General features: G+C 42.7%; 5 protein-coding genes, 1 long non-coding RNA gene, 2 other non-coding genes and 2 pseudogenes across 32 annotated transcripts; 4 read left to right on the top strand and 6 right to left on the bottom strand.

The window, feature by feature from the left end:
* Nucleotides 1-21,326: 21,326 nt before the first annotated feature.
* Nucleotides 21,327-88,025, bottom strand: NDC1 (NDC1 transmembrane nucleoporin). 3 transcript variants are annotated; one of them, XM_045370711.2, is made up of 18 exons: nt 87,932-88,025; nt 85,251-85,371; nt 81,870-81,971; nt 77,114-77,288; nt 74,866-75,004; nt 68,959-69,067; nt 64,769-64,820; nt 62,734-62,869; nt 61,497-61,589; nt 59,329-59,410; nt 56,392-56,547; nt 52,323-52,568; nt 52,112-52,227; nt 48,653-48,703; nt 44,502-44,565; nt 42,221-42,321; nt 28,076-28,236; nt 21,327-23,886 (listed from the first exon to the last, which is right to left on the bottom strand). In XM_045370711.2, the coding sequence occupies exons 1-18, from the start codon at nt 87,986-87,988 to the stop codon at nt 23,823-23,825; spliced, it is 2,025 nt and encodes a 674-aa protein (XP_045226646.1). In that variant the 5' UTR covers nt 87,989-88,025; the 3' UTR covers nt 21,327-23,822. The 3 variants fall into 3 exon arrangements, with proteins under 3 accessions (XP_045226646.1, XP_045226650.1, XP_073862353.1); XM_045370715.3 differs by lacking the exon at nt 87,932-88,025 and adding an exon at nt 87,634-87,840; XM_074006252.1 differs by lacking the exon at nt 64,769-64,820.
* LOC123571134 (small nucleolar RNA SNORA58) lies at nt 26,737-26,872 on the bottom strand. The gene has a single exon (XR_006695304.2). It is a non-coding gene; the product is annotated as a small nucleolar RNA SNORA58 (small nucleolar RNA).
* LOC123570961 (U6 spliceosomal RNA) lies at nt 65,348-65,451 on the top strand. Its single transcript, XR_006695181.1, has one exon. It is a non-coding gene; the product is annotated as a U6 spliceosomal RNA (small nuclear RNA).
* A 3,036-nt stretch (nt 88,026-91,061) lies between the features above and the next one.
* On the top strand, nt 91,062-91,771 carry LOC123572762 (large ribosomal subunit protein eL37 pseudogene; annotated as a pseudogene).
* A 10,655-nt stretch (nt 91,772-102,426) lies between these two features.
* On the bottom strand, nt 102,427-143,029 carry YIPF1 (Yip1 domain family member 1). 5 transcript variants are annotated; one of them, XR_273801.4, is made up of 12 exons: nt 142,940-143,029; nt 142,468-142,688; nt 142,123-142,202; nt 135,918-136,081; nt 131,134-131,214; nt 130,807-130,894; nt 123,514-123,630; nt 118,515-118,681; nt 117,957-118,139; nt 111,392-111,489; nt 105,994-106,044; nt 102,427-102,964 (listed from the first exon to the last, which is right to left on the bottom strand). XR_273801.4 is itself a non-coding variant. In XM_005543314.4 (11 exons), exons 3-10 carry the CDS (start codon nt 142,151-142,153, stop codon nt 111,400-111,402), a joined length of 921 nt encoding a protein of 306 aa, XP_005543371.1. In that variant the 5' UTR covers nt 142,154-142,202; nt 142,468-142,688; nt 142,940-143,029; the 3' UTR covers nt 102,427-102,964; nt 111,392-111,399. The 5 variants fall into 5 exon arrangements, 2 of the variants coding, with proteins under 2 accessions (XP_005543371.1, XP_073862343.1); XR_006692060.2 differs by lacking the exon at nt 102,427-102,964 and adding an exon at nt 103,048-103,145; XR_273802.4 differs by lacking the exon at nt 142,468-142,688.
* A 4,830-nt stretch (nt 143,030-147,859) lies between these two features.
* Nucleotides 147,860-165,182, top strand: DIO1 (iodothyronine deiodinase 1). Its single transcript, XM_005543312.4, has 4 exons — nt 147,860-148,220; nt 158,233-158,376; nt 160,207-160,406; nt 164,046-165,182. The coding sequence occupies exons 1-4, from the start codon at nt 147,884-147,886 to the stop codon at nt 164,112-164,114; spliced, it is 750 nt and encodes a 249-aa protein (XP_005543369.4). The 5' UTR covers nt 147,860-147,883; the 3' UTR covers nt 164,115-165,182.
* On the bottom strand, nt 152,454-171,292 carry LOC135965442 (uncharacterized). The gene is made up of 2 exons (XR_010578378.2): nt 171,165-171,292; nt 152,454-152,612 (listed from the first exon to the last, which is right to left on the bottom strand). It is a non-coding gene; the product is annotated as an uncharacterized lncRNA (long non-coding RNA).
* Nucleotides 171,293-177,252: 5,960 nt separating this feature from the next.
* Nucleotides 177,253-202,097, bottom strand: IFT25 (intraflagellar transport 25). Of its 14 annotated transcripts, XM_065522221.1 has the most exons (7): nt 201,884-202,097; nt 201,092-201,202; nt 195,974-196,086; nt 186,335-186,441; nt 184,678-184,746; nt 179,934-179,977; nt 177,253-177,463 (listed from the first exon to the last, which is right to left on the bottom strand). In XM_065522221.1, the coding sequence occupies exons 3-7, from the start codon at nt 196,069-196,071 to the stop codon at nt 177,347-177,349; spliced, it is 435 nt and encodes a 144-aa protein (XP_065378293.1). In that variant the 5' UTR covers nt 196,072-196,086; nt 201,092-201,202; nt 201,884-202,097; the 3' UTR covers nt 177,253-177,346. The 14 variants fall into 14 exon arrangements, 11 of the variants coding, with proteins under 11 accessions (XP_065378293.1, XP_065378297.1, XP_065378288.1 ...); XR_012419967.1 differs by lacking the exon at nt 201,092-201,202 and having other exon boundaries at nt 184,678-184,741; nt 202,038-202,097; XR_012419956.1 differs by lacking the exons at nt 201,092-201,202; nt 201,884-202,097 and adding an exon at nt 201,626-201,757 and having other exon boundaries at nt 184,678-184,741.
* A 42-nt stretch (nt 202,098-202,139) lies between these two features.
* On the top strand, nt 202,140-223,823 carry LRRC42 (leucine rich repeat containing 42). Of its 6 annotated transcripts, none has more exons than XM_065522197.1 (9): nt 202,140-202,350; nt 203,690-203,809; nt 207,819-208,305; nt 213,844-213,975; nt 216,025-216,143; nt 217,388-217,476; nt 217,650-217,763; nt 221,948-222,032; nt 223,320-223,823. In XM_065522197.1, the coding sequence occupies exons 3-9, from the start codon at nt 207,833-207,835 to the stop codon at nt 223,592-223,594; spliced, it is 1,287 nt and encodes a 428-aa protein (XP_065378269.1). In that variant the 5' UTR covers nt 202,140-202,350; nt 203,690-203,809; nt 207,819-207,832; the 3' UTR covers nt 223,595-223,823. The 6 variants fall into 6 exon arrangements, with proteins under 6 accessions (XP_065378269.1, XP_065378266.1, XP_065378274.1 ...); XM_065522194.1 differs by lacking the exon at nt 203,690-203,809 and adding an exon at nt 203,610-203,643; XM_065522202.1 differs by lacking the exon at nt 203,690-203,809 and adding an exon at nt 203,539-203,643.
* A 6,741-nt stretch (nt 223,824-230,564) lies between these two features.
* On the bottom strand, nt 230,565-232,135 carry LOC102125421 (heterogeneous nuclear ribonucleoprotein A3-like; annotated as a pseudogene).
* Nucleotides 232,136-237,328: the final 5,193 nt, after the last annotated feature.

Genomic DNA, 237,328 nt, shown 5'->3' with positions numbered 1-237,328 from the left:
GTTATCATCCCTATTTTACAGGTGAGAAGATAAAAGTTCAAAATTAAGTGACCTCCCAAAGTTCCCACAGTCAAGAGCGTCTGCCTCCCATACATCTACGGCCAATTGATTTTCAATAAGAATGCCAAGGCCACTCATTGAGGAAAGAATCGTCTCTTCCACAAATGGTATTGGGACAACTGGATATCCACCTGCAGAAGAATGAAGTTGGATCCCATCTCACATCTTATTCAAAAAGTAATTCACAATGGACCAATGACCTAAATGTAACAGCTAAAACCATGAAATGCTTAGAAGAAAACACAGAGGTAAACCTTTCCAAAAAAATAATTTTTAGGAGTAAATTTTCTTGATCTTGGAGTTGGCAGTGGAATTTTTTTTTTTTTTTTTTTTTTTTACAGTCTCTCTCTGCTGCAACACAGTGGTGCAATCAGGGCTCACTGCAGCCTCAACCTCCTGAGTTCAAGGGATCCTCCTCTCAAGTAGGTGGGACCACACACTCTCAAGTAGGTGGGACAACAGGTGTGTGCAACCATGCTCGGCAAAGTTTTTAAATTTGTTGTAGAGACAAAGTCTCACTATATTGCCCAGGTTGGCCATGAACTCCTGGGCTCAAGTGATCTTCCCGTCTTGGCCTCTCAAAGTGCTGGGATTACAGTCATGAGCCACCACACCACCCTGGACCTTTGATACAATACCAAAAACGCGAGCAATAAAATAAAAAATAAATTAGGCTTCATCAAAATTTAAAACTTTTGTACATCAAAGAACATTATCAAAATACTGAAGAGACAACCTACAGAATGGGAGAAAATATAGGCAAATCATATATCTGATAAGGGTCTAGCCTCCAGAATATACATAGAACTCACATAACTCAAAAACAAAAACACAATCCAACCAAAAAATAGTCAAAGGAGTTGAATAGACGTTTCTTCAAAGAAGATATACAAGTGGCCAAGCACATGAAAAGACACTCAACATTATTAGTCATTAGGAAAGTGCAAATCAGAACCAGAATGAGCTACTAGAGAAGCTGAGGTAGGAAGATTGTGTGAGGCCAGGAGTTCAAGACTGCAGTGCTGATGATCACGTCTGTGAATAGCCACTGCACTCTAGCCTGGGCAACATAGTGAGACCCTATCTCCACAATTTTTTTTTAATTTTTAAAATAAATAAAAACAAAACACAATAAAATATCACTTCACATCCAATAGGATGATATAATTGAATAAAAAAGAATGTCTCAAGTTGAATGATGAGGAATCATTAAAAAAAAATGAGTGTGGATGAGGGTGTGAAGAAATTGGAACCCTCAAATATTGCTGGTGGAAATGTAAAATGGTTCAGCCACTTTGTATTTTTTAGTAGAGATGGGGTTTCACCATATTGGCCCTGCTGGTCTCAAACTCCTGAACGCAGGTGATCCACCCCCTTGGACTCCCAAAGTGCTGGGATTACAGGCGTGAGCGACCACACCTGGCTGGTTCAGCCACTTTGGAAAACAGTTTGGCAATTCCTCAAAAAGTTAAAGATAAAACTATAATATGACCCAGCAATTCCACTCCTAGATATATAAAACTGAAAACAGGTAGTCAAACAAATACATGTACATGCATGTACATAGCAGCTTTATGTGTAATAGCCAAAAGGTGGAAACCTAAATGTTCATCAACAGATGAACAGTCAAATAAATTGTGGTATATACATACAGTGGAATAGTATTCAGCCATAAAAAGGAATGAAGTAGGCTGGGCACAGTGGCTCACACCTGTAATCCCAGCACTTTGGGAGGCTGAGGTGGGTGGATCACCTGAGGTCAGGAGTTCAAGAGAAGCCTGGCCAACATAGCAAAACTCCGTCTCTACTAAAAATACAAATATTAGCTGGGCGTGGTGGCAGGCACCTGTAATCCCAACTACTCAGGAAGTGGAGGCAAGAGAATCACTTGAACCCAGGAGGCGAAGGTTGCAGTGAGCTGATATAGTGCCACTGCACTCCAGCCTGGGTAACAGAGCAAGACTCTGTCTCAAAAAAAAAAAAAAAAAAGGAATGAAGTACTGATAGATGCTGCAATGTGGATAAACCTCAAAAACATGCTAAGTGAAATAAGCTAGACACAAAGGTCACATATTGTATGATTCCATTTATATGAAATATCCAGAATCCATAGAGACAGAAAACAGGTTGGTGGTTGCGAGGGTCTAGGGTAAGGGGTCAATGTATCTGCTCAATGGGTATGGTTTGCTTTTTGGAGTAAGACAAATTTGGGGGAACTTGATAGAGGTGATGGTTGTGCAACATTGTGAATACATTAAATGCTTCTCAATTGTTCATTTTTATTGTATTTTTTTAGAGATGGGGTCTCAGTATGTTGCCCAGGCTTGTCTTGAACTCCTGAGTTCAAGAAATCCCCCTGCCTCAGCCTCCCAAAGTGCCAGGATTACATGCATGAGCCACCACGCCTGGCCTAATTGTTCACTTTCAAATGGCTAATTTTATGTTATATGAACTTTACTGCAACTACAAAACAATTAATTTAATGAAAATAAAAAAGAGTATCTGCCTGAGTCCAAAGCTAGGCTTCCTTCATTGCACTTTGGGGGCATTCACTGGGAACAGCCCATAGAATGGCATCTATAATGGTTGTAACTCTGGTGCTATCAAGCTGAGGGATGACAAGTCACCACACTTGAATTCTGAACACTGAACCTGCCAAGTAAAGATGACAATACCTGACCCACTGGAGCTTCCATAGAGACTCAATGCAAAGGTAGAAAAAGTAAAATCAAAATGAGAGAAGATGATGATGATGATTAATGAAATATCCCGGTTACTTCTCCTACAATTTCTGGTGTTCATCTTATAACCTGAAGATGCTCTTTTAAAAACAAAACAAAACAAAACCCTGAAGAATCCCAGTACAGAACAAGAGAACACGGTCACAAAAGTCCCCTAAGGATGTTTTAGATAAAAATTCATATGATTAGAAAATAAGAACCAATTTAAACTAGGAATGCAAGAAAACTTTCTTAACTAGATAAAGAATATCTAACAACAACAACACAAAACAAAAACAACCCCCCCCAACCTTGAAAACCTATAGCTAACATCACATATTTGCCACCACACTTAGTGTAAAGACTAAATTCCGTAAGATCAGGAACAAGGTAAAGATTCATGCTTTCACTATTCCTATTCAATAACATACTGAAGTCCTAGAAAGTGCAGTAAGGCAAGAAAAAAAACCACAAGAATAAAAGGCATATAGGCTGAAAAGGAAGAAACAAAACTCCCTATTGGCAAGGGACATAATTGTCTATGTAGAAAATTCCATGAGATCTATAAAAAAGAAAAAACCTTCTAGAACTAATCAATTAATTTATCAAGGTTGCAGGATCTAAGTTTAATATTTAAAAGTCCATTGTATTTATATATGCTAGCAAGAAACAATTAGAAATTAAAAATTTTCAAAGTACCATTTATAATAGCACTAAAAATTAGATATAAATCTAACAAAATATGTACAGAATTTGCTGAAAACCACAAAACACTGACAAAAGAAATCAAAGAAGACCTAAATGAAAAGAAAAGGTATACTGTTTTCCTAGTTTGGAAAGCTCAATATTGTTAGGATGTCAATTTGCCCCAAATTAATCTAGAGACTCAATACAACTTCAATTGAAATCCCAGCAGGATTTTTTTGTTGTTAGTAATCAACAAGCCAACTGGAAAATTTATTTGGAAAGGCAAAGGAACTAGGATAGCCAAAACAACTTCGAAAAAGAACAGAGTTGGAGAACTCACTATCTGATTTTAAAACTCACTATAGGCCAAGTGTGGTGGCTTACGCCTATAGTCCCAGACTCTTGGGGCTAAGGCAAGAAGATTGCTTGAGCTGAGGAGGTTGAGGCTGCAGTGATGAGTCCTGATCATGCCACTGCAGTCCATCCTGGGCAAGAGTAAGAGCCTGTCTTAAAAAAAAAAAAAAAAAAAAAGAAAAGAAAAAGAAAAAGAAAAAAAAAACACCTCACTATAAAGCTACAGTAATCAAGACAGCGTGGTATTGGCAAAAGAATATAATCAATTTAAAACAGTCAACTTGATCATTCCTAAAAGTAGACTCTCTTCTGAATGAAACTTTAGGTTAATCAGAATTGCTCTCAAAATGGAAAATTAAACGGCTTGGGAAGCCAGGTTCTTCCAGACTCATTTCCTGTTTCTCCTCCTTTCTTCCTTCCTCATCGTGTGTTTTCTCTTACATGAGTGATGACCCCTCCAAACCAGGATCTAATGGGTTATCCCAGGCTCCTTTCTCCCTACCCGCCCCTTCAGACACTGAAGCTGTGATTCCTGCCTCCCGAGCACCTGCACTAACAACACCTGCTCTCCACGACCACAGCAGTGGTCCTCGTGAAGCCCCATCATGTCCATCCTGAATCACCAGGCCAGCTTCCCATTGGTCTCCCTGCCTCCAGCCTGGCCCCTCCAGTCCATTCTCCCTGCAGCCAGAGCGATCTTCCTAAATCACCCATCCAACCATGTGGCTCTCCTAGCTCCAAGCCTTCTGAATGCTGGGGAGTTCCTTGGGGGCAGGAATTCTTTGTCACAGTGGCCTCAGGACCGAGCCCATGCCTGGTGCCCATGCACACTCAGCGAATGACGATTGAATAAATGCATGTTAATAAAGCAGATGAAGGACTTATTGAAGGAGGTGCAGGCCCTTCAAAACCTCATTCAGAGAGGTCAAAACACAATGGCTAAGAATGCAAGGAGGAGGCACCAAGGTCTGTATCCCAGCAGTCTCTATTCTCATCCAACACTATTGGTTGAATGCCTACAATGTACCTGGCACTGTCCTAGGTGCCAGAGATTCATGGAGCTTCTCTGTGGACACAGAGTATTCAACTAATCATACAAATGAATGCATCATCACAAATGATAAGACCCTAAGGGAGAATCCTCCATGCTATGAGAGGGCAGAAAATGAGGAAGAGAATTGGGGGCCTGACCCCATCTACGGGGTCCAGGAAGGCTTTCCTGTGGAGGTGATCATTAAACTAGACTCTACAGCCGGGCGCGGTGGCTCACACCTGTAATCCCAGCACTTTGGGAGGCCAAGGTGAGCAGATCACCTGAGGTCAGGAGTTCCAGACCAGGCGAGCCAACATGGCAAAACTCCATCTCTACCAAAAATACAAAAAAATCAGCCGGGCATGGTGACGGGTGCCTGTAGTACCAGCTACTAGGGAGGCTGAAGCAGGAGAATCACTTGAACCCGGGCAGCAGAGGTTGCAGTGAGCCGAGATCATGCCACTGCACTCTGGCCTGGGTGATAGAGCGAGACTCTGTCTCAAAAATAAACAAATAAATAAATATGTAAAAAGTAAACTAGACTGTACGAGGAGAAGTTACTGGTTGTGGCATTGAGGGAAAGCTTTCCAGCTAGATAGAGGACTATGTCCAAAAGCTCTGAAACTAAAGGAACTAAGATCCCTTCCAGGCAGCAAAAGAAGGGCAGTGTGACTGGAGCCAAGAGTGAAGGGCAGGAGGGCATCAGATGAGACTGAGGAAGGGCAAGGGCTGGATGCTAAAGGAATGAAAGATTTTACCTGGAGACTGACAATCAGATCTGTTCTGAAAATAGCATTCCAAGCCAGGTATGGTGACCAATGCCTGTAATCTTAGCTACTCGGGAGGCCGAGGCAGGAGGGTCACTTAAGACCAGCAGTTCAAGACCAGCCTGGGCAACATAGTGAGACTCTGTCTCAAAAAAAGATGAAAAAATGTAGCCAGGTGTGGTGGCATGCACCCATAGTCCCAGCTAGTCGGAAGGCTGAGGTAGAACCATTTCTTTAGCCCAGGAGTTCAAGGCTACAGTAAATAAGCTCTGATCCTACTACTGTACTCCAGCCTGGGTGACAGGACAAGACCTCATCTCTTAAAAAAAAAAAAAAGAAAGAAAGAAAGAAAGAAAAAGAAAATAGGCCAGGTGCAGTGGCTCACACCTGTAATCCTACCACTTTGGGAGGCCCAGACGGGAGGATTACTTGAGCTCTGGAGTTCGAGACCAGCCTGAGCAACATGGTGAAACCCTGTCTCTACAAAAAATTTAAAAAGCTAGCCAGGTGTGGTGACACACACCTGTGGTCTCAGCCACTTGGGATGCTGAGGTGGGAGGATTGCTGGAGCCCAGGAAGTCAAAGCTGCTGTGAGCCATGATTGTGCCACTGCACTTCAGCCTGGGCAGCAGAGCGAGACCTTGTCTCAAAAACAAAAAAAAAGAAAAGAAAAAGAAAGTAGCATCCCAGTGTCATGTGGGAAATGAGCTGAGAAAGAGGCAAGAGTGGGAGCTGAATGCACAGTCAGAAATCCCAAAGATGAGGAGCCTGGACTACGGGAGAAGTGACTGGGACACAGCTTTATTTAGGAGGCAAACTCAATACACCTGGGTGATGAGAGTGAAGGGAAGCAATGGCTGGGCATCTAGAAAAATGGCAGTTTTAGGGTTTGGAACTTCCCCTGGGAGGCCCAAGGCATTCTTAGTCCTCAGTGGTGGTTTCCAGAAGCAAAGTCAACGTCACCATTACCAAGTCATTAAGCTATATCTCTTCCTCATGCTCATCATTGCAATGGCTTTTCTAGAGAAACTTTCATTGGCTCTCAGCTCATCACTGTCTTTACAGAGAAACAGAATCAGACTTACTATAATATGCATGTCAAATGCTGCTAATGAGGACAATAAGATCTAATAGCTTAAACAATTATAAGGGACAATATTAGCTATGGATATGTGAGGAAGGGCCTGTTACTTATGGAAGCACACAGTCCCAGGCCCTGTGGCAGGTGCTTTTCCATACATTAATGCAGACAATGCTGTGTACACACAGCCATACACAGGACAGTCCTATGAACAGGGTAGTATTGTTTCCTATTACAGACGTGGAAGTGAGATCCCAAAGAGGCTAAGTGACTTGCTCAAGACCTCAGAACCAGCAAGTGGCAGAGTCAGGCTTGACTCTAAATACCACCATCTTTCCACCACACTACCACACCTCATCTCTAGCTGATCTGGACCATTCTCTGTCACCTGTCCCTTCCTCTCCTTTCCCCTAGAATGCCTTCCTGGCTGACCACTCCCACCCCAGCCCACCCAGATCTCCAAATGGCCCCTTCTCCACATAAGGCTTCCCCTCCCAAACAAACAGCAAAAGCACAAAGCCTTCGCCATAACTCCTTCCTATGAACTCTGGAGTCACAGCCCTTCTCAGAGCACTTATTCTCTGCTGTGTTACTTACCCGTTTGTGCATTTACTGTATTCCCACTAATAAACTGCAGACCCCTTGAAAGCAGGGACTTTATATGTGTGTGGAAGATGTTCAGTAGTTTGTGGATATGAACCCGTGTACAAAATTGATTTGACAGATCAACAAGTTGGTAAATGAGGCTGAACCAAATGCATACATGGAGTAAGGAACAGAATAGTTGTTTATGTAGATTTTTACTTAAAATGTTTCTTATAAAATAAACAGAAGACTCATCCAGTACACACTAGTATTACATAATTCCTATGCTGTTTTCCAGGCACATATTAAAGTCATCTAGACCTATATCCAGAAAGCATTTTAATAAATAGAGGAGTGGAATTGTATGCATGAATAAGTTTGAAATGAATTTTTCAATTACAAAAATCGGTTTTAAGACATTTAATAGACATCTTGCATAATCCACTCTTCAAAGACATTTTATCTCTTTTATGAAACCATACTTACTGTATCCCAAATTCAAACACTCATGCAATGTTACAGTTAGAAGGGAACTTCAAATGATCATTCAGTCCAATTCTTTGATTTTTCAGTCGAAATAGATAAGTGATGTGAAATCTTAGCTGAAGTTTACAGAGCTAGATAGTGCCAGAGATAAGACTAGAACTCATTATTTCTGAAACCCAACTCTCAGGGACAGCTGGAAACCTACCTTTATATTCATCCTTTCATTTTTCTCTAGTAACAGAACCCCAATTTTATTAATGGGTTACAATCAACCTCTAAAAGACATTTCCTAGACTTCCTTGCAACCAGATGTGGCCATGTGACCACTTTGGCCAATGAGATGCTAAGCATTAAGTATGTGCACTTTCAGGAAGTGTTCCTAAAAGGGAGGGAGGATGCTATTTTCCCTCCCCTTCCTTCTTCCTGTTGCCTGGAAGGAAGGCATGAGGGCTGTGGTTCCAGGAACCATGTGGGACCACAAGAGTCAGGACCACACCTTGGGGCTGGCTACGTGGAGAGCTAGAACGAGCCTGAATCCCTGATAACTTCAGGGAGTCACCATAGCTGATTGGACAGCCTGTTTCTGGTTCTTCTTTTATGTGAGAAAAAAAATAAATAAATAACTGTGTTACTTAAATCGCCATTATTCTGAGTCTTCACTTACATGCAGCCAGACATAACTAACCCATCTTGCGTCCCCCATCTCACTAAATGGCAATTCCATTCTACCAGCTGCTCAGGACAAAAACCTTAGAGTCAATACTAGTGACTTTCTCTTTCACACTCCACAACCATTCCACCAGCAGTGCTTGTCACCTCTTCCTTCAAAACAGACCAAATCTGTCTGCTGCTCACCCTGGGCCAAGGTGAGAGGAGCACCTGAGCCCAGGAATTTGAGAACAGCCTGGGCAACATGGTGAGACTTCGTCTCTACAAAAAATTATCCAGGTGTAGTGGCATGTGACTGTAGTCCCAGCTATTCAAGAGGCTGAAGCAGGAGGACCGCCTGAGCCCAGAAGATTGAGGTTGCAGTGAGCTAGGATCACGCCGTGATCACACCACTGCACTCCAGCCTGGGCAACAGAGTGAGACCCTGTCTCAAAAAAATAAAAATACAAATAAAAAGGAAAGCCATTCCACTATCTACTGTCTACTTGTTCCTCAGCGCACTCACCACCACATGGCATTTGTTTATATTCATTCTCTCTCCACCCATTAGAAGGGTAAGCTCATTTGTGTTGTTGGCTACTGTGTTCCCAGCACCCACAATACTGCCTAGCACGCTAGGCCTAGCATACACATGAATGATTGAATGAATGAGTAAATGAATGCTAAGTCTGTGCCCTTTTAACTATGTCACTTTGCCTCTAATTGAAATCCAGGTGCATTTGCTCCATGTACGAATATTACTATTGGAGCCACTTGCTATCTCTGTGAAAACTTGCTAAATATTTGCTGACAACAAAGATAAGCCAGCTTCTTCTTATCAGTTAACTAAGAAGATCTAAAAGGCAATAGGGTTTTCTATTCTGATAGTCATGATATCATTAATAACAACCACAAAACATTAAACATTTTGAAATAGGAATAATGGAGTGCAGTACACCAGACAAGTTTGTAAGACTCCAGAATCTGATGTCCTTTTGTGGCAGCCCCCCAAAAATAAACCCTGTTCTTTTTTTTTTCTTCTTTTGAGATGGAGTTTCACTTTGTCACCCAGGCTGGAGTGCAGTGGTGTGATCTCGGCTCACTGCAACCTCCTCCTCCCAGTTTCAAGCAATTCTCCTGCCTCAGCCTCCCAGGTAGCTGGGATTACAGGCGCCCACCACCACACCCAGCTAATTTTTGTATTTTAATAGAGACAGGGTTTCACCATGTTGGTCAGGCTGGTCTCAAACTCCTGACCTCGTGATCTGCCCACCTCAGCCTCCCAAAGTGCTGGGATTACAGGCATGAGCCACTGTGCCCAGCCAAGGCCTTTTCTTACTATTCTCACATCACCTCCTCAGTGAGAAGAGGAGGGTCAAATTGACCACTCATTGTCCAGTGATGAACACAACTGTCTTCTCTTAACTCCCCAGCTTTATGGAAAATCCTGGTGGTTAATTTTAAAACACAAATAAAAGTCCACTAAAACAGATTTATCTTTTCATTCACAAACAGTCTACATCTTTTCAAGTTAGGAGGTTTTCAGTTGGCCTTGTAAACTGAAATAATAAATCTCTTAGTAAACTCTATTCACTAAAGAGGTCTTAAGCTCAGGACATTTTTTGAGACAATGCACTCCTAATATTTGTTTTCATCTGGAGAAGGAGCAAAGCCTGACAGAACACCCCAGGTTCCATTTTCAGAGAAGACCAAGAAGCAACATCTAGCTTCTTCAAGCCGATAGTGAGCTGAATTTTGAAAAAAGAAAAAATGTCAAGTTCTAAGATTTTGCTTCAAAAATACATACTCCCCTCATACATTTTTGGCGATTGCTGCTTCAAGCTGCTAAAATAGTTCTTCTTTGGGGGAAAAAAAATACAGCTCTCAAGAAACTTAAGAGCTTGGTTTTAAAGACATATCTCCCTGTATATGAATCTGTCTCCTCTAGCTGTGTATCCTTAGGCAAATCATTTCACTTCTCCCCTCAGGCTCCTCTGAAGTAACCTCACAATGACCCTGGAGGATAGATTGCTGTTAAAGATAATGCCTGTAGAATGAGGAGCACAGGGTCCAGCACATAGTAAGTGCTCAATAAATGGTAGCTACTGTCACTCCATAAGCAACTAGCCACACAGACGCCTACTCAAGTCATCAGCACTTTTCAACATACTATATGCAAATAATTCATTGTGTAGAACATTTGGAAAATACAGAGAAGTATGACTGAAAAAATAACCCACCGGTACTGTGAATAAAACCTCCCCCAAACAAAAGAGAAATGGTGTGGACGGCAGACAACTTTTCCTCTAACCACTTTGAAATAGTGACCTCTGCTGGCCAGTGGAAAACACGAGCCTTCCAATCAACTCTTCCATGATTGAGCAAGGGCTGAGTGAGCCAGGCTTGGTCCTTGTCCACAGAACAAAAACCAGGTGTTGCATTACAAGGACAGAAATCGTCACAAGGGTTACCACGATGTAATTGGGATGTTAACAAAATTAAAGGCCGGCTTTTCCATTTGCTCATCCACCCAGAAGATTCTTTTGTCAAGCCCCATAGTCTCTTATTTTTAAAATGTCATAATTGCATGCAAATGTTCTAGCAGAAAAACAACGCGAGGGGCATTAAAAATCAATCTTCCATGTAAGCCTCAGATTTTCCAGCATGAAGATCCAAAAGCAGAAGTGGTGACAAATGTGTAGAAAACAGAGTGAAAAAGTCAGAATGCATCATTAAGAATGTTACAACAAAAGGAGGGAAAAAAATTCTCTGGGAGCACATGTCTGATTCAGCTGGGGTAAACAGACAACTACAAAAAAGGCTTTAAAATCCCTGCAAACTTCTTACAGATAGGGCCCAGAAATCCCATTAGGACCTAGTCAGGAGTCTTTTCTTCAGGCAGAAGTGTGCCTGATGGAGGAGGCCACTCAAGAGACTACTGACTGGAACAGTTAGATGTAAAACACATTCCCACCTCTTAAGGTAGGAAATAAAACAGAAGTTGTAAACCGGCAGTCATAGGCTATGTAGTTTAGTTTGGCATGTATTGTTTTGTTTTGAATTCATCAGTTGCCAACACTTCAAAAAGGGAGATTTTATATCAAAATGCAATTTTTTTCTTTTTTGACTGGGTCTCACTGTCGCCCGGGCTGGAATGCAGTGGTGTGAACATGGCTTACTGCAGCCTTGCCTCCCCCAACCCCACCCCACCCCACCCTAGACTCAAGTGATCCTCCTGCCTCAGCCTCCTGAGGACCTGGGACTACAGGCACATGCCACCATTCCCGGCTACTTTTTGTACTTTTTGTAGAGACAAGGTTTCACCATGTTGCCCAGGCTGGTCTCCAACTCCTGGGCTCAAGCAATCCTCCAGCCTCAGCCTCCAAAAGTCCTGGGATTACAGGCATGAGTCACCACGCCTGGCCTCGTTCTTGTAAACAAATAGGGAGCTCTAGCCACACTGGGCCAGCACTCTCCCATAGCAACAACAGCAGCTGTGCCAAGCAGCAATAGCAGCCTTCCACACCCTCTCCAGTGTGCTGTTCCCTGCCCAGCTGGCCTCACTCACCTCATCAATTGTCTGGCTTTTGTGAACACTTAAGTCTGAGACCTTGGGTGTGTAACAGCTCCAAGACACTGATGATGAGGAGTTCCATTCAGTTCAAACAAATATCAGCTGTGTACAAGGTACTTTAATAGGCACTAGGGATATGAAGAGGAAGACATGATCCCTAAATCCAAGGAACCCATAGACCCTTGGAAAAGAGGGCAAGTCAACTGGACTAATCATACATTATGACACGTGCATTGGAAAGGTATAAAAGTTGTAAAAACTAAAGGGATTAAATCAATTCTCTAGCTTTTTGAGGTACTTACCTCACTGATGTCCAGCCTTTCTTCTTTTCTAACATATGCACTTAAGGGTATAAATTTCCCTCTAAGCATGTCTTTTGCTATATCTCACACATGTCTTTCTTTTTTTGTAGTTCGTTTGTTTTGAGACAAGGTCTCACTCTGCTTCCAGGCTGGAGTGCAGTGGCGCGATCTTGGCTCACCACAACCTCCGCCTCCCAGATTCAAATGATTCTCCTGCCTCAGCCTCCCGAGTAGGTGCGTGCCACTACCACCCAGCTAATTTTTGTATTTTTAGTAGAGACGGGATTTCACCATGTTGGCCAGGCTGGTCTTGAACTCCTGACCTCAGGTGATCCACCCGCCTTGGTCTCCCAAAGTTCTGGGATTATAGGCGTGAACCACTGCATCTGGCCTCAATATTTATTTTTATTATCACTCATTGAAAAATATTTTTTCCTAACTTCTACCTATGTGATGTCTCCTTTGACCTGTAGGTGATTTTAAAATGTACCTTACTTTCAAAACATATGGAATGCTCTAACTATCATTTAAAATTGATCTCTACTTAAACTGCCTTATAGACACAAATTTTAAAAGATGTTAATCCTTTGAGACTGAGACTTGGTTTATGGACCAACATATAACCAGATTTGTAAATGTTCAAGATGAGCTTGAAAAGAACGCTTGGACTTCAGTAGTCAGGTGCAGTGCTCCTCATGTGTCCCATAGGTCAACTCTGCAGATTATGTCATTCAAATATTCTACATCCTTACTGATTTCCAAAGTGTACTTCTATTGGTTACCAAGAGGTGTGGAAAATAACTTTTTTTTTTTTTTTAAATTCAGACAGAGTCTTGCTCTGTCACCCAGGCTGGAGTGCAGTGGCGTGATCCTGGTTAACTGCAACTTCCGCCTCCCAGGTTCAAGTGATTCTGCCTCAGCCTCCCGAGTAGCTGGGATTACAGGTGCACACCACCATACCTGGCTAATTTTTGTATTTTTAGTAAAGATGGGGTTTCACCATGATGGCCAGGCTGGTCTCGAACTCCTGACAAATGATCAGCCTGCCTTGGCCTCCCAAAGTGCTGGGATCACAAGCATGAGCCGCCGCGCCCAACCTGTTCTGTCAGTTTTTATGTATTTTTTTACTAAAGCAACATATATAAGGTATACAAATCTTGCATATGCAATTCAATTAATTTTTATATGTATACACCCCCATAACTCAAATCAATATATGGACATTTCCAGCACCTCAGAAGTTTTCCTCATGCCCTTCCATGAAGTCAATATACTGCCTCCTTCCCCATTACCACTATTTGACTTCTATTACCATTAAATTCCACCTGTTCTCGATATGCATATAAATGTCATCATACAGTAGATACTCCTTTGTGTCTGGCTTCTTTGGCTAGTGTCTGTGAGCTCCATTCACATGGTTACATTTAGCAGTAGTTCATTCTTTTGATTGCTAAGTAACATTGCACCGTAAAAGTATAGCACACTTTATTCTACTGTTGATGGACATTTCAATTGTTTCTCACTGGGGACTATTGTGAAAAACCCTGCCAGAGGCATCCTAGTAAACATGATTTTGGTGGGCATACGCACTCATTTCTCTTGGACATTTACCAATGAGCAGAACTGATAGGTCACTGGGGAGGCACATGTTTAGCTTTAGTAGATATTGCCCATTTTTTCACTCCTTCCAGCAATTATATGAGAGTTTTAGTTGTTCTACATCCTCATCAACACCCATTATTATCAATCCTTTGATTTTTAGCCCTTCTAATGGGTGTGTATTAGTCTGTTTTCACTCTGCTCATAAAGACAAACCCGAGACTGGGCAATTTACAAAGGAATGAGGTTTGATGGAGAACTCACAGTTCCACGTGGCTGGGGAGGCCCCACAATCATGGAAGAAGGCAAGGAGGAGCTAGTCACATTTTACGTGGATGGTGGCAGGCAAAGAGAGTCTGTATAGGCAAACTCCTGTTTTTAAAGACATCAGATGTCATGAGACTTATTCACTATCACGAGAAGAGCAAAGGAAAGACCCGCCCCCATGATTCAGTCATCTCCCACTGGGTCCCTCCCACAGCCCATGGGAACTATGGGAGATACAAGATGAGATTTGGGTGGGGATACAGAGCCAAACCATATCATTCTGCCCCTGGCCCCTCCCAAATCGCATGTCTTCACATTTCAAAACCAGTCATGCCTTCCCAACATACCCCCAAAGTCTTAACTTGTTTCAGTATTAACACAAAAGTCCACAGTCCAAAGTCTCATCTGAGACAAGGCAAGTCCCTTCCACCTATGAGCCTGTAAAATCAAAAATGAGGTAGTTACTTCCAAGATACAACAGGGGTACAGGTATTGGGTAAATACAGCCATGCCAAATGGGAGAAATTGGCCAAAACAAAGGCCTCATGCGAGTCCGAAATGCAGTGGGGCAGCCAAATTTTAAAGCTCCAAAATGGTATCCTTTGATGCCATGTGTCAAATCCAGGTCACGCTGATGTAAAAGGTGGGCTCCCACAGCCTTGGGCAGCTCCACCCCTGTGGCTTTGCAGGGTATAGCCCACCTACTGGCTGCTTTCACAGACTGGCATTGAGTGTCTGCAGCTTTTCCAGGCACATGGTGCAAGCTGTCAGTGGATCTACCATCCTGGGGTCTAGAGAATTGTGGCCCTCTTCTCACAGCTTCACTAGGCAGTGCCCCAGAAGGGGACTCTGTGTGGGGCCTCCAACCCCACATTTTCCTTCTGCACTGCCTGAGCAGAGGTTCTTCATGAGGGCCCAACACCTACAGCAAAATTCTGCCTTGGCATCCAGGTGTTTCCATACCTCCTCTGAAATCTGGGCGGAGATTCCCAAACCTTAATTCTTGACTTCTGTGCACCCACAAGCTTAACACCATGTGGAAGCTGCCAAGGTTTGGGGCTTCCACCATCTGAAGCAACAGCTCGAGCTGTACCTTGGCCCCTTTCAGTCATGTCTGGAGTAGCTGGGATGCAGACACCAAGTCCCTAGACTGCACACAGCAAAGGGAGCCTAGGCCCGGCTCACAAAACCATTTTTTCCTTCTAAACCTACAGGCCTGTGATGGGAGGGGCTGCCACAAAAGTCTCTGACATGCCCTGGAAACATTTTCTTCATTGTCTTGGTGACTAACATTTGGCTTCTCATTATGCAAATTTCTGCCGCCAGCTTGAATTTCTCCTTAAAAAATGGAATTTTCTTTCTTATCACATTGTCAGGCTGCAAATTTTCCAAACTTTTATGCTCTGTGTTCCTTTTAAAACTGAATGCCTTTAACAGAACCCAAGTAACCTCTTGAATGCTTTGCTGCTTAGAAATTTCTTCCACTGGCTGGGCATGGTGGCTCACGCCTGTAATCCCAGCACTTTGGGAGGCCAAGGTGGGTGGAATCACCTGAGGTCAGGAGTTACAGACCAGCCTGACCCATATAGTGAAAACCTGTCTCTACTAAAATTACAAAAATTAGCCAGGCATGGTGGCATGTGCCTGTAGTGCCAGCTACTTGGGAGGCTGAGGCAGGAAAATCACTTGAACCCTGAAGGTGAAGGCTGCAGTGAGCTGAAATCATGCCACTGCACTCCAGCCTGGGTGACAGAGCAAGACTCCCCCTCAAAAAAAAAGAAAAAAAAGAAGAAGAAATTAATTCCACCAGATACCCTAAATAATCTCTCTCAAGTTCAAAGTTTCACAAATCTCTAGGGCAGGGGCAGATGCTGCCAGTCTCTTTGCTAAAGCATAAACAAGAGTCACTTTTGCTCCAGTTCCCAAAAACTTCCTCATTTCCATCTGAGACCACCTCGGCCTGGACTATATCATCCATATCGCTATCAACATTTTGGGCAAAGCCATTCAACAAGTCTCAAGGAAGTTCCAAACGGTCCCACATTTTCCTGTCTTCTTCTGAGCCCTCCAAACTGTTCTAACCCCTGCCTGTTACCCAGTTCCAAAGTCACTTCCACATTTTCGGGTGTCTTTTCAGCGCCTCGCTCTACTGGTACCAATTTACTGTATTAGGCTGTTTTCATGCTGTTGATAAAGACAAACCCAAGACTGTGCAATTTACCAAGGAAAGGGGCTTAATGGAGAACTCACAGTTCCACGTCGCTGGGGGAGCCTCACAATCATGGCGGAAGGCAAGGAGGAGCAAGTCACATCTTAGGTGGATGGCAGCAGGCAAAGAGAGAGCTTGAGCAGATAAACTCCCATTTTTAAAGCCCTCAGATGTCATGTGACTCATTCACTATCACAAGAATAGCACAGGAAAGATCCACCCCCATGATTCAGTTATCTCCCACTGGGTCCCTCCCATAACACGTGGGAATTATGGGAGCTACAAGATGAGATTTGGGTGGGGACACAGAGCCAACCATATCAGGGTATGTAGTGGTGTCTCATTATATTTTAAGTTTGTATTTTCCTAATAACTAAGGGTGCTTATTTCTCTTACAGGCCATTGAGATAAATTCTTTTGAAGCACCCATTCATCTTTTGCCCATACTGCTTTATGTACTTAGAGGCTATATAAGTTGCATTAACATTTAGAACTGTATCATATTGGCCAGGTGTAGTGGCTCACACCTGTAATCCCAACACTGTGGGAGGCCGAGGCAGAAAGATCACCAGGTCAGGAAATGGAGACCATCCTGGCTAACATGGTGAAACCCCGTCTCTATTAAAAATACAAAAAACAATTAGCTGGGCATAGTGGCGGGCACCAGTAGTCCCAGCTACTCGGGAGGCTGAGGCAGGAGAATGGCGTGAACTTAGGAGGCAGAGCTTGCAGGGAGCCAAGATTGCGCCACTGCACTCCAGCCTGGGTGACAGAGTGAGACTCCGTCTCAACAACAATAACAAAAAGAAAAAGAACTGTATCATATTAAATGAACCTTTTTTAAAAAAAAAAACTTTTATTATTTTGAGGTGCCCCTATTTATCTCTAGTAAGGCTTTCTGTCTTAAAGTGTACTTTGTCAAAAACTTACATTAGCTATAACAGTTTTCATTTAGTGTTTGCATGTTTATCTTTTCCTATCCTTTTACTTTCAACATATCCATCCTTACAATGAAATCTCTCAGCTATTGTTGAAATCTCTCAGCCTGTTGAACTCTCTGTTATTGTTTGTCTGAAAAAAAGTCTTTATTTCCCCACCATTTTAAAACATTAATGCTGGGTATAAAATTCTAGGTTAGCAGAGTCCTTTCAGCACTGCAAAATGTCCATTTCGTTGTCTTCAGTTGTTTTTGTTGAGAATTGCTGCTTATTTGAAAGTGGCCTTTTGCCAGGCACGATGCACCTGTAATCCCAGCACTTTGGGAGGCAGAGGTGGGATCACTTGAGCCCAGGAGTTCGAGACCAGCCTGGGCAACATGGTGAGAGTCTGTTCCTATAAAAAATTTAAAAATTAGCCGGGCATGGTGGCACATGCCTATAGTCCCAGCTACTAGGGGGCTGAGGTGAGAGGATTGCTTGAGCCTGGGAGGTCAAGGCTGCAGTGAACCAAGATCTGTCACTGTACTCCAGCCTGGGTAACACAGCGAGACCCTGTCTCAAAAATAAAAGATAAGTGGTCTTTTTTCTCTCTACTTTGAAGTCTTTGTCTTTGGTTTTCAGTGCCTTTACTATGATGTAGTTCAGTGTGGGTTCTTTTTATTTATCTGTTTAGGGCTCATAAAGCTTTTTCAATCTGTGGCTTGATGTCTCAAGTTTGGAAAGTTCTCTGTTTCCTATCTTCAAAACTGCTTCTGTTCCATTAGATCTCCCTCTCCTTCCAGGATTCCAGTTACACTTACACATTTTCTCACTGTATCTATTTTAACCTGTCTTCTGCACTTTAATATTTTTGACTTTCAAAGCTCTATTCTGGATAGTTTCTTCTGACCTATCTTCAGCTATGTCTAATCTGCCATTAAACCTACCCATCGACCTCTTATTTTTAGTTATCCTGTTTCTGTTCTAGATTTTCTCCATGGTTCTATCAAATTTCATATAAATGTTTTATAAGTACCTGACCAAAAATTACATGGTATATGTATAGTTTCCAGTTCTCTTATGAATTAGAATTTTTAGTCTCATTGAATACAGCAGTAGTAACTATTTTAATATCTGATAACTCTCTCATGCAGAGTCCCTATGGATCAATCTATTGTCTATTGCTTTTGTTGGTTCTCATTCATGTCGTGCCGTCTCTTCCTGAGCCTATTTTTAAACGTGTGTAGACACTATATTTGAAAACTTGTTTACAGATGTAATTGAGGCCTAGGGTGTTGTGTTCCTCAGAAAGAATTTATTATAGCTTCTGCCAGGGCCTGGAAATACTGGTAAACAGAGATCATCTCAATCCAATTTAATGAGGATTCTCCCTCAACTAGTTTATGGCATCTACTTCCTCTTCATCCTTCCTCCTAAGATGAAGCACTTTGGGGTCCCAACCCAAGGCAAGGGGATTTGCCAGCTCCTCTTTGCAGGCCTTGAATCCCAAATTTTGTCCTCTGTCTTGGGAGGCTCTGGGAACTGCCCCTACCCTCCATCTCGTCCTGATCAACAAAGGTAGGCTTGTAGAAGCTATGTTGGCACACCATGGCCTTGTCCCTCACGCCTAATTAGGCCCTTGGATACTTCATCCATTTGGGCTAATTTCTTTCAATCAGGAATTTGGTTGGTATTCAGAACCAGTTGGTCAGTCTCTATTACATTGTAAACTCGGGAGCTGGATGGAGTGTCAGAAAGCAAGGAGGGAGAATAAAACATATGTGCAGAAAATAGCTGAGAAGGAGACCCTGAGAGCTCTTCAGGTTCTTCCTGGGGTCTGGAATCTATACTTGTGCTCATCAAGACTTTCCTGTGCCCTCAGAATCAACTCTCCTTTCTATGCTTAACCTAATTGAGGTAGAGGTTGTGTCCTTGCAACCAAACATCATAACATAGTTAGGAAGAGACTAGCGTTTAATTTTGTTTGTTTGTTTTAAGACTACACACCACTGTTACTAATGGCTTGAGAGGTAAAAGGATAACCCAATCAACAGTAAACACATCTTCAAACGACTATCAAGGTAAAAGTCTGATTCAGAGATCACCTTCGATTGTTTCTCCGCCAGGCATTCTATGGGACTTCCAGAACCACTTTACCACCAGAATCACTTACAAGGCACACTCAAAATCTGGTAAAATACATGTGAGCAGGGAGAGCATGAGCACTTGAGGGTGGTCCAGCCACATAGCTCTGCAAAATGAGGTGGGTGACAAAGTGGGCTAGCACCAGGACATCTAAGGACATGCTATGGTTAATGATAATGATGGTTAAGTTCATTCTAAATAGGACTAAATGGGAAGTTTGCCAAAAAGGAAGAAATTCAGGTAAAGGGACCACGCACCAGCACACAATAGTGTGAAAAGGCAACCCATGTCATGTCACCTGCTGCAACTTCAAGATAAGTATCTGAACACCTGAGCATTGCTCAGCATTCCTGCATTACCTAGAGATTTAACTGTACTCTTCAAGCTTTTCAATAACTGAATCAGATGGAAGAACTCTACAGCAAATGATAGTTCATATTGCTTCAGACACTCATCTGAGAGAACACATTAGCAATCCACTAGAACAGTGGTTCTCCAAGTATGGTCTCAGGACGAGCAGCGTCAGCATCACCTGGTGATGTGCTAGAAATGCAAATTACTGGGCCCCACCCTAGACTCACTGAATCAGAAACTCTAGGCCGGTGCAGTGGCTCACACCGGTAATCCCAGCACTTCGGGAGGCTGAGGTGGGTGGATTGCTTAAGCCCAGGAGTTTGATACCAGCCTGGGCAATAGTGGGACCTTGTGTCTACAAAAAATAGAGAATATGGCCAGGCGTGGTGGTGTGCAGTATGATCCTAGCTACTTGGGAGGCTGATGTGGGAGGATTGCTTGAGCCTGAGAGGTCAAGGCTGCAGTGGGCCAGGATCATGTACGTCACTGCACTCCAGCCTGGGTGACAGAGAACAAGACCCTGTGGAAGGATAGAAGGAAAAGAAACTCTGGAGGTGGGGACAGTGAATCTGTTTTAATAAGCTCCTCAAGAGATTCTGATACATGCTAAAGTCTGATCTAGAATAAACCCTTCTCACAATGTGATTCTGCTTAGACTTTTATTAAAAACTAGATCTCTTGGGAACCAGCTCAGACCTTTTGAAGCAAAATCTGCAGTGTCGTGGAGCCCAGATTCCACACAGCTACTAAGCACTCCTGGTGATTCTGATGCACAGGTTTCAAATACCACCCATTAGATTATAAACTCCTCGAGAGCAGGGACTGTCTTGTTCAGTTTACTTCTAATTGTTGTGCCGTAAGAGACACTCAGTGAAGGTTTGTGAATGATAGCTAGTTCCACATCAACTTGCCCATCATGACAGCAATTTGTGCCAAGGCTGCTTAAGAGCATGGCAGAACTGTAGAGGTATGTGTTTATCCATCCCCTTTCTTGCCCTAATAAAGATTTTGCTTACTTAAAAACGGTCAGCAGCTTGTTAAGCATAGCTGGATTGTTAACTGATGAATGAAAGTCATCTTTGTTTTAAGCGATCTGGTTGTAAAGAAAGATAACTATGGGTTGGGACAGCTAGAGGTAGTTTGAGGTACCTCAACTACCTAGAGGTGAAGTTCAGATTAATTTAAGCAACGTTGACAGACGTAACTGTTAGCCTAGGGGAATACGATCCGTTTGGAAACGCTATTTTGGCAAGAAAAGAAACTTCTGTTAAGAGATGGCTTTCAGCACCTTCACCCTTTGTTTAGTTTTGTCAGCCGAGACAACAAGGAATGAGACTTTCTGAATTCAGGCTCCTTAGAGTTACCACGAAACCCACCAAATCAGTCTAAGCTAAGGGCAAAAGCTGACTTCTCAAAAAGTTCAGCTCTTTTAGGTTTTATAAGCAACAACTCTTAAGACTAAACTGAAATGATTAAGGAAGCATCACCACCACCACCCCCGCCCAGAAATTAAATAATTGACCTTACAGACACATATATTTCAATTAATGTTCCATTTTTTAAAATCACCAATTTATTTTTCTACCCAATCCAGTATCAATGATATACAAAAGGATATAAACAGACTATCATGAATATTTATAGGATGACACACCAAACAATTACCAAGGAACAAATCCTGCAAAATAACAAATTGTTGCTTATCCATGTCCACTCAACTGTACAAGGTTTATTTCTAGGACAATTTCCCAGTTCTCTGGGAAAGAAGTTCTGTGGATTTATACCTTCCATAAGGGTCAAGCAAACATGCTAAGAGCTGATACCATCATGTTTTTATACTAACAGCCGAGAAAGGTTTTTGAAGAACACTCTCTTTCAGACCAATGTTACAGCATCAGTGGGCTCACAGACAGGATGTGACTTCATCAGAGGAAATGCTTCTCTCCTCTTGGTCTCCCTAAGGTCCTCCTCCTAGTACGCAGGAGGAGCTCCCCATAATAACACCCTAGTTCCAACAGATGGTGTGTAGATTATCCACACACAATGGGAAAAAGAAAACCCCCTTACCTACTAAATAGAATACAGATCTGGGGAGGCAGTTTCCAGATCTTCAACAGGCAGACATTATGCGGCCTGTATTTAGTACACAGCATATTCTCTTGAGAGAAAACAGGAATGAACATTCTCAGAAACATTCACATTGCTCATCAAATGTAGTTTTACCCAAAGTATATAGGAAATGGCAAAAACCTAAACCTAGCTGGACATTTTATACAAGTAAGTCAAAGTTCAAAGGAATCATCCTCTCTTTATTCTCAGAAATCCAATGGGTTGAATACCACAGTTCTTCTTTAATGGAAGCAGAAGATTCGAGTCCTTGTCTCCCAAAATGCCTCAGCCAGGGTCAGCACAGAGAGTGGAATATAAAAAGCTTAATTGTGTTAATACATGGAATACAACAGTTCTCAGTCAACCTAGCCACAATTTTCTGTCTTGGCCATCTATAAGAAATGACTACATTTGAAATTCAACTTTCACATTCAACAAAAGAAATCAATTCAGCTTCAGACACAAAGCAAAACCAAAAACAAAAAACAAATGGCAATAGCCTACATATCTAAACACTTGACAATTGGGGAACTGTCCCACAGAGATACGCTCAAGGCCAGTAGCACCCATTTATAATTTGGCATGTACTGGTTGAAGGGGCAACAGGACCCAGAGCTAAAATATTCAATTATAAAGATATAATAATACATTGATGAATCAGACAAAAATAGACATATATGATACCACATTAAAGATTCATATACAATACTGTGCTGACTTTAAATAAAATATTTTGGGACACTAGAAGGAAAAGAATTACAAAGGAGCATTTCAGTCCAAAGCTAGTCCAGTGAATATCTATGACTAGGATTTCCAATCTTTGATCTCCAAAGAAGCTGATCTAATAAATTCTAACAATACTTTGTTCACATTTGGGACACACAGCATACTTCCAAGTACAGTAATCCCTCTGACGTTTTGGTTTCACTTGCTATTTGATGACTAAGTTGTTTCTGACTATAAAGATCTTCCTATTTTAATTAGCCATTTAACACTACAGAGGCTGCTCCCTTTGAGAGACCAGACAAGTTTCACAGAATTTGATCTAATGAAGATGAAAGGTGGGGGAAAAAGGGAACATTTCCTGGGTTTTTTTGCAAACCTTTTTCTCTTGCTTGAAAAACTCTGCAATCACTTAATGTTTTGTTCTGGAAAAAGAAAGCAAAACTAGCTGGGAAAATACCCATACATTAATACTCGGTGTTTACTAGCATGATACAAAATAAATTCATAGATGTCAGTCAATTGTTTCTTAAAGATCAAATGTGAATTTTTAATCTTGTAACTTAAGAACTGAGTTTTTCCACATTCCTTTATATAGAGTTAGCATCTGTAAACTGAGACCCTTTTTTGGGTAATCATACAAATTTAATTTGTCCCTGGAAACAAAAACACAACCTAACAGATTAACAAAATATGTCCTTTAGACAATATTTTTTCCGTGAATTTTGCTGCACTGTTACCATTTTTATCCTTCAGTAAATGAAACTACACTTAAAAAGTTTATGTATTTTGAATTTACAAAGAGCTAAACTCTTAATTAAGACTATGAAGTCAACCTATACTCATTTCAGAACTGGCTTCCCTCTTTTCAAAAGTAAATTCTAAAAGTTTTTTAGTTATTATTATTAAGTTATATGAGCTAGAGACATTTCGACTGCCTTCAATGCTTCTGTAAAATTGAATAAAGATTTTATTATACCACACACACAAAAAGCAATTGGTACAGAAAAGGCAGTTTTCAGTTATTCTGTTGAGAATTTCTTTCCATGATTTCTCCCATTAAAGTATAGTTTTCAAAGCAACCACCACGACAAAGGAAGCATCTAATTAGTCCGTTTTCTTCTGATCCAAGAATGCTGAACATTTACTGTCCCATCTGTAGTTGTATCAGCAGTGTAATGAACACAGTTTATATTACTTAACTATTCTTTGAACTCCAAGAACTGTTGAAGTCTTTTCTGATGTTCTGCAGATGCTTGCACAGCACTAAATGAAACATAAATTCAAAGCATAAGCTTTATTTTACATTAAGCATATTAAGTGAACCACAGAGCACAGAGTCAATATTTTTCAAAACAATTAAAAATGAATAGAAATCTTCACTTCTTTAGTATTTCTGAAAAAGCTGGATGAAAAGTCTTTTTAATCTAATGAAGAGGAGGGCTTGTATTCAGTAATGGCATGCTTCTATCTTCTAAAAGACCAAAGCAAATTAAGACTGACAAGTGAAGGCATTGACTTTAACCTGCTCTGCGATGGAACCTGCTGTGCAGAGTTCCAGGCCTTGCAGTAGATTTTCTGGATTTTATTATTTTATTTAAACCAGATTCCAACATTATCTTTGAGCTGCAGAGTATCTGAACTGCCTTCAATACAAAATCCTTTAAACTTAAATGTTTGGTTAAAACACAATAGATTCCATTAATTACTTTCAAAGGTAACAGCTTGGTGGTTTAGATTTACTTCTCCCTTTGAACATAAGTTATGTTTTAGATGGGAACACTGAGTTCTCTCTCCACCCTCACTATCACAAAAATATATTACCTTGACAAAATTAGGGCAAATATATACTGAAACTAGTATAACACTTCCTCTTAAACTTCTGGGCAAAAATTGAATATAATGAAAGATTCCGGTTTTCTAGTTCTTGAATAGGTCACCGCTTTTTAAAGTGCCAAAACAGTCTTATTTTAATAATTTTGTTATGAATCGTCCTAAAATGTCTTATAGACATCTTTACTTTCTTGAACCATGTACCCTCTAATTGAACCATTTCAAGTATTTGACTGCACAAAGATGCCCTCTAGGTGCCAGTGAGGCTGTCTTCTCTAATTTAATGGCTCTGAAACTCTCTCAAACACCAAACCTGTGACTTTCCCATGACATTTCTCTCTGCTAGCAGGTAGTAAAGTGTCCCTTACAATTTACTGTTAGTACTCCTGACTCTAGTAGCAATCTCTGCTCCTCAAATACATTTTGATATGGGCTAGGCATGGTGGCTCACACCTGTAATCCCAACATTTTGGGAGGCTCAGGCAGGAGAACTGCTTGAGCTCAGGAGTTTGAGGCTGCAGTGAACTATGCTATGATCTTGTCACTGACTATAGCCTGGGCAACAGAGCAAGACCCGGACTCAAAAAAAATTTTTTTGATATGTTATAGGCTGGAAAACCAGAATTAAATTAGCCTAAATTAGGAGTAAATGGGAGGTGGCAGGGAATGGGGAGATGTAGGTCAAAGGATAGAAAGTTGCACACATGTAGGATGAACAAGTCTAGAGACCTAATGTATAACATGAGGACTATGGCTGACAAAATTGTATTGTACTAGATATTTTTGTTAAATAAGCAGATTTTAGCTGCCCTTGACATACACACAAGAAAGTAACTATGTGAGATGACAGACATGTTAATTTACTTCACAACAGTAAACATTTTATATGTAAACCCCATGTTATAAATCTCAAATATACACAATACAATTTATCTTTTAAAAAATGAGTAAATAGTGTTGAATGTCTCCAATGAGTAGCCTGTGTTTGTTAGTTGATTTTCAGAGCTCAAGAGCTAACTTCATTTATACCTAGTTCTCAGAGGTAGAGCTTTGAATAGTGAATAATCAGGTATTATACAGTAATAAGTATCACGATAATGTAGACTGCACAGTGGGCTTTACCTATGTATGATCCATTTTATCTTCACTAACAACAAATGAAACCAAGTGGGTGTGAGAACGCTCCCTTTCATGGGGACATAAGCTGTATCAGAAAGATTCAGAAGTTAGGGGAAACACCAGTCTATTGGTTAGGTGTACAGACACTATAGACAGAACCCTAGGGTTAGGAAGATTTGCATCTGAATCCTGGTTCTGCAACTCACTACCTGCATAATCTTGGGTGAGTTACTTAAAACACTAGGAAACTTGCTCACAATCACAGATAGCCATGATGTAAGCAGACAGAAATCCAGATATTTTAACTCCAGATCTAACATTCTTTCCACTATACGACATTATCCTACATTTGTACAAATAGCCTCCACTGATTTTATCAACTTTGACGCATATATAAAATATGGCTCTTTTCAGAGAAAAGAAACTAAGGCAGAATTTCCTTCTCACAATTTTTACTTTATTTGTTTATTTATTTATTTATTTTTGAGGCAGGGTCTTGCTCTGTTGCCCAGGCTGGAGTGCAATGGTGCAATATTGGCTCACTGCAACCTCCACTTCCCGGGTTCAAGTGATTCTCCTGTGTCAGCCTCTGGAGTAGGTGGGATTATAGTTGCCTGATGCCACACCCAGCTAATTTTTGTATTTTTGGTAGAGAAGGGGTTTCATCATGTTGGCCAGGCTGTATTCAAACTCCTGACCTCGGATAATCTGCCCGCCTCGGCCTCCCAAAGTGCTGGGATTACAGCCGTGAGCCACTGCGCCCGGCCCATTCTCATAATTTTTAATCAGTCATCTATATCTCTTTTTTTTTTCTTTGAGACAGAGTCTCACTCTGTTGCCCAGGCTGGAGTACAGTGGCACGATCTCAGCTCACTGCTACCTCCACCTCCTGGGTGCAAGCGATTCTCATGCCTCAGCCTCCTGAGTAGCTGGGATTTCAGGTGAGCACCACCACACCCAGCTAATTTTTGTATTTTTAGTAGAGACGGGGTTTCACCATGTTGGCCAGGCTAGTCTCAAACTCCTGACCTCAGGTGATCCGCCCACCTCGGCCTCCCAAAGAGCTGGGATAACAGGCATGGACCACTGTGCCCGGCCTATAGCTCTTTCTCATCTAATAAATCCCTATGCTCCCCTTTTCTTCTTGCCATTTTTCCCCCAGGGCAATGTTACAGTCCTGCTATTTATCCAGCCACTGATTAAGCTGGCTAAAGCTGGCAGGAACTTCAAATTAATCTCGCATACAATGTCCCCCCTGCCTGGCCATGGGCACAGTCAGGCAAGGTCTACGGGTATGCCCTTCTCCTTGCTTTTGTTCTATCATTAATATACGTCATATTTATTTCATTCTTTACATTCATCAGTATTTTCTGAATGTGTCCTACATATTAATTTATATCTTGGAGGCAGTCTAGTGTTGTAGATAAAGATGAAAGATTTTTAAGAGTAAGAAAGACCTGATTTCAGGTTCATGTTTGACATGCACCAGATTGTGCTATCAGGCAAGTTTTAACATCTCTGTGCCTCAGTTTTCTATCTGTACAATTATGATAATTTCTACACTTCACAGGGTATTTGAAAAGAGTAAATGAAAAAACATAAAGTTCTAAGTGAATTGTCGAATAGCATTATCTGATAAAACTTTCTAGAATTAGGGAAAGATTTTATACTTCCGTTATCCAATACATTAGCTACTAAACACATGTAGTTATTAAGTACTTCAAATGTGGCTAGGGTGACTGACAAATTGAATTTTTAACTTTATTTAACTTTAATTTAAATTGGAAGTCTTAAACTATTCATTGATTGCAAACAAAAACAGCAGAGCAATCTCTCGTGTCTTCTAAAGTTCATTTATAATTATGATAAATACAAATATAGTTTAGTTACTAAGCTAGTATCCCTCATCCTGCCTAGCTAGATCATTTCACAAGAGGAAAGCAGTAAACATCAATAAAACTAAATATAAACAGGCTTGGCATTTGTGGTTTTCTCTCTGGTTCTGTTTCTCAAGGTGTTGTGATCTGTCGGTGTTTTTCCAGCATGAATCACAAAGCACCAGGGATTCATTTCTGGAATACTTTGCTCACCCCAAGTCTTCAGTTTGCTGACCAAGATATAACAACAGAATTGTTTTAATACACTTTTCTGGAAAGGTACCCAGATTTTCTGCCCTTTTTTCTCCCTTAAGGATCTTTTGGTAATTAAAAAAAAAAAAAAAAATATATATATATATATATATATATATATATATAATTAAATTTGCTGCATTTATAACTTTCTGTCCTCTTTTGTCCATTTGAAAGAAATCCCCAAAGCTTTAGGATAGGCCAAATATTAAAATATAAATATTAAGTCCACATCCAAGCTGTAAGTTCCCAATGAGAATCATCGAGGTCCCAAGAGAACACTTTCAACACATGAGCCTCATCATTCCCACACCTGTTTCTAAGGAAAGTTCCCCAGTAGGGGTCTCATCATGGATCAAAACAGGTAAACTTACTTCAGATGTTCACCAAATGTAGTAGTTATTCGATAGATGGCAGTTTTTAGTGATGCTCTGAATGCAAATCTTAATGTTTTATATGAAGTGTCCACAAGGCTTCCTGAAATCCGGGGTGGTTTACTGGAAGCATGAGGAAGCTTAAAGTACTTGTCGACTGCCTACACCAAGAAAGAAAACACATCAGTTTAGATTATAGAGAAAGTCAACCTAGGCCATGTGCTGTGGCTCCCATGTGTAATCCCAACACTTTGGAAGGATGAGGCGGGAGGACTGCTTGAGCCCAGGAGTTCCACCGTACTCCAGCCTGGGCAACAGAGATCCTGTCTCAAAAAAATTAAATTAAATTAAATTAAAAATTAAAAAGAAAAAAGTCACTTTAGTCCAAAGAATTAAGATTTGAGATAGATACAAATGGATATATACAGAGAGATATATACATATCTACGGATATGCTATAACACATTTCTTAGTGTAGATCACAGTCAAAATAGTTTTCATAAACAATGCAATAGGGAGGCTCAGCTACTATGACAGCTACCAGGCCCCCCACAAATCCAGACTTGACCTCAGAAATGAAACTATCATTCAATAGCCTTGAAAATGCAAAGCCTGAAGCCAAACACCGATGTCCTACTCTGCTTATGATGTGTGACAGGCAGGAGGAGCTTTATTAAAAGACCTCAGCAAAAAAAAAAAAGACCAAACTTTACACTTTACAGAAATAGCTATTCACTAAATAGTTTATCTTCCTTTTCAATTCAAATAAGGCATTTATGAGCAATGACAGATGATACTGTTACATCATGAGGTCCCCATGGAAAAATAAACTGACAAGATATAACGGTATAAGCATACTATTTATAGTTATGAATGTAACCACCAAAAGAACTGAAAACAAAAACAATTAAAATTATGTTTGCCAACATGTTCTTAATTTCAAGAGCTCTTTAACATCATCTGTTCTTTTTTAATAGCATCCTATTTTTGTTTCAAAGATGCAATATCCTTTATTTCTGAGGATTCTGATAGCTTTTTTGTTTTTTAGTTTCTTCCAAGCTGATTTTCCCCCTTTGTTCCTTTTAGTCTCTAACTTCTGCCTGAGAGACTTTCCTCAGAAATCTAGCGATCCTCGCTCACAAATGCAAGTGGGACCTGCTCAAGAGCTGAGCACCAATTATAAGTGCATGACTGGGAATTACAGACAAGGGGCTTCACAGTGGGTCATCTGCAGGGAATTTTGCAGGGTGAACCTTCAACTCAGTCACGTTACATCTTTCTTCTTGGACTGGTCAGAGTGCCCAAAGAAAGTTTTCTAGTATCCTGACTACAGGGCCTGGCCCCAGTGTTCTGAAGCCAAGAACACCAGGGCTTCTGAACTCATCCCTCTTCTTTAGTACAGCACCCACAACTCCCCCAGACTGGGTGCTCTACTCTCTCTTAAAGGATAAACCTCAGACTACAGTGGAGGAGGAGCAATTACCCCACAGCATAGGATCTAGGGATCTAACTAATTTTCATACAGCTCTCACCCAAACCTCTTTATTTTGGCTACCTGTCCCTTCACCCTTGGTTCTTGAGTTACTTGTGCTTCTCCCACCACCAATTTGAAATCTGCCTCTGGAATCTGCTAAGTTAGCTATCTCAACCATCCGCTTTCCAGCTTTGAAAGTTTTGTTGCTATTATGTACTCTCCTGTTTATGGATTTATGTATTATAAAATACCTTTTCTATAGTTTAGTAGAGTTTTGGGGAAGGAACAAAATTTGATGCATGTGTTCAGTCTGCCACGGTAACTTCAGTGTTATTTAATATTTCACTGAATTTCACTGAATTTAGTGCTATTTAAGTATTTCACTGAATTTCAACTACTACCTAAAATTATCTCAAGCATGTTCCAGTCTTGGGAAACATTTTTAAAGCTGATAGTAGAAAAAATAAATGATTGGACTCAGAGTTATCGTGGCAGATTGAACAAATGCATCAAATTTTGTTCCATCATAATAGAAAAGTTATATTCTTTTCAATTTTCTTGCAAACATCCTGATTAACCCTCAGTATACCAGGAAAAACAGTCATCATCATTACTGCCTGGGTCCTATGAATACTTTATATCTTTTGTAGTCTAAAATCATTTTACAAACAATTTACAGATGACAAGGTAATGTAAAATAACATCATAAAACTTTAAATAAGAAGACCAGGCACAATGGCTCACACTTGTAATCCCAGCACTTTGGGAGGCTGAGGCGGGAGGATTGCTTGAAGCCAGGAGTTCTAGACCAGCCTGGGCAACATAGAAAGATTCTGTCACTACAAAAAATTTAAAAATTAGCTGGATGTGGTCCAACACCTGTAGTCACAACTACTCGGGAGACTGAGGTGGGTGGGAGGATTACTTGAGCCCAAGGGTTCAAGGTTACAGTGAACCATGATCATGTCACTGTACTCTAGCCTGGGCAACAGAGCAATACTCTGTCTCTAAAAAAATAAATAAATAAAACAAAATAAAAATGAAAATAAGAATATAAACATGGCAAATCCAAATTTTTATTCCGTATTTTCTAGATTTTGAAGGTATACACACCTGAAATGAGCAATGTCCTTTGAATGCAACCAGCTGTTCACCAGCTATTATGCATAAATCTGGAATACATCCATCTTGTAAATACTAATTCCAAATTTAAGCTGTATCTCTAATAGGTTCTAGCTCATCAATACTGCTGGTTCTTTTTCTTGTATTTGCACCATCAAAATGCAGTACCTTAAAAAACTTTAGACAACTCATAATTTTGCTGAACAAAGAAGTACAGCCATTTTCTTTGCACCTTAATTGCAAAACATTTTCTTTTTCTTTCTTTTTATTTTTGAGACAGAGTATCGCTCTGACGCCCAGGTTGGAGTACAGTAGTGTGATCTCGGCTCACTGCAACCTCTGCCTCCAAGGTTCAAGCGATTCTCCTGCCTCAACCTCCCAAGTAGCTGGGATTACAGGCGCCTGCAACCACACCCACCTAATTTTTTCATTTCTTGTTTTTTGGTTTTTTTTTTTGAGACAGAGTCTTGCTCTGTTGCCCAGACTGCAGTGCAGTGGCACGATCTTGGCTCACTGCAAGCTCCGCCTCCCAGGTTCACACCATTCTCCTGCCTCAGCCTCCTGAGTAGCTAGGACTACAGGCATCCGCCACCACGCCCGGCTAATTTTTTGTATTTTTAGTAGAGACGGGGTTTCACTGTGTTAGCCAGGATGGTCTCAATCTCCTGACCTCATGATCCGCCCGCCTCAGCATCCCAAAGTGCTGGGATTACAGGTGTGAGTCCCGCGCCCGGCCATTTTTTCATATTTTTAGTAGAGACAGGGTTTCACCATATTGGCCAGGCTGGTTTCGAACTCCTGACCTCAAGTGATCCGCCCACCTCAGCCTCCCAAAGTGCTGGGATTACAGGCATGAGTCACCGCACCCAGCTGCAAAACATTTTCATTCTTAGGTTTATAAATACAAATTCAAATGATCAATTCCAGTGGCTTTTTTTCTTTGACATCACCTATTGCCTTCTTATCTTTGTATACACACACCCACCTTCAGCACCTATCCCCTTACAAATTGTATAAAGTAAATTTTGGCGCACAAATACAACAGAAAATGAAGGAACACTGGTCATGTGTACTCTTAGCAAAATGAGAGATTTAAGTTCTTATTATAAAATACTGTGGGATGAAGTCTTTCCTGTTGAATGACTTACTAGATAAGCATACCATACCAGATACATTTCCTTTCTCTCCTTAAAAACCTATTGTTCTGTAATCCTTGGGTTTCAGGAAAACATATCTAGAATACATCAACTGAAGGTTCACAGTCTGAAATTCCTCTTTTTTTTTTTTTTTATGAGATGGAGTCTCACTCTGTCATCCTGGCTGGAGTGCAATAACGAATGATCTCAGCGCACTGCAACCTCTGCCTCCCTGGTTCAAGCAATCCTCCCACCTCAGCCTCCCTAGTAGCTAGTATTAGCAGGCATGCGCCACCATGCCCAGCTAATTTACTGCTATTTTTAGTAGAGACGGGGGGTCTCACCATGTTGGCCAGGCTGGTCTCGAACTCCTGACCTCAAGTGATCTGCCCTCCCCGGTTTCCCAAAGTGCTGGGATTACGTGAGCTACTGTGCCCAGTCCCGAAATTCCTCTTATATTTCACCATCATCATTAAAGTCTAGAGCTATGCTGTCCAATATGGCAACCACTAGCCATATGTAGCTATTGAGCACCTGAAATGTGGCAGGTCTGAACTGAGATATGCTACAAAGTGAAAAATAAACACCAGATTTCTAAGAATTAGCATATAAAAATGGATATAAAAGATCTCATTGGTAATTTTATCTTGATTACATGATAAAATGATACTACCTTAAATACTGGTTTAAATAAACTGTACTATTAATGTCACCTGTATTTTGCCAATTTATCTACCAGAAAATACAAGAGTACATAGGTGACTGCATTTTATTTCTATTGGACAGAACTGGTCTAGAGTGCTGCTATCTGTCTCTCTGCATTTGTCTTCCAATGTGTCTCAGTAATTGTTTTATTGGCAATTTTCTTCCCTTTACCATTGTGGACAGAAAATTTAAAAATTATGAATTATCAATTGTATTCAGTGAAAGCTTTAAAAAAGACTACAAAGATGTGTGTCTAGACTTTTTATATAGCTTTTCATGAAAAACCATGCAATACTACATGATTTTATCATTCTTCTGTTTTCATGTTAGTCTTTTTTACAACATAATAACTAATGAGTAATGATAAAATAATTCCTAGGATAATCGACAGCAAATTGTTACAAGATAGTGAAAATGTACAATCACTAGATCTATAATATACCTTAGATTTTAAAAGGGCCCAACAGACCTACATGCATAATTGCAAGAGAATACATTTTGTTGATTTTTTTTTTTTTTTTTTTTTTGCTTTTTTAGACAGGGTCTCACTCTGTTGCCCAGGCTGGAGTGCAGTAGTGCAATCATACCTCACTGTAGTCTCAAACTCAAGCAATCCTCCTGTCTCAGCCTCCTCACTATTAGAGGCTACAGGTGCACACCACAGCACCCAGCTAATTTTTTTGAAACCTTTTATAGAGACAGGATATCGCTTTGTTGACCGAGCTGGTCTTGAACTCCTGGCTTCAAGCAATCCTCCCACCTCAGTCTCTCAAAGTGCTGGGATTACAAATGTGAGCCATCACACCCAACCCTGTTGAATTTTTTAAATAAGTAATTCCTCTCTTTGTTCTGTACAAGACCTCTAAGAAAGAATAAAGGTCCTAAAATAGCAATCTTTATAAGTAGTTAGAAATGCTCAAAAAAGAAATGCAAAAAATCAATTAGGTCCAACACACCCTAATGGTATAAGCATTAAATTAAGAAGGAAAATCTCAGTTTAGAGTAAATGTGTCCTTAACCCCTCTCTTATTCTCACTAATCTCACACTAGCCACATTTGTAACAAAAGATAAGCAGGCCTCAGGTTTAGAGACCTCAGCAAATAAGAGTATCGAGCTAGAATTTAAAATCATTAACTTTTCTCACTTTAATTGCCTTATCCTTAATTCTGATATCAAAAAGCACTGAAAACAAAAAAATTTCTGTAACCTTATTTTTTCTTTGTGAGACAGGGTCTCATTCTGTTGCCCAGGCTGGAGTGTAGTGGTATGATCACAGCTCACTGAGCTTTGACCTCCCAGGCTCAAGTGATCCTCCCCGCTCAGCCCCCAAGTAGCCGAGACTATAGGCTTGTGCACCTCCCCACCTAAATTTTGTTGTTGCTGTTGTTGGAGACAGGATTTCACCATATTGACCAAGGGCTCAAGCAATCCATCAGCCTTGGCCTTCCAAAGTGCTGGGATTACATGTGTGTGCCACCATGCCCAGACAATCTTTTTTTTAAAGTGATGTGATGTTGTAACAAAAGATGTAAATCTTTTGGTGGCAAAGCTGACCTGACCTGGACTCATCTGGCAGTAAAACATGACCTGTGCTGACACAGGCTATTTACAGTCTTCATCCTACTTTACCCCACTTAATCTGAATATTCAGAGAGTTAACCGGAGAAAAGCATTAATGTATCTGATTAAGGGGATTCTACCTCAGATACCAAAAGGAAAGTAATATAGTATATGATATATATACACACACACTATGTCACATTTTTAAAATTAAAAAACATCTGAATTCTGAAATATATGTTAGGGTTTGAGATAAAGGACTATAGACCCATATTCTATTTGTAGCAAGTCAAACTAGTTTTCCTTTACAATGGTCATAAAATTTCCTTTTAAATACATTTATGTTTAAAATAAATGACTTAGCTGGGCGTGGTGGCTCACGCCTGTAATGCCAACACTTTGGGAGGCCAAGGCAGGAGGATCGCTTGAGCCTAGGAGTTGGAGACCAGCTTGGGCAAAAAAGGGAGACCCTATCTCTTTATAATAAAAAAAAAAAAAAAGAATAAATGAATGACTTAAAACACTAAGTAGATACAAGCTCAGGGAAATAAGATATGACTAAATGACAACAGTATGTGATAATATAGTTATGACAAAAATTATGAAGATAATATATGAATGGTTTAAACTGGGTATCTGATACTATGTCTGCTAGATTGCTTGCTAATAGCGTTGACAGCAATACTTTTTCTTAACCTTTCTTTTAATCTGAAAGATCTTCTCTCCTGTATAAGAATTATCGTGTGGCTGGATGCAGTAGCTCACGCCTGTAATCTCAACACTTTAGGAGGCCGAGGCAGGCAGATCGCTTGAGCTCATGAGTTCAAGAGCAGCCTGGGCAACATGGCAAAACCCTGTCTCTACTAAAAGTACAAAAAACTAGTTGGGCATAGTGGTGCATGCCTATGGTCCCAGCTACTTGGGAGGCTGAGGTGGGAGGATCACTTAAGCCCAGCGTGAGAAGTTGCAGTGACCAGTCTGGGTGATAGAGCAAGACTCTGTCACGCAAAAAAAAAAAAAAAAAAAAAAAAAGAGTCATGCAGCATAGGAATAATGACAACAAAGTAATAAGAGCTAACCTTTACTAAGCACCTATTATGGGTCATACATGCCAAGGGCTTTACAGAGATAATCTCATTTATTCTTCACAACCGTATAAGTTAGCTAGCTATCATTATCATCGTTCCCATGTTCCAGATACAAAAACTGATGTTTAGAGATTGCCATATTTATTGGTTCTATACTTTTTGGTTTTGTTTTTACATTTTATGCTTTCTGAAATGAAGATATATGTTCCAACTAATGGCATCTTAGATTCGAAGAAATATAATAAATGTTATTTTCCAACTAGGAAACAGTAGAAGCTGGAATTCAGACACAAGTCAGTCTGACTCCAGATCTCACACTTTGACACATCTGCCATACTGCCATTCTATTGTGAAAAAGGAGGTTAAGAAATGCAAACCTCTGCCAAGCTCTCCCAAAGGTAATCTAAAAGGGTGGCCTGCGAAGGACTTCGGGTTCAAAACCCTAGTTTCCAATTTTGACTCAACCATTTACTAGGTACAATCATGAATAAGTTGTACTCACACAGAAAATAGTTTCTAAAAGAGACTTCAGGATGCAAAATAAGCCTTCTTTTAACCTCACAGGGTTTTACAAAAAAAAATTTTTTAAACAATTTCTTTTGGAATACTATGCAAATGTTAGGTAAAGCAGCATAGGACTTTACAGAAACCAAGAATAGACTCTGACTGGTACAATGTTGGTCAAGGGTATCTGGGCCTTCAAATCCATAGCTCCAGACCTCAAGAATATTCCCTTCTTTCCCCCATTCCTCCTTCCAACCCCTACATTCTCCAGGAGCCATTAATTATCTCACATCTCTCTATCCCCTACTTGCAAGACTAGCTCAGATTCACCTGTCATATGTTCTCTGATCACCCTGTATTTCTTTTTTTCTTTTTTTGAGACAGAGTTTTGTTCTTGTTGCCCAGGCTGAAGAGCAATGGCACAATTGCAGCTCACTGCAACCTCTGCCTCCCAGGTTCAAGCGATTCTCCCACTTCGCCTCCCAAGTAGCTAGGATTATAGGCGTCCACCATCACGCCCGGCTAATTTTTTGTATTTTTAGTAGAGACAGGGTTTCACCATGTTGGCCAGGCTGGTCTCAAACTCCTGACCTCAGGTGATCCACCCGCCTCAGCCTCCCAAAGTCCTGGGATTACAGGCGTGAGCCACCGTGCCCAGCCTCATCCTGCATTTCTCTGCACAGTGGCACTGACTACAACTGTAGTTCTTTGTATGATTATCTGTTTTACATCCTGGAAGCTCCTGGAGGGCAGGAACCCTGTCTTTTTCCATTCTGTATCGTATCACATGCTAACTGCTTGATAATTAAATAGTTACTGGAGGGATGGATCTGTGAATGGCATAAAGGTAAACATCAATATTCCAAGTACATCAAAATTTGACCTTCAAATGATGAGGCAAAAAAATATAATAGATAGGGCTGATCAACTTCATCAGGATGACATCGGCCTTTCCACAGAAACCAAGGCTATCTAAAGAATGTAAAACATATTTTAAAGACGAAAAGGTTCTGGAGATGGATGGTGCTGATGACTGCATAACAATGTGAATATATTCAATGTCATAGAACCATACACTAAAAAATAGATTAAAAATTGTCATTTTTATGTTATGTGTATTTTACTAAGTTTAATTTTTTTTTTTCCTAGAGACAGGGTCTCACTCTGTTGCCCAGCCTGGAGTACAGTCACATAACTCACTGCAGCCTCAAATTCCTGAGCTTACATGATCCTTTAGCCCCAGCCTCCCAAGTAGCTGGAACTATAGGCTAGCATCATCACATCCGGCTAATTTTTAAAGTTTTTTTATAGATACTGTCTCACTATGTTGCCCTGGCTGGTCTTGAATTCCTGACCTCAAGCTATCCTCCTGCCTCATAGCCTCCCAAAACGCTGGGATTACAGGCATGAGCCAACGCATTTAGCCAAAAAATTTTAATTATAAAATATGTCATTTTGGTTCCTAATATTTTGTATGTAAGCACCCTTTTTAAAAACAACAGTAAAATCCTGTGGACTTCCAGAGGTTAATACTTGCTGTCCATCCACTGATAAAGGAAATAACTACCATGAATTCAGCAATGTTTTCAAATGAATTTGTATTTTAATTAACCAAAACAGCATGTAAAAACATCTGAGAAAACAGCTGCAAACATGTTGGAGAAATGGTAATCATTCAAATGAAAGTATGTATGTCCCTTATAATAACTGTGATCTCCAGGATGGTCTGGCCATTGGCAGAAACCACTGAGCTAGCTAGCATTTCCATCACTCTACTCCTTGCCCTCTGAATAGTTTGAAGAGTGAAAGGCTCCCCTTCCCTTTCACATTTTGCCTTTAATGATTCAGTGAAATGGCTGATGTTATTGATACTGAAAAGTAAAACAAAAGGATAGAACAGTTCCACACAATTGTTCCTTAGTAACACCCAGAAGCCAGTAATGTACAACTTGCCTTAAATTACAGAGATACTTAGAACTTACTGTCTTCACTTTGATCCCTTCTAGACCAAAGAACAGAAAGCCAAAAATATATAACAGGGATCATATGAGTCACATCACATTCCTGCCTCTCAAAACAAAAAGATGGTTTGGGAGCATTTTAATCAACCCATTGCATCAGAATTGTCACTAAATTTAAGCCCCAAAACAGAAGCCTTTGTCCACTGAACCAGCAATGACGCAATCCAGCAGCCATCCAACAAGCATTAAATAAGTGCCTGTCATTTGCCAGCTACTATATCAGATGATGGGAATAGAGGTAAGACAAAGTCCCCACCTCTACTCTGGCTAATATGAAGAGGAGACAATAAAAGTCAATAAAGACAATGAAGTATTGAGGGGGGAGTTATAGAGTAGAGTCAGACCAAAGGAGAAAAATATGTTCTAGACAAAAAAGGAAAAAAAGGCAGCATGTGCAGAGTTAGAGTCAAGTTAAGAAAATAAGATATATTTGGTGTGAGGCAGAGACTGAATAGTCTATGGTGGTTATAAGAGCAGAGGACTCATGGGAATAGCAGAGTGGCTGGAATCAGAGCATGAAGTAACTCAGTTGAGAGTCTATAGGGGCAAGAGGATGTAATAATTCAGGACAAAAATGCCAAGATCCTGAAGCAAGGCAGGAGGGATCGGCAAGAGAATGGGTGGATAGTGGAACTGCCACATGGGTGCAGCTCAAGGACATGGGGACAAAGGAGTTGAAGGAATTGGTAATAAAGTGGTTGAAATAATAGACTACAAGGTCCAAACTGGATACAGAAAGGCATATACGTAGTCAGGAGGGAGCTGAAAGACAAAGAACATGGGGAAAAGGAACTGGAAATCCTGGTAGGATCAAAGAAACTGTACCGAAGCAGCAAGGACATGAAAGGGCTGCACCTGGAACAAGGGCTCTTACACTGGGTCCATAGACCTAAGGGAAAAATTCCAGGGGTACAAACTTGAATTACACATTTATCTTTACTAAGATCTAATTAAAATCCAGCATTTCCTTCAACTATGAATGTAAGCAACAAATCGTAGTAGCATTAGCAGTTCCTGTGACTTTGTCACCAACAGAAATCACCAATATCTCCGTATCTCAATACAATTGTTACAGTTATCCTGAAATACCATTCATGTTATCCCTACCTCAAAATAAGTTACTGGACTCACTGACAGATCTTGTTATGTAATGCAATAATTAAAAACCACATATTACTGTATCATAAATTTAACATCTTGATAATTATATTTCAATATAACTGATTTTCTTTCTAATCCTAAGCACTTTATGCATTTAAGAACATGATTCTGAGAAGTTGTTCATGGGCTTCAACAGACTGCCAAAGGAATCCTTGGAACAAAAACATTTAAGGACTCTAGCTTACAGGGTAGAATCCTGGAGTTTCAAGCTCTGGCGGTGGAGTATTCAGAGGATAATTGGGCCTAGGTGATAGTTGTGGGTTGAGAGGGTATACAAATGGGTAGCGAAGAGGAGGAAGTCAAAGAATTGTGCAGACAGGGTGTCGGGCAGATTACCCACACAGACTCTGAATTACTCATTACAATCAACCTCAGGATGTAGAGTGGAAAAAAAAAAAAAAGAAGACTGTGAGGCAGTTTGCAAAATCTGATGATGGCAGAGCATGACCAAAAGGTTGACCATGATGTGGCTTAAGGGAAAATAGACATTATAAGCCCACATAAGGAGGAGTTTTATACTGAGAAGCTAAGTATCAGGTCACTGGTCCTGTTCTCTTTGTTCTATCTTTTCTCAACATCCAAAAATATGCTGCTTTGCCTTGTTCTACTCTGCCCCTCCAAAGTATCCTCCAAAGTATTCTCCATTCCAACTCCCATTTCTAAGTAAACAGGGCCTGCTATGACTTAAATTTGTCACTCAAAAAGGATGTGCTAGAAACTTAATCCCCAATGCACCAGAGTTGAGAGGTGGGGCCTAATGGGAGGTGTTTAGGTCAGGAGGACTCCACTCTCAAGAATGAGTTAATGCAGATTATAGAGACCATCCTGGCTAACACAGTGAAACCTTGTTTCTACTAAAAAAACAAAAATTAGCTGGGCATAGTGGCGGGTGCCTGTAGTCCCAGCTACTGGGGAGGTTGAGGCAGGAGAATGGTGTGATCCCAGGAGGCGGAGCTTGCAGTGAGCCGAGATTGCACCACTGCACTCCAGCCTGGACGACACAGCAAGACTCCGTCTCAAAAAAAAAAAAGAAAAAAAGAAAAAAATACATAAATCAGTTGGGCATAGTGGCATGCACCTGTACTCGCAGCTACTCAGGAGGCTGAGGCAGGAGAATCACTTGAACCCGGGATACGGTGGTGGAAGTGAGCTGAGATCACACCACTGCACTCCAGCCTGGGCAACAGAGCAGAGACTCTGTCTCAACAAAAAAAAAAGCGGGGAAGGGATGTGGATCTGTAGCTTCTTCCCAGGTCTACTGCACTGCTAATGCCCTGCAATCAGACTGGGCTCTACTCCCAGCTCTGCCACCTAGGAGATTGTGTGTGAGATCTGAGGTAAGTTTGCTGCACTACTAAGCCTCCCTCATCTATTAAAAAAAGGGCGAAAACACTTCCACCTTGCTGACTTCACAAGATAGTTATAAAGATCAAATAATAATGATATCAAATTACTCTCTAGACTATAAGCACTGTACCATTATTGTTATTTTAACTATACTGAGAGAGTGAAAAAAAATAATGTTATGAGCATCAAAGATATGCCCAAATCATGGTCATCCTATTGTGCAGTCAGAAAAACCAAATACTCGAAGCTGCAGGGAATTACTAGGAAACTATTTATTTACAGAAAGGTACTTGGGAAAGAGTACAAATAATAAAACTATCCATGTAGACACACACATCTCAAGTAACACACATGAGAAAGTACTCACAAAAAGTGCTCAAAGCAAAAAAATCACTGGTTTTGATGGGTAAGATTTTCTAATAGGTAAAATGAATTGAGTTTTAAAGAAAGAAATGGAGAAGCATATTTTCTCTTCGTTATCTTTTATTTTTTTGAGACAGGGTCTCACTCTGTCACCCAGGCTGGAGTGCAATGGTGTAATTTTGGCTCATTGCAACCTCTACCTCCTGGGTTCAAGAGATTCTCCCCCGTCAGCCTCGTAAGTAGCTGAGACTACAGGTGCACACCACCACACTCTGCGAATTTTTAAAAAATTTTTTGTAGAGACAGAGTTTCATCATGTTGCCCAAGCTTCTCTTCATATCTTAAATGGTTTCCCAAGACCAAAAGATGCACCAGTTTTATCATTTTATCATTTAAGCCTAGTTCAATTCCACTTCCTCCAGAAGGCCTACTATATCCACCAGATGCTTTTTTTTTTTTTGTGAGACAAGGTCTCGCTTTGTGGTCCAGGCTGGAGTGCCGTGGCACGATCTCCACTCGCTATAACCTCCGCCTCCTGAGTTCAAGCAATTCTCCTGCCTCAGCCTCTCGAGTAGCTGGGACTACAGGCTCACACCACTGTGCCTAGCTAATTTTTCTATTTTTTTTTTGTAGAGATAGGGTTTCACCTTGTTGCCCAGACTGGTCTTGAACTCCTGAGCTCAGGTGATCTGCCCATCTTAGCCTCCCCAAGTGTTGGGATTATAGGTACAAGCCACTGCACCTGGCCTCCAGATGCTATCTCTACATGCCTCTAGCACTTAGTGTTTACAGCTGTCATGTGACATAAGGTGACATAAAAAGTACCAAGCAACATGAAGTTAGAAAAAGAAGCCTGCTGCAAAGCAGAAAGCATGTGTTTTATTTTTTGCCCTTCTTTAAGTCTAGGACCAAGAAAACCTATTAGTTAAAACTAGCCATCAAGCCTGGTGATAGGCATCTATTGGCCTCAGCTCTTGAGCCTCAACCCAAAAGGGCACTTTATCTGCATGGGTCATTTAATTACAGGTCACTTTCGGTAGCTACAAATTGTGTAAGGATTCACTTTTGTCAGTGAACAGAAGTCTAGTATTTTAAACAATGTGTTTAATACCAGGGGCATACCCTACAGGTTTAGTATACTTTCTTTTTCTGTTTCTGTAAAATGTTATAAGCAGATTAAAAGTTTTCTCTTCCTAAACTTTTAGTTTTGTTTTTTAAAATAGAGACAGGGTCTCGCTCTGTTACCTAGGCTGCAGTGCAGTGGTGGAATGGTAGCTCACTATAGCCTCAAACTCCTGGCTCCAATGATTCTCTCATCTCGGGCTCCTGAGTAGCTGGGACTACATGCATACACCACTATGGCTAGCTAATTTTTTATTTTTTGTAAAAACCGAGTCTTGCCATGTTGCTTAGGCTGATCTCAAACTCTCAACCTCAAGTGACCCTCCAGCCTCAGCCTCCCAAAGCACTAGGATTACAAGCATGAGCCACACCGGCCTCTTTTCTGTCTTTTAGATTGTAATTTCCTGAGGGCGAAAAAGTACATTATTTTAACTTCCAACATGTTCTGTCACTCGATAAATGTGATATATAGGAAACAAGCAAAGCAGTGGGTGGGAGGGGAAGATGACTTCTACCCCCTCCCAACCCACAGATTGCTTACCTCTTGCAGCGTCAACAAAGTATTAAGGATAGCTGGTAGTGTAGTCTGGACAACTCCAAATCTATCCTCTGTAAATGATGCTGCTACTAAGTGCGACAGACCTCAAGGGAAAAAAGAAAAAAAGGTTAAAAGTGAATCAAAATTAGGCAAAACTATTTGAAATACATCTATTTTAGAAAGGATTAATATTCTGAATATAAAAAGAAATAAAGGCTGGGCATGGTGCCTCACACCTGTAATCCTAACACTCTGGGAGGCTGAGGTGGGCAGATCGCTGAAACCAAGGAGTTCGAGACAAGCCTGGGCAACATGGTAAAACCCCTTCTCTACAAAAAATACAAAATTAGCCAGGTGTGGCACCACAAACCTATAGTCCCAGCTACTCGGGAGGCTGAGGTGGGAGGATTACTTGAGCCCAGGAGGCAGAGGTCGAAGTTAGCAAAGATCACACCACTGCACTCCAGCCTGGGCAACAGAGTGGCACTGTCTCGAAAATAAAAAGTAAAAATAAATAAAAAATAAATAAATAAATAAACAGAGGAGCAATTCAATAGAAAAATGGGCAAAAAAATCGGAATAGGCACTGAAAAAAGTACTCAACTGCATTAGTTATGAATAAAATAACAGTCTCTGGCTTTACATTCTATTAGGAAGAAAATTTTAAAAATAATATAGTGTTGGGTAATGATATGTGCCAGGAAAAAAAAAAAAACCATGTGGTAAGGGCATACAGCTTGTGAGGACGATACTTTTCAGAGAATGGTCAGCAAAGGCCTCTGAGCATCATTTAAGCACTGAGAAGGTTGTATCTATATGATGAAAAGAAACAGCTCTTTAACAACTAAGTTTTCATAATTAACATAAGTTAACATAAGTTAAAAACAATCTATCTGTTGCACTTTTTTGAAGTAGAGAAAGATACAAAAGAATCCAGGCTCGACAGCCTGGGCAACATAGCAAGACCCTGTCTCTTTAGCTGGGTGTGGTGGCATGCACCTGTAGTCCAAACTACTCAGGAGGCTGAGGGAGGAGGACTGCATGAGCCCAGGAGTTCAAGGTTGCAGTGAGCTATGATCATGCCATTGAACTCCATCTTGGGAGACACAGCAAGGCTCCATCTCTTAAAATAAACAAACAAAAAGACTAAGTGTGGTGGCTCACACCTGTAATCTCAGCACTTTGGGAGGTCAAGGCAGGAAGATGACTTGAGCCCAGGAGTTCGAGGCCAGACTGGATAATCTCATCTCTATAAAAAAAAAAATTTTTTTTTTTTTTTTTTTTGAGAAGGAGTTGCGCTCTGTTACCCAGGCTAGAGTGCAGTGGCATGATACCGACTCACTGCAGCCTCCACCTCCCAGGTTCAAGTGATTCTCCAGCCTCAGCCTCCCAACTAGCTGGGATTACAGGCACATGCCAGCATGCCTGGCTAATTTTTGTGTTGTTAGTAGGGAAGGGGTTTCACCATGCTGGCCACGCTGGTCTCGAACTTCTGACCTCAGGTGATCCGCCTGCCTCGGCCTCTCCAAAGTGCTGGGATTACAGGCGTGAGACACTGCAACTGGTCCAAATTTTTTTTTTTTTTTTTTGAGACGAAGTCTTGCTCTGTTGCCCAGGCTGGAGTGCAGTGGCCGATCTCAGCTCACTGCAAGCTCCGCCTCCCAGGTTTACGCCATTCTCCTGCCTCAGCCTCCCGAGTAGCTGGGACTACAGGCGCCCGCCACCTTGCCCGGCTAGTTTTTTGTATTTTTTAGTAGAGACGGGGGTTTCACCGTGTTAGCCAGGATGGTCTCGATCTCCTGACCTCGTGATCCACCCGTCTCAGCCTCCCAAAGTGCTGGGATTACAGGCTTCAGCCACTGCGCCCGGCCCAAAAAATTTTTTTAAAACAAAAATTAACAGGGTGTGGTGGTGTGCAACCGTGGCCCCAGCTACTCAGGAGGCTGAGGTGGATTGCTTGAGCCCAGGAGGTCGAGGATACAGTGAGCCGTGTTCATACCACTACACTTGAGCCTGGACCAGAGCAAAACTCTGTCTCAAAAAAAAAAAAAAAGAACCCAGGCTCAGTTTCTCTGCTTACATACAAGAAAAAATTGTGCCCAAATCGAAGTACGCCTAAATATATTTTTCAAAATGATCTAAATAAAACAAAGATATAAAAACGAATCTGTACATTCAAAGACTGAGATCAAGGACCAGAACTGACCTTTCATCTTTCATGGATGATACTTCAATATTTAACTGACAGTTAAAATCACAGTTACAGTTCACAGCCAATGCTTACCTTCTAATGCCCAAATATGCATTTGGGCATCTGAAAAAACAGCCTGAATGGAGGCCTCTGGGTGCTACAAATAAAAACAAAAACATTTAAGTGAGTTCCCCTGAAAACTCCATTGTTTCCTTTAATTAAATATGTAGACTATAAAATAAAAAATTCACAGCTGCCTCTCAATAATTAAAATTTAAAATAAATTATTTTATATTTAACTTGGTGATTACTCATTTAATACAACAAAGCATTCTACCATCAACTCATTGTGTGGCTCTTGCCAAGTCTCTAAATCTCTGTGCCTCAGTTTCTAATTTAAAGTTACATATACTCAAACCACCTCGGAGGATTAGTACAAAGATCACTTAAGTGAATGGTTACAGAAACTCTTTTTAAAAAATTTGGCTGGGGCCGGGCACGGTGGCTCAGGCCTGTAATCCCAGAACTTTGGGAGGCCAAGGCAGGTGGATCACGAGGTCAGGAGTTCGAGACCAGCCTGGCCAACACAGTGAAACCCCCGTCTCTACTAAAAATACAAAAAATTAGCTGGGCATGATGGCAGGCGCCAGTAATCCCACCTACTCAGGAGGCTGAGGCAGGAGAATCGCTTGAACCCGGGAGGTGGAGGCTGCAGTGAGCTGAGATTGTGCCATTGCACTCTAGCCTGGGCAACAAGAGTGAAATTCCATCTCAAAAAAAAAAAAGAAAAAGAAAAAGAAAAAAACTTAGCTGGGTGCAGTGGCTCATGCCTGTAATCCTAGCACTTTGGAAGGCCAAGGTGGGTAGATCATTTGAGGTCAGGAGTTTGAGACCAGCCTGGCCAACATGCTGAAACCCCATCTCTACTAAAAATACAAAAATTAGCTGGGTTTGCTGGCATGCGTCTGTAGTCCCAGCTATTTGGGAGGCTGAGGCAGAAGAATTGCTCGAATCCAGATGGTTGAGATTGCAGCGAGCCAAGATCACACCCGTGCATTCCAGCCTGGGATGGCCGGACGTGGTGGCTCATGCATGTAATCACAGCATTTTGGGAAGCCGAGGTGGGTGGATCACCTGAGTCAGGAGTTCGAGACCAGCCTGGCCAACACGGTGAAACCCTGTCTCTACTAAAAATACAAAAATTAGCTGGGCGTGGTGGCACATGCCTGTAGTCCCAGCTACTTGGGAGGCTGAGGCAAGAGAATCGCTTGAATCTGGGAAGCGGCAGTTGTAGTGAGCTGAGATCATGCCATTGCACTCCAGCCTAGGCGACAAGAGCGAAACTCCATCTCAAAATAAATAAATAAATAAATAAATAAATAAATAATAAAAATTAAAAAATTGGTCAGGCGCAGTGGCTCACGTCAGTAATCCCAGCACTTTGGGAGGCCAAGGAGGGCCAATAACCTGAGGTCAGGAGTTTGAGACCAGCCTGGCCAACGTGGTAAAACTCCATCTCTACTAAAAATACAAAAAATTAGCCCACATGGTGGCGCATGCCTGTAGTCCCAGACACTTGGGAGGCTGCAGTGGGAGAATTGCTTGAATCCAGGAGGCAAAGGTTGTAGTGAGTCAAGATCGCGCTACTGCACTCCAGCCTGGGCGACAGAACAAGACTTCACCTCAAAAAAAAAAAAAAAAACCAAAATAAAGACAACAACAAAACTGCCTACTTGTTATCGCTCTTAAATTGTCTACCTTCAACCCCACTCAAAGAAAAACCACCTAACCTTCGTTTAAAAAATGTTTTTATTTGTACAAATTATGGAGTACATGTGAAATTTCGTTACATATATATAATGCTTGACGATCAAGTCACGGCATTTTGGGTATCCATCACCTGAGTATAATACGTTTTTGTGAACTGTAATCATCCTACTCTGGTATCAAACACTGGATTTATTCCTTCTATCTATCTGTGTATTTATACCTTTTAACCTACTTCTCTCCACCCTCCTCCTACCCTCTCTACCCATCCTTCCCAGTCTCTGTTATCTTTCCATTCTACTCCCATGTCATCAAATTTTTTAGCTTCCATATGTAAGAACATGCAATATTTATCTTTCTGTGCCTGACTTATTTCACTTAAGATTATGATGTCCAGCCAGGCGCAGTGGTTCACACCTTTAATCCCAGCACTTCGGGAGGCCGAGGCAGGAGGATCATGATGGCAGAAGATCGAGACCATCCTGGCTAACATGGTGAAACCCCATCTCTACTAAAAATACAAAACATTAGCCAGGGGTGGTGGCGGACACCTGTAGTCCCAGCTACTTGGGAGGCTGAGGCAGGAGAATGGAGTGAACTCAGGAGGCGGAGCTTGCAGTGAGCCAAGATCGTGCCACTGCACTCCAGCCTGGGCGACACAGCAAGACTCCATCTCAAAAAAAAAAAAAAAAAAAGATTATGATGTCCAATTCTATCCATGTTGCTGCAAATGACATGATTTCACGCTGCCTAACCTTCTTTAACATACCACCATGGAATAGGGTGGAACAATTTGTCCATTTTAACAAATGCTGTCTTTGGTTATTTACCCAATGAAGCCTATTAAGTACCATATAACAAGCCTATTAAGTTACATTTTTTAACATCAAATAGCAGCACTGTCTATAATTTATCATATAATAGATCCACTTGCAAAACTGTGATCAAAATTAGCCTTTCACTTTCAAGAAAACAGGAGATCTTGGTCACCATGTGGTCTGCCACTTACTGTCTCTGTGCCTTAGGCTAGCTACCTGACTCCTCTGAGCCCACCATCACACCTGGCTACTTTTTATCTGTAAAATGAATACATATCTTTTTTTTTTTTTTTTTGAGACGAAGTCTTGCTCTGTTGCCCGGGCTGGAGTGCAGTGGCCGCATCTCAGCTCACTGCAAGCTCCGCCTCCCAGGTTTACGCCATTCTCCTGCCTCAGCCTCCCGTGTAGCTGGGACTATAGGCACCCGCCACCTTGCCCAGCTAGTTTTTTGTATTTTTTATTGGAGACGGGGTTTCACCGTGTTAGCCAGCATGGTCTCGATCTCCTGACCTCGCGATCCGCCCATCTCGGCCTCCCAAAGTGCTGGGATTACAGGCTTGAGCCACCGTGCCCGGCATGAATACATATCTCACAGGAATGCTGTTAGAATTAAATGAGGGAACTGAAGCAAAAACAGAGTATGGCACACATAAGACACTCACGGTGAGTTATTTTCCCCTTCTTTTAAAATCAAGCACTGAAGTAAAACTTCAGACAAACTCTCTTCCTTTTGGTGGAAGACAAGACACCTTCCTCTAATGGGTAGCCCAGAGTGGATTATTTTTTGGTAAAGGTTAATGGCTAGTTGGGTGGATCGTCCCTTCCACCATAGTGGAAAAGCAGTTTCAAGCCCCTGAAATGACTGTGTTATGTGTTATCTATACTCTATCAGGGTTGCTTAGACCTCTTTTTCCACCAGAGTATGACTCCCAAATAATAAATATAACAGATGCCAATATAAACTTTCACTTGAAGGTATTAATGGAGTAAGTGTGACATTAGATAATACTGCAATATCTGCAGAAAGAGAGGCTAGATTTTAAAAACTAAAAAAAAAAATTCTTTCTCCTACATAAGGGCAAAGGTTTTGCACATCAAACGATTAAAGACACAATAGCCACAGCCAGCAAAAACAGGAATGAATCTTTAGCTTCTACAACTAAGATTTTCTCTCCTGTGGCAGCTGGAACAGCGGATACACAAGTTGGGGAGTCATTTCATGTGTGGTCTGAATTATAACTTTTTATTCATCATAAATTTAACACCTGTGATATCATCATCTCTCTTTTGAACACCAAACTGGTCACAAAGATGCTTGTAGGACATGAGTCAAGAAGCACCAGATAGTCACACAAATTTGTTCACTTTGTGAAGATCCAGACAGCAGGAAGGGGTCCATGTTGCCTATCAACACAAAGCTGCCAGCAGCCAAGAGACTGGAGAGGCAACTAGACAGTCAAGCTTCGGAAGCCACTGAAGTGAGATGTGTGTCTAGGGCAACTATTGTTAAAACGGAGGTTCAGTGAAGCACTATGCAAAGCTGCCTGGCTTGATAGGATTAAGCTATAAAATATTTACAAGTCAGATCCTATCTGCTACTTTATTTCATATTTCATTTCCTCCCTCCCCATTCCCAACGCTATAACCACATATTCTTACCTTACTGAAAAAATACATTATCAGCACCCGTTTTGACAAGAAATTCTTAACCTGAGTTGGAAAAAAGGAAGAATTAACACATTTACCTTTTAAATTCTATTCTAATATAACACATTTCCTAGTTCTTCCAGACACTAACTTAAATAAAAAAAATGAAACACTTCACATCTTGTGGGCAAAGAATACTTAGATACGCCATGTAACTAAATACCTTTGTACTATAAATTAGATAACCAAGATGAGCCAACTAACCTAAACTGTATTCCCATGTATACACATTTAACCCCCAAATTAAAGGCCTGACATTTAAAAAAAAAAAAAAATTCTAAGTGATTTTGGTGAAATTTTTTTCTTTTTTTTTTATTTCAGAAACAGGGTCTCGCTTTGTCACCCAGGCTGGAGTGCAGTTATATGATCACAGCTTACTGCCACCTCAAATTCCTGGGCTCAACAGATTGTCCCACCTCAGCCTCCTGGGTAGCTGGGACTACAGGCATACCACCATGCCTAGTTAATTTTTAAATGTTTTTGTACAGACAGGGTCTCACCATCTTGCCCAGGCTGGTCTCAAACTCCTGGGCTCAAGCAGTCCTCTCACCTCAGCCTCCCAAAGTGCTAGGATTACAGACTGGAGATATTTTTCAGGGCCATATTATTTCTCAATTCTCTATAACTGTCCTGCCCTTTAACCTCTTAATACCCCAAAAAAGAGAATCTTTCTCTCACAGGGAAAAAAAAATCTTGTTTTTTGAGACAGGGTCTCACTCTATCACCCAGGCTGGAGTGCAGTGGCATATTCATAGCTCACTGCAACCTCTGCTTTCTGGGCTCAGGTGATTCTCCTACCTTAGCCTCCCAAGTAGCTAGGACTACAGGAATGCACCACCACGCCCAGCTAATTTTTGTAGTTTTAGTAGAGATGGAGTTTTGCCATGTTGCCCATGCTGGTCTCAAATTCCCGGGCTCAAGCAATGCTCCCACTTTGGCATCGCAAAGTGCTGAGATTACAGGAAAAAAAATATCTTAAGACACAAAGTAGTTTTCTACTAGTTGACAATCCCGGGGGAAAAAATGTTCTTAGTATCAGCTAAAAGCTAACCGAACTAACTTAAAAGTGAATCTGCTCCTACCATACTCTCACCCAAAGCTGCATGACTAGTCAGAAGGCTGCAGTAAGCAGCACATGTCTGGTTGGGTAAAAGTGACACGGCAGTACTAATGGCATATAAAGCCACATGGGATACTGAAGTTTATAAAATGCCTTTAACCATTAATTCCCTATTAATAAAGTCATTCCATCAGCAAACATGTTATAATTTCTCCCGACTGGGCATGGTGGCTCGCCCCTGTAATTCCAACACTTTATGAGGCTCGGGCAGGATGACTGCTTGAGGCCAAGAGTTTGAGATCAGCCTGGGCAACATAGCAAGACTGTGTCTCTACAAAAAACAAAAATTTAAAAAATTAGCCAGGCATGGTGGCATGCACCTGTAGTCCCAGCTACTCAGGAGGCTGAGGTGGGAAGATCACTTGAGCCCGGGAGTTCAAGGCTGCAGTGTAGCCATGACCATACCACTGCACTCCAGCCTGAGCAACAGACAGACCAAGAACCCATCTCAAAATTTTTAAAAAGTTCCTTGACCCGTCAATTCCTCACAGCTATTGCCCCATTTTTCTGCTCCACTTACAACAAACTCCTTGAAAAATGTGGCTTTTCTTGTGGTCTCCAATTCATCTACCAATCTCTCCTGAACTCATGCATTTTGGCTTTTGTCCGCACTACTCCAGCCAACAGCTCTTGTCAAGGACTCAGTGACCTCTACATTTCTAGCTCAACAGTTAATTCTTAGCTCCCGCCCAGGCTACCCATCAGCAGCATCTGATACTTCCACCTCCTCCTCCTTGAAACTCTTTCTTTCCTTGGTTTTCTACCCACCTCAGAGGCTGCTCCTCAGTCTCCATGCTATTCTTCATCTCCCAGACCTTTAGTCATTGGAGGGCCCCTTTCTTCGATATCTTTTCTTCTGTATTTCATTCAAGAGTTTGCATCGAGTCTCATGGCTTTGAATACTATCTATACTCTAAAAACTTCCAAAGTTACATTTCTAGTCCACAACTTTCCCCTACACTACTGCTATATGCCTAATTTCTTACTCGGTATTTTCACCTGGTTGTCTCATAGGTATCTCAAAATTGGCATCTCCAAAATCAAACTCCTGATTTCCCTCCCCTCACCTCTATCAAATTTCCTTCTCCAGAAACATCAGTAAATTCCAACTCAATAAATTGCAACTATATTATTCCAGATCTTCAGGCCAAAATCTTTAACAGTTAACACTATTTCTAGTATACACCACAACCAAACCATAAGCTAATCCTATTCCATCTACTTTAAAATACATACCTAGACCTTGACCACATCTTACAGCCCCCACCACAACCACTCTGCTCACAGATACCACCATCTCCCACTAGATTACTGCAACAGCCTTAACTGGGCTTCCACACCTACCTTGCAAGAGTTTAGTGCCAACACAGCCCCTAGAGTAGCACTTTCAAAATGTAAGTTACATCATATCATTCTTGTGGGCAAGACCACACAGTGGCTTTCCATCCCACTCAGAGATGAAGCCAGTCTTTACTACAGCCGATGGACCCAGTGAGCCCTGGGTGTCTGTTACATTTCTGATCTTATCACCCACTTACCACTCTCCTCTCACTTACTCTGCTCCAGCCACACTGGTATCCACATTGTTCTTCACACAAGCCAAGTCCATTCCCATCTCAGATCCATTGGGCTGCTCCCTGCTCTCCCTTCAGGTCTCTGATCAATCATTGCCTTATCAGTGAGACTTCCCCTTATCACTCCACATAAAATGATACCCACTCCCCTAGGAACTCTCTGTCTTCCTTGCTCTATTTTTCTAGATAAGACTTAAGACATTTCAAATGTCTTCCTTCTTATGCATATTTTCCATATCTTGAATATGACCTATTGAGATGCATCTTACAGTCAATAATAGCATGTCATGGTTTAAGGTATCATTTTTTTCTTAATAGTACATAAGTCTTACAATTAATGATATTTTATATTTCAGAGAAACAGAATATAATACATTTGCTTACTCACTGATTTCCCCTCACTCGAATGTAAATATTACGTGGGCAAGGACTCTGTTTTGTTTGCTTTTTTCCCAGTGCCTAAAAGCATACCTTGGATATATAAAGAACTCAAATATTTCTTACATGAAATAATTCACAGATTATCAGGTTAAGCCATATGAAATTACAATGTGTATAGCTCAAACCAGTCAAATATTGGCTGTTTCATTTGAGTCAACTTAATACATGAAGCATCAAGAGAAAAACCCTTATTATTCCTGATGACTTACATATGTGAGATCCCTAACGTTCTCAATTTTACATGCAAATATACATCCTATAACCATATCATCCTACCTGTTCACGTTTATTCTGAATCCATGAATAAATCACACTGGGCTGTCTCGTTGTCTTACCCTCAGCACTAATAGAGGTAGATGGAGAAGGATTAGAAAATTCAGTCATTTGCTGATCTATTTTTAAAAAAGAAAAGGCAAGATAAGAACTTAGGCTGTCTGATACTCTGCAACTATGACATTTAAAATCTTAGAAAATATATAATTCTCACCAGAAGCTGATGTCCATAATCTTGGCCCCCTTCTTATTAGCTGAGGACTTTGTGGTGACCCATAGCAAGTGTTTACATCAAAAATTCCAGCCATCCGATTCATTACACTAGAGCCAAATGGGGTCCCAAGGGGACTCACAACATCAGGTGTAGACAATTTTGAAGAAAACAGTGATGTTTTAACTAATGGTGGCACTGAAGGCCGAAGCATCTGGCTAGATTTTGGTGTCTGAAAAGTAGTTTCTTCTGTAAAAGAACAGATCCAGTGCTGAAGAGGCAATCTGATCCAAGCGGGCTAGAAGCAATGCTTTCAAATTTTACACATACCAAATTTTTGTTTAATGCATTTACCCAAAGCTCAGTAGATTGTTTCCATTTAGGATTACAGTCTCAAGATTCAGATTTTACTACTGCAATTCAAGCTCCACTCAAAGAGCTTTATACATCTTCTTCTGTCAGACTGATATAGTCTCTCTTGTTTTTTTTTCCCCCTCCATGAATATCTTCATCTTCAAGGTCAGTTTATCTAACTTTAAGCAATTTTGAATGAACTCATCAATTCACATTTTATTTCTAATTGGCAACTTTAATTACTGCATTAGAATCCATCCAGTTTTACTGCATTACTATTTTAAGTATTACTTGACTGAACAAACAAATCTATATTGTGAACATATACAGGAAAAAAATATTAACCTTACCCCATTTTCTCCAAAGTTTTTTCCTTTCCTTTCCTTTTTCTTTTTCTTTTCTTTTATTTGAGTCAGGATCTTGCTCTGTAGCCCAGACGCAGTGCAGTGGTGTAATCTCGGCTCACTGCAGCCTCAAATTCCAGGGCTCCAGCGATCCTCCCACCTCAGCTTCCTGAGTAGCTAGGACTACAGGCACACGCTGCCATGCCTGGCTAATTTTTTAACTTTTTGTAGAGACAGTTTCGCCATGTTTCCCAGGTTGGTCTTGAACTCCTAGGCTCAAGGAATCCTCCTGCACTGGCCTCCCAAAATGCTAGAATTACAGGCATGAGCCACCACACCTGGCCTGAAAGTTCTTTCAAGTTAACAAAAGTCACACCAAAGGCTAATTTGCCCAGAATATCTATAAATCTGATCTGTAAACAACTTTTTCAAAAGTCATCTTATGATTCTCCAATTTAGTAATAGAGTCTGTTATACAAAAACAAAGGAACTTTTCTTGCCACTCCAGCACAAACCACAAAAACAAATACACTGCATTAGGATTCCGATTCCATCTTTTTTTTTTTTTTTGAGATGGAGTCTCACTCTATGGCCAGGCTGGAGTGCTGTGGGTGGCACAATCTTGGCTCACTGCAACTTCCGACTCCCTGGTTCAAGTGAATCTCCTGCCTCAGCCTCCCAAGTAGCTGGGAATACAGGCACGCACAACCATGTCCAGCTAATTTTTGTATTTTTTAGTAGAGACGGGGTCTCACCATGTTGGCCAGGATGGTTTTGACCTCCTGACCTCATGACCTGCCCGCCTCAGCCTCCCAAAGTGCTGAGATTACAGATGTGAGCCACCTTGCCCAGCTGGATTCCATCTTAATAAAACCACCATAAGAAATATAAGAAATTAAACATCCCAAATACCAAATTTTCGTTATACGACTTTTCTCTTTTTTTTATTTTTCTTAAGAAGGAGTCTCATTCTGTTGCCCAGGCTGGAGTGCAGTGGCATGATCTCGGCTCACTGCAACCTACACCTCCCGGGTTCAAGTGATTCTCCTGCCTCAGCCTCCTGAGTTGCTGGGACTATAAGTGTGCAACACCACAGCCAGCTAATTTTTATATTTTTAGTAGAGACGGTGTTTCGCCATATTGGCCAGGTTGGTCTCAAACTCCTGACCTCAAGTGATCTGCCTGCTTCGGCCTCCTGAAGTGCTGGCTGGAATTAACAGGCGTAAGCCACCACAACTAGCCCATTATATGACTTTTTAGAAGTTAATGGAAATTAGAAATCTTTGAAAAATCAATTTAAAAATAAGACTGGGGCCGGGCGCGGTGGCTCAAGCCTGTAATCCCAGCACTTTGGGAGGCCGAGATGGGCGGATCACGAGGTCAGGAGATCGAGACCATCCTGGCTAACATGGTGAAACCCCATCTCTATTAAAAAAAATACAAAAAAACTAGCTGGGCGAGGTGGTGGTTGCCTGTAGTCCCAGCTACTCGGGAGGCTGAGGCAGGAGAATGGCGTAAACCCGGGAGGCGGAGCTTGCAGTGAGCTGAGATCCGGCCACTGCACTCCAGCCTGGATCACAGAGTGAGACTCCGTCTCAAAAAAAAAAAAAAAAATTAAGACTGGAGTTTTTAAGACTTTTACAATTATTCCTCAAAATATGGCTGAGTGATGGTATATGACAAAAACTTACAATAATGAATGCTCCATATTTGGTCAGACTCATGATCTACCCAACTCAGAATTACAATGATCTTTCTAACATGCTAATTTGATGGAACTAGCCTATTCAAAGTTCTCCAATGGCTCCATATCCCTATGGAATAAAATCTAAATTTTTTTTTGTTGCAAACAAGGCTTCCTTTCATCATCAAACATCATCTTACCCAATCGGACTCCTTTTGGACAGATTTCCTTTTGGCAGTTATATTGCATCATTATTTGTGTGCCTTCCACTAAAAGGTCAGATCCAAGAGTGTTTTTCATCTGTGATTCCCTGGCTTCCAGCACACTGCTTGGTATGCAGTAGGAATTCAATAAGTATTTGTTGAATAGAGGAATGCTGATCTGAAAGTTGATTAACATCTGAAACACTCTCAAACCTTTCAAAATCTGACATGTGTGAATTTATTTAAATCATTTTTCATATGTAATCTATTTGTTTTGGGGCTATGACCCCACCAGAGTAATGACTTTGAAACTCGATGAGTTTGCTTTGATCCATATAGTGATTTTTAAGTATCAAGATTAGTTGCCAATGTTTAAAAACTAAAAGACTTCACCTCAAAATTTTGAGATTTCAGCCTTCTCTTTTTCAAAAAGACCGGAAGTTCACAAATGGGATCCAAAGTCCCATACGGGAACAATGAAGCAGGGCTAACCAACAGCTTCCCCCTTCAGATGAAGCCCGTCCTTGCAGGTTCACCACTGACCTCACCCAGCCAGTTTCATCCATTTTCACTAAATGCCTGGCTCCAAAACACGTGAAACATTAAGTCCTTTTATCAGTCTTACATTCACAGGTATCTTCTACTTATGGGATCTGGTGAACAAGACAGGTTCCTCCACCTCTACTTCCTCTCAGCTTTTGTCTTTTAAATGGAGGGGGTACTAACATTATGCCCCCAAATCACCCAATCGTCTCAGCTGCTCTTCTCTGGGACAGCAACTTTTTGTCTCTGGGCTACTGCAACCAGAACAACATCGAATATTATCTGCGAAAATTCACTTGGCTTTGTACTAAAGTAAGCTGAAGTCTCCTATTTAATAGCCATCATTTTGGTAGTGTTTTTAATGCTAACACCACACTGAACTTAATTTGTTTGAAATTTACCAACGAAAAACTGCACATACTTAGAGTGTACAACGTGATGTCTTGGGCTTAATTTTTTCAATCTGCAATGATACCCAGGTCTTTTTTTTGGTTCAATATGAGATGCCATGTTGGATCAATTTTCCCTAAAAATATACACCTCACACTCATATATGTATCCTTAGATTAACTACGGTCATCTCTCCCTTTTCTTTTTGAGACAGAGTCTCGCTGTGTCGCCAGGCTGGAGTGCAGTGATGCAATCTCAGCTCACTGCAAACTCCGCCTCCCCAGTTCAACCGATTCTCCTGCCTCAGCCTCCTGAGTAGCTGGGACTAAAGGCACATGCCACCACGCCCAGCTAATTTTTGTATTTTTAGTAGAGACGGGGTTTCACCATGTTGGCCAGGATGGTCTCAATCTCTTGACCTTGTGATCCGCCCACCTCGGCCTCCCAAAGTTCTGGGATTATAGGCATGAGCCACCGCACCCAGTCTACTACGGACATCTTTCTTAGGAAATAAAATGTAAATGTTTTCCCCTCTTAGTAGTCCTAGGGATTACCTGGAGAATTTAATTTCTTAGGTTCCACTGGGTAAGATGAAGACACTCTCCCATTCGTAGCTGCAGCTTCTTGATAGAGAACCAGTTTCTGAGTCATACCATTTAAAAGATTCAAACACTCCCTTGAAATGGCTGTCCAATTGTGGGGATGTCCACCTAGGAGGTCCAAACACCAGCTTTTAAAATGTAAATAATCTTATATTCTCCTCTTGAAGTGGGGGAAAAGGTCAGTAAGAAATTCTACTTTACGCTTTGCATCAGGACCCACTTTTCTTAGTGAAGCTACTGTTTATACTCATGACATCTAATACACAGCAGGAGTTCAATGAATATTTGGATGAATTAAGTTTCCCAAAAGTCTACAAGCAAAAACTTGCTATTTTACTATTTTACCACATACATACCAAAAAAAAAGAAAAAGAAAAAAACCCTCTCAAATTGGTCGCTAAAATAAAGCCAAACACTAGATCACAGGTTGAGTGAGAAAGACCAGGGTTACCTCACTAGCAGTATTAAACAGACTGCTATGACTGTGAACAATGAACTAAGACAATGAACACTAGGATGTCCAATGAGATGCACCTCCATGGTCCCCAGTGACCTCTAAACTGTTGTGTCTGACCCCTGGGCTTCCTTACATTTTCATGTATATAATAGCCCCTATTTGCTGTTACATCTGTGAGAATGACTCATTAATAATGATCACACTTCACACTCAGAGAGCTTACAGATCTATTATCTTATTATTTAACTTAAACTACTGCGTCCTATTCCTTTAAAAATTCCCTTATTTCTCATAGGAGATCTTTGTCTTCTAGAGTTATTATATAAAAATCAAGCAAGGTTCATTATGCATAAATAGCAGAGAAGTCCACTGAAAACTGGCTTCCCTATCCTATGTGCCAAATGATCATTCCCTCTTCACTTGGATCTCTCCTTAAATACTCCCTGCACTGCACAACTCAGAAGGAATACCACTTCACCTACAAACACACACGCATAATACTCTATCACTAGGCCTCAGGATATTTTGTACTACTGTAATTTGGGTACACTAGGAACTGTGTAACCATCCAATTAAATTTTTGTTTGTTTGTTTTTGTGATGGAGTCTTGCTCTGTTGCCCAGGCTGGAGTGCAGTGGTGGGATCTCAGCTCACTGCAACCTCTGCCTCTAGAGTTCAAGCAATTCTCCTGCCTCAGCCTCCCGAGTAGCTGGGATTATAGGTGTGCAACACCAAGCCCAGCTAATTTTTGTATTTTTAATACAGACAGGGTTTCACCATGTTGAAACTCCTGACCTCAGATGATGCTCCTGCCTCAGCCTCTCAAAGTGCTGGGATTACAGATGTGAGCCGCACCCAGCCAATTAAATTTTACTATGTGCTAGAATGCACACTCTCTGGCAGAGCAAATGCCACCCTTTTACGGTTTACCTGAATCTCTGGTAAAAAACATTTAGAGTATAGAATTCCTAGGTTAACTCAAATCTGATAGAAAAGCATTGTTATAGCTAATTTTCCACAGTATCAGTTCTGGGTTTCTCATGCTACTAAAAGGAGAGTGGTTCCAGTCAATTATATTTTTATATAACTGGATTTTATTTCCATGTAACATTTAACTATAGAAGGTTTATTATCCGGTGTTTTATCTGGTAATTCGCAAGCTTGGCAAAATAATGAAGAAATCATTAAAAAGAAGATGGAAAGCTGGATGGGTGTACTGGCTCACACCTGTAATTCTAACACTTTGGGAGGCCAAGGCAGGAGAATTGCTTGACCCCAGGAGTTCAAGGTCAGCCTGGGAAACACAGCAAGACCGTGTTTCAACAAAACTTTAAAAAAAATTAGCGAGGTGTGGTGGTGCACACCTGGTGTGCACCTATAATACCAGCTACTTGAAAAGCTGAGGTGAGAAGATATGAGCCCAGGAGTTTGAGGTTATAGTGAGCTGTGATCATGACACTGTACTCCAGTCTGGTGATATAGTGAGACTCTGTCTCTTAAAAAAACAAAAGAAAAGTTACCCAGGTTCTGTTTCCCACCGGTGCCTGGGACTGGACTGTTTTCCCTCCAGGAACAACAGAGAACTGGCAAAGTCACAGTCTTGAACAGCATGGCAAGAACAGTGGATAAGTGTTTCAGAGTTGCTGAGAGCATCCTTGAGCCACCATCAAATCTAGTTTCTTCCTAATTTTTTTTAAAGGGAGGCAGAGTAGCATAGCAGAAGGAGGAGTCCCTGTACATGGAGCCAAATGACAGGACTCTTACTCCAATTCTGACATTAACTTTATTTAAGCCAATCTCTGAGACTTAAATCTCCCATCTAGAGATTAGACCACCTAATTTTTAAGATCCTTCATAGCATTAAAAGTTCTAGAATTCTTTTTTGGGGTGGAGAGGGGGACAGGGTCTCACTTTGTCACCCAGGCTAGAGTGCAGTGGCGCAATCTTGGCTTACTGCAGCCTCAACCTCCTGGGCTCAAGCAATCCTCCCAGCTCAGCTCCCCAAGTAGCTGGGACTACAGGCACATGCTACCACGCTGGGCTAATTTTTGGTATTTTTTGTAGAGAAAGGGTCTCACCATGTTGCCCAGGCTGTTCTCAATTTCCTAAGCTCAAGTAATCCACCTACCTTAGCCTCCCAAAGTGCTAGGATTACAGAGGTGAGCCACCACGCCCAGCCAAACTTTCAGAATTCTTAAACTGTATTTTTCTGCCCTAAAATTGTCAATGTACTGCATAATTTCTTCAGGTTAAGGAAATGAAGGAGCTGAAGGAAATAAACGCTTAAGTTGTGTAAGATTTAATTCAATACTTCATTTAATGGACTCACCGACGTCTGATATTTTATTAAATACATCATTCTCACCAAAAACTTGAAGTGAATTACTTTCTACACACATATGCCTAATCAGGTCTATTACTTTTAGCAATACCTGGTTGGCTGAGGCTAAAAACTTCTTGTCTTCGTGAAGGAGAATATTGAGAAAGCAACATCAGGTCCTGCAAGGCTAAATACTAAAAGGGGGAAAAAACATATATTATTTAATTTTTTTAACCTCTATATAAAATCTAATTGGGTTCATCATTATATATCCAAGAGGAAATTAATTAAACTTTTTCATGAAAAAAAAAAATCTCAGAACCATAACCTTCCTTTCTAGACTTTCAGAACTTTCCTGCCTCTACCCTCCCTACCTACAACAAGTTCCAGCTACAAGGAACTACAGAGTTCTCTGCGCTCTTTCCTATCTCTGTGGTAGGAAACTGAAACATCACTTCCTCCTGGAACTTTCCCTGGTTTCCCTCACACAAACAGACACTCACATAGCTCTCGACCATGGCACTAACATCGTGTATCGTAATTGAATGTTTATTGTCTCATCTGATTCCACCCACCAAACTGTGCGGCCCACAAAAAATGGAAAATCTTGCTACCACATCCAAAGGCAGTGCCTAGCACGTGACACATATTAATTTTTTTTTCTTTTTTTTCTTTTTTTTGAGACAAAGTCTTACACTGTTGCCCAGGCTGGAGTGCAGTGGCGTGATCTCGGCTCACTGCAAGCTCCACCTTCTGGGTTCAAACGATTCTCCTGCCTCAGCCTCCCAAGTGGCTGGGACAACAGGCACGTACCAGCACACCCAACTGATTTTTATATTTTTAGTAGAGATGGGGTTTCACCACGTTGGCCAGGCTGCTCTCGAACTCCTGACCTCAAGTGATCCACCTGTCTTGGCCTCCCAAAGTGCTGGGATTACAGGCATGAGACACCATGCCCACCTGCCCTATCACTTTTTTTTTCTTTACTGAAAATTTTCATCTTTTCCCAGGCAGATCTCTTTACTCACCCTTCAAGACACCATCCCTCTCTGAAGTTTTCTTTTATTGGTCCCAAGCAGAGTAAGAGGTCCCAATGTACTTGCCACAGTACATTTTAATTATTTTGGGTGTCTGTATTTTCCACTAGGCTGTGCTATGTCTTATTCATCATTCTACCACAAACAACTAGCAGAGACTGATGTACCATCAAATAAATATTTGGTAAATAACCAAATGAGTAACTAATACTTTTAAGTTTCTCTAACAAATTAGTTATAATTAGTATTTAAAAGTAATTCAATTCATTTCCTTATTTGTTTATACATTTTTTTAGAGTGTGATCAAAACTGGGTTCTAACTACTTTCTTTTAGCATTTCTGTTTGTTTGTTTAGAGATGAGGTCTCACTCTGTCACCCAGGCTAAAATGCAGTAGCAGGATCACAGCTCACTGCAGTCTCCAACTCTTAAGCTCAAGGAATGCACCTGCCTCCACCTCTCAAGTAGCTGGGACCACAGGCATGTACCACCATGCCATTCAACTAATTTTTTAATTTTTGTTGAGATGAGGTCTCCCTATGTTTTCCAAGCTGGTCTTGAACTCCTGGGCTCGAGTGATCCTCTCACCTCAGCCTCCCAAGTGCTGAACACCACACTCGGCCTCTTTTAGCTCTTTCTAAAGGACCTTTTAACAGGATCACACATATTGTAGATCTAGCTTAAAATTTCAACTTGCAAATTCAATCGAAACCATTTATGCTTACTTAGATTGATTTGTAAAATTACTGCAATTTCTTTAAATTCTTGATTGTAATTAGTTTTAGGATCATTACCAGCAATTCATACTTAAGGAGAGTTCACCGAATATCTATACATTACTAAGCACTATCTTTGATCACAAAAGCCAACTAATACTACAAGAGTGAAAGTTTTGATCCAGTGATCAAAAAATCAATAATGTTTTGTTATGCTATCATAAACTGTTTGTGAGAAGTTAATGTAGATGACTGCACATCACTGTATTTTATGCTTGGAAATATTCTGCTTCTGAATATAGAATTAACTAGCTTACACACATAGACTGTACTGTGCACCTGCATTTTAGTCACTTGGAATGAAAATTGAAAAAACAGACAGCATTAGCAAGTAGGTGATTTTTATTATACCAGTACGAGAATATTATAGGCCCTCAAAAAATACAACTACTTAAATATGCTAAATATTAAGTTTATTGAATAAAGTTAGAGATAACTGTGTGAAGATATGAAACACAGTTTTGGTACCTTTATGATGGGGGGAGGATTGCTATTTAACACTTTCGGAAGGCACTCATCTGACCCTTCTGCAAATGGTGGTTGAACAGGAAACACATGAGCCTATCAAATATAATTAAAAACCAAAAATGATTATTTTCATGATCATCTTACATTCAATAAGCATGCACAAATTAAAATTTCTTATAAAAATAGACAGCACAACCAAACTGACATATTTTGTGCTCCTTGCAAAGACAGGTTAAAGTTACATAAACCCAAACACACCATTTTTTTTAATGTTACTTTCCCAACTTTACTAGACTCTGGTTCTGAATAACAAAAACCAATTTCACAAACAAGGATTCTCTGAAGCCACTGAAGAATACAAACCTACACAGATGGTAAAATAAAACAGAAACACTGATTTTCTAAGACAAACACTTGGATGACAAAAACGATGTAATTCTCAATCACTTAAAAAGATTTCTGTGGGAATTATCCAGAAGCTCACCTCAATTTCCAAAATCATTTCTTTAATATAAATGTTAAAACTTCCCTTCAGAAAACAAATATCTTGGCTGGGTGTGGTGGCTCACGCCTCTAATCCCAGCACTTTAAGAGGCTGAGGGCAGATCACTTTGAGGTCAGGAGTTCGGGACCAGCCTGGCCAACATGGTAAAACCCTGTCTCTACTAAAATTCAAAAAAAATTAGCCGGGCATGGTGGCACACGCCTGTAGTCCCAGCTACTCGGGAAGCTGAGGTGGGAGAATCACTTGAACCCGGGAGGCAGACATTGCAGTGAGCCAAGATCAGGCCACTGCCCTCCAGCCTGGGTGACAGAGTGAGACGCTATCGCAAAAAAAAAAAAAAAAAAAAAAAAAACTTACTGCCGCATATTTAAATATTTTAATAGTAGCTGTGCCAATGACATGGAAAATTAATTTAAAATTCAAATCCATTTAGTATGTACTCAGTAGAGAAATGGAAGCCCCCAGAAGACAACTAGGATATCAATAAAGCATAGTGGCAGTCCATTCAGTTTAATTTCCAAAAATTAAGTGAATATCCACACTGTTCCTCTGAAAAAAAAATACCACATAAATGGTGGTTACAAATGATATGGCCCCAATAGTCTCAGAAGAGAGACCAAAAATCAACTTAGGGAAATCGTTTTGGGCGTGCTGATCAGTGTGCTCTGCTAAAAATCAACTGTGCACTCCAAAACACAGAAGTATTAACAAAAAGTATTTTTAAAAACATACCTCTGTGGCATAGATTTTGAAGAGTATCCATGAGATATACCAAGTCATCAGGAGAAAGACACCACACAGCCAGACATGGTAGAGTAGTGAGAGATTTAAGAGGCCACTCACTGTGTCAAGTGGCCTATGAACCTGCCTGTGAACGCAGAAATTACTATTAATCCTCTAGGAAAAATGCAATCTAAATATTAACACACTGAAGTCTCCACACTGAGACACAAATATTATTTCTAAATAACAACGTTGACAGACAGACTCCTCTCCTTTGGTACCCTTGTAGAGCTCTTTCCCTAATACTTTCTATAAGGTACATGAGGGAGCTTTAAGGAAAGCACAGACCTAAATCGGGACTACAGTTTCTCGTGTTAAAAATCTTCAATGACTTTTACTACGAAGGAAGAACGAGCTAAGCTTATAAGCCTTACTATGAGCAGCTGGATAAAAGATTATTATTGTTGCTTTGTAGTCTAATACCGCAAAACCATTAAACATGACTAGTACCTCTCCTGGACCAGATTTCAGCTTTATCCTTATGCCCTATAAACCACAGATTTGCAGTCATTAAAAGCACATGCTCCTAAACAATGTTAAAGCAATTTAAGATACTCTGTTAGAATGCTAAGTAAAGCTAATGCTGCCATCTTTCCAAAACTTTGACTAGATCAATTGGCAAAGTTATTATAATCCTACAACCAGCACTGTGAAAACCAGGATTGGAACCTGACTCTGCCATTTCTAAGTGTTGTGATTAGGTAAATCACTCCACCCATCCCATCCTCGGTTTCCTCATCCATATAACAGTGGCATAATCTCTTCATTCTTCCTCTTAATCCTATCACAATTTTTAAAACAGCTTACATTAGGAGTGCCCAATACAGTGCTTGACATTCACTGGGGGAGTCAACCAATGATGAAGTTATTTTTAACTTCTAAGTAAACATTTATTGAGGCCCTGACATAAATGAAGGACAGAATATCAGGCACTCAGCCATACCCACAAAACGTTTTTTGAGTGCAAAGAAGAAAAAAAATTGTTAAATTTCTATCAAATGCCATTATTACTTTTCTCTTTCCATTTCACCTAGTTTAAAATCTGGACTAAAACAATAAATGACTCATGCATTTGGTTTCATGCCTAGCAATTAAGCAGAAGACAAAACTGAATTTTGCCTAGAAACTTTGAAAAGTGAGAAACCATAATATCTCTTAAATACCATGCATGTCAATATTCCCACTCCCTAAAACTGCTATTAGTGAATTTCATATATGAAACAAAAACCCTTACAATGGAATACACAGTAAGAACACCAAGAGAAACTGACTTTTATTCAGCAAATACAACAGATTAAACCTTTATGTGCAAAGTGCATAGAGGATAACCAGAACAATATACACCATTGCTGTCACTTGACTGCCACTTGTGACCTTCAACTAATCACCTGACCTTGCTCAATTTTGGTTTCCTCACAGGCTAAATTAGAACAATGCCACAGCATTGGTATATATCATGAGACACCAGAGAACGAATGATTGTTGGAGAGAAAAAGCAGAGGACTGGACCATGCAACTCGAGAAATCCACTTTTGTATAGTATAAAAGCTGCATCTAAGAACAATTATCATTGCTTACTTCTGCAGACAACTGGGTGAGTGGAGACAGAGGAGGAGACTTTTTCATTTTATACCCTATTATTACTATTATTTTCTTTTTGAGACAGGGTCTCGCTCTATTGCCTAGGCTGGAGTGCAGTGGCACAATTATAGCTCACTGCATCCTTGAACTCCTGGGCTCAAGCGACCCTCCTGCCTCAACCTCCCAAGTATCTGGGACTACAGGCATGTACCACCATGTCCTGCTAATTTTACCCTTTTATACACCTTTGGAATTTTAAACCATATAAACTATATGTATTCAAAAATGAATACAATTTTTTAAAAAATGTTAAAGGCAAAATCTAAACAAAATATCTGGAAAATAGCTAACATCTAAGAGAATGGAAACAGAGTTAAAATTAGACTTTTTATGTATCACTTACTCATCTATGTGAAGGTTCATAGCAGTGCTAATCCAAGCTTTGGGAATATAGCCTGAGGGGAAAAAATACCAAGCTATGAACATAAAAAGTTATAAAACAAGTTTTAGTCAAGCTTTAGAATATAAGGTCAATGACATGGCCACATAAACACCAAGACCTCAGTCAAAATGTTAGACTGATTAGGAATTGACAGTAGGAAAGACAGTACTTACTAACACAGGCAGTCTTTGCTTTGTACAGTTCTGATACACACATTTCAGTTACCACGGTTTAGTTAAAAAATACCAGTCACCCAAAAATATAGTTCAAACTCTAGTTACTGTGGTATATTAACTATAAGTGACTGCATATAGCACTTTTAACTTTTCAGTATGCAAATCAGTATGTAGATAACAGATGCGCACTATAATCTGTGACCCAATCCCATCAGTTCTCTCAAGGTCTGTTGCTGATTGGTCACTTGGATCTGTTATTCAGTACGGACACGGACAGCAAAGCATGTAGTTGTGTTGCCTCCTTGTTTCCCATAATAAATCCAAATGATACTTTTAAAAAATGAATAGCTAAAACAGGAAAGTAGTGCTTGCTTCAGTAGCACATATACTAAAATCAGAATGATAGAGAGATTAGCATAACCCCCGCACAAGGATGACATGCAAATTCATGAAGCCTTCCATTAAAAAAAAAAATGGTTTTAATAAAAAAAAAGAAACTGATAAAAAAAAAAAAAAAGTGCAACAAAGAAATGAAAAGTGATAATGCTGAAGACGAAATTTGAATTGAACATAAATGAAGTTATAAGAGAAAAAGCAAATCATGGAAATGATCATAGTCACTAAATTAGCCCAAATATACAACTCTAGAGGAACAACCAGGCTGACTGTATGTAGTAGGTTAATACATTACAATGAGGCTGGGCATGATGGCTCATGCCTATAATCCCAGTACTCTGGGAGGCCAAAGTGGGAGGATCACTTGAGGCCAAGAGTTCAAGACTAGCCTGGGCAACACAGCAAGACCCCATCTCTAAAAGAAAAGAGCCGCTACCAATCATCATGGCAGATGGGTGGCAGGACTAGATTGCAGCTCCACACAGGGCAGCTTGCAGAAGCTCGTGTTGTGATTTTTAGCTCCAGATCGACTGCAAGAACAAACCAGCAATCCCAAGAGGACCAACCCACAGACCCTCTGAAGGAAGCGGACTGCTCCTGAGGAACCAGGAAACACCCCAAATACTGTGAGTGCCCCAACTGTGGAAGTGAAAAAGGAAGACCCTCCTCTCCTGAACACACAACCCCACTGGAGAAGCTGAAGGTCTGTTTGCGGGAGAAGTTTCTGACCTTACCTGGAGTTGAACCAATTTAGAGAGTCAAGAGAAATACAGGGGTAGAGGAAGCAGCAGAAAGGCCCTGGGAGCTCGCTGCGTTCCCTAGCAGGCCATTCCTGCCTGGCACCACAGGGTTTCATCGGACGGGTGACCAGAGGAGCTGGGGGTAAAACTCCACAGGGGGAAGGAAATCTCCAGCTGAACTCTGTAACAATTTGAACGGGGCAAGAAGCCTCCTGGCCAGAACCTGGGGAAGGGGGCAAATCTAATGTGCAGACTCCACAGGTGGGCAAGAACCAAGCTCTTTTCTCTCCCAGCTGGGAGGCGGGTAGCCCAGGGCAAGTTTTCAAGGCCATCTCACCCTCCATCTGGAAACAGACTCAGGGCTGTTGTGGGGCAGTGGGAGTGAGACTGGCCCTTTGGTTTGCATGGGACCTGGGTGAGGCCTGTGACTGCCAGCTTTCCCCCACTTCCCTGACAGTCTGCATGACTTGGCAGAGGCAGCCATAATCCTCCTAGGTACACAACTCCAGTGACCTGGGAATCTAACCCCCATCCCCCACAGCAGCTGCAGCAAAACCTGACCAAGGAGTGTTTGAGCCCACCCCCACCTGAGGTGGTCCTTCCCTACCGGAATACAAAGGACACATAATCTCAGGAGTTCTAGGGCCCCACCCACTGCCAGTCCCTCTCCATACTACTACAGCTGAGGTTTTCTGGAAAGCGCCACCTCCTGGCAGGAGGCCCAACCAGCACAAAAGTAGAGCATTAAACCACCAAAGCTAAGAACCCTCATGGAGTCTGCTGCACCCCCTCACCACCTTCACTGGAACAGGTGCTGGTATCCATGGCTGAGAGACCCAGAAACAGTTCACATCACAGGACGCTGTACAGACAACCCCCAGTATCAGCCCAGGGACTGGTAGACTCACTGGGTGGCTAGACCCAGAAGAGAAACAACAATCACTGCAGTTCGGCTCATAGGAAGCCACATCCATAGGAAAAAGAGGAGAGTACTGCATCAAAGGAACACCTCGTGGGACAAAAGAATATGAACAACAGCCTTCAGCCCTAGACCTTCCCTCTGACAGAGCCTACCCAAATGAGAAGGAACCAGAAAACCAACCCTGGTAATATGACAAAACAAGGCTCTTCTACACCCCCAAAAATCACTAGTTCACCTGTAATGGGTCCAAACCAAGAAGAAATTACTGACTTAACCTGAAAAAGAATTTAGGAGGTTAGTTATTAGGCTAATCAGGGAGGGACTAGAGAAAGGTGAAGCCCATTGCAAGGAAAGCCAAAAAATGATACAAGAAGTGAAGGGAGAAATATTCATAGAAATAGATAGCTTAAAGAAAAAACAATCAAAAATTCAGGAAACTTTGGACACACTTTTAGAAATGTGAAATGCTCTGGAAAGTCTCAGCAATAGAACTGAACAAGTAGAAAGAAATCCAGAGCTTGAAGACAAGATCATCAAATTAACCCAATCCAACAAAGACAAAGAAAAAAAGAATAGGAAAATATGGACAAGGTCTCTAAGAAGTCTGGGATTATTTTAAGCGACCAAACTTAAGGATAATCGGTGTTCCTGAGGAAGAAGAGAATTCTAAAACCTTGGAAAACATTATTTGGGGGAATAATCAAAGAAAATTTCCCTGGCCTTGCTAGACCTAGACATCCAAATACAAGAAGCACAAAGAACACCTGAAAGTCGGATTTTGTTTAAATTATTACGTGTTGCTAACAAGATTAATGTTTTCACCTTGCACTATTCGTGATACTAAATAATAAACTGCATTTTTGTGCTTAACAGTCATGTTAATAAATGCCACAAGTTTCCTTTACCAACAAAATATTTACATCATATTAGTATTGAGTTACGAGTTATAAAAAGGAGTATGTCATTTCTAGACAAAGTAATGACCAAATGATGCACAGTATTTTTTCTTTTTTAAAAAAAGAATGCATTTGTTTTTAATTGTGGTAAAAAACCTATAACATAAAATTTACCATCTTAGGCCGGGCGTGGTGGCTCAAGACTGTAATCCTAGCACTTTGGGAGGCAGAAGTGGGCGGATCACCTGAGGTCAAGAGTTTAAGACCAGCCTGACAACAGGGTGAAATACCGTCTCTACTAAAAATACAAAAAATAGCCGGGTGTGGTGGTGCACGCCTGGTAGTGGTCCCAGCTACCTGGGAGGCTGAGGCAGGAGAATTGCTTGAACCCAAGAGGTGGAGGTTGCAGTGAGCCAAGATCGTGCCATTACACTCTAGCCTGGGTGACAGTGCAAAAATAAATAAATAAATAAATAAACCAAACAAATTTACCATCTTAGCCATCTTTAAGTGTTCAGTACAGTAAACTATAAGCACATTTTTGTGCAACAGATCTCTAGAACCTTTCATTTTGCAAAACTGAAACTCTGTACGCACTGAACAACTCCACCGCTTGCCAACTCTCTAGCCCAACAACCACCATTCTGTTTTCTAAGAGTTTGACTATTTTAGATACCTCATATAAGTGGAATAATACAGTATTTGTCTTTTTGTGACTGGCTTATTTCACTTAGCATAATGTCCTCAAGGTTTATTCACGCTGTAGTACATAACAAGATTTCCTTCTTTTTAAAGCCTAAGCAATATTTCATTATAGGTATATGTCACATCTTCTTTAACTATATTTTCCTAAATACATACGACTAAATACATTCTCTTTGACAATTTAAACAATGAATCAGCTGGGCTAATCACATACCTATAAATGTAGAAAACACACAAACACAAGAATGACTTTGTAACTGACATTTTCTGGGTTATGAGATAATATATCACTGTATCAAAAAACAGAAATTCTTACCAAGAAAATAATATAAAATGCAGAAATTTCTAACCAGGAACAGTGATTCCACACAACTGTGTTTAACTAGTAAAAGCAGAGATCTCCTAAAACGCAAGAACTTGTATTGCTGTGGGGGAAAAAAAAACCAGAATCAAATGACACATTCAAATCAAATGATACACTCAACATCATCTTAAAGCAAGCACTTAACTGTAACAGTCAGTCTACATAAAAAACATAATTACTGTACAAGAAGACAAAGGGTATTGCAGAAGCAAAACCATCAACTATTTCAGATGTTAAAAAATTTAATATTTATATTATTCAATATCTCACTGATATAAAATGAGAAATAAGAAAATTAACCGTATCAATCCATACTTGGTACTAAACACTATGGAGATGAAGAAAGTACAAGAAACACAGTAACAACAGCAGTTAACATTTTTTTGTTGCTTACCATGTACCAGGTACTGTCCTAAGCACTTTACATATTTGAATTCATTTAAACCTCATAAGAACCCTATGAGGGAGTTTTTACTACTACTCTCATCTTAGAGATGAAGAAAACAAGGTACAGAGAGATTAAATAACAACCAATGTTATCAGCCAGCAAAAGGAAAATCTGAGCTATCAATCCAGGCAGGCTAGCCTCAGAGCCTCCAATCTTAAAAATAATGCATACTGCCTTTGCACTAAATTTTTTAAAATGCTATTTGCAGAAAAATGGGAGGCAGTGAAGAAGATACTAGCCTAGGAATAAAGAATTGTGAGTTATAGTGCTCCCTCTTTCTGTACAACCCTCAGTAAGTCATGCCTCCTCTCTAATTATGTGAAAGATAAGAAAGTTGAACCAGCTAAATAGTTCCTTAGTGGGAACCTGAAAATTCTAATGATCTAAGACAGGGGTGCCTTATCTTTGGGCTTCTTGGGCTTCAATGAAAGAAGAAGAATTGTCTTGGGCAACACATAAAATACACTAACGATAGCTGATGAGCTTAAAAAAAAAAAAAAGAAAGAAAGAAAGAAAAAAGAGCCGGGCACGGTGGCTCAAGCCTGTAATCCCAGCACTTTGGGAGGCCGAGACGGGCGGATCGCAAGGTCAGGAGATCGAGACCATCCTGGCTAACATGGTGAAACCCCGTCTCTACTAAAAAATACAAAAAAATAGCCGGGCGAGGTGGCGGGCGCCTGTAGTCCCAGCTACACGGGAGGCTGAGGCAGGAGAATGGCGTAAACCCGGGAGGCGGAGCTTGCAGTGAGCTGAGATCCGGCCACTGCACTCCAGCCTGGGCGACAAAGCGAGACTCCGTCTCAAAAAAAAAAACGAAAGAAAAAAGAAAGGGTCGGGTGCAGTGGCTCATACCCGTAATCCTAGCACTTTGGGAGGCTGAGGCAGGCGTGTCACTTGAGGTCAGGGGTTCGTAACCAACATGGTGAAACCCGGTCTCTACTACAAATACAAAAATTAGCCAGGCGTGGTGGCACATTCCTGTAATCCAAGCTACTCGGGAGGCTGAGGCAGGAGAATCGCTTGAACCCAGGAGGCGGAGGTTGCAGTGAACCAAGACTGTGCCACTGCACTCCAGCCTGGGCAACAGTGAGACTCTGTCTCAAAAAAAAAAAAAAAGAAAGAAAGAAAAAAAAAATCTCATAATGTTTAAAGAAAGTTTATGAATTTGTCTTGGGCCACATGCACCCTTAGGCCACAGGTTGGAAAAGCTTGATCTAAGAGAAAGGAATCAAACAAGAAAAAAAATCAAATGTCTTTTCTTGAAAAACCTACACGTTTTCTGAAACAAAGGTTGTCTGCCTCTCTCTCCTTCTCACTCTCTGCCCCTAAAATACCAATGGAAAACAAGATAAATGATTAGAAGGAATCTAAGGAAAAAGAAAAAAAAAAGAAAAAAAGATGAATTTCTCTTTTTTTGTTGTTGGAGATAAGAGTCTCGCTCTGCCTCCCAGACTCGAGTGAAGTGGCGCCATCTCAGCTCACCGCTACCACCACTTCCCAGGTTCAAGCAATTCTTGTGCCTCAGCCTCCTGAGTAGCTAGGACTACAGGTGCACCACACCTGGCTAATTTTTACATTTTCAGTAGAGATGGGTGGGGTATTGCCATATTGCCCAGGCTGCTCTCAAACTCCTGAGCTCAGGCAAGCTGCCCACCTTGGCCTCCCAAAGTGCTAGGATTACAGGCATGAGCCACTGCACCCAGCCCTGGTCTTCATTTATGCTTATATTAGGACTGATCCTTCCTTAAGGAACTTCAGAAGCTTAAGAATAGCAAAGAATTATAGTACTGAGAAGCTATATCTTCATATCATGAATGGAGATGCCTACAGTATCTTACAAAAAGCAGCCCAAGCCAGGTGCAGTGGCTCACGACTGTAATCCCAACACTTTGGGAGGACAAGGTAGGCAGATCACTTGAGGTCAGGAGTTCTAGACCAGCCTAGCCATCATGGTAAAACCCCATCTCTACTAAAAATACAAAAATAATATATATAAGATAAGGCACGGTGGCAGCCACCTGCAATCCCAGCTCTTCGGAAGGCTGAGCCGGGAGGATTGCTTGAACCTGAGAGGCAAAAGTTGCCGTGACCTGAGACCGCACCACTGCACTCCAACCTGCGTGACAGAGCGACACTATGTCTCAAAAAGAAAACAAACAAAAAGTAGTCCATATAAATACTTGGTCACTAATCATATTGCTTCAATTATATTGGTCTGTTCAACTATTTTCAAAGTACAAGATGTGGAATTGCACTATTCTATGTAGCCACTGGGTGCTACCACTACCACACACCTGCCCCAACAAAAACGGCATAGTTCCTATACTATTCCTACCACAGCTTTCACCTCAACCATTCTTCACAAAGGTTCAGAGAGGCTAGGGAAGCAGGGAGACATTTCAGCAGACAGGCAGAAAATACCATTTCCCCCACCTCTTGCTCCTATGCTGAAGTGTTTTTCAATTCCCTGTTGGATTTCTTCTGTGATTTGGCTATGAACTACCCTTCACTAAATATTTACTATGTGCCAGGCACTATGCTAAATGCTCTATAAATCTCATTTAATACTTTCAACAGTCTTGTTGGCATAGTTTGCCAAGCCCTGTCTTGATGTACATTTCTTTGTGCCCTACTTCATACTAACAGTCTGCTTTTCCCTATTGGTCCATCATTAAGAATTATTTTTTGTTCCTGTTCTTTTTTGGTTGGTTGGTTTTGTTTTCATCTTTTTTATTATTTGTATTTTTTACACTCCCGGTAACTCATAGAACAATGAATTTGATAAAGGCAATAGAATTGGTTTTAGTAGTGTAGGCAAGTTTAAAGAAAAAACTAATGGACTAATGGCAAATTGGTTAAAATTAGTAGATCTTTTAAAAGACTTAATTTTTCTACAAAAATTAGCTGAGTGTGGTAGTGCACACCTATAGTCCCAGCTACTCATGAGGCTGAGGCAGAAGAATCATTTGAACCCAGGAGGTGGAGGTTGCAGTGAGCTGAGATTGAGCCACTGCATTCCACCTTGGGCAACAAGAGCAAAACTCCGTCTCAAAAAAAAGCCTTAAATTTTCATAGTTACATGAAAAAAGTAGTTAATGAATAATGTATATAAGATAAAACCACTTATATAAACCCCACTCCACAAAATATATAATGTTATAGCTACATACATGTAAATGTACACTAAACGGTCTGGAAGAATATAAACTTCACCAGTTTAGTGCATTATCCTTAATCCCACTGGTAACAATGGTTACCAGTGGGACAAAGGTTGAGACTGGCCACGGGGTGGTCAAGGAAACATTCAACTTATCAATATGATATTTAAATATTTTATAATAAAAATATTATCATTCTTGGAAAGCTACCTGACAGGTAGCATCAAAAATAATGGTGATATAAACATACTCAGACTGTCTGGCAATAAATAAATAAATAAATAAATAACGATGATAATGTTAATGGTTGTTATTGCTTATAAAATTCTTTAAGCTCTAAAGTTCTCTGGTCAGCTTGGCTATTAATCACACTGCGCTCTATAGAGGGTCAGAAGGGGAATGGGCCTGACTTCTCAGTTTCCTGACAATCCAACTTGCTTCCTTAGCAACTTAAAATGCACATGGAAAGGTCATACACCGTATGCCACACTCCTAGAATTAACGAAAGAAGGATAAGCTATGGTGTCATCCCTCCCTCTTAGTCTTCTCGGGAGGCAAACCTATCCTGCTGGGCAAGACACTTACAAACCTGATGGGCAGGAAACTATGGTCCTGGGCATCAAAAGCCATCATTTCCACTAGTCTTCCCAAATCTTCAGCTTCTTCATTCCACTGCCCTTCCATCGCACCACCCAGCAAAACACCTGCTCCAACTATCCCCAGGCTGAAGAACAGCACCCAACTCAGCAGACCAATACCACTATACACTCATGGCTACAAGACATGCCCCAAATACATTTTTTGACCAAATACTGAATCACCAATTGTTAAAAATCAATATTCTGCCAAAGCTGAAGCCAAAGCTATTACCATCATAGAATAAACTTTTGGGATTAAGAATAAATCTAACATTGTACCAAAAGAAATCACAAAAAAAAAAAGTACTAAAATTTTACAAATTTTGACATTACATGGTAGAAACAATAATTTTTGCTCCAATGTCCAGTCTTCAGTCTACCAGGGCATGAATGAAGGAAGTAATAGAATTGCGCAAATGAGGAGCAGCAGAAACAGGCTGGGAAGAGCCCTCACGCATCCGTGAGACACCTCAACCATCTTTCCCTCTCCTGCCAGAGGAGTGCTTCTCAGTTCCAGGAATAACTCCTACCAGATTACATTTTTAAGACCTAACTGAAAGGTAGATTATACTCTACCACTCAAACCAGCTGAAACTGTTTTATTTACACAAACTTTGCCTTGTTCTGAAAATGGTAGGAGACAGTAAGTGACATATTCTAAAATTACTTGCACATCCCCAAACTCACAAGGTTCTTAAGTTCAAAAAGAAGCTAGCAGGCCAGCCACGGTGGTTCACACCTGTAACCCCAGCACTTTGGGAGGCCAACACGGGCAGATAGCTTGAGCCCAGGAGCTTGAGACCAGCCTGGGCAACAAGGAGAAACCCCGTCTCTACAAAAAATACAAAAATTAGCCAGGCACAGTGCTGCACACCTGGAGTCCCAGATACTCGGCGGGGCTGAGGTGGGAGGACTGCTTGAGCCAGGAGGTCAATGCTGCAGTGAACCATGATCACGCCACTGCACTCCAGCCTGGGTGACAGAGTGAGACTCTGTCTCAAAAAAAAGAAAAAAAAAAAAAGCAGCAGCTGGGCGCGGTGGCTCATGCCTATAATCCCAGCACTTCGGGAGGCCGAGGTGGGTGGATTACTTGAGGTAAGGAGTTCAGGACCAGCCTGGCCAATATGGTGAAACCCTGTCTCTACTAAAAATACAAAAATTAACTGGGCATGGTGGCATGTGGGGGCTGAGGCAGGAGAATTGCTTGAACCCGGGAGGCGGAGGTTGCAGTGAGTCGAGATTGCGCCATTGCACTCCAGGCTGGGCGAAGGCAAGACTCTGTCTCAAAAAAAAAAAAAAAGAAGCTACAGATTACTATGTATGAACATCATCAAACCCTGGTGGGTCACAGCAAGTGCCACTACCTAGCAGGAAGGGAAACAGTGTAGCAAAGAGGTATTCTGAGAATGTCAAAAGGTAGCTACAACTCTCAAAAACATGCTGAAGTCTCATGAAGACAAATATCTTCTCTCTAAATGGCATTTTGAGGATTTCAGTTCTAAGTTTTGGTTACCAAATATTGAATGAATCAGATAAATCCAGTTATATACATAAGCACGAAGGCAATTTTACCTCAGCCAAATTTTGACATAAAGTAATGCTCAAGTGATCTTACCTGTATAATGGGAAATGGAAGATAGTTCATGTTGTTAACAAAATACAAGAGGCTATAGCTATAGCCCATGAATGCTCCAGCCAGTAGGAAAAAAAGATGATATTCATTCAAGCAGGTTTGCGCAGCAGGGCTACCAAAGCTGAAGGGAAAAAATTAAGTTATTAATTCAACAGTCAGGGACATATATCACTGTTTTAGGCTCAATGTTTACTGAAGGCAAAGCTTAATTACTTTAATTACTTAAGACTTAAGAAATGTCCCAAATTCTAACAAGATGGCTCGTTTTCAGTAAGTGTGAACAAAATTAACAAAACCTTTTTTCCTGAATCATGAAACTCTGATCTTTAATTAATTCTACCTCTATTCCCCTGGAAATTTGATATGATTAAGAATATCTACTATAATAATAAACAGTGTTGCTTACAAGTTGGTAAACTGTGTCTGGGCTGAGAGCAACTATAAATGAGTTACACATACCTGATAGAGATGCCGTAACATTGGGTTTGTGTTATCTCTTTAAAACTGAGTATTCCCTCATGGGGATCCTAGATGCTGTGCCCATAAAACTGCTACAAGAGATACTACTGGATTTTGTGGGGCACAAGGTCTTTAAAGCAGAGAGTCCCATACATGTCTGATACTGATTTTTTTTCCTCCTTGTACCTGAGCTGTATCCACAGACAAGACTGCAGCTCCCACGTGGCTATGGGACTTATCATCTGTTTGAACTGCCTGAAGGACTCCTGCTGAAGAGGAACTCCTGATGCTTCCCAAATCTAAGAGGATCCCCCTGCTGGACACTGCTGTAAGCCCACTCCCCTATCATTTTACAAGAGCTTTCATTATAAGCATAAGATCTATTTGGTAAACAACAAGCTCTCAAACTCCTTTCTAAAAAAAAAGAACTCCTTTGAGAGTTTCTTGAGAATCTCTATGATCTATCAGATATCTGGGGGTATACAGAGACAACATCATAATTCAGTAGAACGCCATTTTTAACAGAGGCACACAGGTTGTAGGCCTGCCCCACCATCTAACTCCAGGAGAGGTAAGACACAAAGTTAACTGTTATCTGAACTCCGAGTTACAAAATGATGAAGAAAGATTCGTTTTGTTAAAGATTCTGACTGTGAAATTATCAGGAAATGTATTTGTAATAGGCACTATAACGTCTTCAACAACTTGTAGCTTACGGTTGCCTTCTGCTCCCTGGAACTTCACCTTCACCTCCATTAGGAAGAGAAGTGCAAAAAAGAATTCAAGACTCATCCATGGTGAGCAGTTGGGATTTCCTTTTTCATAGCAGTCCTGTACTCACAGTCTTTTATCATTTAATGTTTATCAACAGGACAGTTTTCACCAAGAAAGCTTATGAGGTTAAGCGGGGAAAAAACTACCTGCCTTATATAATAGTAGCTGGAGGCAAAAAGAAAATCAAGTATTCAGTAGTAATAATGTAACACTGTTTTAAAGTCAGTGGAAAACAGAGAATTTAAGATCACTCCAATCATCTTTGTTTAAAAAAAAAAAAAAAAAAACAAGGTCTCACTACACTGCCCAGGCTGGAGTGCAGGAGCTATTCACAGGCATAATCATAGGGCACTGCAGCCTCCAATTTCTGAACTCAAGGGATCCTCCTGCCTCAGCCTGCCAAGCAGTGGGATGACAGGCACATGCCACCACTCCTGGCTCCCAGTAATCTTTTCTAATTTTTAAAGTCAGAATATCAACTTGCAATTAGTATCAATGCCATGTGTTGAAGAACTATAGGAGTTTCAAAATTATAGAAGCGCTCTATAAAAGGCAGTTACAATTTTTTAAAATTTTTTCTTCATTCTTTCCATACTACCCTTCCTTCAAACTCCAACCAAATGCTACCTCCTCCAAGAACATGTGTGGATCCCTCTTGTTTTCTGAACTTCCACAGGTTTTGTCTGCACATCTCACTTTCTTCATCCTATTACATTCCTCTGCATCCATGTCTTAATTTCTCTATTGTTCTCAACTCTCAAGGATCTTATAGTCTATGTTTGAATCACTCTCATAAATCGCATAGCACCTTGCACATAATGTTTTTTTAATTGCTGAATTCAATAAACATAAAATATTAAAAACATTTGATGTATGCAAAAAAGCACCTTTTACAGAAGTCTGGAAAGCAAAGATTACTCATAGGATTAACCTATATAGGTCACCTTTGGCTTAGTAATTAAACGAAGTTCCTAAGGAAAAATATATTTAATATTACCTGTTAGTACCAGTGCAGGGGACCACGAGAAAACTGTACTGGCCCTGGGTTATCACGGCAGCACACCAGGCCATCACCATTCCCATTGCAGCATGAATAAATGAGTGCATGAGTTGCTGAGGATGAATGATCTTCCCTATCAGAGCAAGTCTGGAGCAAGGAATAGAAGGCACAACTGCAAAGGAAACACATTACTGTGGCTTTATAATCTGCAGCATATGCAGTTAGAGGATCTAAACTGTCCCCTCTCATCCTGGCACAAATGCTCCAAAAGCAGAAAGAAACCCACAATCAATGTAAAACACAAAACAGAAAAATGTAAAGTTAAAAATTCTAAGTTAAAAAAATTTGAGGAAAGCATGAATAAACAGACACAAAAAAATCCAAAGAATCTAGAGATGAAACCTAAGGGCAGCATGATTAACATTTTTCATTAAAATTTCCTAATAGTTCAAATAGTGCCTATCCTAGTATTCTCGTAAGCACCATAAAAGAGTAATGACTTTTTTTTTCATATATGGACTACTGCAATGGTCTTGCAGTGTGGGAGAGTGACTGGGCTCAGCTCCTGAATACTGACTTTTTTATTTATTTATTTATTTATTTTATCTTATTTTATTTATTTTTGAGACGGAGTTTCACTGTTGTTGCCCAGGCTTGAGTGCAGTGGCACGATCTTGGCTCACTGCAACCTCTGCCTCTCGGGTTCAAGCGATTCTCCTGCTTCAGCCTCCCAAGTAGCTGGGATTATGGGCGCCTGCCACTATGCCCAGCTAGTTTTTGTATTTTTAGTAGAGACAGGGTTTCACCATGTTGGCCAGGCTGGTCTCAAACTCCTGACCTTAGGTGATCCACCCACCTTGGCCTCCCAAAGTGTTGAGATTACAGGCATGAGCCACCATGCCTGGCCTACTTTTTAAAAAGAGCTCCTACCATCAGCATTTGAAACTGTCAATATATAGTCCACTTACGAAAAAAAAAACCATAAAGAAGGTAAATACTGACAACATAAATGCTAAGATAAATGCTTATATGGGGATTTTTAATACCCTTCAGACAATCCAAAAACATTTTCTGCAAATGAGCTAGGGAGGCAAGTATGTGTAGGACATGAGGGATGTTTACCTTTGGAAACAGCTAGCCTAGGGTTCCCTGATCTATCTATGCAGGTATTTTCCTCTTACTATACTCAAAGTAAAGAGATGGCAGGAGGTAGAAAATTAAGTATGAAGGGACAAGTTTCAGGTGCTTTACACTTTGAGGAAGAGGCTCCTATCACCTCTCCCTCCCTACCAGAAATGCCCACAAGGTCCTACTGACTGTGCAACTAACTTGTAACACTCTAAATATACCAAATCCTCTCATATCACTAAGCCTTTTTATACGCTATACCTTCTCTCTAGAACATCATATTCCTTCTTTGTTTACTTAATTCAACTCATCCTGCAAGGCTTGGTTTAAGCATCATCTCCTCAAGTTCCCCCATGCTGGGGCAAGTGGTGCTCCTATATAAGCTCTTACCATCCAATGTACTATAATCAAATATGCTTCATATTTACTGTCTGTCTCTCCATTAACCACGATCCTCTGGAGAAAGATGGAACCGTATCATTTCTCTCTTCTCCTCACACAATGCATGGCACATAGTAAATGCATAAGGGATGGTTACCGAAGGAATGAGCCAAAGTGAATAGTCAGGCTTTAAGAAGGACTGGCTGGGGACCCCTCAACTGACATATTACATACAGAAGATGACCCACGCACAAGGGAGAGTATGAAAGAACACTCTGTTTAAGTGTGGCTGTAAGCCAAAGAGTTTCGAACAGGGCTGGCATGGAAAAAGCCTACCAGCCAATAGAGAGGAATTAAGAAAGCAGGCTGGGTGCAGTGGTTCACGCCTCTAATCCCAGCACTGTGGGAGGCCGAGGCAGGCAGATCACAAAGTCAAGAGTTTGAGACCAGCCTGGCCAATATGGTGAAATCCCGTCTCTACTAAAAATACAAAAAAATAGCCAGGTGTGGTAGTGGGCAACTGTAATCTCACCTACTCAGGAGGCTGAGACAGGAGAATCACTTGAACCCGGGAAGCGGAGGTGGCAGTGAGCCAAGACCGCACCACTGCACTCCAGCCTGGGCAACAGAGCAAGACTCCATCTCAAAAAAAAAAAAAAGAAAGAAAGAAAGCAAGGCCAGGCCCAGTGGCTCACGTCTGTAATCACAGTACTTTGGGAGGCCAAGGCAAGCAGATCACTTGAGGTCAGGAGTTCAAGACCAGCCTGCCCAACCCCCATCTCTACTAAAAATACAAAAATTAGCCAGGCGTGGTGGCATATGCCTGTAATCCCAGCTACTCAGGCAGCTGAGGCAGAAGAATTGCTTCAACCTGGGAGGTGGAGGTTGCAATGAGCCAAGATCGCGCCACTGCACTCCAGCCTGGGCGACAAAACTACACTCCGTCTTGTAGACCAAAAAAAGAAAGCAAGCAAGGGAAAAGGATAAGTACTGTAACATCCTGAGTTAGAATTTAAAATTTTACACCATATTTTACAAGGAAGTACTGAGGAGCTAAAAAGGAAAATGACGTAGGCTGGGTGCGGAGACTCACACTTGTAATCCCAACATTTTGGAAGGCCGAGGCAGGCCGATCACCTGAGGTTGGGAGTTTGAGACCTGCCTGACCAACAGAGAGAAGTCTCATCTCTACTAAAAACAGAAAAAATTTGCTGGGTGTGGTGTGCATGCCTGTAATCCCAGCTACTCGGGAGGCTGAGGTAGGACAATCGCTTGAATCCGGAAGGCAGAGGTTGCAGTGAGCTGAGATCATGCCATTGCACTTCAGCCTGGGCAACAAGAACGAAACTCTGTCTCAAAAAAAAAAAAAAAAAAAATCCTCCCGGTCTGAGTATTCTATGATCCCACTGCATCTGTTTTCTCTTAAAAAAAAAAAAAAGGCCGGGCGCGGTGGCTCAAGCCTGTAATCCCAACACTTTGGGAGGCCGAGACGGGCAGATCACGAGGTCAGGAGATCGAGACCATCCTGGCTAATCCGGTGAAACCCCGTCTCTACTAAAAAATACAAAAAACTAGCCGGGCGAGGTGGCAGGCGCCTGTAGTCCCAGGTACTCGGGAGGCTGAGGCAGGAGAATGGCGTAAACCCGGGAGGCGAAGCTTGCAGTGAGCTGAGATCCGGCCACTGCACTCCAGCCTGGGCCACAGACCGAGACTCCGTCTCAAAAAAAAAAAAAATTGGCCAGGCGTGGTGGCTCACGCCTATAACCCCAGCACTTTGGGAGGCCGAGGCGGGCAGATCACAAGGTCAGGAGATCGAGACCATCCTGGCTAACATGGTGAAACCCCGTCTCTACTAAAAATACAAAAACAAAATTAGCCGGGCATGGTGGCGGGCACCTGCAGTCCCAGCTACTCGGGAGGCTTAGGCAGGAAAATGGCGTGAACCCAGGAGGCGGAGCTTGCAGTGAGCTGAGATTGTGCCACTGCACTCCAGCCTGGGAGAAAGAGAAAGACTCCATCTCAAAAATAATAATAAATAAATCAATAAACAGAATATTCATATAATCAATGAAATGTAAAATCTAAAACATGTCATTATGATAAACTAAGGTTTAGACATGTTAGTACACATTGAACATGTACATTTAAAAAAATGTTTTTAAATTAAAAAAAAAAGGAAAATTGGCCAGGCGCAGTGGTTCATGCCTGTAATCCCAGCACTTGGGAGGCCGAGGAGGGCGGATCACAACAAGGTCAAGAGATCAAGACCATCCTGGCCAACGTGGTGAAACGCCGTCTCTTCTAAAAATACAAAAATTAGCCGTGTGTGGTGGCACATGCCTGTAATTCCAGCTACTCGGGAGGCTGAGACAGGAGAATCACTTGAACCCAGGAGGCAGAGGTTGCAGTGAGCTGAGATCACACCACTGCACTCTAGCCTGGTGACAGAGCAAGACTCTGTCTCAAAAAAAAAAACAAAAAAACAACAAAAAAAGGAAAATGCTATACTTATTGTATATTTTTTTCCTTATGTGAAATCTGCCACAACTTGTATCTTAAGGGCAGACTCAAGGAATATGAAAAGGCAGAAAGAGTATGAAGAGAAACAGAAAAATTAAAAGCTCTAGAATCCAGCAGGTGATTCTCCAAAGAAAAACACAAAGTTTTTTTAATCACAGTATTATAGATTATTACATTTGAAAAAAAAAAACAACTTAGAAATCACCTGGTCTTCCCTATAAAGGAATTCTTTTTATAATGTATCTATTAAATCACAGCTTTAATACTATTAAAAGGTCTAAATTTTTTTATTGTGGTAAAATAACATAATTCACAATTCAAACCATTTTAAAGTACAAAGTTCTGTGGCATAAGTACATTCATATTGTTGTACAACCATTACCACCATCCAGCTCCCAAATGTTTCCATCTTTCACAACTCTACCCATTAAACAGCAATTCTCCACTCCCCTCCCCTAGGCTAGCATTCTACTTTCTTTCTCTATGAATCTGAGTACTCCAGATACTTCATATAAGTAGAATCATATTTGTCCTAAAAAGTCTAAATATATTTTAAAAACAGAAAGTAGCACCCAAATAAATTTTAAGGTACAACATTCAAAGCATATGATTCTGTATACATTTTTAAAATTTTGACACAAAACACATTCACACATAAAATGTACTAAGTTTTCCCTTAAATAAATTTGGATATTTTTAAGAAGGTTAACATTTGAAAACTCACCTGCATAGAACTCCACATTGAAAATACTTATAATTATTATTACCACTGACAGCAGCAGGAGGTAAAAGATTACATAGGAACTATACAGGTCGCTGAAAGAATCTAAAACACAAGAGAGATGAATTAGTAAAGGTTATTCGGTCATGTAGTCATGTTTAGTACACTGCAATATAAAAAGAGCTTGAACCACAATTATTAATTTTAAAGGTCATCTTTTCTTCAAGAATTTAATTGTACACTGCTGACAGGTTCAATGAGATATCAACTCAAGAACTAAAGTGTCGGATGGGTATGGGGGGATCACTGAGCCAGGGAGCTCAAGACCATCCTGGGCACATGGCGAAACCCTATCTCTACAAAAATACAAAAATAGCCAGGTGTGGTGGTACACACCTGTAGTCTCCAGCTACTCGGGAGACTGAGGTGGGAAGATCACTTGAGCCTGGGAGTTTGAGGTTGCAGTGAGCAGTGATCACGCCACTGCACTCCAGCCTAGGCAACCGAGAAAGACCCTGTTTCAAAAACAAAGGGAAAAAAAAAAAAGGAGGTACAGTGTGAGTTATTCGTGCCTGGCCCCAGGTACTTTAAAATTATACTAGAATTTCTTAAATGACCCAGTTAACATTAGACAAAATACTAGAATATGCAAACATTTCCTTCTTTCCTTCCTTCTCCTTCCTTCTCTTTCTCTCTTTCTCTCTCTCTCTCTCTTTCTTTCTTGACAGAGTCTTGCTCTGTCACCCAGGTTGGAGTGCAGTGACTCAATCTTGGCTCACTGCAATCTCTGCCTCCTGGGTTCAAGCAATTCTCCTGCCTCAGCCTTCCAGTGGCTGGGATTACAGATGCCCGCCACGGCTATTTTTTGTATTTTTAGTAGAGATGGCGTCTCACTATTTTGTCAAGGCTGGTCTTGGACTCCTGACCTCAAGTGATCCACCCACCCCGGCCTCCCAAAATGCTGGGATTACAGGTATGAGCCACTCAGCCACGCATATGCAAATATTTAATCACATGAAAGAGAAGTACCATATTTAGTAATATACCAACAAAGTTTTTTCTTAAAATATAAAGAGTATTTTTCAGATCTCTTCTTCATAAATGCAATTACCTCGTATAGCTAAAGTAACATTTTTGGAAATAGAATAATCCACACATCATCTAAATGAGCAGAACTAAAAAACAAAAAAATCAGGATGTCCCCATGAAATACTAATACATTCACATTTTAGAGTAGTTCAACAATCGATATTCCATCTCAAAGTTTAAAAAAATATATATATTATGCCTAAAAACATGAACAAAAGAAATAAGAACATATTTGCTAAATAGGCTAAGACTTAATAAAACCACTTATTTTTAAAAGTACGATTCATTGACCTAAATTTTTTTTTTTTTTTTTTTGAGGCGGAGTCTCGCTCTGTCGCCCAGGCTGGAGTGCTGTGGCGCGATCTCAGCTCACTGCAAGCTCCGCCTCCCGGGTTCCCGCCATTCTCCTGCCTCAGCCTCCCGAGTAGCTGGGACTACAGGTGCCGCCACCACGCCCGGCTAATTTTTTTGTATTTTTAGTGGAGACGGGGTTTCATTGTGTTAGCTAGGATGGTCTCGATCTCCTGACCTCGTGATCCGCCCGTCTCGGCCTCCCAAAGTGCTGGGATTACAGGCTTGAGCCACCGCGCCCGGCCAAATTTTTTTGTTTTTTGAGACGGAGTCTCACTCTGTCACCCAGGCTGGAGTGAAGCGGTATGATTTCAGCTAATTGCAACCTCCGCCCCCCTTCCCCCTTCAAGCAATTCTCGTGCCTCAGCCTCCTGAGTAGCTGGGACTACAGGTGCACGCTGCCACACCCAGGCTGGTTGTGAACTCTTGAGCTCAGGCAATCTGCCCACCTAGCCTCCCAAAGTGCTGGGATTATAGGGGTGAGCCACCACACCTGGCCTATGGACCTAAATTAATGAGGAATATTTACTAAGCATCCACAATTAAACTCAAGCTTCTGATGAGGAAAATGGCATAAATCAAATCCAACCTGGAGAGAAAGTGTTATGAGGATTAAAAAACCTCTGGCCATGAAATGGCAAAAAGTTTTTGTCCCCAGTGCCAATTGTGAACAATTGGTAATGGCTCTCAAATGCAATACTGAGTACTCTGAGGTTGCCACCAGAGAGTCATGATTAGTGAGTAAAGCAGACACAGGTAAGGTGGCTAAAGAAATATTTGCTATGCCTGTGCTGACTTATGGCTTAATTTCACCTGACCAGTGGGACCTATCAAAAAAGTGATGGACATATGTCAACAAGAAACTTAACACCAATTATCTCCAAAGGTCATAGGTAAAGAGTCCCAACTCCTTGAAAACTGGCATTTTCTTGTGAAAAAAGAAATTAAAAACTCACTTCCCACTTCACAAGGCAAAAGAAAGACCAATTTTCAATCCTAAATCAGTTACTCACTAGCTGTGTATCTATGCATGGATTATTTAACCTGAATCTCAGTTATCCCATTTACAAAGTAGAAATAATAACTCTTAACTACACAGTTACAGGAAGGATAAGAGGTAATATACGTAAGGAGCTGGCATACAGTAAACAGGCAATAATGGGTAGTTGTTAACAGAAAACAAGTTACTTTTAATAAATTTAGTAATCTTATTTAGTCTCTAAGGAATTTAAGGCACATTTTAGGCCAGGTGCGGTGGCTCACGCCTGTAATCCCAGCACTTCAGGAGGCTGAGGCAGGTGGATTTCATGAAGTCAGGAGCTCAAGACCAGCTTGGGCAACATGGCAAAACCCCATATCTACTAAAAATACAAAAATCAGACAGGCATGGTGGCGCGTGCTTGTAATCCCAGCCATTCACGAGGCTGAGGCACAAGAATTGCTTGAAGATGGGAAGCAGAGGTTGCAGTGAGCCAAGACTGAGCCACTGCACTCAGCCTGGGTGACAGAGCGAGACTCTGTTTCAAAAAAAGAAATCAATGCTCTTAATTTAGATGTATTTTTAAAAGAGGTACATGTCATATTTTCTACCCACAATTTCAAATCGATGACAGGAACAGTTTTCTATTTTAAAGAGACAAACAATCTCAATAAAGCTGTCCAAAGGAAAAACAAATGAAACTAAGTTTTCATTTATGGGGTCTTCTAATGATGTTTTTGTTCCTATGATCACACATAGTCTTTGACAAGCTTATTAATCTTATTACATAATAAAAAGGTGATTTATGTTATGAAGGAGATGTCTTAAAATTATCTCAAAGTGAATGTTTTGATGTGTCAATATAACATAGGCAGTAATTAAAAATAAACTGCTTGAAACATAATGCCATTTTTATGTTGAGAAGTAGGTCCTATAACTTTCTCTCCAAATTGAGTATCACTTACCAGACAGCCACTGTACAGGATGAAACAAATCAATCCTGCTGAAAATTATAAATACTGTGGTGCAGAGGGGTAGAAGCAGCACTGACCAAACAATACTTGCAACTATCCTCCAGCCCAAAACCTAAAAACAAAAAGAAAAACCCTCAATCATGAAGTCAGTTAAATTATTTCAGTTATGCAAATCCTATCTTTTCATACAGGATGTTAATCACTAACTCAGATCATAATCCATTAACTCAAACATTCACTCCTACTAATAACATTACATACCACTAAAGAATTTATAATATCAGTGAGCTGATGCTTGCATTAGTACAAAGTTAGGTGCAACATCAAATATCATACTTTGTATAAGGGGTGGTGGGCATTGATTTACAGCTGTTTTAGAGCAACTAATACTTGTCCCTCTAGGCTTCATTGATAGCTATATTAATATATAAAGGCTGTACACATTTTATGGGAACCACCTGTGTACTGTATTTACAATCATCAGACATGAACCTTTACTGGGCAACTACTGCACTGTAGTATTCTATTCATGTTTGAATTGCCAGTATCTATCATATAGGAGGAAAATCTTTACTGCTGAATAATACAAGAAGATATAGAGGGGTTTTAAACATGGAAGTGACAATCAAATTCAAGTTGCTCAAGGTAAAACATGTCTTTTTACTGAAAGCTGGCTTTAAGGAAGAAGGATCAGAAGGGACAAGAACAGGAGACAAAGCAGTTAGGAGGCAGTCCACTAAAAAGTTGAGGCCGGGCGTGGTGGCTCACACCCGTATCCCAGCAATTTGGGAGAGCAGGACGGGCAGATCACTTGAGGCCAGGAGTTTGAGACCAGCCTGGTCAACATGGTAAATCCCTGTCTCTACAAAAAATTTTTTTAAAAATTAGCCAAGCATCACTCCAGCCCAGGCGACAGAGCAAGACTCTGTCTAAAATAAAAAAAAGAATAAAGTTCAACTCCTGTCCCACATTCTTCTTCTTGTTGTGTTTTTGAGACAGTCTCGCTCTGTCCCCCAGGCTAGACACAATGGCGCCATCTCAGCTCACTGCAACCTCTGCCTCCTGGGTTCAAGTGATTCTCCTGCCTCAGCCACCTGAGTAGAGTAGGTGGGGTTACAGGTGCCCTCCACCACACCCAACTAATCTTTTTTTTTTCAGTAGAGACGGGGTCTCAAACTCCTGACCCCAAGTGATCCTCCAGCCTCAACCTCCCAAAGTGCTAGGATTATAGGCCTGAGCCACTGTGCCCAGCCTCCACATTCTATATAAAATTAACTCAAAACGGATTAAAGACCTACATGTAAGAGCTAAAACTATAAAACTCTTGGAAGAAAACATAGGAGTAAACTATCATGATCTTGGATTTGGCAATGGTTTCTTAGATATGACACCAAAAGCATAAGCAACAAAAGAAAAATATAAACTGAACATCAGCAATATTTAAAACTTTTTTGCTCAAAAGACACTGCCAGCCGGGTGTGGTGGCTCACAACAGCCAAGGGTGGAAACAACCCAAATACCCACATACTGATAAATGGATAAACAAAATACGCTATGTCCATACAGTGGATTATTCAGCCACAAAAAGGAATGAAGTACTCATGCATGCTAAACATGCACCGGGCACGATGGCATGCACCTGATGTCCCATATAGTTAGGAGGCTGAGGCAGGAGGACTGGTTGAGCCCAGGATTTCAAGGCCAGCCTGGAGAAGATACCCTATCTCTATTATAAAAATAATTTAAAAAAAAAATTTTAGGAGCCAGGCACGGTGGCTCAAACATAGCATCTCAGCACTTTGGGAGGCCGAGGTGGATGACTCACTTGAGGTCAGGAGTTCAAGACCAGCCTGACCAACATGGTGAAACCCCATCTCTACTAAAAATACAAAAATTAGCTGGGCGTGGTGGTGCGTGCCTATAATTCCAGCTCCTCAGGAAGCTGAGGCAGAACTGCTTGAACCCGGGAGGCGGGGGTTGCAGTGAGTCGACATCGCGCCATTGCACTCCAGTCTGGGCAACAGGGAGCGAGCCTCCGTTTCAAAAAAAAAAAAAAAAGAGATAAGACTTAAGGACCCAAAAGTTTTTAGTTTGGAATACAGGGGAGATGGCAGTGCACTGGGATAGCAGCACTTTTCCAAAAGGGATCTTTCTTCTTCTCTTTGCACTCAGAGAAAGGATGTAGTACTGTTAATTCTACAACTTGTTAAGGAGGAAGTACTATTACCCTCAGCTCAGTCCCACTCTACCTTACAAAGAACACCTGCCCTGCTTACTGGACCCTAACCCCAGCCTCTATTAATGCCACATTTCTTTCCAATTCCGTGCATTCCTTCCCACTTCTTAACGAAACAGTTATTTATTTTGCACCTACTGGACACGGTACCCTTGCGTAAAACTCCGCCTTACTCCCTATTCCAATCTCCATTCAGTACATCCGTCCCGTTCTGACCAACTTCCTTCCACTCGGGACCCCTCTCCTACCCCGTAACCAGCTTTCACTCAGGACGCCCCACAACCCCGCAATCAGTCCCCCAGGTAGTGCCTTCCACACGCGTTCCCTCCACGCTACCCTTGGACTGGCCCTCCCCCGCCCAGCGCGCACGCGCGGTCAGAGCTTCCTCGCCCGGCCCGATCCTGGCAGCGCGTGCCGCAGTGCACGCCGCACTCACGCGCCACAGTATGTCCCGCGACCTGCCAGCGCAGGGCCCACTCACGGCCGTGGCCATGGAGATGGCGGCCCCCAGTCTAGGGAGTACGGGAGACAGTGAGCCCGCCCGCCACCGCAGTTCAAAGGGAGGAAAGCCCCAGGAGGACCCTGCTGGGGCTGCCTCAAACGCTGCCTGAGCGAAGCCCGGCCCAGGCCTCAACCCATCCCTGCGAGGCCTCGTCTGGACAAGCTCAACGGGCCAGGACTGCCGCGCAGACACATCCCGCAAACGGGGCTGTAACTACAGGAACCGCCCTGTGGCGTCCAAAAGGTCTCTTCGAAGCAGGGTCCAGCGGGGCGCCAGAAGCACGTGGCGGCGCTGCATGCTGGGAACTGTAGTCTCGACGGCCCCCTGGGAGAAAGTAGAAGGAGTGTTGCATTCTGGGACTCGGAGTTCCAAAGTACAGAATGCAGGGAGTCGAGGTCTTCCTGGAGGTGCCTTGAGGCATGCTGGGAATAGTAGTCTTTTATAAAGCCGATAACAGCCACAGTATTGATTGATTGGAATTCTGCAGTTAGAAAGAGCTAGCAAAATAATTTGCCCTCATTTCTCCCTATTACTTTATCAGTCACCTAAAAGTGAAATCAAAGGATGTGGTGGTCCTCTCCACAATAGGTACGCAGTAATTTTACTGAAATTAAAAAAAAAAAATTCTCTAGAGATGCCTTTGGTTTCATAAAATCTGGTTTCTACTTCCAGATCTGCCCCTTGCTAAATTGAATATTTTTATCTTCTCTGACCCTCCATTTCTTCAACTGTAAGATAAGGATGAAAATAAAAATATCCTGGTGATACTGTGAGGATGTAAATAATATGCTATACAAATATTATCATTAATATACTGCCGGTAAGAAAAAAGGTTTTTCAGCAACCCAAGTTTCACCTAATGAAGTCTTCTCAGTGCTTTAGACCTCAGTGAGATCCCTGGATGCATATCGCTAACACCTTTTCATGCTCAATCACATGCCACAGACAACATTCAATACTCAAGACAGAAATAGATTCAGTGATTTACTGACTAAAGAAATGCATAGGCTGGTGAGAGGAATTGAGATCGCACCTACTGCTCTGCAATGTTTGCCCACAACGGCTTCCTGAATGCTTTAAGATTATATCCTATTCACTTCCAAAACCATGTTACTATCAATCGTGTCTAAAGCACTGCAGGACAAACTGGGAATACAACTGATAGATCAAGTCTCTGCCGTGAAGAGACCCATCTGGTGGTGGAGAAAACTTGTAAAGAATTAGTCCAGGCCAGGCACAGTGGTTCATACCTGTAATCCCAGCACTTTGGGAGGCTGAGGCAGGAGGATCACAAGCCAGGAGTTTCAGACCAGCCTGGGCAACATAGTAAGACCTCATCTCCACCAAAAAAAAAAAAAAAAAAAAAATTTAATAAGCCAGGTGTAGTGGTGCACACCTGTAGTCCAAGCTACTCCATAGACTGAGGCAGGAGAATTGCTTGAACCTGGGAGGTTGAGGCTGAAGTGAGCAGTGATGGCACCATCACACTCCAGCCTGGGCCATAGAGTGAGACCCTGTCCAAAAAAAAAAAAAAAATTAGTCCAAATGAGTGTTCATAAAGATACCTCATGTTCTAAGGTTCTTGTGGTAGAGACTACTCGTTGTCTGCTTCAATATCTATTCTCCCCTTCTTTCATAATAACTGAACTCCCAGTTTTTAACTGGGCATATAGTTACATTTCCCAGCCTCTCTTGCAGCTTAGTGTGGCCAGCTGACTGAGTTCAGGCCAATAAAATATAATCAAAGTATTGCATGGTAGCTTCCTAGAAACCCCCTTAAAAGGGAGCTTCTGCACGGTGGTCTTTGCCTCTTCTTAATCCCATCCTCCATTCAGCTGCCTGGATTTGGGATGTGTTGGCTGGAGCTCTAGCACCATACTGGACCACAGAAAGGGGGTCACACTGTAGGGAAAATGAAGTACTGAGCTTAAAGGAGACTTGATTATTTACAGCAACCATATCAGTCCTAGGCTACCTGCCTTTACCTCCTAATTTCATTTATACAAGAGATAATTATTTATTGTTTAAGCCACATCTATCTATCTATCTATCTATCTATATATATATATATATATTTTTTTTTTTTGAGACAGAGTCTCACTCCTTTGCCCAGGCTGGAGTACAGTGGCGTGATCTCAGCTCACCGAACCTCCACCTCTCGGGTTCAAGTGATTCTCCTGACTCAGCCTCCTGAGTAGCTGGGATTACAGGTGCATACTACCATGCTGGCTAATTTTTGTATTTTTCAGTAGAGACAGGGTTTTGCCATGTTGGCCAGGCTGGTCTCAAACTCCTGACCTCAGGTGATCTGCCTGCCTTGGCCTCCCAAAGTGCTGGGATTACAGGCATCAGCCATCACGCCTGGCCTCTGCTTCTATTTTTATAGCACCTATCACAATCTTAAATCATCTTGTGTATTTGTTTACTTCTTATTGTCTGACTTCTCACTAGTATACAAACTTCACAACAGCAGGGACTTTGTCTTGTTTATCATTGCTTCCAAAGTACCCATTACATTAGTAAGTAATCAATGAATTTTTATTTAATGAATAATGAATGAGTGGAGGAAATTAACTATATTGGACAGTGTTTCTTCAGGACAACAACTTTTGATACCTATATCAAAGGGGGATTTAATGCAGGGAATTGGTAACAAAGTTGTTGGAAAGGCTGAAAAAGTATGGGAAAGAAAGAACGGGGCTGCAGTAGCAAACAGCAGAAAGGAGTTATTGCCCAAATACCAGGAAGCTACTACTTCCATTAGAGCCATGAGACAACACTGAATGCTGAGCTACTGAGGGTGGTGCCCCTGCTGCTGTCAGAACTATTGTTTTGAGCACCCTGTAGCTGCTGAAAGCACTACCCAGAAGTGCCTGCAACTATCCAGGGTTGCTCTCTGAGCCTTTGAAAGCTATAACCTGGCCAAGCGTGGTGGCTCACACCTGTAATCTGTTTGGATTACTTTGGGAGGCCAAGGTGGGTGGATCACAGGGTCAGGAGATTGAGACCATCCTGGCCAACATGGTGAAACCCTGTCTCTACTAAAATTACAAAAATTAGCTGGGCGTGGTGGCACGCACCTATAGTCCCAGCTACTCAGGAGGCTGAGGCAGGAGAATAGCTTGAACCAGGGAGGCAGAGGTTGCAGTGAGCCGAGATCGCGCCACTGCACTCTAGCCTGGAGACAGAACGAGACTCCATCTCAAAGAAAAAAAAAAGAAAAAGAAAGCTATAAACTAATTATTTGAAACAGAATAAAATAAATTTTTTAAATGATACAAGACCTCTTTGGTCTCAGTCACAGAAGCGAGACAAAGGGAACATCATCGTTTGGAAAGCATTGCAATAAGATACACACGTTGTGCTGCCGCTGTGCCTCTAAGGCCTACCACCTTCAGAAGTCAACCTGTGGCAAATGTGGCTACGCTGCCAAGCACAAGAGGAAGTAAAACTGGAGTGCCAGTGCTGAAAGATGAAACACCACCAGGGCTAGTCAAATAAGGCACCTAAAAAGTGTGTATCACAGATTCAGGTATGGATCCCGTGAAGGAACAACACCTAAACCCAAGAAGGCAGCTGTTGCAGCATCCAGTTCATCTTAAGAATTTCACTCCAGGCGCCTGTAGTCCTAGCTACTCAGGAGGCTGAGGCAGGAGAATGGCGTGAACCCAGGAGGCGGAGCTTGCAGTGAGCTGAGATCGCGCCACTGCACTCCAGCCTGGGCAACAGCGTGAGACTCCGTCTCAAAAAAAAAAAAAAAAAAAAAAAAAAAAAAAAAAAAAAGAATTTCACTCCAGCCTAGGCAACAGAGCAAAAATTCATCTCAAAAAAAAAAAAAAAAGAAAAGAAAAAAAGAATTTTGATGATTAGTCACCCAATAAATGTTCTGGTTGGCCGGGCGTGGTGACTCATGCCTGTAATCCTAGCACTTTGGGAGGCTGAGGCAGGTGGATCACTTGAGGTCAGGAGTTCAAGAACAACCTGGCCAACATGGTGAAACCCCATCTCTACTAAAAATACAAAAATTAGCTGGGCATGGTGGTGGACACCTGTAATCCCAGTTACTCGGGAGGCTAAGGCAGCAGAATCACTTGAATACGGGAGGCAGAGGTTGCAGTGAGCCAAGATTGCGCCACTGCACTCCAGCCTGGATGACAGAGTGAGACTCTGTCTCAAAAAAAAAAAAAAGTTCTGGTTTTTAAAAATTAAAAAAAAAAAAAGATACAAGACATGAAGAACAATACCAGTTAGTATTAGAAAAACTCAGAAATTATGTGATAGAACTCAGGGAAGAAATCAAAATTTAAATAATTATTATAAAATGGAAGTTGAATTAGAAGAGCAAAGAAACACAACAGTGATGTCATAACAAAAGAAGAACTTTTTTTTTTTTTTTTTTTTGAGATGGAGTCTTGCTCTGTTGCCCAGGCTGGAGTGCAGTGGCCAGATCTCAGCTCACTGCAAGCTCTGCCTCCCAGGTTTACACCATTCTCCTGCCTCAGCCTCCCATGTAGCTGGGACTACAGGCGCCCGCCACCTCGCCCAGCTAGTTTTTTGTATTTTTTTAGTAGAGACGGGGTTTCACCGTGTTAGCCAGGATGGTCTCGATCTCCTGACCTCGTGATCTGCCCGTCTCGGCCCCCCAAAGTGCTGGGATTACAGGCTTGAGCCACTGCGCTCAGCCAAGAAGAACATTTTTTAATCAAAAAAGGAACAAAGAAACAAAAACAATTTTAAGTGACAAATAGAGAAAACAGGCAAAGAAGATCTAACATATGAATAACGGGAGTCCCTGAAGACTCTGGAATCTCATTTTAAACCATCACTGTCTCGCCCAACAACATGCAGGGATGTGGGAATTCCTTTTTGTTTTTAAATTACTCTAATATTTTTAAATGAGTTAACATTTGCTTGAAGTTTTTCCTTCAAAATCTTCACTTGTTGCATAGCCTTTAATATTTTATAGCCTAAAAAATATAAAGGGTGGTGGTGGCAAATAGCCCTTCTTTCTCCCAATCTGTAACCTGTTTCAAATTCAGTCCATCCAAGAGAAAGGCTGCTAACTTGTGATAAAATGTGATTAGCCGGCAGGGCACAGTGGCTCACACCTGTAATCCCAGCACTTTGGGAGGCTGAAGTGGGTGGATCACCTGAGGTCGGGAGTTCAAGACTATCCTGACCAACATGGAGAAACCCCATCTCTACTGAAAATACAAAATTAGCCGGGCATGGTAGCGCATGCCTGTAATCCCAGCTACTCGGAAGGCTGAGGCAGGAGAATTGCTTCAACCTGGGAGGCAGAGGTTTCAGTGAGCCAAGATTGCACTCCAGCCTAGGCAACAAGAGTGAAACTCTATCTAAAAAAAAAAAAAAGTGATTAGCCATTTGCAAAGACAAAATAAAAGACATTCACTTTGAAAGACAGCTCCTTGGACATACAACGTCTCTTGTACAACAGTATTTTTGTGGTGAGTCAAACAAAAAATAAATTTAAAACATATAGATGGTATTTGCCTGTGGGGTATGGAGAACACATATCCCAGAATAACTCTGAACTATCTATTATTATTATTATTTTATTGCCAAACTCCAAGCCTCCGGAAACAATTCAAAAGGCATAGCAACGTGGAAAGAAAAGTCAGGCTCCTCCTTCTTCCTTTGATGCCCCCTCTCTGGAGCCAGGCTGCACTCCTAGTTGGCAGTTTGGTGGGCTGTCCTCTGCTGCCTGCTTCTTTGGGGTGAAATCTCAAAGTAAAGGCTGATGAAGAGAGAAGGAGATCCAGGAGGGGAAACTCATATCATATTGCAAAGTGTGTAATCTAGGCTTTTTAACGTTTTCTCTCCTAGATTTTTAAAAGGTTTTTTAAAAGGTTTTTTCTGCCTAATTTGTTAAAAAAAACTGACTTACCCCTCTGCCTGTGACACAGAGACAGTGAAATAAAATCTGTGGTTGAAGGTAAGGCTCCATAGTGATTCATTTCCAAGGATATGAGGAAGAGGCAGGATCAAAGGCTTTTCACATAAATACATATGCAAGGCAATAGGTAAAGGCTTTAGAGTCAAATGGGGATGTGAGTCCTGGCTCCGTGCTTCATGGCAGGGTGGTTAGCTTGAGCAAGTAACTCAACTTCTTGGTACACCAGTTTTCTCAACTGTGAAAAGGGGGATAATAGTGTACACTGTTCTGCACTGTTTTTTTGTTTTGTTTTGTTTTGTTTTTGAGACGGAGTCTCACTCTGTCGCCCAGGCTGGAGGGCAATAACGGCACGCGATCTTGGTTCACTGCAACCTCCGCCTCCTGGGTTCAAGCAATTCTCCTGCTTCAGCCTCCCGAGTAGCTGGGATTACAGGTGCAGTGTGCACTGCTCCTTATTTCTATGGACCTTTATTTCTATGGACCTATCTAAATTGAGCCCCCACCCTTCAAATAATGTGACAGTCATTAATACTCCAGGCACATGATAGGATTGCACTTCGTGGCCCCCTTTGAAGTAAGGTATGGCCATGTAACAGTTCTAGCCAATAAATTGTGAGAAATAACATGTATCATTTACTGGTGGAATTTAATTGCCATTATGAGACTCTCCAGAGCTCTCTTTCCTCTGGCACACGGATCAACAATATTTTAGATGTTTGTTACTCCATCACCCGCAGATGCCTGAGTGACCACAGTGAACAGTCTCCTGCCAGCCTGTGATTGACTTACAACATGAACAGGAAATAAAACTTTGATTTAAGCTGCTTTAAACAATCATTTACAGTTCTTGATTATTTTATTTCATTTTATTTATTTATTTATTTATTTATTTATTTATTTATTTTTGAGAAGGAGTCTGGCTCTGTCGCCCAGGCTGGAGTGCAGTGGCGCAATCTCGACTCACTGCAAGCTCCGCCTCCCAGGTTCACACCATTCTCCTGCCTCAGCCTCCCGAGTAGCTGGGATTACAGGTGCCCGCCACCACGCCCCGCTAATTTTTTTGTATTTTTAGTAGAGACAGGGTTTCACCATGTTAGCCAGGATGGTCTCGATCTCCTGACCTTGTGATCTGCCCACCTCAGCCTCTCAAAGTGCTGGGATTACAGGCGTGAGCCACCGCGCCCAGCCAGTTCTTGATTATTTTAAAAGAGCCTAACCTATCCCCAAAGATGCCAGTAGTAAATCAATAAATGCAGTTACCTGAAGAGGTCTTTAAAAGTCCTTGAAAAACTTTGTTTTATGCATCACCTTATTAATTCAGCCCACCAGCATTTACCAAGCAATAAGTATCGGCCAGGCACTTTGCTAGACTCTGTGGGGGTAGACACAGGAGTGCAGTCTCTGCTGTCAGGACCCTTCTGTCGAGTACACAAGGCCTCATCCTTAGACACTCTCTTCAGCCATACTCCCAACCAGTGCATGCATCTGGTAGAAACGGCTTTATCTGTTTTTAGCTTACAGGCTGTCCTTGGAAAATGGAAGAAGGCTCGAAGTACAGGTTTAAGACACTAAAGCCGATCTGACAGACCCTTCATCCCCTCACCAACACATCATGACATCATGTTTATTTTTTTTCTGCCTTCATACCTCTGCTTCATCTGGACTCTCTGCATCTTCAAATTCCATGTCTTCCATGAAGTATTTCCTGTTGAATTCCTCCTCCTCTAAAAACCCTAGAATTTTACCCCTTATTGAATACATCCTGCCATCAGTAGCATCGTAGAGAAAGAGCAAACTCTGGAGCCAGACAGTCCTAAGCTTAAGTCCTAGCTTTGCCCCTTCCTTTTTTTTTTTTTTTTTTTTTTTGAGACGGAGTCTCACGCTGTTGCCCAGGCTGGAGTGCAGTGGCGCGATCTCGGCTCACTGCAAGCTCCGCCTCCCGGGTTCCCGCCATTCTCCTGCCTCAGCCTCCTGAGTAGCTGGGACTACAGGCGCCCGCCACCGCGCCCGGCTAATTTTTTGTATTTTTAGTAGAGACGGGGTTTCACTGTGGTCTCGATCTCCTGACCTTATGATCCGCCCGCCTCGGCCTCCCAAAGTGCTGGGATTACAGGCTTGAGCCACCGCGCCCGGCCTAGCTTTGCCCCTTCCTAAATGAGAAGGCTGGAGACCATGCTTTGGTTGAATGCTTATTATATACTGGACACTCTTAAGCCACATCATATAAATTTAATTACCACACTTGCCCTTCAAGAATGATTTCATATATATATATCTAGATATATTTTACCTCTCTCAGCTTGGCTTACTCTCCAAAATATATCTAGATATCTGGATATATTTTACCTCTCTCAGCCTGGCTTACTCTCCAAAATATTTATATATATATATATAAATATTTATATATAAATAATCTATATATAAAATATATATATATAGATATCTAGATATATATAAAATATTTTGGAGAGTAAGCCAAGCTGAGAGAGGTAAAATGAAACATGGACTCACACTCATATCTATTTTAACATTTCAGCTCTTTTATATAAATAATTTTTCAGTTTGTTATACCTTATTTGCTTGCTTGCTTTTTAAAAAAAAATTTGTGAAGGTTTGTATTTTTGTTCTAATCATTTCCTTTTTTTTTTTTTTTCTTTTCTTTTTTTTTTTTTTTTTTGAGACGGAGTCTCACTCTGTCGCCCAGGCTGGAGTGCAGTGGCTGGATCTCAGCTCATTGCAAGCTCCGCCTCCCGGGTTCACGCCATTCTCCTGCCTCAGCCTCCCGAGTAGCTGGGACTACAGGCGCCCGCCACCTCGCCCGGCTAGTTTTTTGTATTTTTTAGTAGAGACGGGGTTTCACCGGGTTAGCCAGGATGGTCTCGATCTCCTGACCTCGTGATCCACCGGTCCCGGCCTCCCAAAGTGCTGGGATTACAGGCTTGAGCCACCGCGCCCGGCCTTTTTTTTTTTTTTCTGAGACGGAGTCTTGCTGTGTCACCCAGGCTGGAGTGCAGTGGCTCCATCTCAGCTCAATTGCGACCTCTGCCTCCTGGGTTCAAGCGATTCTCCTGCCTCAGCCTCCCAAGTAGCTGGGATTACAGGTACCCACCACCATACCTGGCTAATTTTTGTATTTTTAGTAGGGACGGGGTTTCACCATATTGGCCAGGCTAGTCTTGAACTCCTGACCTCAGGTGATCTGCCCGCCCAAAGTGCTGGTATTACAGGTGTGAGCCACTGCACCCAGCCTCATTTCCTATCTATAACATCTTTTATCCCCTCTGTTTGGGAGAGAGGTAATGATTGTCTACTGTTTTCCTCTTATGAACAACATAGACATTATTTAGTAACTTCTACCTCCTCCCCTTCTTCTCCTCCAGCAGGTGATTTGAAGCAAAGTTCTTTTGCTATATCTATAAGGCAACCAGCAGGCTTATTCTGCTTTAAACATGCTCTCCCCATTCTCCTTCTTTTTTTAGTTATACTGTAGATTCTTTTAAGGGCACATAACCATTATAAACTCTATTTTCTCCCTCATAAGCATTATTTACTCTTAGTTCTACAGGTGAACACATATTTAGTGCTCACCACCTGCTATTTCAATGTCTTACCAGTCATTTTGGTTGTCTGAAGTACGTTCTCTAGAAGATACCTCAGAAAGGTCTCATGGGAATATTCCCTGTGTTCTTCCACGTTCATAACGTCTTGTCTGTGGCCAGTTTGGTTAGATGTAAAACCCTTAGCTCATATTTTCTTTCTTTGGGTATCTTAGATATGTTACCACTGTCTTTGGACATAAAACAGTGTCACCAACTATGTCTCAGTGTTGATCTTCTGTGTTGATTTCCCCAGGTATGAGTGTGCCTGTTTTATATGTAGTCTTTTATTCCAGAAAATTTTAATTATAGATTTTTTTAAAGTGTATTCTTCTCCATTGCTTTTGTTTTTTCTTTGGACATCTATAATAAATCTTTAGATCTTCTCTGCCTATCTTCCATATTGGTCACTTTTTCTTTCTTTTTTTTTTTTTTTTTTTTTTTTTTTTTTTGAGATGGAGTCCCGATCTGTAGCCTAGGCTGGAGTGCAGTGGTGCAATCTCAGCTCACTGCAACCTCTGTCTCCCGGGTACAAGTTATTCTCCTGCCTCAGCCCCCACGTAGCTGGGATTACAGGCGCCCGCCACCACACCTAGCTAATTTTTGTATTTTTAGTAGAGACAGGTTTTCGCCATGTTGGCCAGGCTGGTCTTGAACTCCTGACCTCAGGTGATCCACCCGCCTCAGTCACCCAAAGTGCTGGGATTACAGGTGTGAGTCACTGCGCCTGGCCCATATTGGTCGCTTTTTCTTAAGTTCTTTGATTTCTCTTTATTCATTCTGGAATTTAATCTGTTTTCCTCCTTTTTCACTTTGTATTCCCTAAAGCATTATCTATTGTGCTTATTCACTCTAATATCCCTTCTATTATAATTCAGCCTTCATTTGTGAAATGAGTTTTCTCTTTTCTTTCCAATTCTTTCCTGAGTACTATTACCTTATTTCTGCCTTATAATTCTGATTAGTGATTTTCTTTCATATCCTGTACCATTTTCTTATTTTAGCTCATTTTAAAACATTAAGTTATGGCTTTTATCTGGTTTTGTGGGCATGACTGTCTGGAATGCTTTCATTACCATTAGGGATGTTATTCTGCTCGTTGTTCTCATTTTTCACACAATAACTTCATTACAAGATTTGACTGTGATCCTTTCTGTTACTCTTTCTTACGTGAAATTAGTTTTCCTGAACATTTAGGAGGAAGAGGTGAGGCAGAATAGCTTCTCTAAATTCAAGGCTTTACAGCTTCCTTTTCTGTTTTCATGACATGTTCAAAAATGCAGCTTCATCTTTCTGACATTGCTCTGTTCCCCTCCCCGACTCTCATCTGGACTTCTCTTTCCTTTGCCCCAAATATCACTGGCCTGCTCTGTTTGCGTTTTGCTTTCTGGTGCCTGGTTGCTCCAGCTTCTTCAGACCTTGCTGCGGATCCCTTGCATGCATGTGCTGAACACTGGGTATTACGAAACTCCAGTTCCAGCTGCTGTTCTCCTATTAGCCCATTACACTTTCCAGGGAGTACCTATAGGCTGTTTTGGAGTGCTCTTATTTTCCAATTTCGCAGACACTCTGTTGCTTTCCTGTGCTTCTTTCTATAAAAATGCTGATACCGTGTAAGTCTTGGCACTGCCAGAAGATTCTCTCTGCTTGAATTTTTGTGTTTGTGCGGATACCTTTTCACCTTTTGTTGTAGATGCCGATTTGTTTTTGATTTTGCTATCCCAGATGCCCTGTTCTTATGAGAGAATTCAGAGAGCTTCGAAAAGTATACTAGTGCCACTGCCATTTTCCCAAAATTCATTTCTCTCAATTCTTTGTATGATACCAACCAATTAAATCAACCTGATAATGGACAAACCACCATCAACTTTTGTAAAAAAGTAGGAGCTCCAAGATGTACTAGTTATCTGTCTAAAACCCATTCTCTCTTCCTTCCTTACCAACAGCATTCTGGTTCATTCAGGGTGACAGTGTGCCCAGCTAAAGAGCATTTCCCAGCCTCCCTTGTAGCTAGGGGTAACCATGGGATACAGTTCTAACCAATAAGACATGACCTTTTTCTCTGGAGAAAGCTCATTACAAGGCAGGCCAACCCCACTGGCCAACCCTCTTTTACCCTTTCCCTTCCTACTGCCTGTCGAGATCTGAGTTGAGCTGGAAACAGCTGAGCTGCCAAGACTTGGAGTAGAGTTAAGACAAGTGAAAATGAAGTAACAGCAAGCCTTTCATCACTTACTGTGATGGTATAAGCAAGAGGCTAACCAGGAGAAAGCACTGGCTCCCCTAATGTTCCATTTCCCACCATGGACCAGTGCCAGGCAAGGGTCAAGTGGATCAGCACAAACGTGGGGATGGTCTCACTGCCAACTGATCCCTAAACAAAAGGCTCCTGCCATTTCACAGGCCTGGGGGCTGAGAGGAGGAAGAGGGGGAAGAGCTAGGAGTAGAAAAGTACTGAGCCTTGGGAGTGAAAAAAATATCTTCAAGTTCCCCGGTCCCCTACAGATAAATCGGTCTCTGCAGAGGCACCTGAAAAAGGCTACGGCTAGGAGGCATCCAAATGGAGGACCCTGGGCATGAAACGCAAATATGCATAAGAGTATCCTTGACTGTAGTCCCTTCAGAGACACGTGGCACTCACTGGGCACCCAGTCTGGTGTGGGCAGGCAGCTTTTCCCAAGAGGCCTGTTGGGTAAGGCTCTTGTCAGGCCTGAAAGATCAGGCACAGACTTTTGGCCTAGAGCCACACACCATACCACCTACTCTTTGCTGGAGGTAACACAAGCATCTTGGGAGTAGATGACAAATTCATGCTAAGGACTGCTGGGCAGAAGAAAAATAAAAAGAGATGGCCTCATGGAGCAGCCATGTTAACCTCAGACTATCTCTAAATTTCTATTTACATAGGAAAGACAAAATGGTAAATTTATTTAAGCTACTGCTTCTCAGGGTTCTTTTACAGCTGAATGTAATTTGTAAGAGCTGCATGGAGGTCCCAAGGGCAGTGGCTCCCAAATGGTGGTGCTGGTTGGTTCATGAAACTTTCACTGGTCTTGGCTAGGTGAGAAAAAATTAACAGTTTTTCATAAAGCTAAACTTACCAAGTTTTTAGTGATATTGCCCTTCCAGATTATTTGATATTATAATGTCCTTTCTTCTATAAAGATAATGGTGCTGACAATGCTGTGTCTAAAATCCCTACTCAAAAATTAAATCCTGGCCACTTTATTATAGAATCTCTAAACATATTTTTGGAAAAATTGATCAGTGATACCAACTTAAAAGTACTTAGGAGCTTGTAGTCCTAGCAACTTGGGAAGCTGAGGTGGGAGGATCCCTTGAGCCCAGGGGTTTGAGCCCATGGACTATGATGGCTCCACTGCACTCCAGCGTAAGAGACAGAGCAAGACAAAAAAAGAAAAGAAAAAAAAAAACTTAGAAGACTCAAGGGGGGCACACAAAACAGCTGTCTTCAAATATCTGAAGGGAATAAGGCTCAGACTTGTTCTGTTAGGCCCAAGGGCAGAGCTAAGACCACCCAGTGATGGCTGCAGAGGCACTTCTGACAGAACAGGCCACTGAAGGAGGAAACGTTGCCTGGAGAAAGCCGGACGCCGGCAGCCACTGAGCAGTGGAACAGGGAGCTTGTCTGTTCTGTTCACTGTTCTAGCCTCAGTACCTACAATACTACCCAGCACATAGTAGGTGCTCAGAATATATTCAGCATCTGATGGGAGGTTTGCCAAGGTGATGTTAAGCTCATTGTGGCCTACTTTGTGTGTCTTCCTTTACCTGCATGGTCAACCTTTTAAGTCCAAATGTGTCTTTGTAGCTATCTCAGAAATACATAGGGAACTCTGTCTGAAAGAGCATGATATGGTTTGGCTCTGTGTCCCCACCCAAATCTCATCTTGAATTGTACTCCCATAATTTCCACATGTTGTGGTAGGGACCTGGTGGGAGATAATTTGATTCGTGGGGGCGGTTTCCCCCATACTCTTCTCATGATAGTGAATAAGTCTCACGAGATCTGATGGTTTTATCAGTATTTCCGCTTTTGCATCCTCCTCATTTTCTCTTGCCACCACCATGTAAGAAGTGCCTTTTGCCTCCTGCCATGATCCTGAGGCCTCCACAGCCATGTGGAACTGTAAGTCCAATTAAACCTCTTTTTCTTCCCAGTCTTGAGTATGTCTTTATCAGCAGCATGGAAACAGACTAATACAGAGAACCACAGAAACAGTAGGGGATCAGCAATCCTGACCATCAGAAGCTCAGCCTCCCAGATCATATGCATTTTGAACAAAAAGTATGTTAAAGCTAGCTTTGCGGTGTCACTGGTTTCTCTCTTTAATGCACACTAGCCAAGAAGTCAAAGCACCCTAAGAGAATTTTCTGAAATTTGTCAAAATGGGATGTAAATGAACTTTTTTTTTTTTTTTTTTTTAAGAAAAGGTGTCACTTTGTCACCTAGGTGGGAGGGGCTCACTGCAGCCTCAACCTCCAGGCTCAGCCTCTCGAGGATGCTTAACATCACCTTGGCAAACCTCCCACCTTAGCCTCTCGAGTAGCTGGGACTACAGGCATGCACCACTATGCCCAGCTAATTTTTTGTATTTTTTTTGTAGACTGGGTTTCACCATGTTGCCCAGGCTGGTCTCAACTCTTGGGCTCAAGCAATCTACCCACCTTAGCCTCTCAAAGTGCTGGGATTACAGGCGTGAGCCACAACTTCTGGCCAAATGTGTTCTTTAAAACTGATACTCCATTCTTATAGGAGGAAACATACAGATGTCCCATTTTAACCCACACATCATAACATCAAGCACATTCAATCCGATTCCCAGCAGCCTCCAGTACAGACAAACCATCAAGGAAAAACTTAAGGTCAAAGTCACAAAATGCAGTCACAGACATCATGTGAGATATTTATTTTGCAACCATTTAGTTCAGCTGTCCAGTATCAGGTTACCAAAGACAAATTTTCAAGCTCCCAGTTAATCTCCACCAAAGTTTCTACTGTTCGGTTACTTCAGGATGGCTAGCATTTGGAGAGAAGAGGATCCCCCAGGTAGTCTGTACATAATTCAGAGAGAGGACATCAGAATTTAGCATGGGTCTGTTTCGGGTATTAAGGTACCACAGTGAAGCATGTCATTTGACGTGGGTGGCAAAGGGATGGCACTGAGCATGCCTAACCCATTCCCCGGCATTTCAGTCCAATCAGCACATGCTCACAATGACCATCCATGTGTGAAAAAGAAGAGCTGAAAGACACATGTGCTGAGCAACATTTAATTTCTGCTTGTTAAACGGGTGATTAGGCACCAGTATGGCCCCATCCAGACACTGGGAGTTTGTGCCACTCCATCAGTTCTGCTGGCTCTGCTCATTCTGCTTTCCTGCAGTGGATGCCACTTCCCAAAGAACCATGCTCCAAAAAACAAAAGAGAACTGAAAAACAAAACAGGACACTTTCAAGATAAAGAACCCCCACAAAAGGAAAGAGCCACATTGTAGAAAAGGATATTCATGTATGTTTAGAGGTATAACTCCAACACCAGAGCAGTCTGCTGCCACCAATTCCCCAAATCTTGAGCCTTGAGTCTGATTTTGATGCTCAAAGTAGAGCTTACTGTTGGAAGAAAGATGATGCTTTAAAAAATTTTCTTCTATTTCCTTGGAAACCCAGTGACTCTCTCCAAGCCAGATCCCAAAGCTACCTTTGCCCATCCTTCTCTCTCTCTCTTCTCCATGACAGCACTGTGTTAAGCACTAGAGGAGAAAAGGTAAGAGTGGATATGGAGGGACTTAAAGATCTGGGACCTGGAAAACCATGGTAGTTGAAATGTAAGGTTATACAGGAGATAATGGCAGGATATGAGGCAGGTCAAATAAATCAGGGATAGATTGTGGCAATACAGGGGGTTTCAAGTTTATTCTTTGGGCAATAGGGGACCAAAAAAAAAGTTTCTAAGTAGGGAAGTGACATAGTCAAAGGCGTGGTCAGAATTATAAATTTTCAAAGACCCCTGTGGCTGTGTATAGGATGAACTGGAAGGAGAAAAAGAAAAGAAGTGGAGAAAGCCATCATGTTACTGCTACAGTTCAAATACGAAATGATCGGTCCTGAAGGCTAGGTATGGTAACGACAGGACAGAGACGAGAAATACTTCAGAGGTAGAAAAGACAAGTCTTGCTGACTGATACTATGTGGAAGGTGAGTGGGGGAAATCTACAATCTACTTTGATGCTGAGGTTTCTATCTTGGGTGACTGGATGGATTTCTTAATTAATCCAACAAATATTGAGGACCCACGTGCCAGGTACTGGGTATGGTGATGAACAAGACAGACACGGTCCCAACTGTCGAGGAACCAGTCTACCAAGAGAAGCAACAGGGCAGGCAAACAAATATAGAAAATATTATTTATTTAATTACAATTTTTTTTTTTTTTGAGACAGAGTCTCGCTCTGTTGCCCAGGCTGGAGGGCAGTGGCGTGATCTCGGCTCACTGCAAGCTCCACCTCCCGGGTTCATGCCATTCTCCTGCCTCAGCCTCTCGAGTAGCTGGGACTACAGGCACCTGCCACCACGCCTGGCTAATTTTTTGTATTTTTAGTAGAGATGAGGTTTCACTGTGTTAGCCAGGATGGTCTCGATCTCCTGACCTCATGATCCGCCGCCTCAGCCTCCCAAAGTGCTGGGATTACAGGCGTGAGCCACCATGCCCGGCCTTAATTACAATCTTAACTTGCCAGGCGAGGGTGTAATAAAGAATCTAACCTGCTCTGCAGTCAGGGACAATATAAATGATGGTGCCATTCCCTGAGACAGAAAAACATGAGGAGGATCTGGTTGTAGTGGGGGATGAGTACAGCTTGGAATGTAATGAATTAGAGGCAACTGTTGGAATACCTAGCTGGGGATTTGCAAGAGACAGAAACTTGGAAAGAGGGGCCAGAGAGAGAGTTAAATCCAGGGGAGACTAAGGAATATGTTGGAGAATAAGTTCCTAATGCATAGCCTTCCACTTGGGAGAATGAGCTAGGCCTTCCTGGAGACATCAACAGGGCAATACCACATTCAGATGTCAGCGTTTGATGATACCACGAAGGTGAGGCTGAGGCAAGGGCTATCTGCCCAAGTCTACTGGCTCAAGAAAAGAGAAACATTGCTAACGAAATATCTGTAAAAAGTGGCTGGAGAAGGTCAGACACTGTAATTTGCAGGCGTGAAAGAACCTAAAGCCCTGATCAGCCTTTTAGTAACCATCAACTTGGGTTCTGAAATGCTAAGTAACGGCAGGGACAAACGGGCCCACAGAGCAAGCACTCAAGATTTTATTTGCATAGATATGTACTCTGTTTTTCTCTCATCTTTCTGGCTGTCTATTCCAAATTAATGTCAAAACTAGGGAAGAATTTGAAGACTAGAAGATTCCCTTCTCAGGCGGGCATGGGGACTCATGCCTGTAATCCCAGCATTTTGGGAGGCCGAGGCAGGCAGATCACTTGAGGCCAGGAGTTAGAGGCCAGCCTGGCCAACATGGCAAAATGCCATCTCTACCACAAATACAAAAAAGTTAGCCAGGCATGATGATGCATTCCTGTAATCCCAGCTACTCGGGAGGCTGAGGTATGAGAATCACTTGAACCTGGGAGGTGGAGGTTGCAGTGAGCCGAGAATGCACCACTGTCCTCCAGCTTGGGCAACAGAGTGAGACTGTCTGAAAAAAAGAAAAGAAAAAAGAAATTTCCTTCTCCTGCTGCCAACTTTTAATGGGGGGCCGGAAGCAAAGACGTTGGGAATTCTTGGCACTTAGGCCAGAGGGAGAAAAGTAAGATGCTATTGCCCTTTGTGCCAAACTTGGTCCCCAGTGTCACCATCAGCCAGCACTTCCTTATCTCTTGAAGATTGCCTCTACCACCTCTTGGCCTAAGACCTGACTCTTGACCACTTTTGGCTCCCATCTTGGGTGGCTGCACTATGGCATGGGCATTCTCTGTCCCTTTCCTCGGCTCAGCCCTGCAGCCAAGCCTTCCAATGTCACCACTGTCTGATCTGGGATGTTCCAATCAGAAGTTCCTATAATCATGATTCTCTCTTTAGTAAAAGGGCCTTCTAGTCTGTGTGGCACATGAGATGTAAAACTGGAGTATAGAATCTGGGAGGGTAAGGACCGATCTCCGTCGTTCACCAGCACACAGTAGAATTTCAATGAATGAACAAGTAAAGATTTCCCAAGTAACCTGCCACATAAACCCAGGAAAGTTTTGATGCTATATGATAGGCCTAACAACTTGTTCAAATGCAGCTTTCTCCGAGTGTCTGCTGGGTGCTAGGGGGCTATATTGGTAAATAAAGTTCTGCCCTCAAGGAACTCTCAGTCTATGAAGTTACAATGAATAAGCAAACTTCCATAATAAAAGAACATACGAGAGCTGTAGAAGAGCACAGAAAAGAAAATAAGTAATACTACCTGGAGAAGTCAAGAAAAACTTCAGCAAGCAGAGGGTATCTGAAGAGAGTCCTGAAAAATAAACAGGAAATTGCCAAGTAGACAAGGCTTGTGAAATGAACACTCTTGACAACGTGAGCGACTGAAAGGATACCAGCATACAAACCCTGTGTATCCAGTCAGGAGGGTTTAATGACACAGGACTCTCCGGAAGCCCTCTCTGCATCATTAATTAAAGCCCTGATCACACTGCGATATGATAATCTGCTGATGGCCCGCCTCTGCACAGCCCCACCTGTCAGTGCCCCTCGAAAGCTCACCCCAATCTGGATGCTGCCTTTCAGATACTCCATCCCTCAAGCCAAAGCAGGGCTTCCCAGGTACAGTTTCCAGGCTCTACCAGGGTCTTGGCTCAGAGAAGACATAGCACTGCCCTCAGGTGAAGAGTTAATGAAGAAGGAAGGATGGAAGCCAGATATTCTTTATATTATTTCAGTAACTTACGTAGGGGTAGCATGCTGATTACAAGTACAGTCCCACACTGCATAATGATGTTTCAGTTGACAACAGACCACATATACAATAGTGGTCCCATAAGATCACATCGTATTTTTACTGTACCTTTTCTATGTTTAGATACACAAACACTTACGATTGTGTTACAACTGCCTGCTGTATCCAGTATAGTAACATGCCACACAGGTTTGTAGCCTAGGAGCAATAGGCTATCCCACATAAGTGTGTTGTAGGCTATACCATCTAGGTTTAAGTATATTCTATGATATTTGCACAGTGATGAAATTGCCTAATGACGCATGTCTCAGAATGTATCCCGTCATTAAGCAATGCATGACTGTAACTGGAAGCTCCCCTATGATCCTGAGGTTCCAGGGAGAGAAGGGTTCTCCCGGGAATGTGTTCTAACCTAAGCCTTCCAATGCTCTCCCGGGAATGTGCCCTAAGCTAAGTTTTCCAATACACAGATTTACACAGGGAAGGTAGGTTACTGGTGAGATTAGAGGCCTTTATTTTTCAGTGAAAGCTGGGAGTCCAGAGATGACAGTAGAAGGCACAGCCAGCTCATAAATCAGCAGCATTCAGGGCTCTGGACAGCCTCTCTATCAGCAAAGCAATTGATGCTTCTGCCAGGGAGGTTGCAAAGAAGCTGTTAATCACTATCTCATTTGGAGACCTGACACCCAAATGGAGGCACTAACACCCACGTTATAGATCTGAGCAAAGCGCAGAGGTGTCAAATCTGTGTACACCAGTCTGTGAAGTCTTCAAGGGCCCTGAGGGCCAGGCTCTTCTCAGATGCTGCTCTGACTCTCTGAAGGCCTTTACAACCAAAATGAAATGAAGTAACTTAAGTCCTAGCTCAGGGGCAGGTTGAGAGAGACCTCAGCATGGCGATGTCAGGTACTTTGGGCCAAAAGAGAGACCGAGGAAACTTGCCGTTGCGTTCTCTACCTCTGTCCCTCTCCAGCTGGGCTCGAATTGTCTTGTTCTCAGTGATGTGAGTCCACATCGTGTTATCATGTTCCCCTGTACAGCCTAGGTCTTCACCTTCCCAAAAGCCATGGGAAACAGACTGCTTTTTCCAGAACAGCTAACTGACTGTGCTCAACCTTCGTGACCCAGTTCAAACAAGAGCCCCTCTCTGACGCTTCCCTCCCGGCCAACTCCAACTGAGTCCCACCCTTCTTGACTCTATAATGCTACACTGACAACTTGGCTATGGCATTTAAAGCTTTAATAGTTCCTATATGGATTGACAACAGTATATGCAAATACTTCAAATATACACATATCACTAGTTTGTGCTTGTGTACAAGAATCTAAAATGGCCTCCAATGATCCCTGCCTGTCTCCAGGCATTCATGCCTTTGTGTAATTCGCTCCCCTAGAAGGTAGGCAAGACCTGTGACTTGCTTCGAGTCAATAGAAGATGGCAAAGGTGATGACCATCTCTTCTATATTTACATTATATAGGACAGCAACTTCCATTTCACTATCAGACTCGATTGCCTCTCTCTCCCTTTATGGTTTTGATGAAGTGAGTGATCATACAGAGAGGCCCACGTGGCAAGGAACTGAGGGTGGTCTCCAAATGACTGTCAGCAAGAAGGTCCTCATTCTACAAAGCCACAGGAATTGAATTCTGCCAGCAACCTTGTGAGCTGGGAAGCAGATATTTTCCCAGTCTAGATTTCAGGTGAGACACCAGCCCTGGCCAACATTTTGACCGCAGCCTTGGGAGAGAATCTGAAGCAGAGGAGCAATCTAAGCTATCCCCAGAGTCCTGCCCCACAGAAACTGTGAGAATGTGTATTGTGGTAATGTCACTGGGCAGCAATAGATAATTAACACAGCACGCAAACTCTCAGCTGATAAGACATGCAATCAAAGGAGTGTGGAGACTGCTACTAAACACCTTTAGACGCGCAGAGGAAGGCTCCATCAAACAGCCAAAGGCTGTTAAGAACCTGCATTTTAGTGATAAAAAGAACATTTGTCTAAAAAATGGGAAAGTGAAAAACCTCAAAAATTGGCTCCCCAAGACTTAGATATGAGTCCCAGCTCTGCCTCTAAGAGATAGGTGATCTTAGTCAACCCAGATTTACTGAGCCCAGCCTTCTCATCTATACATAAAATGTGGTCAATAGGGCGGGTAAGAGTGGCTAATGAAAGAATAAACTAGAAAGTGTTTTGTCAGGCCAGGTGCGGTGGCTCACGCCTGTAATCCCAGCACTGTGGGAGGTCGAGGTGGGTGGATCACAAGGTCAGGAGTTCGAGACCAGCCTGGCCAACACAGTGAAACCCTGTCTCTACTAAAAATACAAAACATTAGCCAGGCGTGGTGGCGGATGCCTGTAATCCCAGCTACTTGGGAGGCTGAGGCAGGAGAATTGCTTGAACCTGGGAGTCAGAGGTTGCAGTGGGCCAAGACTGCACCAAGCACTCCAGCCTGGGTGACAGAGTGAGACTCCATCTCAAAAAAAAAAAAAAAAAAAAAAAAAAGTGTTTTGTCAAATGGAATGTGATAGACACGTTAGTTTGCCCCAGAACTCTGGGGTGGCCTTGGGTAAGGCACTGTCCTCTCTCGGCCTCAGCTCCCTTATTGTAAAATGAGGAGGGAAGCCCATGCTATTTAATGTGTACAAGGGCTCTCACCTTCTTTGATTCTTTTATTTTTTATTTATTTTTATTTATTTATTTATTTTTTTGAGATGTAGTCTCGCTCTGTCGCCCAGGCTGGAGTGCAGTGGCTCGATCTCGGCTCACTGCAAGCTCTGCCTCCCAGGTTCATGCCATTCTCCTGCCTCAGTCTCCTGAGTAGCTGGGACTACAGGTGCCTGTCACCGCGCCCGGCTAATTCTTTTTTTATTTTTAGTAGAGATGGGGTTTCATCCTGTTAGCCAGGATGGTCTCGATCTCCTGACCTCGTGATTCACCCACCTTGGCCTCCCAAAGTGCTGAGATTACAGGTATGAGCCACCGTGCCCGGCCTGACCTTCTTTGATTCTAACATCGCATACCCATGAGAAGAGAGAAAGAGGCGAAAGTGGGAGACTATGACATTTTACAATAGTTCCCCAGTCATTCTACTGGCCAGGGTGACTGTCTTACCATCAAGGAACTGGAAGCATTTGACCAGTCATATCTAGTCAACCTGCAGGGCCTACAACCTAGATTCCTCAACTAAGAGGGAAAATCTCCATTTGTTTTACAAAAGGAAAAAAGGATCAAGGTAAAGTCAGTGGGAGCCACCGAACACAAACTACTGATGCACTCTGAGAGGGGTAGTAGCTTTGATTTTATTGCTGAGCACCTTAACTATGTGCCAGGAGCTTTTATAAAAATGATCTCCAACCTTCACTACAATCTTATATAGGTTGTGTCATTCTTATTTCAAAGACAAGTTAGCTGAGGCTCAAAGAGTTATAAGCCCCTTACCCGAGGCACATTGCTAGTACATGGTAGGGCTGGGATTTATCATTATTATTATTAGAGACAGGTTCTCTCTCTATCACCCAGGCTAGACTGCAGTGGAGCAATCACAGCTCACTTTAACCTCCATCTCCCAGGCGCAAGTGATCCTCCAACCCCAGCCTCCCAACTAGCTGAGACTACAGGAGCATGCCACCAAGACCAGCTAATTTTTTGTATTGTTTGTAGAAATGGGGTTTTGCTATATTGCCCAGGTTGGTCTCAAACTCCTGAGCTCAAGTGATTTGCTTGCCTTGGCCTCCCAGAGTGCTGGGATTACAGGCATGAGCCACCACAGCCAGCCTGGGATTAAATTGTAATTTTATTTAATTCTAAGCCCCTGGTTTTTGCACATATCTCATGGCTCTGGGAGAGAGCAGCTTGGGCAGAAAGGACAGTCTGTGATTACAGAGCAAAGTAAAGGTTCTTGGCCTGCAGCAAGATCATGTGCAGAGTGTGCTTCATTTATACTTGCCACAAACATTTACTGAGTGCCCTCTGTATACTAGGTTATGTGGTAGGCAATGAAGATATAGAGTAACACCATTCCTTGTTCTTGTGGAGCTCAGTCTAACTGGGGAGACACTGTAGTATACAGTGGACAAATGAATGAATAAATAGCTGAACAAATGAATGAATAGGCAGACGGACACATGATTAGTCAGCCATTAGTGTTTCAAGCACCATGAGAGTGATGCTTAATACAAAGTGTAATGGGATCACCAGATAAATGATAGGACCAGACAAATGGCCGGGCACGGTGGCTCACACCTGTAATACCAGCACTTTGGGGGGCCAAGGCAGGTGGATCATCTGAGGTCAGGAGTTCAAGACCAGCCTGGACAACATGGTGAAATCCCATCTCTACTAAAAATATAAAAATTAGCCAGGCGCTAGTGGCACGCACCTGTAATCTCAGCTACTCAGGAGGCTGAGGCAGGAGAATCACCTGAACCCAGGAGATGGAGGCTGCAGTGAGCTGAGATCATGCCATTGCATTCCAGCCTGGGCAACAAGAGCGAAACTCTGTCTCAAAAAAAAAAAAAAAAAGAAAAGAAAAGAAAGAAAAAGAAAAAAATCACCAGGATTGTTATAAAATGGAACAAACTCATATTGTGCTCTAGGAAAGGGTTCAGGGAGGAGAAGAGAGTCCTCTCTGCTGGGACCAAAGGCAGGAGCTCCTCTTACAGAAGAACCTAACAGCTCATGTTATCCAACTCTATAAAGCCAGTATCATGTGGATTTCAAAATAGAGGCCTTCAATAAGAGGAACACAGAAACACAGACATGCACATGCACAAACCCACACTGAACTGGCAGAAGGATAAAAGGGTCTGGTCCTCTGTGCTTAAAGCTAACAGTAACAGAATTGATACACCTGCCCATGTTTTATGGCACCACACAGCAAAATAAAAATAGAATCTCTTACTTTCCTCATTAGCTGGACTTGGCTGCAGCAACTGTTTGGTTCAGAGTAGCTGTAGTTGTTGGGAGATGGTCCATCTCTGGTGCATCAAAAAAGTATGCCTGTGGGAAGCAAAGACCCAGCAGGGAGTTAAAAAGACAATGGTCCGGGTAAGTATTTTTTAGAGTCCATGCTAACAGTACTTCTGGGCTCTCACGGTCCCTAAGTTCTTCCCACCATATTTGTCATCACACTAAACTACAACCATCTGTTTACGTTTGTCTCACTAAATTGTGAGTACTTTTAAAAATTTAGCTACCATGTATTGAGCACTTACTATATTACATGACTTACTCTTAATAACCCGATGAGGTTGTTAGGATTATCCTCATTAGACAGATAAAGAAACTAAGACTCAGAGAGACTGTCATTTGATCAGGTGAACATGGCTAATGAGTGGTGAAGCCAGAACTCAAAGCTAGGTCTGTCTGACTCCAAAGCACAAGCTCTTAATCACTACATTATACAGTCTTTCCTCCAGGGCAAAGGCTGTATCCTTCTTCATCTTTGTGTCACCAGCACGCCTGCACAAGGCCTGGCATACTAGGTAACCAATCAATACCGAATGAACTGAACTACATTAGCTTGCTGCTAAACTAGTTAGTTGGCTTTCTGCAAAGACCTTGAAAAGAAAGTGCTAGGCATGCTTTCCCTAAAAATTTTTCAGCTGGGAAACGAAAGGTTTGCTAAGTGCTTCCACTTACCATCTACAACTTAGCTGTCAAAAGTCAGACGGAGGTAGAGGAGGGAAGACATAAGGAGAATCTTTCCACCCATCTCAAGGTCTAGAGAAGCCTAACTTGAGCGAAGCCTAACTTGAGCCCAGGAAAATACCAATCTCACTACCCTTGAATACTGGTTGTTCAAAGGAAAGGTGAATTTGTTACTATATCAAGGCCCACTGAATATTCATGACACCACCTTGGGGTCAGTGCCCTTAGGAAGGTACACTGTTAGAAAGCCAACAACCATCTTTCACCAGCTCTGCTCTCTATCAGCCAGAAGGGGGCACCAACACAACATGCTGGAGCTCTACCCTATCTGTTGCTATTCCGTGTTAACTTTCTGAAGTTTCCAGATGATGCCTTTCTCTGCAGATTCCCTCTAGTCTGCCCCATTCCCAGGGTAACTCTATTACTTTTAAGAAGCTTCCTCCCTAGGAACCCTTCCAGCAGCTGTTTTCTGAGGCAAGAAAAGAAGAGTCCCTAACTTAAGTGGGGGATAGGGCCGCAGTGCTAGTGCTGGGCTCCTCCAGTTCTCCCACAGGTGCACTGTGCCACAGGCCCCCAGGATGCAGGAACAAAGTCTTCCAGGTTACCGCAGGACACCCTTGTAAGACAGAATGAGCAAAGACGCCCAGGTTCTACACCTGGCTCTGCTATTAGCTCACACTGTGACTTTGGACAAGTTGCTCCACCCACTTCAGCCTCAGCTTTCTGATCTATAAAATTTAAGGATTAGAAAAGATGATCTTGGGGCTGGGCGTGGTGGCTCCAGAGAGAGAGAGAGAGAGAGAGATTGGGTGTGGTGGAAAGAGAGAGGGAAAGAGAGAAAGAGAGAGAGGGAGAGAAAGAGAGAGAAGGCAGGGAAGGAAGGAAGGAAGGAAGGAAAGAAGGAAGGAAGGAAGGAAGGACGGAAGGAAGGACGGACGGAAGGAAGGAAGGAAGGCAGGAAGGAAGGAAGGCAGGCAGGCAGGCAGGCAGGCAGGCAAATAAATAAGATCTCAGCTGGATGTGGTGGCTCACACCTGTAATCCCAGCATTTTGGGGGGCCAAGGAAGGTGGATCATTTGAGGCCAGGAGTTCAAGACCAGCACGGCCAACATGGCAAAAGCCCACCTCTACTAAAAATACAAAAATTAGCCAGGCGTGGTGGCGCATGCCTGTCATCCCAGCTACTCAGGAGGCTGAGGGACAAGAATTGCTTGAGCCCAGGAGGCAGAGGTTGCAGTGAGCCTAGATCACACTGCTGCACTCCAGCCTGGGTGACAGAGGGAAACCCTGACTGGAAAAAGAAAAGATGATCTCTTAGGACCATTCCTTGAACAATCTTGAATTCTATGATTCATTAATTCCACAAATGCTTAATAATAATCACAGCCATCATTTGGGGAATGCCTACTGTGCACCAGACACATACTTGATCATTAATCTGCTCAAAAAATGCTATAACAGGCCGTTTTATCCCTTTTAAAGATGAGAAAGCTGAGACTCAAACAGATGGAATTTTCCCAAGGCTAGACAACTATGTGTCTGAGCTAGGATTTCAATCCAGTTGAGTCCATCTCCATAGTCTGTGCTCTTCTAATTCTCCACCACTTCCTGCGATTTGTTGCCTAGTCTATGTCCAGTCCAGATCTAGGCACCATGGAGACCTCGAAGCTGAATCAGCAGGCTCTCTGTGAGTAGGGGCAGGGCACAGTTCCCTGTAAAAGCCGGCAGTAACCACCTCAAACTTAGGCTTGTACATCTCCCAACATACACCAGGGGTGCAGCCTCTAGGTGCTTCCTTAGCCATCCCTGCCAGATGTGTTCTGGTATAACTTAGACATCATTTACATGTGCAATCACCGAGGGGCCCCTGGCAGGTGTGGGGCTGTTATATGCTTCACTGCACTAAGGCAAAAACACCAATCTGTGTTCCCCAGGGGAGAGTGCGCAAGCCAAGCTGTCTGGTTCAGCCGGTACCCCTCAGCTCAAATAACTCCCCTGCCAGTTCCTCCCTCTGCCTTAACAATAATGTCTTCCATTTACATGACTCATCATATTTTCCATGCTGCATATATCATTCAATCCTTGCAACAGTAAAGACGTTGCCATGGCATGCACGATTGGCCCGTTTCTAAGTGAGGGCAGGAATCCAGAGAAGGGAAATCACCCAAGCAGGCGGTAGTGGAGCTGGGACTGGAACCCAAGTTTCCTAACTTCTGGCTCAGTCCTTCTGCAGTAAACAACACCTCCAGAAGAAAAAGGAGGGGCTGGTCACTGTGGAGAACAAAACCCAGGCATGGTGGGCCCCTGGCTAGACACCTGACCACAGGATGGTTCCCTTCCTCCAGAAGGAGAAAACTGTGCCTTCCGCTCCAGGAAGAGGCCCTGCACCCCACAAGGACCTCCCTGCTCCACAGTCCAACCCGTGCTGCTCCTCTGAGTCCCTTACAGACTGAACGGCCTCTTCTCCTGCCTCTTCATCTCCACTGCTTTCTCATCCAGGTGTGTAATGGGTAAAAAGTTCAGGAGAGATGAGAAGATGTCAGTGAGAGGCATCAAGGAAGGGCATTGTCATTAAGAGTGGGAGACTTCAGCTTTGGCCCCAGTACTAGTTGTGGGACCTTGGACCACTCTCACTTGGGTGCTGTGGAGGAATAAGCAGCATACTGGCCCTGGCCGCGTCTGACAACACAGGCTCCTTTAATGACTTTGCATCTGAGGAACACTTCACAGTATGTGGAGGGCTTTCACAGCCAGCTCACGGCATCTCACAAAACCCCATGAAAACAACAATCCCTTTCACAGATGAGGAAACCAAGGTTCTGAGAAGCAAGTCTGTTGCCTATGTTTGCAGCGCTGAGCACCTCTCAGTCCAGGGCACTCCCTGCTTCAGAATTATACTCTCTTTCAGAAAGTTCCTGAGCAGCGAGATGGGCAGGTAAATCCTGGGTTCAGCGCCTTCTGCCCCGAAACGGAACAATAGGCACAGGAGGTAAAAGGTCCTGCCATAGGTACTAGATGAAATGGGTTCTTTTTTTGTTTTTTGGTTTTTTTTGAGATGAAGTCTCGCTCTGTCACCCAGGCTGGGGTGCAGTGGCGCAATCTCAGTTCACTGCAACCTCCACCTCCTGGGCTCAAGCGATTCTCACACCTCAGCCTCCCTAGTAGCTGAGACTACAAGCACATGCCACCATACCTGGCTGATTTTTTTATATTTTTGGTAAAGACAGGGTTTAACCATGTTGCCCAGGCTAGTCTCAAACTCCTGAGCTCAAGCAATCTGCCTGCGACTTCCTCCCAAAGTGCCGGGATTATGGGTGTGAGCCACCAAGCCTGGCCTGAAATGGGTTCTTAATAATAACCATAATACCTCCCTGCTCCACTGCTCAACCTGCCCTGCTCCTATTCCTTAGAGAAATGAGAAAGGCAATGCTTCCTCTCCTGCCTCCTTCTCCTCACCAACTTCTCAGCCATGTACATGAGCGGAAGAACTTCAGAAGAGAGACGGGAGATGCCAGTGAGGGACAAGAGATGCCAGTGAGAGTTGGTCACAATGAAAAGGATGTTCTTCAGCAGACAGAAAAGTTCCAGAAGAATCACTGCAGCATTTTAAGTGATCAACTCAGAGATTCCAAGTGCCAGAAATGAATAGTGTCATTCTGCCATGAGTCAAACCAACAGGCCCGCCTCAAGGGTTTAAAGCTTACGCACATGTAAAGTGCATGTAAACTAGGTTTGTGTTTCACAACTTGGCACTTTTTATGAAACTTGTTTAATGATAAAGCATTGGGATCTCATTGATGCATTTAATGAGACAGGTTATCTACACAAAAATGTTAAAGATCAAATGATGCCAAAGAAACATTTACTCCTAAAATTGCAAAACATGACCAAGGGTTTGGAAACCTGCCATGTGGACAATTTTCTTTCTTTTTTTTTTTTTTGAGACGGAGTCATGCTCTGTCGCCCAGGCTGGAGTGCAGTGGCCGGATCTCAGCTCACTGCAAGCTCCGCCTCCCGGGTTCACGCCATTCTCCTGCCTCAGCCTCCCAAGTAGCTGGGACTACAGGCGCCCGCCACTTCACCCGGCTAGTTTTTTGTATTTTTTTTTTTAGTAGAGACGGGGTTTCACCGTGTTAGCCAGGATGGTCTCGATCTCCTGACCTCGTGATCCGCCCGTCTCGGCCTCCCAAAGTGCTGGGATTACAGGCTTGAGCCACCGCGCCCGGCCATGTGGACAATTTTCTAAGTGCTATAAGACACCTTCCATGGCCATGTCCTTTCCTTCATTAGGGACCTTAACATTCTTGGACTCGGATTTTTTTTTTCAAAACCTGCAACAGGGCTTGTTAAGGCCGTGGACAGCAAATTTTGTGTACAATGCATACAGAAGACACAGAACCATGTCTCCTTAGGATCAAAGGAAAGGGACCCAATTTATGGGCATTTATAGGACAAGTTCCATGTTAAGTGCTTTATAGATATCATTTTATTTGGCTCTCAGAACAATCTTGTGGCAGGAAATATACCCATGTCACAGATTAAGAAATTAAGATTCAGAGAGGAACAATAACATCTCCAAGTTCACACAGCCAATAAGTGACAGAGCTGGTCTTCAATCTGTGCTTATCTGACTCAAAAGCACATGCTCTCCCTAAAAAGACATCTACATATGAACCCAAACACTATTTAAATGTTGTTCACCTTAAAAGTAACTCCACTTTCCCATATCTGACTTCATTTTCAAGCTTTCTACCTTCAAATTTAAAACTTTTAATTTCCACTTTTAAATTTAAACTTTAAACTTTCTACATTTAAATAAAACTTTAAATTTCAAAAATCTTTCTAGGTATGTGCAGAAAATCAGCAAAGGCATCCAAAAACAGAATCCCCCACCCCAGCTCCCTAACCCTATATAGTCAGCCCTCCACACCCACAGGCTCGGCATCCTCAGGCTCAACCAACCATGATGAAAAATATTTTTTAAAAATATATAAGTAAAAAAACCCAATATGACAATAAAAATAACACATATTCTAAAAAACAATATAATAACTATTTACATAACATTTACATTGCACTAGGTATTATGAGTAATCTGGAAATGATGTAAAGCACATAGGAGGAAGTGTGTACACCATTTTGATATAGGGAACTTGAGCATCCATGCTTTGGTATTCATAGAGGGTCCTGGAACCAACCACACCCCCACAACCCCAATACTGAGGAACAAATGTATATAGACACTCATCCATCTCTATTTGCTCTGGTCAGACCCCACATTCTGATCAGATTACTGAAATTAGGCAAAACCAAAGACTAAAGCCAAATTCTCATAATTTCACCACTTCCCATGTAGATGAGTCTACTTAAAATGAAATTTTATTTCACAGAATCAATTTTTTTTTTTTTTTTTTGGAGACAGGGTCTCCCTCGGTCACCCAGGCCAGAGTGCAGTGGTGTGATCTCAGCTGCCTGCAACCTCCACCTCCTGGGCTCAAGCGATCCTCCCACCTCAGCCTCCCAAGTACCAGCTACTTGCAAGGCTGAGGTGGGAGGATCGCTTAAGCCACCACGCCCAGCTAATTCTTGTATTTTTAGTAGAGACGGGGTTTCACCATGTTGCCCAGACTGGTCCTAAGCTCCTGAGCTCGAGAGACCCACCCACTTGGGCCTCCCAAAATATTGGGATTACAGGCGTAAGCCAATGTGCCCAGCCCATGGAGTCAATTTTAAAAGAACTGTTGTGTCTAACAGTTTGAGGTCTTTTAGCATTTGGATATAAAACACACCAAAAGAATATAGGAATGAACCCATACCAAGCAGCCCACAGAAAGCAGCATATGAAGCAACACAATTGTCACAATTGTGGCCAATGCCACCCGTCGGTTATCCTCACGAACAGCTGGCCAAAATGTCATTGACAAGACAGATCCTGAGATGCCCAGGGCAATCATGACTAGAATCCAACGAACAGCTTTCTGGGGGATAATCCACAGTATCTGAAAGAAGAGAAAAGGAGGAGGGGGGAGGTCTTGGGAGGCATTCGTTCATTCCAGGCACATATGTTTACAAAGGCCCCTGAGCCAATCGGCAGCTGGGCCCCCACTGCCACCCTGGTTTTTCAGTATAGGCTGGAGGAACACCACCAGCATGTAGACTGAGGCATAGACTTTCATAACAAAGGGCCCAAGATCCAGTGAAGGCATTTGGCTCCCCAGACCCCCTTTCATGCTGAACTTCTAAATTCAAAGGAGATTTTTCAGGAGCACATGAGTGTTGCACTGGAAATAATGATGTTAGGTCAAATTCTTGGTTGAAGTTTCCACCAAGAACAGGGCATCACTCAGAATCTGCTCCCTAAGTGTGGTACTTACTGCGGTGGGGATATAAATGAAGAGGGAATATCCATAGACACACACAATCTCCAGAAATGAATAGGAGACGATGTTCATAACTTTGCTGTTTCTCCACATGAGGAAACCCCAGAGTGCAAGAGGAACCAGCCAGGCGTAGGCATAGATGATGGTAGCTGCTATGGACACTGAGGATGACAGGATACAAGTTTCAATCTCCATTATGCCTTAATAGACTATCAGAGCACTTCCAACACCTTATTGTACTTAAATCCTAACATGTCAATTGACTTCACTGGACCATGACATCATGTCTTACTGGTCTGTAATCCCTGAGCTTGGCACAATACCTAACACACAGTAGGCACTCTAGAAATGTTTGTTGAATTAATGAACCTTTACCATTCGTCTTTGTGGTGAGGAACAATAGTCCCTCATATGGTTTTTATAATTCATTTAATAACTAACAACTAATATTATTAAACAGTTGAACTATGCAAATGAAATACTTCAGAGGGCCACACTGCAAATGTTTATATATAGGAGATATTTCAATCAAATAAAAACCGACTATCCCCTTGGAAGAACACGTTCTCTTCCTTGGTATAACAAGAGCTGACACTGACTTCTTTAGCAAATGTATCAAAAAGCCCTGGGTAGAGATTAACTCACTCTGCATGCTCTCTAGAGTTCCTCTGTCTCTGAAATTGGGAGATGTAGCTCACTGATTAACTGCTTGAAATATTCTCCAGTTTTACTTTCTTCCTTAAATAAATAATTCTGCCACTGTGGCAAAAATGCTATTGAATAGAGCCAGGCGTGGTGGCTCATGCCTATAATCCCAGCACTTTGGGAGGCCGAGGCGGGCGGATCACAAGGTCAGGAGATCAAGACCATCCTGGCTAACACAGTGAAACCCCGTCTCTACTAAAAATACAAAAATTAGCTGGGCGTGGTGGCGGGTGCCTGTAGTCCCAGCTACTCGGGAGACTGAGGCAGGAGCATGGTGTGAACCTGGGAGGCAGAGCTTGCAGTGAGCTGAGATCATACCACTGTACTCCAGCCGGGGCAACAGAGCAAGACTCTGTCTCTTAAAAAAAAAAAAAGCTATTGAGTGGCTCCTCAGAACAGCAACATTCTGCATATCCATGTACATCTCTCCTCTTCCTCTAGTAGCAGCATGCCCTGGAGGATTTCCTTTCCCTCTTCTGGAGTGGAGGGTCATGAAGTTATAGGTAAACCATGGCATCAGCCCTTTCTACATGAAATCAGCAGGTAACTCACCTAATGCATCTTGGCAAGAACAAAGGCACCCCTAACAATTATAGTCAGACTCTGGTTAAGACATAAATGCCCAAAACTTTTTGAGCTCCCAGAACAGTTTTTTCACACTGGGAATTGCCTCATTAGGCCAAATGTAATTCTGCTGATATACTGCCTTTTTCTTGGATAACTAAGGGAAGAGGAGGGAATTACTCCCATGGCTATAGCTGTCACTTACTGATCAACTACTGGGCATCAGGTATTACACTCGGTGCTTTTTTGAGAGGCAATGTAAAATAATGGTCAAGGGCACAGATTCTGTATGCAGATTCCATGGGTTCTAGTCCTAGGAAAAGTAACTCTGGGGGGTAAGTTACTTAGCCTTCCTGTCTCAGTTTCCTCATCTATAAAATGGGAAGAAAAATAATATACTACCTTCTAAGATTAATAGGAGAATTAAATGAATAAAAGCAGGTAAGAACTGTTCTAAGTAGAAGAGTGACTGATCGATAATAAATGCTCAGTCAAGAATTAGTGTTTATTTTGTTAACTAATATGCAGCTACATTTATTTCATACAATCTATATCGTCATTTTAGAGATGAGGAAAACGGGTCAGAGAAGCTAAGTTGTTTGGTCAAGGTCACATAATTAACAAGTTGGTAGAAGCAGGATCTCATCTCAGACGTGACTCATACTTTTTACATGAAATGGAAAAATGTTTATTGATAGGGTCAATGACCACTTTACCAGTATATACATCACAACACTTCCTGATACTGGGATGCCCAGCCAAAGAGGATAAGAACAGATAAAGACTCCCCTGAGTTTCCAGATCCCCAGGCAAAGTAGGTCACTCCTTCTTCTATGTCAATATACCTACACTTATCTCTGATATAGAGGTTAATATGTTTACATTGTAAACATATTATTGCTCTATTGCTGTAAACTGTTTACAGCAATAGTCATTCACTAGTTTTCTAACCACTGAACTACTTGAAGGCAAGATCTACATCTCATGGTTAATATTTACTGAGTTAAACTCAAATCAAGGTTATTTGATAGAGTTGGGATTGAATCCAAGTCTGACTCCATGATGGACAAGAAGGGAAAGTGGGCATGGAAGGTAGAGGGGAAGAAAAGAAGGAAGGATACATGGATACATTCTCTCTCTCTCTCTGTCTCTCTCACCTCTCTCTCTCTCTCTCTCTCTCACACATACACACACACACACACACACACATACAGGCAAATACATATCTTTCTATGCACATACATTGGACTAGTTGAAGACAGGGTTCTATCTCATGGTTAAAAATTTTTTTTTTTTTTTTTTTTTTTGAGACGGAGTCTCGCTCTGTCGCCCGGGCTGGAGTGCAGTGGCCGGATCTCAGCTCACTGCAAGCTCCGCCTCCCGGGTTTACGCCATTCTCCTGCCTCAGCCTCCCGAGTGGCTGGGACTACAGGCGCCTGCCACATCGCCCGGCTAGTTTTTTTTTTGTATTTTTAGTAGAGACGGGGTTTCACCGTATTAGCCAGGATGGTCTCGATCTCCTGACCTCGTGATCTGCCCGTCTCGGCCTCCCAAAGCGCTGGGATTACGGGCTTGAGCCACGGCGCCCAGCCGGTTAATATTTATTGAGTTAAATTCAAACCAAGGTTACTGGATAAATAATGGGATTGAATATATGTGTACATATTTGTGTGTGTGCGTGTGTGTGTGTGTGTAGTAATAGGTAATGTTTATTGAACTTTTTTTGGTACAAACCACTATTCTAAGCTTTTTATATGTATTAACTCTTTATTCTCACAATAGTCCTGTAACAGAAATATTATTATTTCCATTTCACCAACGAAGAACCTGAGGCTAAGACAGATGAAATAGCTTGCCCAACAGAGTAGAAACTAGTGAGTGGTGGAGCTGGAACTGAAGCTAGCAGTCTAGTTCCAGAACTAGTGCTCTTATCCAGGCTACTTAGAGCCCCCCGACAGCAGAGCAGGCAGGGAGGGAGCCAGGGAACTGAGAAAGTGGTACAGGTCAATCTCTGACAAAGCCAAACCTCCTCATTTGGGGGCAGCTGTCACCTGTAGGTCTCTAAAAGCTGTTTTGCTTTTTCTTTTAAGTACCAATACTGACACAAGAAAGGACGTTTTAAAACAAGAATGTCATTCACAAGCCCATCCCTGGACACATTCATTTCTGCATTTTCCCTTCCAGTGTTTGATCATTTACAGACCTCTCTCCCTTTTTTTTTTCTTTTTTTTTTTTTTTGAGACAGAGTCTCTCTCTCTGTTGCCCAGGCTGGAGTGTAGTGGCGTGATCTCGGCTAACTGCAACCTCCGCCTCCCGGGTTCAACCAATTCTCCTGCCTCAGTCTTCTGAGTAGCTGGGATTACAGGCACGTGCCACTGTGCCCGGATAATTTTTGTATTTTTAGTAGAGAGGGGGTTTCACCATGTTGGCCAGAGTGGTCTCGAACTCCTGACCTTGTGATCCACTCACCTTGGCCTCCCAAAGTGCTGGGATTGCAGGCGTGAGCCACCACACCAGGTGTCTTTTTTCTTTTTCTTTTCTTTTTTTTTTTTTTGAGACAGTGACTCGCTCTGTCACCCAGGCTGGAGTGCAGTGGTATAATCACAGCTCACTGCAGCCTCAATCTCTGGGCTCAAGTGATCCTCACAACTCAGCCTCCTGAGTAGCTGGGAGTATAGGCATGCATCACCATACCCGGTAACTTTTTTTTAGCTTTGGGTTTCAGAGACAAGGTCTCACTATGTTGCCCAGGCTGATCTCAAACTCCTCAGCTCAAGCAATCCTCCCACTTTGGCCTCCAAAAGTGCTGGGATTACAGGCATGGGCAACCATGCCCAATCCAGATTTCTCTTCAACAAAGTTGCTAACAGAATAGGCACCAGTTTGGAATAAGTTATGAATTTTCCACATTGCTTTAGGTGCTTTGTGATTGGCAATTGCAGATGACCCCAGCTAGTTGAGCCATCACAACTTAAAACAATGTTTCCATCGTCTCCAAAATGTGGATAATACAAATAATGCCACACAGGAGACCTTCATGCACACCTTTAACTTATTTTGTACCCTTGTCTTAAAATATATTCCAGTTGTGGCCAGTTGTGGTGGCTCACACCTGTAATCCTACCTAGCACCTTGGGAGGCCAAGACGGGAGAATCACTTGAGCCCAAGAGTTTGAGATCAGCCTGGGCAACATAGGAAGACCTGTCTCTATAAAAAATGGAAAAACTAACCAGGTATGGTGTTGCATGTCTATGATCCCAGCTACTCAGGAGGCTGAGGTGGGAGGATTACCTGAGCCTAGGGAGGTGGAGGCTGCAGTGAGCAGTGATTACGCCACTGCACTCCAGCCCAGACAATGAAGTGAGACACTATCTCAAAAAAAGGAGGGGGAATAAATTGCAGTTGTTATTGGGCCTTGATTTACAGCTTTCCCAAAGATTATATGGACTCATAACATTGTGAATGTATTTAATGCCATTGAATTACACATTTAAATGGTAAATTTTATGTAACATATATTTTATCACTGTAAGAAGAAAAAGATTAAGTGGATTTATATAGATGGGTGGTAAGCTCATCTACACATTTGAGTAGATACATTGAACCCTAAAACACAAAAGCAGGGCTACAGCACCTAGAGATGGGGCCCAGGAGCTCAGGGGGTAAAAAGAACTCAAAGCTAGAAACTGACAGCATTCCAAATGAGTCAAGCTATTCACCAACCTTTTCGGAATTCGGGCACATAATGGTATGTCTTCTCTCCCAGATGGATCAAGAAGTTGGAAAGATTCCCACTAATTGCTATGGCAAAGACCAACGTGGCACATATCCAAAAGGGGCCTGCAAAGGAAACCAGAAAATTCAGAAACAAGAAAATGAAGCACAAGCCTTTAGATTCTTACAGAATTTCTTATCTTCCTCTTGAATTCATGTTAGCAAAAGAAAATGAATTTTCTAGATGGGATCAACACTTGCTTAAAGGAAATTTTCTTTTTTCAAAGGTCAAACACAACTCAGTAATTAGCTGCCTTAAAGAAGGTGGGGGGTTGGTATTCCAATCCAAAGGCCAAAATGCCTTCCACAATTAGGTGAATGAAGACACTGATTTGTGTATAGCTTCTTTTATTAGAGGATCACCACCGACAAAGGAAAATTCACAGGCTTTTTATTAAACCTTCCACCAGAATACATGAAGTAAAGATTACTTCCCTTATCTAAGTGCCAAACGTTAGCATCACAGAAAAAGAAGTTAAATCAGACAGAGCTTCTGCAGCATACAGAAAGAGCAGGGCAAGCAGCACACACGAGGGCAGAGTCGATTAAACCTACCAGTTCACCACGGTCGTGTTGAGTGTGAGTGTGTATGTGTGTGTGTATGCTTAAGGCTTTTTCTTTTTTTTAATGAAAAAGTAATACAATGCACTATATACACCTACTATGTACCCACAAAAATTAAAATAAAAAATTTTTAAAAAGTAATACATGTATATGGTCCAGTGTTTCAAAAGGTACAAAGAGAATATGGAGAATAGCAAGATCCACTCCCCCTCTGTGCCCTGGCTCTGTATCGTTCCTCCCTAAAGCTCACCAAGTAACCTGTTTCTGATGAAAACTGCCAGGAATATTCCACTCATGTATATAAGCAAATGCATATGTGTGTATGTGTACACTTTATACAGATAAGATACATACATGTCCTCCTGTGTACCCTGCTATTTTCACCTTAATATAGCCTGGAGAGTCTATCACAGCTATTCATAAAAATCAGCTTATTCTTTTTTAATAGTTTTAAGATATACCACTGAGCAGATGAGTGGACCATGTTTTGCAAATCTCTTACATTATTTGCATGATTTCATGAATACTATCCTTGTCTCTCCCCACCTAGAAAAAGTACTATGTGGAACAAATACAATCTTTAGATTGAGAGATTTTAATAAATTGCATGAATTTCATTTTTCAATTTCACTAATATTTTGCAACACCCTCTGGGATAATTTCAGGTACCCTGACACGTCACAAAATTAAGAACATTACTATCATAGGGGACATGACTAGCAGAAACAGATTAGTACTTTTCAAAGCCAAGCACTGGCTTCTGAGTGTGGGAAAAGGAACACAAGCAATCAAATGGGGTGCTTCAAAAAGTCACCAATATTAGCTCTCCACAAACTGTCTCTTTACTCACTAGACGGAAAGCTCTCTGCTGTAGCCAAGGACTAAATTTCACAGTGTTATTCTGAGGGCCCACACATAAGAGTGGCAAAACAAACAAACAAACAAAAAAAACAAAAAAAAAAACACCACAAAACCCCTATAGCCAAAAAGCTTTACTGAATGAATGAATAAAACTGACCATGTGTTATAGATGAGCTGAGACCATCCAAGCATATGACCACAAGTGGCCAAAATATTAACTTACGATACCCATATAACTAGAAAACCAAGAATATCATGTCCTCTCAGTCATTATTTACTAAGTACCCACTACCCTCTACTGGGGACACGATGATGTGGAACAGAGACACAGTCACTGCCTCTAGTGCATCCATGTACTTCGGGGAGACAGTCAATAAAATATCTAATCTCAGAGGGTAGTACAGGGTGCCTATGGGAGCAGATAGGGAGGGTGCAAAACCTAGAGAAAGGTATGTGTAAGCTGGGATCTAAAGAAGAACAGGAGTTCACCAAGTGAGGACTGAAGAGAGGTCCAGGAAGAGGGAACAGCAGGAGCAGAGACTCTGAAGTAAGAGGTAACAGTTCAAGGCCAAGTTTCAGGTCAGGAGTAACCAGAGATTGAAGAGATGGGCCAGAGTCAGATCATGAGGGGTCTTAGAAGCCCTGTTGAGTTAGGAATTTATCTTGAGGGCAACAGGAAGCCTGTGAACTGGGCCTGGTGGCATATGCCTGTAGTCCCAGCTACTCAGGACACTGAGGTGAGAGGATCACTTGAGGCTAGGAGTTTGAGGCAGCAGGGAGCTATGATTATGCCTCTGAATAGCTACTGTACTCCAGCCTTGGCAACACAGCAAGACCTCATCTCAAAAAAAAATGATGGGGGTGGGGGAGAATGCAGTGGCTCACACCTAGTTCACACCTATAATCCCAGCACTTTGGGAGGCCGAGGCAGGCAGATCACTTGAGCTCAGGAGTTCAAGACCAGCCTGGGCAACATGATGAAACCCTGTCACTAAAATATTAATTAATTAATTTTTTTAAAGGCAGGCTGGTATGGGAAGATATTTATACTAATTTGAAGACTTGTCTAGCATTCTCTAGCTGCCCCATGCTCTAAGTTACCTAACAACTCTGGCAGAGGAACAGTTGGAGAAACAATATTTTCAGGTGGCCTGAAAGGTCCAACACCTGCGCACCCACCACCTCCATGTGGCCCAATGCTCATCCCTGGACACAAGCAAGAAAACCTTCCCAGCCCTCAGCATTTCTGTCCCCCTCCTATTATCATCCCTCTCCCCTGTTTGCAACTCTTCAGTGAACCTCCACTGCTTAAGGACAAAATCCTAATTCCTGAGGCTGATATAAAAGGCCCCAGGATCTGGGCTCTGTAACTTCTCCAGCTACCCCCAGCAGAAGGCTGGACTCCAGAGACATACGACACCCACTCATCCCAGGACCCGCCATGTTGCTTCATACTGCCTTCTCCCTGTTTCTTGCCAAATTCCTACTCTTATTATGGGATGGGGGTGAGAGAGAGCCTTAATTTAGGTTGTATTTATAATTAAAATTTCATATTATGCATTTTTATATTATGAAATTTCTAACATATAGAAAAGCACGAAGAATAACACAAACACTGGTTACCTATCATGTCACTTTTAAAAAATATTTTTAGGCCGGCCGTGGTGGTTCACACCTACAATCCCAGCACTTTGGGAGGCCGAGGCAGACAGATCATTTAAGGTCAGGAGTTCGAGATCAGCCTGAACAACATGGTAAAACTCCGTCTCTACTAAAAATACAAAAATTAGCTGGGTGTGGTGGCCCATGCCTGTAGTCCCAGCTAATTGGGAAGGCTGAGGCAGGAGAATCACTTGAACCCAGGAGGCGGAGGTTGTAGTGAGCCAAGACTGCACCTTTGCCACTCCAGCCTGGGTACCAGAATGAGACTCCATCTCAAAAATATATATATATTTTTAATGGTGTCATACTATTTATATCCTTCCACAACATGCTTTTTAAAATCATTGTGCTGAGATTTATCTATATTTATGCTTTTAGCTCGCGTTCATTTTTTTAAGCTACAGAATTCCATGTATGAATACAGTAGTATAATGTGTCCATTCTCCTGCTGATGGATATCTCGGTTGTTTCTAAATATTTGCTATTACAAGCAATACTGCTACAGTGAATAATATTCTTCTATATGTTGTCCCATATATATGTGAATTCCTCTAAAATTATCTACCTAGGAGTGAAACTGCTGAATTATAGGGTATGAGCATCTTCAAACTGCTCCAATTTGTGTACCAATTACCTGCCCACCAGTTACATACCCACCATACAAAAGTTTCCACTGCTCCATATCCTTGACCACACTTAATATCAATGTTCATGAAATCTGACTTAGAGTGTGTCACTCCTGGCTTGGTGCAGTGGCTCATGCCCGTAAGGTCAGCACTTTGGGAGGGTGAGGCAGGAGGACTGCTTGAGGCCAGGAGTTTGAGGCCAGCCTGGGCAACATAGTGAGACCCTGTCTCTACAAAAAATACAAACATTAGCCCGGCATGGTGGCACATGGCTGTAGTCCTAGCTACTCATGAAGATGAGGTTGGGGAGGATAGCTTGAGCCCGGGATTTTGAGGCTGCGGTGAGCCATTATCGTGCCACCATACTCCAGCCTGGGCAACAGAGCAAGATCCTGTCCCAAAAAACAAAAAAGTATGTTACTCCTCTGTCCAAACCCTCCGATGGCTTTGCATTCAAGCAAATGCCAAAGTCCTCACTGTGACTTATGAGACCTTACCTGCCCCTCCACAGTCTCTCTCACCTCATCTCCTTCTAGGTCCCCATGTTCACTCTCATCCAGTGCCAGCAGCCTCTTGCTGTTCTTTGAATGTACTAGGCAAGCTCTTGCCTCAGGGCCTTTGCACTTGCTGATCCTTCTGTTTCAAGTGCTCTTCCCTTAGATCTAGCTACATAAATCACTCCCAATTACTTCAGGTCATTACTCAAAATTCACCCTTTTAAATTTTCAAATTCACACATTTATACAAACACTTCATGTCCTTCTTCTCTCTGCTCTTAAATTTTCACCTAAGCATTCATTACTAGAAAACTATATATTTTACTTTTCTTTGCTTATTGTTAAGCTCAGTACATTACAAATTGCCTAAGGGTAGAGATTTTTATCTCTTTTCACTGCTGTATCTCCAGTATTAGAACAGTAAGAGCTCAATGTTTGTTGAATGAATTGAATGAATAAACGAAGACAAGCCAAATTGTATATGTTTACTAAAATGATGAGCATAAATAATCTTATTTTACTTTTTATTTCCCTGGTTGCAGGTAGGGCTAAGCATCTTTTCATATATTTACTGGCCATTTTTTCTCCAGAGTTGCTTGTTATTATTCTTGTAATTTGTGGGAGTTTGACATATATTCTTGTTTCTCACTGTTTGTTAGTTACATGCATTGGAAGTATGTCCCCTGGTCTGTGGTTTATTTTTTTACTTTGTTTATGGTTTATTTTGTTGTGTAGAAATTTTAAATTTTAGTTGAAATTCAGTCAAAGTTATCAATCTTTTCCTTACACTCTGTAAATTGTCATCTTTTTCTTTTTTTTTTTTTTTTTTTTTTTTTGCGACGGCGTCTCGCTCTGTGGCCCAGGCTGGAGTGCAATGGCCAGATCTCAGCTCACTACAAGCTCCGCCTCCTGGGTTTACGCCATTCTCCTGCCTCAGCCTCCCGAGTAGCTGGGACTACAGGCGCCCGCCATCTCGCCCGGCTAGTTTTTTGTATTTTTTTAATAGAGACAGGGTTTCACCGTGTTAGCCAGGATGGTCTCGATCTCCTGACCTCGTGATCCGCCCGTCTCGGCCTCCCAAAGTGCTGGGATTACGGGCTTGAGCCACCGCGCCCGGCCAAATTGTCATCTTTTTCTTAACTGCCTTCCTCTAACCTCCACCCACAACAAAACCTAATCTTCTCTGCTGTCAAACACTTCACCTATATTGTACCTTCTTCTTTTAACCATGTCTATGAGCTAATGAGGCTACTAGTGTCACAGAAAAGAAGCAAGCCTTGGATTCAAGCCCTGGCTTTGTCATGAGAGGCAGCATAGCACAGTGATGAAAAAATGGATTATGAGCTACAGTGTTGATTTGAAAATTGAGCCCAGCACTTATTAGCTGTATAATCTTAGGCAAGTTACTGGACCTCTGTGTGACTCAGTGTCCTCATCTATAAAATGGGCATAATAATAGTATCTGCCTCATAAAGTTGGATCTGTCATAAGGATTAAATGAGTTAATATAAGTACTGCCCTAATAATAGTATCTGGCACATAATAAGCACTATATGTGTGTTTGCCATTATTATTGCTAACTCTGTAACTACGAGCAAGTTATCTCCTTAACCTCAGTTTTCTCTTTTGTAAGATAAGGCCACCTTGGAGTATAGGAAATAAAATAGCATAAAATACTAAAATAGTGCTTATCTCCACGCTTGGCACTTATAAGGTATTCAACAGATGTTAGTGTTCTCTCTTCTTCCTCACTGGGGCTAGGGACTATGGCCTTATCTTTAAATCCTCAGCCTCTAGCGCAGGGCCTAGCATAAAATAAGGTGCTAAAAATTGTTTGAGCACCTGCTGTGTGCCAAGGCCTCTGCCAGGCACTAAAGACACTGACACACAGAGCCTGCCCCTCAGGATGTTCTCAGGCTACAAGTAAGAATGAATGAGATAGACAGCGACACCCGCTTGACAACCCTCAGATGAAAAGCATGGGCCAATGCAATGGTTTTCACACCAGGCTCCCTAAAGTCCATATTTAAAATCAACATATATGACTGCTTTACTATTTATCATTTCGGATTCAGCATATATATCAATGATCCTCACTGAGCATCGGCTTCCTCATTTGAAAAGTGGGGATACTTTGCAAGGGTTGTTGCAAGAATGAGATATGATCAAGTACACACACAGTCTCTGGTATAGCACCTAGCACACGGACAGCACTCTCTTCTCCCCTCAAACACAGGCCACTGTTGGGGCCTTTTCCTCAGGAGTACGGGGTGGACCTCTGAGTTTTTCTCAGACAGCATTAAGGTCAGGGATGACAACCATCCCTGGCCCAATCCTGTTTCAGACTTCCACTGCTGGTGACCAAATCCTAAAAGGAGCCAGCTCATCTGAGGGCAGAGCTGGAACTCAGCATATCAATGAAAAAGTGTGAGAATACCTTCTCCTCCAACATCAAATGGTCCAACCTCCACTTAGTCAAAGTGACTAAATTTGTCTCAAGTTGTAATGTCATTTGAAGAATTTTTTTTTAAATTATTTTTATTTTTATTTTTTAGTTGAGACAGGGTCTCCTTATGTTGCCCAGGCTGGTTTCAAACTACTGGGCTCAAGCAGTTCTGCTGCCTCGGCCTCCCAAAGTGTTGGGATTACAAGCAGGAGCCACTGTGCCAACCCAGCCTTCAGTAGAGACAGGGTCTTGCTATGTTGCCCAGACTGGTCTCAAACTCCTAGTCTCTGGTGATCCTCCCATCTCAGCCTTCCAAACTGCTGGCATTATAGGCATGAGCCACTGCACCCAGCCCCATTTAAAGACCTTTGAAAGATATACTAGTACTTGTAATGACGACATGGCACTAATATAACACATAATTGTATTTCTCCAAAATTATTTCCAAGAGTTGCTACTGAAGTTCAGAAGAGTCAAATAAAACATGGCATGCCCCACCAATAGTGCAGTCCTCCACGTTTCCAGGCAACCCTCACACTCACCCAAGTCAACTGAAATATGGTAAACAAATCAGTACTACACATACCATAGAGATCTGGATTGCTGCGGATATATAACCTCACAAAGTTTTTCCCGGGTATTGGCAAAAGAGACCCTTTAATTCTGTCAAAGACCTGGAAAACAACATAGCAGTAATTCTACTGAAGTTTTTTAACTTTAATAAATTCAACTACTACAAAACTGAAACTCAGTCATTAGAGCTTTTATGACAGTATTTTCAAATGCTAATAACCCTTTACTTTTGTAAGACCATTTCCAGCATATAAAGGCTTTCACATTATTTGGTTGTTCAACCATTAAAGAAACAAGTCTCTATTACACGTAAAAGCGAAGGTGAAATTGGTTTCCAAACCTGGTAGGTGTCCACATCAAAGAATGTTTGGTAGTATTCAAATGTCCAGAAGGGCGAGCTTTTCTTCTGTCCAGCAAGTAACTGTCAGAAATAAAATAAAACATAACGAACACATAAGCAATTTCTTAATTCCAGCTGCGTGGGGGTGCAGGAGGGATATGATCTAATGGAAAATCAAAACATTTGAAACAATAGGCTCTTCTGCATTCAGTAACTAACTCTGAAATAGCCAATTCACAACTCCCAGCCTGATTCGAAAAACAAGCATTGGTTTTGAAGTCACACCAAAAGGGTTCAAATCCTGCCCCCCGCCACTGAGGGGAGCTTTGGCAAATCACTAGACTCTTGTCAGGCTTAGTTCCCTTATCTAGATTCAGTAGTATATAGAATTATGTACAATAATAAATACATATACACACATACAACACATACAGAAGGCAGTCAGTGTAAATATCTTTATGCTTTTTTTTTTTTTTTAGATGGCATCTCACTCTGTTTCCCAGGCTGGCGTGCAGTGGCGCAATCATAGCTCACTGCAGCCTTGAACCCTTGGGCTCAAGCAATCTTCCCACCTCAGCCTCCCAAGTAGCTGGGACTACACGCATGCACCACTATGCCCAGCTGATTTTTTAATTTTTGTAGAGACAGAGTCTCATTATTTTGCCCGGGCTGGTCTCAAACTCTTGGGCTCAAGTGATCCTCCCACCTCAGCCTCCCAAAGCACTGGGATTACAAGCATGAGCCACTGCACCCAGCAGTGTAAATATCTCTTCCTCCCCAATCCATCCACAATCCTCCCTACTATTGCCACCTGAATTCTCAAAAATCTGATATATTGACTCACTCTAAAGTACTAAAAATATTACTACTCTGACAAAAAAAAAAAATTCCAATTGAGAAGAGGCACACGAGGAGGGCCACACCTATCCCAATAACACAGCTCTCTGGTGGCAGAATGCAGGCCCAATGCCAGGAATTATGCCTGTCATCTTTTTGCTGTATGAAGGGAATTCATACAGCAAAAAGTACAGGTGAACACTGAGCTGCTTTGCAGGACAAGGGCAGGTGCTATAGGCAGATATTTTTTGTTCATTATAAAGGAAAATGGATGGCCGATTAGAAGCAGCTGTGGTCCACAGTACTCACAGAGAGGAGTGAAAGCGTTGAATGAATCCAGCATCTTCAAATGAAATATCCAGGTTCTTGCACTGGGACTGACTAGGCAAGTAGCTCGACCCATGGAGAATGAAGAAAAGCAGGGTGGGGCGATGGCTCACCAAGGAGCAGCATGGAGACAAAGGAACACCCACCCCCCACAACCAAGGAAAGCATTCCCCTTGAAAACCAGCACAAGACATGGATGCCCTCTCTTATCACTCCTATTCAATAATATTAGAAGTTCTGGCCAGGGCAATCAGGTAAAAGAAAGAAATAAAGGGTATTCAAATAGGAAGAGAGTAAGTCAAATCACCTTTGTTTGCAAGATGACATGTTCCTATATCTAAAAAACCCCATGGTCTCAGCCCCAAAGCTTCTTAAGCTGATAAGCAACTTCAGCAAAGTCTCAGGATACAAAATCAATGTGCAAAAATTGCTAGTATTCCTATACACCGACAACAGGCAAGCAGAGGGCCAAATTGTGAATGAACTCTCATTCTTTTGTATGAATGAACTGCTACAAAAAGAATAAAATGCCTAGGAATATAGCTAACAAGGGAAGTAACGGACCTCTTCAAAGAGAACTATAAACCACCGCTCAAAGAAATAATCAAATGAGAAAACATTCCATGCTCATAGTTAGGAAGAATCAATATTGTGCAAATGGCATACTGCCCAAAGTAATTTATAGATTCAATGCCACTCCCACTGAACTACCATTGACATTCTTCACAGACTTAGAAAAAAACTATTTTAAAATTCATATGGAAGCAAAAGAGAGCCCAAATAGTCAAGATAATCCTAAGCAAAAAGAACAAAGCTGGAGGCATCATGCTACCTGACTTTAAACTACAAGGCTACAGTAACCAAAACAGCATGGTACTGGTACAAGAACAGACACATAGACCAAGGGAACAGAATAGAGAACTCAGAAATAAGAATGCACGCCTCTAACCATCTGATCTTCAACAAATCTGACAAAAACAAGCAATGGGGAAAGGATTCCCTGTTCAATAAATAGTGCTGAAAGAACTGGCTAGCTATATGCAGAAAATTGAAACTGGACCCCTTCCTTATATGATATGCAAAAATCAACTCAAGGTGGATTAAAGACTTAAATGGAAAACCCAAAACTAAAAAAACCCTGGAAGAAAATCTAGGGAGGCTCAATCCTGTAATCCCAGCACTTTGGGAGGCCGAGACAGGCGGATCACGAGGTCAGGAGATCGAGACCATCCTGGCTAACACCGTGAAACCCCGTCTCTACTAAAAATACAAAAAACTAGCCGGGCGAGGTGGCGGGCGCCTGTAGTCTCAGCTACTCTGGAGGCTGAGGCAGGAGAATGGCCTAAACCCGGGAGGCGGAGCTTGCAGTGAGCTGAGATCCGGCCACTGCACTCCAGCCCGGGCTACAGAGCAAGACTCCGTCTCAAAAAAAAAAAAAAAAGAAAATCTAGGGAATACCAGCTGGGTGTGGTGGCTCATGCCTGTAATCCCAGCCTTTTGGGAGGCCAAGATGGGTGGATCACGAGGTCAGGAGTTCGAGACCAGTCTGGCCAATATGGTGAAACCCCGTCTCTACTAAAAATACAAAAATTAGTTGGGTGTGGTGGTGCACGCCTGTAGTCCCAGCTGCTCGGGAGGCTGAGGCAGGAGAATCGCTTGAACCCAGGAGGTGAAGGTTGCAGTGAGCCGAGATCACACCCCTGCACTCCAGCTTGGGTGACAGAGCAAGACTCCATTTCAAAAAAAAAAAAAAAAGAAAGAAAGAAAAGAAAATCTAGGGAATACCAATCAGGACAGAGGCATGGGCAAAGATTTCATGAAGAAAACACCAAAAGCAATTGCAACAAAAGCAAAAATTGACAAATGGGATCTAATTAAACTAAAGAGCTTCTGCACAGCAAAAGAAACAATCTTCAGACAGAACAGACAACCTACAGAATGGGAGAAAATTTTTGCAATCTATCCATCTAACAAAGGTCTAATATCCAGAGTCTACAAGGTACTTAAGCAAATTTACAAGAAAAAAACAACTCCATTAAAAAGTGGGCAAGGGACATGAACAGATACTTCTCAAAAGACATACATGTGGCCAACAAACATATGAAAGAAAGCTCAATATCTTGATTTGAGAAATGCAAATCAAAACCACAATGAGACACCATATCATGCCAGTCAGAATGGTGATTATTAAAAAGTCAAGAAACAACAGATGCTGATGAAGTTGCAGAGAAAAGGGAACGCTTTTACACTGTTGGTCAGAGTGTAAATTAGTTCAACCATTGTGGAAGACAGTGCGGCAATTCCTCAAAGACCTAGAGGCAGAAATATTATTTGACCCAGCAATCCCATTACTGGGTATATACCCAAAGGAATATAAATCATTCCATTATAAAGATACATGCACATATACACTCACTGCAGCACTATTTACAATAGCAAAGATACAGAATCAACCTAAAAGGCCATCAATGATAGACTGGATAAAGAAAATATGATATATATATATGTGTGTGTGTGTGTGTGTGTGTGTGTATAGATACAACCATGGAATACTATGCAGCCATAAAAAGGAATGAGATAATGTCCTTTGCAGAGACATGGATGGAGTTGGAAGCCATTATCCTTAGCAAACTAACACAGGAACAGAAAACCAAACACCACATCTTCTCACTTATAAGTGGGAGCTGAATGGTGAGAATACACGGACACAAGGGAGGGAGAGCATCAGGAAGAATAGCTAATGGATGCTAGGCTTAATACCTAGGTGATGGGGTCATCTGTGCAGCAAACCACTGTGGCACATGTTTACCTATGTAACAAACCTGTACCTCCTGCACATGACCCCTGAACTTAAAAGTTGAAGAAAAAAAAATTAAGAAAAACATTTTCACAATTAAAGTCGACAATGGCAGCAACTGCCTTACATGGTGGTAAACAGCAGCCCATTCCTGGAGGTATTCAAGCAAGGGTTTTCAATCTTTCTTTTTTCCAGAGGCAGGGTCTCACTCTGTTGCCCAGGCTAGAATGTAGTGGTGCAATCTCAGCTCACTGAAACCTCCACTTCCCAAGCTCAAGCAATCCTCCCACCTTAGCTTCCCGAGTAGCTGGGACTACAGGTGTGTACCACCATGCTTGGCTAATATTTTGTATTTTTTGTAGAGGAGGAGTTTCACCATGTTGCCCAGGCTGGTCTCCAACTCCTGGGCTCAAGTGATTTGCCTGCCTCAGCCTCCCAAAATGCTGGGATTATAGGCGTGAGCCACCACACCTGGCTCCAAGTGTTATCCTTCCTACACAGCCAGGAATATCTTGGGAGAGACGCTAAGACAGGGGGCCATGAAGGTTCTTTCCTACTCCAATATTAGAAAATACTGAGCATGGGAGTCCCGCATTCCATAAGCTAGGCTCTCTGCTCACTACCCCAGTATTCCCTTCCACCAGTGTACTTACAAATAATAACAGTCTGCTTGCTTGTTTCCCCCACCAAGGAAGAGGCCATGTGTCATTTATCTCTGAGCTGTCACTGCCTGACACTATACCTGGCACACAGTAGACAGTGAATAAGCACATAAACAAGTTTTAAAAATTGTTCAAAAAAGATCTCAAAGACAAGTTCAAACCTCAGTTTTGTCAGAGTCATCATTTCCCAGTAACTCATCATCTTCTTCTCTTCCTGAGCCTCTTGGGGGTCCTGGCTGATGTTTTGGGGTTTCACCAGGATCCTCAATGTTTACTGTGGTGGCATCTGGGTTTGCTGCCAGAGAAGTGGCTGCATTGCCAAATTCTGAAATAAATTAGAGCACAAGGGCCTCAGAAACCTTACCCACACTAGAAATGCTATATTTTCAATTTAAAGACAAGCTGTCACAACCTCAGCTTTGCTATAGACCCTACCTGATACAAAAGGCAAAAGCTTTGAAAAAAAAAAAAAAAACTCATCAGATCAATCTGACAGAAAAATGACTATGAAGACAACAGAATTTGGAGTCAGACCTAGATTTTGGTCCTGGCTCAGCTAGCCACTTACTAAATAAACAAGCCTAAGTAAGCAACTAAACTTCTCTAAACCTCAGTGTTTTCATCTGTATCATGGGCAGAGTAACATTTATTTTGAATACTTTTGGGAGAATTAGGAATATAACCTAAGTCCTAAACTTCTCTTGATTCAAGTCCAAAAAATATTAATGAAAGTTATTTTTTCCAGTAAGTCTACATAATCACTACAGAAAATATGGGAACAAAAATGAAAGTGGGGCCGGGCGCGGTGGCTCAAGCCTGTAATCCCAGCACTTTGGGAGGCCGAGACGGGCGGATCACGAGGTCAGGAGATCGAGACCATCCTGGCTAACACGGTGAAACCCCGTCTCTATTAAGAAATACAAAAAAAACTAGCCGGGCGAGGTGGCGGGCGCCTGTAGTCCCAGCTACTCGGGAGGCTGAGGCCGGAGAATGGCGTGAACCCGGGAGGCGGAGCTTGCAGTGAGCTGAGATCCGGCCACTGCACTCCAGCCTGGGTGACAGAGCGAGACTCCGTCTCAAAAAAAAAAAAAAAAAAAAAAAATGAAAGTGGAATCAGCCGGGCACAGTGACTCATGCCTGTAATCCCAGCACTTTGGGAGGTTGAGGCAGGCAGATCATCTGAGGTCAGGAGTTCAAGACCAGCCTGGCCAACATGATGAAATGCCGTCTCTACTAAAAATACAAAAATTAGCCGGCTGTGGTGGCGTATGCCTTGTAATCCCAGCTACTCTGGAAGCTGAGATAGGAGAATCACTTGAACCCGGGAGGCAAAGGTTGCAGTGAGCCGAGATCGCACCACTGCACTCTGGCCTGTGTGACAGAGAGATACTATGTCTCAAAAAAAAAAAAGGAAAAAAGAAAATAGAAATCACAGGATAAAAATCACTCTTAGGCCAGGCATGGTGGCTCATGTCTGTAATCCCAGCACTTTGGGAGGCCAAGGCAAGAGGACTGCTCGAGCCCCAGAGGTAGAGGCTTCAGAGAGCCGTGATCATGCCACTGTACTCCAGCCTGGGCAACAGAGTAAGACTTTGTCTCAAAAAAAAAAAAAAAAACCCAAAAAACAAAAAAACACTCTTAGTTCCACCATATAAAGGCAAACACTATTAACATTTCAGTATATTTCCTTTTCTTCACATAGTGAGATTCATGCCACTGATGATCATTCATTTATTCAACAGATATTTACTGCATGCCCCCAATGTGCCAAGTACTGATCTAGAATATGATACTATAATTAATTTTGCATCCTGCTTTGTCAAGACTATGTATAATTCGGGATTATACAAAAAAATGATTTTTCATATTATAACAGTCTTTTAAAATGATCACTTATGTGACTGCATAATATTCCATCAATGAAGACTTTATTACAAATACAAAAGGAGTGTCTGTGTAGAAAAAGCTTTTTGGGGGGCAGCCTTAAGATGAACACCTATCAGTATGATCACTAGGTCAACAGGGTGCAAACCATTTTCAAGGCTCCTGAACCACGTTACTAAACTGCTTTCCAAAAGAACCTTCCCTATTTATGTCCACCAGCAGTGATTGAGACTTCCTGTCTCTGAATATCCTAACATACTTTATTTCAGCTGCTCTTGAATAAAATTCAGGGCAGCTCTGAACCTTTGAAGGCCAAAGGAAGAGTGCCAGCAGGGCACCATTATAACACTACAAGCAGGGCACCAGTCCTGGTAGTAGGACAACTGAGTTCACTCTTATTGCCTCTCAACTATATGAGCAATTTTATGGAGAACACTAAAGTTCTCTGAACTTCTCTGACTGAAATTAACTGGGTAGCTAATATGTAACAATTACTGAAGCCTCAATTGGCAATGTTTGGGTAGTTTAAGCAACATGAGGTTCTGGAGTGAGATGGTCCTTTGTTCAAGGTAAGACTCTTAATACTCAGTAGCTCCATGACCTTGAGCAAATTACTCTATGGCTCTGAGTCTCTACTTCTTCAATTATAAAACATAGATAATACCTACCCCACAAAGAGATTTTGAGGATGATGAAATAGTAACTATCATTACAGGTACCTCTTATTGATTGTACAGGGCAATGACATTTAAAAAGACAGTCACAACTTTGCTGGAGGGAATTAGACCAATGAGGATATACTTAAGTCTCACAATCAAAAAGCAGTAGTTAAAATAACCAGAAAAGTATAACTGAAGCTGGGCATGATGGCGCACACCTGTAGTCCCAGCTACTTGGGAGGCTGAGGCAGGAGAATCGCTTGAACCTAGGAAACCGAGGTTGCAGTGAGCCGAGATCACGCCACTGCACTCCAGCCTGGCAACAGAGTGAGACTCTGCCGAAAGAAAGAAAGAGAGAGAGAAAGAGAGAGAGAGAAAGAAAGAAAGAAAAACAGAAAAGTATAGCTGGGCTAGATGCAGTGGCTCATGCCTATAATCCCAGCACTTTGGGAGGCTGAGGCGAGCAGATCACTTGAGGTCAGGAGTTCGAGATCAGCCTGGCCAACATGGTAAAACCCCATCTCTACTAAAAACATAAAAATTAGCCAGGCATGGTGGTGGGCACCTGTAATCCCAGCTACTCAGGAGGTTGAGGCATGAGAATCACTTAAACTGGGAGGTGAAGGATGCAATGAGCCAAGATCGTGTCACTGCACTCCAGCCTGGGTGACAGAGCAAGACTCGGTCTCAAAAAAAAAAAAAAAAAAAAAAAAGAAGAAGAAGAGTATAATTGGATTGTTCGTAATACAAAGGATAAATGCTTGAAGTGATGGACACCCTGTTTACCCTGATGTGATTACTACACATTACATGCCTGTATCAAAATACATGAGTGCACCCTGTAAGTATATACACCTACTACGTACCCACGAAAATTAAAAAATTTTTCAAAAGCAGTAGTTTACCAGGGGGAAGGAATGCCAAAAGGAGGAACAGACAGTACCACTTTACAAATAGAAAGGGTAAAAAGGCTCCAAGGAGGACAGTAACTCCTCTAGTTGTTGGGATCAGGAAAGGTTTCTTGGAGACGATACCGGATGAGAAGGATGGCCAGAGGCGCTGGGGATGGCATCCCATGCAAAGGGAAGGGCATGAGCAAGACCCAGAAGATGGAAAGTGTGCCCCACGATGGAGGGACAGTGACGGCATAGTTTGACTGGAGTGTGGGTTGCGTGCACCCCTAACGTGACAACTCTTCACAGTCCACTCTGTGTTGGTTATTCTTGTCCATCTCAGCTCCTTGAGCATAAAACTGGTATGTGTCTTATTTCTGCCACCAACATTCTCTGCTTTTACATCCTGGCATATCCTAAGCTAGTTTTGGCCTCTGCTCCTTTCCTGAAACAATGTCTCTCACCTGAAGGCTTCTGACCTCCACTTTTTCATCCAACACTACCGTTCCCCACCAGAGAAGCCTTCCATGACCCACCCCTCCCACCCCACCCCCAGCATCCCGTGTGCTTTTCTAAAGACCCAAGTCCGTAACACAGTTGATAAAGCCCTAGGTGATTTGTCACCTGCCTCCTCCTAAGCATCACCTTGTGTCAGCTTCCCCCACCATCCGTGATCTGAACACAGGCGTTCTCCCAATCCTTCAGGAAAAAAATTAAACTTCCTCACTCCACAGGGACTTTTGCAAGGGCCAATGGCTATGCTTGAACTTTCTTGCACTGCACTCCTGACAGGATGGCTGAGGAGGGCCTCTCTAATGAGAAGAGATTCGAACAGAGCAAGGGAGCAAGTCATAAGGCTATCTGAAGGGAGAATGTCCCACACAGAAAGATGGCACAAATGTCCCAAGCTGTGAATGTACTTGGTGCATAGGAAGAACTACGACAGCCCATGCGGTTTGGGCAGAGAGAGAAAGGATGAGAGCAGTAGGAGATGAAATAAGAGGCATGGAGGCTGCATCCTGTAGGGGCCTCCTAAGCCACAGTAAAGGCTCTGGCTTTTTCGGGTTTTGTTTGTTTGTTTGTTTGTTTGTGTTTGAGATGGAGTGTCGCTCTGTCACCCAGGCTGGAGCGCAGTGGTGCAATCTCGGTTCACTGCAACCTCTGGGTTTGCGCAATTCTCCTGCCTCCGCCTCCAGAGTAGTTGGGACTACAGGTGTGCACCACCAAGCCCGGCTAATTTCTGTATTTTTAGTAAAGACAGGGTTTCACCATGTTGGCCAGGCTGGTCTTGAACTCCTGACCTCAGGTTATCTGCCCTCCTCAGCCTTCCAAAGTGCTGGGATTACAGGTGTGAGCCACTGCACACTGCCTGGCTTTTTCTTCTAGTGAGATGGGAGCTATTGGAAGGTTCTGAAAGAATGACATGATCTGGTTGAGTTTTAGAAGGACTACTCTGGCTGCAAAGTACAGACTGTAGAAGGATAAGGGAGGAAGCAGAAAGACCAGAAGGAAGGTAAGGGCTATAATTCAGACAAAAGGTGACAGTGACCTTGAGCATGGTGAGAGTAGTGGCGGAGGTGGTCAGATGCTAGATTAATTTTGAAGACAGAGTTGACAGTATTTTCAAATTGAGGTGGATTTCTAGTACTTGCAAATGAAATAGATTTATTTTGAAACCATGTATCTCTTCCTTAGATAACAGAGACAGCATAAGCTGTGACACCAGACTGGATGGGTTCAAATCCTGATTTTATCCCTTACTAACTGTGTGACTATTAGGCAAATTATTTTTCTGTGCCTCAGTCTCCTCATTAATAAAACATGAATAAATTAACTATTTCATAAAGTTGATATAAGGATTGAGTTATCTGTAAAGCATTTAGAACAGTGCCTGACATATAGTAAGTGTTAGGTAAGGTGTTAATAAAACAAGTAAGTGAGCCAGGTGTGGTGGCTCACGCCTGTAATCCCAGCACTTTGGGAGGCCAAGGCAGGTGGATCACAAAGTCAGGAGTTCGAGACCAGCCTGGGCAATATGGTGAAGCCCTGTCTCTACTAAAAATACAAAAATTAGCCGGGTGTGGTGGCGGGCACCTGTAGTCCCAGCTACTCAGAAGGCTGAGGCAGAAGAATCATTTGAACCCTGGAGGCAGAGGTTGCAGGGAGCCGAGATCACGCCACTGCACTCCAACCTGGGTGACAGAGCGAGACTCCGTCAAAACAAACAAACAAACAGAGTGTTCATCAATACCCAGCCTAAGTCAGGCTCTGGGTTATGAGTTCTAATATCTCATAATATTATTGAGATATTAGATAATATCTAATAATATTGAACTTTTCCTCTAGCACTTTCATAGTTTGTAGGTATATATTTAAATGATCATTTAATAAATAAATGTCCCCCTCACTAGACTGAGAGCTTCACAAAGAAGGAAACTGACTACTTTGTTCACTCTTCTATCTCTGATAACTAGAACAATTGCCCGATTCCTGGTCACAATCAGGAGATATTTACTGATTCAATGAGGGAATGATCTGATCACATTTCATCCTAATGATCTTTTTACATTTTTATCTACTCCACCAGTGGATAAACTTCTTCATCTTTTTATCTCCAGTATCTAGTACGGTTCTAAGCACAAAGTAAGTGCTCAATAAATGTTTTCTGAACTAAAGCAGGAACTGTATAAACATTTTCTGTAATCACTGTACTAAATTTATGATACTTGTTACCAATCTGAAGGATTATCTGGCAAAAAAACAAAAACAGCTGGTGTGGACAAACGGAAAATACCTGGATGTGGCCAACAGCCCCAAAGATGTTTGAAATAATATCCTTCAATGTGTGAGGCAGTATAGCAATGAAAGTACTTGCTGTAACTGTGGAAATAGTAATCATGAATATAAAGGTGGGCACCCCACTGATATACCTTCAAATTGCAAGTCATCTACTGCTGCCATTCGGCCAGTGAATCTTCTCCCAGTTGTGAGGAAGAAAATTTGCAGGGGTCTAAAAGAAAAAAAAAAACAGGTAAACGTAATAGGATAACAGTATAAAGTATCTGCAAACAAATCTTATTTCAGCATTAGAAATGTTATCACTTTACCTTGCCTCCCTTTTCAGTGGGGTTTAATAGGTTTATATAAAGATAACCACTAAGCGTCAGGTATTATTAAATATTAAAATTGTTACAAAGAAACTAACCCCGGGGGTCCAAAGGTTCCAATTCAACCTTATTTGGTTGTGTATGTACCAGGAATGAATCTCAACTCACTGTGTAAATGTTTAGAGACCAGGTGCAGCCTAGAGATGTAACGATGAGAAAGGATGAGGCTGAGGTTTGAAAGAGATGATGGGGACAGTGAAGAACAAAGGCAGTTCAGCCTAGCCAGTGGTTAAGGGCACAGGCTCTGGGGTCAGACAGAGCTGGGTTTGATTCCCGATTCTGCTGCTTCTCTGCTGTGTGCGCGCTCCCCGCGGCCTCAGTTTCCTCATCTGTAAAATGGGTGCATAATGGTACCTAGTCACACAGTGCGGGGGTCATTAAATGGGACAGTGCGTGTAAGGTGCCTAGCGCGGAGTCAGGCAATTAGTAGGCAATGGGGTGTCGGGGACCCTGCAGCCCGGGACACCGCGAAGCAGAGGCAGTGTTTCAGGGAGAGAAGCTGGGCTACGGCGGCCCCGGCGAGCAGGAGATCCTGAGCCCCCTTAGCCCCGTACTGGTCCCGCAAACCCGGCCGCCTCACCTCGCGGGGCTAGGCGTTCCCCGGGTCCCGGAAAACCTCGGGGCTCAGATGCTCCGCGCCGGTTTCGGTCCAGCCCAGTTGCCGGAAGCCGGAGATCCGGGGGGTGGAACTTCCCCGCCTCCTCCGGGAAGAGCCCCGCCTCCTTAAAGAGGCAGCAGCTCCCAGAGACACCTGCGTGCTGCGGCGCTCAGAGCCCGCTCCCTCCCTCCCTTCTCCCGAGGGTGAGTCTCGGGTTCTTAAAGAGACAGGCGAGGGCGGAGTGGTGGGGTCGCTGAGTGTGACTACTTTGGCTGGCCTTGCTCCAGGAAACGCAGAAAATTCTCGAGTTTAGGGTTTTCTTACTGTGTGTTTATACCTCTTTTGCTATGGAAATATAAAATCGGGTAATGGAAGACGACTGTGAAATAAAAAAAATAAGTCACCTGCGTTACCAGTCCCTCAGTTTCTTTTGGCCATAAAAATTTCACCAGTGAGAAGTTGCATGAGTCAATTACATTCTGAATGAGTGATCGAAAGCGTGATGTCTGTTCATATGAACACCCCAAGTAAGTGAGCAATCGGAACGACTTTACGTCTTTTGTTTGTTTGTTTGTTTGTTTTTTGAGACCGAGTCTGGCTCTGTGGCCCAGGCTGGAGTGCAGTGGCGCGATCTCAGCTCACTGCAAGCTCCAGCTCCCGGGTTCACGCCATTCTCCTGCCTCAGCCTCCGGAGTAGCTGGGACTACAGACGCCTGCCACCACGCCCGGCTAATTTTTTGTATTTTTAGTAGAGATGGGGTTTCACCTTGTTAGCCAGGATGGTCTCGATCTCCTGACCTCATGATCCGCCCGTCTCGGCCTCCCAAAGTGCTGGGATTACAGGCTTGAGCCACCGCGCCCGGCCTGACTTTACGTCTAATAGTAGCCATATATAGTGTATTTTTTTTCCTCAAGATTATCATGATCAGGCTTTGTACATGCAGGATCTCTAATTATCAGAATAATCCTGCTATCTTAGGGTGATCCTCATTTTACAAAGAGAAAGCTGAGGTTTAGAGCATGCGCAGGGCACTTTTGGTTGAATATGTACCAGGAATGAATCTCAGTTCATGAATTCAGCTGTGCTAGTATATCAGCCACCTCTTATGTCCCATTTCAGATCATCTTGGCCTGGCCTGCTGCTTATTTCACTGCCACTCATCTTATTCCAGCGTCAGCAGATATAACCTGACTGAGTTTTGCCTCCAGTCTATGCCTCAGGCTTCTCACCTTCTGCTTCAAGGCTTGTTTCTTGATGCTATGAGGTCATGGGACCTTGCTGGAACTACTCAGCACCCAGACAGATGCATCCCAGAAGTGTAGAGGTAGAGAGTTGTTAATCTCTCACGAGGCAAATCTCTGACCAATGGGGTCAACAATTGATGAATATATGCTTTTCCTGTTTTTCCCCTCAGGCGCCTTTTCATATAGCTTTCAAACTACCTAGCAGGATTAAGCAACCAAATGCCTTTGGAAGTGACGCATTTGATAATGCATATTCACAATAGGTCTCCTTCCTTCCCTGATTTACAATCCCTGTCCTTCACTCCTGGTCCTTGGATTCATACTTGCCAATAAACTACTCATATGAGGAACCAATATGAAGGCATGTTGGTACCAAAAGTGGCCCCAGAAAATAAAACCTTAGGTTGGCATTTTGCAACTGAACGGCTCACCAGTCACATGGCAAAAACAAATATATTGCTGGTGTTAAGGGCAGAGGGAAGGAGGGTGGTGGTGGTGGTATGATAACACTTAGAATAGAATGGCATCACAATTACTAAGGTGTCTGTCTACAGTTGATTGGGATAAGGTGCAAGTAGAAGATAAGGTGCTAAGTTAGCTAGTGGCTGTGGCACTGGAACATTAAGAGGACAATGGTAATTATAAGGACTATGGAATTAACTGGGTTTTCTTAACTCCATTGGAAACCTTGAAAATAAAATGGCAGAGTTAGAACAGCCAACTGTCAACTTGAGGCACTTTGTGAAAGCTAGAGAGCCTCTATGGAAGTTTTGAAGATTCTTATTCTTCTATAGCCTTGAGAAAGACTGGACTGAAAATCAGGCCCAAGATCTAATTGTAAGGGTGGCAAAGTTTCAACGAAGACTGAATGCACAGCCTCTGTAGGTCTCCTCCATCAAAGCTGGGGCATTGTCAGAAAATGAATGGGAACCTGAGAACTGGGATGAGGATATTTGGGTGGGAAAGCCTAAGACTTGACCATCCCTCGTTTCCAGTTTCTCTTGAATCTTTCAAGGGAAAGGTGGTGGTGGCAGAAGTAGTCCCTTCCCCCTTGTTAGAAGAAAGCGAAGTCCTCTTGCTTAGAGATCCTGTGATGATTACCTGCACAACATTGCTTTGGACTAAGGGACCAATTTAATTGTAAAGAACATGCAACAGTGACACAAAACCATGGGTCTTACCCACTGGTCTTACCATGTGACTCAGTCATCCAACAGTAGGTGGCCTAATAGGATGGTGGAATGGCTTGTTAAAGGCACAGTTAGGGCTCCAGGTTGGGGAAAACACTCAGGAGATTGAGGCATTGTCTTCCAGCACGGAGTACATACACTAAACCAATGGTTTATCAATTATTTATAATGGTACTTTGTTCTAAATACCTATAGATTTGCAAACCAAGGGGTAGCACTTCTTACTACCACTTTCAGTGAAACCTACACACATAGAATGTGTGCCTCCTGCCTCACAAGTTCTGCTTGGTTGGAGATCCTGGTCCCAGGGAAGTAGGGAAGGAGGAGAGAGAACACTTCCACTCCAGTTACAGTTCCGCTGAATTGGAAGCTGTAACTGCCACTTAAGCATTTTTGGCTTCTCATACCACTGCACCAGCAGGTAAAGAAAAGAGTGGCACGGTGGCTCACGCCTGTAATCCCAGCACTTTCAGAGGCCAAGGTGGGCGGATCACCTGAGGTCAGGAATTTGAGACCAGCTGGCCAACATGGCGAAACCCATCTCTACCGAAAACACAAAAATTAGTTGGGTGTGGTGGCACACGCTTGTAATCCCAGCTACTCAGGAGGCTGAAGCAGGAGAATTGCTTGAACCTGGGAGGCAGAGGTTGCAGTGAACCGAGATTGTGCCACTACACTCCAGCCTGGACAACAGAGCGAGACTCTGTCTCATAAATAAATAAATGTGACACATGGTAGGGAAAATCGGCCCTGATTACTTTAAGAAGTTGGGGGCTGGGCATGGTGGCTCATTCGCATAATCCCAGCATTTTGAGAGGCCAAGGAAGTATTGTTTGAGGTCAGGAGTTTAAGACCAGCCTGGACAACATAAGGAGACACTATAATAGTCACAAAATTTGCTGGGTTTGGGTGGCACACCTGTAGTCCTAACTACCCTGGCTGAGGTGAGAGGATGGCTTGAGCCCAGTAGTTTGAGGCTGCAGTGAGCTATGATCACACCACTGCCCTCCAGCCTGGTGACAGAACAAGGAAACCCCCTCTCAATTATTAAAAACAAAACAAAACAAAACAAAGTCTTGGTTGTGTTTTAAAACACTTTCCAACTCTGAGCTCTATGATTCTTCTTTCAGTTTCTCCAATGAGCCATGCTACCTCTGGCTTCTGGGCCTTTGGCCACGTGCTTCCTTCCACCAGTACACTAGCCCCACTTTGGTCAGCTGACTGCTTGCCGTCTTTCTGGTTTCAGCATAGAAATCACTTCCTCAGTGAAGTCCTCTTGACTTCTCTAATCAGAATAAGCTTCCCCTTCTCCCTGCTCTGGTAGCCCCCACACACACTCCGCCTCTGGACTTCATTTAGGAAATGGTAGTTTTCTGTTTACTTGTCTATTCCCCGCACTAAACCATGACTTCTTGAGAGAAGAGGGTGTTTTATTTATTGCTCCACTCCCAGTGCTAAGGGGAGTTGCAGGCCCCAGGTTTTGTTAGGGATGGTCCCAGTTCTGTCTCTGCCCTGGAAGGTTTCAGATCCATGTCCCCTGGGGAGGGTTCTGACTACAGAAATAGTCAACCACCAGCTAGAAGCCACGATGGGGGGCCAGGCACAGTGGCTCACACCTGTAATCCCAGCACTTTGGGAGGCTGAGGTGGGCGGATCACAAGGTCAGAAGTTCAAGACCAGCCTGACCAATATGGTGAAATCCCATCTCTACTAAAAATACAAAAAATTAGCTGGGTGTGGTGGTGCATGCCTGTAATCCCAGCTACTTGGGAGGCTGAGGCAGGAGAATTGCTTGAACCCGGGAGGCGGAGGTTACAGTGAGCCAAGATCACGCCACCACACTCCAGCCTGGGCAACAGAGTGAGACTCTGTCTCAAAAAAAAAAAAAAAAAAAAATTAGCCGGGTGTGGTGGCAGGCGCCTGTAATCCCAGCTACTCAGGAGGTTGAGGCAGGATAACTGCTTGAACTTCGGAGGCGGAGGTTGCAGTGAGCCGAGATCATGCCACTGCACTCCAGCCTGGGTGACAGAGTGAGACTCCATCTCCAAAAACAAAAAAAAAAAAACCATGATTGGGAAAAACATCTTTCATTAGTAGCAGAAGAGTTCGTGTATAAAGAATAACTAACATCCAAACCTACTGACTTGTGAGAGAGCATCTAACAGGGTCTCTTTAAGTGTGGTCTTTTTAAGTATTTGTTTTTTAAAAAATTAATCAGAGGGAGAATTTAAGATGTGGAATCTACCAATCCAAGAATCTCTCAAAAGCTAAGGCAAAGAATCGGAAATGATAGTGATTAGAACAGACCTTTGAGCACCTGGTTAGGAATTTTCTGTCTCATGACAGAAAGGCAAACACCTTCTGACCTGACTCCTTCCCCTGGCCCAGGGTTGGCTGCTTCTACCCTGAGCCTTCATTCAGCTCCGCCCAGTGTCGCCTGGCTGCAGCCTCTCTGCCCATAGGCCTCAGAGCTTACTCTGGCTGTGCCGAGATGGGGCTGCCCCAGTCAGGGCTGTGGGTGAAGAAGCTCTGGGTGCTCTTGGAGGTGGCTGTCCATGTGGTCGTGGGTAAAGTGCTTCTGATATTGTTTCCAGACAGAGTCAAGCGGAACATCCTGGCCATGGGTGAGAAGACCGGTATGACCAGGAACCCCCATTTCAGCCACGACAACTGGATCCCGACCTTTTTCAGCACCCAGTATTTCTGGTTCGTCTTGAAGGTCCGTTGGCAGCGACTAGAGGACACGACTGAGCTAGGGGGTCTGGCCCCAAACTGCCCAGTGGTCCGCCTCTCAGGACAGAGGTGCAACATTTGGGACTTTATGCAAGGTCAGGAGGCTGCCGCACACTTGGGGGGTGCTTGAAATAGCAGTGGTAGAGGGGGATGAAGAGATGGGTTGGAAAGTCCTGAATTCTCCTACTACTCTTGCTGCTCCTTTTGGACCTTCTTGTCCTCTTCCTGCTTCCTGAAATTAGGACTTCTTGTAGATTGTTTCTCTAAGAAACATCACCACCTTCCCAGGCACTCAAATCACAAACCATCCTGTCTGGCATTTCAGCCCCTGGAACACTGCTCTTACTGTACAGGCTGATCTGCCTGGGCTGCTCTTTGCCCACCCCTCTGCCTGGTTAACTCTTGTTCAATCTTCAGACTGTTGCTCAACGACACTTCTTTCGAGAAGCCAAGCCCAACTCCCCCATACTAGAGTACCCTCTCTCATCTGCCTGCTTAACATCCTAAACTTTTCTTTATTTCACCTGTCGTGGTTTGTAATTATGTATGGCTGGCTAGGATTCATGTCTGTTTCCCTCACTAGCCTGCAAACTCAATGCAGGTCGACACCATTGCTCTCACCCACTATTACACCCATGCCTGATGCTGGCACATGGTACCTGCTCAGTAAATACTTGTTAAAGAGCTCTCAGCTGGGCGTGGTGGTTCATGCCTGTAATCCTGGCACTTTGGGAGATTGAGGCTGCTGGATTACGAGGTCAGGAGTTTGAGACCATCCTGGCCAACATGATGAAACCCTGTCTCTACTAAAAATACAAAAATTAGCCGGGCGTGGTGGCATGCACCTGTAATCCCAGCTACTCGGGAGGCTGAGGTAGAAGAATCGCTTGAACCCGGGTGGCGGAGATTGCAGTGAGTAGAGACTGCGGCCACTGCATTCCAGCCTGGGCGACAGAGTCGAGACTCCGTCACAAAAAAAAAAAAAAAAAAAAAAAAGTCTCAGTTTTCTCTAACTCCACCCACTCCCCAGTCCAGGAAAACCAGTTTCATCTACTTTTCTTGACCTCTCCAGTTTTCTATTTTTTGTCCTCCCAGCTTCTCTTCCTGCCAGAACTTCCTTCTCCCCCACTTGCCCACTCAGCCATCCCAGCTTGTGAATGACTGCCAGATTACTCTTCTGTGAGTACATCCCAGCTCAACCACCTTCAGCAGCTCCCCTCTGCATTTAGGATGAAGCCCAGGCTCAGCCGTGGATTCTAGGTCCTCCGTGTTCAGGCTCCAGCTTTTTTTCTCAATTCTACCTCCAAGCTCCCCCCCACACTCAGTTCTTTCGGACAAACTGTTGGGCCTTATGCATCTCTTGTACTTTCCTTTGTCTTTGCCTTTGCTGATATCAGCTGGTCAGGAATGCCCTTCCCCTCTCCATTGCTGTCTAAATCCCCCTCATTCATGTGGGTCCAGCTCTCATGCCGCCTTGTCCTCCGTGAAGCCACCTCAGGTCCCTACAGCTAGGCATGTGCTCTCTCCCTTCGGCTCATGCCTCTCTGTCTGCACCTGTCCTTGTACACTGCTGCTTCCTGCTCAGCACCTGGTACCTAAGCACAAGTCTTATTTCCCTGCCCAATGGAGAGCCTCAGGAGAGGGTGTGTGTCTGATTTTTCTCTGGATTCTTCAGCATGCTTGGCCCAGGGCCTAGATACAGCAGGTAGAGAAGGCACCTGAGGCAGTTGGTTTATTCCGTGTTTTTCTTGTTTTTTTTTTTTTTTTGAGACAGAGTCTCACTCTACTGCCCAGGCTGGAGTGTAGTGGTATGATCACGGCTCACTGCATCCTCGACTTCCCAGGCTCAAGTCATCCTCCCACCGTGGCCTCCCTAGTACCTGAGGCTACAAGTGCACACCACAATGCTTGGCTAATTTTTGCAATTTTTGTAGAGGTGGGGTTTTACCATGTTGCCCAGGCTGGTCTTGAATTCCTGGACTCAAGTGATCCACCCACGTCGGCCTTCCAAAATGCTGGGATTACAGGCATGAGCCACTGTGCCTGGCCTATCCTGTGTTTTTGAAAGCATGTTCTTTAGAACCTAAGTTCCACAGATATGCTTTACTATGTAGTGTTGCCTGGTCAAAGTAGTTGGGAAACCCTGAATGCTATATCCTCCTCCTGGAATTTCATGTGCATATGAGCATATGCACATGAGGAGTTTACAGTTCCATAGAACAGATGGAGGTAATAAACAAATCCTTACAGTCCCATGAAATGGGGGAGGCTATAAAAAATAGGACCTTTGCCTGGAGGACTTGGAAGGTTTCCTGGAGGAGGTGATTCTGGAACTAGGCCTTGAAGAATGAGTAAGATTTTTGTAGCCTGACAAGGAAAAAGGGAAGAGTGTTTCAGAGGGGAAGGCAAGAGCTTCTTTTGTTGTTGTTGTTCATTCATAATTTTAAACCACAGTGCACAGATGACCTCAATTTATTCAACAAATGTTCACTAATTCCACTGGTAGTAAGAGGAATGGTAATAACTAACTTACCACATGCCCATGTGCCAAGCACTATAACAGAACCAGGCCAATTTGCTGAATGTCAATCATCTGCAGATCAGTTCCCTGAAACGAATGTACTTGCATCATGTAACTGTCCACTTTCAGTGAGGCAGTTTACATGTTAAAGACTGTTGAATTTGGGCTGAGCCCGGTGGCTCATGCCTGTAATTCCAGCACTTTGGGAGGCTGAGGCGGGCAGGTCACTTGAGGTCAGGAGTTCAAGACCAGCCTGGCCAACATGATGAAACCCTGTCTCTACTACAAATACAAAAATCAGCCAGGCATGGTGGCATGCACCTGTAATCCCAGCTACTCAGAAGGCTGAAGCATGAGAATCACTTGAACCCAGGAGGCAAAGGTTGTAGTGAGCTGAGATCATACCACTGCACTCCAGCCTGGGTGACAGAGAGAGACTCTGTCTCAAAATAAAATAAAAAAATAAAATAAAATAAAATAAAATAAAATAAAAAACTGTTCAATTTGTCTCTGCTCCCTGCTGCTGCAGCTGAGACTAAAAAATGGTAAGAGTGACTAGGTGCACTGGCCCATGCCTATAATCCCAACACTGTGAGTGGCTGAGTGGGAGAATTTCTTGAGCCCAGGAGTTCAAGAACAGCCTGTGCAACAGAATGGAACCCTGTCTCTACAAAATATTTAAAAATTAGTGGGATGAGGTGGTGTGAGCCTGTAGTCCCAGCTACTCAGAAGGCTGAGTTAGGAGGGTCACTAAGCCCAGGATGTCTAGGCTTCAGTGAGCCGTGTTCGTGCTAGTGCACTCCAGCCTAGGTGACAAAGTAAGACCCTGTCTCAAAAATTAATTAATTAATTTAAAATTTTTTAATGGTAAGAGGAGGGGACTGAGGCAAAAAAAAATCTATTTGCAAAATAGAGTTTACTTTCAACACATTAACCTAAAGTCCCCTGAAATCATAGGTACTAACAATACGGAAATAAACACCATGGGCCTCTGTCCTGGAAGGCCTCATAACCCAGAGTGAGAGATGGTGTCATGACAGGGAAGCAGAGGGCACTGGGGGAAGAGTAGGGTAAGGAGGTGGCCAAGGGAAAGCTTCCTAGAGGAAAGGATGGTGAGCTGATTGTCTAGGGGCAGTGAAACCTTGGGGTGGGTGAGGAAGAGGGGCATGGGGAGCTGGGCAGGGCAGAGAGGAGGAGGAGCAGAGGTCAGTGGAGGAACAACATTCAGGTTGGCACAAGTCGGGTCCCAGAGGCAGGAAGGGGTGAAGGATGAGGCTGAAGGCATCATCAGGAACCAGAGCTTATGGGGCTTTGTGTGTCATAGCTGCAGGTTGACTGTATCCTGAGAGTACTGGTGAGTTCTGGAGTGGTTTCCAAGCGGGAAGTAAACATGATCAGTTCTGCTTATTAGAAAGACATTGGCCGGGTGCGGTGGCTCACGCCTGTAATCCCAGCACTTTGGGAGGCCGAGGCCAGTGGATCACTTGATGTCAGGAGTTCGAGACCAGCCTAGCCAACCTGATGAACTCCTGTCTCTACTAAATACAAAAATTAGCCAGGCATCCTGGCAGGCGCCTGTAATCCCAGCTACTTGGGAGGCTGAGGCAGGAGAATCGCTTGAACCCGGGAGGTGGAGGTTGCAGTGAACTGAGATCACAGCACTGCACTCCAGCCTGGGCAACAAACGAGACTCTGTCTCAAAAAAACAAAAAAAAAGACATGTTGTAACTACTTTGGAAACCCACCAGGCCACCAAAAAGCTCTGTTGTATGCTTTGTGTATGAACTCTGAACTCAGAGCCACAGACAGAGAGACATAAAGAATCTTTACTGATAATCTAAAGCAACTGCTTCGTTTTTGAGATGCAAAGGCCCAGAGAGGTGAATGACTTGCTTGGCGTCACACAGTGAATTCTTAGAAGAGCCGGAACTGGACTTCTGACTCTCAGCTCGTGCACTTGCTGTTCCTGGATAAGACAACAGGAGCTCAGGGAAACTCTCAGCCACCTCCAGCCCTCTGTGTGTCCATGCACATGCACAAACACAATAACACAATATACACACACTCTTGGACACACACAGAATAAAACATCGAGTAACTGGCATGGTGTGGCAGAAGGCAAGTTCTGGATGATTTACTTTCTGGATACTTGAGAGTTAATCTGAAACTGGTTTTATTTCAGCCCCTGTTTAAAATCTTCTAACATCTTTCCAAGTGTACTTACAAGTGTTGTCCAGTAACTACAAATAGGATTTCTCTGTTGAGAGATCCTGATGTCGGGGGTAATTTAGTGGTCTGGGCTGTTTTCCCATTTATACAAAGGAGTTGGACTTGATAGTCTTCACTGGATTCTGGAAATGGTGTTCTCTGCACTGTGGTCTGTGGACATGGGCAGGGTGCCACCCCCATGCACCCATCCTTTACCTCTCTGCTACTGAGGAAAGCAGAGAACTTAGTTTAAACTTTGCCCTCAATACTGACCACTGTACCCAACCACACTATAAATAATTAAACAAATGACTCTGTCTCTTCCAGCGTCTGAATCAGTGGATGTTGAGTTTTTTTCCCAATTAAAAACAAAATTTCATACCACTGATACTTAGAGTTGATCATGACCATAAGTCTTTCGGATTCTTTATTTTTTGTTTTTATTGAGATGCGTCTCACGCTGTTGCCCAGGCTGGAGTGCACTGGCATGACCATAGCTCACAGCAGCCTCATTCCTGGGCTCAAGCGGTCTTGAGGCCTCAGCCTCCCAAATAGCTGGGACTAGACATGTGTCACCACGCCTGGATAATTTTTTGTTAGAGATGGGGTCCTGCTATGTTGCCCAGGCTTTTTGGGTTCCTACCTAAAGAGTGACAGAGTGACTGACTCTCTGGGGTCATCGGAGGCCAGTGACTGGCCACTTGGCCACAATTGACCTCTGAGCTAGCTGCCCTCCTGAAGCCTGGGCCTCCTTGTCACATGGGTGAGGAATCATAGTGCAGTCAACCAGCAGAGACTGAGGTCACTTAATGCCTCCTCAGGCCTCTTAGGAAAAAGTCTGTGACTCAAAGACAAGGAGAGCTGCTGCGTGTGTCCAGTGAAACTAGTCTGCTTTCCTCTCATATACTAAACATTGAGGACTATAAGCCAATTTTGTTTCTTCTTTTACTTGGCCACCAGGAAACTCAGAGTCAAAATATAGCTCAGTTACAACAAATGCATGGGACCTATGGCCTGTGTGTATTCCATTTTCCCCTCCTGTTCTTTGCCTCCCAGAGGGGCATGATTAAAAAAATTCTGGCCAGGTGCAGTGGCTAACATCTGTAATCCCAGCTCTTTGGGAGGCCAAGGCTGGTGAATCATTTGAGGTCAGGAGTTCGAGACCAGTCTGGCCAACATGGAGAAACCCTGTCTTTACTAAAAATACAAAAATTAGCCAGGCATGGTGGTGTGCACTTGTAATCCCAGCTACTTGGGAGGCTGAGGCAGGAGAATTCCTTGAACTTGGGAGGCAGAAGTTTCTGTGAGCTGAGATCACGCTTTCTGTGAGCTGAGATCACGCTTTTGCACTATAGCCTGGGTGACAGAGCAAAACTCCGTCTCAAAAATAAAAAATAAAAAATTCGATTTAATGTGTTAGTATAGGTGTAAGGAGCTTTAAATTCTTCGCAGAACACAGAGGGGATATAGTTAACCAAATAAACCACATGCAAGTTACGATGCCCTCTACTCCCCATCTCTCAGCAAACTCTGTCAATTCTGCCTCCTCCCCAGCTCCACTGCTCCACACTAGCTAGCCCAGGCTCCCATTCTCTCTCCTTCTCTTCTAGAGACAGGGTCTCATTCTGTGGCCCACGCTGGAGTGCAATGGCACAATCACAGCTGACTACAGCCTCAACCTCTTGGGCTTAATGGATCCTCCGGCCTCAGCCTCTTGAGTGGCTGGAACTACAGAGATGAGGTCTCACTATGTTGCCCACTGTGAGTAGTCTCAAACTCATGGGCTCAAGCGATCCTCCTGCCTTGGCCTCCCAAAGTGCTGGGATTACAGGTGTGAGCTACTGCGTCCAGGCCCGTTGTCTTTCATGTAGACTTCTCCAGTGCCCCCTAACTGCTTATCCATCACTTTCATTTTCACTCTTAGTCCTTTCTCCGCAGAGCAGCCAGAGTGATCTTCAAGTGTACGTCTGGTCATTACATGGCCCTACTGTAGCTGTCAGGGTTCTGGCTTGTAAGCAACAGAAGCTCCCTCTGGTTTTCTTGGTCACACACACATTTGTACATAAAGGAACATACTGGAAAGATGTTGAGTGCTTTCCAGAAACAATACCAGCTGGTCTTGATTGGACTGTCTTTTAGCATCAATAGTTGGGCTTGGATCCTGCTGTCATTGTGGTTGCCAGGGGAACCCATCACCATCCCTTACGGGGCACCACAACTGGGCTGTGGATGAATTCTGCCATCTCAATGACTCCCAGAATCAAAGATCTATGTGGAAGGGTATAATTAGCCCAGCTGGGTTCACTGCCTGAGCCCTGGCTGCCAGGGGCAGAGTGTGAACCTGGCCCTTCTGTCTTCCATAGAGCAAGGCTGGGCACAATGTTTGATAAATAGAATACAAAATAGGGAATTCTAAGTAGAAAGGAGAGTTAAGAGCTGGGCAGCCAAAATTGCAACAAATGAGTCAGATATAGTCAAGTGTGCCTATAGTTATAGCTTCTCAGAAGGCTGAGGCAGGAGGATCACTTGAGCCCAGAAGTTCAAAGCTATAGTGTATTACAATGGCACCTGTGAATAGCCACTGCATTCCTGTCTGGGCAACATAACAAGATCTCATCTCTTAAAAAAAGGAAAGAAAATATGCAACAATATTCACCACCCTTGCTTTATATTCCTATGATAGCCCACATACCTAGGATAAAATCCAGATTCTTTACAAAGGCTTATGGGAGCCTGCCTGTTCTGGTCCATCCCTAACTCTCTAGCCCTTCTCTTGTTGCTCTCCATGCCTGCTTCCTGCCAGTGGTTTTGTGGGGCCTTGAACACACCAAGTTCTGTCCCTCCTTGGGGGCTCTGTGTGAGTCTCTTTGACTAGAATCTCCTTCTCCCTTTGCCCATGGCTGGTTCTCTCCTGTCCTTCATTTCTCAGGTTAAATGGCAGCTCCTCAGAGGCCTTCCCTACCCCACCTGTCTAAAGTAGGTCACCCCTTTACAGCCTCTCTCATAACACTGATCACAATTTGAAACTTCTTCATTTATGCATTTACTTACTTTTTTTTTGCGTGTCTCCCCATTAAGCAGACTTCAAACTGCACACAGCCAGAGAGCTGCTTGTCTCATTCTCTGCCAGATCCCCAGTGTGTGGCAGGGAGACTTGCATATTTAAAGTGCTGAATAAATACTTGTAGATAGAATGAGAGTGTGCTACATGCGGGGGATTCGAGGATGAATGAGGAACAGGCCCTGCCCTCAGGGGACAATGAGCAGGGGGATTTGGGGGTATGTGGACACTTAAACAGGCCATGTCACAGTGCAAGACCAGCCATGCTCCAATAAATATATGGTAAGGGCTCAACAACGTCAGCTCTGGTCGTAAACCAGAGGGGGTCGGCTGCTCCCCAGAGTTGTCCTTGGTCTAGGATGGAGAGTTACAGAAGGTTTCCACTCAGGGCTGGCTTCATGGATATGGGACCAGTGAAGCACGCAGGGACCTACACTCAAAAGGGCCTTGTCCTTGAGGTTTAATGTTCTGCAGCAGCTGTCTTGAATTTTTGTTGCTGTTGTTTTTAGCACACCAGAGTTGCAAAGTATGTCTTGAAATTCTTCATAATTTTATCTTTGAATCTGCATTTTGTAAGTGAAACCCTATGGGACAACGGAGCGTGTCCCGAGGACTTGGAGCCTCCGCTCACACAGGCTCCTGTCTTCCACAGCCTCCCTGCCCCTCCAGGACATGTTCTCTAAGGCCCACTCTCCCATCCCCAGGTGCTCCTTCCTGCTCCCACCCAGTGACTTCTGCCATCTCCTGACCCCAGAGTGGGCCTGGATACAGATGTGAGGAAGGTGGGGGCAGGTGTCACATCCCCGTGTTGCATGGCAGCTGTCCCCATCCTGGACTCGCAGTGCCATGGTGCAATTCGCCAAGTGACTGAGGGTGGGGGAAGCCTCTTGCCCATCCTTTCCCCCATCAAGGTACCTAGTATGTCCCTTACAGTGGTTGCAGTACCCTGTGGGTTGGAGTGGTGGGCAGGGGCCATGTCTGGCTCAACTTCTGTGATGCTGGGCAGGGCATGGCATATTGGTCTGGTGGCTGGAGGGAGAGGGAAGTGCACACACACTTGGTCTCTGGGGTGCTGGGTAGCTGTGAGGATCTGCCCTCACTCTATGAATATCCCTGTGCCAGGGGAATATGATATTAAATAGCAACTAAAATACACGATGCCAGGTCAAGAGAGGGACTGCAGAAGATTAGAAATGTCTTTGTATTCTAGGCCGGGCATGGTGGCTCAGGCCTGTAATCCCAGCACTTTGGGAGGCCAAGGCTGGTGGATCACTTGAGGTCAAGAGTCCAAGACTAGCCTGCCCAACATAGCGAAACCCCATCTCTACTAAAAATACAAAAATTCGCCAGGTGTGGTGGCGCACACCTGGAGTCCTAGCTACTCAGGAGGCTGAGGCAGGAGAATCGCTTGAACCTCGGAGGCAGAGGTTGCAGTGAGCTGAGATCACACCACTGCACTCCAGCCTGGGTGAGACTCCATCTCAAAAAAAAAAATAAATAAAAAAGAAAGAAAAGTCTTTATATTTTCATAAATTTAACGGCACTTTCCCCCACTTTTTGAACAAAGAACCCTGCATTTTCATTTGGCAGCAGGCCCAGCAAATTATGCAGCTGGTCCTGCTCCTAGCGTTCACTGTCTTTGTGGAGCTGCCTTCAGTGCCTCCCTACTTCATAGCTCAGGGAGGAGATAAAAGCTCATAGCAAGAGCTTACATTTATTAAGCACTTACTATGGGCCAGGAACCAGTTTAAGCCCTTATTTCTATTAATTTATTTAATCATCATAACAATGCTACAAAGTATTATTATGCCCCCTTGTGGATGAGGAAACTGAAGTGCTATGAATAGAAAGCACTGAATTGAGAGTTCAGAAACCAGAATGTTCATTTTAACTCCTCACTGACCTGCTGTGTGACCTGAAGCAAGTATGTAAAACTCAGTTTCTTTGTCTATAAAATGGGGGAAAAAATTACCAACCTTGCTGTATTACTAATCCCATCGCAGGAGAGAATGGATGCATACCTGCCTTATAAACTGCCTGAAAGGGACTCCTCTTATATTTAAACTACCATGCGGCAACTACAGGTGGTCCACTGAGACCACCTAAAAAAACCTCTCATTTTGGAGAGGAGTAAACCAGTTTCATCCCCTGCTAAGTCATGCTGTCTAGGCTTCGGACCCCAGTGCCTAGGACCCATCCTGGGGTTGGGGGTTGGGGGGCAATAAAAATAACAGAATTGAACATAGGAGTGAAAATGGTGCTTGTAAAAGAAAACTGTGTGTAGATTCTCAGTTTGTGATGGCTCTTGCTGTTTCAGGCAATAGGCCACTGGTGCTGAATTTTGGAAGTTGTACCTGACCTTCATTTATGTTCAAATTCGACCAATTCAAGAGGCTTATTGAAGACTTTAGTTCCATAGCAGATTTTCTCATCATTTACATCGAAGAAGCACATGCATCAGGTACAGAAAGATTCTCTGCCTCTTCTACCTCTTCTCACTCTCTTTTCTCTCTCCCTTTTCCCCAGGCCCCATCTCAAGGTTGGGAGGTAGAGGAAGGAAGAGGAGGGGAGAGGGAAAGAGCCACTATTCACTGAGCACCCATCACTCCCAGGCCCTGCACTAGGCTAACCTCACAGTCTGTGCTTTCAACCAGGGTACAGAGAGCAGAACACCTGGAGTGACAGGGTCTGGCTAGGAGAGGATTCTAACATTTTGATCGGATAAATAGGGAAGTTAAGGGAGAAGAACTTTTTTTTTTTGAGACAGGGTCTTGTTCTGTCGTCTGGGCTGGGGCTGGAATGCAGTAGCACTCACATGGCTCACTGCAGCCTGAACCTCCTGGGCTAAATCGATCCTCCGGTCTCAGCCTCCCAAGTAGCTGGAACTGCGGGTATACGCCACCACGCCCAGCTAGATTTTTGTATTTTTTTATAGAAACAGTTTCACCATGTTACTTGGGCTGGTCTCAAACTCCTAGGTTCAAACAGTCTGCCCACCTTGGCCTCTCAAAGTGCTGGGATTACAGGCATGAGCCACTGCGCCCAGCCTATATTTGCATTTTTGAAAGAACACTGTGGTGAAGAATTAGGAGAAAAGTGTTTAGACTCTGGAGCAGTAGTACTTAAATTCAGTATGAATTAGAATCATCTGGAAGGCTGTTAAAATGCAGATGTCTGGGTCCCATTCCTAGTCCATCTAGGCTGAGGTCTAGGGTTTGCACTACTTAACAAACTTCCAGGTGATGCTGATGCTGCTAGTCTGGGGACACACACTTAGAGAACTACTGATCTAAACCCTTGCCTCTCCAAGTATGGTCTAGGTGCCAGCAGTCTTGGCATCCTGGGAGTTAGAAGGACTCTCAGTTCCACCTTCGACAGACCGTATCAGAATCTTCCTATAACAAGGTCCCCAAATGATTCATGCACATTCAAGATCAAGGAGTGCTGGTTTATTGGACTATTTCACATTGAAGAGCAGGGGCCTGACAGCCAGGAGCCCTGGGCTTCAGTTCTGGATCAATCACTAATTCCTGATGTGACCTTGCACATTCAACCATGATAGGAAACTAGACCAAATCATTGCCAAGGGCTCTGAGAACCTCAGTTAAAAGTGAGGGGCTATTGGCTGGGCGCAGTGGCTCATGCCTCTAATCCCAGCACTTTGGGAGGCCAAGGCAGGCGGATCACCTGAGGTCAGGAGTTCAAGACCAGCCTAAACACGGAGAAGCCCCTTCTCTACTAAAAATACAAAATTAGCTGGGTATGGTGGCGCATGCCTGTAATCCCAGCTAATCAGGAGGCTGAGGCAGGAGAATTGCTTGAACCTGGGAGGCGGAGGTTGCGGTGAGCCAAGGTTGCGCCATTGCACTCCAGCCTGGGCAACAAGAGCGAAACTGTGTCTTAAAGAAAAAAAAAGGCCGGGCGCGGTGGCTCACGCCTGTAATCCCAGCACTTTGGGAGGCCGAGGCCGGCGGATCACAAGGTCAGGAGATCGAGACCACAGTGAAACCCCGTCTCTACTAAAAATACAAAAAATTAGCCGGGCGCGGTGGCGGGCGCCTGTAGTCCCAGCTACTCAGGAGGCTGAGGCAGGAGAATGGCGTAAACCCAGGAGGCGGAGCTTGCAGTGAGCCGAGATCATGCCACTGCACTCCAGCCTGGGCGACAGAGCGAGACTCCGTCTCAAAAAAAAAAACAAAACAAAGAAAAAAAAAAAAATTGAGGGGCTATTTAGTCTGCAGGAAGTGTGTGCTATGTCAGTGGGACTTGGTGCCTGGCCTTTCTCTTGTAGATGGCTGGGCTTTTAAGAACAACATGGACATCAGAAATCACCGGAACCTTCAGGACCGCCTGCAGGCAGCCCATCTACTGCTGGCCAGGAGCCCCCAGTGCCCTGTGGTGGTGGACACCATGCAGAACCAAAGCAGCCAGCTCTACGCAGCACTGCCTGAGAGGCTCTACGTAATCCAGGAGGGCAGGATCCTCTACAAGGTGGTGACCTGGGGACAGAGGGTCCAGGGAGGGCAAAGGGGCCCAGGGAGGGGAAGGGCAAAGAGAAGGTTTTGCATCAAGCAGAACTGGATTCAAATCACCACCTAGCCATTTACCAACCATGTGACCACGGGCGAGTGTTTTCACTTCTTGGAGTACCTTCAATTTCCTCTTCTACAAAATGGGAACATTGGTCTCCACCTCACAGGGGATGAAATAATGCACACAAAAGTCCCTAGCATTTGGACTGGAGCTGCATCCTCCCGCCTGCCTTTCAAACCCAGATGATGGCGCAGTCCTGGTCTGGTTTCAAACTGAGAGACAGAGAATGTTTTTGGTTTTGGTTTTTGGGGTTTTTTTGTTTGTTTTGTTTTTTGTTTGTTTGTTTTTGATACAGATTCTCACTCTGTTGCCCAGGCTGGAGTGCAGTGGAGTGATCTTAGCTCAACCTCCCAAGTAACCTCTACCTCCCGGATTCAAGCGATTCTCCTGCCTCAGCCTCCCAAGTAGCTGGGACTACAGGCACACACCATGCCCAGCTAATTTTTGTATTTTGAATAGAGACGGGGTTTTGCCATGTTGGCCAGGCTGGTCTTGAACTCCTGGCCTCAAGTGATCTGCCCGCCTTGGCCTCCCAAAGTGTTGGGATAACAGGTGTGAGCCACCGTGCCCAGTCTGTTTTTGTTTTATAAACAGTATTCAGAGAGGGGAATTGACTTGTCCAAGGTCACACTGGGCAAGGCTCTGATTTCGATTCTAAATCCCCTGATCGGGTGGGCCAGAAATGAGAAGGTCTGAAGCTGCTAACATCTGAGACAGGCCTGAACCAGGACTGGTGGTGTAGAAGGCTCAAGGGGAATGGAACCCGTGGTTTGGAGCTGGAAATGCTGGACACAGGGATGTGAGGCAGAAATGCATTTCAGGCTCCCTTTCTTGTGATTGCTTCCTCTCGAAAGTTCCAGCCTGGTCAGGGTGAGGGAGGTAAGTGCATAGCCTCTGACTCTTTAGACACAGTTGGCTTGGCCTCCCTTAAGAAGGTAGAAACTACGTTTTAAAGCGATTGAAGGGATTTCAAGCCTTAGGGAGCAGATAAAACCAAGTATATGGATGCTCCTCTGTCCACAGATCAAGATCAAGCTGACCCTACTTATTCAGATAAAACAAGCAAAAACTTGCAGGCAAATTCCCCATGGTGCAATGGTCACAGTAGAAGAATTTGGGTCCTTCATCCTTTCCTGTACCTTGGGACATGGTTCAGGCATGATTGAGGTACCCTGGGCACTGAGTCCCTACCTTGAGTTAGACCCTGTGCAAATACCGGAAACACAAAAATGAATTGAAAATGACCCACACCTAGCTGGGCACGGTGGCTCACGCCTGTAATCCCAGCACTTTGGGAGGCCAAGGCAAGCAGATCACCTGAGGTCGGGAGTTGGAGACCAGCCTGACCAACATGGTGAAACCCTGTCTCTACTAAAAATACAAAATTAGATGGCTGTGGTGGTGCATGCCTGTAATCCCAGCTACTTGGGAGACTGAGGCAGGAGAATAGCTGGTACCCAGGAGGCAGAGGTTGCAGTGAGCTGAGATCGCGCCATTGCATTCCAGCCTGGGCAACAAGAGCAAAACTCCATCTTGAAAAAAAAAAAAAAAAAAAGACCGGCCGAGCACAGTGGCTTACGCCTGTAATCCCAGCACTTTGGGAGGCCGAGGCAAGTGGATCATGAGGTCAGGAGTTCAAGACCAGACTGACTAACATGATGAAACCCCGTCTCTACTAAAAATACAAAAATTAGCCAGGCATGGTGGCATGTGCCTGTAATCCCAGCTACTTGGGAGGCTGGGGCAGGAGAATTGCTTGAACCCGGGAGGCGGAGGTTGCAGTGAGCCGAGATTGTGCCACTGCACTCCAGCCTTGGCAACAGAGCGAGACTCCGTTTCAAAAAAAAGAAAAAAAGAAAATGGTCCACACCCTTACTCACAGGCTGAGAGATAAGGAAGACCCAAATAAGACTATTACAGTGTCCCAACTGCTGGGGGACTCCAGAGCAGGGGTCAGAACGCCTTTTCTGTATAGGGCCTGATAGTAAATATTTTCAACTTTGTGCCAAGTAATCCCTGTTGCAACAATTCAATTCTGCTGTTATAGCTCAACAGCAGCTGCAGACAACATGCAAATGAAAGCATGTGAGGCATCAGGACTGGTCTGGCTCCCAGACTGTAAGGTTTTCAACCTCTACGGAAGGGTAGGCTTCTCAGAGGGGGCAGCAATTGCTTGGGCCTTAAAGGGTAAGGAGTTGGCCCAGTGAGCACAGTGAGTGAAAATCACTGCAGTATAGGGAAGAGGGTGGGCGGAGGCACTGAGGCCTAGTAGGGCAGAGTGTGAATAAAGAATTGGGGACATTGGGGTTACACAGGGGTCTCATTCTGGACCAAGGGGTTTGGCCTTCATCTTAGGGCAAAGGAGAGCCACTGACAGGTTTGGAGCAGGAAAGAGACATGATCAGACCTGTACTTAGAATGTTCACTGGCTCACGGCTGTAACTCTAGCACTTTGGGAGGCCCAGGTGGGTGGATCACCTGAGGTCAGGAGTTCAAGACAAGCCTGGTGAAATCCTGTCTGTACTAAAAATACAAAAAAATTAGCCAGGCGTGGTGGCGCACACCTGTAATCCCAGCTACTTGTGAGGCTGAGGGACGAGAATTGTTTGAACCCAGGAGGCGGAGGTTGCAGTGAGCAAAGACTGTGCCAGTGCACTCCAGCCTGGGTGACAGAGTGAGACTCTCTAAAAAAGAAAAGAAAAAGAAAGTTCACTGGTTCCATGGCCGGGCGTGGTGGCTCACGCCTGTAATCCTGGCACTTTGGGAGGCCAAGGCGAGTGGGTCACTTGAGGCCAGGAGTTGGAGACCAGCCTAGCGCACGTGGCGAAACCCCATCTCTACTAAAAACACAACAATTAGCCAGGCATGGTGGAGTGCGCCTGTATTCCCTGCTACTCAGGAGGCTGAGGTAGGAGAATCCCTTGAACCTGGGAGGCGGAGGTTACAGTGAATCAAGATTGCGCCATTGCACTCTAGCCTGGGCAACAGAGTGAGACTCTGTCTCAAAAAAAAAAAAAGAAAAAGAAAAAGAAAAAAGAAAAAAAAGAAAGTTCACTGGTTCCTGGTTGAAAAATGGACAGGAGGGAGCAGGGACTAAGGACTGGGGATAGTTGGGAGGGGTGGCAGCTGCCCAAGTTGTGGATGAAAAGGGCTGACCTAGGGCAGTAGAACTGGAGAGGCAGAGATGGTTCTGAGGTAGGATGGGTAGAACTTGATGTGAAGGCTGGAGAAGATTAGGTCAGTCTGAAGGTCTAAGTATGGAAGAAAAGCTTATTTGTACAGAACTCTTCTCTTTTTGAAAGACTATGTCACTTTATGTCCTCTAGTTTTCCTGCTTCTCTGTCCAACCTTCCTGTTAACTGCTGATGCCACTGTACACCCTTTCTCACCCACCTCACGGTTGCATCTGCCACTGAATTAGCCATGCTGACGGCTCCTACATAGACATCATTTGACCAGATCTTGCAACTAACCTCCAGACCTACATGTTCCTTGCAAGTTGGATATCTGGGAATGCCTGATTCATTTCTCTTGCAGGGTAAATCTGGCCCTTGGAACTACAATCCAGAGGAAGTTCGTGCTGTTCTGGAAAAGCTCTACAGTTAATCTGGACAGATACCTCAATTCTAGGTGACCAACGGGAGGGCTTCTCAAGGCTTGGCTCTCCCTGAGACCCAGCTGGCTTTTACCTTTGACCTGTGTCCCTAGCTGAATTGCTAGCTCAAATTTTTCTGATCTAAGCAAACAATTCCCAGCTGAGGAATGCAAGCCACAGCACCCAATCAAGACAAATTGTTATTATCAGAAAATGACGCAACACTTGAGCTGTTCAGGCTAGTTCCCTGTTGAAGAAAGTACAGCCTGACACTGCTCCCACTGTGGAGACCACATTCCCTGCACACCATCTTTGAAAGAGCAGTTGCACTGTACAGGCACACTTCTGAGGTACAGTATCTCTCTCCAGCCACTCCGATACCAAGTAATTCAAGCTGGCATTCCTTCTACTAGGGAAATTCATTTTATCCAATTTGCATTTATGGAATTGATCATTTAAGACACTAAATTAGTTTTTAGAACCAAGTATGGGAAGAATTCCAGTTGTTAGGAAGAGATGAGGAGTTGGAAGAGGAGGGATTAGAAACAGGAGGAGGCAGTCATCCTCTCCTTGCCAAAAGATTTAAACCTGTCCACATGGCTGGTGATGATGGGTGAGTTCCCATGGTAACACATCTCTAATTTTACCAGGGAAGAGGAGAGTACTCACTTTACCATCTTTGAATATATTTCATAGAAATCTAGCTCTCTGTACCCTGAAATCTTCCACTTGCCTCACTTTTCAACAGAGTCATCTAGAAGGGAGGGTTGGCTTCCCAAAAGCATAACCTTGACCAAACCAAACAATAGGCACCAGCAATGCTGTCATTCAGTTATGCAGAAGCTCATATGTGAAATTCTGTTTCTCTGATTTCTTCGCAAGTCTCTTAATGGTCATTTGTGTTAGATTACATCAAAGTGACGGATAACCATTGGTATTCATCTATTTCAACTCTGTGTCTTTACATATTTGTTTATGATGGCCACAGCCTAAAGTACACACGGCTGTGACTTGATTCAAAAGAAAATGTTATAAGATGCAGTAAGCTAATAACAGAATGATTAAAATATATCAGGCTATTTTGGATGGCTTCAGTGTGATCTTTACATTTTCTTTTCCAATTTGTATCTGATTACCCATGTAATCTGACCAGCAAAACTACCAAATGCTGGAAGGGCCATCTGGGGGGAAGAACATTCAGGCCCTATGTTACATGTTAAATGTGGTTTTGTCTTATGAACTCCTGCTGGAGTGAAACAATTTTTCACGTTGGAATCAAATTACCTTTACAACATGACATCAAAGAATGGATCTGGAGACCTTTTGCTAGCATGAGAACATATTGTCTTTAGCTATACTTTAGTTGCTACAAAGTTAATATTATTAATGTTGTCACTTTATTATTTTAAAAATAGTTATTATTGCAAGAGGCTGAGGCAGGAGAATCACTTGAACCCGTTGAACCCAGGAGGCAGAGGTTGCAGTGAGCCAAGATGGTGCCCCTGCACTCCAGCCTGGGTGACCGAGCGAGACTCCATAAAAAAAAAAGTCATTATTAATCATCTACCAGGCACAGTCACTTTCACTTTCAGATATGTTATCTCATTTAATCTCTCTATATCTCAAAGAGGAGATGATTATCCCCATTTTACAGATGAGGAAATCAGGGCTCAGAGAGTTAAGTAACTTGCATAACTTCTCAGAACTAGTAAGTAACAAGCCGAGATTCAAACCGGATCTCTAACTCGAAGGCCAGAGTCCTAGCTCTGTTCCTGCCAGCTGGGTGACTTTGATCAAGCTGCCTTGGTATCTTGACCTATAAAACAGGGTTTCAATAGTGCCTAGTCCATAGATTCATCAGTAGAGCACTGAGAACTGTGCCTGATTTGGAGAAAATGTCATGAAGTGTTGGCTATTATGATTATCATAATTATTGTCTCACAACTGCTTCCTCAGGCCCTCTTTTTGGAGGTTGGGGGTGGAAGGAGGACAAGACAATAGGGACGCTGAATAAAAATTTTCCATCCTACCAAAGCCACTCATGACCAATACAGGCATGAGTTTTTGAGGTTATACTGAAAATGAGAAGCTGTGAGAATGATAGGACTGAAGCACAGCTGAGCACTCACTGTCCCTCCTAAGTTCCACAAAAGGAGACAGCATATAAGGCAAGGCTCTTCTGAATCACTTCTCTGATGGTCTTCCAATTCATGTCTATAAATGCACAGAAATCTCCCTGTTTTCAACAAGTAATAGTAGCTGAAACTGAGGAGGTTTTCAGAATGATAAAAATAGACCCCCAGCTTTCCAATTCGATTCTCTTCAACTTAATGCATCAAACATTGAGCATTGATACTTTTCTGGGTGCAGAGTTATGCAAAGATAGACAAGGAACAGCTATTGTCCTCCAGCAGCTTAATCTCACAGGGGACCAGACATACACTCCAATGACAATAACTCAAGGTGGAATATATGTTAGAGTGAAGACTAAATGCTCAGAGCTGGGTGAATCCAACAACGCTTTTTGGAGCTGGTGGCATTTGAGCTTGGTCTTCAAAGATGCCCAGTACTTCCATAAGTTGGGATGGGAGCCTTGAGAAGATGGGAAGGGAGAAGGGCATTTCAAGTGGGGAGAACTACATGGGCAAAGGTGGAAAAAGGGCTATGTGAAGGAGACTGCAAGAAGTTTGGGGTCAGTTCCAATCCTTTTGTTTTACAGTGCTAGCCATAGGCCAGGGTAGTTCAATGGTTCTCAAACTTGGGCATGCAACAAAATCACCTGGAGGGCTTGCTGCAACACAGATTCTTGGGGCTCATCCCCAGAGTTTATGATTCCAATAGGTCTGGGGTTGAGCTAGGGAATTTGCATTACTAACAAGTTCTCAGGTGAGGCTGATGCTGCTTTGCCAGGAACCACACTTTGAGAACCGCTGCTATAGTAGGTGGTGTTGGTGCTCTGCCCAGATGCTTTTACCAAGCCATTGTACTCATCAGCCAGCTGCTGTGAGTGTTGGCTGCTAATGACTCACAGATGCACTCTTTCCTGAGAATTTGCCCTCATGATAGGAGCTATCTTACCCAGAAATACCTGTGAGATTATGTCCTCCACCTGAGTGTGGCCCACAGCCAATGGCTGATGGATTGAAATTATAAAAGCCTGCTCCCTTGCTGCAAGGTGGGGCAGTTTACTTCTCTGGTGCCAGTCATGCTCCAGAGCTCCCTATGGGATCAGACTGACGCTAGACTTCAGCAGAAGCCATATGTTTAATTTTTCCCTCTGCCTGATCCTGCTTCTCTCTCACTACCTTAGAGGTTTCTCCTGAGAGCGCTCCCTCAATAAATCACTCTTCAAAGAATCCTTGTTGGACGCTCTGCTTCTAGAGAACCTGACCCACAGCAGTTCCCTTCTGGGTCTTTTCTGATTATGAGTCTTCATTAGTGGGGCTTGTTATCTGCTGAAACATAGTGTGGGATGAGTCAGCTGGCGCAATCTGCAACTTTCATTGACGTTCGCTGTCTTGAGTCGCCTATTATTAACTAAGTTCCTTCCTTTGAGATGGGGCTCAGGGAAATCCCGTTCAGTTACACTCCCTTTGCTTTGGATGCTTTTCCACCTTCTGTTATGGATTGAATTGTGCCCCTCTAACCCCCGAAATGCATATGTCAAAGCTTTAACCTCCTTTTATTTGGAGACAGGGCCTTTACAGAGGTAATGAAAATCACGTGAAGTCATAAGGGTGTGGCCTTGATAAGACAGGAATAATGTTCCTTAAGAGACTCCAGAGTGCACTCTCTGCACACACACAAAGAAGAGCTCGTGTGAGCACACAGCAAGGTGGCAGCTACCTACAACGTAGGAAGAAAGGGTTCACCAGAAACTATGCCAGCACCCTGATCTCAGACTTCCAGCCTCCAGAGCAGTGAGAAAATAAATGTCTGTTGTTTCAGCTACCCAGTTTATGGTATTTTGTTAGAGCAGCTGGAGCTAAGACAACTTCTTTAATCATGCTTTACCTCCAGCAGTCTCCTCTGGTGTATCCTGCCTGATTCTCCTTCAGCTCCATTTTCCCTGCCATTCTGTGATTAACCTCAAGGCTCTCTGGAGACATTCGCCATCCTCCTGACTCACCTGCAGCCTTTTTCAATCTAAACAAGAGACTCTTGGATAAGCCTTTCATAACCATGACACGTTTAATGAAGTCTCTAGCTTTGAGAGAACATATGCCAGTTCTCAGCTTCTTCCTTTACCAAAATCCTCATTTCACAGTACTTAGTGAGTAGGTGTCCCATTTTGATGTTAGGGGTTATAGCTGCTTCCTTGAAGATAAAATGTTTTTCTTTTTATAATTCCTTTTGTTGTGAATGTTTTGAGAAAGGGGATGAGGTAAAAATCCCTTTACCCCATCATCTTTAACCAGAAGTATCCATTTTATATTTATAAGCTTATATATATATATATATATAAAATTCATATCCCATTATAAAATGATGTTTGTATATATCATACTTTCTAATATATGGCTGCATAGTAGTTTCCAGTTTTTCTATCTTATAAATATTGCTATAAATCTTTGTCCACTTGGCCGGGCGCGGTGGCTCAAGCCTGTAATCCCAGGACTTTGGGAGGCTGAGGCGGGCGGATCACAAGGTCAGGAGATCGAGACCACAGTGAAACCCCGTCTCTACTAAAAATACAAAAAATTAGCCGGGCGCGGTGGCGGGCGCCTGTAGTCCTAGCTACTCAGGAGGCTGAGGCAGGAGAATGGCGTGAACCCAGGAGGCGGAGCTTGCAGTGAGCCGAGATCGCGCCACTGCACTCTAGCCTGGGCAACAGCGTGAGACTCCGTCTCAAAAAAAAAAAAAAAAAAAAAAAAAAAAAAAAAAAAATCTTTGTCCACTTATCTTTGTATATTCCTTTATCTGATTAATAGGATATATTTCTAGAAATGGACTTTCTGTGTCAAAGACTACATGCATGTTTAAAACTTTGATGTACACTGCCACACACTATCTCCCAGAAGGCTGTCTATCAGGGTCAAGTTACAAAGGGCTGCTGGAACATCAGCTAGAAGGTGAAGCCCACAAAGGATGCCTCCCCCAGCCTGGCCCCTGCAGAGGGGCATTACTGAGAGAGGGCTCAATAAATGCAATGTCCTATAAAAATATCTGTATAAATGAGTGATAAACACAATTTTCATTTCTGTAATATTTCTTTGCCTAGACTTGGTACATGGTTAAAAGGTCATTAGATTTTTACTTTTTTATTCATCCCTTTAAATAAGTATTTATGGTTTAAACTTTATGCAAGGTGCTGTGATAGGCATTGGTCCACAGTAAGTGATCCAAAAATTCATATATTATTGACTAGCTTTATTCAAAGCTCCTCAAAGATTCTACAGTATAAAGAGATACAAGCATGCAAATAAATGAACAATGTTCACTTATTCAGTCAACAGATATTTATTGAGAATATATATGCCAGGCACTATTCTAAGCCCTGAGCATATAGTCATGAGCAGAACCAACAAAACTCCCTGCCTTGGGGAGCTTACATTCTAGTGAGAGAGTTGATAAATATGATATACATGATAAATAGAAAAAATATATGTTAGAGAGTGATAAGCAGGGCTGTCCCTATAAGGGTGAGAGCGCCTGGGGTAATTCAATTGATTAAACTTCCTACTCAAGAGACTCACACCTGAATGCAGGTGGCACTGCCCTCATCTTTCAAAGGATACTTGGGCTATCATTAATATCATTAAAAGAAAAAAATGTAAGTGGAATTTTAATGATAGAAATGAAGAGTCAGGTATAAAAACTCCCAAATACAGAACACAGGGTGGCTGCGTCAGGTCCCTAACCTAAGAAAAGGAGAAAAATAAAACAGGGAAAAAAGATTGAATGTGTTTCTCTTGCGAGGGAAAGGTGCAGGAACACTCTAATTTTAGATAGGGAGGCCAGAGAAAGGCTTATTGAGAAGGAAATTTTGTGTAAGGACCTGATGTCAATGAGGAAGCCAGCTATACCGATACCAGTGGCAAGAGCACTACAGGCAGAGGAAACAGCAAACACAAAGGCCTCATTACGTAGTACACACAGCACAGTGGCAGTCAGGAGTCCATGGGCAGGTGGAGAAAAGGCCACATGAGGGGGAAAAAGGATGCTAGTTGAGGACAAATGAGACTTTAAAAAGGTGAGGGGCTGGGAGCAGGGGCTCACATCTATATTCCCAACACTTTGGGAGGCCAAGGCGGGAGGATCCTGTGAGCCCGGGAGGTTGAGACTAGCCTGGGCAACATAGTGAAACCCCATCTCTATAAAAATAGAAAAAATTAGCCAGGTGTGGTGGCATGTCTGCAGTCCGAGCTACCCAGGACACTGAGGTGGGAGGATCACCTGAGCCTGGGAGGTGAAGACTGCTGTGAGCTGTGTTTGCAACACTGAGCTCTAGCCTGGGCGACAGACCTGGTCTCAAAAAAAGAAAAGAGGTGAGGGGGTAGTTCAGCAGTGAAAAACAAAACAAAGCAAAAAGGTAAAGTTACATGTCATATTTATTGCCTGAAATTTGGAGTGGTTTAAGGTGATAATGAGTTTTTTAAAGCCTAGAAAAATGAAGGTTAAAGCATGCTGTTTTCAAATACCATATATGAAGTGGATGTTCTACAGTCATCATTTGTTTCCTGCATCCACAGAAGACAGAGAAAAAAGACTTAAAGATAACTCACCAGGCCTATGCCAAAGAAATCAATCAGATAACCTCTGGAGATCCCTTTTAGCAATCTGTAAGCCTCAACACAGTGTTTCTTACACAAAGAGTTATTGCCATTTCAGTTTAGAAACTTGGCAAAAAGAAAATGCTCAGCATTTCATTTTATTGAACATGAACACAATTGCTGTAATTCACATTACTTCTCAAAAACCTTAAATGGTTCCAATGTTACAAGAAAATACCTGAAAGCCTGTGATATAGCTGTAATGTTCAGTTTTAGTTTTACTTTTTGCTCTACTTAGACTTTTCTATTCATCTTTCCCCAAATTCATTATTATGAATGACTACTCACCTTCACATTTTTTATGTGTTATACCAGTGTGACTTTTGAAATGCCTTTCCTACTCTTCTCCATTTAAAATTTGCTTTTCCAGGCCGGGCGCAGTGGCTCACACCTGTAATCCCATCACTTTGGGAGGCCAAGGCAGTGGATCACCTGAGGTCAGGAGTTCGAGACCAATCTGGCTGGCCAACATGGTGAAACCCCGTCTCTAATAAAAATACAACAAAATTAGCTGGGCATGGTGGTGGGCACCTGTAATCCCAGCTACTCGGGAGGCTGAGGCAGGAGAATCACTTGAACTTGGGAGGCGGAGGTTGCAGTGAGCTGAGATCATGCCGCTGCACTCTAGCCTGGGCAACAGAATGTGACTCTGTCTAAACAAACAAACGAAGAAACCCCTGCTTTTCCAAGAGTAAATCTGTGTAACAAATCTTAGAAGGTGACTTATCAGTAAGTACCAACCGCCTTAAAACTGTTGCTAACTGGCCAGGCACAGTGGCTCATGCCTGTAATCCCAGCACTTTGGGAGGCCGAGGCGGGCAGATCACCTGAGGTCAGGAGTTCAAGACCAGCCTGGCCAACATGGCGAAACCCTGCCTCTACTAAAAATACAAAGAAATTAGCCAGGCATGGTGGCAGATGCCTGTAATCCCAGCTGCTAGGGAGGCTGAGGCAGGAGAATCGCTTGAACCAGGAGGTGGAGGTTGCAGTGAGCCGAGATAGTGCCATCCCACTCCAGCCTGGAGGACAAGAGAAAAACTACATCTCAAAAAAAAGAAAAAGTTGGCCGGGCGCGGTGGCTCAAGCCTGTAATCCCAGCACTTTGGGAGGCCGAGACGGGCGGATCACGAGGTCAGGAGATCGAGACCATCCTGGTTAACATGGTGAAACCCCGTCTCTACTAAAAAATACAAAAAACTAGCTGGGCGAGGTGGCGGACGCCTGTAATCCCAGCTACTCGGGAGGCTGAGGCAGGAGAATGGCGTGAACCCAGGAGGCGGAGCTTGCAGTGAGCTGAGATCCGGCCACTGCACTCCAGCCTGGGTGACAGCGCGAGACTCCGTCTCAAAAAAAAAAAAAAAAAAAAGAAAAAGTTGGTGAGACTCTGTCTCAAAAAAAAAAAAAAATTAAAGCTTATATAAAAGTAGAAATACTAGTACAATAAACCTCCATATATCTATCACCCAGATTCAATAAATTATTGTCACATTTGCTTCTTCAACTAACCCCTTTTCCTTTATAAAGTCTCTGCTTAAATAGTAAGCAAATTCCAGATTATCAGACCATTTCAGTCATCCATAGTTCTATATGCATCTCATGTATATATGCATTTCATCCATAGTTCTATATGCATCTCATATGCTTTATATGCATTTCAGTCACCCATAGTTCTATATGCATTTAAGCTTATGCATTTTATTACATAAGCTTAAAGCCAGTCTCACACGTAGTAAAATCCAGTCTACAAGAAAATTTCCTCAATTATCTTAAAATGTCCTTTTTTGGCCAGGCACAGTGGCTCACACTTGTAATCCCAGCACTTTGGGAGGCCGAGGCAGGCAGATCACCTGAGGTCAGGAGTTTGAGACCAGCCTGGCCACCATGGTGAGACCCCCAACTCTATTAAAAATACAGAAATTGGCCGGGTGTGGTGGCAGGTGCCTGTAATCCCAGCTACTCAGGAGGCTGAGGCAGGATAATTACTTGAACCCAGGAGGCACAGGTTGCAGTGAGCTGAGACTGTACCACTGCACTCCAGCCTGGGCAACAAGAGAGAAACTCCATCTCAAAAAAAAAGTCATTTTTCAGTTTGTCTATTCAAATCAGCATCCATCACGATCCATACATGGCATGTGGTTATAGGAGCTCTTAGGTCTCCTTGAATCTAGAGCTGGCCCCTTTCCTTAATTAACGTTTTTTATGCCACTGAATTTATGAAGAAACCAGGTCACTTGCCCTGTAGGATAAGCCACATTCTAGACTTGTCTATCAGTTAGGATAGGCTAGGTTATACTGTGGTAACAAGCAATTCCAAAATCTAATTGGCTTAAAACAATGAAGCTTAATTTCTTACTTCTCCTATATACCCATCTCAGATTGAGCTACTGATGACTGATAAAAACAGAATTCCTTTACCCAAAATATTGAAAAGAATATAAATAAAAACGGAAACAAATTGATAAAATACTTTAAAGTGTATCAGTGACAACTTCCTGTTTAAATAAATATATTGTTAAAAAATCATGCAAGAGCATTTTGTTATTACTAGGAAAGATTTGAGGAGCTCTGCTACCTGTCAAACATCAGTATCATTTCCAGACCCAGACTGCTAAAGTAGTTACTATGCAGAACATTGTCGGTCAATTATGGCACAGGAGGAAAAGAGCCCCAAGGGGCACAGGAGGAAACGAGCTCTCATAGGCAATTAAATGCCTCAGCCGCGAAGTATTCTTCATCTCATTGGCCAGAACTGGTCACATGGTACTACCTAAACAAATGCCAGGAAGTGCCTGTAATCCCAGCACTTTGGGAGGCCGAGACGCGCGGATCACGAGGTCAGGAGATCGAGAGCATCCTGGCTAACACGGTGAAACCCCGTCTCTACTAAAAAATACAAAAAAAAAAAACCAAAAAAACCTAGCCCGGTGAGGTGGCGGGTGCCTGTAGTCCCAGCTACTCGGGAGGCTGAGGCAGGAGAATGGTGTGAACCCGGGAGGTGGAGCTTGCAGTGAGCCAAGATCCGGCCACTGCACTCCAGCCTAGGCGACAGAGCGAGACTCCGTCTCAAAAAAAAAAAAAAAAAAGGCCGGGCGCGGTGGCTCAAGCCTGTAATCCCAGCACTTTGGGAGGCCGAGGCGGGTGGATCACGAGGTCAGGAGATCGAGACTATCCTGGCTAACATGGTGAAACCCCGTCTCTACTAAAAATACAAAAAACCTAGCCGGGCGTGGTGGCGGGCGCCTGTAGTCTCAGCTACTTGGGAGGCTGAGGCGGGAGAATGGCGTGAACCCGGGAGGCAGAGCTTGCAGTGAGCCGAGTTCACGCCACTGCACTCCAGCCTGGGAGACACAGCGAGACTCCGTTTCAAAAAAAAAAAACAACAAATGCCAGGAAGTATTATCTTGCCATGTCCAGGAAAAGCACAGATCTGGACATTTCAGGAAGTTGCATTAATGGCTACTAGTGTATTTCATTCCTTGCAGTGTTGCTTTACTTGTTCCTCTATCTCTTGAGTTTCCTGAAAATGGAGGTTATCGCTAGAGTTTGATTAAATTTCAGGTTCAGTAATTTTGGCAAGAGGACTTCATAGGTTGGTCTGTGTGCTTCACCTAAAATCACATCAGGAAGCATACCGTGTTTGACTGTAGTAGATTGTAGCAGTAATGGCTCCCTCTCACCCCAGCCAATTTTTTTTTTTTTGAGATGTAGTTTTGCTCTTATTGTCCAGACTGGAGTGCAATGGCGTGATCGCGGCTCACTGCCACCTCTGCCTCCCAGGTTCAAGCAATTCTCCTGCCTCAGCCTCCTGAGTAGCTGGGACTACAGGTGCATGCCACCACACCTGGCTCATTTTATATTTTTAGTAGAAACAGGGTTTCACCGTGTTGGCCAGGCTGGTCTTGAACCCCTGACCTCAGGTGATTTGCCCACCTCAGCCTCCCAAAGTGCTGGGATTACAGTCATGGGCCACCGTGCCTGGCCCCAATTTTTTCAGACTTCCTTGTATTTATGCCCTTGGGCAGGCACCTCTTGTTTTCACTCTGGGCTTGGACACATGACATGATTTGGCAAACAGACAACAGCAAATCTGATGGCAAATCGAGACTCAAAAATCATTTTCACTGTGTTTAGAGATAGCAGAAGAAAAAGAAAACTTTGCATACTGGAGATTTCCCTCTTTGCTACTTTTCAGAATTCTGAGACCATCATCTGAAGAAGCCTGGGTTAGCCCCCTGGAGGACAAGAAAAAACTTGCAGCAGAAACCTGCAAACCTTAAAACATGTGAGTGAAATCATCCTACGCTATCTAGACCATAGGAGTTGCCAGCTGACCACAGGTACAGCAAAACAAGCACAAGCCAGAAAAAAATGCCAGCAGATCCCCAGAATTGTGAGCAAATGAAATTGTTGCATTAAGCCATTATGCTTTGAAGTAGTTTGTAACAGAGCAAAAGCTAACTGATACACAAATCCATTTTTAATAAATCAATAGACTCAGATCCCTGCATTGCAAAGTTCCCCACCAATCTTTCAATCAGCTCATCCACTGATTGTTGCCTATATCAATGTTTAATTTCATGCAAATCAATGATTATTTTTTTCCTTTTTTTTTTGTTTTGAGACAGGGTTTTGCTCTGTCACTCAGGCTGGAGGGCAGTGGCACAATCATGGCTCACTGAAACCACGATCTTCTGGGCTCAAGCAAACCTACCACCTCAGCCTCCCAAGCAGCTGAGACTACAGGCATGTACCACTCTGCCTGGTTTTGTTATTTTTAATTTTTTTTTGTAGATATGGGGTCTAGCTATGTTGCTCAGGCTAGTCTGGAACTTCTCAGCTTAAGCCGTCCTCCCACCTTGGCCTCCCAAAGTGCTGGGATTATAGGTATGGGCCACCATGCCTGGACTAATGATGATTCTCTAATTCTATCATATCTTGCACATTAATAAGCAGGAATTCTTCTGCAAAGCACTTTCTCTCATCTACTAGCGTTATCTAGTAACTCTCAAATATAGTCTGTACATGATAGATAGATGCCCAATTCTTTCTTTTTAAATACAAATATTCAAATGAGTAATTCTGCCCTAGTTACATCCTATGTAGTCCAATGAGGGTTTTGTTTTGGTCTTTTTTCTCTTCTATCAATATGAATTCACTTTTAAATACATTCAGTATGGTTGTAGTCAATTGTAAATTTTTTTTTCCTGCTCAAATTGCCCCTTTTTTTTTTTTTGCTAATAATAGTACTTTCATGGTGGCTTCTGTATCCTCTTGACATTATCCATTAGTCTCTACTTTCTGGCACAACAAAATGTCCCAGGCTCATCTTGTCTATTTCTTGTCACACTTTTGGAATAGGCCATTCCTCCAAAGAGTCTTGGTTCCAATTAATGGAAAAGGTATTTAGAGATCACAATCTGGGTACTTTATATGCTCACTGATATTTGGATGTCACTGCTTCTAGATCTTTTCATGGACTTAAGAAATAGTATTCTTAAAAAAGAGAAAGAGGGCCAGGTGTGGTGGTTCATGCCTATAAACCCAACGCTTTGGGAGGCTGAGGTGGGCAGATTGCTTGAGCCCAGGAGTTTGAGACAAGCCTTTACTCCAGCCTGGGTGACCTTGTCTCAAAAACAACAACAAAAAGTAAGATGATGTATTTCCTAACCCTTCTCTGAGGTTAGTAAAGTAAAAGTAAAGGCTGGGTGCGGTGGCTCATGCCTGTAATCCCAGCACTTTGGGAGGTCAAGGTGGGCAGATCGCTTGAGCTCAGGAGTTTGAGACCATCCTGGACAACAAGATGAAACCCCTTCTCTACAAAAAAATACAAAAATTAGCCAGGCATGGTGTTATGCACCTGTAGTCCCAGCTACTTGGGAAGCTGAGGTGGGAGGATGACTTGAGTCCAGGGGATGGAGAGGTTGCAGTGAGCCAAGATTGAGCCACTGCACTATAGCCTGGGAGACAGCTAGACCCTACTACAAAAAAAATTTTTTTTTGATTAAAAGAAAAAGTAAAATCACTTGTTTTACAGGGCCCACCCCAGGTTCCATGACCTCATGAAACCTGTCCATAAGTACTTTCTCTTTTCTGACCTCTTCAATTGTTTACTGTCTATATTGCTCATTTAGTTCTTTGCATCAATCAATCAATTAAAAAATTAATGCACTACAAGCTGAAGAGCACCAGAGTGGATGCTGTGGGGATGCAATGTATTACACATTAAATTTTCATGTGCAGTCACTTCCTCGATTAAGCTATATACTGAAGCCAAAGCTTCCTCATTTCCTCCATGGTGGCCAGTACTGCTGACTGATAAAAACAAAATTCCTTTACCCCAAATACTGAAAACAATGTAAATAAAAACTGAAACAAATTGATACAAATCCTTTTAATAAAGTATATCAGTGACAACTTCCTGTTTAAATAAATATATTGTTAAAAAATCATGCAAGAGCATTTTGTTTTAATTATGAGGAAAGGTTTGAGACTACTGTTCCCTCTGCAGAAACGCTATGCACAGATGCAAAATGGTCAAAGGCTGATACAATAATGAATCTCAAGTAAGTAGCGGAGCCATCACGTGCCTGTATGGGAAAAAAATCAATATAAATGCTTTTAGCAATGCTAGTTAACTGTTAACAAGCAGTTAGCAGAAGAAATGGCTTGATGCAAGAGTAATATTCTAAATACGTAACAATATATAAGGCCAGCTACATATAATAGTTGTGGTACGTATCAGCTAAATATAAGCCTTGGTTTGATGAAAAATAGCAACTGGAGCTAAAAACTGCAACTCTCATTTTTGTAGGGACAGGGTCTCGCTGTGTTGCCCAGGCTGGTCTTGAACTAGCCTCAAAACTAGCCTCCCAAAGTGCTGGGATTACAGGTGTGAGCTACCATGCCCAGTTTCTAATTTTTTAAAAGTGTCGGCTGGGTGCGGTGGCTTACGCCTGTAATCCCAGCACTTTGGGAGTCTGAGGTGGACAGATCACCTGAGGTTGGGAGTTCGAGACCAGCCTGACCAACATGGAAAAACCCTGTCTCTACTAAAAATACAAAATTAGCCAGGAGTGGTGGCACATGCCTGTAATACCAGCTACTTGGGAGGCTAAGGCAGGAGAATTGGTTGAACCTGGGAGGTGGAGACTGCAGTGAGCAGAGATTGCACCATTGCACTCCAGCATGGGCAACAAGAGCAAAACTCCGTCTCAAAAAAAAGAAAAAAAGTGTCTTTCTGAAGTATTTTTCATAATAAAGAAGTTTCCTTTGGTTAGTGTTGCCTCAGAATATACTACCCTGAAGCATGACTACATTTTTATATTTACATAATTTCTCTGGAAAGCAATTAGCCAATATATTTTAAAAGCTCTAAGTATGCTTATAACCTTGCACCCAGTAATTCTATTCCTTGAAATTTAATCTTAGAAGCTGGGCGCGGTGGCTCACGCCTGTAATCCCAGCACTTTGGGAGGCCGAGGCGGGCGGATCACAAGGTCAGGAGATCGAGACCATCCTGGCTAACACTGTGAAACCCCGTCTCTACTAAAAATGCAAAAAATTAGCCGGGCGAGGCGGCGGGCGCCTGTAGTCCCAGCTACTCGGGAAGCTGAGGCAGGAGAATGGCGTGAACCCGGGAGGCGGAGCTTGCAGTGAGCCAAGATCGCGCCACTGCACTCTAGCCTGGGCGACTAAGCGAGACTCTGTCTCAAAAAAAAAAAAAAAAAGAAATTTAATCTTAGAAAGTAAGAAAAAAGGTGGAGGTCACAGTAGCAGGAATATGCATAGATGTCCCCTGTGTATACAGAGGGGACAAACTGTGTAATGACAGAGGGAAGAAAAAGAAAATTAGTTTAAATGTATGCCAATTGGCAAACATTATTTTAAAATTGTACTTATGAAGCCTGTATAATATACTTATGAAGCCTGTATAATATAATACTAAGTTAAAAAAAAGACACAAAATTGTCCACACATTATTATTCTAACTGTACAGCAAATGGTCAACAACTAGAAGAAAATAAATACAGTAAAAGTTTTTGTGACAGGGTAATAAAATTATGGGTGATTTCCAGCCTCCCATTCCCCCCTGCTATTTTTCAAATTTTCTATAATGCTGTGACTCTCCACAGTGGAGTCCTGAAACAATATACGAAAGGTAGCAGGGACTTACTAATCATAACCCACTAGGTAAAGACAGAAAAAAACAGGAAGATAAAATTCAGTAACATTAATTATTTTTCAGGACCTCACTGGCCTCCCCAGTACTCGGGTGAATTTTGGTGGGAGAGAAAGGAACAAAAGGGATTAAAAAACTTCCTACAGAATTTTTTGAAACACTGATTTAATAGTAGCTTCCGGCAAGTTGTGAAGAAGTAAACTTAATGCATAAGGTACGATTTTAACCCTCACTTAGGGAAACTTTAATTAAACAAAGCATGACCACCTAATAGATATTCAGTTGTTTTACTTTTTTGTGTTAGTCTAAAACCGGGGCCTGACCAACTACCAGGAACAGAGGAACTCCTGATGAGGCAGCAGCTTCCTCATCAACAGCCATTCATTTCACTTGACAAGCAAAGCCCAATGGAATGTTGTCGAAAAATACTGGTTCTCTTTCCACCTCACCTCTCTTTGGCTTATTTGTTGCTGATCCTATGCTCTAGTTCCCCTTATCTGAATCTCCCTTGTCCTTTCATGCTTAAATTAACATTCAATTTTGGCATCTCGACCTTTTTTGATTCCTATTCTAAAATGCCTACAGAATCAAACGAAAAAAAGCAAACCAAATAAATACTTCAAAGTAAATGAATGAGAAAAATAAAACAAAAAAAAAAGAATTGTTTTATCTTGCCGTCACTCTCTATGAAAGAGCCTAATTTATGAATGTACATTTAGCTTATATTATTATTGAGAATAACTTTCTCTACTGGTTGATTTAGATACAGAACCTATAATATCATGAGGATATTTATTATATATGACTATGGAGATAGGTTTAAAGTCTAAATACATTGTGCACGTTAATTTTTAATTCTATAAAGTATATTCACTTACCATAATTTCTTCATTTTGAAGCTGCCCCTCTGTGTGTACCAAATCTAAAACACAAATGTAACAGAAGAAATGAGTTAAGGGTCAAAATACATGAGAATAGCTACTGAAATTTATGTTCAGCAAAATGATATCTGGTAAATTATAAGACCAGGTTTGAAGGACTCATCGTTTGCATGTTGAAATTTGATTTAAAAATAGAGGTATAGGCCGGGCGCGGTGGCTCAAGCCTGTAATCCCAGCACTTTGGGAGGCCGAGACGGGCGGATCACGAGGTCAGGAGATCGAGACCATCCTGGCTAACACGGTGAAACCCCGTCTCTACTAAAAAATACAAAAAAACTAGCCGGGCGCGGTGGCGGGCGCCTGTAGTCCCAGCTACTCGGGAGGCTGAGGCAGGAGAATGGCGTGAACCCGGGAGGCGGAGCTTGCAGTGAGCTGAGATCCGGCCACTGCACTCCAGCCTGGGCGGCAGAGCGAGACTCCGTCTCAAAAAAAAAAAAAAAAAAAAAAAAAAAAAAAAAAAAGAGGTATATGATATATAAGGCAAAAAAGATAATCTATGAGCTATAAAATATCCTAGTGAGTATAAACAAAAGGAAAAGTAAATGTCAATTATATTAATAGTAAAAGAATATAAGGAACTGATAAAATGTGAAAATTTCTTTTTAAAACATTTATTTTAAAAAATCCCCTTTTCAAGAAAAAAAAAGTGAACATTTGAGGATCCAGCTACTAACAGAAAGGAGCCATTTTGCCATACCCAAAGGTAACAACTAGAGCTGAATTTCTCAGTGAGACTTTCACTATGATGCATAATTGTGTGGCCCATGAAGTAATCTTTTCTGGTATCCAAGTTTTAAAAATGTTTCCTTATCTAATTTTAGAGCAGATTAATTTATTTGATCATGAGTTAATCATATCAAACATTCTTTTGGAAACATGAAAGATTTAATTGCTATAATGATAGCTAATGACAGTATTCAAAATTAACTTCATATAAAATAATGTATACAATGTAAAAGCCCCACAGTATTAAAAGAAGTGTTTCTGTTTCCTAACCCTTTTCTGAAATAATGAAAATCAGTAATCTGCTTTACCCCTTCTTTCTCCTTTAGTCCTGCTTCCTAAAAGTAAACATTCTCAACTATTTAAGCTGTTTTTCCTGAAATTATATGCTTTTATTCCTTTTTGATAAATTTTTTACTGACTTTATAGTATAGTAGGTGAAATTTTAGCTTTTTAAAGCCGAAATCCCTCTTTTTCCTCCTTCAACTTCTCCCTCTTTCCCTCCTCTCAAATTTGAAATCCTACTTGATGGTTACATTACTTTGTCTATCTAAAGGTTATTTACTCCTGAAATAAGTAATGAATTATAATGATATTTTCTTTCTTGTACAACTCTATCACCAGAAATTAATAATAAACTTTTTCATTTGCATAGTTTTTTTATTTATGAAAAATTGAAAAACATCAGCTGGGCACGGTGGCTCACACCTGTAATCTCAGCACTTTGGGAGGCCGAGGTGGGCAGATCACGAGGTCAGGAGATCGAGACCATCCTGGCTAACACGGTGAAACCCCATCTCTACTAAAAAATATACAAAAAATTAGCCAGGCGTGGTGGTGGGCACCTGTAGTCCCAGCTACTCGGGAGGCTGAGGCAGGAGAGTGTCATGAACCTGGGAGGTGGAGCTTGCAGTGAGCCAAGATCGTGCCACTGCACTCCAGCCTGGGCAACAGAGAGAGACTCCATCTCAAAAAAAAAAAAAGAAAAGAAAAAGAAAATAAAAATATCAAACATACTTAGGAGAGAACATAACAAAACTCCCACATATACCCATAAGCTAGATTTTATAATTACTAACATTTCATCATAGTGGATTTATCAATTTTTTTTTTTCACTAAAGTATTTTAGGTCAGGTGTGGTGGCTCACTACTGTAATACCAGCACTATGAGAGGCTGAGGTGGGTAGATCATTTGAGGTCAGGAGTTTGAGACCAGCCTGGCCAACATGGTGAAAACTCTTTCTCTACCAAAAATACAAAAATTAGCCAGGCATCATGGTGCATGACTGTAATTCCAGCTACTCAGGAGGCTGAGGCTTGAACCTGGGAGGCAGAAGTTGCAGTGAGCCAAGATTGTGCCACTGCACTCCGGCCTCAAAAAAAAAAAAAAAAAAAAAAAATTAAAGCAAGTGCAAGACATTATTTGACATTTTACCTCTAAATACTTTTTTGTTCTTTTGAGACAGGCTCTCACTCTGTCACCTAGATTTAAGTGTAATGGCACGATCTCAGCTCACTGCAACCTTCACCTCCCAGGCTTAAGTGATCCTCCTTCCTCAGCCTCCCAAGTAGCTGGGACTACAGGTGTATGCCACCACACCTAGCAAATATGTATATATATTTTTTGTAGAAACAAGATTTCTCCATGTTGCCCAGGGTAGTTTCTTGAATTCCTGAGATCAAGCGATCCACCCACCTCAGCCTCCCAAAATGCTGGGATTATGGGCGTGAGCCTAGCTTCCCCTAAATACTTAATTATCCATTTCTAAATAGTAATTCTTTATATAACCATAATACCACCATCATAACAACATTAAAAATAGTGTTTTAATATAATATGAAACCCAATTTCTATTCAAATTTTCCCAATTGTCCCTGTCTTTTCATAATTGGTTTATTAAAATCAGAGTTAAGTATCTTTTAACCTTGAACTGCTTTCTCTCCCCCACACACATCTTTTAATGCCTCTGACTTACTGAAGACACCAGGTCAGTTGTCCCGTACAGTGTCCCACATTCTAGATTTTTTTTTTTAGAGATGGGGTCTTGCTCTGTCACCAAGGCTGAAGTGCAGTGGCATGATCACAGCTCATTGCAGTCTCAACCTGCTGGGCTCAAGTGATCCTTCCATCTCAGCCTCCCAAGTAGCTACAATTATAGGCACATGTCACCATCCCTAGCTAATTTTTAAATGTTTTTGTAGAAACAACATCTTGCCATGTTTCCCAGGCCAGTCTTGAACTCCTGGGCTCACGCAATCCTCCTCCCTCAGCCTCCCAAAGTATTGGGATTACAGGCGTGAGCCACTGTGCCCATGCCCCACATTCTAGATTTTATCATCTTGCCTATTCGTAGTTTCACTTAATTTGTTCCTCTATCTTCTGTATTTCTTATAGATTGGAAATTAGAGTTAAAAGCTTGATTATATTCATGGTCTGAGGTCTTCATCAATGTCTTGTGATCTTTGTCTTTTGTTACTTCTGGATTATTTGAAAACTGTGCATCATTTGAAAACCGTGTGCATGAGCTACACTTGTTGATTACTGGACCATAGGGTGACCAGAAATGAGCTGGCCTTTATCAGTATCCATAGGTCTTTTTTCTAGGGCCATTTAGTTTCTCCAAAGATGAATGTTCCAGTCTTCCAGCTGAGGGTATATTCTTGGCTGCTGACATTAATACCAGAACACAGGAAGGAGGCTGGTGTTCCTGCTATTCAATATGTAGACTTCCACTAGTATCCAATTTTCAACTCCATGTCTCACTCACTCCCTACTATGTATCTGGTCTCCTGAGCCTCAACATTCTATATTTGCAGTTGTCTCTTGAGGGTGGTAGTGGAGGTCTGTGGGAGAAAGGAGTGGTCACTTAGCTTTGCAGGATGGAAGAAGGTACCTAGAGTCTGATTACTCTGTATATAGATGTTCAACTAATCATCCTTATTTTCTGACCCAGGTCTCATTCATACTTCCCATGGCACCTGTTGCCTTTCAGCTCTAGGCCTTTCTGGGGTTCTGTGTGACAAAGTGGCTTGCTTCTTATTGATATGCTTCTTGGCAAGACCTTAGGTTATAACCTAGTTCATTCAGCTAAAGAAGTTACTACTCTTCCATCTGCTTTCTCACATTTGCTTTAGTTTGCTGGTTGTTTAATCTTTGTCCTTGTAGGTTTATGCCTGTTTTTATTCCTTTACTATTATTTTCATGATATTTTGAGAGGGAAAAGAGATAGACATATGGCCGGGCGCGGTGGCTCAAGCCTGTAATCCTAGCACTTTGGGAGGCCGAGACGGGCGGATCACGAGGTCAGGAGATCAAGACCATCCTGGCTAACACGGTGAAACCCCGTCTCTACTAAAAATACAAAAAATTAGCCGGGCGAGGTGGCGGGCGCCTGTAGTCCCAGCTACACGGGAGGCTGAGGCAGGAGAATGGCGTAAACCCGGGAGGCGGAGCTTGCAGCGAGCTGAGATCCGGCCACTGCACTCCAGCCCGGGCGACAGAGCGAGACTCCGTCTCAACAAAAAAAAAAAAAAAAAAGAGATAGACATATGAAGGCAAGATGCTGTGTTTAATTAAGTAGAGGCTATCAATTCTGCTGGTGATATTTAAATAGTACCATTAATCAGGAGGAAAGGAAAGAAGATGAGAAACTAATATTTATTGTCTATTATATGCCAGACACTAGTTCACCAAAACCTTAAATGATAGATATCATCGCCATTTTCCTAATAAGGATTTTGAAACTGAGAAAAATTAAGTCACATGTTAATAGTTATATAACCAGTAAATGAAGAAGCAGCTTTGTGTTCAAACCTGGGTCTTTCTAGGTCCTAAATGTGTCACAAGGATCACTGAAGTCATCTTTTTTCACCAAAGTGCAGCTAGATGAGAAATGTAGAGTCAAAGGAATATTATCTACTCCTTCATGCTCAGAACAATGCTGGTGAAACACATACCTTTTTCAATCCATTGCTCAAAATCAACTGGCTCTTTAGACGTGCTCTTTTCAATCTTCAAGGTCTGTACTGACATTGTCAATAAACAAAGTAAGTAAAGTGTTAATCTGTCTCTACGTTTTTGACCCTATATTTCTTTTTCCCTCTGCCTGAGATTGTCATGCACAGTGGAACTACACAAACACTGGGATCAGAAACATCATGGAAGTTACTCTGTATTTTTCCAAAAAACCCTATAGTAAAATATAGTCTTGTGTAACTAATCTTCCAAATGTTTGCAACCATACAACACAGAGCAAGTAGAGCTTTTTTGAATTTGGCATTATTCCAATTTTTTTGTGTGTACTGGCAATAATAATACTATTGGTGGTCTTGGTCATAAACATTTATGGAGAGCCTATGATGAGTCAAACATATTTATCCATTCACTTTTGACTACAATCTTATGAGAAAGGTATTTTAACCCACTTTACTGGTGAGAAAACAGGTTTAGAGGAGCCAAGCAAGGTGTTCAATGATATACAGCTAGTAAGTACCAGAAATGGAATTCAAACCCAGAGCCTCCACAATTAATGAGAAAAGAGACTTATCAGGAATACAGTCATCTTCCTCCTAAACTGGTTTTTCTCCACTGTTCTCAGTCCAGTCTCTACCACTCCAGATCCACTCTTCCTCTTCTTTGTCCTGTTCTGTGCCATGAGGGGCTAACCTCTGTGGACTGTATCACATGGATTCATTTACCACTGCCTTCTGACTGGATTTGTCCAGTGGGAGACACCAGGGGGAGATTGGGGTGGGGAAGGGAGATCAGCCAATTTTATCTCCACTCCCTTCCTGCTTCAGTGTGACATCTTTGACAGTTTCTCCTGCCTACAGCTCCTGTTAGGCCCTTTTACACAGGCTCCAGCTCTCACAGATCTCTGATAACACTATTTCCTTCCCTTGTGCCAGGGCTGGTCACAGCTTCCTGCTACAGCTAGTTTCTGAGGGCCTCATCATTCCTTGCCTTGTTTCTTCCCTTAACCCAGGCCATAATTTTGCAAATAGCCCCATCAATAGAGCCTCTTCATTTGAACCATCTGGGATGTATTCTGTTTCCTGCCATGATTTTGTCTGATACATTTTATCCTTAAATAAATAGGATTAGAATGATGTCCCAAGGGAGATTATCCCCCTAAATTCCTGAGAAAATGCCACTAGTAATAGAAGAATCACAACTATCCAATGTAAATAATCAGGGTTATCAGATTTTCAACAAGAATTTGACAAAGAACTCCAGGATAAATGAATCTAGAATAAAGATGTCATGGAACTTAGTGTTCTGGCAAGCTGTAGTCTTATATTCCTAATAGGGCCTTTTGCCAGACTTTTACATAGTAAATTGCATGGAAATTATTATGTGCTTTGGAAGGGTTTCAAATTTGCAGTTTCAGAGAGGCCAGTTGAGCTCAAGGCAGTTAACCCATAATCCCCATCCTTTCACCCCAGCAATAAAACTGGATTCCATGCTATAAAGAAAAACTAGTGTTTTGCCAAAAGTTTACATACACGCCTTCTGCCTATGGAAAAAATGAAAGGATAATGAAAATCAACACATGAGCCTTACCTGGAGCACCGAAAAAAAAAAGAAGAAAAAATTAATGTAAGATTTGCTTACCAAAGTAACTTTGGATTACAAGCCTTTCAATCCTTACATGTTTGTGGAAACAAATAATGAATTCCTGGGGAAACATTCCTGTGGTGGTCCAAAACGTTTCTGGATTCCTATTGTTAATTTTAAAGAAAAAATACGAATAGCCAAATATAAATGGTTAATCATAAAATTTTACTGAATACCTGTTTTTTTAAAATTAAATGACTACTGGATTCTTACATCTCCTTTCTATTAATTCTGCCTCTAATCTCTCTCTAACTTTAATAATTCTTCTTTACTACTACCAGGTATTCTTTTCTAAAACACAGAAACGGAATTGATGTCACTCCTATCTAAATGCCTCAGTGGTCCCTTATTGCCTATAATTCTAAACTCCTTCGTATGGCATTTAAGACTGTACAATCTGGTTCCATCATTAAGTTATATTCTCTTCTATCACTGTGGTCACACTGGGCCACTTAAAATTCTGCAAATACGTTATGCAGGCTCTTGCTTCTGTACCTTAGCTCATTCATGAGGTTTTGTTTTTTGTTTTTTTTACCCGAAAAACCCTTCTTCCCCTTGCATAAGTTAATTCACTTTCTGGTCCCATTTATCTAACACCACCAAATCAGAATCACTTCCTCCCTCTTTTGCACTTATCTCATACTCAGCCTCCATCTCTACATTGGCACTTAATCTCCTGTGTTTCTATGGCTCCCACTAGATGCTGAGCTCTGAGTCCAGCTTCTTTCTCTTACTCATCTTTATAACCCTACAACTGCTGCAATGCTCACCCATAGTAGATATATGCTAAATGTCTGTTCAAACAAAATTAAAACATGCACTGAATTTTAAGTCATATATAGTCAAAATAGTATATATGGTTTTGACTACAGAAATAATCATTTCTATTTTAACTATATAAGCTTTTTACTTTTTTGGGAAGTAAAATTTACCTACAGTGAAATTTACCTTAAGTGCATAACTTAGTGAGTTTTGATAAATGTATATGCTTATCTAACCAATACTCCAATGAAGATACAGAACATTTCCATGACCCAGAATCTCCCTTATCTTTCCTTCCAGACAATCCCTACCTCCCTTAGGCAACCACTGCTCTGATTTCTATCACCACCAACTAGGCTACAACGTTTTCATTCGTGATTTTGTTTGATATTTTTGTTGGATATTTTAATTGCTTGCAGCTTTTTACTATTAGGAACAAAACTGCTATAAGTATTCTTGTACAAGTGCTTGTGAACATGTTTTCATTTCTCTGGGTAATTACTAAGAGTGGAATTGCTAGGACATAGGGTAAAAGTATATTTAACTTTATAAGAAACTGTCAGCTTGCCAACGTGGTTGTACTATTTTGCACTCCATTTTCTTTCTTGTCATGTCATGTCTTTGTCAGGCCTTGCTATCTGGATAATGTTCTCATAAAACAATTTGGGAAATGTTTCCTTCTCTATTTTTGAGAAAGTTTGTGGAAGACTGGTATTTCTTCTCTAAATATTTGATTGAATTTAATTTCTATAATAGATATGAGGCTGTTCAGAATTTCCAACTGATCTTGTGTCATTTTTATAAGTTGAGCTTTACAAGAAATCTGTCCATTTCATCTAAGTTGTCAAATGTATTAGCTTAAATTTGTTCTTTATAACTTTTATTAATCCTTTCAAATGATCAACTTTAGGCTTTATTATTTTTTCTAATAATTGTCTATTTTACTGATTTCTGCTCTTACCTTTACTATTTATTTTCTTCTACTTAGTTTGGGTTTAATTTGCTCATTTTTTTTCTAGCTTCCTAAGGTGAAAATTTAGATTATTGGTTTTACAGTTTTTTCCTTTTTAACATAAGTATATACGCTATTACTTTCCCTTGAGACACTGCTTTAGCTGCATGCTACAAATTTGGTATGTTATATTTTCAACATCATTCTGTTAGAAGTATTTTCTAAGGCCAGGCATGGTGGCTCACTCCTGTAATCCCAGCACTCTAGTAGGCTAAGGAGGGTGGATCACCTGAGGTCAGCAGTTCAAGACCAGCCCGGCCAATATGGGGAAACCCCGTCTCTACTAACAACACAAAAATTAGCCAGGTGTCTGGGACACGCCGGTAGTCCCAGCTACTTGGGAGGCTGACGCCAGGAGGTGGAAGTTGCCATGAGCCGAGACTGCACCACTGCACTCCAGCCTGGATGATGGAGACTCCATCTCAAAAATAATAATAATAATAATAATAATAATAATAAAATAAAATTCTAAGATCCCTTATGATTTCTTTTTTGACCCATGGGTTATTTAGAAGTGTAGTGGTTACTAAGTTTTGGGGGGGTTTTCTGAATATCTTTTTGTTGTTTATTTCTAATTTAATTACACTGTGGTCAGGGAACATACTCTCTAAGATTTTAATCTTGAAATATATTGAGACTTATTTTATGTTTCGGCACATTTCAGTGAATGTTCAACATGTTGGGTTTTAGGTTTTTTAAAAGACTGAGTCTCGCTCTGTCACCCAGACTGCGGTGCAGTGGCACTATCTTGGCTCACTGCAGCACTGACCTCCTGGGCTCAAGCCATCCTCCTGCCTCAGCTCCAAAAGGAACAGTGACTACAGGTATGCCCCACCATGCCTGGCTAATTTTTGTGTTTTCTTGTAGAGACGGGGTTTTTTTATGTTGTCCAGGCTGGTCTCAAACTTCTGAGCTCAGGCAATCTGCCTGCCTTGGCCTCCCAAAGTGCTGGGATTACAGGTGTGAGCCACCACACGCAACTCATCAATATGTTCTTGTTCCATGTTGTTGATTATAGTATTCTATAACCATCAACAAAGTCGAGGTTATGATATTATTCAGATCATCTATGTCTTTATTGATTTTCTGCCAAATTGTTCTATCATTACTGAGAAAAGGGTACTAAAATCTCTAACTATAATTGTGAATTTATCTAGTTCTCCCTTTTATCTGTCAGATTTTGCTCTATGTATTTTAAATAACTATTATTAGGTCCATATACACTTAGGATTATCCTCTCTTCCTAATGAATGGACCCTCTAACATTATAAAATGTCCCCTTTGTCTCTGGTAATACTCCTTGTCTTATATTCTACTTTGTCTGATATGAATATAGCTACAGCGACTTTCTTATGTAAACTGTTTGTAGGATGCATCTTCTTTCATCCTTTTATTTTCAACCTATTCGTATCTTCATATTTAAAGTGCGTATCTTTTAGACAATATATATTTGGGTCTTGGCTTTTTATCCAATCTGACAATCTCTGATATTTAATTGGAGTGTTTAGCCCTATTGACATTTAGTGTAACTAGTGATATGGCTGAGTATAAATCTACTATCTTGCTATTCATTTTCATCCCTCCCATCTATTCTTGTTCTGTTTCTCCTTTCCTGTTTCTGAGTGAATAAATTTTTTACATTCCATTTAATTCATCTATCTTTTTTAGCTATACCTCTTTTATTAGGAATTTTTACAATAGCTCCTCTCTAGGTTACAACATAAAATCCTCATGATAGTCAATTTACACTGAACATCACTTTTGTGCCATTGTTGTCATATATTTTATATATATAATATACCCCATAATACAATTTTTTTCATTAAGTGGTCAGTTATCTTTCAAAAAAATTAAAAGAGGAAAAAAAGGCAGTCTTTTATAGTTACCTGAATATTTACCATTTCCAGTACACTTAATTTCTTCTTATAGGTTTGATTTTCCACCTAGTATTATACTCTTCAAACTGCAGAATTTCTTTTAGCATTCCTTGTGATGCAGGTCTACTTGTGATGAAAAATGCCTTTATCCTATCTTAATTTTTGGAAGATAGTTTAGCTAGACACAGAATTCTGGGTTGACAGGGTTTTTAAATATTTGCTTGTTTCTCCCTTTCCCAGTATTTTAAAGATATTGCTCCATTGTTGTCTGGTTTCCACTGTTTGTGATGTAAAGTCAGCTGTCATTAGTGCTATTGTTCCTCTGTATATAATAGTTTTTATTTCCTTTTAGCTATTTAAAATATTTTTTTTCTTTTTCTTTTTCGGCAGTTTGACTAAGATACAACGTCTGTATTTATCTAGCTTATAGATAAATCAAATTATCTATAAGATCAAATTATGCTGAGTTTTTTGGATCCATAATTTGTTATTTTAAAATAAAATTGGGGAAAATTCAGCTCAAAAGTAGAAACAACCCAGGTGTCCATAAACTGATGAATGCATAAATAAAATGTGCTATATCCATACAATGAAATCTTGACAATAAAGAAGAATGAAGTACTGATATGTGCTACAACATGGATTAACCCTGAAAACACATAAGTGAAAGAAACCAGGCCAGGTGTGGTAGCTCATGCCTGTAATCCAAGCACTTTGGGAGGCCAAGGCAGGTAGGCTGCTTGAGGTCAGGAGTTCAAGACCAGCATAGCCAACATGGTAAAACCCTGTTTCTACTAAAAATAAAGAAATGAGCCAGTGTAGTGGTGCACACCTGTAGTCGCAGCTACTTGGGAGGCTGGGGCATGAGAATCACTTGAACTCAGGAGGCAGAGGTTGCAGTGAGCTGAGATTGCACCACTGCACTCCAGCTTGGATGAAAGAGCAAGACTGTCTCAAAAAAACAAAAAACAAAAGAAAGAAACCACTCATGGCCGGGGGTGGTGGCTCACGCCTGTAATCCCAGCACTTTGGGAGGCAGAGGTGGGCAGATCATGAGGTCAAGAGATCAAGATCATCCTGGCCAACATGATGAAACCCCGTCTATACTAAAAACACAAAAATTAGTCAGATGTGGTGGTGCCTGCCTTAATCCCAGCTACTCAGGAGACTGAGGCAGGAGAATCGCTTGAACCCAGGAGGCAGAGACTGTAGTGAGCCGAGGTCACGCCACCGCACTCCAACACCGTCTCAAAAAAAAAAAAAAAAAGACACCAAGAAACCAGTCACAAAAGACCACATGTGTATGGTTCTGTTTACATGAAATATCTCAATAGATAAAATCTACAGAAACAAAGTAGATTAATGCTTGCCTAGGGCTAGTATGGATGGGAAAATACAGAGTGACTGATAACAAGTGTGAGGTTTCTTGTGTGTGTGGAGTTTCTTTTTCGGATGATGAAACTGTTCTAAAATTGGTTGTGGAGATGACTGTGTAACTGTGAATAGGCTGAAAGCCACTGAATTGTATATTCTAAATGGGCAGATTGTATGGTATGTGAATAATATGTCAATAAGGTTGTTACCAAAAAAAAAAAAAAAAAAAAGGCCAGAACTACTTTTTTTTTTTAAGAGACAGGGTTTTGCTCTGTCACTCAGGCTGGAATACAGTGGCACAATCACAGCTCATTGTAGCCTCAAACTTCTGCGCTCAAGTGATCCTCCTGCCTTGGCTTTCCAAAGTGCTGGGGATTAGAGGTATGAACCATCGTGTCCAGCCAAGGTCAGCTCTCCTAACTCAAAATTCTGGGTTTTTATAAAATGCTTAATATTTTACAGTCTCCTTTCATATTTATATTATTTTAAATTTTACTTATTGAAATTAATTAAATTAATTTTAATTGCCCCATGTTTTTCTTTGGATGCTTTCAATGAACATAACCAATAGAATAACATAAAATATCATGTTAGAGATACACTTGAATTTTAAAATGACATGTAACTAGGCCGGGTGCGGTGGCTCATGCCTGTAATCCCAGCACTTTGGGAGGTCGAGGCGGGCCGATCACGAGGTCAGGAGTTTTAAACCAGCCTGGCCAACATGGTGAAACCCTGTCTCTACTAAAAATACAAAAAATTAGCTGGGCGTGGTGGCGTGCACCTGTAATCCCAACTACTCTGAAGGCTAAGGCAGAAGAATTGCTTGGACCTGGGAGGCGGAGGGTGCACTAAGCTGAGATTGTGCCACTGCACTCCAGCCTGGGCAACAGAACAAGATTCCATCTCAGAAAACAAAACAAAACAAAAAAACAAAAATTAGTCAGACATGGTGGTGCATGCCTGTAGTCCCAGCTACTCGGGAAGCTGAGGCAGGAGAATCACTTGAACCCAGGAGGCAGAGGTTGCAGTGACCCGAGATCATGCCACTGCACTCCAGCCTGGGTGACAGAGTGAGACCCTGTCTCAAAAAAAAAAAAAAGAAAAGACATCTAACTAAATCTTGTAATTATATATAAGGAAGTCATCAAAGTGGTAGTTTTCTTTTAAATATGACTTTATAGCTAACACCTATTTTACATGGATTATCTCATGGGATTTTTTTCTCAATTCTGAGGTCAGCAGGAAAGGTGGTATTATCCTCCATTTTTCAGATCAGTAATTGAGGCTCAAAGAGTAATATATATACTCTTTGACCAAGATAACACATAGTTCACTTACCCAGGAATTTTAATTCTAAATACAGTATTCTTCTACACTACACCAAAAGAACTGATTCTCTCTCTTCTTTTTTACTTGGCTTTTTTTTTCCTAGTGTAGAACCTCTTTTCCCCTTTTTCACTGACACATTAAATACAAAGGGCAGAGGAAAACTAGAAGTATAATCATTTTCTTTTTTTAGTGATGTGGTCTTGTTACGTTGCCCAGGCTAGTCTCAAGCTCCTGACCTCAAGCTATCCTCCTGCCTCAGCCACTATGCCTGGCTATTTATTTAACTCTTATTTCTGAAGGAATGGAGAGTTTGGAGCAGGGCCATAAAACAATATTCCATTATCCCGTAGGGACACATTTATAGCACTGTTTTCTCCAAATAATTCTATGGTTACTCTATTTAGATAAAGCAACTGTGAACAGAAAATAACTTTCTGTTTTTCTTTGAGACAGTCTCGCTCTGCCACCCAGGCTGGAGTGCAGTGACATGATCTCAGCTCACTGAACCTCCACCTCCTGGGTTCAAGCAATTCTGGTGCCTCAGCCTCCCGAGTAGCTGGGACTATAGGCGCACGCCACCACACCTGGCTAATTTTTTGGTATTTTTAGTAGAGACAGAGTTTTACCAAGTTGGCTAGGCTGGTCTTGAATTTCTGACCTCAACTAATCTGCCTGCCTCAGCCTCCTGAAGTGCTGGGATTACAGACATGAGCCACCGCACCTGGCCAGAAATTAACTTTTAGTGTCTACAATATACAGTCTAATTATATTTTCTAGAACTGCATATGCATTAAAAGTCCCCTATGTACTCTGTTCAGTTATCAGGACAGTAACTACATTATTCCTTATGTTTTCCTGTACTAAGAGTTTTTGTCTAATCTAAAAAATATTATGTCCTTATTTATCAAAATGGACAGAGCCTAAAATATTAACTGCAATATATGATAGCTAATCCTAACATTCTATAAACATATAAAACAGACTCGCTTGAGAGAAAGATCACCAAAGTATTGCAAGGTAAATTGATCTTGCCTTGGAAAACTAATCTATCTCCAATCAAAATCAAGGAGTGTTTCTGGAAAGTCCTCTATTTCTGGCAAACAACTTAAGGCAAATCTCCACAGTTCTGTGTATTCTTAAAGCAATTCCCATATTAATTTTTCTACTCCAAGTCAGAGTAGGATAGTAACTATTACCTGAATTTCAGGAAGTAAACAACTAAGAAAAAGAAAGAAGAGACACAGGCAAAAAGCAGATATTAAATTTTTGATTCAAACTAAGTTTGAGTTAACCCAGTGTAGCACAAAGATCCCTGAGTACAAGTTAGAAGACATGAGTGTTAGCTGATTCTGCCTCTTGCTTATCTGTGTAATTTTGAGCAAGTCATTTTTATTTTGAGCAAGTCATCTGATCATTCTTTTCTTCATCTTTACGAAGGAGTTGAAAATACTTTTTTGTGCTTCTTATTCCCCAAGATTACTGTAAGGGTCAACTGACAAAGTATCTATGAAATTATAAAGCCCTATGCAAATGTAGAGTAATATGTGCATATATATGTGTTTATATGTATGCGTGTGTGTGTAGATGTTGATTACTTTCCAATATTAGTCAAGTTTGACTCATAGAAAAAGTCTCTGACTTCTAGGAATTCACAGTTGAGAGAGGAAACAACCATTAAAAATAAACAATACAATAAAGGAAAAAGTAAGGTAACAGAGGTATATACCAACTGTTATTGGACCCCAGCAAAGAGCTAAAGGAATCTGAGGGGAAAAGTCAGTTGTCATAAAGATTACAACTAGGCTTCAAGGAAGAGGCTGAGTTGCTAGAATTTCATCCAGATACATGGGCTTCAAGATACATAAAGTATCATGAAACCTCTGTTACAACTGGTTCTGCCTTCAATAATTAAAAGTAGTACTTAACCTCCTTAGACCTCTCTCACCACAAGTCTGAAATAAAGGGTTTTGGCAAAATAAACCCACAAGTCCTTCCAGGCCTAAAATTAGATGGTTCTATGAGTCAAACTCTGGTCACTGTACATATACCAAGAAAGAGGGTTCAAGAAAGTAATAAGCCAGAAGTATTAAAAAAGGAGTTCTCCACCAGGCACGGTGGCTCACGCCTGTAATCCCAACACTTTGGGAGGCCAAGGTGGGCAAATCACCTGAGGTCGGGAGTTCAAGACCAGCCTGACCAACATGGAGAAACCCCATCTCTACTAAAAATACAAAATTAGCCAGGCGTGGTGGTGCATGCCTGTAATCCTAGCTACTCGGGAGGCTGAGGCAGGAGAATCACTTGAACTCGGGAGGTGGAGGTTTTGGTGAGCCGAGATTGTGCTATCGCACTCCAGCCTGGGCAACAAGAGCAAAACTCCGTCTCAAAATAAAAAGGAGTTCTCAGGTGGGCTCAGTAGCTCATGCCTGTAATCCCAGCACTTTGGGAGGCTGAGGTGGGTGGATCACAAGGTCAGGAGTTTGAGACCAGCTTAGCCAATATAGTGAAACCCCGTCTCGACTAAAAAATACAAAAATTAGCCCAGTGTGGTGGCGTACTCCTGTAGTCCCAGCTACTCAAGAGGCTGAGGCAGGAGAATCACTTGAACCCGGGAGGCGGAGGTTGCAGTGAGCCAAGATGGCGCCACTGGACTCTGGCCTGGGTGACAGAGTGAGACTCTGTCTTAAAAAAAAAAAAAAGAAAAAAAGGAGTTCTCCCATTAACTGCTTTTTCTTGGAATCAGAAGTCTAAGAACAATATTTAGAAAAATATCCACCTAGAAAAAGCTGTAGCACAATGAAGAGTAGAAATTGGAAGGATATCAACAAGGGGAGAGGCAAAACAATACGTGATAGCACGGAATGAAGCATTCAGTTCTGCAAAGATATCACTTAGACCAGTAAGGAAATAGGTAGTATATAGGAAGTTATAATATTTACATTCTTATTCCAAGAAAAACTTGGAGTAAAACCAAAACCAGACCTTAAAATTTACACTTCCATAAAATGAAGTTGTTTGAGTTTTTGCCTTGGTAAACCACTTCTAAAAAAACCTATTTGTATGAAGAGTTCAGTTTAGGCATTATAAAGAAAAGGATCAAAAACCTAAATATACACAACTGAATTAGTTTCAGAAATGGTACCAAAAGTGGATATCAGATAATTCACCAAACATTTATTAAACTATGTTTAATAGGGCAAGTTGTTATAAAACACAGTCCAAGTACTCAAGGGATTCACTGATTTAAGACTGTAAACAACAAACTATAGTAACTCTTACCCATCAATGATATTTTCAGGTGGGTGTTTTTCATCACTTGATGTAGCTAAAATCACTTCGGACCCTTCAGAGCTCAGACAGAGATCAATTTTTCTCATCTTAAAATGTTTAACCTGCAAATCAAAAAATAACAAAAAAAGCAACTTCTTGATTCTCTAAACTTTATCTGAGAAAACCAAGTGAGAAGGAAAGGCTGTTGCCTAGCAGATGGTTTAACAGCCAAGCTATTCAACATGTGGGAGGGACTCTAACATGTTTGTTTATATAAGAAACCTCTCCCAGGGATAATCTATATGACATGACTATTTCTGCCACTCTGCTTCACAAAATAAGTCCCTGACTACCCTAGCCAAACAAAAAAACAAAAACACAGAGGTACAGGAAGAAGGTCAACAGAGGAGAACAACATGGAATACCATAAAAATACTCAATTAGGCCGGGTGCGGTGGCTCATGCCTGTAATCCCAGCACTTTGGGAGGCCAAAAAATTTTTTTTTTTTTCTGTAGAGATGGGGTCTTGCTATGCTGCACAGGCTAGTCTTTGTTTTGAGACGGAGTCTCACTCTTGTTGCCCAAGCTGGAGTGCAATGGCACGATCTTGGCTCAATGCAACCTCTGCCTCCCGGTTTCAAGCGATTCTCCTGCCTCAGCTCCTGAGTAGCTGGGATTACAGGCACCCGCCACCACGCCAGGTTAATTTTTGTATTTTTAGTAGAGACGGGGTTTCACCATGTCGGCCTGACTGGTCTCAAACTCCTGACCTCGTAATCCGCCCACCTCAGCCTCCCAAAGTGCTGGGATTACAGGCGTGAGCCAGCACACCCAGCTTGCTCAGGTTAGTCTTAAAACTCCTGGCCTCAAGTGATCCTCCTGCCTCAGCGTTTCAAAGTGCTGGTATTAAAGGCATGCGCCACTGTGCCCGGCCAGTATCAGTATTTTATAAAAATGCATTTATTCTTAGTTTTTATTTATTAGAATACAGTTCACTTTCTATTATATTTTAAAAATTAGTATCGATAGTATTAAAAGTGTGGTAACATTGGTAAGAAAACACATATATTTTAATTTTTTGTGCCTCTTTTCTCTATCAATCTTACCACAGCTTTTGACACTATTGATACCAGAAAAACAGTCAGTGTGGGATGAATTGTCAAGCCTTAGTTTTAAGAGGAGAAAGATGATGAATTCTGTAAATACAGATTGATAAACTTGAATGCTAATTCTCAACAAAACCCTAAAATTATTAAAATTCATTATTAAAATGGTAGCCTTGAAAATGTAACCAAGGAAGTACTAAAATTGGAAGTAGCAGTAACATTAGTTTACAAGCTAAACCAAACCTATACATTTCTGTTTGTCTGATGGAATTCCTACCCATTTGGAACATGTTCTAAACATTTCGACAAAGCTTCAGACAAAGCTTCTCAAGATACCCTGTGAACCCGACAGAGAAATATGAATTGGGTGACAGCCAGTACTCTAGGTAGATATTTCTAACTCTGAGTGGCTATACTCAAAGAATGATGATTAATGGAAGAAAATGAACTTGTGGAGAACTTCTATCCTTATCCTACTCAACATTTTTATTAATTAAGGATGCACAAAGTATGCTCATCAATTTTGCAGACACAAAGCTTGGGATGTCAGCTGATACGCTAGGTGACAGAATTAGCATTCAAAAAGAAATGAGTAAGCTAGAAAGATGGCTTGCAATGAGTAAGTCATCTAATAAGGATAAAAGTAAAAACCTTTACTCAGTTTTGGAAAAAATCAATCATACAAGGGTTAGTCTAAATCAGGGGTTAGCAAACTACTGCCTGTGAGCCAAATCTAGCCTGCCATTTGTTTTTGTACTGCCCACAAGCTAAAAATGTGTTTAACATTTTAAAATATTTTTTAAAATCAAAATATACTGTGACACACAAAAATTACATGAAACTCATATTTTAATGTCCATGAATTATATTGGAAAGTGGCTATGCTCATTCGCTTATATATTGCCTATGGCTGATTATATGTTACAGTGACATAGCTGAGTCACTGAAACAGACTACAAGGCCCATAAAACCTGAAATATTTACTATTTGGCCCTTTACAAAAAAGTGTGCCAACCTCTGATCTGATACATATAGGTTTGGTTGATCACAAAGTCAATATAAGGCAACAGTGTACTCTATCTGCCCCTAAAGGTAATGGAATGCTATCTTAGAGTTTAAGGAAGTACCACATTCCATCAACATTTTTGAACACCAGTTGAACTAAGGGCCAAGCACTGTGCTAGTATTGCAAAGACGAATATAACAACCTAGGGACTAAGACTTGGTTCTTGCCTTCAAGTTTCAGAGTCAAGGAAGATGAATAAGCATGAAGCTAATAGTATAATATACTACGTACTAACATCGTGTGACGCACATCCAGAACACTGTGTTCAGTTCTGGGTAGTATGTTTTAAGTAGGACATCGTCAGGCGCAATATTGTTCAGAGGAGAGTAAAAAGTTCATGATGATCTATAAACCATATTACATAGAGGAAGGTGAAAAATAGAAATATGACTACCATTTTTATTCTCAGTGGTGCTCACAAATGGAAAAAGGATTTTTTACACCTCCAGGGGTGTGAACTGAACTCAACAAATACACATTTTGAGCAGGAACTTTGGAGAGACAAGGACTTTCGTGCAAAGTAAAGATTTTAAATTTCTTTCATCCCTGGAAACATCCAAGAAAAGTCAGTAAAAGATCATAATCTATGGAAGAAGCCAAAGAAATCTATGGAGGAAGCCAAAGACAGGATTCCTGCATTGGTAGTTCTCTTGGACTGAGTCAAATTCTAGGAAAGGTAGATTGGGAAAAGATAATGAAAGATCTGAAAAGCCAAGTTAACGGCAATGAAGTTTATCTTGTACTCCGTACTCCAGTGGTTCTCAACTGGACTGGGGGTAGATTTTGGCCTCCAACGGACACTTCACAACATGTGAAGTTTTAGCTGTCACAACTTGGGAGGGAAAATGCTGCTAAATATACCATCATATAGAGGACAGCACATCCACAAGTAATTATTGGACCCATGTATAAATAGTGTAAAGCTGGGGAAACTATGCAGTAATCTATTTGGGGGTGGAAATGTGAGGGTTGGAGCTATAGGGAGATAACTTTTTTTTTTTTGAGATAAGGTCTGGCTCTATGGCCCAGGCTGGAGTGCAACCATGTGATCTCGGCTCAATGCAACCTCTGCCTCCCAGGCTCAAGCGATCCTCCCACCTCAGCCTTCCTAGTAGCTGGGACTACAGGCACGCACCACCAAGCCTGGCTCATTTTTTTGTTTTGTTGGGACAGGGTTTTGCCATGTTGCCCAGGCTGGTCTCTAACTCATGAGCTCAAGCGATCCGCCCACCTTGGCCACCCAAAGTGCTGGGATTTCAGGAGCGAGTCACTGTGTCCGGTCAAGAACTTGTTTTTTAAAAAAGAGATGGCCGGGCGCGGTGGCTCAAGCCTGTAATCCCAGCACTTTGGGAGGCCGAGACGGGCGGATCACGAGGTCAGGAGATCGAGACCATCCTGGCTAACACGGTGAAACCCCGTCTCTACTAAAAAATACAAAAAACTAGCCGGGCGAGGTGGCGGGCGCCTGTAGTCCCAACTACTCGGGAGGCTGAGGCAGGAGAATGGTGTGAACCCGGGAGGCGGAGCTTGCAGTGAGCTGAGATCCGGCCACTGCACTCCAGCCTGGGCGGCAGAGCCAGACTCCGTCTCAAAAAAAAAAATAAAAATAAAAAAAATAAAAATAAAAAAGAGTTACACTTCAGGGTTGATATGGAGATGAATAGGAAAGAATGTACTTCCCAAGTGTTCAGTTCTTTTCTTACCTCACATTCTTAAGTTTTCTGAGAAGCAAACACATGCTTTAATGCAAAACTCATTTCACACCTTCTATATTCAACATTATCCTCCCTATTTCCTGTTTTGGGTAGAATTACTTAAGTAGAAATGGCAGAGACTGGGTTTTCTTTATCTTTTGTTGCAGTTAATGACAAGAGACAACCAACCTTAGAGAAATACATACAATGACGCCAGTGACTCACGCCTGTAATCCTGACACTTTGAGAGGCCGAGATGGGCGGACAGCTTGAGCTCACAAGTTCAAGACCAGCCTGGGCAACATGGTGAAACCTCGAAATCCCCTCTACTAAAACTACAAAAATTAGCCGGACCTGTTGGCAGGCGCCTGTAATCCCAGCATTTGGGAGGCCCAGGCAGGCGGATCACTTGAGGCCAGCAGTTCAAGACGAGCCTGACCAACATGGTGAAACCTCGTCCCTACTAAAAATATAAAAATTAGCCGGGTGTGGTGGCGGGCGCCGGTAATCCCAGCTAATCCAGAGGTTGAGGCAGGAGACTCGCCTGAACCCAAGAGGCGGAGGCTCAGTGAGGTGAGATCGCGCCACTGCACTCCAGCATGGGCTACAGAGCGATGATGTCTCCAAAAAACAAAACAAAAGTGCAGGTTTGGGAGGTAGTCTAATCCCCCACCCCTTCAGAACAAGGTAATTTCCTCAGGGCCGCAGTTTACCAAAGGTGGTACACTCTGGGGTGCTATCCTTTCCATTTTTTACAATCCCTGACCCTGGAATTCCCTGATGCTTTATCCTGTCTTTCAAATTAGGGCCACTGGTTTCGTCCCCAGTTCACCCCTTCATCGCTAGCTCACATGCCCTTTGTGGTCCTTCTTTCTCCAAACCTCTTCAGGTCAAGTCCTTAGAGGACCTTCAACCTGACCAGCCCCCTTGGTTCTGGTGCTACAGCTGGACTCCTCATGCTCTTTCAAGTACCATCCATTGGGAACGTGGTGTACTTTAGAAAACGCGGACCTGGCCTACGGCTTGTCTCCGCGGGGACAAGGCCACCGCTTCCAAGACAAACCAGCCCTGGCACCACCTTCTCACCTCCATCCCAAACCCTCCTCCTCAGTCCCAGGCCCTGTGGAGACAGACTTCCGAGGGCCCTAGAGCCTCAGACTTGTGGAGGCCTCGCCCCAAAGTATGTAAAGAATATAATAAATGCCCCCGACCTTAAGTACAATTCATAGCTAGATGGCTTACGTTGCGGCTGACAGCTTACATTTTGGTAGGCTAATTAATTTCGATTTACAATTGGTTTTCCCTTTTGGTGGTCAAGACGCTATTTCTGGCCTCAAAGAGCTTCGAGGCCTGGCACTGGCGCCTCCAGGGTCTAGAGGAGAAGGCGGGTCCGCGTCAGACCTCCCGCGACGGCCCTTCCACGCCTCCCGTTGCTCGTCTTTTCACCACCCTCCACTGTTGCTCCCTTCCCACCAGCATCCCCTTCCTTCTGCCTTGCCCGGCCAGGCCCCCACACCCCCTGGTACCAGCCTGCCCACCCCGCGGCCCGCTCGCCTGGGACTCCCCTTAGTTCTGGGCGCCGTACCTTCCTGGCTCGAAACCTCCCTTTCGCCCCGCCCCACGCAGAGCGCCCCAACCCACAGCCCCGCCTCCTCGCCGCAGCCTCAGCGGAGTTCGGGACTGCGCGCGCTCCAACTCCGAAATCTTCGCGCCACGCCTCCCACAAGCCCCGTCTCACCCTCAGCCCCGCCCCCTCGCCGCGACCACAGCGGAGTTCCCGGGCGCGCGCTCCTACCCCGAGCTCTTCGCGCCACGACTCCGACAGGCCCGCCCTGCCCTCAGCCGCGCCCCCCGCGCCGCCGCGGCCTCCGCAGAGTTCCCGGGCGCGCTCGCTCCTACCCCGAGCTCTTCGCGCCACGCCTCCCACAGGCCCCACCCCGCCTCAGCCCCGCCCCCTCGCCGCGGCCTCGGCCCCTCCTACCCCTAGCTCTTCGCGCCACGCCTCCCACAGGCCCCGCCCGCCCTTGACCCCGCCTTCTCCAGCTCCCATTACTTCGCGGGCCAAGATGCGCAACCACTCCCGAGCGCCTTTCCCAGGGCAGTCCCAGGACTTGCGCTGCCTACCCTCCCCCAGCTCAGCTGTATCCCTGGGGCCCGCAGGACCCAGGGGATCCGCCCTCCCGCGAGCACGCACGCGCAGGGCCCACCTCTGCTAGTTCCAAACCCTCGGCCCTCGGGTCGCCTGCCTGGGGCCCGGCCCCGCCTCTAGACCCGGCCCCGCCTTCGTGCCGGGGCCCGCGCACGCGCGCCTCCCCGGCCCAGCCTTGCCCCCGTCCCCGCCGGTCCCGCGGTCCCACAGCGCCTGGTTGCCCCCAGCCCTCTCCCTCCTCCCACCCTCGCTGTGTCCCACCCTCCCTAGCTTTGTGCCCGGGGTGCTGAGCCGTTCCCCGTCAGCCGCGCCGCGGGAGGAGGGAGCCGCCACAGAGGAGCTGCCGCTCGCTGCCCCGGGCAGGGGCACAGGTAGGTGGCGGCCGCGGGCCGGGCCGCTCGCGGGGCCCCGGGTTGCGTGTGGGAGCGGGGGCGGGGTGTTAGGGAGCGGCGGGGTGGGGGAGGGGAAGCCCGAGAGGGACGGCGGGGCGCGGGTTGAGGGGAGGATGAGGTATATGGGTGTGGACGATGGATTTAAGGGTGGCGTAGGGGTGCGGGGGCAGGCTATGGGGACGTGTGAGAATTGGGGTTCGGGGCCGGGGTGGGATAGGGAGCAGGATTAGCCTGGGTGGACTCGGGGAGAGGCACGCGTGGGGAGAGAGCGGAACGAAGGCATGCGTGGGGAGAGAGCGGGAAGAAGGAATGGGGAAAGGAAATGGGATTTTAGGGGTTCAAGGAGGAAAAGAGCTAGGATAGGAATAGAGAGGGTGGGGTCTTGGGGACAGGGAAGAAAAGTTGGGGGTGTGGAATGCCAAGTTAGGGATAGGCGTGAAGGAAGAAGGTCTTGAAGATTGAGAACAGAAGGCAAGGAAAGGGTTGGAGAGATTGGGGGCCTAGGAGAGGGAAGCCCCTAGAGTGGGAAGACGGGAAGAATAGATGGTGGAGGGAAGGAGTGGGGGTGGAGGAGTTGGGGAAAGAAAGGGAGGCAGGTGGAGGTTGGGAGATTGGAGGTTGGAAGGGTTGGGTCTGTGGAACAAGCAAGCCACCTTTCAGCAGGAGCACGGAAGGGCTGGAAGGGTCTGAGGCTTGAGGCGGGCAGGGGAGCTGAGGTGAGCGAAGGGAGTGGGGTTAGGATTTTTGGTGTGAGAAGCGCTAGAGTTGTTAAGAGTCACATTGTGGGAGAGATTGGCATGTTCTTGGGGGGCAGTAGGGAGCCTGAGAGAGGAAAAGGTATGGATGAGAAGGCAGTAAAGTGCATATTATAGGAAAAAAGTAGTGAGGAAAGTTGAAAATTGAAGAATGGGGACACACAGAACAATGAAGGTGGATTGTTGGTTATTGCTGGTTTAGAACTACCCACAGTTTAGTTTCTGTTCAGGTTTTTATTTAGAAATTTTCCCAAGAATACTGCATTTTCAGATAAACTAAGTGTGGGCAGCCTTGGGATGAAGGCCATGGGCTGGCAGATGTTCTCCTGGTATATAGATGTAGCTCATTTTGGGCCTGGCAGAGGGAAGAAGGGAGGCCTCGTTGTAACTGTCTTGGCTCTGTTCCCACCAGCTCTTTCCCTAGATGTGCACCGGTTTTCGTTTTTTTTTTTTTTCAATCTTATCCCTTCCCCCTCCCCTCAGGCTTCAACCAGTGAATACTAGAGGGATCAAACAGGTGGGTGAGATTAATTTTTCACATTTTTTTTTTTTCTATCCTTAAGGCTGATGTCATATTTTTAGTCTTGAGAAACAGCATCATGCCAAGGAAAGAGCTTGAGCTTTGCAGTAATGCGACCCTGAGATTGAATTCTGGCTCTGCCACTTACTAGCTCTGTTCTAGAGTAAGTTATTTTACTTCCGTGGGTCTCTTTGTCTATTAAAAGGCAATACTGACCTCATAGGTTCATTAGAGATTACATGAGATCACTTTATATAGTACCTAACAGTGCTTGGCAACTGGTAGGTGCTTAATAAATGGTAGCCATCATCCAGTATCGTTAAACATCATAGTTATTCCTACAACTTACTATTCTTAGGGGATTTTTATCTTACTTTATCTTCTGAAGTTAGGTATTTTCTTCTTCTCTTCAAATTAGCTGTAAATTCAGCTCATAATTTTACCCTGTGGGCTCCCTGATAACCCCAGTTCACCTGACTGGGATAGTCATGCTTTTTGCTTGGAAAACTGGATTCAAGGTCTAAAAAACTGTCATGTGTAGTATCAATAATTTTATCTGGCCTTTTTCAAGAAAGCTGTATAGAACTGAGTTTTTAATGTAATACAGCTATGTTTCATTCATTTGATGAAATGGTACACTTCGTGGTAACTTTGGCTCTCTTGTGGTGACCAAATGCTAGAACATACATGATTATAATATTTTTCTATGCTGTCGTATGGGTTACAAAGCTGCCTTACTGTAGCAGGCTGGGAGACTATCAAAATGTCGCTGTTACTCTTGATCCAATATATAATACAGCTACTACGATCTACATTGGACATTGTTATTATTGTAGTGACTAAGTATTTTAATTTTTCAATTTGGATGGGGTTTTCACCATGGTTTAGAACAGGTCCATTTGTAATACACCACCCTGTACACCATCCTGTACATTAGCGAGGGTCAAATAAACCCAAGTAGAGAAGTTTTATGTAGAATTCTCTTGCCTTTCTGGTCCTTAGCCTTGAAGGGTTCAAATGTTAATTTAATGCTTAGATCATGTTATAGTACCTCAGATCATGTTATAGTACCTCATAGACTCTCAGGAAGCTCCTTTTTGGGAGAATGCAGGACGTGCTGATTTAGTAGTAGAAATTAAAGGACACCAGGATTCCTGAACCAAAGTCAATTCCTCCAGTGGCTTCTGGACAAATGATGTGGGTTTACTCTCCAGGAAAAAATTGTATTTATTTTTTCCTCATTTAGAAAGAGAAATGGTATTTGATGGGTAATCTAAAGAAAAACAAACAAAAAACCAGAACCGTTCCCTTTTCTTGAAAATGATCCCTGGAAGCCAAAGCATCCCAGATTTTGAGGAGCCCAGATTAGGGTCCTTACTCTAGTCCCAAGCTGCTTGTGCCCTCTGCTGGATGGAATCAGACTTCTGATTTTCATCTGAAGTGGTCACCCACCCACCCAGCCATCCATCCATTTGTCCATTTTACAACAGTATTTGTGGAAGACACTATTAGGGGTGAGGGTTGGGGGCAATACAGATGGGCAGACCCTGTTTCATTGCTCAGGGAGTTCACAGTGTATTCATCCACTATAATAGGGTATCTTCCATAGAATTTGTCTTTCTGTTGTTAAAATCACGTCAGTCCTTTTTAGGGCCATACCTAGCATCTGCTTTCTGATCTACAGGTAGAGTAGAGCTCTGAATGTTAAATGACAGGGATAAAAAACCAAAGGACATCTGCTTTACTTCCTCAGTCAAAATTAAGGTCTGCAAGGTTGGAGGGTCCAGATGCTCACCCCTACTGGAAGAAGAACTCAGAATAAATGAGGCATCTCCTTAGCAGCAGGCGCTGTAAATGCTGGCAAGAGAAAAGTATGGGTTGTAAGAGCTAGCACTGTGACAGAATTTTTTTCCCCTTGTTTTTTAGTTTAGTTGTCTCCCACCCCTTGTAGTACCAGTAGCAATATACTCCCATCGTCTGCTTTGCCTTTGCCACCTGCAGAATGGTCTGGCAAGTGGGGGAGGAGCCTGCAGCTGTTGCCTGGAAAAGGAGCTGGCTCCTAGCAACAGTATCAGCAGGCCCTGCAACTGAGAGCACTAAGTTTGTCCTTTGAGGTCTTACCCTTCCTTTCATACAGTTCAGCAAATATCTTTTGAGGGCTTACTTAGTGCTAGGCACTATGTCAGGCCTGGGAAAGATAGATGAATCAAATAAGTACCTTGCCTTCAAAAAGCTCACCACTCTGGGTACATTAACAAGTGAACAGACATAGTACATGGTGCTAAGTGCTATGTAGGAGAGACTAGGTGCTCTGGGAAAACCAGACAGGCACATACTGGTGCAGGGGTTAGGGAAGGTTTCCCAGAAGAGGAACGATGTTAATGATGAGTAGGAATTAGCTAGGTCAGGGAGGCAGAGCAGGATGTTCCAGCCAAAGGGAACAGAACGGGCAATGGCCAGTGGGACATGAGAGCATGGCCAGTTTACCTGGGTAGTATGACAGGGCCAAAGATTGTAGGACATAAGGAGATGAGCAGGAAAGAGTGAGGCTCTAGAGCTAGGCAGAATACTCTTCTCTCGTGCTTTTATACACATAATTATCCTTGAGAGAAACATGGATAGTACTGATTCCCACACACAGGACCATTATTTCATCTCCAGAGACTCAGCATTTTTGATCACGGACTTAAATGTGGCTGACACTCGTAAGTGGCTTCAGGGCCACATTGTGGCCCCACATTGATGCAGAAGAAGCTGAGTTGGTTCACTCTAAAACTCAATCATATTCTTTTAGGGATATTATCAGGCCTGTATGATATTCTACCTCTCTTCTCCCTTTAAATTGTAGAAATGATCATCAAATAAATACCTTCATTTTATTTAACATAGCACTTTTTCATGTATTTTGAAATCTCACGGTTACTCAGGAGGAAAACAAGTATTCCAGTTCTTGGGCACATAATATTACCCACATGACTGCAGAAATGCCCAACTGTTTGACTTTTTTATGTTAAAACTGCCCTAATAGAACTTTAATAGATACGAAGTGTCCAAAGGCTAGAATAGCTTTTATGTAGCTCTTGTAGTGGAGGTGTTTATTTCTAGATTAAAAAAAAATCCTGTTACTTTTGGGCTTTGTAAAATTTAGCAAATGAGTAAACGTTGGTTGCACACTATCTGCTCAGGGACTGTAAGATGCCAGGGCACTGTGTTATAGAGTCTGCATGAATTCAACATGGTTCCCCCTCTCAAGGAGCTCAAAGCAGCAGATGGCAGACTCAGAAACAAATAAATAGAACAGTGAACCAAGCGCAACCAAGAAGTTTGTGGACTGTGTCAAGCTAGCCAGGAAGTTAATTTATTTCTAGTCTTTTTTCTGTGTGTAAACACATTTTTAAAAAATTTATAATTTTAATCACTTTATCACATTCCATGGTACGTATAAGTCGAACGTATTTATTAACATCCCAATTATTGGACATTTAGGTTATTTTCCAATTGTTTTGCTAGTATAAACTTGCTGCCATTAATTTACACATAAATGAATCTTTGCTGACATCTGTGACAACTTCCTTAGTGTGAATTTTAAAGATGAGATTTTGACCTGGGGTTTTTGTTGTTGTTGTTGTTGTTGTTGTTTTGGAGTCTTGTTCTTGTCACCCAGGCTGGAGTGCAGTGAAACGATCTTGGCTCACCATAACCTCTGTCTCCTGGGTTCAAGCGATTCTCTTGCCTCCGCCTTCCGAGTAGCTGGAACTACAGGCACACACTCGGCTAATTTTTGTATTTTTAGTAGAGATGGGGTTTCACCATGTTGGCCAGGCTGGTCTCGAACTCCTGACCTCAGGTGATCCACCCGCCTCGGCCTCCCAAAGTGCTGGGATTACAGGCGTGAGCCTCTGCGTCTGGCCTTGACCTGGGTTTTGAAAGATGAGTAGGAGATGGCCAGATAAACAAGAAAAAGGGGAGAGTAGGAAGGGGCATTCCAGGTAGAGGCAATAAAGGCAACCTCGAATGCCAAAGTTCCCAGGCAACTGGTAAGTTTTGCTTTTCCTAAAACAGCCACCAGTCCTGCCTGGTAGGCTCATAAAGCCCTGGGCACAGCAAGATGAAGTTACATGTTACAAATGGCATTTTAATTGGATTTGCTTCCCTGTGCCTTGCTTTCACAGTTGCTACCAAGGCAATGTCTTACTACCTCAGCTCAGAAAACCACCTAGACCCAGGGCCCATCTACGTGCGAGAAAATGGGCAGCTGCACATGGTCAATCTGGCTCTGGATGGTGTCAGGAGTAGCCTGCAGAAGCCAAGGCCTTTCAGACTATTCCCCAAAGGCTTTTCTGTGGAGCTTTGCATGAACAGGGAAGACGACACTGCACGGAAAGAGAAGACTGATCATTTCATCTTCACATATACCCGGGAGGGGAATCTTCGGTACTCCGCCAAATCCCTCTTCAGCCTTGTCCTGGGCTTCATCTCCGACAATGTGGATCACATTGATTCCCTTATTGGCTTTCCTGAGCAGATTGCCGAAAAGCTGTTCTCTGCTGCTGAAGCCAGACAGAAATTCACTGAGCCAGGTGCAGGGCTGAGGGCTTTACAGAAATTCACTGAGGCCTATGGAAGTTTGGTGCTTTGCTCCCTGTGTTTGCGAAACAGGTGGGTATTCTAATTAGGTTATTCAGTATTTTATTGGGTGTGTTAATTCTGTCAAGCTCTGGGGCTTAGTGGGCTCAGGGGCTTCCCTCATCAAATAGCACTTCAGGTTAGAACTTCCATATACAAAGTGAAAGACCATATTGAAAAAATCACTCTTCCTTCTCCTCATGTCTTAGACGAGACGACACTTAACTTTATTCTGAAATCATTTTACAAGGATTAGTTGTCACAGCTCCTCCATTAAGTAGAAAATATTCTTCTACCAGCTTTCAAAGAGAAAATAGAAAAGACAAAATGTGATCTGCCAAATATCTCTTGATATGCTCTTGCAGATGGGGAGAGTAGTATCCAGAGTTTGGGGGCCTGTTTTTGGTTTTCAGACCACTAAATACTGACCATTAGATAAAAAATGACCTTAAAAGATTGGGTGATTAAAATTTCAAATATCCTAAAGTTTGGCAATTCTCAGATAAAGTCCCTACATTAAGGTCTATAGTCTAACAAAGCAGATATTTTTTCTCTTGTGACTTGCCTTTGCTCATATGCTTTATTTAAAATTTTTACTCTACCATCATGTAAAAACACTTTCAAAACATCTAATTTCTTTTTAAACTTGCAAAAAACAATAAAAATATACAAGGCAAACAATTTAAACACAAACACAGAGGGGCATAAAATGAAACAGAAGCCTTCTTCCTATCTCATCTCCAGTTTCCTCTCCCCAGAGACCAAATACTGTTACCAGTTTTTAAAATACCATTCTAAAGATATTCTACACACATACATGTTTATGTAGTTCCCTTCTTTGTTATACAAATGGCAGCATGCTGCATACATTCTAATGGACCTTGCTTTCTTCACATAATTTGAAAATCATTTATCATCAATATTGGTAGGTTTTTTTTTTCTTCTTCTTTTGAGACAGTCTCACTCTGTCACTAGGCTGGAGTGGCAGTGGCATCTCAGCTCACACTGCAACCTCCAACTGCCTGGTTCAAGCGATTCGCCTGCCTCAGCCTCCCCAGTAGCTGGGATTACGGGCATGTGCCACCATGATTTTTGTATTTTTAGTAGAGACAGGATTTCACCACGTTGGCCAGGATGGTGTCGATCTCTTGACCTCGTGATCCGCCCACCTCAGCCTCCCAAAGTGCTGGGATTACAGGCGTGAGCCACCGTGCCTGGCCTACTTGTAGGTTTTAAAAATAGCTTTATTGTATACTACTGTATGAACTATTCTGTGATTAGACCTGAAAGGCAGCTTACTGTTTTTTTTCTTTTTTTTTTTTTGAGATGGAGTTTCACTCTTGTTTCCCAGGCTGGAGTGCAGTGGTGCAATCTCGACTCACTGCAACCTCCGCCTCCCAGATTTAAGCAATTCTCCTGACTCAGCCTCCTAAGTAGCCGGGATTACAGGCACCCACCACCACGCCCGGCTAATTTTTTGTATTTTTAGTAATACGGGGTTTCACCACGTTGGCCAGGCTTGTCTCAAACTCCTGACCTCAGGTGATCCACCCGCCTCAGCCTTCCAAAGTGCTGGGATTACAGGCGTGAGCCACTGTGCCCAGCCGGCAGCTTATCTGTATGAGCATTATAACAAGGGCTGAACAAAAAATGTATGTAAGAGAAAGCCATATCTGAAAACAGAAGGTAAACTCATATGCTTAATAAAGGAAAAATGATCTTTATTTAATCAGCTCATAGAATTAATGGTTTCACCACAGGCCAAATACTATATTTTAAAAAGAAAAGACATAAACACATGTAGAAAAGGACAGAAACTTGGCTCATAAACTGAGCAGGCACCTTGAAAGCTCTGTCTCTGGACTATGGTCTCAGTCGTGGCTGGGCTTGGAGCTGCTGCCAGTGGAAAGGAAAAAAATTACCTTGCCTAAAGGAAAAAGTCAAGCAATATTTCATTGTAGCTTATGCATTTAAAATACATTTTACCCTTCATTTTTTCTTCCAAGTTATTTATGTATTCGTTGTTGAAAAGTTAGAACAGTGGCAAAATAGAATTGTGATGTATATCTTGTTTTAAAATTATTTTATGAAAGCAATATATACTATTTGGGGAATACATAAAATTGTGGTACTAAAAAATTCATAATCTCACGTGATCATTTTCAAATATATTATTTTTATGCATTTGGGAATATATACTTTGTACAACTTGTATTCTGTTTTTTCCCCACCTACCTTTATAGCTTAATATTTCCCATGCTATTGAAAATGCTGTTTATCCATTTGCAATATCTGGATACTGTTGTAGTGGCAGATTGGTCGGACTGGAATGAGAATAGCACTCTTCATTCACATTTGATGAGGACATAAATTAGTGTAGCATTTCTGGAATCAGGTTGGCAATATGTATCAAGAACCTTGAAAACATCCATACTGTTTGTTTGACCCATTAATTCTACTTACTAAGAATCTATTCTAATCCCTAATGTAATAATCAAAGATGGGAATGGATATTTTTACAAAAGAGTGTTCATTGTAGTACTGTTTGTATGAGTGAAAATCTAAAAACTAAGTGTTCAACAGTAGGGAATTGGTTAAGCAAATTATAGTATATTTATATGATGAAATATTATGTAACTATTAAGATAATATTCTAAGAAAGAGATTTTTAAAATGTATGTACTGCATAGATAGAAAAAAGAAACCTACCAAAAAGTAGTCTAGATGGTGGGATTGGAATTGATTTTATATTCTTTATACTTTTCTATATTTTATTTTTTTCAATGAAAGTGATACATTATCAGAAAATGTAAGAAACATTTACATTTATATAATAATCAGAAAATATAGGAAACTTTTTTTTTTTTCTTTTTGAGACAGGGTTTCACTCTGTTGCTCAGGCTTGAGTGCAGTGGCGTGATCTTGGCTCACTGCAGCCTTCGCCTCCCAAGTTCAGGTGATTCTCCCACCTCAGCCTCCCGAGTAGCTGGGACTACAGGCGCCTGCCACCGTGCCCAGCTAATTTTTGTATTTTTTGGTAGAGATAGGGTTTCACCATGTTGACCAGGCTGGTTTTGAACTCCTGACCTCAAGTGATCCACCCACCTCAGCCTTCCAAAGTGCTGGGATTACAAGCGTGAGCGACCACGCCCAGCCAGAAAATACAGAAAACATTCTGAACATAATCTTTTAGCCTGTATTTTATTGCTGCAATTCCAGACTTGACTGTCTCATTCAAATGTAAGACTTTGAATTGTGATCAAAACCCCTCTTCTTTTGAATCCTTGGAAGGAAAATAGAGGGCAGGAAATTTGAGGCTGCATTTGCAATCCAGGGCTGTAGCTGCAGTCCAAGAGGTTTTGTCAGCACAAAGGAGTTCAGGTCAAAAGTAATGAGCTTGAAAAAATAAATGAAAATAAAATAACTGGGTAGGTGCAGGCACTTGCTATCTTGGGGTTAAGTCACAAAGCTACCTGCCAGAAGCAAGTGTCTTTGCAACTGGATTCCAACCTTACGAAAACTCTCTTCTTTGTGTTGAAACCCCAGTGATTTTTAATCCCGCTGGTGGTCACGGGGAGGCAAGTATGTTTTCCTTAAAATACCACCTTTTGTTATTGACATAATAGTAATAGCTACTATTTCATGAGGTCCTGCAAGATGCCATGGAATTTTAAAATACTGTTTCTCTTTTTCTCAAAAATCCTGAAAAAACTTGTATTCTGTTTTTTCCCCACCTACCTTTATAGCTTAATATTTCCCATGCTATTGAAAATGCTGTTTATCCATTTGCAATATCTGGATACTGTTGTAGTGGCAGATTGGTCGGACTGGAATGAGAATAGCACTTTTCATTCACATTTGATGAGGACATAAATTAGTGTAGCATTACACTAGATGTAGAAGTAATCATTGGCCCCATTGTGTAGCTGGAGAAATTGAGGGTCAGAAAGGTTAAGTAACTGTCTCACAATCACACAAGTAATTGGGCTGTTAGAATCCAAACTCAGATCTGGTCTGTGCTCTTTCTATTGCCTTTCCACTGTACCGTTCTGAACCCTTTAAGGGAAAATTTGGAAGACTGGTTGCAAGCAAGAACCTAGAGCTTCGATTATGTCCTAGATTGGCATCTAGTAGTGTCTGTGGCCTAACACGTTTGTTCCTCAACCTTGAGTTTCGTAATGTTTCTTAATCACATTACACAGTGTTATGTCCTTTGCAGAGAACCCTTGTTTCAGAATTACTAAAAATCTTTTGGTTAATTGATCAAAGGATATGTGTTTTCCTTTCTCTGATTGCCAGTAATCCCCTAAATCCCCATTAACACACTTCAACTCTGTGATTGGAAGGTGAAAAACAGCAGCTGTATTTACAGTGCAATTAAAATACATCTGAGTAAATAAGGCTCTTTTGTGTACCCAGCTGAGCTCGATCTCCAGACAGCTTAGGTTCCACCCTTTAAAGGGGTATCAGTGCCTCAGGCCATCTGTACCTAGCAGCCAGGCCAGTCATTAGTTTGAGTACATCTTTTTTTGTTTGGAAGTAGGAAGAAAAGAGATTAACTCCCCTCTTGCCCTCTGATTATTCCATCCTGTTTTTGGCAGTTGTGATCCTGCTGATGGAAGAGAGGTGTGACCTCTTAGGTGTAACCCCACTGATCCTAACACACCATCTTACTGTGGAAACTTCTAGACATCCAAGAGGAAGGTGGATGAGAGAGGCCTGCTCTTGCCACAAGTCAGTTTCCCTGTCCTCTTAGGTTCCTCTCCTCTCCGTTTCCTGTCACACCTAATCCCTTTCATTTTTTCTCACTGACCTCATCTGAGATAGATGAACCACTAGAAAGCAGGGCGGAGGCCCCAGCCTGGGCTGTGGAATGCTGTTTTGATCTCCTTTCCCTCTCCAGAGGCTTCCCTGACGCTTCCAGATAACAACTTGGCAAGGTGCTACAACGTAATTAAGTTGCTGGTGCTCAGGGTTTGTCTTAATATCCATCTAGACTGGAGTGAGTCCTTGTAGCAGTCTTGCTGTACATACTTTTGGAGTAAAGTTAGGGTAACAAAGGCACAGGGAAGTGTTCAGGCAAGATAAAATGTGATGTGCCAAATATCTCTTGGTATGTTCTGGGGGATGTGCAGATTGGAAACCGGTCTTGACCTTGCTCCAGTTTTCAAATCACAGGATGTTGAGCATTAGATTAAAAGCGACTTTAAAAGAATTAGTAATTAAAAATTTGAGTATCCTAAAGTTTGGAAATTCTCAGGTAAGGTCCCAACACCAATGCCAAGGTCTGTCTGATAACAAAGCAGATGTCTTCACTTGTGACTTTCCTTTGCTAATATACATTTTTTTATTATTCAGAATTTTTATTTCACCATCACATAAAAAGATGTTCAAGGCATTTACTAATTGAAAACTTCAGCCTTTGCCCTGATAGTAATTAGTGAAGTCTGCTTATTCCATAGTACTGTGTCCTGATAGGGTGGTGGGATGTTGACTATGATAGAAATCCGCAAATGGTAATGCTTTAAGAGGAGTTGGGGGAAGCTATTGATTGCTCTCCATGCTTTATAGGTATCTGGTGATTTCAGAAAAACTTGAGGAAATTAAGTCTTTCCGGGAGCTGACCTGCCTGGATCTTTCATGTTGCAAGCTTGGAGATGAGCATGAACTTCTAGAACATCTCACCAATGAAGCCCTATCTAGGTACTGACCTGTCACCACTTGTAGATGAATTGTTTCAGTATTGTTTTAAAGGCTGATCCAACAGGATTATCTTCAGGAGTGCTGATTACTTCCTCTTCTTATGTTGATTTGCTTATTTTTTTCTAAAACATTGTCAATCTCCAAATCTCCATTTACTTGGTACAAGCAATGTAGATTAGACAACCCTTAGAAAGTCAGTCAGTTGACTCAAGTCAGTTAGTTGATTCTCTTTTTCTAAGTAACTTTTATTTAAACATGTAATACTTGAAGCTACCTGGGTTGAAAAATAGTTTTGCCCTTTATTTATTCTTTTCTTTTTTTTTTTGAGACAGTTTCGTTTTTGTTGCCCAGGCTGGAATGCAATGGCACAATCTCAGCTCACCACAACCTCCACCCGCCAGGGTTCAAGCAATTCTCCTGCCTCAGCCTCCCAAGTAGCTGGGATTACAGGCATGCACCACCACGCCCAGCTAATTTTGTATTTTCAGTAGATACGGGGTTTCTCCATGTTGATCAGGCTGGTCTCGAACTCCTGACCTCAGGTGGTCCGCCTGCCTTGACCTCCCAAAGTGCTAGGATTACAGGTGTGAGCCAACGCACCCAGCCCTATTTATTTGTTTTTTTAGATGGAGTCTTGCTTTTGTTGTCCAGGCTGGAGTGCAGTGGTGCGATCTCGGCTCACTGCAACCTCCACTTCCTGGGTTCAAGCTATTCTCTTACCTCAGCCTCCTGATAGCTGGGATTATAGGCGCCTCTCACCACGCCAGCTAATTTTTGTACTTTTAGTAGAGACAGGGGTTTTGCCATGTTGGCCAGCCTGGTCTGGAACTTCTGACCTCAGGTGATCTGCCCGCCTCGGGTTTTGCCCTTTATTTATCCAGTCCTAGTTTATTCTAGCAAGGGATGAGACATTATACCATAGTCAATAATCATTATCATTTGCTACTTTAACTATCAATGAGCTACAACTATAAAGGAAATGAGCTATTAAAGATAGCCAAAGAAATTATTTTCAGGAACCATGATTTAAAGAAATAGCCCAGTTCATACCATTCACAAATAGTCTGACTGCTCTCAGATTATTCTGACCAACAAAGAGGAGGACAGATGGATTCCTCTGTGGTTTTATAAACACCCAGAACAACAGCATTACAAACCTGGGTCTAACCTGCTACCTGAGGCCTGCTTCTGACAGTGACACCTACCTACTGCCCCATAAAAAGATACTGTTGTGTGAGCCTAGGCAGCACCAAGGCTCAGATTTCTTATGTGAAAACGGAGCATATTAATACACCAATTCCAGCTTAGCAGCAGATGGATTGGGTTATGGGTATATTTTATTAACCCAATCTGAAAATCTAGATTGATAAAGCTGGTTAAATTTAGAGGATGGTGTGCTCTGCAAAAAGAATTCTCATAGGAGTTCTTTAGCAGCCTTTCCTGACATATTTAGAATGTTTTTGATTTTCACACGATGTGTCAGAAAAGCAGCTTTTGTTTTAAAGTATATTTATCCCCTTAGTGGAAGTCCATTTATTCAACAATATACCTTTAGTGCCCTCTGCCCTCTGAAATTAGTACTGCATGACACTAAATTAACCCTCACTTGGTAACTGAAGTGGCACCAAAAAATCTTTTTTTTTTTTTTTGTGAGTCTCCTAGGCTGGAGTGCAGTAGTGCGAACATAGCTCACTGCAAGCTTTGAAATCCTTGGTTGAAGCCATCTTCCTGCTTCAGCCTCCCAAGTAGCTGGGACCACAGGCACACAGCACCTTGGCAAGCTAATTTTTAAAAATTTCTTTTAGGGATGGAGTCTCTAACTCCCAGGCCCAAGTGATCCTCCAGCCTCAGTCTTCCAAAGTGCTGACATTACAGGTGTGAGCCACCATGCCCAGCCCAAAAGAGCTTAACTCTGTTAAATGCATTGGGTATGAAATAGCAAGAGGTAGAGGATATGTTGTATTTTTAAATGAAAATGTTGAAAGCATGTTTTTATACCTAGACTGTCTCAAACTCTGAGTAATTTATGTATGTACTTTGTTACCCTAGTGTAACTCAGCTCCACCTGAAGGATAATTGTTTATCTGATGCTGGGGTGCGGAAGATGACAGCACCAGTTCGAGTGATGAAAAGAGGCCTTGAGAATCTAACGTTATTAGACTTATCATGTAAGTTTTCTTCGAAATTATAGATTATTTTAATGTTGGAAGAATGGCCTTAGAGATCATCTTGTTCTTCCCCTTCATTTTAGAGGTAAGAAAGGAAAGGTGACTTTCCAGGGTGCCATAGAAACTTGGTGGCAGAGCGGGACCAAGGCCAGAGACTCTTGACTCCTGGTCAAATGACTTTTCCAGCATATACCACCTCTTTAGGGTAGGAAAAACCCTTTCACATTCATCCATGCCACTCGCTGTGTGCAAACAGAGATACCTTTCATCATATTCATTGCATACTTAAAGGACTTTTGACTCATCTTTATTTTCCTTGAGCCTCTGATCCTTGGTATCTGTCAGCTAGGTCCTTTTTTATCAATGTTTGCCTGATGAAAAGCTGGATGAACGGATAACTTACTTGAATTAACAAGACATTGACTCCAATGGTAAGAGGTTGACAGAGATCATTTGCAATTGAACTGAGCATCCATTGACTCTATGGCAGGACAGTATGGTGCCAAAAGAATAGAAAGAGCAGGGGTTTGAGGTCCGAGGACCCTTCTTGCTCTGCCACTTTTACTACCAGTTATATACCTTTGGACCAGTTATTTAACCACTTTGAGCATTGGTTTTGGCCTTTGTAAAATGAGGATAATAATGAATGTCCTGTCTGCCTCCCAGGGAAGTGTATTCATTCACCAGATATTTTTTGAGCATCTATAATGTGCCAGGCAGTATGCTTATGGCCTTGAGGACTCGAGGCTAAGTGTAGTACTCTCTGACGCGAGAAAGTAATATATAAGAAAGGATTCTGAAAAAAAATGCAAGTTGGTAAGAGTGGTGATAGTATCTGTGTCTGAGTTCCCTTGAATATGTTTTTAAAATAAATGCTTTTACTTTGGAGGTGAAATGGCCATGAATAAAGTATGGTGAACCATTTTAACACATGTTTATATATGTTTTCATATGGTTCCAAATTAAACCCTTTGGGATAACTACCTGGTTCATTTATTTTTCTGCTCATCCCCAACTCCTAGAAAGTAAGAGCTGTAAAGGATCTTTAAGGATCATTGAGTGTAGCTCTTCTACATTATGAATAGTAAAGATCAGACTTCTGCATTTAATTTACTTTGAAAAGTTTGCCAACTCAAATGTTTTGTAGTTTATCATTGCCTGGACTTTTTTCTGAGCTTATTTTTGGTTGTCATTTTAACAACATTTATTTTGTAACAGAATGCTACCTTGTTTTTGACATCTAGGTAACCCTGAGATCACAGATGCAGGCATTGGATACCTCTTTTCTTTTAGGAAACTAAACTGCTTAGATATCTCTGGGACAGGGCTCAAGGTAAGACTTTTGGTTCCTTCACTCATTTTTCTAGACTCAGCAATTTGATATTTTGCCTGTGCTAATTGGTATTTAGAAAGGGCTGGTATTTATGATGGTCTTTATTTACTACTGAAAGCAAGTAAGAATTAACCAAATGCATTTGCATTTCTGATCTGTCTCTGCCTCACTAGGATATCAAAACCGTCAAGCACAAGCTCCAGACCCACATAGGCCTTGTTCACTCCAAAGTGCCTTTGAAGGAATTTGATCATAGTAACTGCAAGACAGAGGGCTGGGCTGACCAGGTACTCCAGATTTTTCTTCCCTGCTGTTGATGCAGCTTTTCATCTTAATTCCAAGTGTCTTATCCAACACATTGAATAAACAGTAATCCACTTGGTATTCCTTGGCTAAATTGTCATCTTCATGTCAAATTGGAGACACTGATGGGCTATAACTGGCCCATATACTTAAAGAATTGATGCCAGACCTTATATCTCATGCTCTGGTCACTAGATTGTGCCTTATCTTTACTGGACCTAGGAGAAAATGTCATCTTACAGATGTCTCAGAAAATAAGTGAATTCTGGCTTGCTATACAAAAAAGCAGTCTGACCCAACTTCAGAAGGACGGATTCTCTTAGTAGTATGTATATACAGGAGAGAGAATAAACTCTAGTGTCAGCAAATAAGGATTCAAATATGATTCTTCTCTTTCTTTTGGGAAAGTTTCTTACCTCCCACGGCCTTAGTGAGAAAGTGTCTCTCGTGTCCGTCTCTCACTGAGTCTTACCAGTGAGAGAACTTTACTTTGACTCCCTTTTGTCTTGATGGTCTTTCTTCACTTGGTAAAGTACAGACTTAAGTGAGATTCAGAGTCTTCTATGTAAGTTGGAAGTGAGAAAGTAACCAAGTAGGACAGCACAAGTAGATGTCACCTTCCCTGTGACTGGTGGCTTTCTCCTTTAGATGCTTTTAACCAGTGTTTCTTGGTGGAGGCCTAGAGGACCCACCAAACTGTCCAGGATCCCTTCTTAGCTCCAAGCCATAATGCATAATGGTAGAACTGTCTACCTGCTGGATTGTAGCATCACCTCTCCACAGTAAGCAGGGAGACTGGTGAGTTGTGTTTCAGAAGCACACTGAGCTTGGTCCAGAACATGCATGATGAAAGAATTACCATGGTGCATTGCCAGATAAAGTTTCTAGTGCTGTATGAGACCTAGATGCATCCAGTGGACTTGGGACAGGTGTGGGATGGTCTTACAAAGGCTTGCTGCAGTTTGATAGCAGGTGACATGGTGGAAAGAGCATAGGCTGTGGAGCCAGAAAGACCTGGGCATGGAATCCTGGCTCAGCAGCCCAATAGCTGTACAACCTAAAGCAACTTTCAGTCTCTGTCTTCATCCATAAAATGCAGAAACCAGGCTCTCTCTTGAGCAGGGCTTGGGAAGGATCAAGTAGAATACCTGACAGCCTGACCTGAGAGTAAGTTGATGACCAGTGCAGTCCTGCCCTCCACCCTCAGCTGGGCCCCTAGGACTTGGTAGCAATGCTTTGCTTTGCTTATGTCTTGGGGATCTGTTATTGAAACTGTTGCAGACTGACTCCACTCACCTGCCCTCATTCTTGTCTCACAGGGGTCCACTTAATTCCCTATTTCTGTCTCAGAATTTCTCCATTTCTTCAACCGTATTCCACTTCCCTACTATTGGAGAGAACAAGTATGCTCCTTTATTCTAGTCACAAGCCCTTTTTTTTCTTTTTTAAAAAATTTTGTTCCTGAAGATACCCAGTTTCCCTTGTGATAATTACTAATAATGATTTTTCCCTCCTGCCCCTGCCCAGCATGTCTTCATTTGTCCCTCTTTGTTGTCCATCTGCTTTCTGTAGATAAATGCAAGATGTCCTTATTCTAGCATGGTTCTCATTCCCCAGTGCAGCTGTGCATTGTTTCCTGTCCAGTCTGCCCCATCCCCTCGGTGCCTACTCAGTTCTTACTCCCTTGCGACTTAGTTCTGGCCTCTCCTGCTCTCCTGACAGGGTCCTCTTGAAGGTGGGTGGTGATATTCTTTACCTTCTTTGGCTTTCCTGCAGCGTTTGATAGAAACATGCATGCCTTATTATTTTTCTCTGGGCCTCTCTCCTGGCTCTCCCACAGCTTTCTCACTCTTCTGGCTGTGGCTGATTCCTCTTTCTTCCTCTCCTCTTCCACATCTCCACACTCCCCAGGTGCTCTTTCAGTGTTCTTAGAGCTCCAGCTGTCCTTGCGAGGATGACTCTGCATTCCTCTCTAGACACTAGAGCCATTCCCAGGTATCCTCTGTAAATCTCCACCTGCCATCTCAAATTCAGCTTGTCCCAAACCAAACTCATTTTCTTCTTCCCCATCCCCGACCAGCTCTTATTGACATTCTTATTTCTGTTTAGTGGAAGGAAGCATCATTTTCCCTATTGCCCACTGAGTCAACACGTTTGATTAATCCATCCTGGTGTTCCCTGAAATCTGTTCCCATTTTTATCACCAGGAAATTATAGAAGAGATGGTAACTAATATTTATTAAGTGCCTTTTGTGTACCAGACACTGTGCTAAACTCTTTATGTATATTATCTTGTTTGATCCTTAAAATAGCCCTATGGAGTGTGTACTATCGTTGATCCTTAACAGATGAAGAAATTGAGACTAAGAAATCACTTGCCATGGGTCCCCTGGCAATTAAGTAGTGGAGCCAACTCTGGAACTGGTTTTTTGTTTGTTTTTAAATAGAGATGGCGTTTCACCATGTTGCCCAGGCTGGTCTCGAACTCCTGGGCTCAAGGAATCCTACCACCTCGGCCTCCCAAAGTGCAAAGATTATAGGTGTGAGCCACTATGCCTGGCCTGGAACTGTATTCTTTTTTTTTTTTGAGACAGAGTTTTGCTCTGTCGCCCAGTCTGGAGTGCAGTGGCGTGATCTTGGCTCACTGCAACTTCCGCCTCCCGGGTTCGAGTGATTCTCATGCCTCAGCCTCCCGAGTAGCTGGGACCACCACGCCTGGCTAAATTTTGTATTTTTTAGTAGAGACAGGGTTTCATCATGTTGGCCAGCCTGGTCTCGACTGCGATCCGCCTGCCTCGGCCTCTCAAAATGCTGGGATTACAAGTGTGAGCTACTGAGCCTGGCCTGGAACTATATTCTTAAATTCAGTGTTGTACTGCCTATGTCCTGAAAATGTTTTTCTTGACCTTTTTTATGGTCATTTCATTGCATTCCATAATAAAAAAAAATATTAAATTTAAAGTTCTTGTTATTCGTGGTATACTGAGAGGATCATTAGCTTTTCTTTCTTTTTTTTTTTTTTGAGACGGAGTCACTCTGTCACCCAGGCTCGAGTGCAGTGGCATGATCTCAGCTTACTACAAGCTCCGCCTCCTGGGTTCACGCCATTCTCCTGCCTCAGCCTCCCGAGTAGCTGGGACTACAGGCGCCCGCCGCCACGCCCAGCTAATTTTTTTGTATTTTTAGTAGAAACCAGGTTTCACCGTGTTAGCCAGGATGGTCTCGATCTCCTGACCTTGTGATCCGCCTGCCTTGGCCTCCCAAAGTGCTGGGATTACAGGGGTGAGCCACCACGCCCGGCCTAGCTTTTCTTTATGTATAGTTTATATTCAGGCATTTTTCTTTTCTTTTTTTTTTTTGAGACCGAGTCTCGCTCTGTTGCCCAGGCTGGAGTGCAATGGCGTGATCTCAGCTCACTGCAAGCTCCGCCTCCCGGGTTCACGCCATTCTCCTGCCTCAGCCTCCCGAGTAGCTGGGACTACAGGCACCCACCACCATGCCCAGCTAATTTTTTTTTTTTGTATTTTTAGTAGAGACGGGGTTTCACTGTGTTAGCCAGGATGGTCTCGATCTCCTGACCTCGTGATCCGCCCGCCTCGGCCTCCCAAAATGCTGGGATTATAGGCATGAGCCACCGGGCCCAGCCACTTATTTCTAAAAGAATTGGTAGCAGCTTATAATAAAAATATATTTGTAACAGTTTAAAAAGTAAAAACTGGTCATGATAATGTTATGAGAGTATAGAAACATGGGCGTTTTACATACAAGAGTTTGAGTTATAGTTGGAGTATTTTAAGGCACGAGAGTAAGTCTAGGAATGTGTGGAAAGTGTTACGACTAAAGTTTTAAGTTTTAATATTTAGTTTAAGGATATGTAATTTATTTCCAGCTTGGAATAAAGATGAAAATAGACAAGGAAATCAGCTTTATAGATTTCCCTTAGTCATGCAGATACATATATCCAACGTGTTTGCGTTCTGACTCAACTCCTGCATTAGAACAGAAAACTCAGACTTGATTTGGTTCTTATTCTTATCACCAGGCATCTGAAGTAAAATTTCCCAGAGGGGTTTGTGCTTATGGAGAGGGAAAAAGGGGGAACAAGAAAGGCTTGAGATTAAAATCTCGAGATTTTGTTTGGATTCAAATCTTTCCAAATATGTTTCAGATCGTTCTGCAGTGGGAGCGTGTGACTGCGGAAGCTGTGAAGCCACGGGAAACCTCAGAGCCTAGAACGACAGCTCAGCGCTTCTGTGAGAAATTCCCTTTCCTTTGAAGTTTTTTGCCCTTTATTTGCATCCTTAAAGCAGTTTCACCTGTTTTCCCTCCTTGGAAAAATTAATTATGGTAGTATTGGCTTATTTATGATCACCAAGACTTGTATTCCCTTAGCATAGCTTACAGTAGAAGTTCACACTTAGCTTTGAGCATCAGCACCAGGAAGACAGCTTTTTAAAATTACTTATGTATCATCTTGTTCCAAAAAAGATTTGTGGTGGTACAAAAGTAGATAGAATACAGAAGATGAAAAAGGAATTAAGTGTAGCCAGAAGTTGGAATCAGCCCATGTGTCCATCAACAGATAAATGGATAAACAAAATGTGAAATGTACGTACAATGTATTTCAGGCTTTAAAAGTAAGGAAACTTTGACACAACGTGGATGAGCCTGCAAGATGTTATGCTAAGCAAAATAAACTAGTCACAAAAGGACAAATACTATGTGATTGTTCTTGTATAAGGTAGCTAGGTTAGATTCATAGAACAAGCAGAATGGTGGTGGTGACTAGGGAGGCAGGGGTGGCACAGGCAGGAATAGGGAGTTATTGTTTAATACGTGCAGAGTTTCATTTGTACAAGGTAAAAAGAGTTCTGGAGATGGATGGTGATGATTGCACCACAATGTGAATGTCCTTAATACCGCTGAACTGTACACTTAAAAATGGTGCAAATGGTAAACTTTATGTTATGTATATTTTATCATGATTTTAAAAGAGAAGGAATTGATGAAATCAAAGTGAAGAAAATATAAAGGTACCAAGTAAGAATCCAGGACATACCAAAAAAAATGTAAAATAGGTTGTATCGTTTGCTCTTTGGCCCTTAGAAGACGGAGTCAAATCCAGATTTCAAATAATGAAGGCTAACATTTTGGGGACTTTTAGTGTGTGTCAAGCATTGTGCTAATCACTTTATGTACATTATTTCATTTATCTTCATATTACCCTTATGAAATAGGTTTTGTATCCCTATAGAGGTGATTAAACAGAATTTCAGACAAGTCACTTGCCCACGGTCACTTCTAGGAAGAGGCAGATCTAGGATTTAAATCCAAATCTGTCAAACTGTAGTATGAGTCCTTGCCTTCAACCTATGCCTGCATGCATACCACAGCGACCTTACAGGGCACTCAAGGCAAAATGCAGTCAATGCAGATATCACCCTGTTTGGGCCTTTGTCATATCCCTGGGGGTATCCTAGACTGATGAGGGGATTAGCATGCCAGTGTAGTGAACTCATCACCCTTCACCTCTGTCACAGATGGGAAGCGGTCTCGAGCAGAAGCCCCACTGAAGTGTCCCCTGGCAGACCCCCACATGAACTCTTCTGAGAAACTCCAGTTCTATAAAGAGAAAGCCCCAGATTGCCACGGGCCAGTGTTGAAACACGAAGCTATCTCAAGCCAGGAGTCAAAGAAGAGCAAGAAGAGACCTTTTGAGGAGTCAGAGACAGAACAGAATAATTCTTCACAACCTTCAAAGCAGAAATATGTATGTCTTGCTGTGGATGACTGGGACTTGTTAAATTCCTATTGATTAGTAGATACAGGTTGACCTTTCTCTGGCCCCCAGCTCTAATGTTTGAGTAAAGGAGACTGAGGATGATTTACTTTTTGTTTGAATTTACCTATGGCATTAGCATAGCAAGCAGATATTTCTACTTTTGTGGTGGGGGAGGGGAATGCTATGGAAGTATGTAATAATTTCTAATGTATATTTTCAATACATAGTAATTTTTTCAAATAAACATTTTTGCTGTCCTTAAGTTCTGCTTGTGGATTATAGATTGGAGCCACAGGAAATAACACGTTGGTTTGGAATGGAAGGCCAGGTGAACTAACAAGGCAGCTTAGCATACCTCAGAGATACTGCAGATTTGGTTCCAGACCACCGCAGTAAAGCAAACACTGTAAAGTGAGTCACCAGACTTTTTCATTTCCTAGTGCATATAAAAGTTATGTTTTCACTATATAGCAGTCTATTAGATATTCAATAGCATTGTCTCCAAAAAACAAAAAAAAAGTACATACCCTAATTTAAAAATACTTTATTGCTAAAAAGAAAAGAAAATGCTAACAATTATCTGAGCCTTTAGCAAGTTCCAGTTGTTTTGTTGGTGGCTGGGGGGGTCTTTCCTTTGTTGGTGAATGGGTGCTAACTAATCAGGGTGGTGGTTGCTGAAGATTGGAGTGGCTGTGGAAATTTCTTAAAATAAGACAATGAAGTTTGCCACATGGATTGACTGTTCTTTCATAAAATATTTTGCTAGAGCACACGATGTTGTTTGATAGCATTTTACCTGCAATGGAACTTCTTTCAAAATTGGAGTCAGTCCTCTCAAACCCTGCTGCTGCTTTATCAACTAAGTCTATGTAATATTCTCCATCCTTTGTTGTTTCAACAATGGTCACATCTTTACCAGGAGCAGATTCCATTTCAAGAAACCACTTACTTTGCTCATCCGTAAGAAGTAAGTCCTTTTCCTTTCAAGTTTTATCATGAGATTGCAGCGTTTCAGTCCTGTCTTCAGGCTGCAATTCTAGCTTTCTTGCTATTTCTACCACATCTGCAGTTTCTTCCTCCACTGAAGTTTTGAACCCCTCAAAGTCATCCATGAGGGTTGGATTCAACTTCCAAACCTTTGTTAATGTTGACTTTTTTGGTTTTTTTTTGAGACAGAGTCTTACTCTGTGGCCCCAGCTGGAGTGCGGTGGCATGATCTCGGCTCACTGCAACCTCTGTCTCCTGGGTTCAAGTGATTCTCCTGCCTCAACCTCCCAAGTAGCTGGGATTACAGGTACATGCCACCATGCCTGGCTAATTTTTATATTTTTAGGAGAGATGGGGTTTCACCATATTGGCCAGGCTGGTCTTGAACTCCTGATCTCAAGTGATCCACGCCTCAGCCTCCCAAAGTGCTAGGATTGTAGGAGTGAGCCACCACACCCGGCCTAATGTTGATATTTTGACCTCTTCCTATGAATCACAAATGTTCTTAATGGCATCTAGAATGGTGAGTCTTTTCCAGGAGGGAAAGTTTAGTTTAGTTTTGTTTTTTGAGACAGGGTCTTGTTCTGTCGCCCAGGCTGGAGTGCAGTGGTGTGATCACAGCTCACTGCAGCCTCTACCTCCTGGGCTCAGGTGGTCCTCCCACCTCAGCCTTCCAAGTAGCTGGGACTACAGGTGCATGCTGTCACACATGGCTGATTTTTGTATTTTTTGTAGGGATGGGGTCTCACCATGTTGCCCAGGCTGGTTTCCTGGGTCCAAGAGATCTGCCCACCTCAGCTCCCAAAGTGCTAGGATTATACGCGTGAGCCACTCACCTGGCCTCCAAGAGGTTTTTAATTTACTTATTTACGTTGTCCAGATCTGTTAGAGGAGTCACTATCTATGGCAGCTATTGCTTTATGAAACATATTTAATAATAAGACCTGAAAGTTGAAATTACTCCTTGATCCATACGCTGCAGAATAGGTGTTGTGGTAGCAGGCATGAAAACAACATTCATCTTGTAAGTTTTTAGGTGATCAGGTACATTGTCTATGAACAGAAATATTTTGAAAGTGCCTCTAATTTGTGGACTACACACTGAGTAGCAAAGCTCTAGACCTTTACTGTCCAATATGTAGCTCCTAGCTACATGTAGCTATTAAATACTCGAAATGTGGCTGGTCCAAATTGAGATGTGCTATAAAATACACGCTGGATGCTGGATATCGGATAGCAAAGACTTAGTATCCAAAAGTTTGAATGAAAAACGTTTCGGTCGGGGACATGGTGGTTCACGCCTGTAATCCCAGCACTTTGGGAGGCCAAGGTGGGCGGATCACAAGGTCAGGAGATCGAGACCATCCTGGCTAATATGGTAAAACCTCGTCTCTACTAAAAATACAAAAAATTAGCCAGGTGTGGTGGCATGCGCCTGTAATTCCAGCTACTTGGGAGGCTGAGGCAGAAGAATCCCTTGAACTCGGGAGGCGGAGGTTGCAGTGAGCTGAGATCGTGCCACTGCACTCCAGCCTGGTGACAGAGCAAGACTCTGTCTCAAAAAAGAAAAGAAAAGAAAAGAAAAATGTCTCCATTTTGAAATACTGGTTACATGTTAAAATGGTAATTTAAAATAATTTCACTTATTTCTCTTTTTCTCATATGGCTACTAGAAAGTTTAAAATCACATTCATGGCTTGCATTTGTGATTGCATTTTATTTTTACTGGACAGGACTGCTCTAGACCATATTCATCTTTAAAACGTGAGCTAAAAGCAAGAGTTACTGGCAAGTAAAAGGAAGGGAGAAAATACCTCAAGAAATTGACAACGTTAGTTTGACATTTGCAAGTGCTCTGGAGTTTAACCAGGATTTTATTTATTATTTATTCATTATTTTTATTGTTTTTTAACTTTTAGGCTCAAGGGTACTTGTGGTGATTTGTCACATAGGTAACTTACATCTCATAGGGGATTGGTGTATAGATTACTTCGTCACCCAGGTAATAAGCATAGTTAGTACCCAATAGGTAGTTTTTCGATCCTCTCCTTCCACCGTCAACAGGCACTCAGTGTCTATGGTTCCCTTCTTTGTATCCATGTGTATTCAGTGTTTAGCTCCCACTTGTAAGTGAGAACATGCAGTCTGTGGTTTTCTGTCTAACCAGGATTTTAATAAAGGTAGATCTTAGATATAGTATGTGTTAATTGCTACTCTGAGCTAGGCAAGGTACTTACCTCTGTAAAGGTGGGCCATTACCCAGGATCATATCAAAAGCTCTGATTTCTGAAATGTATAAGATGAAAAAGCAAATACAGTGCAGATTGGTTTTCTCTGTAACAAAGTAGAGTTTTAAAATACCATTTGAGGCCGGGCACAGTGCCTCACGCCTGTAATCCCAGCACTTTGGGAGGCGAAGGCGGGCGGATCACTTTAGGTCAGGAGTTCAAGACCAGCCTGGCCAACATGGTGAAACCCCGTCTCTACTAAAAATACAAAAATTAGCCAGGCATGGCGGTGGGTGCCTGTAATCCCAGATGCTCGGGAGGCTGAGGCAGGAGAATTGCTTGAACCCAGTAGGCAGAGGTTGCAGTGAGCCAAGATCACGCCACTGCATTCCAGCCTGGGCAACAGACAGCAAGACTCCATCTTTAAAAACAAAACAAAAAAATCATTTGAGTGGACAGTAGCACTCCTTGCCAAATTCCAAATGCCAATCAACAGCCGGCTTTACTTGTCAAAGTTGGCATGTATTGTTCATCAAACCAGAGTCTAATTTGATCACCCCCTCATGCACACAATACCACCACCACCTGACTCCACTGTTGCCTGTGGTGCAATGCCATGTTAACAAGTAGCATCTGGAATTACTCTTGAAACATCCGCCCATTTTGATCACTGTGGAAGGCAAATCTTCCTTCCACATTTACCCCTTAAGAGCAACTTGTGCTCACTTCTCTTTTATCAACACAGTATACTTTTAAAGCTAAGATTTCATTTTCTTCAATCCTTTTTTTCAAGAAGCACATTTTTCTCTGCTGGTGATTCCTTTAAACAAATATTTCTTGTTTTGGTCTGAGCAATTCATTTTTTGAAACAGAGTTATAGAAGTCTAGGCTTTGTTTTCATGACTGAGATGAAGGCTAAGAATTTATGACCAGCATACAATAGATAGGGTAATTTGTGTGTTCGTGTAATTTACATGTGAGGATAGGCTGTTTTTTAAAATTAGAATTTGTTTCTGCCTTCTTAGAATTTACTTACTGAATCGTTATGAACTTTGCAAAGTGACTCAATTCTGAAAATCCTCATACCTCTTTAAAACTATGCTGCGTACCTACATAGTGCTTACAAAAATGAATAAATCAGTATTTCTCCAAAACATGTTCTGTGAACCCCTGCCCCAGAGTTTTCTGTGGTATTTGTTAAAATGAAAATTCTTAGACCCCACCCATGTTTATTGAATCAGAATCTCGTATTTATTATTTATTTATTTGATATGGAGTCTTGCTCTGTTGCCCACGCTGGAGTGCAGTGGTGCAATCTCAGCTCACTACAACCCCCGCCTCCTGGGTTCAAGTGATTCTCCTTTCCCTGCCTCCTGAATAGCTGGGATTACAGGTGCCTGCTACCACACCTGGCTAATTTTTGTATTTTTAGTAGATACGGGGTTTCACCATGTTGGGCAAGCTGGTCTTGAACTCCTGACCTCAGGTGATCCTTCCAGTGCAGCCTCCCAAAGTGCTGGGATTACAAGCATGAACCACCGTGCCTGGCCTGAATCAGAATCTTTTAGTTTATGAGAATTACTTAAGAATCTGATATCAGGCCTTTTTTTTTTTCCATTTATTCATTTTTTAAAAACTGAGCCATTCATCAGTTTATTTGAACATGTGTCTGTTGGACACTTAACATGTACCAGGTGCTAGGGACTCAGCAATGAACAAGACAAAATACAGTATTTGCCTTTAAAGAGCACAGGGTGAGACAGACACAAAGTTAAGTGAACAGAACAGTCAATCAAGAAGCTAAGTTCACATAGCGATAAGTAAAGAAAATGGAATAGGGTAATGGGATATTGGGAGTTATGGAAAGTTAATTTAAATTTTTAATTAACTTAGGGGGTTACAGAAGGCCTCTCAGGGGAAGTGACGTTTGAGCTGAGAAGTATGATAAGAAGGAGCTGATAATGCACACATCTAGAGGAGAAGGGTCTCAGGGAAGGAAAGAAGAGTGCAAAAGTCAAGGTGGGAAATGTTTGGCACATTCAAGAGACAGAAAGAAAGACAAGTAGAGGGCCTGAGACTGGGCCTCAATCCTTCCCACACTTAAGATCAGGCAGAGAGCAGTAGATGTTGAGGTTGAAGATTAAACCCAGGAGAGCATTTAATATAAACTTAGAAATGTAAATGTTTCAACAAGAAGTGAGTAGTGAATGACTATTAGAAGAGGTGAGTTGGAGTTGGTGGCCTTAATTGGGTTGGGTGGAGAGATGAAAGTTAAAAACCTGACTGGATGTAGCTTAAAGAGAATGGGAGACAAGGAAGTAGAGACAAGAACTGCAGAAAATGTTCAGGAAGTTTTACTAGTTAAGGGAGTAAAAATTCAAACTTCTGGTAATAACAGGTCTTGGGGTCAAAAGAAGGTTTTCTTTCATAATTTTTATTCAGACATATTCAAAAGTAGAACAAACCCCCATGTACTCATTATCCATTGTGTTTGGGTGAATAATGGCCCCCAATGTCCATGTCATAATCCACAGAACGTGTGGATATGTTACACAGCAACAGGGACTTTGTGTGTGTGATTAAATTAAGGATCTTGAAGAGAGATTATCCTGGATTATCTAGATGGGTTCAGTATATTCACATAGACCCTTAGGGAGGCGGGAGGATCAAAGTCAATAATAAATGGGTCAGGAGATGGGCCAGGAGTGGTGGCTCATGCCTGTAACCCCAGTACTTTGGGAGGTCAAGGCAGGAGGATCACTTGAAGCCAGGAGTTTGAGACCAGCCTGGGTAACATAGTGAGATCCCATCTCTACAAAGATAAAAAATTTAGCCAGGTGTGGAGGCATGTACCTGTAGTCCCAGCTACTCTGGAGGCTAAGCAGGGAGGATTGCTTCAGTCCAGCAGTTGGAGGCTGCAGTGAGCTATAATTGTGCCACTGCACTCCAGCCTAGACAACAGAGACCTTGTCTCTTTAAAAAAAAAAGGTAGGAGATGTGCTCATATCTGTAATCTCAATGCTTTGAGGGGCCAAGTAGGGAGGATCGCTTAAGGTTAGGAGTTTGAGACCAGCCTGAACAACATAGCAAGACCCTGTTTCTACAAAAAAGAATTTTTTTAATTAACCAAGCATGATGGTGTGCACCTGTGGTGCTAGGTACTCAGGAGGCTGAGGCAGGAGGATCACTTGAGCCCAGGAGTTCAAGGCTGCAGTGAACAATGATCACACCACAGCACTCTAGCCTGGGTGACAGAGTGAGACCTTGTCTCTCCCCGAAAAAAAAAAATAGTAAGAGATACAAAGATGGAAGCAAGAGGTTCAAGTGACACACTGAAGAAGCCAAGAGCCAGAAAATGCAGTGGCCTCTAGATCCTAAAAAAGGCAAGGAAATGGATTCTCCCACAAAGCCTCCAGGCAGAAGGAAAATGCAGGAGAATGGGAAAGCCCACGGAGTGTTAAAGAGCCAGCCATTAGCTTTTCCAATCATGAAGTGCTTGGGACATTTGGCTTCTTGACAGGTTGTTTTTTTAAGTTAAAAATTCCTTAATATTTTATTCCTGGTACCACTACCACAATTTACAGGGCAATATACCTGATGTAATGAAAAGAAAAAGACAAAGCTACAACAGATGAAAGACCTCAGGAATGTACATCTAATTGACACTACATTGCATTAATCAATAGCTGCACTTTGTGCAAACTGTGGCTATGATAGTCCTGAACAAGAAGGGTTTCCTGTTTAAGCTGCAGTAACTTTTCTGACTATGGATCATCGTTCCTTCTGTGGCAGATTTTTACAGTTCCTCTAATGCATTTGGTGTGACTGTCTCAAAGTAACCTGCAGCTTTCCTGACAACTCCTTGCTCTCTCTCCTGCTAAGAGCTGTAGCCCTTTTCTGCTGTTTTTAGAACCTTCTGCTGCCATATCCACCACTTCCACCACCAGATCCATAACCACCACCATAGGGAATGCCCAAGCTTCTTCCACCAAAACTGCCCCCTTTCATGGGTCCATAATTTGATTGCTGTTGTCCACTGTAATTTCCAAAATCATTATAGTTCCCACCACCACCATAGTTACCACCGCCAAAATTTCCTCCTTCATTGTACCCATCATATCCTCCACCACCGCCACCATATCCACCACCTTGGTTTCCACATCCTGGTCCATCATGACCATAGCCCCCTCTACTACTATAACCAGGACCACCGCCATAGTTGCCACCATCACCTCCAGATCCATTATATCTACCATCACCTCCTCCATAACTACCTCTGCTGCCACCACCTCCACCACCATAGCCTCCTCTTCCATCACAGTTTCCACCACGGCCAAAATTACCTCCACCACCTCCAAAGTTTCCTCCACAATAAAATTGCCAGATCCACCTCCACGACCTCCCTGTGATCCAGCAGACTGCATCTCTTGTTTAGAAAGGGCCTTTTGCACTTCACAATTTTGCCCATTAATAGTGTGGTATTTCTGAACAACAATTTTTTTTTTTTTTTTTTTTTTTTTTTTTTTTTGAGACGGAGTCTTGCTCTGTAGCCCGGGCTGGAGTGCAGTGGCCGGATCTCAGCTCACTGCAAGCTCCGCCTCCCGGGTTTACGCCATTCTCCTGCCTCAGCCTCCGGAGTAGCTGGGACTACAGGCGCCCGCCACCTCGCCCGGCTAGTTTTTTGTATTTTTAGTAGAGACGGGGTTTCACGGTGTTAGCCAGGTTGGTCTCGATCTCCTGACCTCGTGATCCGCCCGTCTCGGCCTCCCAAAGTGCTGGGATTACAGGCTTGAGCCACCGCGCCCGGCCCTGAACAACAATTTTATCAACTGTATCATGATCATCAAAAGTTGCAAAAGCAAATCCTCTCTTTTTTCCACCCTGCCCATCTTCCATAACTTCTGTGGTTAATCTTGCCATACTTTCCGAAGTAGTTCTCTCAAATTATATTCTTCTGTGTCTTCTTTAACACCACCAACAAAAATGTTCTTCACTGTTAGATGGGCGCCAGGCTTTACAGAATCCTCTCTGGAAACAGCTCTCTTTGGTTTGACTACACGCCCATCAACCTTGTGTGGTTGAGCACACATTGCTGCATCCACCTCTTCAACACAAGAACAAGTCACAGAACCAAAGCCCCTGGAATGTTTTGTTTGGGGGTCTCTCATTACCACACAGTCCGTGAGTGTGCCCCATTTCTCAAAATGTTCTCTGAAACTATCATCTGTAGTTTCAAAGCTCAGACCACCAATAAACAGTTTTCTCAACTGCTCTGGTTCGTTTGGATCATGGCCCTCCTCCCTCCAGCAGCGACGGCTAGAGCCAGGCTGGGGTCAGCAGGTGGCGGTTTTACCTCCATTTTGAGACCGGACTTGCCTCTTCCAACTCAAGTTCAATATGGGACTGAGAGCTTCTTGACAGGTTTTGCAGAGTTGACTTGCAGATTTTTTTCTGGTTTGAGATTCTCCCTACTCCCTACTCCCTACTCCATTAACACTGAGTTTTAATGTTAAACTTAGCTTTGCTCCTCTGGAATCCTGTAAGTAGACAGAGGTAATAGCAAGTCAAAATAAATAGAATGTCTTACTAGAAGGCCTTGCTCTGTTTCTAATCTCTCCTCTGAAAGTCTTTTTGCAGCTTTGTTTTGGGAGAACCATGAAGGTGTAGCTTTGGAATAGATTTGTAAGAGAATATTCTGGCAATGGTAAGTGCTACATGACTCCTGGTGAGTAAAGATCAATGGCCCAGCTTTTCTGACCACCTTTAAAATGTATCTTTTGCCATATTTTTTATGAGTTATCATGAACCCCAAGTTAGGAGTCCTTAATACACTGGGTGCTGAGCCCTGGCCATACTTGTATTCTCTCAATTGGAGAAGAGAAATTACATCATGGAATTCCTAGGTTGGCCTGACCAGGCCCACTTGGACTTCCTGCTGTTGTGGTTTTCCTCTTGAGTTTCCGTAGTAGAGGTCTCCTCTGCCCCTGCTTCAGCTTCCTGCTCCCAGCAACTCCCTCCTGGCCTCAGCTTTCAAAGATGGTTCTTCAGGCCCAGAAGGATCAGCCTGAGACTGGCATTGGAAAATCCAGGCTCTAGTCCAGATTCTTCCACTTGCCAACAAATCTCTTCCCTTCTCTGGGCTTTGGTTTCCTCAGCCATAAAAAAGAAGACAGCACCTCTCCCCAGCCACCCAACTGACTAGGAAGTGAGGAGCGCCTCTGCCTGGCCACCAACTGTCTGGGAAATGAGGAGCGCAAAAAAAAAAGTCCGGGTATGGTGGCTCACACCTATAATCCCTGCACTTTGGGAAGCCAAGACAAGAGGATCACTTGAGGCCAGGAGTTTGAGACCAGCCTGGCCAACCTAGTGAGGCCCTGTCTCCACACATACAAAAAAATTATCCAGGTGTGGTGGCACGCTCCTGTAGTCCCAGTTACTCAGAAGGCTGAGGAGAGAGGATTGCTTGAGCCCGGGAGTTTGAGACTACAGTGAGCTAAGAAGGTGCCACTGCGCTCCAGCCTGGGCAACAGAGACCCTGTCTCTTAAAAAATAAATAGGCTGGTTGTAGTGACTCACTCCTGCAATCCCAGCACTTTGGGAGGACAAGGCAGGCAGATCACTTGAGGTCAGGAGTTCGAGACCAGCCTGGGTGAAACCCCATCTCTACTAAAAGTACAAAAATTAGCTGGGTGGGGTGGCACATGCCTGTAATCCCAGCTACTCGAGAGGCTGAGGCAGGAGAATTGCTTGAACCTGGGAGGCGGGGTTTGCAGTGAGCCGAGATTGCTCTACTGCACTGCGGCCTGGGCGATAGAGCGAGACTCAGTCTCTAAATAAATAAATAAATAAATAAATTTAATGTAAAGGCAGGGCGTGCTGGCTCATGCCTGTAATCTCAGCACTTCGAGAGGTCAAGGTGAGTGTATCACCTGAGGTCAGGAGTTTGAGACCAGCCTGGCCAACGTGGTGAAACCCCATCTCTACTGAAAATACAAAAAATTAGCCAGGCATGGTGGCAGGTGCCTGTAACCCCAGCTACTCGGGAGGCTGAGGCAGGAGAATGGCTTGAACCCGGGAGGCGGAGGTTACAGTAAGCCAAGATTGTGCCACTGCACTCCAGTCTGGGCAATAAGAGCAAAGCTCTGTCTCAAAAAAAAAAAAAAAAAAAAAAAAAAAAAAAAACTAAAAAAAAGACAATAACAAACTTGCTTGATAGAATTGTTATAGGAATTAAATGATACGATATGGTGAAAGTGCATTAAATTATAAAGTGTAATCCAGAAGTTATCTAATTATAATTATTCCTTAGTGGAATCTTTGAATATTCTCATAGCTCTTCATTTCACAAATGGAGAAGCTGAGGCTCAGAGATAAGTTTACTCATTGTGATAGTTCATCTTATGTGTCCAGTTGGCTAGGATACAGTGCCCAGTTGTTTCGTCAAACACCAGTCCAAAATGCTGCTGTGAAAGTATTTTTCAGATGAGCTTAACTTTTAAACCAGTGGACTTTGAGTAAAGCAGATTACCCTCCAAAATATGGGAGTCATCCAGTCCGTTGAGTATCTTAAGAGAAAAGACAGGTCCCCTAAAGAAGAAGGAATTCTGCCTCCTGACTGCCTTTGAATTCAAGACTTCAGCAACAACTCCTGCTGGAATTGCCATCCGATTGACCTGGCCTGCAGATTTCAGACTTGCTAGGCCCCCACAACTGCATGGGTCAATTCCTTAAAATAAATGTCTCTCTCCCTACCTCTCTCTATGTATATATTTAGATATAGATTATAGATAGGTTATAGATCTAGGTACATATACACAGATACTCTCTATTGATTCTGTTTCTCTGAATAATCCTTACTGATGTATTCATCCTGTCCCTCATGAAGCAAATAATTATTAGGCACCTACTGTGGGCTCTGTTAGGCAAAGCAAATAGGAAGACAGGGTCTCTGCCCTCAGGCAGGGAATAGACAAGTGACTTCCCACATACAATGTAGCGTGGGACCAGTGCTGTGTGTGGGCTGTGCTTTGGGAACTGTGGATCCACAGTGGAGGAATATTAAAATGGGTAACTGAGAGCTGTGAGGCAGGACATGCTTCCCAAAAGATAGTGATGCCTGAGTGAGTTTTGAAGGATGAATATGGATTAGCAAAGCCAAGAAGAGAGGGGCCAGACACTTCAGGCCCAGGAGAATGGGAAGCAGGGACAGCATCTCTGCACATGAGACCCTCGGGAGTTCCAGGTGGCTGGAGCTGAGGGGTGTTGGAGAGAGCTGAGCAGTGAAGCAAGAGCAGTAGCAGGGGACCCCTTTTAGAGATGCCCTTTATCCTGGAAGTCACAGGGAGCCCTCAAGGACTCCAAGCAGGGGAGACAGGGAACTGTGTTTCAGAAGAGTGCCTCTGCTACCAGGTAGAAGCTGACCTGGAGGGGACCTGTGAGGAGCCAGTTGAGGTCTGATGTGAGGCAGAGGATGGAGGAGGGATGGCAATGACAGGTGACCATTCCCTCAGCATGTGGCCAAGCTCCTGTTACCAGTGAGGCCCTCTGCTCAGTGATGAAGCTCCATAATAACACGGACTCTGCTTCTAGGGAGCTTGGTGACGGAACAAAGGGGCCTTGGCATTGACTATTGATCTGTTCATCTGAGGGTCAAGAGAGCTATGGGTCAGAGAGAGATTGGGAAGAAGCTAGGGTGAAACTAAAATCAGGGAGGAAAAATAGGCTTTGTGTTAAGAACCTGGAATTGTAGGCAAAATATTGCGCGTTTGGTTGTTTTTTTTCCCCACTCTGTAGAGAGGATCTACAGTCATTATCACATTCTCAAAGGGGAGAAAATATCCCCTCCAAGTTAGGAAACACTGAAATAGAATGCAGTGAGCAGATGGCGGAGGGTGGAGCCCCTGGGAATGGCAATATTGAAAGGGTGGCAGGCAGCGCACAGTGGCTCACGCCTGCAATCCCAGCACTTTGGGAGGCTGAGGGGGAGGGATCATTTGAGCCAGGAGTTCGAGACCAGCTTGGGCGACATGGTGAAACCTCATCTCTACAAAAAATACAAAAATTAGCTGGGTGTGATGGTGAGCGCCTGTAGTCCCAGCTACTCGGGAAGCTGAGGTGGGAGGATCACCTGAGCCCTGGAGGTCGAGACTGCAGTGAGCCGTGATCGCACCGCTGCATTCCAGCTTGGGTGACAGAGTGACACCCTATCTTAAAAAAAAAATGAGGCAAAGGAAAAGGCAACTGAGAAGAAATGTTCAAAGAAAGAGGAAACAGGACAGTGCAGCCTTATGGAAACCTGGAGAGGGGAGCATCCCAAGAAGCCAAGGACTGCTCAGCACCGCCTCCTGGTCCAGAGCAGGTAAAGGAGACCCGCAGACACCAGTCATTTGATTTGGAGTTGAAGAGGTGGGCAGAGAAGAACCTCCCAGAGAAGAAAGCCGTTTTAATATCAGGAAGCCCGTAGCACGACACACGTTCATATGCTACAAGGAGCAAGCCAGGAGAATGAGAGCGGTCTCTGGCCACCAAGCTCCAGGCTGCATCAGTCCTTGCCCTTTGGGAAAGCGGTGGCCCCCAAGGAGCAAACGGAAACCAAGCGATAAGTGAATGACGGCAGCCACATGCAGCTGTTCAGGGAGGTTTGCTCAGGTGCTTGAAAACCTGGATCCCAGGAGGAACAGCCAAATCCCAGTCCCAAGCCAAAGAGCTTGGGACTCTGCAACTTGAGAGGCCTCGGGGAGATCAACTGTTTTCAGAGGAAGGGCTTTCCTAGGGCAGAGGGAACAGGTATGTTTTCTGGATCCAGGACTAATTAAAGCAAGACAGAGTGGATTCAGTAGCAGAGGGAATTTTCTAAAATCCCAGCAGCCAAGAGGAGTAGCAAGGCCCTTGTGTTCAGAAGTGTGCAGAGGCTGGGTGATTATTTGGCAGGGCTAGTACACAGATGATCCAAACCTCAGGTCGGGGTTGGATTCCATGACCTTTAAGGTCCCTTCCAGACTTAGGAATATCTAACACTTATCAGATTTCTTTGTCATCTTGAAGGGTTTTGGAAAATGGTCAAAAAGACTTGTGATGCATTTTATTTTTAAAAAATCATGCTACATAAGGCTCATGAGGTTAGGGGTAGAAAGGAATAGTGTGGCTTAAAAAAATAGCACCTCTAGCAAGTATTATACCTCTTAAGAAGGAAATCATTGACTAGGGTTTGGATCAGTGGTTCCCAAAGGTCACTTGAGGGCAGATAACCTCCACCCCGCTATTTTAACTCTAAGAGCCCAGGTTGGACCCAAGTTGGACCCAGGAATCTATGTTTTAAATAAGCAACAGTGCTCCACCCCCATCAAAAATCTAATGTGGCAGATCCCAGGACTCCTCTTTTGAGAAACTGGGTGATGACGGACTGAGGATAGCAACAATTCTCCAAATAAAGTGCTCTATAAATGGCGATGTGCTTTGCAGTTGGGGAAAACAAGGCTCAGCAGTGTGGAACGTGTGCCGGGACAGGCTGGAGGCAAGTGTAAATCCCAGATTGACCTCAGGTCCAGGTATT

Source organism: Macaca fascicularis, chromosome 1, assembly GCF_037993035.2.
Source record: "Macaca fascicularis isolate 582-1 chromosome 1, T2T-MFA8v1.1".
NCBI classification, from domain to species: domain Eukaryota; kingdom Metazoa; phylum Chordata; class Mammalia; order Primates; family Cercopithecidae; genus Macaca; species Macaca fascicularis.
Note: the sequence above shows the minus strand (reverse complement) of the source record. Positions and strands in the feature narration are given on the sequence as shown.

Bases quoted from the DNA above. Each gene is read 5' to 3' on its own strand.
- LRRC42 (XM_065522191.1), top strand. From the start codon at position 207,833: ATGTCTTACTACCTCAGCTCAGAAAACCACCTAGACCCAGGGCCCATC. The intron at 213,976-216,024 runs GTACTGACCTGT...TTGTTACCCTAG, and splicing joins ACCAATGAAGCCCTATCTAG to TGTAACTCAGCTCCACCTGA. The intron at 217,764-221,947 runs GTACTCCAGATT...AATATGTTTCAG, and splicing joins CAGAGGGCTGGGCTGACCAG to ATCGTTCTGCAGTGGGAGCG.
- NDC1 (XM_045370711.2), bottom strand. From the start codon at position 87,988: ATGGCCACGGCCGTGAGTGGGCCCTGCGCTGGCAGGTCGCGGGACATA. The intron at 52,569-56,391 runs GTAATCCCTAGG...GTTCTTTTACAG, and splicing joins TAAGAAATTAAATTCTCCAG to AAGAAACTACTTTTCAGACA. The intron at 23,887-28,075 runs GTAAGTTTACCT...TGTTTCATTTAG, and splicing joins ACATTTGGTGAACATCTGAA to TGCTGTGCAAGCATCTGCAG.
- IFT25 (XM_065522221.1), bottom strand. From the start codon at position 196,071: ATGAGAAAAATTGATCTCTGTCTGAGCTCTGAAGGGTCCGAAGTGATT. The intron at 186,442-195,973 runs GTAAGAGTTACT...AATTAACAATAG, and splicing joins CCTGAAAATATCATTGATGG to GAATCCAGAAACGTTTTGGA. The intron at 184,747-186,334 runs GTAAGCAAATCT...TGACAATGTCAG, and splicing joins TGTAATCCAAAGTTACTTTG to TACAGACCTTGAAGATTGAA.
- YIPF1 (XM_005543314.4), bottom strand. From the start codon at position 142,153: ATGGCAGCAGTAGATGACTTGCAATTTGAAG. The intron at 130,895-131,133 runs GTTTGGAAACCA...GTTGTTTTCCAG, and splicing joins TTGATGTGGACACCTACCAG to GTCTTTGACAGAATTAAAGG. The intron at 118,140-118,514 runs GTAAGTACCACA...CTCTTCTTTCAG, and splicing joins TCATTTATATCCCCACCGCA to ATACTGTGGATTATCCCCCA.